Consider the following 288,358-nt stretch of genomic DNA (forward strand, 5'->3'; position numbering starts at 1 on the left):
AAACGTGGAGTGTGCAGAGGCAGCAAGGGCGGCGAAAGCTGGGGCGAGAATGGCTTGGGTCCGTCCAGGCCTTTGCTCTAAACCACTAGAACTGACCGCAGAGGCTTAATTTCTAAGAGGCTTAACCCCTAGGCCAAGAGAAAACTTACTGTCAGATAGGGTAGTCGTAAATTTGAAATTAAATTAGTCCCACCTCCATTTAAGTCTCCTTCCTCTGAATGTGTTCTCATCACAATTTAGAAGTGGGTGACTTCCTATCTTCCACCAAATAACCTTCCATATTTGCACAAAACTTTAATTTTCTATCCTGTGATCACTTTCTTATTTAGCATTGCTTCTTCATTTAGACTTTCTCTTCTCCATAGTTACCCTATTTTTCCGTTGCAGCTTTCATCCTGTCATTGGTCTGCCGATGTCCCAGTGCTTTGCACGAGCAGAGGCCTGGGAATTAAAAGGCAATGACTTTGGTCCGATGTCCCAAATGTTATCTGGTGGATCCTCGGCCTTAATTACCCCATCTTCAAAGTCAGAAGATTGACACAGCTCATGTTCAAGGTCTCTTGTTAGCTCCGGGAACCAAGCGACTGAGTCAGTTTAAGGACAACAGAATTTTATTCCATTATATAAAACATATTAATAGAGCAAAGAATTAATTTATTAAAATATGTGCAAGATAATAATATACAGTCTATAGGGGTTAGTAAAAAGCTTAGTGTGCTGGTGATAGACTCAAGTCACTTACTAGTTGTCTAACAAGAGTTATTTTCTAACTATCAAGTTTTAAACTCGGCAACTAGGACAGATGAGATGACGTATTGAATTTGAAAATATTGTGGAGTGTGTGAAGAGTGAATTTCGGGTATGTACAAATTTTACATAGATTAAAAAACAATTACAAGCGCTAGAAACAATTGTATGGACAACTGAGTTGATGCACAGCCTGCAAAGGTCTAGCTGAGCAAATTCAGAGGCTGAGGAGTCAACAGTATCAGCTTGGGTCTTCTTCAGACAGGCAGTGGTGAATCTTTTCCCTGGAGACACACGCCCTCTCCATCCCCGAGAGAGACTCAAGGACGCTCCTGAGAAAGGCATTACTTTTTCTTTTTCTCCTTTTCCCCTTTCTTTTCCTTCTTTTTCCCCTTATCCCTTTGCTTTTCTGCGTTCCCTTCTGTTAATGCCAAGTTGCGCTTTTTACCCATAGGGGTTTTGGCGTACCAGTTCTGAAATAAAGCAGATGATTAGGAAATCATCAAAATGGGATGAATTCACTTGAATACTCTTAAAAATAAAGAAGAGCTTGCTAAGAAGGAAGGGGCACGAGGCCATTGAACTCTGGGCATTTAATACATATGTTTAAACACAAATTCTTTCTCACCCTGTTTCTACACAATTTGAAGCTTCTACTCAAGAAGTTAACAGTTTCAGAGAATCACAGGCCAAGTCTAACTGTTGACCCTTCCCAACTACGTCACCTATTTTCCTGGGTGTTTTACTCACTCCTGAGGGTGTGGGATTTCTTGGTAATGTGAATGGGCCCCCATGGTGCACACAGGGCCACTAGAAGCTGGACTGGTGGCCCTGTGTGCACCATGGGAGGCCATACAAACACTCTGATGGCAGAAATACTGAGTCCAAAATACCAACAAAGCACTTGGATGCTCTTGGATGCTAGTTTAGTTGGACATACATTTTAGGTAGACAGTTATTTTCCCTCAGCACTTGGCAGACAGGACCTCACTGTCTTTTGTCATCTATTGTGGACAAAGAGATGTCTAATTTCCTAATTGTTGTTTCTTTGTAGGTAGTCTGATGTCTTTTACAACTGGCTTATGGTCTTCTTCTAGGTTCACAAACATGTATGTATGTGGGGATTTGTTTTTATTTGTTCTGCTGGTCCCTTGGAGTTTGTTTTTAATCTGAGAACTTATGCCTTAATTCAGAAACATTCTCAGAAAGTATTTCTTCAAATTATTGTTTTTCTGATCGTTCTATTTCCTTCTAGAACTTCTCTTAGTTGGGTGTCAATATCTTTAAAGGTTCTTAATCGCAGTTTGTAGCTTTTACCTTTTTGTTTTTCAGTGCTGCCTTCTGGGGAGCTCCCCAGGGCCATCTTCCGGTTCACTAACTTGTTCTTTGACCATGTCTAGTCTAGAGTTCACATCCTTTTTATTTTTACTATTGAATGTTAATTACTATATTTTGAATCTCTAAACTTTCTTTTTGTGATTTTTTCATAATTATCGCCTTACTCTATTTCTGCCTGTCTTTGTTTTATCACTTTGTGTAGTCATGCCTTCATTTATTTTTTGAAAATCTTCATACTAATTTCAGAATTTTGGTCAGACTGTACTTAGATTAGCACTAGATGTCCTGAAAGGTTTGGAATTTTGATTTTCAGATTCGTTTTGAGTACAGGCTTTGTTTTGGTCTCTATTTCTCTCATTATTCCTCCCTCCCTGGCAGTATTGCAATTGCTTCTACCTGGACCTCTAAACCCAAATCCAGAACTTACCATGATTATAATGATGTCTAGAAGTGAATGCTCCTTGGTGATATTGGGATGTCAGAAATCCAGTCAGAGAAGCAGCAGGCATAACTATTGTATCTTCCATGACTCAATCTCTTTTTGTTTCCTCTCCCTTATTTTTCTCTTTGCTACATACCAGGCATAAGGCGATCCCTGTGTCTGAGATTTATCTTTGTTTTGGCACTTGGGGTTTTCTCATCCTTCTTTTAGCTTTGGCTGTGCTTTCCGTGTAAGGCGAGGTGGCCAAGGACTTTAGGTGATGAACTTTTAATATTGACACACAGTACAGAATATGGTTAATAAAATTGACTTTCGGCTCTGGAGTAAGGATTGGATTTCAGCTCTGCTCTTTTACAGCGGTGTGACCTGGAACAAGTCACTTTGCCTCTTTTTTTTCTTTCTCTTATTTTCTTTTTTGGGGATTTCAGAAATGAGTATGATATATCACTTGCAAAGGATAAATATTTGTAATTAATACTAGCAAGGTTTAAAAAGTCAACAAGACTATTGATTCAAATGCTTGGCAAATACTTAGCTTGGAGTTGGAAATCTTTTTTTTTTCTGTTTTGTTAGAGCAGGTGTGGGCAAACTACGGCAGCTGAGCCACAGCTATCCTGCTGTCTGTTTCTGCAAATAAAGTTTTATTGGAACCCAGCCAAACACATCATTTAGATACAGTGTAGGGATGCTTTTGCTTCCTGATGCTGAGCTGGATGGTTGTGACAGAGACTGCACAGCTTTCAAAGCCTAAAACACAGTTTCTCTCTGGCCCTTTCTGGAAAAAGTTTCCCAACCCCAGTGCTGGATCATTACTGCAGGACTCAGTAGTCTGACTGTTTTCCACCTTCCCCCGAAACATTAGCAAAGCTGGAAGCAAACAGTTTTCCCGAGTTGGTGGAAAAGTGACACAGTATGGAAGGAAATTTTCCCAATCTCAGGCAGGCTTCCAGAGCCGAGGCTGGTGATTGCGTGGCTGATATTAAGGTGGGCGTCATTGTATGGATGCAGTTTTCTTCCCTTGTCTTCCCTGTGGGCCAAGGAAACTACATCCAGGCACAGAAAGAGAACACAAGTGCATTCATTTTGACTGAAAGGATTCTGAGGAAGGGCTGCTGGCCTGGGCATGGGGGTCAGGGCACTAACGCTGATTGTACTTGGATGAGAACGTAAGTCTCTGCAACTTCTTTTCCTTCTAGAAAAGACAGGTTGGGAAGAGCTGATTCTCAAAGTTTCCTCCAGATCCAAAACATCCTGTGAACATCTCAGAATGTATTCAAATTAAAAAACTAAGTTTGGGTGGGTTCTATGATTTCTTATCGCAAGTGGTGTGCTGAAAATGAAGAGGACCGCGGCAAAAACGGGACAAAAACATCACTGGCTTGAAATACACTACTTGGGGAATGCAAACACTTCTCTATGCAAAACTTGTTCCATTACGTGAGATCTGAAGTAAAAACCAGTGAGAACCAAGAGACGGATGTGTGTGTGTGTGTGTGTGTGTGTGTGTGTGTGTGTATGTGTGTGTGTGTGTGTATGTGTGTGTGTGTGTGAATCCAGTGGTTTTGAAGCTGTTACGCAATTCTACAATCCGGCTGTTATTTATAAGGTCATATGGACCATGATTTTTCTAAAATTTGGAAGATACAGGCTTTACTGCGAAGGCTGGAAACATTTTGTGATCCAATCATTTAGAGCTTCCAAATTTCACTGCATATGGCAGAGTTCAAGCTCGTGAACCTCAGGAGACCAGCGGGAGGGGGCGGTGGACACGTGTTCACCGCTAAGATCCGGCCACACGGGCGCTCGCTTACCTTAAAGCTCTCTTCTTCCTCCTGGTACACCGGGTTCATGCTGCTCAGAGCTGCCACAAACTCCAGGGCGACCAGCGGCTTTTGCGTCTGCTGCCGGATCCTCCGGTCTGTGAGCACACCTTTAACCACTTCGACTATGTGCCCCTGCGTGAAGCCATCGGTGACCTTTGCCAGACAACTCACGTTCAAGGCGTTTGTAATGACTCCCCCACTGCGCTGAATGATGTGCTTCCACAGAACTGTTGTAGGACATGGTGGGAAAGACACAGAAAACTAGGGTCACCACAGAGAAGGCGGTATTTATCAGTGTAGCTCTCAGTACGAAGATGCATCTCAAGGAAGGAGGACATGGGAGGTGACTCCAGTTTGTCTGAAATTCGAATGAGCAGAAAGTCACATAACGAAATGCTTTTCTCTGAGTGATTTTCAACCATAGGACATATATATCGATGCCCTTGGGGTCTATAGACCCACAAATCCCCTTGGGAATTGACAAGGGCAAAAAATTAAACCATGGTCCCTATAGTTTTAGCATGGTACCTTGAAAGATGTTCAAAATGGAAATTCCCATATGGTGTTAGATATATGGGATCTCTGCTCATTAGAAGAGTACGTTTACCAGAGTTTGGATAAATAGGAATATGACTTTTCTTAAAGTTCATTTCTTACGTAATTTTTATATACAGATTTCAATTTCCATTACCACTGATGGGCTCACTTCCCTTTGGGTGTGAGACACTGTGTGACACATTGTGTGAAACAAGCCCTTGATCCTTCCTTTCTCCCCCGAACAACTGTAAACACGCAGAGCTTGGCTGATCTACTGGCTGGGTGTCCGGCTGTTCTCTGGGTTTGTGGGATCTGCAGAAACTGAGAGATTCACTCAGAACATAGGGATGTTGTGAAGATGAATGATGAAGTTATTCCTGATGCTCACGTGACTTCAGAGATAAAAGGGACGACCACACAACACTAAGATAACATTACACTTAGAGAACCACGTCCATTCTGGAAAGAGAGGGGAGTAAACGTCACTGGTTTAGTTGTATCCAGAAGGGTGAGGGCACTGCCAAGGCCACCTGGCTCAGGGCCAGTCTCTGTACGGGGACGATCTGGCCAAACGGCTCTAAAGCATCTTGACCTCCTTTGAGGAATATTGGGAACATGAAAAAAAGTGACCATTACTACATGATTGGACTACATCATCCAAATACATTGATCCAAAAATGCGAGAGAAGTGAAAAGTTCTAGTGACTGCCAAGGAACAGAATGACTTGCCATCTACGAGCCACATCAGAGTGTCTGGCTTTTGGGCCCTGAGCTATTCCAACAGTTCACCTCCACTGTCCTCTTTGGTGGAAGGTGCTTGGCCCAGTGATGAAATGAGTGCTGGGAAAAGGTCCATTTCTCATGGGGCCTGCTGGTGTCTCCAAAATGTGGAAAGTTAGGCTTCAAGGACTGAGAGCTACAGGGAGGCACCGTTCTCACACATGATGGGCACTTTATTTTTTGTCACTGTATAACTGCGTATTTGTGATAATTATTACCTTTGTCATTCTACTTCATATTGAAGTTTCCTGATGCTCATTGAAACATCAATTACAGATGATGACACAAAATCAAGTACAAAATATTTTGAAGCTATTTGTATAACGATAGACTGAAGTAGGTGAAGAGGACCCTTATCTAAATACAACAGCTGTAGGGTTAGAAATCAGAAGACAAAGCAGTGCAAAAATAAGCAGACACCACCAGAACCAGACATCATCATCCCTTGGGATCTAGTATGTCTGCTGCCCAAATTTATAACATCTAAAAAAAAGTGCAAACAGTTCTGAGTAGTGACTCTGGAAGCTGAGAAGGGAGCACGTTTTGTGGGAGAATCTCAAGGGACCACCCCTAGGGCTGAGGACCTGGTCAATACCCCAGGCTGGGAACCTAGCACAGATTCAGCCGTGGGTGCCCATGGGCCAAATTCGTACCTGCAGCATGGAGTGGACCAGTCAGAGGGCAACCGTGAGGGCCAAGGGCGCCCCAGCAACAAATACTCAGCTCTCCCCGCTGCCTCCCTGTTAAGCTACGGTAGTCACAGCCATCCAAGGTTCCAACATAAGGAATCTCTACGAGACTCATCCATAGTGCAGTAAAAAAGTACACATGATTGACCATGTGAGTGTACACTTGATGTTCATGTAGAGTTTTGGCTATGATTCCTCCAGATACCTAAGTCATCGATCACTGCCCCACGTTCGCCATTCTGTAATGGAGGTGCGGTAAGGAGCTCTGGGGGGCAGTCACAGCTACGGTGCGACTGCCCACTTGCCCAGAGCCAAGTCAACCTCCAGAGGAGGGACAGACAATCAGGCTTGACTTCCGTTTCAGGTGTGATGGACTGGACTTATTAGGTTTTGAAAGAATAGCCTCTACTCCCTTTACAAAGCAAAAGGCTCATTCTTGACATTTAACTAACGGGGCTAAAAGGGGCGTCAGGTGCCGAGTGAGCCGCGGCCTGGTAGGCTCACTGAGAGCCCCGCAGCCAGCACTGAGGCCTCCGCAGGCTGCCAAGTCCGTAGCCCAGGGGTGGACGCGGAGACACAAAGGTGAGGCCAGCACAGGGTGTGGCGGTAAGGCCTGGGGACCAGGGGCCCCAGGGAGCTGACGGCAGTGCATGTGCTCTCTCCACCGACTGCTGTGTTTTACTTTCCTCTCCGAGATGCAAAAGGCACCTCAGTTCTTCACACTAATCTCCACCCTCTTTCCTTTCTTGAGACTGGAAGGAATCTGGTCTTGGGGTCTCTTTCTTTGTCCTTGGCGTTCCAGATTGATTCCATCCTGGCTCGTGCTCAAGAGGATGTAGTGTCATAAAGTTCATTTCTATTTGGCATTTTGCAAAAGCACAAGCGGTGAATAATATGATTGGATAAACTTCTGGCCTCTGGAGCCTAGAATTCCAGAAAAATCAGAAGACATGGACTGGACTGATCTGAGCAGACACTGGGTCCAGGGTGGGGGCCTGTGATGAATTGGATTATTAGCAAAAAGACCCCCAGGAAGAGAGGCGTGAGGAGGAAGCATTAGAAAAGTGGAGAGAAGGAAGCCAGGGGATTTCTGGGGACTAGATGAGGCATTAATCAACCCTGGGGGTGGGTATTCTTTGCAGAGACATTTGGAAGGAAACAGCTTGATTTGCAGAGAGAAGGTAGCTATTAAACTCTATTTGGTAAACTCTAAGGACTGTGTTTCCTCAGGCTGGCCCACCCGTCCCTTCTCAGCCTGATCCCTCCCCTACGCCGACACCAGGAACGTGAGACGTGAGACTGTCACTGCTCCTGCCACATTTGGAGCTCGGCTGCCAGTAGATGGATGGCCAAGCAAAGGCCCCAGTTGTGGATTTGCAGCCCATGCTTCCTGGCCTGGAAGAGACCACTTTAGACCACTGTAAGGACAGGAACTTTAAGATGGAGGTCCCGGCCACTGTGGCTATGAAAACTTCAAGGTCACTGGAGGAAATGTTGGACAGCATTTATGATGTTGGCAGCAATGGCGGCCTCAACAAATCACCCACCAAGAAAGAAATATTTGAGAAGTTTGTGGCTCAGTGGACAGAGCCCTGGGCCCAAGACAACTGCTGTATGCTGGTTTGTCATCAGCCCACAGGTGAGGGGACGCTCTCTCCTTTCTCTCCCACGGTGCAGCCAAGAGGAGACTCAGGTGGGAATCTGTAATATGATCTAGGCCTTAGGGCTGACTGGCATTTTATCAAAAGAACACAACTGTCTTTGTTACACAGCAATAGCTTCGTTTTTGTCCAACAATAGAAACTATTCAATCCAAAGTCAAGGATAATGTTCTAGAACCTTAAAACTATCTTATTCCATTAAAATAGCTTAAAAATATAAAAATATATACTGTAGAGCAGAAGGAGGAGAAAGAGAAGGAGTAGGAGGAAGAGGAGGAGGAGGAGGAAGAGGAGGAGGAGGAGGAGGAGGAAGAGGAGGAGGAGGAGGAGGAGGAGGAGGAGGAGGAAGAGGAGGAGGAAGAGGAGGAGGAGGAAGAGGAGGAGGAGGAAGAGGAGGAGGAGGAGGAGGAAGAGGAGGAGGAGGAAGAGGAGGAGGAGGAGGAGGAGGAGGAGGAAGAGGAGGAGGAGGAGGAGGAGGAGGAGGAGGAAGAGGAGGAGGAGGAGGAAGAGGAGGAGGAGGAAGAGGAGGAGGAGGAAGAGGAGAAGGAGGAGGAGGAGGAAGAGGAGGAGGAGGAGGAGGAGGAGGAGGAGGAAGAGGAGGAGGAAGAGGAGGAGGAGGAGGAGGAGGAAGAGGAAGAGGAGGAGGAGGAAGAGGAGAAGGAGGAGGAGGAAGAGGAGGAGGAGGAGGAAGAAGAGGAGGAAGAGGAGGAGGAAGAGGAGGAAGAGGAGGAGGAGGAGGAGGAGGAGGGAGCCTGAGAAAGGAGCCTGGGCCAGGGGCTGAGAGCGCGGAAGCCGCTCGGAGCCGGCAGCGTGGGCCCTGCACTGACCCCGTGGCTGTGGCCGCTGGTGCTCACCCACCTCTGTGCTGACTGCTTCCGTGGCTGGACTTCTCGTCCCTGCCCCCTTGACCCTGGGTGGAGCCACGTGAGGCCTTCTGGCCAATGAAGAACCAGGCCCCTCTGGGTCTGGCCCCTAAAATCTCCTGTGAAACCCTCCCTACTGCCTTTCTCTCTTTTCCTTTGATGCTGGCTGGATGCAGAGGGTCCAGTGGGAGCCTGGAGGGCCTAGAAGATGGAGAAGCCACTAGATGGATGGGGAAATAACTGGGACCCAAGTCCTCCTGTACTTTTGGTATAACGTGGGTTTATGAAGCCAGGGCCATAATTTATCAAGACAGAAGTGAGCACACACTGCAGAAAAGGAGGCTAATAAGCTAGGAGTTTATAATATGGGGAGGAGAGGGCTGTCCTTTTAGCAAATAACACTGACCAGGAGTTGAAGACCAACCAGAAAGGACCACACAGCCCCTCTATTTCGGTGGTGCTATTGTGACCGATTATTAGAAACTAAGTCTGACCTAGTCATTTTTACTATTATCATTAATGCGAAACATGCCACCCCTGCCACCATCTCTTCTACCACGACCACCATTGCGATCACCGTCATCTCCACTGGAACATGCTGCCACCACCGCCATGGGACGTAAAGATGGTCCCTCAACGAGCCACACCTGTGGTATTCACATCCCTAGGTAGTCCACTGCCCTTGAATCTGGGCTGGCCCTGTGCCTGGTCTTGGCCAATCAGATGTGGCGAAAGTGACTCTGTGTGACTCCTGAGGCTGGATCACAAGAATCTTCCAGCTACTTCCTGAACCTCCTGAAATGTTTGCTCTCAGGAAGCTTCCCTTTGGGACTAGCCACTGTGCTGTGCAAAGCCACACGCAGAGGGCAGGGACAGGCTGTCTGGTTGGCAGCCCAGCAGAGCTCCCAGCCAATGGCCAGCACCCATCACAGGAGTGGACTCCCTCGGATGTCCAGCCCTGTCCAGTCTTCCGGTGACTAGAGCCCCAACTGACATCTGACTGTGACATCCTGAGACCCCGCAGGGAGAAGTCCCCAGCTGAGCCCAGCGAACCCTCAGAATCATGACAGGGAAGAGATTGTCATTTGCAGCTACTGGGGACGTTTGTTACACAGCAAGAGATATACAACTGTCAGCGGCACCACAGCCTCTCCCTCAAACACCACAGCCCAGGCTCTCCTGCGAGCTGATAAGGTGCTAGGCATTCTGCTAACTACCTCCCATGAAGGTGACAAAGAATCCCTGTGAATTAACCATTCTCCTACTTTACAGAGGAGAAATGGTGGCTCAGAAGATCAAGGTCATCCCACTCTTGCCTGGCACAGCTGGGATTCCTGGGATTCCAAACCAGGTCTTGTCTGAGCCCGGCTCATGGCTCTTTGCAACTTCACTGTACTGTCTCTCAGGGCCCCTTTCTTGTATTGTCCGCATTTAAAAATATGTTTCAAAGGAAGTGGAGTTTGAGTCTGTCTATTCAAGAAGAAAAAATGGAAAAAGTAAGGTCCCGTTGTATTTAATGTATATTTTAAATAAGTCAACATACTTTGAGACTGAAAAAATAAAAAAGGAAAATCAACCCGGTGAAAAGAAACGGCGTCGTTCGTACGAGAAAGACACCGTCACTGTGGGCACAAGATGACTGGTGATACTTCACCCGTCAAAAGAAAAAAATTCGCACTCACGAGGGCTTTTGTCACCTTCAGGGCCCCAAATAATTATCCCTATCCAGTTTCCTCTGATCTTGGGGAAAAAGAAATACGTGAGCAGCAGAACAGAGATGAATGTTTTGCTCTTGTGACCTGTTGGTTTACTTTTACGGCACTGAGCTTGGCTGGCGCCCAGGTGCACACGCCACTCCAGAGCACGACTCCACGTCCATCACCTGGTCACCAGATCAGTGGGTGACCAGAGCCACCCTCCCAGCTTCACACGCCTGTCCAGCCAGCACCTGCCAGCCCAGCTTTGGTGACTGTACGGGCAGGGGCCAGGGCACTTGCCGTATCTGGAAGCGTAGTCTGGTCTGGGAACCAAGATAATTTTTTGGTAAACTCTGCAAAAAGATCCAAGTTCAGCATCGAAAGGACGGTGTGTGGTCCCCACAATCAGAATCCTGTCATTTGGTTTCAGGAGTTTCAGGATTTTGGGAAGCTGTTTTTTCAGGCGTTTAGGCTCCATCTGGGAGAAAGAGAGAAGAAAAACAACGTGAGCCCACACGTAGAGAGAACAGTTAAGAGCTGCAGAAAATTCACTCTAGAAGGCACTGTGGCCTGTGTTGTTGGAGTAATTTCAAAACTCTGATCAGCACCATTTCTTAAAGTCTGTCCTGGGCCAGGGCTGGGGACGTACTTCCCAGTGGGGTGACCATCACTGCAGGCGCTTCCTGTCCTTGGTCTCCGGTGTTCTGATGTGGGAAGAAGGCAAGGAAGGAAGCACCTGACTGAAGAACATTCTAGCACCTCGCCCTGAGAACAGGAAACAGCAGTGGGTCTCCAAGCGGAAGGAAGCTGGCCGGGATTAAGAATGAGTTTGTGGGATCCATGTTCCTCTGAGCTGTTTGGAAGGTGAACTCCACCTTTCCTCTGTTGGCTGCTGTGACAAGGAGGGACCGAGTCCTGGATCTCATGTCTGAAAAACGCCCCTTACAGAAGAGTGACACTTCTGCCTCTGAGGCAGTTTGGAAATAGTTGGAATCTGTGTTATTTTAGTGTAATCTCAGCACTAATGAGGGAGAGCAGCAAGACATGAGGCCCCCCCCATCCCCTGGAGGACGACTTCCAGTCTGTGGGGGCCAGATTTGGCCACATCTCCATGGCAACACACAGCTGTAAATGGACCTCGCCTGGAGGAAGCCTGGGGAGGAGGAGGGTGCCGGGTGCAATGGACAACTCTCTCTGAGTTGGGCCCTGCAGAGTTGGGAGTCAGGACCTGAGGGCCAAATTGCCCCCCCAGGAACAGTGCACCCCAGACGGCAGGGGAGCTGAGCAGAGGGGGCTGGAGACACGGGAGGCTTTCCAGGGGAGGGTGAGGGGCTCCCCTGTGCAGGGTGGCTGGACTGGGCTCTGACGCATGGTGTCCACTCCGTGTCAGGAGACTGCTGGCCATGCAGGGGGCACGGTGCTTGTCTGCCTTCTTCCTTCTGACCAGTGCAAAGGCCAAGTTCACTGTGTGGGTGACATGGTGCGGGAAGGAGACGGGGCGAGGACGGCAGGATCGGGGGCTGGAAGCCCTTGGGAGGAAAGCCTGATGGGAAGTTGCAGGAGCCTGGGGGTTGGGGTGGCTGATCTGGATCTCCAAGGATGGGACAGGGAGTTAGTTCTCGCGAACACCTGCCTCGCTGCCGTCACCTTTCACATAGGCTGCTCATAAATCTTCGTGCTTAGTAAGACTAGTAAGTAGCACCTACTGAATGTGTGCTGTGTCCCAGGTGCTTCTCCCAGGCTTCCGTGGATTTGTCACTAACCCTCACAACATCCCTTGGAAGGGGACACATCACCCTCACTCAGGAGATGAGAACCTGGGGCAGAGAGACACTGAGTGACATCCTGAAGCCCCAGAGTTAATGAGCTGGGACCCGGCATTGCACACTTTCACTGCTCCCTCTATTCTGGGACCCCTGCCTCTCGGGGGCGATGTGCCAGGTGGGGCTTGCTTGTCTCCCCAAATTTCCTTCCTGGGTAAGGGCCTATCCCAATTGAGGGCAGCAAAGGAGACTTAAAATATATATTTAGTATTATATGATATATTATGTTATAATATATGTATATTATGATCACACACACACACACACACACACACACACACACACACACACACACAGAGGCTGCCAAAAAATGTATACACATTTTAAGAAAGGAAAAGTTTGTATTAAAATTACACTGATGGTAACCACTTTGAGCACCTCTTGTAATTGCAGAAGTCAAATGTGACTTGTATTCATCTTTTGTTATCGGTATATATTGAGTATTACAATTTTAATATAGGTTTTTCCTTTCTTAAAATGTGTATACATTTTTTGGCATATATATATATACACATACATATATACACATATTTCTTTATAGAGATGTGACTCACATACCTACAATTCACCTATTTAAAGTATGTAATTCAGTGGTTTTTAGGATATTCACAGAGTTGTGCAACCATCACCACAGCCAATTTCATTGCGCCCTAAAGACTGTACCCATTAGCAGTCACTGCTCATTTTCCCCCGAACCCCCTTCTGCAGACCTAGGCAGCCAGTAATCTACTTTCTGTCTCTACATATTTGTATATTCTGCATATTTCATATAAATAGTGTCACACCATGTGTGTGTGTGTGTGTGTGTGTGTGTATGGCTTCTTTAGCATATTTTCGAGGTTCACCCAGGCTGTGACATGCACTAGTACTTCGTTTTAATTGCTCATTAATATCCATCATGGTGCACATTTTATTTATCCATTCATCAGCTGACGGATGTTTGGGTTGTTTCCACTTTTTGGCTATGGTGAATAGGGCCGCTATGAACATTTGTGGGGGCACACGTTTTCATTTCTCTTGGGAATACACATAGGAATTGAATTGCTGGGTCACAAGGCTACTCTAGGTTTAACTTTTTGAAGAAATGTCAGACTGTTTACCAAAGTGGCCGCACCATTTTGCAATCCTAGTAGCAGAATATAAAGGTTCCAGTTTCTCTACCCTTGTCAACACTTGTTATGGTTTGTTTTATTTTTTCCTTTCACTTAGCTGTCCTAGTGGGTGTGAAGTGGTATCATTGTGGTTTTGATTAGTATCTCTCTGAAGGCTAGTGACATCAGCATCTTTTCATGTTGGCTATTTGTATCTCCTCTTTGGAAAAATGTGTATTCATATCTTTTGTCCACTTTTTCATTGTGTCATTTGTCTTTTAATTATTGAGTTGTAAGAGTTCTTTATATGTTCTAGATACAAGTCACTTATCAGATGTATGATTTTGCAACCCACTTTCTCCCATCCTGTGGGTTGTTTTTTCACTTTCTTGGTGATGTCCTTAACAGCAAAAATGTTTTTAGTTTTAATGAGATGCAATTTTTCTTTTGTTGCTTGTTCTTTTGGCATCATATCTAAGACACCATTGCTTTATCCCAGGCCTTCATTTTTTCCTAAGAGTTTTAACTCTTACTTTAGGTCTTTGATGCATTATGGGTTGATTTCTGTATACCATGTGATGTAGGGTCTAGTTTCATGCTTTTGTAGGTGGCTGTCCAGTTGTCCCAGCACCATTTGTTGAAAAGACTATTCTTTCTCCATTGAATTGTTTTGGCATCTTTGTCAAAAAAATCAATTGATTGCAAATGTAAGCGTTTATCTCTGGACTCTCAATTCTATTACATTGATCTACGTGTCTCTCCTTATATCAATACCACTCTCTCCTGATTGTTGCAGCTTTGTGGTTAGTTTTGAAACTGGGAAGAGTGAGTCCTCCAACTCTGTTCTTTTTCAACATTGTTTTGGCTATTCTGGGTCCCTTGACTCTCCATATGAATTTTAGGATCATATGGAAATTTCTGCAGATAACCCAGCTGGAATTCTGATGGGGTATGCATTGTATCTGGAGATCAATTTGGGGACTCTTGCCATCTTAACCATATCAAGTTTTTCAATCCATGAACATGATGTATCTTTCCATTTATCTAGGTCTTCTTTAACTTTTTTCAACAGTGTTTTGTAATTTTCAGAGTAGAAGTCTTGCATTTATTTGTTAAATTTATTCCTAAATGTTCTATTTTTTGATGTTATTATAAGTGGAATTGCTTTCTTAATTTCAATTTTTGATTTCTCATTGCAAGTGTATAGAAATAGATTGTTTTTTGTATATTGATCTTATATTCTGCAACCTCACTGAATTTGTTTATTAGTCTAATACTTCTTTAGTGGACTCCTTAGGATTTCTGTAACCAAGATCACGTCATCTGCAAATAGAGATGGTTTTACTTTTTCCTTTCCAGTATGGATGACTTTTATTTCATTTTCTTCCCTAATTGTCCCGGTGAGAAACTCCAACATAATGTTGGATAGAAGAGTCAATCTTAGGGGAAAAGCATCCCATCTTTTATTGTAAGTGTGACGCTAGCTGTGGATTTTTTATAGCTGTCCTTTATCAGGTTGAAGAAGTTCCTTTCTCTTATTTTCTTGTCTTTTTCTTTCTTTTTGTTACATCATAAAGGGGTGTTAGATTTTGTCAAGTGCTTTTCTGCATCGACTGAGATGATGATGTGGATTTTGTCCTTTGTTCTGTGATACAGTATTACATAAATTGATTTTTGGATGTTAAACCTGGGATATGACCCACTTGGTCATAATTCTCTTTCTATGCTGCTGGGTTCAGTTTTTGTAACGTTAACTCACAGCAGAGAAAGAGATGGGATTTCACTGCAAAATAAATCCCACAGGTTGGGCCTGACGCCAGACCACCAGGCATCTTCCCATCATTTCCTCCTGCACCCTCAGGGGTCTATCCCGCTCTAGCTCCATCAGCAGGAAACAACGATGGCCCTGAGTGATCCCACCCAGGCTGCTCCAAGTGGGGGTTGTGGAGAACAGAGGGGCTTAAAAGAGGGCAAAGTGTGGGAGAGGGATGATGCAGAATGAGACTCCTTGAAATCCTAGAAATGGATGGACGATAAGGGTAGAAACCTGTTCATGAAGGTGCTGCTCCCCAGGCCCCACCCCAGGTCTTTGCAGAAACCTGCCCTCATGCAGACCCATGCCTCTGGGCTGGCCTGGAACAGGAAGCTGTGTCTGCTGGGCCAGGCTGTGTACAAAAATGAAAAAACCCAAGCAAGAAACTCCATAATAACGGGCAGATGACCGAGCAAATGTTGAATTGCACAGACTCTGTTTCAGGCAGATTTGTTCCCAGTCTTGGCTTAGCTGTGTGACCTTGAGCAAGTTACTCAACTTCTCTGATCCTTAGTCCCTGCATCTAATGGGATAATCATAGAACCTAACTCATGGGGATGCTATGAGGATTGCATGGCATGTGTCTCTGTGTGGGACAAAGTACTTAATAAGGAGCCATTGTTCTGAAACACAAGTGATGGTGGGAAGCCAGTGCCAGGTCTGCTCTATTGAAGAGTAAGGTTTCTAAAGGGGACAGCCAAGAAAACTGGGGGCTTTGCGATTTGGAGGAAACTAGCAATATTGCCAACAGTGTTTAAAATGACTGTAGAAAGCTCCCGGCAGTTTCCACTGTATTAAATGATGTCTTCAACATCATAGCTCTAAGAAGCCACTTTCTGGGTCCCTTGACACTCGGGGAAAGCCCTCTGCTGAGATTCTGGTAAATAGGAATAGCTACCCCTGTGTCAGGAAATAATGCACTGCACTTGGATGTGGCCTGGAGAGTCTGGCAATATTCAGAGTTCACCGCACCAAGCTGGTCCAAAGTCCTCTTATAAACAGTGGTTGTATTTAACAAATCAAATCACCCTTAGAAAGTGCAGAAGGAATAGCAGCTTGGGGTGGTGGGTAGTGATGGAGGAAGAGAGTTTGGTGGGCCCTGCCTGAGTTTGTGGGGGAGGGGAGGTGTCCCAGGGGTGACTCCGGGGGATTCTGGATGACTGCATCTCAGGTTCAGGGGAGAGCTCTGGGCTGATGGAACATGGTAGTCATTGGTTTAGGGGTGACCGCTGAAGCTGTGAGATGGTGCCCATGGAAGGCAAGAGGAGAGAAAAGGGCTGCAGGCCTGGGATGCAACCTCAGGGAGCACGGCTTTAAGGAGTGGGCACAAGTGTGTGGAGGAGACAGAAGAATGTGTTGGTGAGGCAGAAGGAGACCCGGAAGCTAAGGGACGGGAGACGTGTACAAAATGGCGCCCTCTAACCTGGGTGAACGGAGCAGAAAGGGAGAGGAAGGGGACCAACGTGTGTTCATCAGCAAAATGGACGTCCGAGAAGAACTCTGGAGGAGCGGTTTCCAGGGAGCTGATGGCAGGTTGAGGGGTGAGTTGGGATGGTGGGAATGGACTGTTTATTAAAGAAGTTTGATGGAGAACAGGGCAGGTGGCAGGGCAGTAGGACGTGGGGGCGGGGGTGCACACAGGAGCTGCCCAAGGGCTGCTGGAAGAACTGATCTCAGGGTCCTGGCGAGGCTGGAGACTGCCCCTCTGTGGGGCAGACACGCTTGTGTGGCCTGAGCCCCTTCCCGGCAGCCTTGTTGCCATGGCGATGGTGGTGGTCCTGCCTGCTCTGAGGCGGGAGATGATACTGCTACCTGTCCTGTAATGGCAGGAACATCTGAGCTTAATTAGCCTGTTTAGATAACAAATGTTGGTCCTGGGCCGTGTCCAGAGTGACATCCTCGCCGAAGGTGAGGTGCGGTCCCATTAGGAGGGCACGGAAATGAAAGGTGAGTCCATGCAGTCGGCACTGCCCTGCACTCCAGTTCAGAGCCGCATCCATTATGCACGAGACCCTGGCGCTCATCCATCACGCCGGCCAACATCCCACTGTCACGTGGCACCCTCCACGGCCACGGCCCCTACTGCTGGGCCTGCCAGCCCCGCACAACCTCATTATCGTGGGCAGTTTCAAATTAGTGCCTAGCATCCACGCAGCAATTTCAATTTGCTTTTCTGCAGTCAGCTCCACAAAGCCAGCGAGTCCCTCATGGAGGCCCCCCAGTGACGGCTCCTGCTAGATGAAGTAACGAGGGGTAATGGTGCAGAAAATGCAGCCGCAGACGGCTGTGCCTCATTCTTCACCGCCTTCGCTCACCTCGTCCACAAACAACTGACCGAATACGTTTTAGCCGCAGAGAGTGGAGAGGACGGCTCTGCTCCTAGGAGCAGGAGGGAAGGGGCACCGGCCAGGTGTCCACCTGGGCAGGTGCCCGAGCCGTTCTCAAAGTCTAGGGGAGGACTTCTTGAGGGTGTTGAGGACAAAGGGAGGGGCCTGGGTGTGGTGAGGCGCGCTGGCGTTCTCCAGGATGACAGGGCCCCGTGGGCAGTTTACAGGATGTGGCTGAGTGGCACTGCAGGTGAGGAAGGATGGCGAGTGGACGGATGGGAAGCCAGGTGCTGGCGCTCAGGTGTTGTCCCAGGTGGGGAGAAGGGCCCGGCCTCTGCACTCAGACAGACCTGGGTCTGGGTCCCCGCGCTACCTCAGTGCTGGGCGCCTTTTTGGAGCCTTTGTCCTCTTCTACAAAACAGGGGAAGGCCGCCTCCATCCCAGGGCTGCTGGGTGCCCCCCGACACACACAGTGCCCCGGGGGCCTCCTTTTCCTGGCCACTGCCTGGCTTTCTCCCATCTCCCTGCTTGGGCCTGGCGGAGCCTCGCACATTTGACCTCTGAGGGGCCTTCACTTGAAGGTCGAGGCACCCAGGCTGCAGTCAGTCACTGCGGGTGAGACTGCTTTTCAAGTGTTGTTCTGGAATCCCCCAATCCAGTGGGCGGCCACCGGGGTGCTGTGTGTGCTGTGGCTCTGGGGGTGGGGTGGGGACATGGCAGCCTCCCGGTTTCTCTGCAGGTGGACATTCTTCTTTGTGCGTCAGTGCCTTTGGGGTCAGGGGAGACTTGGGACAGAGGCTGGGACACGGGGTCCCAGGTGGCCGACTGATGCAACAAGGAGCCTCCTAGGTCCTCTGCGATGCAGCTGCTGCCCTTGGTGTTGGGTGGTCACCGTCAGCATGTGGGTGGTCAGTGCGCATGGCTGCCCCAGGCCCTGGGGACTTGGCTAAGGGCAGAAGTCAGAGGCTGGGGGCTGGGAAGGAGAGCAGAGCTGGCCCAGGAAGGGCCGAGGGGCGGGCCCAGCAGGTAAAGGTGAGAGGGGACCGTGTTCCCACGTGTCACTGGAGGACACACACGCTGTGGTTCTGTCCTCACTGTGCTTTGCTTCTGCTGGGGTGCTGGAGCTGCACCTGGCACTGCTGCTTGCGGCACACACACCTGTCTGCCTCAGGCCCTGCCGGCCTTGTGGATGTTTGGGGGTCCTGCTCATATTCATCAGGCCTTTTGGGGTTCACCCCAGGGCGTGGTCTGTGGGCTTCAGGGCAATTCATCTGCCTGAGGGACAGACTCTTGTAATGCAGAAGAGGACAGAATAAATGTCCGATTTGTCCAGGGCCTTCATTTTCTACAGGAATAAAACCAGTCAGAGACTGTATCTGTGCTGGGAAAGAATCTCGGGCTCAGCAACAACAGGCCTATGCAGGTGAGCGGCCTGGAAATTTGGTCCATCCCTCCCCTCTGCTGGCTGCCTGCCCCTTCACGCCGACTCCCTTTACGGGGGTGTCTACTGAACCCGTCTTTCATTCCCGCCGTCAGCTTGCCCTCAACAGCCCGTCAGCCCTTACCCGGTGCTCCTGTCTTATAAATGAGCATGACGCATTCCTCTTATTCTCACGATGAACTCAGGGGTGCAGAAGAACAGACAGCTGTCACTGCTGACAGCTCAACGCGCTCATGGGGAGAATGGGAGGGGGCTTCATGAGCTTGGAGGCTGATCCTTCAGGAGCCCTCTAATGAGCTAGGTAAGGAGGTAGAGGCTCAGAGAGGTTCAGTTACTTGTTCAAGGACACACAGCCAGCTGAGTGAATGGCAGAGCAGGCCCAGAGCCCATGTTTTCTGCGTTCCCACTGCCCACTTCCCTCCTACTCCCCAGGCCGCTGTCCAGTGGGAGAGCGAGTAGCCCTTGCCCATTCATGAGACAAAGCTCCCGATGACATCAGGTGTGTGACACTTTGGATTAAACACCGTCCTTCATTTCTCTTTAGATTTACAATCTGGTTCCTAGTAATTCCTGCCTTCAAGTTAGGATCTGGGCGGACTTTAAAAAAAAAAAAAAAAGTAGCAGCTTCGCCAGCAGGGGGAGCTAAGTACTAGATTCCCAGATTAAATAATAAATGAGTCCTCTTAAGAGTTTCTAAAATGACAGGGCAATCAAGGCTCATTTGGGGAAGAAAAGACTGAGCTTTCATTCTTTATCCAAATCATCCCTACCTGCTAAAATGATGTATAATACATAAGGATCAAAAGTGATTAAAATCCTTATGAATTTAATCAGAAATTCACAGTTAACCACTATTTGCTTTGGTGCAAATTGATGTGGAATAACAATCGTGTGTATCTGCAATTTTTTTTTTAACTGGTGGGAAATTTGCTGGTGATTTGTGGGGGGAAGTACTGGGGAGGGGGACCATTGAAAGGAGAGAAAAGAAGGAAGGAAGCAATTGAGAGAGGGCTCCCCAGAGACCCCAAGGCGGTACACTTAGCAGTTCCATTGACGGCCTTTGTTCATAAATTTCAGGCTTTCTGCTGTTTATTATTATGAACAATAGGAAGTCCTAATAATAACTCCTGTGTGTGCGATTTGCTTTAACCGAGCAGAGTTCTCTAAAGTGTTTCTCTCTCACCTCTGAATCATATGTTTGGGTTTCACGCTCCCCTCCCCCTCCTTCCACACAGTCTTTCATTTTCTTCTGAATTATGCCTCATAAAAGCAGCCCACTGGATCCTTTCAGATACAGACAAGTACTCTGGGCAGAGAGAGATGCTTGCGTCTCATTTCCCTCCTCCCTCGAAAGCAGAGGTAGTCCCTGGTAAGTGCCCCTCGGAGGAAAGAAAAGGCAAACTGAGGAACGGCAGGGGGGCCCTCACCATCCTCTCGGCGCTGGGAACCTTTCTGTAGAAGGTTTTCTCTGTGTCTCCGATCCACACCACAGATGGCTGGAGCTGCCGGGCCACCTGCAAGAAGCAAGAGCCTTGGTTATAAGCGCTTTCCCCTCTTGGGTGCACAGTGGATCCCCAACACGAGTCTCCCTATATCGGCTAGAGGGGTGGGGGGCCTCGTGGGGTGCCAGTGCACACCCTCCGTCACTGCAGGCTGGGGTGCTGTGTGGACTCCTCTCCCACACTCTGCTCTCGGACCCCGAGCACTGACTCCGCTTGGCTTGAAATAAGCCAATGGTTTTCTGCTGCAAACTATTGAGCCATGAGTTTTAATTTCAGCTTGCTCTCGGCTCCCAGGTTTACTCAGGTTTGCTCATGACGCGAGAGGCTGTTTCAGCACAAGTGCCCCCGTGATGCTACTTGTTTGCCTCCATTTGGCTCTGCCTTTGTGGCCAAGGTTTCACCTAGAAGGTGGCCCTGAGCCCCTCCAGGGTGGGCAGGGCTTTGCGGCAGCTCTGGGACTTACTGTGGGCCCCTGGATAATTGCCATGCGCCTCACAATCTCTTCAAAGCGCCCCCATGATAGCAAAGTTTGGGTATTTTTGCAACAATTTGTGCTTTGTGCAAAATTGTGACAGATAAAAGCCATCCCCAGCCACAGCGAATATGGCGTTATGTACTCCTATTTTTATATTTCTTAAAACATCATTAAGGCAGCAGGCATGATGTTAAACCAAGGCAGACATTTAATGAACGATGGAAAAGTGACTAGGAGCACGGGCCGCGTCTGTCTCCCAGCTCTGTGTGCCAAGCCAAGCAGATTAGGCGCGTTCAAAGGCAAAGGTGGATTGGACTCGATGCTGCTGCTGGTCTGACACCGGGCTGTCTGCGTTCACAGCCCAAACACGTCAGGGCGTTTAGAGAGAGAGAGAGAGAGAAAAGCAGCAGTAGCCAACCCCTGTTTGGCAGGCACTGTGTGTTAGACCCAGAGCCACAGAGTTGAAGAATTCAGAAGTGCAGGTTTTAAGCCCAGGACCCTGGGCGGGCGGGACGTTGTGTGCTAATAATAACAGCAGCTAGCAGGCAGCAGTGTCGCAGGCACGTACAGCGTCACACACCGGTCAGAGCCAGCATGGACCCAGCGGGTCCTCCAGCAATAACTCATTCACCCTCTCACTACCTGATCAAACCCTGTTTGCAGACGGGGAAAATGAGGCTGAAAAGTGTTAAGGGACCCATCCAAGGTCACACAGCTAGAAAGTGACAGAAGCAGGGTGCAGGGCCAGGCTGGCTGATGGCTGCCAAGTCTGTGCTGGAAGTACGGCACCTCCACAGGCTCCTTCCCTGACTCCAGCCGCGACCTCAGTGGCCGCCCCACCTCAGCTCCCCACACCTGTCAGTCCCGAAGTCTGTCCATCCCACCCTGATCTCCTTCAGCTCCATCAGTTCGTCCGTCCTCCCGGCTCCTTACTTTAAGCCCCCGCCTGCTTTCCAATGGGTCTGCCCACGGCAGCCAGAAGGAAACAGCTCGGCGTCCGAGGGGCAGCTCCCAGGACCCACTGCTCCCCTAAAAGCTATTATGAGTCCAGGTCAGAAGCTTCCCTACTTCCCGCCCCCAAAGAAAATAAGAAAATGAGATCCCACACATGAAAGGCTTTAAGTCCCTTAGAAATAAGATACTTTCTTATAAGAGAGAAAAAAAAAAATCTTATTCTTTCCGGTCCCTTTTAAAAAAATCTTAGTTTTACAACCGAAACCAACGGAAAAGCAATTTTCACGCAAATAGCGGCCTCCTGTTTGGGCAGATGCCTGCGCTGGCCGAGGCCCCAGGCCCCAACTCTCCTATGTCCATTTGATTTTTCATGAATTTTCCGTAGTTTTTATTTGTGTGCCTCTGGTTTCTCAGTCCAGCTTTTCTTAATGGGAACTGCAGATGTGAGGACCTAGCAGCGTAGGGTTCCTGTTCTCTTTCTAACAAAGTAAGTCACATAGATGGACTGGGAACATAGGAATCTTATTGGTTTGGGATAATTTTGAAACCCATGGTCTTATTTCTAGCACCTGATTTAAAGTGGTGTTGAAAACCTGGTCACAGCATTCCATTGAATGCAAAAGTTGACGATTGTTCTCTGAACTGCAAGCTCTTTCCGAGCTGGTGGGGGAATTCCACACTTCCTGTATCCTAACGGCACCTGGGAAGAAATTCCGTTCCCAGGACAGTCACCTGCTTTGGCACACACAGGGCTGTTTGCAGGACTTTGGTGGTCACGTGGTTGGGAAGGGCTCAGTTATTATCGAATGAAACACACAATCCCAGGCGACTTCTTTGACGATCACAACACAGGAAACAGCCCTTTGCAAAGTGCCTTGACGTCACAAACTACCACCCTCACCTGCCACGTGCCACGTGCTGTGCCAAGCACATACCACACCTTCTCCCCTTTCACAGATGAGGTCACGGAGGCAGAGAGGGGGGAAGTAACATGCCCACCAGCACCAAGAAGTGATGGAGTCGGGAGTGAGACCCAGGTCTGCCCTGCACCCGCAGGCGTACCCTGTAACCAGGCCGCACACTGCCATGTTACCAAGGTAGACAAGATGACTGCTCGCCAGCACCTCGTCCCCCTGACCCGTACCCTGCTCTGTCACCTTTCATTCCGGCAGGATGAACTCTAAAATCATCATTGTCTTGTCCTTCTGAGAGGCAGTGTCTCACCTTCCTTAGTGGAGGGCTGGGTGAGGACACCTGGTGACCTTGCTCAGTTCCACACAGAGAAGAGAGGAACTGGACCCTCCCTGGCGGAAAGCCTCTCCCCCCAAGAAGGACCGAAGGAACTGAGGAGGACGTTTTCCGCCTTCTTCCCGAATCAACCAGGCTTAGATGAAGAATGCTTTGGGCACGTGAGTGGTCATTGCCTTGTAATGATGCCAGATGTGACACTGCTGGGACATGTTTTTACACGTGTCACCAACCTGCCCTCCTGCAGGTTGTTAACACTCTCCAGCCATAAAAAAGTGGATCTATTTTTCCATTCTTCTCCTCGACGACTATGAACAAAAAACTCTGCCAATTTGTTGATGAAAAATGGTATCCTTTGCTCTTTTAGGTTTTCATTTAGCAATGAAAAGGCTTCATTTAAATTACCCACAGATAGTTTGAGGTCATGGGCAATTAAATGTAATTAATTCAAATTGAACTTTTCAGAAGGTACGTGGGACAGTTTACTTCAACTGCCAGTAGAGGGCTCTTCAGTCCTATCAAATGTCACTACAGGTTTCAATTTTGTGTCAATTCTGGAATAAAGACGAATTTCTACCAAAACGTGCTTTTTCAGATTCTGGGAAGCTCTGTCAAACAATCAAAGACTTCTCCACCCATGGAAGTTTTATGAATTTGATCTTTTGTACTCTCCAAAGAAACGCTGTCGAACACTCCCCATCAGAATTAGATCCCCTTGGGTTAGGGTATAAAGGCTCAGCAATGAAAACCTGTTTGTGTTTGGCTAGTAAGATCTGCCCAAACGACCTCTGGAAGTTCTTTCTGAAAGGGCCCTATTTTGCTTGCCATAGAGAACCCAGGAAAAAACTAGCTGCTTTTTTCAGTAGTTGTGTCTCAGTTTACCAAACTGAAAAGGACCATCCATCTGTTTGGATCCATCCATTATCCATCCGTCCGTCTGTCCGTCCGTCCATCGTCCATCCAGCCATCCTCCATCCCACACATATTTGCTGAGCATCTGTGATGTGTCAGGCTCCCTGGTGTGAGGCAGGGGGATTTTGAGAGTGGAGAGACATAGTCGCTGCCTGCAGAGTGTGGGGCTTCCTGTGTCTGAGTGGGAGGCGCGGTCACGCTGCGGAGGAGGTGCAGGGGTGTGGGCTATTGCTGGGGTGCGGGGGGCTTACTTTCCTGGACTATAGTCACTGGGATCCTGTTTAAATATGTAACATGTGGAGACATTTTAGTCTGTACTTCCACTATTTTAAAATGATATTTTAAATTTCTATTTCCTTGCATTATCTTTTCTGAGACTGTTGTGGAAGTTACTTCAAGTCCTGACTGGGTGTTAGTTGGGATAAACCACAAATGACTAAGAGCCAGGAGCCCCGACTCTGTATGGAAAGGAAGGTAAATTGAGGCAGAGGAGAGGAGCAGAAGGGGGCTGGGGTGCAGGTGCAGTTGGTGGACTGACAGGTGTTGGAGGGAACCAGCACTAGTAACAGAAACACACGGATACTATTACTGTACTCAAGGGGAAGGTGTCTGCAAAGTGACAGGCGCAGGCTTACAAAGCACTGAGCTTCGCTCCGAAAGCCCTTCTCTTCCCCAGCCCACCCCCCACCACACTTGGGCCACACTGCACCAACCGCGCCCCCTTTGGGAAGCACAGGGGCAATGCCTGGGTGCAAGGCCATACTTAACCTGCACGGGGCACGTCAGCCACACTGAAGGCCTCCCTCCACGAAGTGTTTCCAAGTTGGTTAAACATTCGTTAACTCCTGTGGCATTGACCCTGGTCCCAGGCGCGTCCCTACTTCCCCAGCACAGCACAACAGCGGATGCACTCCGCATTTCTGGTGATTGATGGCCCACAGAGTGCTTTCACATCCCTTCCTGACAGACAGGGCCTGACCCACCCACCGCCTGGGGCTCTCCTCCCTGCAGAGCCCACCTGTCTCAGTGGGGGTGTGAACACCGTATGGCTGCTCAATTCTGCTGTGAGCCTAAACCCACTCTAAAATATAGGCTGTATTATTAAAAAAAAAAAAAAAAGGTTTTGATGTCTATTGTGTGCTCCCTTCGTCGACCTGAAACTGTCTCCATGACACAGTGGAAGGTGACCTGGCTTTCTGACAGCATGCCCACTCAGGACTTGTGGTCACCAGACTCTACCTTCCTTTACTTTCACGCCTGAGGCTGCACTCAAGTGGATAAAGCCTGCTACTCTCTCCTGCTCCCCCTCCTCTCCCCTCCGCTCCCCTCCCTGTTTCTCTCCCCTCCTCTCCTGTCCCTTCTCCCCTCCTCTTCCCTCCCTTCTGCCTCTTCCCTCCCCTCCTCTCCTTTTTCTTCTTCCCTCCCCTCCCCTCCCTTCTCCTGCTCTCCCGTCCCTTCACCTCCCCTCTGCCCTCTGCTCCCTCCCCCTCTCTCTCACTACAGCAGCTCTGTTTTTTGGGTCAGGTGTTTGTCTTTGCTTTATCCTTATTGAATTTCACCTTGTAAGGTGACACTAATGTATTAATTACATTATTATACATCTTTTTTTATTTATTATTTTTTATTATTATTTTTTTTTAATCACCCATGAGTAGCAACACTGTTTTTTTTTGGGTTATGAGCCAGGAGTAGGAGTATGCGCTACAGAAACATAATTGGCTGTGCTCCCCGTGCCTGACTCCTGGCCCCGCTGTTGACACTAGCACATCTGGGCAAGATCCCTTGGCAGGCTACCATGGGCCATTGGCCGTGAGCCCAGTGCAGGGCCCCAGGTGGGTGGCACCAAGGTAGGACCTAAGTCACGGCCTCCCTTTGTCCAGAATCACAGGCCAGTATGGCCTATAGCTGACACTGGCTGGGCAGCCCCCTTAGTGTGTTCTCCCAGGCCTCACTCCAGTTCTAGCCCTCAGTGGCCAGACTATGTGCACAGAAAGAAAGGGCAGATGCAAGGAACACAGGGGCAGAGAGAACATGCCTTCCGAGACTCAGAGCACAGGGTCAGAAATTGTCTGCCCTGGGGGCGGCTGGATGGCTCAGTCGGTCAGAGCACGAGCTCTCAACAACAAGGTTGCCGGTTCAATTCCCACGTGGGATGGTGGGCTGTGCCCCCTGCAACTGAAGATTGAGAATGGCAACTAGACTTGGAGCTGAGCTGCGCCCTCCACAACTAGATTGAAGGACAATGACTTGGAGCTGATGGGCCCTGGAGAAACACACTGTTCCCTAATAAAATTAAAAAAAAAAAAAGAAATTGTCTGCTCTGGCCTCTGTTCCTGGGCTCCCCCTGGCCTTCTCATGGGAGGTCTGGAGGGTCAGGGGAGGACAGCTCAGGAAGAAGTGGGGTCCTGCCAAGTGAGCCCGCAGAACTCAGGACCTTCCAGCTCCTGCACCTCCTCATGCTGAAATGAAATGCCCAAGCTGACACGTAGACCCAGGGAGGCAGCCTGCACTGCCTTGGAGGCCAGCTGGGGGCTAGCGGGCTGCTTTAGAGACAGACTGAGGCTTAAATCAGATGCCAGCCCCTTAGTTCATTTGTATTTTTTGGTCAAATTAAGTACCCTGAGCCTCAGTCTTCTTGTTTGTAAACAGAGACACTAATTCCTGCCTCATCAGGAAAGTGTGTGTGGAACTCCTCAGCATGGGCTGGACTCGGCCAGAGGTCAAGGAGAGTCCTTCCTGCTCGTCTGTCCCTGATTTACTGTCATGCAAACCTGAGGAGGCCGGGGCCTGTGGTGTGTGGTGACTTTCTGTCCATGAAATATGTATTCAACATTAATCATTTATCCTATTTCTTAATGGGTTAGATGACTATACTTCTAACAGTTCCTCTCTAAAGAGAAGTACAATCTTTTCCACATAGAGCTGCAGTAGAAAGGAGAGTTTTAAATAATAGTTGTTTACTTGTACAGTAAATGTGTACATTTCTTAAATGTGTACAGTAAATATTTCTTAAAGGAGCCTCCCTCAGCCAGATTGTTATTCCATTAAAGTTATTGTATGTAAATAAAGGAACCCTCCAGAGACAATGATAAAATGGATTTGAATTTGCGGTTGTGAAACAAATCAGAAACTCGTCTTGCCTAGTGTGTTTTCACGGATGCAGGGTGCTGGGGGTGAAGCAATACCACCAGCTCGAACTTAGGAGCAGTTCCCTGACTGTCGCAATATTTACTCTCTGGAGATTAACTCAGTAATAGGAATTTTGTACGAGACGAGGAGTAATCAGGCCTTCTGTTATTCACCTTCTCCAGCAAACGCCACACTCTAGCCTCAGCCCCGTTGTATAGCTTATGTAACACAGGAACGCATGCTGCCTTCCTGCCACAGATCTAACATCCCGCATTCCTTTGGTTAATTAAAAGCAAATACTTCTTTGCAATGCAGATAACTGCTCTGTCTGTCACTCACACTGGGGCACAGTGGCATCACTGAACACAATTTTTAATTGAATGACTCCCACTCCTGGGCCTCTGGGTCTTTCATTAATCAGTTATTTACACAGTAAGGGTGAAGTTGAATGAGGTGTGTGTCAGGCACTTTGCCATGGAGTAGCCTTGGTGAGTAAATGTGCTGTTCCACATTTTGGTAATCTGATACCTGGCAATCTGACACCACGTAATGTCAGTTTGCAATGATTCTCATAAATGCAAGGATAGCTTATCTGATATCAAGAAAATACCTCTTAGCAGCAGAAACAAATAATTTCCCGGTCATGTCGTGGGCTCTGTCCCATAACCACACCAGAAGCACTGAGCCATTTGGTGAGTGGGAGAAGACAGGTTTAATTCAGCCCAACTTCAGGAAGAGCTGGATAATGTAGGTATCCAGCTCTGGACACAGGCTGGGAGGGCTCACATCGCAGCATTGCAACCCAGGAAAACGACTTAAATGCTTTGTGCCTCACAAAATGGAATAACATCTTTAAAGGGCTGAAGGAAACATATGTCAACCAATAATTCTATATCCAGCAAAACTGTCCTTCAAAAAATGGAGGGCCTGTAAAGACATTTTGAAATAAATAAAATGAAAGCTAAGAAAATTTGCTGCCAGCAGACCTGCACTAAAATAAATATGAAAGGATGTTCTTCAGCTAAAAGAGAAATGACACCAAGTGGAAAGTTGGATCAACAGAAAGGAATAAAGAATAGTGAAAATGGAAAATGTGTGACTAAGAGTAAAATGCAAATTTCTCCCCTCTTAAAGTCTTTAAAAGACAAACTATTATTTAATGCAAAAGTAATAACACTCTATTGTGCTGTTTGTAGCATTTTTAGATGTAAAATGTATGATAAAACCATAAAGGAGAAGGGGTAATACTTGGATTATATTGCTGTAAGTTTCACATTTTATGTCAAATAGTACAATATTAACCCTATGTACACTGTGATAAACTAAAAATGACTATTGTAATCTGAAGAGCAATCACTAAAAACTAAGAAAGAGGCATTGCTAAAAAAATAGAGGAATTCAGATAAAACACTAAAAAAGTACTGAGTTAACCCAAAAGAAGACAGGAAAGGAGGAAAAGAAGGAAAAAAAGGAAATGGGACAAATAGAGAACAAACAGCAAATGGCAGCCCTAACTCAACCATATGATTAACTGCATTTAATGTAAACAAAGCAAACGCTCCAATTAAGTGGCATATTTGTCAGATTGAATAAGAAAGCAAGACTCAACTATGTCCCATCTACAACCGTGTTTCCCTGAAAATAAGACCTAGCTGGACCATCAGCTCTAATGCATCTTTTGGAGCAAAACTTAATATAAGACCCAGTCTTATTTTAATATAATATAAAACCAGGTCTAATATAATATAATATAATAATATAATATAATATATAATATAATACTGGGTCTTATGTTAATTTTTGCTCCAAAAGATGCATTAGAGCTGATTGTCTGGCTAGGTCTTATTTTCGGGGAAACATGGAAGAAATGCACTTTCACTACAAAGACATAGAAAGTCACAGTCGGAAGGAAGCTGACGTGGCTCTAATCATAGAAGGTTAGGTAGACTTCAAGACAAAAAGGGACATTTGCTAGTGACAAAACCACCCTCTAGGAAGATGTAACATCCTACATGTGACGCCTCTCGCAACAGGGCTTCAACACATGAGGAGCAAAACTGACACAACTAATAGGAGAAACATAAAATTCCACAATCCCGGTTGGAGTTTTAACATTGTCTTTGAGCAGTTGATAGGACAAGTAAACAAAGAAAAATGAAACAATGAAAAAACCAAGTCCCAGAAGGTGAGACAACGTTTGCAATTCACACGTCCGACAAAGAAGCTGCATCCAGAATTCATGAAGAACCCTTGTAACCCCAAGACCAACAGTCCAGTGAAAACTAGGCAAATGACTGGAACAGACACTAAGAAAGAAAAGTCATGCAAGGGACCAAAAAGCACATGAAAATGGTGGTTACACAGTTGTGTGCATTTTTCAAAAGCTCACACTTAAAATATGTACTTAAGATCTGTGCATGTCATTGTATATATTTTTTTGCCTTAATAAAAATGGTGCAGGAAGATAAAGAAGAGAAGAACCCAGGTTTGGATCCCAGCTCAGCCACTTGACCTTGGTGGCCTTGGGCAAGTTGCTTAACCTCTAGAGCCCGTTTCTTTCTCTGTTTGTTGGGATGACGATGAACCCTTCACCTGGCTGTCGGGAAAGTTCAATGTCACAACAGAAGGTTGTGGATTACTGGGTCCTTGTGAAATACTCTGTTAAATAGATTAATGGCCTTTTTTATTCCCTACCCACCTTCCTCTGCTCCCACCTCCTAGCTCTTCAAAAGTCTCTCTCCATGGATTCCTTCAGGACAAGCAAGGGAGACAAGGCGAGCTGGCAATGTCCTACCTCACCGCAGTGTTGGGGTCATGTGGTTCGGGGAAGGAACCCCACCGCCCTCCTTTGTCATTGTGGCTGTTAGGATGGTGCGAGAAAGGAGCGATTCCTTTGAGCAACTGTGTATGACAAGCTGGTCCCGTGCTTTAGAGCCCGCGAAAGGAGACACAGCGCTGGGATCTGCTGCCAACAGTCCTTGCTACATGGACGCTTTGACGTAGTCGAGGCTGGCTTACCTGGCATTCTAGCAACTAAATGTGAACCGGACAGCATAACGCCAACCCCAAGGTGCTCGGCCAAATAAAAATGAAATCCTGTGGTTTTGATATTACATAGAAATATTCTGTATCAAAATGATTTAAAAGTTGGTCACCCTTGTATATTGTGTCTGTCTATCTATCTATCTATCTATCTATCTATCTATCTATCTATCTATCTATCTATCTCCTATCTATCACCATCATCATTTATATCTAAACTGTATCAGAGAATCACTGATTTTTGGGCTGACAGATCGCCTCAGTATCACTTGCGCTGACTCGTTCATTTTTGGGGATGATAGAACAAAGACCCAGGGAGATGAGGGCTTATCTGAGATCACAGAGCTGGGTGGTGAATGGGTCTTTTAGGAACCCTGCCCTCTGGACCGGCGATAAAATGAGCGTTTGCATCACCGCAGTTGGCTTAACTTCCTGGGGTTCTCCCTATGACCTGTGTGAGGAGCTGGTGTGCAGAGGGACCACAGCTCGGCAACGCACACCTCGTGAGCCTATCTATTCCCCAGTGCAAATGTCTGATGCTGTTAGTGAAGGGAGGTGGGCGGAAAAGAAGACACTGTGGATTGAGTTTCCAACGAGATGTGCGAGCATTTCAGAAAGGCTTCCTGTGGCACAAGGAGGCTGGTGTGCATGGCACAGTGTTTATGCAAAGACAGAAGCTATTTCGAATCACGCGATGCTCAGCCAGATGCAGTGACTAAAAATGTGCAGGAGGACGCAACGGGGACGTCGAAGAGGGATGCTCGTGCCAGCCTAGGAAGTTACCCACCAGGGCCTGTGCTCGCTGGCTTAAGAAGATGAACTACAGGACATGAAAATGGAACCTGAAAGGGAGGAGAACGGCCCCAGGAACCATCATAACTACCTTGAGGACCACATGTAGCATCATTTGGAGGCCGCTTTTGCCCGGGTACTTCCCGGCGATGTTAGCCGCGGACAAGTCGAAGAGGTTGGCGCCCGTTTCGGTGCAGATGGCATGGACCAGCATTTTCTTCCCGACCCCCGACGGCCCGGCCAGCAGCAGGGACCTCACCAAAGGGGCTTTCTCGTGCACTGCTGCGGAACCTGAAAAAGCCAGAGGCAGCGGCTCTTAGACTAGGATTCCTCAGGGCCACGACTCCACCGCGTGACCCCCGTTTCTGCAACAGTGATGAATGCGTCGGGAGCACTTTTAGCCAGAAGCACGCCTCTCGGCTCCGCTGGCTCTGCGACACTTTGATTTGTAGGTCAGGGCTTGTGGTGGAGCCAGAGGGTCTCCTTGGGTGTTCAACACGTTGCTTCTCCTCCACCCCTCACCCTGGAATTTTCCCCAAACTCATAATTTTAAAGAACATTCCTGCAATAACTTACCTCTGGCATATTTTGGGAGGAGAGATGGGATTTGTCTGCTTGTCAGCAGCAGCATTACATCGTTTGGAAGCTTGAGAAGAGAATGTGGAGGTGGGTGGGAAGGAGGGCTGAGAAGTGTCCTTTAGCGATTCTTAGGAAAGGAAGGGAAAAGCCAAGATCTGTGGCAGGCGCGGCACTTCCCTCCTCTGCCCTCTTTCCAGCTGTCAGTAGGGCAGAGTCAACCTGACACTTGCTAATGAAGTGACTCAGAGGTCCATCGTCCTGCTCACTGTCACTCATTGTCCATCTCCTTGGAGCCCAGATGGCGACTTGGGCTCTGGCGTCTTCCATTGTCCTGAACACAAGTGGAGCATAGGGTGGGGCTAAGTAATTCTATACAAAGTTGGCGGAATTAAGTCCTGGGAGGTGCTGTGATCAGAACATCCTCGAGCACGTTGGTTTGCTTTTGGTCAACGCCTGGGCGCTTCCTGAGCAGCTGTGACTACATCACGATGACAGTGAGTGCTGTGCTCGTCTTCTTTTCTTTCTTGTGTAATTGAGAAGATATTGGGAATTTACCAAATAATCAGGAACAGTTTTCATGGTTACCTAACGTATTCCACATAAACGTGTAACACAGTTTGGAGCAAGTTCTCTTTCAAAGGAAATGAAATCCTGTGGTGAGTGCGGGATAAAGGAGACCCTATTTGTCATGACAGGAGAGCGCCGCCATTCAGTGGGTCTCCTAGTCAATACCTGGGTCCCGAGCGAGGGCTGCTCTGTCCCTGGCCCTGCTCGGGGGCCATCAGGGCTCCAATGTGAAGAGTCAGGAATTGCTGTAAGGAGTTTGTGGCAGGAGAGGACCTAACCCTGAGTGGGTATCACTAGAATGGGAGGCAAATAGTGCTAAGACCCATGAGCCACAGAGTTCAGAGAAGAAACTAAATCCAACTTGGGGCTCAGTGGGGGGGCGGTGAGGTGGGGGTGGTCCAGGTTGGACTTCCCATAGGCGGCAGCCTTGGAGCTGGCCTCTGAAGAGCAGGCAGAGTTGGAACATGCCATGAAGGGGACTTCTGAGAAGGTTCCAAGTGAGGAGGGCACAGTGACGGCTGGCCTGGTGTGGGGCATCAGGCAGGGGTCCTGGGGGAGTGGCAGGTAATGCTGACTGGCAGCGGACAGCGAGGAGGTGGGGAGGGAGACTAACATCAGCTGTAGGGGTCCCTGGAAGGAGGTCGGGGTTGCAGATTTGCCCAAGGTGCTGACTGAAGCCAGGAGGTGGGGAGAGGTCCCTGAGAAGGGTGGAGGGAGGCGAGGACAGACAGAATCAGGGGAGGGGGTAGCAGAAGGGAGGGGCCAAGGGTGGGGGAGACCCAGGAGGAGGTGTGCGTTTACTCCAGGGCAGTGATTTTCCAGAAAGAAGGCGGCGGTCACCAACGTTGCTCAGAGATGTAAAGAGGGTGGTCTGGGAAGGTGTCTGCACCCGGGGCCTCTCTGACCTCTGGACAGCTGGTGGGGGAGGGGCAAGGGCGCTGATGGGGACACACCCGCCACAGTGTCCATGGCTCTTCCTGCCCGTCTCAACTTCCAGTGGCAGTTTTAAAAAAATATGTAGAATGACTAAGAGAGTAAATTTCCAGGCTTTTCAATTTTCGGAGGATTAGCGTCACAAGGAGGTCCCTGTCCTAAGCCCAGCTCTGCCCCTTCCTAACCTTGGACTCTGAAAGGCTTACTCATCTGGAAAAGCGGGTTCAAGGTCCACCTGATGGGTTCTGCTGGGAAACGAAACAATTTACGTAAAACTCCCTGCAAGCTGTTTCTGCTTCGTAAATGCCCTCCTCCCTTCCTTTTCTCCCTCCAGGGCTCCGGGGCACAGGAGCATTTCCGGGAAGGAGAGTGGACGCTGACCAGATGCTTCCTGGGCATTCCGCTATCATCCAGGGCGTCCTGAAAGCTCAGACCTTGTCCTTGGAGCCCAGGCTAAGGCCAACGGAGACTGTGTCACCTGGCTGGGGTGGAGAGTGGCCTTGACGTGTCCTCAGTGCCCTCTGCCCAGTGGACCAGTTGGTTAGTCCTGGCAGTGGTGACCTGAACAATCGGGGCCAAGAAACACATTCTTTTCTGTAATGTATGAAATTTAAATGATTTCTCTGTCCGTCTTGGTTGTGCATTGCAAACATGCACACTGGTCATGAAAACAAACGCCTGCCTGCTCTGGGGCCTGGGGAGGTCAGCAGCCCAAAGGGACTTGGGGTTCCTCGTTGACAAAAGGAGGGTCCAGGCCGGGTGCTTCTTGAGCACCCTTCTCCTGATGCCTTCAAGCAGCTTGGAAAACGACATACATCACCTTCTATCCATGTGCCCAGGAGGCAAACACACCACACCCTGACTTGTTAGGCGTTTCCTCGTTTCCTTAGAAACGTGTCAGCTCCTGCTCTTCTCAGCTCCATTGCCTTCTGTTAGTTACACTGTGACGACATCTGAGGAGCCAATCTATTCATTTTGTAATTTACACGGACCCAGAGATATTATGTATTTCTTGTGTTGATCCCAAATTATGTGGAGCCCCAGAGTACTAGCTATTTGTTTATGTTCTCTGTATACTGTGTTTTTCCGAAAATAAGACCTACCTGGACCACCAGCTCTAATGCGTCTTTTGGAGCAAAAATTAATATAAGACCCGGTCTTATATTATCTTATGTAAGACTGTGTCCTATATTATCTTATATAAGACCCGGTCTATATTATATTAAAATAAGACCGGGTCTTATAAATTTTTGCTCCAAAAGACATATTAGAGCTGATGGTCCGGCTAGGTCTTATTTTCAGGGAAACACAGTATATTATTTATGTCAACCCCAAGTTTACTACTTCTTTACTTACTACCTCAATTTACTAAGAGAGGAATGGACTAATTCTTGTTAGTCGGTCAAGTACTTACTTAACACGTTGCGTACGGATCACGAGAATCTTCACGAGGGATTTAAACCCTGCCGTACACAACGTGTTAAGTCCAAGTAGAAGAATATTCTAAGTGTCCAAACTCTTCCTATCTCATTGTGAAGCAAATTAAACAAGGAGGGATATCTATTTCAGAACTGTTGTCAGAGCACAGGCTGGCTGGAGTTCCCTCCTCTGCCTCCGCTGACACAGGTCAGACATATTAAAGTCACAAAAAATAAAAGCAAGAGTGAGTGAGAGGAGCAGCTGTCTCTGTCAGAGAGCCTGCCTCTCCAGCACCTCTCAGCATACCGCAGAGCTCCAGTCCCAGCGTCTGAAAGGTCGAGACTGAATCTCATTTGGCAGTTAAAAGTGGACTTCAGTGAAAACCGCACAGCCTCGATTCCTTCGATGCATGAAACACACGATCACTGACTCCCAAAGGGCGGGTTCGTTTAAGGACCTAGTAGCAGAAGCCTGTGTGTAAGAGGCAAGATGCGACCTTAGCTCTTTGTCTAATCTGGGAAATTTTAATTGCAGGTGCCCCTTGGGCTGTTATCTCTTCAGATGATTGTCGACAGAAACTTCCGCCAAGAATGTGAAGCAGGCGCTCAGAGGTGCTCCCGGGGGAGTGCCTTTCGGGGTGCTCTGGGGTTCGCTATGGCCAGCAAACTAGCTTCACTCAAAATTCCTGGTGGGAAGAGTTAAGCCTCAGTGCATGCTGACGACACAGGAAGACACTGTCAAAGCAGCCGGTGGAGCACCCCTCATTCTAGAAAAGGCACAGCAGGGCACATGAAGCCTTTACCTAGTGGCAAGATCCCGTACAGGGCGATGAGCTGTCTGACATCCAGCAGGGAAGGCATGGGTTCTATGGCTACCTGGCGAAGAGTGGTTCCCAGGTAGCTGTACTCACCTGGGAGAAAGGAAACAGAGGACAAATGAGTGGGAAACTATGTTGGTCTGAGCTGCATGATTTTGGCACTTGCAAATTTAACACAGAATGAATTAAACATTTCTGAGCAAATATAGTGGCATGAGGAGGGTCAGAAGAAGAACACATCTTTCCTCAGAGAAAGGCTTGAAGAACAACTGCAGTCACGAAAGTACTGCTGTGCTGGTGCAGCAAGTGGGCTGAGTGTGGTAAGTAGTAAGTACAGTAAGTACGTACTGTAGTAAGTGTGCTGAGAAGCATACGAACCCCATCGTGGTTCTGAAAACACCCTTTGAATATTGCGTGTGTGAAGTGGGCCAACATTCTGAAATGAGGGACATACAGATAAGACTCCAAGACAGAAGTTTTCTGTTGAATTTGTATTCCAAGAGATTCTGTCTAACATTTACACAAACTTCAAAAATAAAGGATTTAAGCTCGTGATGTGATATCTGCATTGGAGTGGTGTAAAGCTGAACCTAAATGCAGTCATTGGAAAGGACGGATATGAGTCTAATTTAGGATAAATAGAAGCTTCTCTTTTTGAGGGTCATATTCATTTACATTTTTATCATTTTTAAAGGATCACCAAAGGAGTAATACGGAAATAAATCTTTGCAGGTTTAATTAGAAGGCATCAAAGGGCTTAATTGTAACTAGTCATAAATCTGAAGGGTTATTTTCTAACTAATTTAGATAAGGTCACCACGAAAATTAGTTTGGCTGTCTCCATTTGTCAAGAGGAGGGACCTTTCCGTGCTCATAAGGTTCTCTCTTTTTTTCTACCTGATTCTGGAGTAAAAATATTTAATGATCGTTTATTTTTTCCCTGACTCTTTCTTCCTATAACAAGTATGGAGCTTGCCGAGCTTTTGATGCTATATTTGTACGACAAATACATTTATGTGTGTACAAAAATACTGCAAAAAAATACACATGTGTATGTGTATGACATACTGAAAATATTGAAAGCTTTAAAGCATTTTGAAATGCGAAGAAAACGAATTAAAACCCAGGTACGATGACTGTTCCGTTGTGGAGGGCGGCCTTTCAAAGCCTCCACGTGAAAAAGGCCGTCCTTGGCAAGGGCAGTGGGTACTGGTGGGGAGAATGACAGATAATGACAGCTTCTGCTATGGCTTCCAACCCCCACGCTTTTTAATGAGCAGGTAATAAATAGAACAGTGGTTAATTTCGCCTTCACTGAGAGTAGGAAGAGGTCCTGTAGACACCGTTAAATCCAGCGCTTATTGCGGTAAACATGACATTAGAGGTGATGTGAAAGTGATTCCCGTTTCCCTGCTTAAGTAACTCCATATTAATATCCAATGCACTGTATCTGCTGGAACCGAACAGATTTTGTTTACACAAACTAGATTAGGTTGAATTAATGGGTGTCGGTTCCGACGGAGTGAAGGACACAACTAGTCCGGGTTGTTTGCCACGCGACGAGATTCATTCTGAAAGCACGTTACTATGGTTTGTTCCTGCAGAACATGGATGCCACCAGCCTGTTCCATCTACTCGGTCAGAACTCAGAAACTTCAGCATTCCCTGCGCCACCAGCTCTTCCACGAGGGAGGGAAGAGGGACATGGCGGCTGGAAAGGTACTTGAGACAGAGGGTGTGAAAAAGGGCCAGGAGGTCTAGAGCAACGGAAGGAAAAGGAGCAGAGGCGGTGTTATAGGGTGGATGGCGTCCCCTTTAAATCCCTGGGTGAAGTCCTCACCCCCAGCATCTCAGAATGTCACCTTATTTGAAACGAGGGTTGCTGCTGTTAAGCGGAGGTCATCAAGGTGGGTAGTCCTTTAATAAGGGGCCATTTGCACATGCCGAGGACTGCCAACAAACCACCAAGGGACAAGAGGAGGGACGAAATGATGAGGTCAGTGTAGGCCACCGGAGCCTGAGGGCAGCTGGGCGTCCGGGCTGGGAGGACTGATGGGTCCAGGCAGCAGGAGAGAGGAGAGGGCCAGCGGGAAGGAGTTCTGGGGCTGCAGCAAGGGAACAGACGTTGCCTCAGCGCCTGCAGAAGGAGCCAATCCTGCCGACACCTTGACCGTGGACTTTCGGCCTCTAGAGCTGTGAGACAACATTTTTGCAGTGCAAGCCCCTCAGTACGTGGGACTAGTTACAGCGGCCCTCGCCCACTAAAGAGTGAGTATGAAATGGAAGAGAAAGGAACATACAAAGCACAGTTAAAAAATCATAAGAAAAAAAAAATTGAGAAATAAAGGTGGAATCAGCCTCTAAGATTTCCTTCTACCTCACACAGCATTAAAAAGAGATTGCATATAAACAATTTATAAAAAACACTGCTAGCTTCTTAAATAAGTTACTCAAAGAAAAGGGGTGGGAGGACACAGGTGGCCCCAAGAAGAGATGATGCTTGTTGGTCGTCGGGCCTCCCCTCCCCCAGCACAAGGATGTCCCTGGCCCTCCCCCAGGGACTATGACGACTACACATGGCACCGTCTTCTAACTGTGTGGACTGTGGCACATGCGAGATGATTGCAGCCCAGGGGCACTGACTTGTTTATGAGACTTAAGTTGGACACAGGCTGCCTGGCTTCCAGAATGAGTCAACAGAGAGCGGCCCCAGGATACCTTTTTGTCCCATTTATACATTCCCGAGCTCCTGATGTTTTCATACGTAAATACGTAAGTCACACCTTCGAAGGTGAGCTCTTTGGGAACCTGTTGAGTCTTCCCCTCTGTAGGGCAGGCTCTGAAAGCCAAGGAGAATGGGAGACTGACAGTGGCCTGGGTCATGTTCCCCCCAAATGCAGTTACTGGACCATGAGCGGGCTGGATCATTTAGGCGATTGTTAGTTTGTTTTTGGTCTTCCTTTATCTCCCTCTTAAACAGTGGCCAGCCCTCTCGGTGCTTCATGCTTCTGTGACATGGACAGAGAAGGAAGCACATAGAGGCTCAAGAAGTCACAAGCCCTTTACTGGCAAACCCGAGCCCACCCAAGGCCGGGAGAGACCACCACTGCCAGCAACGGCAGGGACAACAGCTAGCTCTGCGCCAAGCACGCCTCACGGGCCCCATCTCCTAACTCATTAAACATTCACAGCAATTTAATGAGGCAGTAGCTCTTCTTTTCCTCACAACTGTGGAAACTGAGGCACAGACATCTTACATAAAGGACAAGCATCCTTCAGAAGGTGGGAAGGAGGAGACTTTTCCCAGCCTGGGAGAGAGAGCTGGTCAGCTGGTCGTTGAGCAGTGGGCGTCAGCCCTGTGCCCTGGAGGCATGCAGGAAGGAGAGCACTAAGAACAGGGCACTTTCCAGAGGCAGGTGGGAACTGTCCAGCCTCCCTCTAGTTAGCTGGTCAGGAAAGGCTCCCCTACTTTGGGAAGGCCACAGTGCCAGGCTGGAGAAGTGTCCCCGCAGCCTCGGGTGGTCTGTGCCAGAATCAGAAATGGGCAGGGGAGCCAGCAATCAATAGTTAAATGACTGCCCAGACATGAAAGCTCTCTTCCAGCTGGCTGCTCCTCTGCATCAGATCTCAAGATGGGGAGCCAAGAATGGGACTGAAGTAGCCTCTGTGTGGCACAGCTCTGCCAAGAGGACCGAACTTCTTAGATTAAGGAAGGGTGAGGAAACATGTGCCAGGAGGAGATTCTATAGACAAGAAAAAAGGAAAAAGAAGGCTGAATAAGGCTTTGAGGACAAACAAAGTTTTCCTACAATCTGTGAGATAAACAGTTACACTCAGGGAAGATTGTCGGCGAGATTAGAGAACACTGACGGTACAAACGCTTAGCACAGGGCAGATGGCACCACTGGGAGAAACTGAGGCCAGTGATGCTGCTACCTGCCAGGGCAGGAGGTGCAGTGACCCTGCCATCACACAGGTGTGTGAAGGTGTGAGTGTGCGTGTGTGCATGCTAATTCAGGAATTTCCAGTTCATATTCAGGATTCTACGTTTTTATTGAACTTTCATATTCCATCTGTCATCTCCATCCTATCCAGGGAGAATATTAGTCTCCAAGGACACAAGGCATCATAGGCTATCATAGAATTTCTCATTTGTTTGATCCCACATTACATTATACACACAATCTTATAACAAAGCCAATGCATTCAATACCACCTACGATAACTAAAAACGGTTAAATTTTCATGTGTGTGTGCTAATTCTTCCTCCCCCATTTTTGATGGTTGTGTTATGTTCACCTTGTCAGAGCACATCCCCATTACCCATTACACTCACTCCCTCGTAGCCCGCACTGAGTTTTAAAAGTAAGTATAGACTGAATGTTCCCACCAGCACTTGTGTTCCAGTCTCTCTGGTCATTTTTGGTTGTCTACATACAGCTCCTTCTTAGTAGATTCTTCAGGAGGGGCTCATGGGGCAAATATCCTGAGTTCCTACATATTTATAAGTTTGTGTCTTGTGTATTTGAAAATAAATCTGGCTGGGCATAAAATCTTTGGATCTTATTTCCTGTCCTTGGGCATTTGAAATATATCATGCCATTTACTTCTGGTATAAAATGTTGCTGTTGAAAAGTGTGATGATATTCTAATTTTTTCCCCATTATAAGCCATTTTTTTTTGTTGCTTAGATGACCATTTTTTGTTGCATAGATGAAAAAAAGGATTTTTTTCCCCCATTACTTTAAAGTCTGGTACTTTTATTAGACTATGTCATGGTGTTGGTCAGTTGGAATTGATGTCCTCAGGTACAGAGAGATCTTTCATTCTGTGGTTTGCATTTCTGTTTTCATGAATAATAGTTCTTAGCATTTGCTCTGTTCCTTTGCTTTGGCTTTCTTTTTCAGGGGCTCCTTTTATTTGTACGTTGGATCTTCTTTGCCTGTCTTTACTATTTGTTACTTTCATTTACATCCATTTTTATGCAGATGAAGGCTATTTTATTGAGCGATCGATCTATGCACTGGAAAATGGCTAGAAGAACTGAGTTTCAGTACAGGCCACTATGTACAGGTAAGCATGGTGGAGCTTTATTTCTTGGTCTCTTCTTCCTTGGACAGACTCTTGATGATTTCCTCCTTCTTGGCCTGGAGCCACTCTTCCCGGTGCTTGTGGCTTCCTTGGACTTAGAACTACCTGGTCATCAAGAAGTTTCTTGTGAGCCTTGTCTGCCTTCAGCTTGTGGATGTGTTCTATGAGAATCGGTTGTTTCTTAACACGTTACCTTTCACTGTCAGACACAGGCTGTGATACATGTGGTCGTCTGTCTTCTTAGGTTCATGGTCTTCTGAGCTGTCGGCGAAGATTTCTCTTCCTCCTCATCCAGGTTACTGTCTCAGGCATTGGAGCGCTGGCAGTACCCTTTTGCTTACCTCTGCCCATATCCCTGCCCTTCCTGTGGGCTGAGGTGTTTTTCTGGCATCGAACTCAGGCTTCCGGGTGACCAGCACGTCTTTAATCAGCTCCCAAATCTGCTGATAGGGGTTGGCATTGGCGATGCCGTTCGTCTCGTTGGGTCCAGCCAGACCTTCTGTGTGCCACAGCGAAGGACACTGGATTCAAACCTTTTCTGAAGTCTGAGCATACTCATGGCTGCAGCCACCATGGTGAAAGGAAAGCCATTTGCATCTTTTTAATCTTGTTCTTTATTTCAGTTTTATTTTAAAAATTTCTGCCTTTCACATTTTATTTCTCTTGAAACATTACTTGTTGACTTCATTCATTATAATTTAGTTTTTTCTAAAATAATTTCTCCCTTTATTTCTAATAGTCCTTGAATTTCTGAGTTTTTCTAATACTATTTGATATATTCTTATGTATCTCCTATAATTTTATTAACATACATTAGCCTGGCTTGAAAGAGTAGGTTTTAGTTAATGTGTGCTTTACACGCGTGCCTTTTTGAGAGGTTAATTTGTTCCTTATTCTTTCTTTTCCTTAGAAACTTTGCATGGACTTTGACCTTGAACTTTTCCATTGCTTAAATTTATGTGAGTTAATATTCCTGTATTTTTAGAAGAAAGTTTGGTTCAGGATAGATTTTAAAATTTCATGGAGCCCCCGCTTAGGTTGTTTTCATATATGTTACAAGTGTGTCGGCTTGTTTTTTCAGATGTCCTGGTTCTGTTCTCCGTCCCCAATTTTTTCTGGATCTTCTCTCTCTTTCATCTCTACTGTCTTTGTCCTGCTCAATTGTAATTCTGGCCCACAGACTTTCTTCTCAGTATAGGTCACTTTTAAGAGTGAAGACAGGTTGGATTCCCGAGTGCCTACATGCCTCCTCATTTTATCCTTGTGCATCCCTGTGCAATTGAAGGGGCCCAGTGTCTCCTGCAGTTAGTACCTCGGCCCGCTGTACTTCCCACTGAGTGCTGACTGCTTATTTTGGAGTTCTTCTGTTCTGTGTTTCCAGTGGCTTGCACGTTGGTATTTGAGGGGAAACTTTGTCATTTTGTTTTGGTGTAAATGTCCACAGGTTTCTGTTTTTGCTATCTAGTTGCTCTGTCTATTTTTAAGAGAGGATTTAGGAAGATCCGCTGCCACCGTTCTAACTAAGGATCTTAACTGGAAAAAAATAAAAATAAAGAAAACATGGAAAAGACCAAAGGGAGACAGCCCTTGTGGCAATCTGACCATTTTGTTAGACTGGGACATTTTCACTTGAAGTCACTCTAAACGGCTGACCCCATTCAGTTTGACTTTAGGCATCTTAAAGATACAGCCTGGACAGACAGAACACTGAAAAAGTCCAAGAGAATGAGAAATCAATAAGAAGATGAGAAACAGGTCGATTAGTTTTTCTGAGGCTCTCCCATGTGCCAGGTGCCACACTAAGCAGTGGGAATCCACTCATGAACAAAACAGACATAATATGGAAGGAGAAAGCCGACAAGAAGAGAACTCAGAGGTCCCAAGCACAAGAGGTTCTGTGAAAAATGTGACTTTTGCAATATTAACAGAATTAACAAAACAGAATCAAAGGAATCCACAAGAAAATCCTATAATACTTGGACAAGAAACACATAAGATAAATATAAACCCAACACATATTTCAACATATAGTCTGGCAAAATTCTTACAGTGTTAGAAAATACGGAGGCTCGTCCAAGCCCTCAACAAGGAAATGTGGCTTTCTTTCAAGGGGATTAAAGTAATCATTTGTTTTGATCAAAGGGAAATGTCAGCATTCTTCCTCCCACAGGCTCATGTTGGGTCAATGTAAACATCAAAATGAATAAGGTGAAAAGGGATTATAACACGATAAAAAAAAGAGACAATCCATTCGTCCACACTGATACTGCAACACTTTTCAAAGGAGGGAAATCTCTTTCTAGAAGAATGGTACCTAATAAATATATGGAAGGGGTGATAGAAAGAGAACACCCTATCTTACAACCACCACAACAATCATCCACGCAGGCGAAAATCATCAGCGATGCTGAGACCTTTCAGATGCCTGAAAACAGACTCTCCAGACCCTCAAAGTACCTGACCCCCACCCAAGATTATCCATTAATGACAAAGAGGAACACGAAACTTTACAAGAGGAAATCTGGGGAATAGCGCCTTCACCAGTGATTAAACTTAACATCAACAGAGATGGGACACAGTGGCATCATGTGTCCCCAGTGTGAAATGCTGAGGACACAATATCACCTGTGTAGTTTTCCTGTCAAAGATGTTTAACCTGAATCAAGTCATGAGAAAACGGTCAAACCAATTCAGTTGAAGGACAGTCTGTAAAACAGTTCAGACTATTTAAAAATGTCAACATTGTGAAAGACTGAAAATGCTGACAATTGTCCTGAATTAAGGGAGTGAAAAGCGACTAAAAAGATATGACCATCATATCCAGGGTCTTTGACTGAATTTTGGATTGAGAAAGACAAACATTTATCAAAAACATTATTAGGATAGTGGGGAAATTGATGATTAATTCGATTTTAACTAATAGCATCATATTAATGTTGAATTTTCTGAGTGTGATTATCTTTTTGTGGTTAGTAGGAGAATGTCCATGTCCATTATAGATGCAGGAAAGTGAAAATGATAGCTGATTACGGTGGTAGGATTATGAAGAGTTTTAAGCTTTAAGTGTGTTTTCAGGTCATCTTATTTTTCAAAAAATAAAAGAAAAACACAGCAAATGTCCCCACTACCTTCTTCCCAACTACTTCCGTGGTGGCCCCTTCTGGAAGGAACTCCTTCCAGCAGGACTGAGCTGTGGAGGCAGCAGGTGCTACCCCCTGGGCATTTAGGTAAACAGGATTCACCTTGTGCCAGAAAGAACCTTGCTAGTAGGTTCGAAAACCTGCTTCTACCACATTAGGGGAGACAGCTGGACCCATTTGTTCATAGCACAGAACAAATTCAAATCAATTCAATCCAACACACACTACAAGCCACGATGGGCCAGGTTTTGGGTTGGACAAAACCACAAATGGAACGTACTTCCAGCTGTTGGGACCTCAAAACCCAAGGGGTGACATATGTGCCACACACGTGCATTATTCCTTGTGTACTTTACCGATGTAATCGGAGAGGTTGACTTTCAGAGACTGGATCAGGAGCCCTTCCTCCACCAGCTCCTTGTACAGAGATTCAATGGACCTGGGGAAAGAGCGGCCATCAATTCCATGAGCACACACCCCAAAACCAGCAGCGTTTCTGTTCATCAGCGCAAATGCAGAGAACTTTAACTAGATCTATTTCAAAGTACATTTGTATCTAAATAGATTTTTGAGGCATTTCTATAATTTGGGGATAAATTAGGCTTTTTCGAAACAATACTTTCACTCATCCATGTGTATGTCTAGCTGATGTTTTCCATGCATAAGAATAGTTTCTTTGGGCATCTGAGACCAGCTATGACTCCTGCAGGCTGCCCTTTCATCAGTCTTCATGATGGCACAAATGTGAATTAGAAATTACCCGATAATAGTAACGCAATGGGCTCATAATTATATATTCAGTTAGCATCTGCAAGCCGTAGTATATAGATCATTAATCCTTCATGAAATTGACATTTCCTTTTAAGCCAATAGCATACTAGTTTAAAAGAAATATGCATAAAGAACAAAGGCTTATAGGGGAAATAATTCTAACATGAAAGACAAAAACGTCTAAAGCTGTGAGTGTGATGATTTTTTAGGAGAATGTTGTCCTTTTCCATAGTGTTTACAAATGTCAAAACCACTTCTCTAAGAGGGCCTTGGGCGTATAGCCAGCACACGGGTAATTTATACTAATTGAGGGGAAAAAAATGGAGATACTTACTATTCCACTTGATGAATGAAACTCCCAATGAAATCAACTAGGGCTTGGCTTGCAGGAATTCACATAGGTCAAGTTCAAATATTGTTTGGCACAATCCATTGAGATGTTTTGTCTTTTCCCTTTTCGTTTGTAGGAGCCTTACGCTTTGGTCCTACCCGAGTCTTTCTTTAGATTGAAGAATTGTAAACACGACTATATTTAAACAGCTCTTTGGCTGTTCCCAGATCCAGGTTAGTGTGATTAAAACAGACTCAAGAATATCAGTTAGGTTCAAGCCAAATGCCATTGAGATAAATGTTAATTCAATGATCAGTCTTTGACCGACTAGAATGTTATTCTGCTAAACATATTTAAAATAGTGTATCTTCCGCTGAGAAAAAAAAAGTTTCAATTGTAATGGGATTTGGGATAACAGTATCTGACCTATATCAAGGAAATGTCGACTGTAGTATTCTAGCTTGAACACTGATTTATTATAAACACATCATATATGCATAAAATATTAACATAAAATAGAAGAAGGTTCTGTAAAATAATCAAAACAATATATTAAGATTCACTGGATCTTTCTAGTGAATAAACTTTTGTCATGGAATACAACATTTTCAACTTCAAAACTACCTTGAACTTTAATGAAAATACTGGTGTTAAGGTTTATATTAACTTGGTGACAGAAACGGAAGTTGTCTGTCAGTGTCTTGGCAGAACTAGCTCTAGTCTAGTGACACGGAGTCTTTAAAGTTAAACTAAGAAGTCTTCTAGGAATCAGATGACCAAGTATTTCTGTACTTTGGGGCATGAAAGTGAATAAAATACTACTGGTCTCTCTCCCTGTCACTAGAGAATGGCTTACAGTCCATTTCTGAGAGTTCAGCTGCAAAGAAGCACACGCCAAGAATACATTCAGCGTCTAATGGATGCTGTCCACCATCTACACGTGTGTGATCTATACTGTTAAAGCAGCATTTTATTCAGTAAAGCGATACTTTTAGTGCAAGAGAATACACATGAGTGATTTTAACCTCATGGAGGGTCATGTTGGTAGCTGTGGTTCCAACTCTGGTTTGTCACTGGATAAGGCACGTAGTGAGATCTTCTCTCCTGAAAGACTACACTTAGTTTTGGAACTAATGTAAGGACAAAGGAGAAAAACGGCACAGAGAAGCTATAAAAGACACCTGTGGCACGGTGAGTATGCACGGGCTGGACCCTCCTCCAGGGAAGGGACTAAGAAGCTCCTGGTACCCCCAGGTGGTGTCCGTGATGGGGGCAGGTGGGTGGGGCCTCCCTCAGGAACTGGGCGCCTGAATCTCAGAATGCCTACCAGGCCCCTCTTAGGCAGCAGTCAGCCACAGCATGTTGATTCTAAACCTTTCCCCACACAACAGAACCTCAAACGGGGAACCTGCAGCTCCTCCCTCTACGATCCCCCGTGGGAGCCTTTTCTCTGCAGAGCCAGAGCCCACGCCCTGTCGGGCTGTCTTTCCAGAGGTTGTTGGCTGGGCTCCTGGCGTGGGCACGAGCTCTGGGATGCTCTGGTCTCCTCTCTGCATGGACAGATCCTGGCTGGCTTCCTGTCTCATGGATCTTCTCTCAGAGTTTAGGAATGTACCACTGGGACCCACGGGGAGCAAAACCCATGGGAAGAAAAGCATTCCTTCAAAACCATCTCTGATATTCATGTATTAGGGATTTTAATTAAATTCCTTGAAACCCTGGGCACTATTTACTTCCAATGGTAAAAGCACTGAAAAAAAATGAGGATTTAAAATTACTGATGAATATTGAAGTCCAGCCAATGAAGCTGGAGGAAACGGAATATCCCTTCACGAGCCTAAACCTCATCCCTCCCTTCAACAAGCTTCTAGAAGTGCTTGGTGGGCTGGGCCCCAGGATGTGAAGGTCACTATGAATTGAGTCCACCCTCGAGGAACTCAGAGTTTCAGCATTCCCTCAAAAGTTTGGTCAGGATGCTACATCTTAAGAACCCCATACATTTTAAGCCCTAAAAAATGTCACATGAGCTGAGAAGTGATGGGGGCCCGTGTCTGCCTTCTGGGCCCACTGCCTTGGTGTCCTCCTGTGTAAGACGGTGCCTGTTGTACAGGACAGCACAGAGGCCCAGCCTTTCCCAGGACACTCCTGGAGCATGACGGGGGTGTGGTGTACCAGACAGGGGGCCCCTGTGCCAGGCCATGGCCGAGGACGTACGCTGTGTCCCATGCTCTCCTCTGGGGTGACCCCACCCCGCCACTTCTCACGCGCATTACAACAACACAAGGACACTCCTCACCTGTCAGCCGTCAGATCCTTGTCTTTCCCTCTTTTCTCTTTTTTGCCTTTCTTCCCTTTCTTTTCCTGGAAGAAAACGGAAATATCCAACAACTTAGAAAACACCAGAAGGGGATGAGCTCTGGAAATTAGCTAGGGAAGATGGATTTGGGCGGTGGTGCTCGGTGGGAAAGGAGAGGTGAGAAGTGAACCCTGGTACGTGAATATGTTGTGGTGAGAAAGCAGTGTTTTCACGAACGTGGGAATTGGCCTGGAAAGCCCCAAGTTGCTATGGGACATGTCCCTGGATAGAGAGGAAGGGAGGTCACCACTGCGAAACCCCGAGCATTCTGGTTCTGTTTTCCTGGGCTCTGGCACAGGATGCTACAAAGGGTGAGTGTCGTGTGTGCAGGCCATCAATCTGCCTGTGACTTTGGTACCCAGTCACCTCTCTCTTCTAGCACCCGGCACCAAATCTTTTAAAATAGGGCCGATCGCTTCACCATTCTGTTGACAATTTCCAGTGCCCACAGGATGGAGTTTAAATTCCTCAGCACAGTGTATGAAGTTTTTCCAGCCTGGTAAGGCCTGGAAATGAAGGGAAGGCCCCTTCTTCTCCCAGCTCACCTTCTGTCTCAGGCCTCCTCAGGCGGCTCATGACCACTGCCACACAGCACTGATCACCGGGCCCTTTCTTAGCTCTCTACTCTCTTTCTCTGCTCCATGTTCACTTCCTCATTCATTCATTCTTCTTATTGCAGTATAGGTTATGTAAACTATATCCATGGACAGACTGATTAACTTCTACATTGACTTTTTACAGATAACCACATAACCACCACCCAGTTCAAAATATAGGACGTGTTTTCATCCCCCTGAACTCTCTCACCTGCTGCTTTCCCGTCTGTAGGTGACAACCCCTCTGACGTCTCTGCAGATTTGTGTTGCCTGGAATTATACACTGTAAACCCTTTTATGTCCGGCTTCTTTCAGTCAATATTCTGATTGCAAGATGCACGTCTATGGTGGCACACAGCTATACTTCATTTGTGTCGTTCCGTGTTGTAAAAATTAATTTTTAAAAATCTTGAGATACTGGTAGAGTCACATGCATTTATAAGAAATAACACAGAGAACTCCCGTGTACCCTTTGCCAGGTTTCTTCCAGTGGTGACATCTTGCGGAACTACTGGTCACAATCAGAATACCGACAGTGACACTGACATACCCAAGACACAGAGCATTTCTACCACCCAGAGGTCCCACCGGCCCTTTGAGAGGCGCACTCACTTCCCTGCCACGACCACCCCACCTTTCACCCCTGAAGTCACTGATCTGTTCTCTATCTCTATAGTTTTGTCCTTTTGCGAATGTGACATCAACAGAATCATATAACTTTTTTGCTTTTCATGCATCATAACTCTCGGGAAATTTGTACAGATTGTTTTATGTATCAATAGTTTATTCCTTTTGATTGCAGTTTACAGTTTTGGGCTATTATGAATTGATTAAAGTGCTATAAATCAATCTCTCTCTCTCTCTCTCTCTCTCTCTCTCTCTGTAAGTCTTCATTCTTTTGAAATAAAAGCCATGAGTGCAGTTGCTGGGTTGTATGGTAACTGCATGTTTGTTTTTCAAGAAATGCCAAACTTTTTGCAGAGTAGTTAGTGATACCATTTTGCTTCCACCAATAATGTGTAAGTCATCTAGTTTCTCCCATCCTCTGGCAAATTCGTGTGGGCCTGTTTCTGGGCTCTGTGTTCTGTTCCGTTGATCTGCGTGTCCATCGCTCTACCAATACCACAGTCTTGATTACCGTAGCTGTACAATATGCTTTGAAATCTGGCAGATGGATCCTTTACACTTTACTCCTCTTTCTATAAACTGATTTAGCTATTCTAGTTCCACTGTCTTTCTACATACATTTCCACATAATCTTGTCTATGTCTATCAACTATGTTTCTGGGGTTTTGGTAAGAACTTGTACATCCATGTGGAAGGAATTGGTGCCGTTACTATCTTTTGTCTTCCAATCCATGAACATGGTATGTCTATATATTTAGATCATTTATTTCTTTCATCAGTACTGTGTAGTTTTAGCTCACAAATCCTATACATATTTTGTTAGATTTACACCTAAGCATTTCATTTTTGAATGATTTTAAATGATATCATTTTTGAATGATATTTTAAATTTCGGTGCACATCTGTTGCACAATTTTGGTGCACAATCGTATTGTTAGTATATAGCAATACAATTGATTTCTGTATGTTCACCTTGTATCCTACAAACTTGCTGAATGAAGCTAGGAGTTTCTACGAGTTACTCTGTAGATTCCTTGGGGTTTTCTGAATAGACAATCATGTCACCAAATTAAACATTTGGTAGAATTCTCCAATGAAACCGTCTAGGCCTGGAAATTCCAGTTGGGGCATTGTTTTCAATACAAATTCAACTTCCTTAATAGCTGTAGGGCTAGTCAAACTATTTCATATTCGGTAAATTGTGGTAGTTTGTGTTTTGAAGGAAGTGAGCCCATTTCGTGTAAGTTGTCAAATCATGTGAGCAGGGTAGTTTGTGATGTTCCCTTAATATTCTTTTAATACCTATAGTCAGTAGTGATATCTCGTTTCATTCCTGATATTGGTCATTTGTGTCTTCTCTCTTTTTCCCTTTGTCAGTCTTACTAGAGGTTTATCAATTTTAATTATTTTCAAAAAGCCAGCTGTGTTTCATTGATTTTCTCTGTTTTTTTGTTGTTGTTTGTTTTCAGTTTCACTAATTTCTTTTATGATTTTCTTCTTTCTGCTCACTTTGTTTTCTTTGGTCGTCTTTTTTTAGGTCCTCAAGGTGGGAGCTTAGGTTACTGATTTGAGACTCTCCCAATTTTTCTGCTGCTGTGAGGGAAGTCCAGACAGATTCCCTGTGGTCTCAGGGCCTCACTACTGGTCAGCAGCAGTAAGTCATTATTCTCTGCTCTGGTCTCTGTATTCTTTGTTCTTTGCTCCAGTTTGGATTTCTTATTGACCTGTCATTGAGTTCAACCTGATTTCATGCTCTTGTTAAACCTGTTAGAAGAGTTCTTAATTTCTGATACTGTATTTTTCAGTAGAACGTTTATTTGTTTCTTTCTTTCCTTCTTTTTTTTATTATTAGTCTCAGGTGTACAAAACAATGTAATAGTTAGACATTTCACCCCTCACAAAGTGATAAGCCCCCTCCCCCAGTCTATTGCCCCCTGACATCCTATATATCTACTATAATTCCATTGACTCTATTCCCTATGCTGTACTCCACATCCCGTGACTATATATATATTAAATTATAGTTGACATACAATATTATTCAGTTTTAGCTTCAGGTGTACAGTGCAATGGTCAAGCATCTACACCGTCCATGAAGTGTTCTCCCTAATAAGACGTGTCTATCTGACACCCTACAAAATCTTTACATTATTGATTATATTCCTCAAACTGTCATATCTCCATGGCAATCTTGTGGTTACCAATCTATTCTTTCTAATCCTTTCCCTTTCTCCCTCATCCCCACCCTCCTCCCATCTAGCAACCATCAGTTTTTCCTCTATGTCTCTGAGACCATTTTTGTTTACTTTGCTCATTTATTCAGTTCTTTAGATTCCACATATAAGTGAGATCATATGGTATTTGTCTTTCTCCGACTGACTTATTTCACTTAGCATAATGTTCTCTATGTCTATCCACAATGTTGCAGATGGTAAGATTTCATTCTTCTTTATTGCTGAGAAAGACTCCATTGTATAAATGTACCACAGTTTCTTAATCCAGTTTCTACCTATGGGCATTTTGGTTGTTTCCAAGTCTTGGCTATTGTAAATAGTGCTGCAATAAACATAGGAGTGCATATATTTTTTCGAATTAGTGTTTTGGGTTTCTCTGGATAGATACCTAAAAGTGGAATTGCTGGATCATAAGGTAGTTCCATTTCCAGCTTCTTGAGATATCTCCGTACTGATTTCCATAGTGGCTGCACCAATCTGCAATCCCACCAGCAGTGCACAAGGGATCCCTTTTCTCCACATCCTCGGCAGCACTTGTTGTTTGTTGATTTATTGACGATAGCCATTCTGACCAGAGTGAGGTGTTATCTCATTGCGGTTTTTATTTGCATTTCTCTAATGATTAGTGAGGTTGAGCATTTTTCCATGTCTGGACATCTATATGTCCTCTTCAGAGAAATGTCTCTTCATGTCTTCTCTCAATTTTTTAATTGTTTTTTTTTTTTTTTTTTTTTTGTGTTGAGTTGAATGAGTTGAATGAGTGCTTTATAAATTTTGGATATTAATCCCTTATCAGATATATCATTGACAAATATCTTCTCCCATTCAGTTGGCTGCTTTTTTGTTTTATTGATGGTTCCTTTGCTGTGAAAAAACTTTTAACTTTGATGTAATCCCATATGTTTATTTTTTCTTTTACTTCCCTTGTCCAAGGGGATATATCAGTAAAAATATTACTCAGGGTAATGTCTGCAAATTTACTTCCTATATTTTCTTCTAGGAGTTTTATGGTTTCAGGTCTTACATTTGAGTCTTTAATCCATTTTGAATTTGTTCTCATAAGGAGGTGGTCCAGTTTCATCTTTTTGCAGGTGTAAGTCCAGTTTTCCCAGCACCATTTATTAAATAGGCTGTCTTTATCCCGATGTAAATTCTTGCTTCCACTGTCATAGATTAAATTACCATATAGGCATGGATTTATTTCTGGACTCTCTATTCTGTTCCATTGATCTATGTGTCTGTTTTTATGCCAGTACCATGCTGTTTTGATTACTATAGGCTTATAGTATGGTTTGATGTCGGGTAGCGTGATACCTCCCACTTTGTTCTTATTTCTCAAGATTGCCGTGGCTATTCAGGGTCTTTTGTGGTTCCATATAAATTTTAGGATTATATGTTCTATTTCTGAGAAAAATGTCATTGGCAGTTTGAGAGGAATTGTGTTGAATCTATATATTGCCTTAGGTAGTATTGACATTTTAACTATATTAATTCTTCCTATCCATGAAAATGGTATGTGTTTCCATTTATTTGTATCTTCTTTGATTTCGCTCTGCAGTGTCTTGTAATTTTATGAGTACAGGTCTTTTACTTCTTTGGTTAAATTTATTCCTAGGCATTTTATCGTTTTTGAAGCAATTGTAAATAGGATTGATTTCTTGATTTCTCCTGATAGTTTATTAGTGGTGTATACAAATGCAACTGATTTCTGAATATTAATTTTGTATCCTGCTACTTTACTAAATTCATTGATCATTTCTAATAGTCTTTTGGTGGAGTCTTTGGGGGTCTCTCTATATAGTATCACATCATCTGCATATAATGACAGTTTTACTTCCTCCTTTCCAATTTGGATGCCTTTTACTTCTTTTTCTTGTCTGATTGCTGTGGCTAGAACTTCCAGAACTATGTTGAATAAAAGTGGTGAAAGCGGGCAGCCTTGTCTTGTTCATTTGCTTCTTTTAAAATTAGATTCTAAGTTTCTGTTTAAATATGGCATTTGTGTTTTCATTAATATACGCTAGCACTCTGGGAAATGCAAAAACTAGAGTCAGTGAAGACTCTTACCATCAGGATCTTCATGGTTTCTCCAGGTACTCTGATATCCTACAAGTTTTTGTGATTACAACAAGAGGGGACTCAAGACAGAGATGGCCTCTGAGAGGCAGGGCCAATGCTGTCATCATGGGGATGTCAGCTGATTAATGTAATGTAAGTTGATTAATTTATAATGAGAAGTGTCATTGTCAAGAGAAACAGACGCTGTAGACTTCCCTCTTACAGAAAAATCAACACGAAATTATAACAACTCATCAGAAGGTTGCTTGGTGAGTATGCAATCAGCAAGGGTGGTGACTGGATGCTGTGACTCACTCCCGATACCACACTGTGACATCGAGATTGGCGCTTCAGACCAACTGGCTATAAATAGGAGGTTCCCACAAAGCCCTCCTAAGACTCCATTAATTTGTTAGAATGGCTCACAATGTTCAGGGAAACAGTTACATTTACCAGTATTTTGAAGGATATTATAAAGGACGGAGACAAACAGCCAGAGGAAGAGATATGTAGGGCAAGGTCTGGGAGGGTCCCAAGTGCAGGAGCTTGTCCCCGTGAAGTTGGGGTATGTCATCCTCCTGGAATGTGGGCACATTCACCATTCTGGAAGCTCTCCAAATTCCATACTGTTGGGATTTTTATGGAGGCCTCCTCACGAAGGCATGATCAACTGTATACTCCATTTCCAGCCCCTCTCCCCTCTCCAGGGAATGGGGGGTGTGGCCAAAAATTCAAAGCTTTTAATTATGGCTTGGTCTTCCTGGTCACCAGGCCCCATCCAGGAGCCATGCAGGGTCCACCCAGAGTCTCCTTGTTAGAACAAGAGGCTCCCAGTGTGCTTATCCTTAGAAATTTACAAGGGTTTCAGGAGCTCTGTACCAGGAACTGGGGCTAGAGACTAATATATGTATTTCCTACTATCTCATGGGGACCTAATAAGTGAACTTTGAATACTGGGATCCAACTGGCTATTCTAAACCACCATGAGATGGAGGGTGGCAATTTAAAATTCAATTCATCTGATTCCCTGCTTCATAAAGAACTTGCATATTGTACCCTTCCCGTTTACCTATAGGGAGAGGTGGGGGGAGCATTTGGGGCACGTGCACTGGCTTTTCCCATGGTTCTCATCCCTTGGGCCTGGGTAATAGGAACCTGCAGTGACGAGAGAATGAGAGGTGGGGGAGGTTATTCCCAGACAGCTGAGTTTACGCCAGTTATGAGCCCACAACTCACAGAGCTAAATGGTGAAACAAGGTAGATTCACGAAAGGCAGGCACTCCCCCTGAGGCCGCCTGGGGGCAGCCAGAGCCGGCCAGGCAGCACTCATGGACACACGGCCGGACTCATGGTTTGAATCTGCGCTCGGCCTCATCCCTCTGCACGCTCATTCACTACTCACATTTTTACCTCCTTTCTTCTTTCTTGTTTTGGCCGGAAGTTCCTTTTCTCTGTTCACAGCTAGTTTTAAGTTTTTCAGTTCCTGTCTCATCAACTCATCAACCTAGGTGAATACAAGACGTACCTTTTTTAAGTGACTCTGCATGCCTTGTGTTTTCTTTGCGACATTTAAACATAGCTTAAATTCTGGGCTGGTTATTGAGAGGAAATTGTTAAAATTCATCATCACCACAGTGAACGGTCTGCTATTAGTAGAAATAAATGTATTACCTGCACCCTGATCTCTGACTCCAGTTCTTTCCGTTTCTCTTCTTTGATCATTTCTCGGTCATAGTCCTGGGGGAAATTCCCTGACTCATCTTTATTCTTCCATATGTCTATGCTCCGGGAGGATAAGGAAAAGGAAAATGAAAATTTCCATCAACACGCAGATTAACAAAAGCAGTTGTTGCAAGATAAAACACAAGTTTAATTTTCTATCCTATTGCATGGAGTGAAAGTGAGTAAAATACGCTGGAGATTGACGGGATTCATGTATCCTTTTCTTCCACTTCCCAAATGGAAGAAATGTGCTGTATAATATCTAAGAAATAGAGAAGGAAACTGCTAATGTGAAAATACCAAATAAAAAAGTATGATACAAAGAGTAGTCTCCTACATGATTATAACCATGTAAAAACCAACATATTAATTGTGGGATTATACAATTATACAGTTGTGGGGTGACTATTTTTGTAATATGTTTTATATTACTTCCATTATTCAAATGATTCACTGTAATATGAAAGATACTGTTGTTAGTTCACCTCACCAGGAGTTTGCCTTGGCTCCCTATTAAAAGACAGCAGTGAACACACGAGTACCCATTACCTCCCTGTAATCCAGCAGCTATATTATTGCGTTACTTTTTGGATGTTTGAGAAGTCATGCATATCTTACACTTCCTTTTTGCCTCACCCCAGCAGTTAGGAGGATGGTGAGAGAAATGTGACCCTGGAGAAAATAAGGAGAATTCTGTATCGCAGGAATAAATGGAAATACAGTTCATCTCTCAGAAGGTGCACACATCCTGAGAAGGTTCATTTCTCGGGACGTGTGCTGAGGTACAGACCAACAGGATCACGGTAGTGAGACTTGGGGGGATCTCCCACGAGACACAAGATCGCAGGTTTGGGAAAGGAAATCTCCTGGAATCTGTGCTCAGAATGTGATGGACACTTGTGGGAACCAAACCTGGCAACCACTGCCCCACGTGGCCGCTTGACTGAGAACCCATTCTAAGGCAGTGACTCCCACCACCTGGGAGGGCAACTGAGAGCCATGGGGCCCAGGCAGAGGCTGCCCCATCTCCGTCTGACAACGGCTGCGACTTGGGAGGACGGGGGTTGTGTGGCCTGGGTGGCCTGGGGTGGTGTGAGGAATGGGCCGGAGGATTCTCAACATGGTCTCCCCCACGAGCACAGCATGCGGGTCCTGAGACTGGCTGGGAGTATGGCCCTGACACAGCCGATTCAGAAGGGGAGGGCTGGAGCTTAAACTCAACACAGAGAGGAGGAGACAGTCGCAGGCAGAAACCACGTCTGGGTGCTACAGGGTCTCAACCATGAGGACTGAGGGTAGAGAAGGTACCTGGAGAGTCATGCAGGCAAACAAATGAGAAAGGAGATGGGAGCTACACGGATGACAGAGGACTGAGGGTGGCAGAAGGGGAGAGGCGTGGCGTGGGAGGACCAGGGACAAGGCAGGGTGCGATCCAGGAGAAGCTGCAGCTCCTGGAGACACAGAGCAAAATGGCAAGGAGACTCTGTGCCCAACCGGCAAATGGGTGGCACAACCGTCTGCAGGGCCCTGGCTGTCTGACTCCTCTCTGCCCAGGCAGTGGAGCCTGGCACTAGATCCATGGTTTGGGGTCAGGTGGGGCCTCCGCTAGTATCAAGAATCTACCTCCCGAGGGAAGAGGAACCACGCAGGACATTGGCTGCTCTAGAAACAACTGTGCCCAAAGGGCAGATACAAGTCAGCCAAGTAGCAGATGGAGGCCTGAGGGCCAGTGAGAGTGTCCTGTTAGAGTGAGGAGAGTCGGGACCCCACAGCACAGGACAAGTGCAGGAAGGTGGGTCTGGGGACTCAGCTCCAGTTTCCCAAAAGTGTGGGTTGCGCCTGCAAGCCATGGGCTGAAGGCCCTGACACTGCTCCTGCTGGCTGGCATGGAGATTTCTGGAAGCTGTTTGCTACACACAGGTCAGGCGGGCCCATCGCGCTTCCTGTGGGACTGTTGGCTCAGCAGAAGGGCTAGCCGGGGCACGGCCTGTCTGGACTTGAGGTCCAGCAAGGGCTCTCAGGCTCACTGGCCTCCCACCAGCACACCGAGGGCAGTGTGGCCCAGGCAGGACTATGCCAGTTGCTGGCTGACCGTGGTCTGTGCCAGGAAGATAGAAAGAAGTTCAAGGGGCATCATCACCCAGACAGGGCAGGTGACCAGCCTGGGACTGAGGTATGAAGGCCAAGGCAGAGAAGACCCCAAAGAGGCTGATGGGGGGCCACATGTGGCAGGAGTGGGCACACAAGAAACAGCTGGAAAGCCGGGGCTAAATTTTTATTATTTTAAGTAACCATTCCCATGAGTAAGTGCCAGCCAGACAGGTCTTTCCTGTTTGTCAGAGTCGGGGCATGAAAAACATGCGTTGCATAAATTGTGTCTATTATTACCCCATCGGTGTGAAAACTGCCTTAAGTCATAAATATTTGAGTTTATTCTTTGCCCTGAACCCCCCAGAAAGTGAATTTGTGGTTACGTGGAAGGTGTGTGCACGCCAAAGACAGCTAGTTTGTGCTGTTTCAGTACATTTGCTGAAATGTATATAAGTTTAAACTGGGGAAAGCTTTGAAATGTAGGAATAATGTAATGCTTCTTTTTATGTGTATAAAATTGTAAGCTTTCCCCCTAAAAATACCATAAAAGAGTTACATGTCTACTATTTATTAATAGTAAATATACTATTAACTAATAACAGTAACAAATGAAAATGTACTATTTACTAATAACGACTCTTTTCTAACACCTTTCCTCCTTGTATGATGACTAAATCTTCTCCAACAGCAAAATTCACGGGTGTCATGAAGGTATTTTAAAGCAAAACTAATTGAAGTTATTTCATTTCCCCCCTAGATAGATTTACCCCAATCGGACGCTGTGCATTTAATAGTGAAAGGAACACGGACGACTCAACAGAGGGAAGCCATGAAGTGAGTAGTGACAGAAAAGCCGCCGCACCTCGAAACCTTTCCCCTCTGGTGCTGCAAGTGTATTTCACAAGCAGAGCAGAGCAGACCGCAGCCCTGGGTCGTTCACACGGACTCTGTTTCCCTCTGAGACTTTGCTTTTCACATGACACTTTTGCACAGGGCACTTCTCAATCCCTTCAGGAATTCCATGGACATTTATAAATGCAGGAAGCTATTCATGGCCCTCAAAGGGCAACCCCTGCCCCACTCTCCCCTACAGCAGAGAATAAGCCTTTATCCGGATTGTGAAAAGCAGGCCACCACACTTTCACACGTTGGAGGGGTGACAGGGAGGGGGCTTCATCTCAGTGATTAAAATGCTAATGTTTCATTTGAAAAGGAAAACCTCTGATTTTTAAGAAAAGAGTTCTGAGACAAGACATCCAATTCCTTCAAGTCACCAAAGACCTGGCCGGTAACGCAGGAAACAGCACAACCTTGAAGTAAGGAAATGACTCGTCCCTGTTCCTGTTTCCGGGGGACCACTGCGTGGGTTTTTAGCCTTAATAGAAACAGATATTACACAAAAGGGTAATAGTCTCCAGGGCTTTCCTGGGGGGGGGGGGGTCAGTGGTTGTAAGACTTGGCTTCCCGTGGGAACATTAGATTTCCCCAAAATTAATTTTTGCATTTATCAAAATAATGCATGCACGTTGTACTCAAGTCAGAGAGTATTAAAAGATTACAATGCAAAATTATCTGTCTGCCTTCCAGGAAACTGCGCAATGACATTCATTCTCACGTTTGCTCATTCATTCATTCACTCATTAATTCATTAAGAAAATGCACTGAACAAATCCAGACAGATGTATCAATGTGATTTACTCATACATTATCTAATTTATGACACTTTATTCATAAGTTATTAAATTCATGACTTTTTTGAGCCCGATTACAGGCTGGGCACTGCTGTCAGAGGGGGCCGGTAGATAGCAGGCCTGCCCTCATGGACCTGGCGTCTGCTGCAGGAACAGAGTGAACACACACGGAAGCCAGATGGAGGTAAGCAAACGGGGTCAGGAGTGGGACACAGGGTCAGGCGGGGAGACTCTTATCCCACATGTGTCTCAGGGAAGGCATGCAGGGACAAGCATTCCAGGCAAGAGGAATGGAAAGTACGAAGGCCCAAGGTGGGAGTGATTCACTCATGGGAGGAAGCCAGCAGAGCCCACGAGAGCGGGAGTGACGTAACCCAGCTACCCACGAGCTTTGAGCTGTTTCTTTGCTCTTCTCCTCGTGTCTAAGTAACATGCTTACATTGTTACTTGTTCATTTACCAGTTTTAGACACGAGCTCCTGGCTGCCCATTACAGTAGGTGAGGATTTTGCTCTCTCCCACCTTCCTTCCTTTCTCCATAGTTCCATCAGAGGAGAAGGGAGCCAGGCCTTCCAAGCCCTGGGGGAACTTGTCACCTGCGTGTGAGTGGTAGAGAACAATATCTAGGTGTATGTGGCACCTAAGGCTCCCCTGTGGTAGCCCCTTCTCAGGACATCCTGGAGGATGGGCTCCACCAAAATGAGGGCGTGACAGTCAGGAAAGGCAAAGGGAGCTCCAAGGATGACAGCTGACGGCACCAAGAGCGAGGTCTTCAGAAGAAAGTGAACTGGTCAATTATGTGATGCACTGGAAGGTGTAGAAAATGAACCAAATGAGGGCTGTCATCAGACCAAGGGATAATGTTGTACAAAGCACTATCTTAACAACCAAGCTATGGTTGCGGACACACACCTGAGTGCCGGCTGCCCCCACCGCCAGGCCTGTGACCCCGCCGGTGCATCACTGCAACTCCTAGCTGGGACCACGAGCTGTTGCTGCTGCCAGCCTAACTTACACAAGCCACCCAACGTATGCCACTGTCCCCACCACATTCACTGCACCACACCAGGTATATCACAAGTGTGTTGATGGTGTGTGCCACCTTGTACCCCCAGGCTGGCATCGCACCTGGCAAACTGGAGACAGACAATGGTTGTTGAATGAATATGTGAGTGAATGGGCATTTTTGATAGTGATTTCTCCACCAAGTTGGTTGCACGGTGGATACATTGTCGGACTGGAATGTCAGTCGCTGTTGGTAGGGGGACAGTGACGCTCACTGGACCTGGCTGTTGTGAAGACTGAGAGGGGCGTGGAAAAGACAAAGCGTCACATGTCTCAGGCACCTAGTAGCACCTGCTCCTTTCCACGGAGTATGGAGCTCGGTAACCAGCATGCACTGCGTAGCGTGGCACAGGTTAAGAGATGCGTCACGGAGAAGAGCGGCCTGCAGATACTTCAGTAAATTAGCCGCTGCCAGGACCCTCGACACCTATCAGCTGCAGCCTGGTAAAATGTGCCCCTTCCACCTCCTTGGGCAGGGGCCACATCCTGGAAGTCCTCGTTCCCTCCGCACTTCTGCCTCAGGTCAGCATCCCATGCAGAGTGGGGCCCTGGCCACCAGAGGTACGTGGAGTTTAGGTGGCGCACGACACAAGTAGCATAGCAGAGCTGACCAGAACCAGGAAGGAGGCACACACGGACTCTACTTCCCGTCCTGACCGCGCTTCTCAGGAATTCCCGAATAGCACTAATGACCAGGGTCACGGGGTCAGGTCATTGATGTTGGGCTTTATCCTGAGGGTGGAGTGGACCCAAAGGAATTGGATAATTGTCCCAGTAAATTGTCATGGAAATATCTCAAAGGGCAATTCATGGGCTTGCAGTTCTAGCCAGATTGTGTCTATGCTAATTATGCTGAACGGACAAAGAACTCCAGCGTCAGCATTCGGGCACATGTCTTAGTGCAGCGGGATTAGAACATTCTGTTTTACATGCAGTATTGGTTTTCTTACTTTAAACAACCCTGGACATACCTTTCCCGTCATTCCCAGCATGACAGCGGTCCGCTGAGGTACTAGGGGTTCAGAATCGCGATGGAGGTTTAGATTATGCTCTCTTTCTACCTGCATCTTGCTTTTTTACCAATTGCATGCTGTTAAGGCACCCAGAGGAATTGTGCAGTGAGACGGACAGTTGATCGCGTGGCTGTGAGTGGCATGCATGCAGCCTCTCAGGCCGGGGAACTTAATTCTTCCCAGCTGAGGCTGGGTGCTAGGGCCAGAGGTCACGCTGGCTGGACAAAGTGACACGTCCACTGTCGCACACATTTTCCTAAACTGACCTTTGTATACGTTATTTCCTTCCTCCATCGTATGAAGGAAAACACTCGGTGACATTTTCCACCCCTCGTCTTCTTCCTGTTAAAGCAAAGGAATGCTTTGGTTAATCGCAGGCACATTGTATCTGCCGAGACCATCCAGTGAAAGGTGCATCCACCGCAATGGCTGTCGCTGGGGGAGGCACACACAGCCTTTCCTAGTTCACGGAATGAAGGTCCAGCCCTCGCCTGCCCTCCCGGGCCTGTGCCCACCATCCAGGGCAGGGATGGTTCTGGAGACTTAGCCCTGTCTGCAGGCTCAGGAGGTTGCCCCACGATACAGGCAGGAGGGAAGAAGTGTGAAATGAGAGTTCACGGAGGGAGTCAGGGAGTTGGAGGAGACGCCTCGCTTCAGGGAAGGCCTGCCTGGAGCCACAGCTCACAAAGCAGCCAACGCTGCAGCCTCGTGGGAGGCCACCTGCCCTGCAAATCCTGGAGGAGAACTTGAACCCAGAAACACCAGGGGTCTCAAAGCCTGCAGGGCACCCACCCTGCCTTCCAGGACCCACAGGAGACCAGAGCTCACTGTGAAGAAGCCCCTTCCCTCCCCCAGTGCCCAGGGCTGGCTCCTGCTTATTTTTGGCTGCGGGGAGGCCCAGCCATTTGAGAAAAACCTGTGTGAGCAGCAAGAAAAAGACCAGCACTGGATAAAGCATCCTTGGCGGAAAGAGCTAATTCATGGAGAGTGGAAATGTAACCAACCAGTCGTCTCAAAGACACGCCTTTTCTCACCCTCGCTCCAGGTATCACTAAGGACTCATAGGTCTTTGACGTGTTTTTAGTCAATGTGTTACTAACCCTTGTTGCCCTTTTTGTTTTGGATACTCGATTGTCCGATGTCCTCTTGGAGCCCCTGTAAGTGGGGCTTCCTGGGGACGGGCAGGGGGAGGAGAGGTGTCCAGGGGAGGGGACCGTAGGGAGGGGCTATTTTCAGCAGAGGGAACGTCTGCGTGACGTCTCAGCTGGGAAGGCCGTGTTGGGTGGATAACTGAAAGTTCAGTGCAGCAGAGGGTGCCAGCAGGGTGAGCAGACAGACAAGACACTGGGGTTGGGGGTGGGGGACGGGCCTTGGAAGGCCCATGAGCTGCATTCCTCAGAGCTTGAACGTGGTTTGCCAGCAAGGCAGCTACCACAGGGTTCCGAGCAGGGGCCCGGCATGAATGGATCTGCTGAGGGGACACCACTCTGGCTGGAGTGTGGGAAAGGGCTGGGGGGCAGTGGGTTGACTGCCTCCTCTCTGACCAGAATTCTGTTCCCATCTTCTTTTGCAGAAAACTCCGCTTAGGTCTGAGGCAATTGTTACCTCCTTTGTGAAGCCCTCCTGGATTCTTTCAGTAAAAGAGACTTTCCCCTTGCTCGGTAGGACTTACTTACACTTCCTGGCCTCTGTTCGTCTGTACAGATTGTTGGCTACTTGTGTACATGGCTTAACTGCTCCCTTGGTCCGTGGGACCCCGTGGGGAAGGGTTCCACCTCGCTGATCTTTCGTACCCTATACTAAACCAGCTCACTGCCTGGTCCCTAACTAGGTGCTTAAGCCATGTAAGTAAAAAGGAGATTTATAGGTCTGTTTTTACAACTTTACTTCTGTAATAAACAGTAAGTTCTCAAGGGGAACAAAACATTGCAAGGCCTGGTAGTACAGAATGAGAGCAAATGTCAGACACTCCCATGGCGTAATAGGGTGCAGCTTTCCCCGTTGTACTGACGTAGTTGGCAGTTATGGGAGACAGCTTTTAACTGGAGGAGAAAGCACGGTGCCGATTTTTTGCTTTCTTTCTAAACAATAGGTCTTTCTTTGGTCAATAGCCCTTAAAGTTTATTAGACAAATCCCTTTCTTTGGTGGCTGTCTTAAACACTTAGTATTGTTAATTTTGCAATTACTTGGGAAGGAAAATGCCGCGAGGAGGTTTCAATCCACCATCTCAAATCCAAAGTCACTCCCGCTGCCGTGGACTTTTGCTGTGAGGGTCACACGACTACACTGCATTCCATCATGGCGTCTGTCTTGACCACGTCCCTTTCTGATGGAAACTTCTCCATCACTGCCCCCACTATTGCCTGCTCAGCCAAGTGGCTGAGAGTGTTCAGAGGGCAGCTCCCGTCTGGGAATAGCCTGACCCCCAGGAGCTGGGCTGGCCAGCCGCACTCAGCAGTCACACAGGGACAGGAAACACAGAGGAACTGGCCAGCTGGGAGTGAGGGGACAAGGGGGGGGGGGGTCCCAGCCTCCATACAGACTTCTTTGAGAAGGAGATGGACAGAGGAGCTGGTCCTAGTGGACCTGGGTCCTGAGAACTCCCCAGGCCCAGCTCACACCTGCCATGTTTCTTGGCCGTGAGCCCCCCAAGTGCTCCTGTCCATCTTACCTTCAGGTGACCTAAGTTAGCCCACGTCGCCACCCAGTGAGTCCAATGAGTCTCAGGGTGGAACAGGAGCCTAGGTCATCCAGCCCTTCCATTCATTCAAATGTTATAAATATCACTTAAGATCTGCTCTGTGCAGACGCCAGCCAGGATGCCCAGAAAGATGGGGGCTGGCTCACCAGCAGCTCTGCCAAGCCCACCTGTGGCTTTTCTTGCTGGCTAATGGTATAACCATGTCACATGTTTTGCAAAAACGCTGCTTTAATGCACAAAGGACACCATCACAACAATGCCATAAAAATTTTAAAAACTGAAGGAAGAAAATCAGCTGCATCATCACCACCTTTATCTAATGAAACCTCTTCCTACACAATCAAATGTGTTCTTCCCATGTGCAGTGGTTTTTGAGCTTTTCAGGGAGAAGAATCCTTGAAAACATGAAGGAAACACACACATTCTTCCCAGAGGAATGCACTTTCACATAAAGTTTCCGTGCAAGTTCAGGGCGTCTACCCACAGGGCTCTTGTTCCCTGGGCCAATGGCCCCATCACTCTGTCCTCTCTCATTGCACTTCAGTGGACATCGAAACTCAACACGTACATCCTGTGATGAATCATACGCCTGATAACAAGCTCTGCAGACACATGACACTCACTTCCCCATCTTTGTGAAGCAGTGCTAACTTTGGTTTGAAATACCCTAAAAGAAGGGAAGAATGTGGCTGGCGCAACAGCTTAATATGAAGCAACTCCTTGGGCCAAGGGGGTTGGAGAAGAGGCGCTGTGGTCACAGAAACAGCCAAGGGACACTGGCACACAAACTACAGCTTTGAAAGCTAATCGTGCTGTATATGTAGGAACCAGGGTCTTTCCAGAAGAATTGAGCACTCAGTCAAGTCATTTGATGGCTGGAGTACATTTAGAGACAGCTCTGCACTATCCACATGATGACGACATGTCAAAACCATTTAAAATAGTTCCAAATGGTGTCATACATGGCTTGAAAAATACCAAAGGAAAACAAGAGTTGTAAGAATGGATTGCATAATGCTTTTTCTGTATTTCTAAAGCTAATGTGAGGTACACACAGCCAACTGTGAGGCCAATGAAATTACGTTGATATTGAAAGCACATTTGCAGGCATTGCTATTGGTTTGCAGAAAAAGGCATTGTCCAGCACTAGCATTATCATCTATTAAAGTACTCTTGGCAGAGAATCTCCTCATCGGTACTCCTTAATACTGTTGGGGATGGATTTAAAACTGAGATGCGAAAGAAAGACTAATTTTCTTGCTTTTACTGTTGAATTTTGAGAGTTCTTTATATATTCTAGATGCAAGTCTTTTGTCAGATAGATAGTTTGCAAATATTTTGTCCCAGTCTATAGCTCGTCTTTTCATCCTTTTCACAGGGTGTTTACAGAGCAAAAGTTTTTTATTTTGAAGAAGACCAATTTATTAGACTTTTCTTTTGTGGATTGTGCTTTCGGTGTCAATTCTAAGAACTCTTTGCCTGTTCCTAGACCCTGAAGACTTTTCCCCCTGTGTTTTTCTCTAGAGGTTTAAATAGTTTTCCCTTTAAATCCATGATCCATTTTGAGTTAGGTTTTGTATAAGGTGCAAAGTTTAGACAGAAGTTTACTTTCTCGCTGATGGATGAAAAACTAAGTTTTAGAAGCTCATCTTTGAAGGTGTTCATGGTGCTCTGACGTTTTCCCTTCCACTAGCCCCAAAACCAAGATTAAAATTCCTGGACTGATCAGTTTTCTTTTGTTCATCAGCATCTGAGTACAGTGGGTCCCCAGATCAGTCCAGATAAGAAATTGAAACCCTTCATATTTTAAATGTTACATTGTTTGTAAAGTTCCCTGATCAAATGAATGCAAGATGACTAGACACAGTTATTTTATTTTAAAGTGTTCTTCTGTACGTTACAGAGATCAATCATGACAGCCCTAGTTTTTTCTCACGCCTCTATCCCCACGATCAAAATCCAAGCAGGCACATTGAAACCTACAAGCTCACACCCCAAACTGCCTTCCCATTGTCTCCAGGTTCAAACAGCTCAAAACACCACAGGGATGTTCATGAATCCTTAGACTTTTCACTAACGGAGTGCCAGGGGACCTCTCCCCGCTGCTCTGGGGTCGAGAGGAGAGGGTTTTGGGCAGGTCACTCTCGGACACTTTTGTACAGGTGGAGGCGGCCCCAGGAGGGGCTGAGGTGGAAGGGAAAGGGTGACCGTGGGTCTTTGTGAGCTGGGGCCTGAGGGCAGGCAGGTAGCAGGTTACTGTACTGCTGACTAGGATCCCAGCTCTTTCTACCACCAGAGGGACGTACGCTTATTCCTCCTTCACTTTCGCAGGAAAAAACAAGGTAAAGAACTCACTCGCTTCTCTCTCAGCCTTGTGAATGTTTGATATTAGATGCAATCTCCTATGAGGCTGGATGCAAGCTCTGGGGAGGCTCAGACCCTGGCCCACACTTGTCCTTGGGTAGGACCTCGTCTTGTCCTGAGTGCTGGTCTCACTGCTGCGTCCAGCTGGATCTAACTGGCCTCCCTGTCTGGGTGACTTCCTCACCCACAGTGCACTGCCAAACCCGTCCACACAACACAGATCTTGGACTGAACTCAGATTTGCTCAAGTCATTCCCCAGAGACGACTCTCTTCTCTCTGAAGGCGGAAGGCTCCGCCCACCCGCAGCCCCATCCATCACCTGATCCAAACTTTGCAGGCCCCTTACACCACACAACGTCCCTGGCCTCATGCCATCGTGCTCTGAAGCTGTCCCCTGGTTCTTTAGCTCAGACACTGTCGGGAATCCTGCCTGAAATCCCTTGTCCCCCGTGTCTGACCCACTCACCCTCCCAGCCCCTCGCAACAGCCACGTCCTGGCCAGTTATGCTCATTTGTAACATCTCAAGAACTTACAAAGCTTTCGGTCTTACACCTGTGCGATATTTTGAAGAGTCTATTTTCCATTTATAGAGGTTAGTGGAAATATTTAGATAATCCTATCAGTTTTCCCCCCCTAAATATGAGATCTTTCTTAAGTTTTCTGACTATACATGTAAATGGGCTGACACCTGCTGAATACCTAAGTGTTATAAGAACGCCCAGAGAATAATGACGTGGTTCTGCTATTGTGAAACAGGGCGCAAGGAGAGTCAGTACGTACGCAGGTTAAACCAAATGACTTTTCTCTCTCTCCCTCCCCTGCCTTATACTTTAACCAGGATGAATAACAGATGTCTTTTTCTACAGGTCAAAATACTAATTCTCACTCCAGGATTTGAATAGGTGGCCTCAGGAATGTTTCCATATTCTTCAGTGTTGATTCTAGAATATGACTTTTGAAAGTCAACGGAAAGATAACCTGATCTCTAATCAGCGTACCTACGTAATTTAAAGACACCAATTTTTATTAGAGGTTACCATTTGTTGTTTTAATAATCACACTGTCACGTTGCAGACCTGTAGTTTTCATGAACAAACTCAATTCTACGTAATTCTGCAGAATTTCCCCATCACTTGTACCTCCTTCATAAATGCTGATGAACTCAATCTTTGCTTTTTTGTCCAGCATTAAGTGACTCTTTAATAGTTAATAAAAACCTTTTTCACTCAACAAAGACCAGATTATGTGGTTGATAATTTCTGATTTTCATGGAACAACAGTGAAATTTTCACTAACAGTGAATTTTTAATTCACAAGTGTCAAACTGCTTCAGGCACCTTTAGAGGAAGATGCTTGAACAAAACTGAAATTCTTCTGATTGTCCTTATTCTTGGGCACTGCTTTGAAATTATCTTGCCAAGTGAAAGGATTATAAAAATTAACTGTATCAAATGAGCTGTTGTTTTGTTTTTATGGGGGCGGAGGGAACAATTTAGAACTTCTGGGGTACAGGCAGATTTGTGGGGCAATAGGTGTTCTCATGGGCTGGGCACCCTGGAGACACTCAGCTACAGGCCATGCATGTGGTTTACTGGGAACACCAGCCATAGGGAGGGGGGACAGAAGCAGCACTGGGCAGAGGGAGAAGCTGACTCCCTTGTGATTGCAAGGGAGCCATCAGCTGATGCCATAGGGAGCCCAGGAGCTGGGAGAACCCTTCAGAGTTGTCCCAGTGAGGCGAGGGGCTGGGCCTTTGTATCCTAACATGACGGTCCTTGGATGCTGTGGCCCTGGGGCTGGGGGCTGGGGGCTGGGGGGTGTAGCGTCTCAGGGAGCAGCTCCTGTGGACAGAACAATTCCTGGGAGGGACTTAAACGTGAGAGGAAAGGAGGAATTCTGGGTAGTCGGGGACTGAGTGCCTCAGTCCTGAAGGGGGCGTCTGAGGGGCCCACTTCCGCATCCACTAGAAAGGAGTGGGTTGTGCCCAAAATGAGCCTTAAGGGGTCTCTTGTTTTGCTCCTGCTGTGAAGGACAGTGGACCATACTTAAAGAGATGAACAGAGACGAATGGGGCAGGTGCAAGATTTCTGCTCGTGCCAGTGCTAGAGAGCAATCCTATAGACGCGGCATTCGACTGCTGGAGGTCGGCTGCAGTCATGACAAGGAATTTGAAACAAAATGTTGGCTTTTCTCACCGTCGCCTGTACCTTGCATTTACACGGACTTTGGGCAGTGCCATCTTGTGTTCACCATCCTCCTTTTCCCCTTGCTCACAGCTTCCGACTCCTCATTCCTATCACTGGCCCTCTGTGATTACACAGCCTGGCCCATTTCTCTCTCTGTGACGTGGTACACTGAGTGGCTTCCCCCACAGAGAAGTCCCCGAGTCTGTGTGTCCGCCAGAACCCACCTCCTGGAACACCAGCAGCATGTCCGTTCCCACCTGAGCTGGGGTCGGGTCTCTGCCCCTGGGCAGTCACACAGGGACCATAACCTTTAAGGGTCCAGTGTCCTGGGCTGATTCACATTGGGGTTTGGCCCGCTGTGAAGTAGAATCTGCAAAAATACTGCTCTAAAAATGTTCACGTTCTAGAAGATGCGAGTTTCCAGCCCATGCCCCACTTCCCATAGAAGGAGTTTGCTGACTGAAGACCCACCCAGAGTGCACCTCTCCACGCTCCAAGGCGAAGGTCCTAAGATACCGGTGCCGACCCCGCCCACCCCACTGCCACCTCCAACCCCACTGCACAAGCCAAAGGGACACTGTTTGAACTTTTCCTTTGGATAGTGAGAAACAAACAATTCCATGAAAATATATTCAAGATGTCAGTGTCAAGTGATAAATTTGAATGACCTCCCTTTGGTTAAAAAAGATAACAATTATTTCACTTTGCAGTGGTCATTTGATTTGCCAAGCATTTTTCCTTATCTCTACCCTTGAGGAAAGATCAGCGGAACCATTTATTTAGAGGAATGAAAATTCAAAGCCATCACATATGTGAATAAATGTGTAAAGTATCTGAATTGTTGAAACCACACCTTATCCAAATAGGTATTTATAAATCATAGAAAAGATGGCAACCTATTGTCCATCAACATAACATAAAAAAAATTGGAAAACAACTGGTAGGCAGCATGGTTTCCTAGGAAATGAATGACCGCCATCTCAACAGAGTTCAGATTATCCCAGTGATTCAAAGCAAAAGAGCAAAAAAACCTCAAATATCTAAAGTTCCAAATTCCTTACCTTATTTTTTTCCTTTGTTTGTTTCTTTCTTTTTTCTTTTTTGGCTTTCTTTTCCTTCTTCTTCTTTTTGTTTTTTTCCTCCTCTTCTTGGTTTGCCATAATATCATCAATAACCTGGCAAAAAAACAAAACAATGATAGCGTTTTTATAGAGCCCTAGCAAGATAAGGACTGTTTTTCCAGTCTGGAAGGAAGTATTTGTGCTGGTCAGTCTCCCTTCTCTGGCCCGCTGTGGGCCCCACAGGCTGACACCTCCGGGGGATATCACCAGAGCCCCCGCCTGCCCTCTGCCTTTGGGTAGATTCATCAGTGGGAGGCAGCAGTGGGTCTCTGAGGGCTGATGGAGAGGGAGGGTGGGCATTTCAGAGCCCAGTTCCTCCCTAAGGCAGGGCTGCTCCAACAACCCAGGTTTCCACATATACTAGGGGAGCTCGAGGCTTCCTCAACACTTCAGCCATCACCGGAAGTGCCAGGCCTGCCCACAACTCTTCCCCAAATCTGCGCTGAGGACACCTCAACTGTGATTGTGGTAGCTGGTCTTGTCATAATGTCACTTTTCTGTAAATGATCATGCATCTCTTGTCAGAGTCTGTTTCATTCAACAGTAATTTAGTTTATATTTCCTATAGTGATCAAAACCCACTTATTCCTCTAAAATTTAAAATATTTGTTAAAAGTACCTGTTTCGCATAGGATTGGTATCATCAAAGAATAAGTAAAGGTTTGTAAAAAAAAAAGGTATAATTCAGTTCAATACATACTACAGAGTTCTGTTGAGCTCTCACTTGCTATGGCAGAGAGCTATGAATTCTGGGAGGTGGGAGGGTAATGATGGCGGGTCACATATCCTATTTGATCCTTAGGATCAGTCTGCTCATCACTGGCCATGGGCCTGAGACAAGCAGCATAACTGCTCTGAGACTCAGTTTCCTCAGCTCTAAAATCAAGTCAACGCTTCCATCCATAGCACTGGTGATAGACCAGGCATGGTTCTAAGAGCTTCACAAGGACGGGCTCATTTACTGCTAAACACACATGGTTGGGGCTGTTATTGACCCATTTTATTGACGAGGGAACTGAGGCAAAAAGAATTCAGTAACCTGGTCAAAGACATACAGCTAGTAAGTGGCTGGGCTGGGATTCAAACAGTGCTCACCAGGATGAATTTCGTAACGTAGAAGGAAAGAGGCAAGATGCAAAATGACATGTGTAAATTCATCCTACAGGATGAAATGCATACAGTTAAGTAAAAGAGAATACGCTACAGTTTCAGGATACAGACATGTGTAGTCAACGTGTACAGAAATGTAAGGGAGTGGGAAACACTCAATTCAGTCCAGTGGTTACCTCTGGAGCGCACAGCATGCGATCTACAAAGGGGTAATATCATTCACCTCTCATGTCATAGGAAAGCCTCCTCTTGCAGCAAGTCGACTTGTTTACGTCTTTCTGTGGCTTACAAAATGCTGAAGTTAATTTTCTAGTATTATGTTTTTTGATATCGACACCTACGTTGTTCCTAGGAGCTTAGCCCACACCTTTGAAAATACAAGAAGTAGCTTTATCGTGAACAAAGCAGGCTATTCTGGCACCATCTGGACTGTTCAAAAGCCCAAACAAAACTGTAGTCATGTGTCCAACGTTACACTATCCAGAGGTCCACCCACCCCTGGGGCTCTAGTGAACATTACGGTGGGGTGAGGCTCCGGGAGGGGCGCTGGGAAGCTGAGAGGTGACGTATGTGTTGTGCACATTTTCTGGTAATAAAAAGGGCGTCTTTGGACAGGATTAGTAAGTCCCTTGTCAAAATAGCAACGTTTTCCTTGGGGATCGGGCTCATCTCAACTCATAGAAGAAATTGTGGCTGCCTGGGAGTGTTATGTTCTGGAGCAATTATGTGGCATGGACAGTTTTGGTTCTTGCAAACTTTCAGAAATGTCAAGCATTTACAGAATATGTAAATGTCAGCAGTTGAAAAAAGGCTGAAAGCTTTATTTGTGGAGCACACAATTCAGTGCATCTTTTCAAACCTTACCAATTGTATTGTCTATTTCCTCTATATCCTTAGTTTATTAATTTAATTTTTGAATAGATAATATACGGTCTGCAATTCAAAAATTAGAAAAGAGTGATCAGTGAAATATTTCCTACCCATGCTGTGAGCCAGCCAACAAGATCCACCTTCTAAAGCCAATGCCAAAATACTTTAGATATGTTTTCAGACATTTTATATAGCTATACGTATGCAAATATATGTGCACACACATGCATCCGTATACATAAAACACACTAATGTCACTGTGCTATGTTTGCCAGCCACGCCCGTGAAAAATGGTATGTGATTGCAGTTGTCCATTTTTTAAATCAATGCTGACTTTATTTTGCTCATGCTTTCCAACTATAGTAAAATCTTCCAAAGTGGACACACACGTACATGTAGATATGTGCAAACACATACTATAAGCACACATTTGTTGATTTCTATAAATGTTAGCACATTGTACACACTACTTGGTCTGCATTTTTCTACTATTAATATACCTTGGCCGTCTTTCTTAGCGGTACAGAAAGAGCTTCCTTGCCCAGTTTTTAATAGCTGTAGCATAACTTATTTGAACATTCCCCTACCTGTGGAAATGTAGGTTATTTCCAATCTTTTGCTGTTACCAACAATGCTGCCGTGAATAAAGCAGGCAGATATTATTCTGCAGGTGTGTGAGCACATCAGCTGGATAAATTCCTAACAAGAGAAATTCTGGATCAAGTGCACGTCCATTGTCAATTGGACAATATTGTCCAATTACCTTCCATTGGGCTGTGCCAATTTACACCTCTGCCAGCCTGCAGGTGACAGCTTGTCTGCCCACATGCACGCTGGCTGACTCAGTGGGGGTGAGAAAAGTGCTATGTCACTGTAGTTGTTCCGGTTTTTTTTTATTTGGACGCCAATGCTGCCTTCGTTTTGCTTATTCTCTTCAACTACAGCAAAACATCCAAGAGCTGGAAGTGCACCGTATTGCCTATTGTCAGCCATCTTTTTACTTATTTGTAACTTATGGGACCTGAAGGCCAAATCTGGCCTGCCACTTGCTTCATTTTTAAAACATATATTTAATTTTGGCATATTTTACATATCATACACCCCAAGTGTACAATTCACCTTTTAAAACAAACTTACCAAGTTGTGCAACCATCACCATGAGACAGGTTCGGACACTTTCACCCTCCTGATCAGATGCCTTCATGTCCATTCATGGCTGATCCCTTTCTCCTCTCCTCCCCTTTCCCCGGAAAGCACTAATCTTCTTTCTGCCTCTATCGATTTACTTTTCTGGACAAATATCATATAAATGGATTTATATGTAGTCTCTTGTGTTTGGCTTCTTTTACTAGCACGATGTTTTTGACGTTCATCTATGTTGTAGTGAGTATCAGGCGTTTCTTCTTTGATTTATTGCTGAATAGTATTCCATTGCGTGGATATACCACATTTCACCTCTCCATTCACTAGGTGACGGACATTTAGGTTGCTTCCAAGTTTTGGCTATTATGAGTAATGCTGCTATAAATATTCATGTACACATTTGTGTGTGTGTGTGTGTGTGTGTGTGTGTGTGTGTGTGTGTACATATGCTTTCATTTCTCTTGGACAGAGTCCTAAGTGTGGAATTGCTGGGTCATTTGGTAAATTTAAGCTTATCTTTTAAGAAACCGACAGACTGTTTTTCCAAAACGGCCGCACCATTTTACGTTCCCACCAGCAATGCGGAGGGGGCTCCCTTTCTTCTACGTCCTCAACATTTGTTATGAACTGTCTTTTTGATAACAGCCATCCTAGTGGGGATGAAGTGGTATCTCTTGGTGGTTTGAATTTTCATTTCCCCAAAGACTAATGATTTTGAGCATCTTTTCATGTATTTATTAGCTATTCATATATCTTTCTTTGTGAATTGTCTATTCAAGTCTTATGACCATTTTTTGACTGGATTGTCTTCTCATTATTGAGATGTAAGGATCTTACATCTGGATACAAGTCCTTTATCAGGTATATGTTTTCAAATACCTTTTCCCAGTCTGTTCTTGTCGTTACATTTTCTTAATGTGTCTTTTGAAGTGCAAAACTTTTGAATTATGATGAGGTTCAATTTATCAATTTTGTCACTGAGGTTTTAATTTGCATTTCTCTTATACGTGTCAGGTTGATCATCTTTTCATATGTTGAACATCTTTTATTATGTTTCAAATCCATTTAGGTTTTCTTTTCTGAGAACTTGTTCATATCCCTTGGCTATTTTTTATATTGGGTTATTGATCTTTTTTTTTTTTTATAGAGCTGCAGGAGCTCTTTATATATTAGAAAAATGGTCTCTTATCTGTGATACTTATTACAAATAATTCTCCCAGTGTGTCATCTGTCCTTTGACTTTTCTTGGGGTTGGTTTTGCCATGTAGGTTAAAAAATGTTTTTGTGTGTAGTTTATCATTTTTTCTTCTCTGACTCTTGGGTTGTGCAACAGAGGTACAAAGGTCTTTCTGACTATGAGATTATGACATATTTCTTTCTTGGCCTCTTCAAGTCCTTTTGTTTTTTTGTTTTGTTTGGCATTTAAATCTTTGATCCATTTGGAACGATTCTGGGGTAAAGTATAAAGAGATAGAGATTTAATTTTCTTCATTTTCAGATGACAACCTGGTTATTCTAATACCACATATTAAATAATCTGTTTTCCTCTTATACAAGAAAGGTGAGATGGCACCTTTATTACATACTAAATTTCCATGTGTGTTTTGGGTATATTTCTTGATTTTTCTATTCTTTTCCATTGATGTGTCTTTCTAATCATCTGCTTGTACCAACGGGCTCTTAATAACACATTTTAATAACTGGGCAAGTACCCCTGTTTGTTTTCAGGATTTTACTGGTTATTCTTGATTATTTATTTTCTACCTAAAGTTTGGAATCAGGTTGGTCACTCTCCCCATACACCCCCCCCCCCCCCCATGCTCCAATATAATGGTATTGGTATTTTTATTTGGCTTATATTACATTTATAGATGATGTTTGGGAGAATTGAAGTATTTTTGATGTTGAGTATTCCTATCTAAGGACATGGTATGCTTTTTCTTTATCTTTTTTAAAAAGATTTTATTGGGGAAAGGGAACAGGACTTTTTATTGGGGAACAGTGTGTACTTCCAGGACTTTTTCCAAGTCAAGTTGTTGTCCTTTCAGTCTTAGTTGTGGAGGGCGCAGCTCAGCTCCAGGTCCAGTTGCTGCTGCTAGTTGCAGGGGGTGCAGCCCATCATCCCTTGCGGGAGTCGAATCTGCAACCTTGTAGTTGAGAGGACACACTCCAACCAACTGAGCCATCCGGGAGCTCAGTGGCAGCTCAGCCCAAGGTGCCATGTTCAATCTTAGTTGTAGGGGGTGCTGCCCACCATCCCTTGTGGGACTCGAGGAATTGAACCAGCAACCTTGTGGTTGAGAGCCCATTGGCCCATGTGGGAATCGAACTGGCAGCCTTTGGCGTTAGGAGCATGGAGCTCTAACCGCCTGAGCCACTGGGCTGGCCCCATGATATGCTTTTTCATCTCTTCATTTGCATCCCTCAGAATGTTTTACACTTTTATTCACATAAAACACCCATTTATTATTAAGTTTATTCCTGAGTGCTTTATCTTTGTGTTGTTGTTGCTATTGTAAATGGACCCTTTTATTATATTTTCTCTCTAGCTGCTGTTTGTACCTACAAATGCTATTTCTTTCTGTATAGTAATTTTTGTAACTCCCCCACGTGATTCGTTCAAAGTAGTTTTTCAGTTTATTCTCTTTGCTTTTATAAGTATAGAACATATTTTCAAAAAGTGATCATTTTGCCTCCTGCATTCCAAGTTTGATATCTTTATATTCTTTCTTTTGTCTAATAGTGTTCAATAGATACTACGAGACAATGGTGACAGTGGTCACCTTTGCATTTTTCCTGATATTAGTGGAAACGTTTCTAGTGAATTTCATTAAGCATGATATTGGCTTTTGAACTAAGATGGAAATATTTTCATGTTAAAGACATATCCATATATTCCAATTGCTTTGTTTTATTTTTTAATATCAAGAATGATGTTGAATTTGTAAAACGCCCTTTCAGCATCCACAGTGATGAGCTTATGGATTTTGCTTTTGGATCTCTTTATATGATGCTGTGCATTAATATGCAGCCTAAGCTCGAACCATCCTTGCATTCTGGGATAACCGGTGCTTGATGGTGATCTTTTGCTTATTTAACGTGCTTGCTGCTGGTTTCAGTGTGCTAATACTTCAGTTAAGATTTTAGCATTAAAGCTCATCAGGAAGACTGATCTGTGGTTCTATTTGTAGTCCGGCTTTTGTGGGGGTACGTTATCAATGTGATTGTGTTCACTTCATAAAAAGCATTTACACAATTTTTGTTTTTTTACAAATACAAATTTGGCTATTTATGTACATCATTGCAATGATTAGGCTTGCTCTATCTCTGTCATACTACTACTAACATTTGTTGCAATTGCTAAAACTTTCTGGGAGATTCCAACGTGCCCAGCTCTGTTCTCAGTACCTGCATCACCTCCTCTAATTATTACATCAGTCCAGGGAGGTGTTGCTTGGATCTCCACTTGCAGAAGAGGAAACAGAGACACAGATGGGACGAGCTTGCTCTGGCTGCAGACTAAGCGTGTGGAGGAACTGTGAGTGTGCACTGTGTTGGCCTCACCCTTCCACCATCTGCCTTGTAAAGTCACGCTGCGTTGTAGCCACTTAGTTTTATTTTAATTATTAACCAGGCATTCTCTTTTGTTTTTAGTTTGACTAGATGTTCACTCTAATCATAGATGTTTCTCATGGATAATTTAGCCATTCCACCACCATCCTTAATCTTATAATTGTTACCTTTCTAAACTAACACGAAATATGTTTGGCTGCTTGCCGTGTACTTTCAAGACATGACTTGTGCTTGATGATTTAACTGGAGAGACAAGTCCTAAACATAAAATGTGAAATAAAGCCAAGTCAAAATGACAGGCACTCAGGCAGGGCTTGGTGAAGTCCCAGACAAGAGGGCGGCTATGAAGTGCCTGCGGAGTTTAGAGGAGAAGAACAGGAGTCCTCCAGAGGGTTGAGGGAAGGTTTTGGAAGCTGAGCTTGACTTTGATAGGGAAAAGGGGGAAGGACATTTCCAGCTGAAAAGAGGAAACCTGTGTGATTGACTCTGAGGGCTCACACAGGGGAGCACAGGGAGACAGCGAGGCTGACTGGGGTCAGCGGTGCTGAAGTTGAGAATCCCTTGTCGACAGCATGGTTTTTCCTGCTGCATAGTGCCTCATGTCACTTAACTAGTTCCCTACTGAGGAACGTTAGCCCATTTTCTGCTTTGTCTGCGATACACAGTGCAGACATGGGCAGCTTTTTCAGTCGTCTATGACAGGGGTCAACACGTTACACTGCATGGGCAAAACCTGGGCTATGCCTATGTTTATAAACAAAGTTTTATTGGAACACAGCCGTGCCCATTCATTTACATATTGTCGGTGTCTGCTTTCACACTATAATCGCAGAAGTGAGTAGTTGTGACAGAGAAGGTATGTTCCATAGACTCAGATATTTACTATTTGGCCCTTTATGGAAAAAATTTGTTCGTCTCAATCTAAGGCAACTTGTCTCATTATTTTCTTAGTATAAATTCTTTATCATTTATAGGTCAAATTTTAATTCATATTAAAAATATTGATATTTACTTGACCTACGTCTCTCAAAAATGTCATGTTAATTTATGTATTTATCATCAATGTAGGCAAGTGGTTTATTTCACATGCAAACCAACTCCAGTTATTTTCATTATTTAAAATTTTTACCACTCCTATAGGTGAAAACAGACATACTAACATTATTTTATATTTAAATTTCTTTGGTAATGAGTTGTAAAATTTCTTCTATTAAATTTCTGTTTGTATTTTTTGCCTTCTTTTCTCCTGAGATATTCAGATTCTTCTTATTTTCTAAGAACTTTTTATATGTGAAAGGTACCTATTGTCACAGAAGTTGCAAATATCACCTTAATTTAATTTATAATATTTTTTTGCCATTTGCGTTTTATGTAGTTAAATATATCAGCCTATTCTCTTTTTGATTTCTGCCTAGGGTGACATGCTTGTAAAATTATTCTCTACAATTATTAAATATTCAAACAATTTCTTCTTGCAATTTGTGGTTTATTATTTTACATGTAAATATTTAATGCATCTAAAATTTGTGTTGTATAATAAGGTAGGTAAGGCTGTACTTAATTTTGTCAAATGGTGAGACAGCTGTCCTAATATTATTTATTGAATAATCCATGCTTCCCCACTTATTTGTGATGTCATCATTATATTATTGAATTCTAGTTTGTACCTGAATCAGTTTCTGAGCACACTATTCTGAAGTCAGATTAACTGGGTTTGAATATCAGCTCCACAACTTATGAATTGAATTTGGCCAAATTGCTTGATCTGTAGAAGTTGGGAGTTTTGAATGAGTTAATCTGCATAAAGCGCTTTGCAGAGGACTTGGTACAGAATATTTGTCTAGTAAACGCTATATGTAAACATGTGACATGCTGTTTCTGTTGCTGCTGTTATCATTCTATCCTTTCCCCAACACCATGATGCCTCAATTACTTTTCCTTTATAATCTGATTTATATCAAGGAGGGCAAGTTCCCCGAGATTATAGTTCTTTTTCAGAAACTTTTTGGATATCTTCATGCATTCATTCTTCCATATAAACTGGAGAATAATTTTGTCAATAAAAAAATTTTTTTGATTTGATTAAAATTGCACTGACTACATAGAATAATGGAAAGTTAATATGTATTTGTGCTTTGTTGGGTCTTTTTATCCAGGGAAACAATCCATCAGTCTATTTGTTCAAGTTTTCTTTCATTCTTCACTATAATTTTGTCAATATACGTCTTTACAATTCTATATACGATATCAATATAGTTCCTTGTTAATTCTATTGTGTTTTATAGAAAGAGAATCAATAATCTGAAAACTGATAAAATGATCACTTTAAAAATATTTATAACTCCTTTTCTTTTTCTAATCTTATTGCATTTGTTAGAATTTGCAGAGAATTATTAACAATTGTTCTGATAGCAAGTGTTCTTTTCTCGAGTTTCACCTTTGAGGGCAAGGCCTCTAATGTTTCACTGCTGAGAACAGTGCAAACCTACTCTTGGTTTCTATGATAAACACTCCGAAGTTAAGAACAGTTTTCCTATTTCTGGTTAGTGAAGGCATTTCTAAAGCGAGTTTTTGATGTCCATTTCATCAACTGCCACACGAGCATCTACAGAGATGATCAAATGGAACGTGGATCTGGTGAGAGCTGAGTCCTGAGGGGCGAGCAGAAAGTAAGCAGAGGAAGAAGAGTGGGGCGCACCCTGGAGTGAGGGAAGGGCAGGTCGCGCTCAAGGGCACCAACCGTGAGGACGGAGATGAGTGGACTGCTGGCGTTAATGTGGTGATGATGGAGAGAAGGGGACAAGGGCTGAGACGCAGGCAAGCAGGGACCGGAGCACAAAGGGTTCCTGCAATCAAGTTGCTCAGAGTTTACTAAGAAGATGAGCACCCTGTGTTGTCGTAGCCTCTACAAGGTTAAGGGTCAATTCATTATGAAATAAGTGTCAACGTACAGTGAACTCTACGAACACTCATCGACGAACATTCAAAGTATTTTCATGTAAACATTTGTAGGACAATAACCACAACCTAATAACGCTGTGACCTTATTAACTTTCAAGTATAAGGAAATGTGATTATGATATATTTACTTTTTATTTCTCAAGCATATGCGTACCTGTTGTGGGGTCTTGTTCGAAAAAACAATCGCTGAACCTCCTTCTTCTACGTCAGGGTAGTCGGGGAAGGTGCCCGTTAAGTTCCTGAGGAGGAGAAAAAGGCAAATGCAATAGAAATGATCGCAGTCCTCTGTTATATTCCCCCTTAGCTGGCTCCGCTCCTGCTCATTTAAATGAGTGATGGTGATTACGACGGGGGCCCCCTGCCAATTGTGGGCCAGACACAAAATCCCTGAGGAGCAGAAGGACCTCGTGACACTCAGGAGCAGTTCCTTTCTGTGATTGCTACTCGGAGACAGACACACCTCCCTCTAAAACAGACCGTATGTCTCATCCTCTCTTTTTTTCCCTTCAAATTATTGAGATACTCTGTGCTTAAGAATGAAGACAGAAGCACAAATCATTTCTTCCTGTTTAAAACTGAGGATAAACACAGGCTTTTGAAACGAAACAGAAGGATGGAATTGCTAGAGCTACAAATTTAGTAATAGTGCATGAAATCCACATGCATGATTTAGGGTTTTCTAAGACCCTATACTTTATGGGTTCCAAACAGTACTTTTTTTTGTTTTTGCTGTAACCATATAATTTCTACATTTTAAAAAGCAGGTTTTCAAATTTAATTTTGAAGAATTCCAGAAGGGATATGTAGTTAATATTTCTAAAAGAAACTGACTTTGACAGAAGTGTTACGTTTATTTCACATACAGAAAGAAAAGACGACCAAGTTAGTTCCACTCAGCCACAGAAGTACAGACCCTAACAGTTGGAGATGGGCATGTTTAAAATGACTACAACAGTGGTTCTCAAACTTCTGGCCTGAAGAACCCTTTGCACTCTTAACAAGTTTTCAGTATCCCAGAGAGCTTTTGTGCATGTGTTACAGCTATTGATATTTAATGTATGCGATAGTAAAACTGAGCAACTTCTAAAATACTCGTTTTTATTCATTTAAAAATTACAGTAATAAACCCATTATATGTTAACATAAACATAATTTGTAATTAATAATATATTTCCTAAAACAACAACAACAAAAAATAGGGAGAATGGTATTACCGTTCTGTATCTTTTAAATCTCTGTAAGGTCTGGCTTAATGGGAAGTAGCTGGCTGCTCATATCTACACCTAGGTTCAATCAGATGCACTGTGTTGTCTTGGTTGAGGCACAGGAAGAAAACTGGACTCACATGGATGCATAATTGGGGAAGAAAGGACTATTTTAACAGCCTTTGAGATAACTGAATACTCAGCTTTGATTCTATTCCACGCTTGACAAGTGGTTACTTCCTAAAGAATGGTTGTGATGTGGAATCTGAAACTATCGACGGACTTTTGCTTCTCCGTCACATGGAAATCCGTCAGTCTCTCTTGCCCATGGAATAAATCTTTTGGCCATAATTCTGCACAATTCTGTAACACTGGATATGGGTCATTTGGAAAATAACTGTTCACTGAGTTATGTGGATCTTCCCAATGTTGCCACATTTGCTCATATCAAAAACCACATTCATTAGCAACTCCACCAACCTTCTCACCACATGTCTAAGTAACGGGAAGCTCTCAGACTCAGAGAGGTGACCACAAGATTTCCCAAATTTTACAAATACTCTCAGCTGCTTTCCTTTAGGCTCACTTGATTCATTTTTGAGAAAATGTGTGTCCAAAAAACTCAACTCTGAATAACCAGAGTTTGTCAGTTTTCCCCCCCAAAAAAGTGATGCTCTGTAAAAAGTGGTTAGTTCACCTTGGAACTAGACAACCTCCCAGGCTCTTCCTCGAGATGCCGGCACACTTCTCCGTGCTTTTCATTTTATCACATAGAGTATTAGAAAGCTATTGCCCTGTTTCCCCGAAAATAAGACCTATCTGGACAATTAGCTCTAATGTGTCTTTTGGAGCAAAAATTAATATAAGACCCGGTATTATATTATATTATATTATATTATATTATATTATATTATATTATATTATATTATATTATATTATAGGCCCAGTCTTATATTATAGTAAAATAAGACCGGGTCTTATATTAATTTTTGCTCCAAAAGACGCATTAGAGCTGATTGTCCGGCTAGGTCTTATTTTTGGGGAAACACGGTATGTATTCAAAGGTCAAGTCTTAGTAGAATTAATTCTCTTTTACTGCGTCCTCAGGACATTGTCGAATGAAACTATTTAAAGGCAGGTGCATGATGGTGAGGTCCACGATGACTGAACTGGGGCGTCTGCCTTGCTCCCCGCTGAGGACCCAGCAGCCCCCGCCCCACCGTGTTTTGGTACAAACGTCAGCAAATAGAGTCTCAGTGGTCATCGGAAAAGAGTTTGACTTTTAGACCCTGAAAAGGTCTTGGGGAGCCAGCGGTCACAGACACCCTCTGAGGACACCCGCACTGCACCCCCGAGCCCCTGCTTACATGCCTTCAGGACGGGTGGCTCACTCTCCCTCAGGAAGCCCCCCCCCTTCCAGACCCTCCAGCTGTTGTGAAGTCCTTGCTGAGACTAGACCAACTGCAACCTGACTCCTGGGTTCCTGTTTCACCTTCTGGGGACACATGGAATTTGATTCCCTTTCTCTTCCACATGATTGCTTTTCAAACATGCTATTGTCTGGACAAAACCTCTCGGGTCTCTTGAACCTCTCCTATGGGCTCAATCTGTGGGAATGTGACTCAGCTCCTCAGAGCTGCTTTGAAAGGAACTGAACACAATGCAGTGTGTGTGTGTGTGTGTGTGTGTGTGTGTGTGTGTGTGTGGTCTGTGGACAAATGCACCAGCAGTGAGGATGGCAGATCACACATGATGTTTGCCATTCTGTCTATGGAGCCACCATTATCACAGCTCCTTTGGTGGCCTCACACACTCATTCATTCACTCTGTCCATCCATCCATCCATCCATCCATCCATCCATCCATCCATCCATCCATTTATTTATCCATCTATACACCCACTTATTCATACAGTCAATCAACAAACATTTGTTTAGTACTGACTAGATTCTGGATGCAGCTATGGAAGACAGTCACCTGAAGGTTCAAAGATGTTGACCTTGCCCTCGTGCGGCTCACATTCTAGTCCGTGGCTGCTGCATGTATTTGGCCTCAGATGCTGCTTGTCCCCAAGATTCATCGCTCATGCCTTGTCAGGTTGCCTGCCCTGTACTGAGCTGTGCAGCAATTGGCCCAGCCAGCTCCTGGATAGAACCTATGCATGCACTGGATGAAAAATTAGAGCACTCTTTCTTCTTCACACCCACTCACCTCATTCCTTGGGTGACCCCCTTACCAGCAACTCCACTGTATCATTTTATTTCCACATTTTAAAGCTTGAAGGGTTTTGAGGACTCCAAGCAAACCTAGCAATTTATAAAAACTAAAACTATTCACAGTGCCATTTTTACAGTGGATTTCTTAATTATGTCACATATCAATTGCAGTAAGCTTTAATAACGTATGTTTTTCATAGTACCTTTTGCAAAAATAATATTAAATGTATTTATTTTTCATAGATAACTGAACATATTTAGTTCTTCTCAGTCACATTAGTTTATATAATTAATCATAATCAGAAATTGAATTAGTCTTATCCTTAAAGAATGTAAAAACTGTTGCAGGGCATGCATTTAAAAGATATTTTTGAAAATTCCTATCTAGAAAGTGACAGTGTAAACTGAAAACCCTTTATCTCGTGTGCGGGCACACGGACACACACACACACACACACGCACACGCACACGCACACACACGCACACACACCCTTTCTTGTGTGTGTGCCATTCCACTGCCCCTCTGTGGCAAGGGGACCTGTTCCCTCAGCTGCGACATTCCGAGGGTGCCCTGGGTTGCAATGGTCGGGGCTCTCTCCCTGTGACTTGGTCTCTTAGACCATGCTAAGGGAAAAGAGGTTTTGAATTCTATTTCCTATTTCCTTGGCCTGTGGGTCTCGCCCCCACCATTTTCAGGGTGTACCATGCAGAGATGGGGACACAGCCTTCCGTCTCTCCAGGAAGGCTCCGCAGGACTAAGAGAGCTGATCGCTGCCTGCTCATCAGGAGGAAGCTGCACGGTGATGAGTGCTTTGTGCTTCGGACCCTGCACACCGAGAGGGTGGAAACCTCCAGGGGAGGCGCTTGTACTCAGAGATGAGTGAATCAAAATATTTGGCTTCCATGGTGTTTCTGACAGCATCACTGCAGGTGACAGCCCATCTGGGGACTTCCAGGGGAGTAACTGAGGGTGTCAGGGAAGATTAAGAGTAGACACAGTCCGTCTGGTTTCTGCTGGATGCCCACCCACCTGTGCCCCCTTTGCCTCCTCCCTGCCACGCACCCCATTCTTTCTTTGCCTTCCCCACAGCTCCAGGATCACCGAGGGGCAGAGGCTGTGCTTTCACTCAGACACACTGACATGGTTTGCCATCCACAGGGACTGCACACCCACAGCGTCCATCCAGGCCCACTGTCCGGGAAACCCGCCGCTGTGCTTAGAGCTGACACATTGTGCGAATGTCGACATTCAAACAACAGAAATGACAAAACGAGGGCTCTCTGCCTGGAACGATCAGCCCCCACATACCCTCCCTCACACTCCCGAGTTCTGCCACCAGCTGGCTGGGTATGTCCCTGGGGGAGGCAAGAGGGAAGCTGCAATCTTGATAGGGACCAGTGGTCCATCCCAGACCCGACTGGCTGTCCCTGCTTTCATTGGTCAAAGGGACCACTGCCCCCCATGACTCAGGGCAGCCTGGCTTGCATCTCCTGGCCTCCCCTCCTCACACCTTCACTCTGTAGGGCCCTTTCTCTCCAGCAGCTGCCCCCAAATGGGTGCTGCCCTGTGAACCTGAGACATGCCCAGGGTCTCTCCTTTAGAAAACTCATCTTCCTCCCGTTACTCACCTGTCTCTGCTCTCCTTCACTGTCAGCTTTTCAAAAGAATCCTTCACATTCACTGTCTCCATGAAAATAGTTCCCCCAAGGTGTCATGGGCTGAACTATGACCCCCACCAAACACATAGGTTGAGGTCCCAACCCTCAGCACCTCAGAACATGACATTATTTAGAGATAGGGACGTTGCCAAGGTCATTAGATAAGACGAGGTCATACTGGAGTAGGGTGTGCCCCAATCTAATAGGATTGATGTCTTTATAAAAGGGGGAAATTTGTGCACAGACATAGTTAGAGGGAAGACGATATGAAGAGAAACAGGGAGAAGATTGTCATCTACAAGCCAAGGAGAGAGCCTGGAACAGATTCTCCCTCACAGCTTCCAAAGGAACCAACACTGGCCACACCTTGATCTTGGACTTCCAGCCTCCAGAACTGTGAGCATGAATTTCTGTTGTTTAAGCCGCCCAGACTGTGGTATTTCGTTAGGGGAGCCCTCAGAGACTAATACACGAGTTTAGCAATGAGTCTGATATTGCAGCTTTCCGTGGAGGTTTTACCACTCAGCTCTCTCTCAATCGCTCAGACGACTGAGGACCCTCTTGTGGAAAGTTCTCTTCCCTTGGCTTCCAGGCCTGGCATCACCCTGGCTTCCTCCTGCCTGTCTCACCACTCCTCTGTCTCATTAAGTTCCTCCTCGTCTGCTTACGTAGGTGTTCACGTTGCATGACCCGTAGCAGTATTTCAGCTCTCCACCTTCACTTCTTCCTGAAACGATTTGCTTATTGGGGTCCCTCTTTGTTCTCCTGTCTCCTGACCATCCGCTCAACCTGCTGGAACTTCCCTGGCGCCCTCGGTGAGAGCTGGGTGGCCCGGGGCTCGGTCCTTTCTCTTCTCTGCCCACCCCCTTATGCTCTCCTCCAGCTTCCAATGCCACCGGCAAGCTTCATCCCACCTCGTGTGACGTCTCCTGCCTGCGTCTCTTCCCTGAACTGCAGACGCATACAATCGACGGCCTGTCCAACGTGTCCCTCCTGAAGTGCAGGAAGGATCTCAAACTGAAATGTCCTGACACAACCCTTGTCCTCACCGCTCCCCCCAAACTCCCCCTCTTTTCACAATCTCCCCATTTCAGAAAATGGAAACTTTTCCCAGTTGCTCCAAGGGTAAAACCTAGTATCATTCTTGACTCCTGTCTTTTCATGCCCGTGTTCAAGCAGCAGCAGCCCTGTGGGTTCTACCTTCCAAACACATCTAGAATCTGACCACTCCTCATCGTCTCCGCTGTCCGCGCCTCCATTATCCTGTGTTTGCGTTCCTGCAATGAACTGGTCTCCTTGCTGCCCTCCCCTTGGTCTCCTGCCTGGAGCAGCCAGAGTGATCCTTTTAAATCATGTCGCCTCATGCCATTTCTCTGCTCCAAGTTCACCCATTCTCTTGCTCCAAATGAAACCAAGCCCATACACCTGAGTTAACGTGTGTGTCATGCCCCAGTTCACGTGCAGTTAATACCAGCAGCGCCCTTCATTCTTAAGTGTCCCGGTTCAGACGTTGCAGGTATGGTTCCTCCGCTCACAACGGCACACCTGCTGGTTCCCGGTGCCCCCTGGCGTATCCCCCACCTGCCTCTTTGCTTCTCCAGTCCCTGCTCCTCATTCTACCTCGGTTCCCCCCTCAGAGATGTTCCCTCTCAGATAAAACAACGCACCAAGTGGTGTGTCCTCCACTTGCTTTAAGGTTTGCTGAAGTGTCACGTATCCCAGAGCTCTTCCTAACTGCGCGTATTAAATACGTTTTTCCACCAAATAAAATGGGTTCCCTCTTATCCCACAACCCAAGGTCTTGCTGAGGCATGCAAACTTGGGATGGAGAGCCCAGGGCAATGCTACGTTGTTTCTGGGTGACCTCAGTTTCTTTTTGCAGCTTGGAACATACTTTCATAGACGCAAGGCTCTTTCCTGCTTAAAACAATTTTAATGCAAAATCCTCTGCAAAATTACTCTGTTAAAATATGCTGCCTTTGTGTGTGTAATTACTGAAATCACAGCCTTCCCTCGATTACACCTTGACGCGTAATTCCAGCCCAGGTGCTCATCCTTGAACTTTCATCACTTCGTTGATTTACAGAGTTAACGTGCAGCCTGTGCTGGCATGTCGTCTCCCCTCTGCCCCCAAATTCCATTTGTCCTCAAATTGCTGCAACAGGCGATGCCAAAATAGGCTGCTCCTCAATTGGGCATCCGAACCAGCAAGTGGGACAAGTGGTGCAGAAAATGGAAGTCGTCACATGGCTGCAGGAAAAGCAACCTGCGTGATGTGTGTCAGGGCTCTCATCGCACCCAGATCGACAGAGAAACACAGAAAAAGAGGAACAAGAAAGGCGGAAAGCATCCAAGAACACAACGTTTGAGAAATGGATGTGGAACTTGGTAAGGCTGTGGATTTAGCTGATATTCTGAGCTCTCAGTCTGCATTGAGCCACCTACAAGCAAATGCTGGCACATTCCACGGGAACTGCATTTTTTTTAAAGCAAGGATTCAACTTTTCCGGAACAGTATTTAATTTGTGTTAAATGAAGTATAATTTCCAAAAGACAGACTTTTTAAAAAATTTATTGGGGGTGAAAATTGTTAGTAAAATTACATAGAATTCAGGTGTAAAATTCTGTATTACATCATCTATAAATCCCATTGTGTGCTCACCACCCAGAGTCAGTTCTCCTTCCATCACCATATATTTTATCCCTTTTACCCTCATCTACCACCCCCGAACCCCCTTACCCTCTGGTAACCACTGAACTATTGTCTGTGTCTATGAGTTTTTGTTTCTCATTTGTTTGTCTTGTTCTTTTGTTGTTTTTGGTTTATATACCACATATCAATGAAATCATATGGTTCTCTGCTTTTTCTGCAAAAGACAGACTTTAAGTTATTCATTAAATCCACTCCCTAAAAATTATTCAGAAAAATTTGAACATGAACACTGAATATTGACTACGTTATCTATCAAACTTCCGAGATGGTTTTACTATTTTGCAAAAACAAATGACACCGTTGTGTCACGAGGTCTAGATTACTTCTGGAATGTTACAAAAGGAAGAAGCCATGGAGCCACCAGGTCCCCTCCCTGCCAGAGAACTCATCTTCTAGGTGATGGCACGGCCCAGTTGCTCCAGGTGGATGGCTCTAGTCACCTGACATTTCTTCCAGCTTCTTTGGTCCCTCCACCCCAGTTCTTGACTCAAAGCATCCCTTCCATATCACACCAGGTTATTCAGGATAATAGCCTCCAATGCCTTGGCTCCCAAGTGGGGCCAGCACCTGTCACACCTGCTCTCCCCTACATGAGCTTCCAGGTGGGGTTCATGTGCGTCAAGCAATAGCTCTGAATCCTCAGCCATTCCCCGCCAGCCTGTTTGATCCCATCCTGCTCTCACTTACTTCTCCCCCAACGCCACCTCATCCAAATCCTTGGTCTCATGACCCTGCCTCAAGCCCTGTCTGGCCCCACAGATAGGACATTGGTCCTGAGCCTAAGACACGAGCTCCCACCTGAGGCACGTGGGACCCAGTCCCCACTCTGGCATGAGGCCCATGGCCGGCCAGACCTGCCCGCTCCCTCATCTCCACAGCGGAAGTGTGAAGCAGCTCACATTTTTTTTTTTTTTTGTACAAATAGGATTTGTCACTGGCATCTGGTGACTCAGGCCATGTTGGTGCCATTTCCTTCTAGTGCCTGACAAATTACCACTGAAGGCCCACACTGTGGGGCAGGGGCTGGGCCGGGGCACACATGCCCTCTGCTCTCTGAGCCTCCAGGAGCATCCTGACCTCTCCAGGTCATCTCAGTGACACCACACAGGTGTCTCCTGCTAACAGTAGCAACCTGCTCCTGAAAATCAGGTGCTCTGCTCTAGAATCACTTTCCAAGAGCCAACGTCTCATTATTTTAAGTGGGAAGAATGAAAATGCATTATAACCACAGCCTCCCCGCCCTGCCCAGATTTTACAGGGTGAGGCAGGATGATGGGAATACACCAGGGAAAGCCCTGGTCACTTCCCGAGAAGGAAAGAATTCAAGCACACACGCCACGCTGTTCTGGTTTCCCTCTGCCATCTGTTTTCCCCACTAGGAAATGGGAAAGACCTTTGGTCAGTTGGATAGTCTTATTGGTTGAGGAAATGTCACCACGGAGCTACTGTCTCAGCTTCGGTGGTGGGACACATACTGTAAATCATTGCAGGACGTGTGCTTACAGCGTTAACAAATATTCTTTTGAATATTTACTAGTGCGAAAGTTTCACCAGTGAGATCGCTCCAGGTCTGGGGCCATGCTCTACTCCTGGACCCATGTTGGTTCCCCAAAAGCTCTCCAGAAACCTGCTGCCCACAGGGAGTCCTCGGCGAGGAACTGAGGTGGAGACAGGAACGCGACTCTGCCCACTCGGGTGCTGACCAGTTGGGTGCAGGACGGAAGCCCCACTGGAATCTGCCTGTCTCGAGCTGCTGGGGAGGCTGACATTTTGCTGCTCACTCCGTGTGACTGTCTTCTCCGTCTTTTGGGGCCACTGACTTAACAGAAATGATAACAGCTCGTGTGTCGGTGGCATGAAGATTTCCAAAGCATTTTCACTCACGCCTTTCACAACGCGGTTTTGCATTTCATCTTTACAGAAATTCTGCAAGGTGCGTCCTTTTCTCCGTTTTGCAAAGGAGGAAATTTGAAAATGTGAACGTTTAAGTGACTTATCCAAAGGCAAAGGGTTCCCCTGCAGGAAGAGCCTGGGCTTGTGCTGGGTGCCCAGGACCCCCCACTAACAACCACAGCCACTGCCGCGGCTGCGTGAACGCTTCGACAGTGGGTCCTTGGTGCTTCAGCTGCCACAACTGCTTTAAATGCCTTTCACACGCACACATCGTCTGCCCCACGAGCTCCACTTTAGGGATTCTTACAGAAACGAAAGCCCAGGTATTTGTGATGCACTCTTTGTAGCAAAAATTGCAGATCATAAAAACTGTAATAACAACCCACTGGGGAACGGCTACGTAGTTATAGTAAAATCCCACTGTAGCGTTCAGCTTCTGGACCTGAGTTTTGTGTTCCTCGGGCACTTACTAAGTGCTTCGATGACCAAATCCAGCCTCATAAAGACCAACCTGCTCTCTGAATAGTGAGGAAGTTAGTGATGGGCTGGCTGGGGAGGATACGTGTTATCAGGAGAAAAAGGGACGGGACGGGAGGAGAACCGCACACGTGCGTGTGGGTGCATGTGTGGGCGTATGCGTGTGTGTGTGTGCACGCATGTGTGTGTATGCGCGCACGGAGACACACAAGCACTGTTCACTGCATTAGTTCTGAGGTAAGGGACCAGAGGGAGGAAAACTGTTAATTTTTTTTAATACATTTCAGTATTGTTTTCCTTGTTCTAGCAAATAGGGATTATGTATGTAATTAAATAAAACAATCAAGTAAAATGATTTATAATAAAATAAATTTCATTTCTCATTGGTTTCCTTTTATGTCTTATTTTAGGGTTCGAGTATTATATGAACCTTGTAATTTTTACAGCACAATTAGTCCAATTTTCTTTGAAAATATTTTTGTTCCTGTAGTTGGAAAATTGTGACCTCCTTAGGGTCGTTAAGTTCTCCGTTCTGCTTTCTCCTACTCGTTAGCATTAACAAGGAAGCAACCTAGTTATTGCAACTATGTTTTTCCATTCTTCCTACTTTTTTGACTTAATTCATTATGCACCATTTGCTTCTGTCTCTGTCAGTTCCTAGGCTCTCTGCTTTGTTTCACTGATACATGTTTGTGCCTTTGTGTTAGTATCATGGATTTACTTTATTTTTCTTTATAATATACTTGAAAATACTGTGCCATTTGTTCTTCCTTATTGTTCTTATTTTCTTATTGTAATCCTAATGACTTTAATAATTATGTTTCAAGTTCAATAAATAATCCTGTTGGGATTTTAATTGAAATTGTGCTATCTCTATAAATTACCTAGAGTGGATCTGTCATCTTTCCATTTAACCAGAAACATGGCATATCTTGCCATTTATTCAAGTGTTTTATCATTTCTTCCTTTTAATCTTTATAGACTTCTTGAATTTTCATATATTTCTCTTCCATATTTTGCCTACCATTGACATTTAAAAATATACATTTTGCCACTTTCTTAAAAATACTCATTTCTCTTATTTTCATTTCTTTATATTAACAATAATTTATATTATGGTACTAATTATTATTGGGGGAAAGCCTATTCATATTGTCCTTTCTTTTTGGAAGGACTATCCCATTTGTTCATTAAATGTATAGCTCTCTTTTATTTTTAAAAAAATACTCAGTGTTTCATTGGTTCATTCACTCACTCACTCATTTAGGACATATTTATTGAGTGTGTACTATGTGGCAGACACTGTTCTAGGTATTGGGAAAAAGCAGTGAACAGAAGATACAAAAATCTCTGCCTTTATTCAGCTTACATTTTATTATGCTAAGAATTTAACTCGTCTTTTTTGTTAAAATTTTAAAATATGAAGTGGGTATTTGATTATATTAAATGGTTTTTCTGCATGAACTGAAATGACCACATTATTCTTATTGATAATATTGCATTTTCCTATCACTTAACTATTTATGTTTCTGGGAATAAAATACGAGTGATTTAATTTCAAACCACTTGGAAACCTAGAAGTACCATCTAAATAACAATAGGGTCAGAGAGAAAAGTAAAAACACAAACAAGTTGGAAGTAAATAACCAACAAAACAAAACCACCCAAAAACAATCATATCACAGTTTTTCTCTTATGCGGCAGAGAAAGGATTCAGCAACATAAGCACAAGCCTCTAACTTCCCTTCTCGCAGATCCGCTAGAAGGAACAACACACACACTGGGGACAGTCCTGGGAGCGGCACGTGTGGAAGAGCGTCTCCCAGAGGCTGGGGTTCTTGGGGAGGAGGGCGGGGCCACAGCTCCTGCTGAGAAGAAGGTGTCTCTGGGCCAGGGTTGTAAGTGGCCTCAGGACAGTGGATCCAGACATGCCTTCTTGGAGGGAAAAGGGAGCCGGGTCATGACCTGCCCTGGGTTTTCAGAGGAAGATTCTTGCTCTCTGGCAGACAGACTCTGAGGCAGCTGGGGTTCCCTGACCCCTGGTATTCACACCACCTTCTATTCCCTCTCCCTCAAGTGTGGGCGGGACCTGTGACATGCCTGGAACCAAAAGGACACAGCAAGCAGGACGAAGAGCTGTTAGTTCCCTGATTCTGCTCTACCTGGTTTTGTGTTCCTTGCTCCCACTCTCTCCCTGGCTGGCTTTGATGAAGCTGCTGCCAAAGGGAGAGGCCCACCTGGCAAAGAGCTGGGGGCCCTCCAGCCGACAGCCAGCCAGGAACGGAGGCCCCAGGCTGGCGCCCACGAGGACCTGAATGCTGCCAGCATGAGAGTGTGGGAGCAGACGAGACCCCCGCCCCGAGCAGAGGACCCAGCTAAGTGGTGCCCAGATGCCCGACCCACGGAAACTGTGCAGCCATCAGTGGGTGTCATATGAAGCCACTACGTTTGTGGTAATATTGTGACACAGCAGCAGATAGCGAATATACTCTCATCGTCCTGAAAACAGATTTTGGGGAATGAGGTCGGAGCAGGGCAGTGAGTTAGGAGGCTACTGTGCTCCAGGCCTGATGGGCTTCAGACCCAGACCCAGGGGGCAGTGAAGATGGAGGCCGGACAAGTGGGTGAATTTGGGGTATATTTTGAAGGTAGAGCCAGTGGAATTTTCTGACTGACTGGGAGTTGGGCTAAGAGAAGGAGGAGTCTGAGATGACACAAAGAGACTGTCTGCTGGGATGGAGCAGGTTTCAGGGGATCAGAGGCTAATTCAGTGCGGACACACGGAACCCGAGCTGTCCACCATGTCTGAGTGGGACGCTGCCTGGGCAGCTGGGTCTCCATGTCTGCAGTTTAAGAGACCTCACTGGGCTGGGGATTCACACCAGGGAGTCAACAAACTGGATGGAATTGAAAGCTATGTACCTCCATCAGGTTGCCATGGAGACAAAGAAGGGAAGGGGGCGAGGGAGGCAAGGCCTGAGCCAGTGTGAGAGACTTGTCCAAGCAGAGCTAAGCTCCGAGCAGCTCGCTGACCCACAGGCTCGGCTCTCTGCATGGCCCTGCACAGGACTCATGGGTGCAGCTGACTGAGCTGGTGGCCATGGAGAGTACACGGCACATTGGGGTTCCAGTAATAAAACCTTAACATAAGGCCTCAGACACATTCGAGAGGCTACCATGTTTCCCCGAAAATGAGACCTAGCTGGACAATCAGCTCTAATGTGTCTTTTGGAGCAAAAATAAATATAAGACCTGGTCTTATATTGTATTGGACACGGTATTATATTGTATTATATTATATTATATTATATTATATTATATTATATTATATTATATTATATTATATTATATTATATTATACCTGGTCTTATATTATATTAAAATAAGACCAGCTCTTACATTAATTTCTGCTCCACAAGACGCATTAGAGCTGATTGTCCGGCTGGGTCTTATTTTTGGAGCAACAGGGTAGCTGTGTAACGAAAACAGTATTTTACTGGAAATGGAGGAACCTGGGGCTGCTGCCACTAATCAGCGGTGTGATTTGAGCAAATCGCTCCACTGCTGTGGGAACCTGGTTCGTTTTCCTCTCTGCCAAATGGTGCAGTGGAACTAGGCTGATTCATTCGGTTAGTGAAAAATAAGCATTGTGTGCCTGTTAGATAATTTCCAAAGCTCCTCTCAGCGCTAGGCACTTTATGACTTATATGTGACAAAGGCTTGTGGGGGAAGGGCAATGTTAATCTCTTACAGAGTCTATTCAATGATTAATGTTACTTTCTTATAAAAATCCATTTGACACAGCGATCGATCCACCTTTCTGTTCTATTATCTGGAGAAGCTTGAGGAGAAAACCACCCATGCCCGCCATCTTTCAATGAGCAAATGTGAGAGAGAGAACATTTGGTAAACTTAGGACCTATTAAAAATTTATGCACATTGTCAAACATTCTTGCACAAATGTGAAAATGACCAGCTCTAGATTCTCGGTGATTTAGAAAGCAGAACTACTAAAATGATCAATTTTCCCCCTGAGGTCTGACACTGAGCTTCAACGGGCCCCACCATTTCAGACTCCCAGGACAGAGATTTATCTGTGTTTCATCAAGTATGAAAAATATATGGATGGAGGGGTTTCCGGCCGGTACCCCCCAAGTCATCCAGCCACCTCCATTAATGTCAGCAGGCTCATAAATTTCTCTTGCGTTCTAAAGAAAGCAGCTAGTGCCACTGCACAGAAGCCTCCACAAGTGTCACTTTCTGCCTATAAATTCACTTACACTCAATAAAGGCGATTGGCAGCACATGGACCTAATTACCATGGTCCTTGGGAGTCTGAGGGCTGCCCCACTTCCCAACGGAGAGGGGGAGAAGCAGAGCACAAAGCAAGGCAATTTCTTAGTGGCACGTTACAAAATCTGATTAGTTCACTGATGTTTCTACTTATTAGTGAGGTTTTATAAGCAGTTATCACTCAAGACAGAAGCTTACTTCTTGATTTGAAAGTATTATCATTACTTATGCTTGAATCCTACAGGAACCTCCCTGCCCAGCTCCTGCCCACTTGTATTAAAAGGAACAACATATCACTGATTACGCAGTTGACTGTTTTGATTTGGGTTACTCTTCTGTTCGGCAAACGATACATGTAAATGGTTTTCACCTTTCTGTCATAAATATTATTTGTACAGAAAGATTAATACCCAGGCAACAGTGTCACTTTAGGAAGGAATGGAAGGATTTTTCCATTCAAATAGGCTGCCATCCGTTTCTCTTCACGGACCCATAGTTCAAGATGCCAGGCGTCATTCATCCACCAATTTCCTGATTGAAAAGGGTCACTCATTCCTCTTTCTAACTCAGGAGTCTAGAACGCTTAGGAAAGTTGTCAGAGGAGGAAAATGGTAAGTTAGCAAAATGCCCAGATATGTACGTTTTAAACTTATTTCTTATGTGCTACTTTCAAAAATAAATAATCTTTTATAAACAGCAACAGAGTGAATTGCAGAAAAGAGCAGCTTTAGGGCAAAAAGGTCAGCTCTGCAGGTCCTTGGACCTCATTCAATGAGGTGGGAAATTTCTATTTATGAAACACAAAGGCACAATCATTTCTGCCCAAAGCAACACATACATGTTGGACACGTCACCATACGACACAGAAATTAAGAACGCCCTGAAACAAACGAAAAAGCTCCATATCCAAAGAACAGTCTGTCTTCCATCACAGTGTTCAGTATCATAAAGGAGGTGGCTCCACAGTCATCTGACTGTCCCAGTTCCTGTGACTTCAGCAGAGGCAGTCAGTTGGAGAGTTTTTACTTCTCAGGGTCATACTGGCTTTAATTTTCCCTGCAGTGCTCTGCCACTCTTTAGTGCGCCTCTTTACCCTCGCCCACCTCCCTGGAAGGTGTGCAGAGGGTGGCAGAGAGCCCGAGGCAACTCAAAGTACCATCCCAGGACCAGGGCACCAGCATCTCCCGGAAGCGTGTTAGAAATTTGAACTCTACACCAAAAGCACAGGCAACAGAAGCAAAAATAGATAAATGGGACTACGTCAAACTAAAAAGCTTCTGGAAAGCAAAGGAAACCATAAAATAAAAAGGTAATCTACAGAATGGGAGAAAATAATTGTAAACCATGTATATGATAAAGGGTTAACATCCAAAATATATAAGGAACTCCTACAACTTGATAGTAAAACAAAATAAGAACTCGATTAAAAAAACGGCAAAGGAACTGAATAGACATTTCTTCAAAGAAGACATATAAATGGACAACAGGTATATGAAAAGATGTTCAAATCACTAATCATCAGAGAACCGCAAATCAAAACCACAGTGAGATAGCATCTCTCATCTGTGGAGATGGCTGTTACCAGAGAGGTGACAGATAACAAGTGTTGGCCAGGGTGTGGAGAAATGGACCTTGTGTGCTGTGGGTGGGAATGGTGGTTGGTGCAGTTATTATGGAAACCAGTGTGGAGCTTCCTGAAAAGCTTAAAAAGAGAACTAGCATATGATCCTGCAGCCCTACCTTAAATTAGGATCCATACGAGTTAAATGCATGCTTGGAAATAACAGAAAAAATATGTTTAGTCTCTGCCCTGGGTCCTGGCCCAGCAGTCCTAAAACCCTTGTCAGTTCCATCTTTCCCTGGTGGTAGGAGTGTCCTTGCTCCCATGAGGAGGTGCTTGGTGGGCTCCTGAATGGGGGCTGGTCACTAGAAAGACCAAGTGGTCTTTCTCTAGTCACCGATTAGAGAAGCTGGGAAACTTCAACCCCCCCTGCTGTTCTCCAGGAAGGGGAGAAGGGATGGAAATTGAGTTAATGATCCATCATGACTACATGAGGAAGCCTCCATGAAATCCCAAAGGCACAGGCCTCGGAAAGCTTCCGACTTGGTGAACAGGTGAGGTGCTGGGAGGGTGGTGGCTCCTGGAGAGGGCACGGAAGCTGCACCCCTTGCCACACACCTTGCCCTACACATCTCTTCCACCTGGCTGTTCACCTTTATCCTGTATCCTATCCTTTCATGTTACCAGTAAGTATAAGTGTTTCCCTGAATTCTGTGACTCATTTTAGCAAATTACCAAACCTAACGCTGATGTCTAGCCAATCAGGGATGCATCTGTGCTGGCATCTGAAGTTGGGCAGGAGCAGTGCTTCTCCACGTAGTGTCAGAACCGTGTTGAATTACAGGGCATCTCGCTGGTGTCGCAGAGAATTGCTTGATGTGTGAGTGTGGTAGTAGGGTGTGAGTGAAAGAGAAACACAAGAGGAAGTGAGCTTTTCCATTTACACACAGCCACGTTCACTGTGGCGTTATTCACAATAGCCAAGATATGGGAAAAACCCTAAAGATCCGCTGATGGATAAATGGATAGAGACAAGGTGCTACACATACACAATGGAACAGTGCTCAGTCTTAAAACACTAGGAAAGCCTGCAATTTGCGACAACGTGGATGGACCTAGAGGACAGTATACGAAATGAAATAAGCCAGACACAGAAGGACAAATACTACCTGAGGGCACTTACACAAAGAATCTAAAATAGTCAAACTCATAGGAGCAGAGAGTAGAATGGTGGCTGCCAGGGGCAACCAGGGAGAGGGGGCAGAAACGGGGAGGTATTAGTCGAAGGGTACAAAGTTTCAGTTATACAGACAAGTACATCCTAGAGATCGATGATACAGCATAGAGCCTGTACCTAATAATACTGAATTGTGTATGTAAAAATTTGCCAAGAAGGTAGATTCTATGTTAAGTGTTCTTATCACGCACAAAACATAATGAATCAATAGAGTAGGAGGTAATTAAAAAACACACAAAGCAGACTCTCAGTTCCACCGACTGAAACAGAACTTTAGGGGGTGGGCCCAGAAATTGGTTTCCACAAGCTGGCGGCTGATTCTGATGTGTACTCCAGTTTGAAGGCAATGCAGTCCGGCCCAAGTAATTACAGTATTTAGTTGGGCCTCCAGCTCTTCTCCGCCAATGAATTCAGCTCAGCTCAGCACATGCATTGCATCTGCTGGACCCCAGACCCTGTGCTGGGTTCGGAGGAGACCAGAGGGAGACATCACAGCCCTGCCCCCCAAAGGCTTGCAATCTAGAGAGACAGAGAGGCACGATGGAGGGCACAGCGGAAGCCAGGGTATCATGGCGAACAGTCCGTGGCTCACACAAGGGGAATCTGTCCACCGCATTTGTAAATGAGCCTCTGCACCTGTCTTTCAATGTGACTTGGCACCTGGGTAAACCACACAAGCCTATAGCCACTGGGTGTTCCTAATTTGATTTACCACGACGACTGACATCAAAATATGTATAATGCAGGGACTCTGTTCCCGCTCCCCACACAACACACGGCATGGTGAGGCCAAAAAGGAGCACCAATGGAGCCATAGGTAGGGGAGCCATACCATTATGTTCTCGCTGGCGGCTGGTCGAGACACAAAAGCAAACATCCACCAGTACCCCAACGAGGGGTCTTCCTGTACCTGTCTCGCTGGCAGCCGGGCGAGACACAGGAAGTACGGTCCACACGATCCGCAATCCGCTGTCCGCTTCTCTCCCAGCCAACCAAACAACCCCACTTGCTAGCTGCAATCCACACTTGCTAGCGTAGCCACGGCGGTTATATCAGTGGACAATGGCTCACTGGTTACAGCTGACGGCCAACTAGCCACAGCTGACGGCCAACCAGTCAGAGCTGATGGCCATTTACTACCCGAGCCAGCACCTTTCCACGTGAGGCCAAGATCCTGGAAACTGCTCTCTGGGGCTCTGTTCCCACAATATGCAGTTTCACACGGTTGTGCACCTGTCCCTAAGGCCTCGGTACAAATGCCTGGACCTTCGGTTCTCATCCCACCTCTCCTTTTGTCCCCCATTCAACCTAATACATTCCCACCAAAGCAATTGGCAGAAAAAAGCTATTCACTTTCTCATCTGAGTAGCCTACTTGTGTTCACATCTCCACTACAGACCACAGCTGCTTTTGAGAATTTACTGAAAATATAATTACACAAGGAATTCAAAATAATGAGCCCCTCACCTCCCTGTGTGTGACCACCCCTATCCCACTGTCCTTCTGAAGCAGCTCTTTTCATTCTGAAAGTCATTCACGCTGCATGTAGAAAACTTAGAATATAAAGGGAAAGAACAAATATAGCCATGATCCCACTACCCAAGGATACCTATTGTGAACACGCTGGTGGTTTCTTTTGATGTCCTTAAAAGTCCTCAGAGAGGACAATTCTGAACCTTCCCTCGAGACCCAATTCCAGTTTTACACAATGCTCACGATTCAGAAAGTCTTTACTCACCCGTAAGACTTTTAGTTCTGCCGGTAACTACCCAAGTTTTTAGCCAAGTTACCTGACTTCTCTGAGTCCACTTTGTCATCTGTAAAATAATTGGGGCAAGCCAGTTTTCTCAAATCCCATGATTCCTCTCTCTCTCTCTCCCTCCCTTTCATCTACACAGAACCATCACTGCGCTCTGTGTGAAGCAGGGGAAAGAGGAGTCAGGAATAAGGAAAGCCCTGGGTTTCCAGGTCGGAGCTAATGAGCCCCGTGGCCTTGGCAACCACCATCTTTTCCTACAAGATGACACTGCACACTTACCGCACCGTGGAGTCGCAGACCCACAGGACAAGGTTCCTGTTGCCAGAAAACCCTGAATGAGGAATTGTAATTGGTATTGTGGGAGCATCGTGGCTTTTGGGTTGGAGACCTGAGTATGAATTCCAGCCCTGCTTCTCATGAGCCATGAACCCTGAGAGAACCACTCAACCTTTCTAAGCCTTGGGGTCCCATCAGGGCATCCGTGGGAAGCACCTGACACACAGTCTCTCTTGTGGGGGCAGTGGAGGGACACACAGGATCAGAAGAAAGGGCATCTTCCGAAGGAGTGAATAGTGATGGAAGCTGGTGTAGGTCTGTGCACAGTGACCCTGAAAAGTGTGTTTTTATATGAGCAAGAGTGACTCCATTTTGCATGAGCAAGCGTGGCTCCATCTTGGACACTGAGTGCTGTGGAAATTCCCCATGAAGACAAACAGATAGGTGGCGTGGCAGCTGCAGGGGCTGACAGGAAACAAGTCTGTGCGGACTGGTAAGGTGACGTCATACGGCTCTGCTGAAGTCCTTAAGGGCCCAGGACTCTGACAGCTCAGAGAGCCGCTCCCGACTGAGAGGTGAGCACACTGCTGCTCTGCTCTGTCAGACTCGGACCGAACCTCTGCTGACCGACGTCCCCGACCAGGCGCCCTGCACACGGGATTCTGATCGACGCTGGGACTGGTTCGTTGTCACAATACTTTACTAAATTGTTTGCCATGTTGATGGCCATAGTGCTGTGACTTCACTGTGCTGTGATGTTGATGTTAAGAGGCTGTTCCACCCACTGCATTTCTGTGTGAACAAACGAGCACACTGACGGGCACGACACCTGTGGGTCGGCCTTAACTCTCGCGCGAAGCCACGGCCACCGCAGGGGACTCCGTCAGTGCCAGGTAGATCCTGAGGGTCTGAGAATCTCAGGGGTTAGTCCCTCTGACTTGCAGGAAGAGACTGCAGCACGGCCTGGGGGCCTAGCAGATGCCCGTGACAAGGTCCGAGGGCCCAGGGAACAGCAGGGAGGAGGCTGCCGTGGAGAGAGACTGCACACCTTCCATGTGTAGATGAGAAACTCACTTCTCCAGGAAACTGGTGTTCTGCCTCACTCCAAATACACCACTCACCCGCACGCAGCACATTTCTGCTCACTGCTACAGGTCACTCTCTCCACCTGCAGGTTCTTCTAGGCTCCACCCTCCATGAATTCCTGGATTCCTAGCTTGGCATACACTGCAGGGGTGGGGGGTAGGAGGGGGATGGGGGTAGGAGGGGGATGGGGGGAGGGAGGGGGGTGGGGGGAGGGAGGGAGACAAGGAGTCTGTAGGTCTCCCTGGTTGACAGACCTTGAAATGACAAAGCTTAACTCATCGAACTGTACACAAAAGGGTGAGTTTTACTGCATTTAAGTTATGTCAATTTTAAAAATGAAAAAACAACAAAGCATTCCAAGACCTCTTCCAGAAAGAATGTGTGTTTGCGGGTAATCTGTAGACATGCCCGCCCCCGCCCTGCGGACTCAAGCGCATTCCACTGTCGATATGCCCTGTTATTATCCCCTCAGCTTTATCCCCCCAACCCCTCGAAGCCCCTCCTCCCCCGCCTCTACACCTACCCGTCCCTCCTTCTGTAGACTGGCCAGGCAGCATTTTGCAAAGATGCTTACAGTTGTGAATAGAAAGGCCCCACTCAGCAATGGAAACAGCAAATTGTGTCTGAGAATGTGATGGCCTTCTTATATGTGTAAAATAATTATTGAAGGTGTAACATATATCACATATTGTTCATTGTTCTAAGGGCTTTATGAAGTATTAACCTGTTTTCCTGCCTTGATATAGATGCTATTAATATTCTCATTTTAAGATGAACAGATGGAGGCACAGAGGAGTTAAGTAATCCATTCAAGGTCACACAGCACGCGCTAGAGCTGGGATGTGCACCTAGACAGCCTGGCTGTAAGACCTCTACTCTTGTGTGCACGCATGTGTGTGATTTATGATGTATTTTTTAAAATTAAGGTAACATAATAGATACCATCACAGCACAAGATTGAAAGGCAGCGGCATTTTAATTCCCAGCCAGGCTCACCTGCTGAGGATGGAGGTCACCCCAGCCGCCAGGGCCTTTCCTCTTACCCATCCTTTCTGATTGAGTCTGTGTTGGCTTAAAAAGATGGAATAAGACTACTTAATTTAAATCACTTTGTTTCCTTCAGGATGAAAAGGCCTCTGCTGAAGAAAGAATGCCACTGGGCCAGTCCCAGAGCGGTCACCCTATTGGGTGGCGTCACTCTGTCAGGACCGAAGGATGAGCTGGACGTCAGGTGTCCTTCCGACAAGTAATACAATGTTGGTGGGCTAAGTGGCAACGCTTCACAAAAGGACAATTTGCAAAGACCCGAAGGCCTAGATCAGCCCTGGTTTTTAGAGCTGACAGGCACTCAGGTGGCTCTGATACCTGTGAGGGAAATGAGGATGAGACTTGGAGGAAACGAGGAAGGGACCAGACCCCACAGGCCATCACGGGCTGTGGGCAGGCAGCCCCCGGGCTTCAGGGCTCTCCTTTATTACCCTGAGGGCTGGAGGAGGCCACTCCTGAGACCCCTGGATGATACTTTACAATGAAGCTTATTGATGGATCATGAAACTTAAATGACAGTTTATGACAGGTCCCAAGCCGAAAGAAATAGCAACTACAGCAAGCGATTTTTTGAAAACAAGTGTCTCCATGACTGCACCATCCAATATGGTCACCATTAATGACATGGGGTGACCTAAATTTAAAAGTAAACTAAAATAACATTTAAAAATTCATATCTTCAGTGGCCCTAACCAACTTTTACGTGTTCAATAGCTATAATTGGCTCGTGGCTACTATGCTGGACAGTGAGTCTGGACCATTACCACCACCTCAGAAACTCCTCCGGGGCGGTGCTGGTGTAGAGCAATGCAAACCTGGTCCTTCCTTAAGGATGCTGTCAGTGACTGACAGGACAACAGTGCTTGTCTCATAGGCTGTTGAGGGCTGGAGGAGGCTGAAGAGTGTCCCCGCCCCCAAATATTGGGTCCTAATCCCTGGGGCCTGTCAATGTTGTCTTATACGGAAAAAAGGTCCTTGCAAATGTGATTGGATTAAGGACCACGAAATGGAGATTCTCCTGAATTACTGTGTGCGCCCTAAATGCCATCTTAAGTGTCCTTGTCAGAGAGTAGCAGAGGGAGATCAGACACACTCAGAAGAGGAGAAGGAAACGTGACTACAGAGGCAGGTTTTGGAGTGATGTGGCCATGAGCCTAGGAATGCCGGCCGCCTCCAGAAGCGGAAGAGGCCAGGAACGGACTCTCCTCAGAGTCTCTGGAGGGGCCACAGCCCTGGACGTCTGACTTCCAGAACTGAGAGAAAGAAATTTCTATTGCTGTAAGCCACCAAGTTTGTGGTAATTTGTTACAGCAGCAATTGCAAATTAATACAAGGGTTCCATTGGTTAGTGTGTAAAGCACTTAGAACTCCTGGTGCAGAATAAGTGCTCGATCAGTGTTAGTTATTATTATTACTTAAAATGAATACACACTTATATTATGTATTCAATCACCAAAATGGTTCTAATTCCCAGGGAGGCCCTGGGTGAGTTCCAGGCAATGAGCCCCCACATTTGAGTTAGGACTCTGGGCGTATGAGGAGGGAATGAAGGTTAATAGAGGAAGTTGGGGCTTGATGAACAGCTGAAGCACTGTCCTACTGAAATCACGTTTCCAAGATTGGGCAAAAACAGCTATTTCAATTAGTTTGCCTTTCTACGGGACAATAAACACCAGTGCCACACTCTCCAGAAGATTCTAGGTCCCTAGAGCATACGCGTGAAACAAAGGGAAACACACCAGAGGACGGGGTGTAAAGGTAACCCTAGCTGAGAGCCTGGTGTCCCCTTTGCTCCACTGGGCGGGAAAGAGATGTATGAGTGACTGTTGGGATGGGGAGAAAGTATTAGCTACATTTTCACCAAGACTATATATCCAAGAAAGTCTCAGACAATTGACTGAAAACAACTAGAACTAACTTGAGAGTTCGGTTATGTAATGGTACAAATGACATAAAAGCATGCAACCAATAATAACAGAAAATACTATTTCGAGAAAATCTCATTTAAAATAGGAAAAATTCCTATAAAACTCATAACCTCAACCAGGAGGTTGCAGGACCTTTTATTTGCACCATCTCATTTAATCCCCACGACGGTGGACAGCAAGTACTGTTACTGCAAGCACTGTTACTGCAAGTACTGTTACTGCCATTCATAGATGGCCAGGAGAAGGCTCAGGGCCAGATGCCCAGGGCCAGCCAGGGTGCCATGTAGCAGGACCTGGGCAGTGGGTTCTTAACGACTATTTCATTTCTCGCCTTCTCCTTGTTTCTCTTTCTAGCTTTCCTATAGGCCAGCTGAATAAATAAAAGGCAAATGATAACTGGGAAGTCATTACTTCAATAATACGTCAAAAAAGCTTTAGTATCAGTAATACATATATATAACTACATTTCAGAGGTCGCTTAACAAAAAGACATCACAAAAGAAAGCAGATAAAGAACTGGGCAGCTCACAGAAGAAATGCTATTGACAAAAATACAAAAGATTCTTCAACAGCCCCATAGATAAAATAAATGCAAATTAAAAGATTAAGATTGCATTTTTCTCTTGCCAATTTGACAAAAGATTAAAAAGATAATTCATTATCTACTGCATCCATGCAATAGAGTGTTAAGCAATCACTAAAAACTTCTTTTGGAAAATATTTTAAGGACATGGGAAAACCCAACGTGAAATTTTAAAAAATTAGAAACCGGGATCATAAAAATGTAATTAAAATATACATGTGAGACAGAAAGACTGGAAGGAAGTCCACCAACCATTCTTATAGTAGCTGCCTCTGTACCAAAATTATAGGTAATATTAACTTTCTTCTTTAAATTCCTCTATCTTGCAAATTTTCTACAATGAGTATGTACTATATTTAACAATGAAAAACAAGACTTCCTTTAAAATAATTTAAAAATTGAGTTAAAAAACAAACCCTGGTATAAACCCCTTTTGGCAACTGTAAGTAGTAATTAAATGAGCCAAAGTAAGTATTCTAAACTGTGGGAGTAGAGACGAATCGTAACTTGTAGCCATTTCTTAAACGGTCACTGTGTGCCCTATTGGAATTTAGCTTCAGGACTGACCATGCATGTTTCCTGCTTCAAAAGACAATATTTGCTTTTTATTTGTCTTTGATTTCAAAAGAGCAGGGAAAAGGGCTTTTATCAAAGTCAATTAGATAAATGTAATCCAATTATGAAGATAAATTTGCCCTCAACCTCACATGACTCAAAAAGAGGAATCTCCCGGCTTTGTGAATGACACACAGCACGCCCCTGGGAGCTGCTCTAACTCGGCCTCCAGCTGTCAGGTCAGCAACATCAGAGCGGATGTTCTCAAGGGGCTAGATCTTCAAAGGGAGCCCAAGGCCCCTGGGACCACGGGCAGGGCAGCTCCCAGGATGACCTCAGGGCCTGCAGAAGGCACCCACTACCTTAGAACCTCAGGCCAGGGAACCAACTCACGATTACAGCCAGCCTCACATCCTTCCATTCTTTAATGAAAAGGTGATTTCCAAGAGTGTTATTTATGCAGGTATTCCTTTTTAAAAATTTGGGTGTTTTAAAATTTAAAGTGTTTATTGTGGATTGTCCCAAACTCATTGCTTGTCTTTCTTCTAATATATTTTTAAGTAGGTTTTTATTATAAAAATAATAAATATTGAAAGAAAAGACTTATAAAGCACACAACAATATAAAGTAAAAGACAACAAACATCAGGGCTCTAGTTTCCAGACACAGCCATGCTAATTTTCTAGTGTATCTTTCCAGAAATTTCCATGCATACACAAGTATGTAATAAGTTAAATGTGTGTGTGAATACCTGTGTCCACATACACGTGGGTGGATATGTGTACATTTTGTACATATCTAGCTTATTTGGGGTTAGAATTGCCCACAGTGCTATCAACTTGGTTCTGTCACCTAAAAAATTGGATTTTAAAATGTCTATATAAAAGAATCACGTCATTTATGTGATAGAAAACAAATCTGTGGGCACCTATTCTCGGAAGTCCTGAGAAAAGGGCGGAAAGTTCCTGATACCAGAGGTTCACGAACACAGTTAATCCTCATTAACTATAAAAATGAAGGTTTTAATTATAACCCCATGCAATTAATCACACGACCATTCATTTGAAACAATGCCTTTTTACCTAAATTTCCACGCTTGCACAAAATCATCCCAAGTGTATTTCCCCAGATATAGCCGTGGAATTGGATACGAATGGAAGCCTGCAGGATTCACTGCCCATATGTGGAATTCAGGCGCCATCCTGTTCTCAGCACCACGCGTGTCCTAACAGGACCTGTCATTTATGTGGGGGAGGGGGCATACGAAAAGCAGACGGTCGCAATGCAGGGGTCCGATGGCCTACTCAGAGCAGTCTCAGCGCTCTGCGTTTCCTAACATACTCATGAAGGGGTCTGAGTCCCGTCCTTTTGTCACAGACGAGGAAACTGATGCACAGAGTTCAACGACTCGCCCAAGGCGACACAGCTATTTCTCGGGAAGCAAACCTCCAGATGTGTGTCCATAATCATTATGCGGACCACCTGGAGGAGCGAAGGGGGGCACGATGCTCCGCTCCACGTGGTCACAGGAGCATTACATGGACCACATTTTTAAAAAGCAGTCCCAGCAGTTTCATTACAATTAGTTCCTGAATTCTTAGCCTTGACATTTCATGTTCCCAAAATGAAGCCGAGCCGTCCCCGTCCCTGTGAATCTGTGTTAATGTGTTCTGTGCTTACAAACACACAGGAATCTCGGCCACTACAGCAGAGATTGTCAGGGCTTATGGCTCTGCCCCTCACGCTCACCTGCATTCGATGAACCAGTGCCGGATCTGGTCTTGAAGGTTCTCCTTGATGTAGGGACCTTCTATTAACTTCAGGTCATCCTTGATTGTAACCAAGGCTTCTCTGTAGTCCTCTTCATGCTTTATCTGCACCTCATTCCGCAGGCAGGTCACCTTTTCAGCCTGGGTTATGGTAGCACTGACTTCGTTAAACATAGGAGGTGGATTCTGAACGTAAAAGCAAAAAGGTAACTATTATAAAGGTTACAGAGCTGCTGAAAAACATGAGACACTAACGAATTATGTCAATATCTTCAGTGGTGTCTTCCCAAAAGCCCATAGGAAAAACATAAAGAACAAAAGAATCAGATCTGGCAGGAAAATTTGAAAATGTGATTCACCAGCATGGGGGGGAAGATGCAGCTCACTCCATACCATTTCCCAGAATCTGGGTGTGTGTGGGGGGTTGTAAGTTAGCTTGAAACATACATATTCAATAAACCTTTAAAAAAAAATCATTCAAACTACAGAAAGTAAACCTTTTCCAAACCTGAAATCATAAAAGTACTAGAAGAAAACATAGGGCAAAAGCTTCTTGACATTGGTCTTGGTAACGATTTTTTGGATCCGACATCAAAAGCAACAAAGGCAACAGAAGTAAAAATAGGTAAGTGGGATTACATCAAACTAAAACACTTCTGCACAGCAAAGGAAACATTCAATGGAGTGAAAGGAATGGGAGAAACCTCCAGCATAGGAGAAACTGCAGTTGACCCTTGAACAACGTGGCCTGTATGGCTTCCTGAGGGTTGAGAGCCAAGCAGAGGAAGAGAGCTGGTGGGCTCACTGCTGCGATTATAACCTTTCTCTTAATGCCCCCTTTCAGAACAGGATCGCACCTGGCTCCTCACTGTGCAGGAAGACCAAGACAAATGTGTGCACCTACTCTGCCAAATTCACCAAAACTCCCGGACATAACTATACATAACTATACTGTTTTGACTTTTTCAGCATCAATATGTTTGAAGTTTCTCTCTTGTCAACAACATACAACTGGATTTTTAAAACAGAATTAGAATTATAGAAAAGAGGAATTTCATTCACTTATAGGGATAAAATACTTAGAGCTAATCCTGCCACCTCATGTTTTCTATCTAACACACTTTCTTGTTTTTTCTTTCCTATCTTTCCTAGCTTTGTTCATTCTTGTCATGCAGTAGTTTAGAATTTATGCATCTTAGTTTTAATCTTCTACCAGTTATTCTCAAAATGTTCACATGTTAATTAACACCTATATTTTCACCTATGCCTAGAATTGATCGGTATCTACACAGTTTCTTTGAACAAGCCTCGGAACCTCTGCATGCGTTCACTTTTCCTCTTCCAACCTCTCATTCTATAATCATAGCTTACGATGAATTTTTTAAATCAGTAACTAAATTTAACCATAAGTTGTTCTGATTTCTCTACTTCTTCTTCTTCTTTCTCACATTCAGCTTTCATTTTGCTGAAGCACGTCCTTGAGTGTAACTTTCAGAGTGGATCTAGTCACCCATAAATATTCTAAGTACTTTCATTTCTAAACTATTTTCATTCGGCCCCTCCCACTTGAATGGCAATGCGGTAGGTGCCCTGGAGGACACTCCTTTTAACACTGAGTTGCGAGTGACTAGCTGGAAACTTATTGTTGTTCCTTTGTAGACAAGTTGTTCTACTCTTGCGATGATTTACACTTGGAGTTTTGAAAATTCTCAGGATGTGTCTAGGTGTGGGCGTTTCTTCATTCATCATGTTCTCCATTTGATGGGTCCATTAAATATAAAGAATAGTGTCTTCTCCTCTGCAATTTTTCCTTCTATTATTTCTTCTTCTTCATTTTTCTCGCTCTGCAACAAGTATTAGATAAATGCCAGATCACAAGACTGATCTGAACTTTTCTCATATTTTCCATTCTCCCCTTTATCTATTTGCAATATGTTATAGGAGATTTCGTTAGCTTTATCTGCCAGAACTAATTTGGCTTTCAGTTATGTCCATTTATTATTTGAATTTATAATTTTAAGGGGGTTATTATTTTGTCTTTTTGAGCATGCTTTTATTTTCCCAGAATTTTTTCTAATTTTACATTTGTTCCTTTCTTGTTTTTAGGAGTCGCTTTGGGGAATTTTTTTTTTTTTGAGATGCAACATATCCTCAAATATACTAGTGAGTTATTTTTTTCAAGTTCTCTTTATTTCCTCAAACTTCTGAAGAGGTTTAAAGAAATAAGATTCCCAGTTCCATCCTCTGAGTGAGGAAGAACTAAAAAACTAGTAGTTTTGGAAAATCTTCAGATGACAATTATCCACGTTTGAGGAAATTATCCAGGTTTGAGGAACTACTAATGACTCTAAAAGAGAGTTTGCAAACTACAGTCCACGGGTCAAAACTGCCATTACATGTTTTTGTAAAGAAAGTTCTTTGGAGCAAAGTTGTGTCCATTCATTCACATACTGTCTATGGCTGCTTTCATCCTACAATGACAATGTTAAATAGTTGCGACAGAGACTACATGGCCTGCAAAGCCTAAAATAACGATAACAAAGAAGAAAGAAGAGGAAGAGGAAGAAGGGGGCGTGGGAGGAGGAAGCAGAGTCGGAGAAGTTGTTTAAAAGAGGAATCTAAGACGATGCACGTACTTCTTCTGAGCGTCTGCCGTACACGCTCACTCTACAGAACCCATCTCGTAACCATCACAACAACCAGCCAGGCAGGTATTATCAGCACGTAAGGAAATGGAACAGAAAGGCTAATGAACTTTGCCAAATTCCCACAGCTGGCAAACGGCAGAGGCAGTTCATTTGATCCAAAGCGATGCTCTGGGATTTTGGGGGCAGAACGCCAGGGTTTAAGTCTTGGCTCAGCCACTTGCTACCTCTGCGGTTTCTTACAAGGCACCGACTCTCTTAGGCTCAGTTCCCTGCTCTTTAAGATGGGAACAGCATTCGGCTGTGAAGATTGAATGGACATTGGCCAAACTATAAATTTCAATCAATTACTTGGAAAAAATGATACTCCGACTCAGTTCACGTCATATACTAAAATAAATTCCAAATGGATGAAGAGTTAAATGTAACAATGCATGCACACACACACGTGCATGTGCGCACACACACACACACACACACACACAAAATCTCCAAGAAATACCTATGAACTTCTGGGAGTGATTTCTCAACTGGAAACCACAATCCAGATGCTGTTAAGTCTACAGCATCCACTTAATGACATAAAGTCAAGTGAAAAAAGACGAAAAGAAAATCACACATTTATGATAAGGGGAAAAAACCCTAAAACTACTTTAAAAGTGAATCTAGAATGAGAATTATAGAATCATTTTAAAGAACAATGTTAAAAACAAACTATCTAAATTGCCTCATAGTGCACACAGGTGTTCAAAGGCATGACTTTATATTATGTATTTTGTCAAAATAAAGAGATAGGAATTTCCTTTATTTAATCATTTTTAAATCCAACTCTTAAATCTTCCAGGTAATGGTTTTTCATTCTTCGTGCTTACATTTTAAATATATGAAATGAAGTTTATAATTCTCGTACAGATTTTTACCTCATCTCGCCAAGGACTATTTTAAAGACCATCATTGTCATGAATGTGTAAAAATGGATTTCTGCTGCAAAGGACCCAAATTCCTTCATCTCTGATGAGTGTGTAAAATTGTACTGAAGTCTTGCATTCATGCTATGACTCCCTCCTACTGTCAGCAACTCACATGATGCTTCTACCCCCAATGATGATGTCATTGGTCATTTGCAGCAAATGTCTTTCATAGATGTACATATATGTAAACTATACTTTAGCTGGGCTTTTCTCCGTTATCCTTAGAAATGAAGCCACGAGTAGGTGACTGATTTGTGTCTCGTCAATAACTCGATCTGAAGTGTTTCGCTAACTTCCTAACACTTCCGTGATCTTTGAGGGAACCGGAGAACGCTCTCGGCTCTCGTAGGATTGTTATCAGCCCATTGGCGTGGAGCTCTGCCACCACGGCCTTTTACTAAAGCTCTCTACTCACATTCACATCCATCTGTGAGGCAGAAACGAGGATGTGACCTCCCATTAAACAGATGAGCACACTGAGGTTCGTAATTACATGACTTTCTCAAGTGATTCCGCGTGAATGAAGAAGCGAGCAGTAAGGGTCTTCGAGTCCTTTGCTTCTGTGCTCCTTCTATTAACATGTGTGTGTTCATGCGTGTTCCTTGATATAGACTTTCTCTGACAAAAATACATTTGGGGTCACTTGTAGCTTCTTTGTCTAGTTGCTTTTGAAGCTAAAGGTTAGCATATATTTAGGTCTTCTGTTAACAAGCAGCTTTTCCTTTGGGCTAAAACATCTTGTCCCTTCCTTAGCAACTCTGGTCACATGGAATTCAAATTTGTAAACTCAACTCATTTAAAAATAAATTACGAATATTAAAGGGAAATAGAGAACATGATAATATACGATATATTGAAATACATTGGCTGTAGAATAATGCATCTTAATGAAGGCTTCCCATGTGAATAAACCATTATATTTACAAGCTTTCCGCAGTTAATGACCCGGAACTGGATAACGAAACCTACGTTTATGGCAAGGTCCTCTGTCAGCAAAAATATACATATTAATAATTGATGTTGCTGTAAAAACAGGATATAAGATGCTGCTTCCTGGGTTTGCAGGGAAATAGGACTCCATGGTCCATTAACTTAACATGCTTATCTAATGTTTCATGGGCTTTGTCTTTAAAAATCCTTGTTCAAATTAGTAAGATAAAATGGACATTTGCCCAAATGAAAATCTGTTCAATTTATCAGTCACAAATACACTCGCAAAGAAGTGATTTAATGCGGGCAACTTGCTTATTGTCTTGGGGGGTTTGTTTCTTTCCTGGTGCGTTGTCCTGAAGGCCCAGGCCAGATGAGCAGTGAGGGGAAGGGAGCCGTCTGTTGAAGCAAATGACCATCTTGCGGAATCTCCTGCCGTCCTCAGCACGGAGATTAATTAGCCCTGGCCGCCTCTGAACACAGCGGGTGCCCGCGCTCGTCAGAAAGCACTTAGCGGCCCTCTCTGTCAGCTCATCCGCCTGCGCCACACGCGGCTCGCTCTAATTTTGCCTGTGGAATGGATGCCTCACGCTGGGGTGTGAACGGCTCTTCAGTTGGTCCATTTCATGATCGTGTGCGTGTGTGTGCTCCTTAGTTTATGAAAATAAGCCATTTTGTTTCATCATTTCATTTCAGAGTAATATATCTATATTTATATATCTGTGCTTATACAAATATACCTACTCATAAAGACACAGCCAGCAGGAGAAGTGGAAAAAAGGCTGTAGGAGACCCCCCCGCCAGCAGCTGTCTTTGCCCTCTGCTCATAGTACAGTGAAGTCCTTATTTTAGGACGCCACAATTTTAGTGGGTGAAAAACTGTTAAAGCATAAAAATGTTCTAGTCTGTTAAGACTAATTTCTAAATATTTTTTTAGTAGTTTTAAAATGTGCTTAATTACGAGCTGGGCTAGAAGAGAGCCTAGCTGATTGATTAGTGGTGGAAGCTTAGTCTCCTATTTCTGTGTCCAACTTTCTTTAAAAATGTTTTAAAATAAATACTTTGATGGCACTTGCCGTTTCCAAGGCACTATTTTAAGTGGTTTATGAATATTAACTAATTTATTCATCATAATAACTACTATCATTTCCACTTTACATATGAGGAAACTGAGGCACAGAGAGGTTAAGGAACTGTCCAGGGTAACACAGCCAAGAAGTGGCAGACTGGCGCTTTGGCCGAGGCATCCATTTCTGGAATCTTTGCTCTTACCCTCCATGCTTTGCTGTGTCTTTCCACTGACAGGTTTCTTCTGGCTTAAAACATTTTGTCTGAAAATGGTTTATTATGGGTTCTATGAAACACAGTTTTGAAAAAAATGTGCATTTGTAACTTAGCTTTTGTTGAACAACCTTGCAAAGAGGTTGCATGATTTATGCTACGCCCAACGCTGTACGACAGAGCCCGTTTTTCCATACCTTGTCAACAACGTGACATTACCCTTTTTGATCTTGGCTAACTTACATAGGTAAAACGTGGCAATTGAATAAGCAGTTTTGAATCCTGAATGACGTGAGCGTCGAAACCCATGATCATAAGCCACTGGAAGAAACATAACAATGAACACTCATCTAGTGCTTACTGTGTGCGATGTGTCAGACACTATTTTAAATGCTTTACAGAGATTGGTTTCTTTCGTACTTAACACAAATCTACTAGCAAGGAGCTTTGCATATGTGGAACTTGTGGCACCAAGAAGTCGGGTCACTGGCCAAGTTCACACAGGGAGCCAATGGTGGGGCCAGAAGCTGAACCCAGGCAGGCTGGTTCCAGAGTTCATAGCCTCAGGGGACTCTGTACTGGGCCCTAACCTCAGATAAACAAGGCACATCTCCTGCCCTAGGATGTAGATGAAAATAAAATATCCTGGGATCAGGCGACAAAAGGGAGGGTAAGGAAGAGAATTCTTTTCATCATTTAATTTCTGATGAACTGGAACAAAAAAACAAGCATTAAAAATAACTTAAAATCAAACTAAAGGTTCCCAAGTCATTTTTTGGAGCAAAAAGACACATTAGAGCTGATGGTCGGGCTAGGTCTTATTTTTGGGGAAACACACAGTAGATCGTAAAAACCAAATAACCAGAAAGAAAACGCTGACTTCTCCTTTTGCTCCCAAAGCCTCTTGAAGAGGACTGTGGAAATCACAAAGATTATTCCGGGTCCCAAGCTGAGCTCTGATCTCCCTGTCAGCCTGTCTGAGAGCATTCCACGCACACCTGTACCCGGGGCACTGCGTATCTCGGTTTGCAAACTTTGTCCTGGCTCAACACACACTGTACGGTGCATGGCAGAACCTGTTGCCTTAAGAATCCTCCCCTGGCAATTAGATAAGGCAGCTGCACATCAGACTCAGACCCTGCGGGCTGCTCCCACTCCACGGCTAACAAACTGAGGAGCAAATAACAAAGGCAAGAAGATATGTTACATTCTGAAATCAGTGGCCTGCGCATTTTAGGCGACAACTTATTTTGAAGTATTTTGTGCTTTGGTACACAGAAAAGTGATCACGCTTCACGATGGTTTTCCATTGTAAGAAATCATTCAGTTGTCATGACAACCTACTGCAATTTTCCAACATGATTAACATCGGCCATTGCTTGAAGGTGCATCATCTCTCCTGAAGTCCTTCTAACAGCTCTGTGAAATTGGTAGCACTACTCTGCTCTGACAGAAGAAGAAACTGAGGCTCAGAGGGAGGGTGGGTATGTCGCTCAAAGCCCCCACTGGCCCACAGGGTAAGGCAGGGCCACGGGATGCCTGGTTCTTTGTCACCATGGTGGAGCAAACCCTCAAAGCTGGTGCGTGGGGACCTGCACTCATTTCTAAAAGACTGCCTCCCTCCGGGACACTTAGGGAACAGCTCTTTGCATTTCAAATATAAAGGAAAACGAACATGAAGCAAAACAAAACCTCACAAATCATGGCAAATCCATTTTTTGAGAATAAGTTTATTTCCTGAAATGAGCAAATGTCATCTGGAACCAAATATAATGAATAATACACATGACCAAACTGGACGATGTGGCTTTTGGCTGAAATTCAAGTGTGATTATGAAAGAGCATTTCATTTTGATTCTTCACTCATTTTGGCTCGGACAACCATTCTCTAAGGGTAGCTCACCGGTATGGACGGAGGGCAGGGAGGCCCAGGATACTGCGTATCGCGTCCTACGGAGTCTGGGAGGGGGCGCTCACGGGGCGCCCCAGCTCCTACTTGGGTTATTTGGTGATAAGAAAAAGGTGTAACTTGTTGACCAAAAAATAATCTAGCACATAGCTTGTTTCATGTTAGGATTTGGAAGTGAGCAGGGTTTTATGGTGCTTCGAGGATTCAGTTGATACATCTTCAAAGTGACAGTTCTTTCTCTTTAATAAGCGTCCCCCCAGTGTTCATTATAATGCAAACATTGATAGCTTCAGGGTAACATAAAATATATGATGGTCATGACCGCAGGACAAATTATTTCAAAGGGATCCACAGAAGGAAATGTATTTTATTCATTAAGTTTCCTCCTACTTGATCCACTCCATTGGTTCTGCCAATTAGGATAACTGCACATGAATTTTTAGAGTGCTATTTATTTTCCTTTGTAGATTTTAGAATATAAATATTTAAAATGGTAATATCAAAAAATGTATATGACAATGGTAAGAAAAACAGTCGGTCAGGAATTGAAGGCATAATGATGTTTCTTGCTCTATTGGTTTCAGTTCCTACACAGTCGCCCCTGCAAACATGCCAAGCTTCCAATAAAGACACAAATCCAGTTCTGATCAAATAAGTCAATGGTTTCTACACTGGCAGGATGTAACAAAATGAAATAACAGAAAAATAATATTTTAAAATGAGTGGTCAATATCTTAATTAGTGATAGAATGGAAAATATATTCAATGGAAACTACTTCTTGGACTTGGGGTAATAGATTTTTATGGTTATCAGCCAATGAACAGAAGATATTATTCCTTATAAATTGAATCCATATATTTCTCAATGGTATAAAATTTCAATAGAGCATGAATACCAAGAGAAGACATACCAGAAGGAAAAAAACAAAAGCAAACTGGAGAAAGTCACATTTAGTAGAAAACAGACACGTTATTCCCTTTATAGTATCCAAACACTACCGCTGAAAATCAGACTTTTAGAATTTGAGCTGAGCAGATATAAACTACAAAGTAAAACAGAGAAATCATATTAAGGAACATGGAATTCTATCTTTATGTGGTATCAGTGTAAGACACGAGTAAGACTTCAGTATGAAAGATATTGCCTGGCCATTCCCTTCGTTTCTGGCGTGAATATAAGAGATGCTCAATAAACGCAGGCTGAATGAAATTAAACGGAAATTGTTGGATCAAAATTGCTGCTAACGTAAAATTTCATGTTAAACTTAGATGATCTTAGATTGAATCTTCTGACTGCGATTTTAAGTTTTAAAGTAGAAAATTAGAGCTAACCATTGTTTTTATCATTACGTCTTATATGTGTGAGCTTCTTAAGGGTGGGATAGAGAAATAACGTCATATCCTTACCTAGCTACCTGTCTGTATACACCCCCAAATTTGGAGATCTTAGGAGAAAAAATTGATAACATTCTATGGTCATTTGCTTTTATTTTAAAATGTGTATTTCCCCACCACTTAATGAAGTAAAATTTAAGCAGTTTGGAAAATATAGACAACTATGGACAAAAAAATCTTCCAAAGTCCCCACATTACAAAATGAGCACTATTTGAACTTGGCATATTTCCTTTCTTTCTTTTGTATGAATATGAATGTGTGTATATATTGAGTTAAAATCATATCACACGCATAGTTCTAAATCCTGTATTTTCACTTTGGGCATTGTCATGTCTTCAGATATTAGTCATAAACATACGTTTTCAATGGTGGCATGCGACCCCAGTAATGTAGGTAATCATAAATTACGTAACTAGCTACATCCCTACTCTAGAACACTAGAGTAGTTTCTTTCCAATTTTCATTATTGAACAGAACACCAGGAAACCTCTATGTACAGAAATCTCTATTTCTGGTGATTTCCTTAAGATAAAAATGGAATTGGGGTGAAGGACACATACATTTTAATGGTCTTGCTGCAGCTTGCTGACAGTCGTTCAGAAAGGCTGAGTCGACTTAACGCATCGTGTACGGGAATGAGCATCACACTCTGGTCAATAATTATAACTTGAAAACCCGTATTTTCTTCTAAAAAGGCAGATGCAACGTGTCCCATTTCACTAACTCTGAGACGCATGTTTTTCACTTCACCACATCTGAAATTAGGGCTGGATTAGGGATGGGTGTGCATTAGAATCTAGGATGTAGTTTGGTTTACTTCACCAAACATTTTTTTCTTTAATGGCAAATAAAAATCACAACTAATCTTCCAATTGATAACATCTTGATTCAATCTCACTATACATTTCAACGTCCCAGTGAAGTTAAAAAAAATTTTTTTTAATTGTGGTAAAAAAATAACATAAAATTGATTAGCCATTGTAAGGATACAGCTCAGTAGTGTTAAGTATATCCACATTGCTGCGCTACAGATCTCTAGAACTTTCTCCTTTTGCAAAACTGAAACTCTGTGCCCTCTGAACAACAGCTTCCCATCGCCCTCCCTCCAGCCCCTGGTGGCCACCGTGCCACTTTCTGTTTCTATGAGTTTGGCTACGTTAGACACCTCAAAAGAATGGCTGCACATAGCGTTTGTCTTTTTGTGACTGGCTTATTTCTATTAGTATAATGTCCTCAAGCTGCATCCATACTGTGGCACATGTCAGGACTCCCTTCGTTTGATGGCTGAATAATATTCCACCCAGTGAATTTTTTAAATCATAAAAGTCTGTGACAAATGGCAGACATTGCTCACCCACCTGATTCTTACAGCATGACTAAACAACTAGGAAATAAAAGCTGGGCTGGGGTCTCAAGGGGTTTTCCATTCTAAAAATAAATGTTGACCTGGTTTTGAAATTCTAAGATCAAAGAACGAAGGGCCCACAGTGCCCCACGCTCTGCTGTGTCAGCCATAGGCTGCTGATCACTTGATTTTTCTTGAAAGTGAAATCAAGAATGTAGGTGATCCCAAATTTATAAAAAACTCACTCAACTTAACTCCAAAAATACAAACAACCCAATTAAAAAATGGGCAGAGGACATGAAGAGACATTTTTCTAAAAAGGACATACAGATGGGAAACAGACATATGAAAAAATGCTCAATCTCACTAACCATTAGACAAATGGAAATAAAAACCACAATGAGATACCACCTCACCCCTGTCAAAATGGCTATTGTCAATAAATCAACAAACAACAAGTGCTGCTGAGGATGTGGAGAAAAGGGAACCTTGTGCACTGTTGGTGGGATTGCAGATTGGTGCAGCCACTGTAGAAAACAGTATGGAGGTATCTCAAAAATCTGAAAATGGAACTACCTTATGATCCAGCAATCCCACTCCTAGGTATCTATTCAGAGAAAGCCGAAACTCTAATTCAAAAATCTTTATGCACTCCTATGTTTATTGCAGCACTATATACAATAGCCAAGACATGGAAGCAACTGAAATGCCCATCGGTAGACGACTGGATTAAGAAACTGTGGCACATTTATACAATGGAGTATTAAGCAGCCATAAAGAAGAAAGAAATCTTACCATTTGCAACAACATGGATGGACCTAGAGAACATTACGCTAGGTGAAATAAGTCAGACAGAGAAAGACAAATACCATATGATCTCACTTATATGTGGAATCTAAAGAAAAGAATAAGTGAATGAACTAATCAGAAACAGTTTTGGAAACATGGAGGAAAAACAGAGGGTTGCTAGGTGAAGGGTGTGAGAATAAGGGGGAAGGTGAGGGGATTAGAAAACAGTCGGTAACCACAAGATTGCCACGGGGATATGAAAGTCAATTTGGGGGATGTAATCAATAATGTTGTAAAGATTTTGTAGGGTATCCAATGGACACTTGTCTCATTAGGGAGACCACCTCAGGGAAGATGTAGATGCCTGACCACTGCACTGTACACCTGAAGCTGAAGCTGAACAATAATGAATGTCAACTACAATTTTGTATATATATGTATATATATATATATGTATATAGTTACAAGAAGCGGAGTACAGCATTAGGAATAGAGACAGTGGAGATGTAATGGCTCTGTGCGATGTCAGAGGGGTAGTGGATGGGGGAGAGGGGTTGACACAGTATGAGGGATATAAATGATAAATGTCTAACTATTACATTGTTTTGTGCACCTGAAACTAATAAAAACAAATAAATAAATTAATTAAAAAAAAAGAATAAAAGCAGGAAGCAAAATAAACATAAAAAAAAGAACGTAGGTAATAAAAATCAAGGTATTTTTAAAATCGTATTTGCCACTCTGGTATGATTTACCATATTTTTTAAGCCAATAAAGGCTGGATGTCACAATCGAGACATTATAAACACATATGCAGTGATATCCTGCCCCTTCACCAGGAAACTATGTGCTCCCAAGTGTCTGGAACATGGCGGTGAATTTCTTTATCAAGCAAAGTCATTCATGTTTTCAATTCTGTGCTGACAACAGAGAACACAACTGTAGTTGGGGCAGTCGGGATGAGGGACAGAAAGAAAATGTAAGCTATTCTAAACCAAAATGTACTTACCATGTCCTTTGTCATTCAGAACGTGCCATTATAAAATCGATGACAATTATAGCAATACCATGAATAGGGGACTAAATTATATTTTTCCTGATAGTAATAATATCACTGAGAAGATCTTTTATTTGAAATTCTAAAATCCCAGAAAATAAAATGTAATATCTCTGTACAAAAAGACCCAATGAGAACACGGCTTACACGGCCATATTTATGGCTGATCACAGAACAAAGGGCCCACAGTGCCCCATGCTCTGCTCTGTGTCAGCCGTAGGCTGGTGACCGCTTGATTTTTCTCTGAAACTGAGCAGAGGGAATGCAGTATCAGAAAACGTAACTTAAATGCCATAAGAAAAGAACAGTATAGAGAGAACCATATCCACACATTGGTCAAAGAGTACAAACTGCATTCACCTTTTTACTTCTCAGATCTGCTTCTCACAGAACCTGGACCAACACAGGGACGTTGAAAAATCCTCTCGGCATCTGCTACAGGGGTGGTGTATGTGGGTATTTTACTGATTTGGTCCCGTTGCGATACTTATGCTTCCCTAGATAATCTTCTCTGTTCAAGATTTTCTAATTTATTATCATAGTTATTCACAATATTATCTAATGTTTTTTAAATCTACTAGTATCTGTGGTTATAGACGGTGTATCTTGATTGGCCTCACCAGAGCTTTGTACGTGATTAGCATTTTCAAAGACTCAGTCATAGGATTTATCAGTGTCACTGTTTCAATATTTTGATCTGGGTATTAAATGTGGGGTGCCAGGGATGAGGCTCACCCCAACACACCGTAACTCAGTGCTGTAACAGGTGCCCCAGGTTTTCTTTCCTTTTCTTCTTAAAAAGATTACAATGTCCGATTTTGAAAGCTGAGCAGGTCAACCACTAAGGCCCCACCAGTAATGGGCGCCATCTCCGGTGGCAATTTGCTTTGTAAAGAGTCAGCAGAGGGGACTCAAGAGCTGCCTTCAAACACTCGAAGGGTTTTTCATGTGAAAGGGGGACCAGACACATTCTGAGCTACCCTGGGGACTGAACCCATCAGATCTGTGGGAACCGCAGGGAGAAAGACTGCAGTTGAGTGACAGGGAGAAGCTTCCATAATGAAGCAGAGGGGTCCGTGCAGGAGGGGCTCTGGGAGAAGCCCCTCGTCAGAGGCTTTGGACTTCGTGATGCGGATTATGGGGAAACTCCTTCGCACAGACACGCTACGGTGGTCCCAGGTTATCCCCACCTCCTGGGGCGCACATCCTCCTGTGCCCCCCTCTGCCTGAGTGTGGGTGGACCCCATGATCTGCTTCTAGACAATCTGAACATGCCACCTCCGCCATCACTCGCAGGAGACTAACGGCTGCTCGTTCCCTTGCTGGCCTTGGTGAAGAAGGTGGCCACAGAAGAGGCCCTGTCAGGGAGCTGGACTGCCTGCAGCTAACAGCTGGCCATAAACCTGAGGCTTCCATCTGACAGCCCCCAAGAAGCTGAATCCCGACAGCAACCACACAGCTGGGAAGCCCAACTTCCCACGGTGAGCCTCCGATGAGACCCCAGACCCAGCTGATACCTGCACCCTGGGCAGAGGACCCAGCTACCCAGCTAATACGTGCCAGACGCCTGAGCCACAGAAACTGAAATAACAAAGGTGTGCGTGTAAGCTGTTAAGTTGGTGATAATATTGTTACACAGCAGAAGGTAACTAATACACCCTTTCAACTCCGATTCAGTAATCACCATAGAGATCGCCCCAAACGCGGCTACATCGGCGCAAATCCATTGTCACGACCACAAATACTGTCCAGTCAAGTGCACTGAGGAGTTCAGACATGGAAAGCCTATGTGAGCAACTCAGAGCCTGATCTGTGTGGAGCCGTCCACAGGGTCTAACAGATGCGTAGACGGACACCGCCTGCTCTCTCTGGGTCCCCCAGGCAGGCTTCTGCTGAATACAGGTGATCCCATCCTCTTAAGTCATGGGTCACTCAGTTTTACTTCTTTTCTGCCCTCAAGAACTCTCTAAGGAAGACACGATCTGACAGATTCTATCACCTCTAAGAAAACCAGATGCATACTCTGTGCACAAGGAAACTTACCATACCCAGGAATATCATCTCTTCTTCTCTCTGTCGTTCGGTTTTCCTACATTGGTGGAAACCTCGCCAAACCTAGAAACAAAGAAATGGCTACTTGTTTAATACATTAAAAAAAAAAAAAAAAAAAAAAAAACCAGAGGAAACACGGTGGTACCGTTTCTCCCATATAAACTGTGTGTCCCCAAAGACATAATGACCATGCAGTGAAGGTCATACACGTGTGTGTGCTGATGGGATATTTTTCTGTGATCACAGGCAGCATTTCTGAAGAAAGACTGAGTCACAGAAATGGCCCATACTGCTGTCTGAGGACCCCCTGGGAACCCTGAGGCAGGTCCTGGTTCCCGCGCTGCCCTACTGAGCAAGGTGTACTGGGGCAGCCTCCTGACCCAGGGGATCCACACAAGCCCACCCTCGTAGCAAAGACTGCGGACCCAGCAACAGCCTCACACCTGTTAGAATGGCTGTTATCAAAAGACAAGAGATAACAACTGCTGGTGAGGCTGTGGAGAAAAGGGAGCCCTTGTGCACTGTTGGTGGGTATGGATCGTCACAGCCACTATGGAAAACAGCATGGAGGGTCCTCAGAACAAATGAAAAATAGAACTACCAAATGATCCAGCAATCCCACTTCTGAGCATACACATCCAAAGGAAAGGAAATTGGTCTCGCAAAGCGATAGCTGCATTATTCACAATAGCCCAGACAGGGAAACAGCCTGAGCGTCTGTTGATGGATGAATGGATAGAGAATGCAATGGAGTATTATCCAGCCACAAAAAAGAAGGACATCCTGCCAGCTGAGATTACATGGGTGGGCCTTGAGGGCATTAAGTGAAGTAAGTCAGGCAGAGAACGACAAATACTGTAAGCTCTCACTACAGGTGGAATCTAGTAATACCGAACCTGTAGATGTGTAGCGGCCTCGGGCTAGGGGCTGAGGGAAATGGGTGAAGGTGGTCATAGGGACAAACTCCCAGTTATAAGATGAGTAAGTTCTGGGGATCTACTGCACAGCAGATGACTGTATTGTGTTCTTAAAGATTGAGGGTTGATCTTACATGTTTTCACTATAAGAAAAACTGGTGATGATGTGAGGTGATGGATATGTTGTCTGGCCTGACTGTGGTGATCATTTTATAATCGTGTATCAAATCACGACGTACATCTTAAACTTGCACAAGGTTGTCTGTCAACTAAATCTCCAGGAAGTTGAGGGACAAAAGAAGAGATGGCCTATAATACTTGTTAGTGAGATTCCCCTACCTGGGCTTCTTCAAGAGAAACTTCTAGATTGCAGAAGTGTGGGGCTAGATCTAAGGGTGTCAATTCATGGCTTTAAAAGAAAAGTTTCTGTAGTAGTGTAGGGGAAATACAACACAGCAACGTCCAAGAATCGTACAACTGAAGTTATGAACTCAGATGCTTGTTTGAAACTTCACATTCCCAGAGACACTTGATGGAAAACCGTCTCTGATCGGTGCCCCCTCCACTGCCATTCAAACTCAAGTGGGGACACGAGTCCTGATCCGCTGGCTCCATTTCATGTCCTTGTACTTATTTTCTCTCCAGCCTAATTCTAATTTGTGTCACATTGCCGTCTTTCGCATTTTCCTGTAAGCAACGTAGTCTCCATTTGAAAAAAGATGGGGTATAATGAAGGTGCTCGTCCTACAAAGGGAAGGAAACCTTGAGGCCCGCTCTTAAGAGGAACATGGAGGTTCTGGTTACTGGAATTTTGTGGGAATGGCACACACGTTGGCAAGCTAGCAAGTATGAACGCTTGCAGGCCTCCTGTCTGTGCGTAAATGTATTTCTCAAAATTCATTAAGGACTTATATCCTCACTGAATTCTTAGCAACCTTCTTTCCAGTGATTATCAATGATCTTCAAAAACATTTGCTGAAAACGCCCTGTATTTTATTCCTATGCATAATAAAATGTTAAAATTGTGACCAAGCTTAGTGAACGGTTTCCCCAGAGTAAGATAATCAATCTTTCTGGAATTTAATCCAGTTCTACTGAAGGTAGCACTTGGGAATTCTGCGTTTTGGAGCTGACCCCCACCCCGGGACCCATCTCTAGCTATCAGGCACCTTGTCCCCAAGCCCAACCCCACATTCGCACCTTCTGAATGCGCAGTGCGGCTGCCCCGACATCTGCTATTCTGTCGCCGAGAGCCCTGGCGTGCCTGGCTCTGTGTTCTTGAAGGAAGATCTGCTTCATGAACATTGCTCTCAGGCGACCCTGCCGTGCCCTCTCTGCGATCTGGATTAATTTAACAGCCTCTTCTAGGGAGATACCCTTTGCAGGGCGTGTCTGCAAAACGCATTTGAGATAAGTCAATGTGTAAACACGTTAGCTACGTCAATTGAGCCCAGAAACATCACACACTTACTTCCAAGCCAACCTTGCAAAGAGTTCCCAAACTGCTAATAAAGAGTATGATGGCCCAATAGAATCACTTTCCCATGAATTATGTATATTTTGATAATTTGCCACGCGCAACCTGTGGTCCCATATTTAAGGATTCCTTAAGCTTTCCTCTGCCAGTCCAAACAAAACACTAATTAGCTCCATAATATTTTAGGTTGGCAGCAAATTATACTAGGAATGCCAATAAAATGGATTCAATACAACTTGAAATCGATATCAGTGTTTCATTAACTTAATAGTGTAAACATAAATTAAAAACACATCTCTAATAGGAGAATTTAAGACATAAAATACACAGGAAGTAAAACGATGACTTTAAAATCAATTATAGAATGATCTAGTGAATGTGACTAATGTTAAAATCATCGTAAGTGTATTCACTTTATAGGTGAAATGTTCTCCAGGACCTACAAATTTGCATTTTAAAACATCCAAATGTGATGGGCACTATGAAGACAGAAAAATCAGGTGCGTGCAGTAAAAGGCTGCCTGGGGACTTCAGGTACAGTATATGGGGGGAGGGGGGAGTCCAGTGAGGGACGGTGCTGTTCTGGAAGGAAAGAGGGAGAAAGGAGAAAGGAGAGCAAGGCTGCTGGGCATCAGAGGCCGGAGTGAGCTGAGTGGGCTCAGGCAGGGTTTCCAGGCAGGAATTCCCACCCATTCTCAGGAATTTTTTTCGCTTCCCCATGCTCAAATCCCGAGATATAAACTGTTTTCTGTTCTCCACGATGAATCGTTTCCACAAAGTGACGGCCTATATTACCAACCACCTGGGTTCAAGGAGCCGATTTTCCCCATTTCCCAACTAACTTTTCTTGGGATTCAAGAACGGAAAAAGCAAAAAAAATTCCTGAGAATGGGTGGGAATTCTCACCCAGAAACCCTAGCAATAAATAGGGAAAAAGTCTAAGAAATACATTGTGAGTAGTGCGTTTATTTACCATTTTGGGTATTACTGGGTTCAAGGAACCGATCTTCCGACCAACTTTCCTCGGGATTCGGGGATGGAAAAGCAAAAAAATTTCACAAGGACGGGTGGGAATTCCTGCCTGGAAACCCTAGGCTCAGGCCCCAGGCCTCTGCATCCCTGGAGCGTGGGAGCAGCTGTGCACGTGGCCTGGCGTGGGGACAGCCTTGTGCATGGTGCGCAGAAAGGAGAGGCCCTGGGATCCAACAAAGCTCCCAAGCACAAGCTGAGTCCTTTTCCAGGCCTCGGGGGCAGCGCTGGCCACACGTCAGGATCCAGCACAAGACACTGAGGTTCCACGTGCGGGTGCTCTCCTCACACTGCATAGAATCCAGTTGCTTCTCAATTAGAAGCAGAAAAAGGAGGTTTTACCGATTATGGAAGAATGTTGGTTAAAATGAGATACAAACCTTGCCAGAGAGTTCCAGTTCAGTGTCGGCTAATATTTGAGAAAGGATTTTCTCTCTTCCTTTTATTACTTCCAATTTCTCCTTCAAAAAATATTTGGGAATGGGAATATCTAATTGTTGCTAGAGAAGACAAAAAAATAAGCAAAAGAGCATTTTTGTCACAATTCCAGGGCTCAAATCCACTTAAAATACACAATAAGGACATGAGCATCGAAGGACTGGCTTTACTTCCCATCCTCTTTTAAGAGACGATGAGGCCAACGGAGTGAAGAGAGTGCGTTACTGCTGAGGAGACACAAATAAAAGCAAAAGGAAAAACCGAAGCCACATCCCTTGTTTTAATTACAGTAAAACTGGAGTAATTCATATCCGAGTTAGCCCCCAATTAACTAATGATAACAATAAATTTCTTTAAAGAAATATAATATAATCTCAGCCTACCTAAAATAATACTGCAAATTAGAAAAGCAAAGTATTGAGCTATAGAGACTTTTGAATTAAACCTAATCATTCATCGTTAGCACCATCAACTATTTGTACATAAGCGGTCACAATTTTTTCTAATAATTTGGTTTTATTTTTACCTGGTTTTAAATTACCCCATTACAAAGATTATTTAAAAATTAATTTGCGGGGCGGCCGGATGGCTCAGTTGGTTAGAGTGCGAGCTCTGAATGACAGGGTTGCCGGTTCGATTCCCACATGGGCCAGTGAGCTGTGCCCGCTACAACTAGATTTAAGACAATGAGCTGCCACTGAGCTCCCAGAGGGGCGGCTGGATGGCTCAGTTGGTTAGAGCGGGAGCTCTCAACAACAAGGTTGCTGGTTCAATTCCCACATGGGATGGTGGGCTGTGCCCCCTGCAACTAAAGATTGAAAACGGCAACTGGACTTGGAGTTGAGCTGCGCCCTCCACAACTAGATTGAAGGACGACTACTTGGAGCTAATGGGCCCTGGAGAAACACACTGTCCCCCAATATTCCCCAATAAAATGTATATTAAAAAAATTGATTTGCTTTATTAGAAAACTTATTTTTACACAACAAATATAAACTTCTATTCTTCACTTTTGTATATTAACAAATATTTCAAATTAGTGGAGGTCAAATGAATACGCACAGTGTAAGTTCCATAATCAGGAGTGTACAAGGGTTATTAAAGGGTCTGGGTGGGCCCTTGGCCAGCCCCTATGTCCCAGATATTCTTTCCGACACTCCTGGCTGCCCTCTGGTAGATCAGTTGATCGGGGAGAGCTAAGGCTCTTGTCTTCAGGGTCAGGTCTCTTTTTTTCCCATTCCGGTGTGATTCCCCACACTCTTCTCCCAATCCAGGGAATTTTGAACAGGGCTTCCCTTAAACAAGCATCCGAGCATAAAGGGGTGTCTTTCTGAGGACTTCGGTGTGACGGTATCCCTAGCACTTCTGGGAGGTGGCAATAGTTTTTGAAAACCAAACCTTCCTTAGACTCATGGAGCATTTAGGGTGAACTAAGTGTGAATTTCCAGGGCCCAGTGGCCTGGGGATGGAGGACAGTCAGAGGAGAATGACTACTGTTTATGTTGTGATTTTATTTATTGATAAGCATGTTCAAGTGTTGTACTTTTCTAAATTTTAAGGCAAAACTTTATTGACATGGCTCCATCGGGTCCATTTAGGCCAAAATTATAAATAGGATTTTGAGGGTGAGGAAACAGCAGTTGAGCCTGGGAGAGGCAGGAAGACAGATGTGGCTGCTTTGGGCTTCCTGCTGGATCTCCATCCCCAACACAGTCTATGTCCACTGCAGACACCACGGGGGTTCCAGTCTCTGTGCGGTGGAACCAAGGAAACTTCTGGTGGCAGAGAAACTCCCTCCCCTGCATGTTTCTCGACATCAGGGGACCTCTTTGGGAAGGCTCCTTATGTGGCAGGTTCCAGAAACAGTCTTCTGGCTAGTTCAGCTCAAAGGGGACGCTGATGGAAGGACTTGGGACCTTGTGGAACCAGGGCAGGAACGTGGCTGAATGTGTGTCAGCAGCAGGGGTGCGTCCAGGGATGAAGATGCCTCCAGGACTCGGCCATTTGTTTCTGCTCCTCTTGGTGAGTCTGCTTTGTTCTCCTTTTCTCTTTCTTCCTTTTCCTATCTGAACAGCAGCAGCCTCCATTCTTCTGAGTATTTGGTGAACAAAGTCTCTGACTACTTACAAGTTTGGGAGACTACAATTCTGACCCTGAGACAGAAACGGGTCTCTCTGTCCCGGTTCAGCATCTCTCCAGGGAGGACTGGATGTGGCAGCTGCGAAGGTGCCCATCCCAGAACCAATCAGCAGCGGTCAGTGGTGCCAGTCACACTGTACAAATAACTGGGTGCTGGCCCGGCAAGACCTAGGGGAGCTGCGGGCTATGTGGGTGACAAAGCCGCAGAAGCCCAGACACAGAGGATGCTGGTTGGTCTAGGGTTCCACCCTGAAATGCAGGGCTGGGTCACACAGAAGTTCCCAGAGGCTGGTGTGTCTCTCTGGCCAGGGCATTGTTTATGGAGTCCATGCTTCTGATGTTGGATGTACCCTCTAACCAGCTGGACTTCAGTGTTGTCACATGGTTCAATCCACACCTTCCAGGTCTGGCGGTAAACACTGTTGATAGTGTCCTGCTACAAAGGCTTCCTGGATGATGTCACCCATTCATCACCCCTCTCAAGGTTCGGTGGCTTCATCACCCCTCCCAAGGCCCCGCGGCTCCATCACCCCTCCCAAGGCCCCGCGGCTCCATCACCCCTCCCAAGGCCCCGCGGCTCCATCACCCCTCCCAAGGCCCCCCACGGCTCCATCACCCCCTCCCAAAGGCCCAGCGGCTCCATCATCCCTCTCAAGCCCCCCCCCCCCCCCGCGGCTCCATCATCCCTCTCAATGCCCAGCAGCTCCATCATCCCTCTCAATGCCATTCCTCCAAGAAGATGAACCAGGCAAAGCAGAGGGTTGACCGAAGCAGTAAGAAAAGTGGGAAAAACTGAAGGCGCCCACCATATAAATTTCACAAACTTCTTATTTCTTAAATTTAGGAATATTATTTAATATGCTTGGAATTAAATTAATAAACTTAATATTACTTTCTTAATTAAGTTTAGGAATATGATTAATGACTATTTGTTTCACATTACTCGAAGTTGTTCATGATATTTTCACACGGGCAAGTAAAGTACACCTGACCTAAAAAGCCTGGTGCTTTAACCCATGTTCTCATAAATGAATATAATAAACATGAAAGTTTTGGAATGATCTTCAACATTTCGTTCATTTCGGTTATTCTCGTTAGTCCATTCTAATAAAATGCACCACTAAGGTTAGGAAAACATAAAATTATAGAAGCCTAATTATTTTCGGAAGGAAGAAACACTAAACCCCATATAGAAAATTAAACACTTTCTCCTTTTAATTTTATTTCAGGAAACGTTCCTTTCAAAATGAAGCCTGGACTCATGGGACCATGATACTGAAGGGAGGTGTCCACCGGTCCCTGGCAGACTTGGCCAGACAGAGCCTCAGGGGAGATCCTGGGGACAGGCAGTGAAGGGCCGAGGGCAGAGGCCGGGCCCAGTGCTCCCAGGACGGCGCTGGTGACAGGTGACAGCAGGAGAGCTCCGGGGCCTCAGACAGAGAGGGAACCGTTTAGTGTTGGAGGTTCAGAGGCCCATAGCTGTACATGTCCCCACTGCCCCCACCCGCGTCACCACTGACCCAAAGCAAAGGAGGAGGCGCATCTACCTGGGGTCAGAAATCAGCCACCAGAGGCTACTCATCCAGAAGATGATGGGCACACAAAGTTGAGAGAGAGATTTTCTTCGGAAAAAGAAGCAGGGGCGCTGCGATTGAACATCGGGAGGCTTTTTGCCACAGGATATTTGGAAAGGGGTTGGCCTCCTCCAGTCCAACAGGCCTGGACCCCATGGTGACAAGGAAGGCCCAATGGCCTTGTGTCCACCACACACGACGACTGCAAGGATTCATCTACACCCCAAACTGGGGAACCCAGCACGGTCTAACCGAAGGGCTACGCGTCCACCTCTAACACAATAGCCAACTAGTAACTATGTCTGACAGTCTGCAGAGTACTGGTTATAGGCCTGCATATCTCATTTAAAACCAAAACTAATGAGGAAACAACCCGGGTACTTACGGGGGCCAACTTCAGATCCTGCAAGATGTCATCAAAATAATGGAACTCACTTAATTCCAGTTCAACCATTTCACTCTTCAGTTCCAGAATGCGGCCCATCACTCCATCCAGTATTTTTCGGATCAGTATTCGTTTCTGCGGATGGACGATCTGGTCATAGACATTCTCCAGGTTTCTGAAGATCTGCACGTATTTTATGTAGAAGGTGGCTAACGTCTGGAAGATGAAAACTGGATTTCTCTGTGGTTCTATTATCTTCTGAGACTCTTTATCGAGCAAAGAATTGAGGGCTTCTTGGGTCTGATGCCACATCTGATTGTACATCCTGAGGAAAGACAGAGTGTTTAGCTGAAACAATCAGCAACAATTACTCTGTCAGGCACACATATGAGGCATCTCCCATAACAAAATGTAACTCATCATCAAATGTGAGCTAAGAGTACTGCATGTAGGTACCAGGCTCTTTGGACAAACTCTGCCCTGTTTTGATGTGCGTATGACTTCTGGATATGACCACTGCTGTTATTATCAACTAAACAGTTTAAATAGCTTTTCAATTAAGTGACGTACAGTGAATCCTCACCACCCGTTAAGCCAGTACTGAAGTTGATAACCAGACTATCGTGTTTCTCCAAAAATAAGACTGGACCGGGTCTTATATTAATTTTTGCTCCAAAAAATGCATTAGGGCTTATGCTCAGGGCATGTCATCCTGAAAAATCATGCTACGGCTTATTTTCCAGTTAGGTCTTATTTTCGGGGAAACACGATAGTGAACCGATTTTCCATACACACAGATGGTGGAGCATAAATGGGAACCACCACTCTGGGAACTAATTCAGTATTATCTTGTCAAGTTGAACATGTGCCCACCCTGTGAAGGAGTAATTACCCCCCAGAGAAATGCTAATTAATCTGAATCAAGAACGGCCGCAGTAACATTTCCTTGTAACAGCGGAAACCTGGCGATGACCCAAACGTCCATCAACGAGAATGGATACATAAAAAGCACATTCACCATCAGACTATTACACAGCCATGAACAGTGAATGAATTACAACTATGAGCACCAACTACGGACCTTACAACTGTAACGTAGAGAGGAAAGGGCAAGAGGCAGATGCGGCCAGGGAGGCTGACCTCTACAGACTGCATCAGAGGGCTTCCTGGCCCTGAGCTCCCATCGGCTGCGTCAGTAGAGGCGCAGACAGGAAGCTGGAGGGTGAGTGGGGGTGTGTCCTCTCCCACTGTCTCCCTGGTGCGTCAAATGGTTGGGAGACTCCTTCTAGCGAAGGCGTAGGGTGGTGACGGTTCTGGTGGTGCCAGCCTCAGGACACCACACCATCCCTTGTTGGTTTCCCTAGACTCTGCTCACACCTTCATCATTGGCCCCCCTTCCGAATGTGCTATTCTTTTCCTGTTGTGACTCTGACCAACACATTCATAGCAGAGACATTTGATAAAAAATTTGGGGTGGTTCTGGTAATTTTTTTTTTTAATCCAAGGAATGAAAAGCTAACTGGAAGTATGCCTGGGGAGGGGCTTATCAGGTTGGCTTCGGGGGGGGGGGGGAGAGTATGGCGGGGGGGGGGCCAGGACCCTGGCTGGTCTCTATCTGGGTGTCATCTATTACGTCTTTCCTGTGCTGGTGAGGGCGACTCCAGTCTCTGCTTGCAAAGCAAGTGGGCCAGGACTCTCACTTCCTCTTCGCGGTCGGTTTGGTCTCTCATTCCCACGCTCACCAGTGCCTGGCGTCCCCAGCCTGCGTGCACAGGCCTCTTCCCCAGGAAGGGAGCAGCTCAGCGCCTGCTCCCTGGGGTCCAAATGGCCCTGGTGCAGATCTACAGCCAGTCCTCCCACTTTCAGCCCCAGCTCAGGACCACCAGCCTTGCCCTCTCTTCCCAGGGTCTGGCTGGGACTATGGCTTGTTCCCTCCCCCTCTGCTGGCCCCCATGTCCCGCTCTCCACCCTGCATCCTCCCTTCCCTCTGCGGCTCCTTTCCCTCCTCCGACACTTTTGTGACAGCCCTTGTCAAGTGTTCCAATGTCCTCATGGCCTTCGTGTGATTATAGCTTTTTAATTCCTTTACTGCCATTTTGGAGGTGATACAGGAGCAGGTGGAAATACATATGCTCGTTCAATCTGGGAGCCCCTGCTCAGCCTTCCCAAGGTCATTACCAGGCATCCCAGCAGGTACTGTGCTCTGGTCCCACTACCTGACCTTCCTCACACATGCCCCGCACGTTCTGATGAGTAAGAAATTGTGAACATCACTACTGGAACTCTGACCACACACCGCCTTCTGTCCTTCTGTGACCCCGGGTGACAGTCCATGAAAGGGGGCTCCTGTTACCCCCACGGAGGAGGGGAGAAGGCTACGACGTGCTCCTGAGTGGCAAGGCCAGCGTTTGAACCCAGGTCTTGTGAGTCCAGCTCGGAGCCATCATTCAACACTGAACCATCATCTCTGTCTCTACCAAATATAAAAGAACCACCAGCACCACTACCAGCACCACCACCAAATACACAAAGGGAATTTTTGTCAACATGGTGGGTGAGAGAGAGATTCTCACTGTTTTAATGTCCGTTCACCTGACGGCTGATGAGGCAAAATAGCTTTTCACTTGCATACTGGGCATTTGTAAAGCCTGTTCTTTGAACTGTTTATCCATCTGTGTTGCCTGTTTCTACGTTGGCTTGTTTTCCTACTAACTGATGGGGCTTCTTTATACATTCTGAGTGTGTATGCGTTCTGTCCTTGCCTTGGGGCTCAGCAGCTGGTTTCTCACTAAGACACAGAGCGGGCTGTGGGGACATGCCCTCTGCCTGTGTCCCGGTGGGAAGGGCAGTCCCCCCTGGCCCCACCGTGCCCTGGGGCACACTGCCCACCCTGGTGCAGAGCCTGGCTAGCTCACTGCTGCGGGGTTCCACTCCTCCTGGCGCACAGAACTGCAACTTGGATTAAAAAACTCCAAATTTTGAATTTTTCAATTCAAAATATTTTTATTTAATTTAAAATTAGACTATTAAATCTACAAATATGTACTATTAATATAATATTATAAATTAATATACATTCAAAATAAAAATGGAACTATTAAAATATTAACTTTCTAAATAAAAAAATTTAAAAATACTTTAAAAATAATTTTGTTATCTATTGTTTTTTATGTACTTGGAGCAGAGAGGGGAGACTTTCATCTTCCTGACCCAAAGTTAAAAGCTTCTCTTGATGTGAAAAGACTTTTAGATTCAGGTGTAACCCATTTATATAATGTCAGTCACGTTCTACGTGCTTTACATACAGAGGGTGCCAAAAAAAGTATATATATTTTAAGAAAGGAAAAAACTGTATTAAAATTGTAATAATATACACCGATAACAAAAGATGAATACAAATTATGTGTATACATTTTTTGGCACCCCCGGTACATTAGCTCATGTAATTCTCAACACCCCAATGAGGTAGGTATTATTATTATTATTACTCCAGTTTACAGATGTGGAGACTGAGACACAGAGACATTATTGCCCAGAGCTGTGCAATTTGAATGCAGGATTTGCACCCAGGCAGTCCGGCTGTGGAGTTCATGTGCTGAAGCCCTAAACTTTATTGCCTCATGTTCATCAAGGTGAAAGCAAGTGAGGATGACACATCATGTGGCATAAATGTGATGGACACCACAAGAAAACAAAGCTTTATAGCCCCAAATGCCTCACTTTTCCTCCCCTGTCTCCCTGAGTTTAGATACCGAATATCGCCTCTGGCACCTCATCCGCTGGGTTCAAGTACCAGATTTCTTCAAACTTAGCAATATTCAAAAACATTGCTGATGAAAGAGCACTCTGTTAGATACGTCTACTATAAAAGGGAACGCTACAACCAGAAAGTTAGCATTTCCTTTAGCCCCAGACATTTCACTCCGTGCATAATAAACAGCTAAGAAACAGTGCTGTTTACCAGAAACAACCCCACAAAAGAACAGCGACAGCCAAAGCAGCGCCTTCTGCCTGTGTAAAGCATCTGGAACATTTTGGCAATTCTGTTTCTCATGCCTCAAAAAGAGCAACAGCGAGAGGAGAGCAGGAAGCCAAGACGTACTATGGATAACAATAAGCAGAGGCTTCTCGACGTCTGCCTGGAGCATATAAAGCTGTGGAGGGTCCAGAGTTGAGCAGATGCCTCGCCTGCCAAAGCCCAGCCTTCCGGCGTCTGAGCGGGGCAGCGGACCCAAAGTGTCCAATCGGACTGGTGACACTGGCGGTGCATACCAAGAGGCTCAACAAGTGTTCACAGAAAACAGAAACGCGCCCGGTGCGTTGTGTGGGTTCAACAGGCCTTCGGGCCTCAACCTGTCAGGACAACAGAACAGAAGAAAAGTACAGGCTAATTTTGTGTAAACTTGGATCTAAAATTCCACTTAGCAAACAGAACACAGCGCCAGATCAAAAGAATCGTTCTCTCTGACCAAGGAGGGGGTCACCTCAGGAATTCCGGAGGCTTAAACAGAAAGCTGAACGAAACAGAGCAACAGAACAGTGAAAACCAGAGCTGATTTTCACAGATGCCAAGAAGATGCTCAATTAATTTTAATTTATGGCACATGCCTGATCAAGAATGCTATCTACACACTCCAAAGAATAGATGGTGATGACTGCTTCCAAATGCTGAAAACCAGAGAGCAAAAGTAATTTCAATAAAGAAACAGTCATCAGTAAATGGAGAAGTAAGGACGAAGCAGATATAAAAGTGACTGATATAAAAGATTTAAAAGGCTGCTTATAAATGACACTATTGCAGAATCCAAGGAAATCCCCCAACATAAGAAGTCAGTTAGGGGCGACAATTGTCACCCCAATAAACTTTCATTGAAAAAAAAAAGTCAGTTGGTGCAGCAAAGTCGCAAGACACAGATAAAACCCACGAAAACTAAACACAGAGAAAAAGAAAAAAAGAAAACCCCATTCATAGTACCGATAAGGAACATTAAACATTCAAGAATTAACACTAGCTGGAGAAAATTCTAGAATGATAGCTGAAGTTCAGAATAGGCAGAAGGCAATATCTGCGTCTGCCTGAAGAGGCCAGATACAAAGAAAGCAGACTCCCGAGATGCACATGCAGATTTAATACCCCCCAAAATTTGGTCATAATGTACTACGGCAGACTCTATAAATAAATCCAGTTCTAATTTCTACATGTGGGAGTGCAGTGGATAATAGGTGAAGGATATCGCATCAGACTTCAAAGCATTTCACACACCTATAAGCATTAAGGTGACCAGACCACCACAGAGCCTCAAACCCATTGATAGCAAGGGGTCTTGGGTAGCGGGGCTTCCACCAGGGGAACGACAGCCAGCCACATGAGTGGAACGGGACACACCTAGCATTTAACAACGTCTAGATTGCTTTGGGGCAGACCCAGGCAGGGGGTCCTTGGTGCCCCAGTTCAGTGCACTCATTGGCTTCCACCCGGGTCCAAGAAGCAGAATCCCCTCCCGGGCCAGGGTGGAGCTGACCTCTAACTGGAACTTTTGGCTGCAGACCGTCCTGGTGGCCTGAGCCTTCCAAGTCCTGCCATTTGGGCTGCAGCCTCTCTCTTCCTCTCCCACTGCGTTTCCACTGCCCCTCGCGGGGGAGACCAGGCAAAGGTTGTTGGCTGATGGGGACACATTTAGTAGCGACGTGAGCACGGCGGCCCTGCATCACGAGTCAGCCTGTGATTGACTTTGGCATTGGTGCTTTCCACGTGTGTTCACTGGCCACAAGCCCACCACTCCCTGGACTGCCAGGGGCCTGGCCTCCGGGTCTCGGCCAGGCCAGCCATGGAGCCCCCATCTCCCTCGAAGCCGCAGTCTGGCTTGAGCCCCACCCCACCTTGCTGCCCTCAGGTCTCAGCCTCCTTCCCCTGAGCCAGTGCCCGTGAAAATAACGCGAGACAAGGGATGTGGCCAGATGATTTTTAAATAAGAGAACCACTGAGCTATAATTCACATATGAAAAATTCACCCTTTTAAAGTGTAGTGATCAGTGGTTTTTAGTGTTTTCCCAGAGTTGTGCGACTATCCTGTCTATCGGCTTTCAGCATATTTCATCACCCCTGTGCTGAACACCCATGTGCAGTCACTCCATTTGCCATCATTCCCATGTTCCCCAGCTCCTGGTGACCACTCATCTAATTTCTATTTATTTGCCTATTTTGGACATTGCGTGTGGTGGAATCACATGATAGGTGGTCCTTTGTGACCTGCTCCTTTCACTGGGCGTAACGTTTTCTGAGTTCATCTGTTTTGCAGCCTGTGTCAGGACTCGGATTTCTTTTTGTTGCCAAGTGATGTTTCACCGCATGTATACAGCACATTTTGTGTAGCCGTTCATCCGCGGGTAGGCACGTGGGTCCATCTGCCTCCTGGCTATCGTGACTGATGCTGCTGTGAGCATCCTGTACAGGTGTCTACGTGCACATGTGTTTTTATTTCTCTTGGGCATGGCAAGGTGGCTTTTAAAGGGAAAAGTGCTCCAAGTTTACAATCAGAACCTGCGTCCTGAGGTAGTTGGTCTCAGGAAGGTCATGTAACCTCTTTGTGCCTCGACTTCCTCAAGGGCAAAGCTGGGTACTGACACCTTCCCTGGACACCCCAAAGGATTACTGTGGGATGGGATAACAGATGTGAAAGTGTTCTGGAAATTTTAAATGGGCTTTGTAAAGAGAAGGTCGTATTTTATCCGCGGGACGACTCAGAATTTTTTTTGAAGTTCATGATTGGTGTCAGACTTGAGCATATGACCTAGAAATGTCACCGATATTGAAACCAGGAGGGTTGTGGGTGAAGAAGACTGAATATGACAGTTGAAAAAGACCAGATTGTTATTTCTATAGCTTGGCAGGTTTCCTAAAACGGGAAGGGCGGGGAAGACATGAATATTTAGACATACTACGCACTTCGATAGAAAATCTAAATACTGCAAAATGGGAATTCTCACCAAGTTATATTATACATGCTAAACCTTCACATTCTTCCAATATTGCCTATTTGTTAATTCTCTTTGTAGAATATTCCCTGAGCCTTTTTGTTCTAAGGGATGCCTGGTTGTTCCCTAGGGGGGTCACAGCTTCCCCTGCAGCCTTCTCGGGGAGGCACTTTTTCTCCCACATGTGTGGAGTTGGGTCAAAGGGCTTCCTTGCTCCTCAATGCCAGTCCACACCATTCTCTCCTCTCCCCTGACACTCCCGTAGATTTGAACCTCATTTCATCAGATGGTTTTGCCTACTGCCCCACCATCTTTCCAGGCTCCCCCCAACAGGACACCTATCCACCAACAGCATCTTTATGACAGACTCTCCTCTGCCTCTTCACTGGATCCTGTGACACACGTCTGTTCCTCTATCTGAAGCCAAGACCTGAAGCTGGGTCCTGTGCCCTCACTAGCAAGGATGTCATCCCATGTCATGCAGGGTCTCAGCTCCTGCTCCCAGCACAAGAACGCAGGATATGGTGAGGCCAAAAAGGAACACCAGTGGAGCCATGGATGGGGGGTTCGTACCACTATATTCTTGCTGGCGGCGGCTGAGTTGGAGACACAGGAAGCAGGAGCCACACGATCTGCACTCCGCTTCTCTGCCAACCAACCAACCAACCCCCAGCCGAGCCACGGCAGTTATATTAGTGGCTAATGGCTAACTGGTTACGGCTGATGGCCATCTACTACCTGAGCCAAGCGCCTGGAAACTGCTGTGCTCCTGGCTCTGTCCCCACACTCCACTTCTCTCTCCTTCGCTCTTGCATCCCCTTTCCTTTACCACAGGGCCATTCCCTTCAACAAACAAATAGGCTATTGTTTTCTATCTTTGAAAACATCTGTCATGCAGGGTATCAGGCAGAGTCTCTGCTCCCGCTCCCCACATAAGAACACAGGATATGCTGAGGCCAAAAAGGAACACCCACGGAGCCATAGGTAGGGGAGTCACCACTATATTCTCGCTGGCGGCTGGGCTGGAGACACAGGAAGCAGGAGCCACACAATCCGCAACCCTCATTGCTCCGCTTGCTAGCTCAGCCACCATCTTCTTGCTAGCCCCCATTTTCTGCTAGCGTAGCCACAGCAGTTATATTAGTGGCTGACGGCCCACCGGCCACAGCTGACGGCCAACCAGCCACAGCTGATGGCCATCCAATCACAGTTGATGGCCATCCACCACCCGAGCCAACACCGAGAGCCTGGAAACTACTTTTTGGGGCTCTGTCCCCACAACATCTTTGAAAACGTCTGTCTCTAGGCCCCATTTCCCCTGCCACCAGCTACAGCAAAACTTCCTTAAAAAGTTAGCCGTGCTCACTGAATACAATATCTCTCCTAAGCTCACTGTAGTCAGTCTTTCTCTTCCATCACTCCACTGAAGGTCAGCGTCACCAGTGGACTCCACATCGCCAAATCAATGGTCAGTTCTCAGTTCTCCTCTGACTTGTCTCAGCAGCATTAGACAGTTACTCACTCCTTGAGACACATTATTTTTTTCACCTGGCTTCCGGGGCGCCACAATTTTGTTTCTTCCTCAGTGACCACACTTTTGATCCCTTTGTTAGTTTCTCCTGTCCTCCCCAACCTCTTGCCATTGAAGGAGCCAATGCTTAGTCCTTGAACCCCTTCTCTGTTCTCTCCACACTCATTCCATGTCTCATAAAGACCATCCATATGCCAACAGCTGTCAGACCTCTCTGCTGAACTCAAGACTTGAATATTCAATTACCTACTTGACCTCCACTGGCATTTCAAATTCAACACGTCCAAAACTGATCTCCTGATCCCCCCACCTGCAAACCTCAGCAAGCCCTGAACGTCTCTGCTCTTATCTCCCTGCCTAGAAAACAGGGTAATAGATAGTACAGGCTGGAGCCACCGAGCCTGGGCTGGCACTGTCTACTTGTGGTATACGAACTGCTGAGCCCCTTTGTGCCTAAGTTTCCTCATCTGTGAAATGGAAATAATAATGTTAACAGCTCCTGCATTCTAGGGTGTTGTGAAGATTAAGTTATTATATCTCAAGCACTGAGAACAGCGCTCCCCGAGTCAGCACTGCAACAGCTGTTTGCAATGATCCTTCTGAAGACCAAATGAGCCAGTGCACTGCCAGGTGAACACTCTTTCAGGGCCACTTACCACCTGCCTGGGGTTCCTTAGCGAAAACCAAAGTGGTGCAATCAAGCTTCCTCACATCTTTCCTGACTTAATAGCGGAACCTGGAACTTTTCACAAAGCAATCCATGTACTGCTGTGAAAGATGAACAAAACAGCAGGTAGTGTACTGAACGCACTGAAGATACTGCTTCCCCCAAAACACATCAACAGGGCCCGAGGGCCTGGCGGGGCCTGGAGGCGATGGTCGTCTTGGTGGGAGGGGCGGTGCGAGGGGGACGAGGAAGACCTAGGCGTCGGCATTCCTTGTCCACAAGAATCTGATACTGTGGCCTGAGAAGTAGCCTTATTTGCTAAAATGTAAAAAGGAGGAGGAAAGGAGATGGGAGAGGAAAAGAGAGGAAAAAAAGCAAAGAAGCAGAACAAGCCACCTGTGGGTTTGGAGAAGCGCACGCCATGGCTATGGCCAGCAGCCCATTACTCACTTGCTCGACATGGCTGGCCACTTTCCCTCTTCGCCTCGCCCGCCGGGCAGCTCTTCCGTCACTTTCGGAAAGGCGGCCTGGATGCAGGAGTCAGGACAGCAGCAGAGGCGCTCAGAGGGTGGTCCTTGCGGAGGGAGGGGCCGGGATCTGAGATATCCTCTCACTTCTGGTCAGGAAAGGTGACACCAGGGATGCTCACGCAAATAGAGGGGGACTGGCTCGACCCCGTCTCCACCCGAGGCTCTGGAACTTTACTGTGGCCACGCCTCAGGACGCGAGGCGGAACCTAGCAACCGAGACACTACGCCTGCGCAGTGCCGACCGTCTCGGGCCCGGCTCGCTCCCCGCCCCCGCTCGCTCCCCGCCCCCGCTCGCTCCCCGCCCCCTGCGCGCCACGCGCCTGCGCCGCTGCCGGCTGTTTCCGTGGCAACCGCGCCGGACGCGGAGGGACAGTCTGCCGGTGCTGGCGAGGGATGCGACCGTGGGAGCCTCAGCCGCGCAGGACGGGAGCTGAGGAGCCGACCTCCTGGAAGACCCGCCCGGCGGGCGCTCTCCGGTTGGCCCCACGTCCGAGCCACAGGCCCGGCTTCCCGGCGGCCCCGCCCCGAGTCATCTTGATGCAGGACAAGCACCCTCGCGTCTTCAACACAAGATGCCCAGTTTCCTGGACACTGGCTCGTTGTCTCTGTGACGCCGCGCTCAGTCAGTGTCCTTCAGCTGTAGGTCAGTGAAACAAGAATTTGCGGATGGGAGCTGGTCGGCGCCATCAAGTACCAACAGGGACCCCAGCTGGGTCCCCACCCCTGGCGTCTATTGCTGGGTGTCCCTATCACACTGTTGATTCATGTGGTGTTACGGGGACCGAACCTCTAAATATTCCTGCAGCTTGTGTGGCTGAGCCACCTCCGTCGTTCAGTATGTTCACCATCCCATCCAGTTCTATGTCATCCTTCAAATCTGATCCACGCCACTGATGAACAATGTTCCCTGGGAGGAAGCCAGGGAGCCGACAGCGCAGCACAAGCAGTGTGTCCGAGTGAGCATCAGAGACCGGGGACAAGCCTGCCCGGCTATCACCCGGCTCACATTTCTCCTGCTTCCCCCCATTCCGCGAGATAAAGATGCTGTCGGTGTATCACTAACACACAGCTCTGCCACGTCAACAGCGTTGCCCTTATCTGCTAGGCGAGTGACCGTGGACGTTTCAAATTAGGCTGGTCGGCTGTGCCTTGGTTGTAACACTTGTTATCTTAGCTTCCCTTTCTAAGAACTCACAAGTCATTTTACTGATCTGCTCTGGATCACGTGAAGGTCACTAGAGCAGAGCCTGACCTCCTTTTCATTTTGAAGCCACCAGTCCCTCAGAACCTTTCCACACACTCTGCTGTCGTGTGTTCCAGTGCACCACGATCTTTCAGCCAGACCTGGGACTTGGTTCCTTTCTCACACCTGCGTCTCCCAGAAGCTGTACCAGAGTTCAAAGAGCTCATCCTACACCTCTGCCTGAGGCAACTCAAGCTGCCACCGAGCAGGTCCTTTTCATACCACAAGGTGGCGTGTAAGCCACCAACCAATCAACATGGGCCACTGCTTCCCACTTCCCAGGGCCTGCTTCTCACTCAAGGACCCAGCCTCCTGGCCGTCCTCCTTCACTAACAACCCGCTCCATTCTTCCCAGTGGAACATAACAAGACAGGAATATGCTCCGCTGTGAGACCAAGCTCCACACACCACGCACAGCCGGACAAGCCCCCTGCCTAGGATAGGTTCACAGCCCTAGCCAGGAAGCACTGGCGGGGGACTGACCGATGTAGCAACGTCTGTTGCCTGGAGTGGTGAGCTCGGCCAAGGATGCAGAGCAGACCTGGGCCTCTAGGGAGTCTCTATCCTCCAGACCCGTTCCAGGGTGGCATCCTATCATGCCTCAGTGGTATTATGTCACTTCTCTTCTGGCATGAAAATACTAAGTGCGTTTGGTTTAGTAGCCACGCTCTATGCTTTGCCAGACATCTGAGGCCCAAATTGACTCATCTGACTCATTTTTCCAGTAATTTCCTCTAAACTGATCAGTATCTTTCCCCAGTCACTCTGTTTTGTCCTGATAACTGATGTTTAATTCCATTTAAAATGTAAATGTCTTTTTACACAGCCTTGGAACCCAACTGGCAGGTGTCTGGGAAGAGTCATCTTTCACAGTCCTCTTGATGTGGATGAAGTCAACTGGGGAAATGTTTATTGATGCTCGTTGTTTGCAAAGCCCAGTACTGGACACTGTACAATAGAAACAGACAGCTCGGATCTGGATTCTGCCTTCAAGGAGTAAAGTAGAGGCCATGGAGGTCTGAGGTGGTTAAATGACACAGTGCCACATCCTCTGGGAATCTAGAAGAGAGGGGTCCCTGCTCCCTTGGGAAAGTGGAAGGTTTATGCAGCAGGTGGCAGTGTGGGGAACAAAGGGACTTTGGCCTGAGGAAATAGAAGGCAACACAGGCCAAGGCACAAAACAGAAGTGTGACACGGGGACCTGTACGCCTGATAGTTGGTATTTGTGGGTGACCTGGGAAGAGGTTCGGCCTCACAGACTGAGGCCTGGGGCTGTATGTGCTCAGTGGAGGCAGAGAGGTTTGGGCCGAACCGTGTGGCTTCCCCACAGCTGGTGAGGTTTATTTGAGCAGGAGGCTGGAGCTGAGCGTGAGGTAGGGGGCCCACCAAGGACGGGAAGTACAGATGAGCGCATGAACGAAAGGTGGTTTACAAATACCGCGAATAACGTTCAGCCAGAAAAGAAGAATGAAGCTGCGACACATGCTACAGCATGAATGCACCTTGAAAACATTATGCTAAGTAAAAGAAGCTCGACACAAAAAAGGGAAAATATTGTATGATTTCACTTAATGTGAAATATCCAGAATAGGCCAATTTATAGAGACAGAAAGTCGATTTGAGGTTACCAGGGGTTGGGGGAAGAAGGGAGCGGAGTGTTTATTGCTTCACGGGTACTATCTGTGGTGATGAAAATGTTGGAACCAGTGTTGATGGTTGCACATTATTGAAAATGCAGTACATGCCACTGAATTGTACACTTGCAGCGGTTAAAGTGGCAACTCTGACATCTACAGAGGATGGAATTTGGCCGTTACCGGTTGGGGGCGTCAGCAGCACAGTTTAACTTCGCTAAATCTGGGCGAGTGTCCTGTGCCATCCAACAGACGCCCAGAAGACAGCACGCCCACCTCTTTATTGACCAGCGCACGCGTGTTCCTCTCTGCAGGGAGTTATCTTGTGTCATGTTGCGCCTCTTCCGTCCTTGGCCCGGTGACAGATTTCCTGAAACTCCCCCAGCATGAAGACCGTGCTTATTAGTCTGCAGAACACAGGAGGTTCCTTATTCTCCTTGAATGCCTCAGTTACTCCACTGACACCCAAAAGCAGGTTACAGTGTAATCAGGCAAAATATAAGCCCATCGTGCATTTGCAAAAAAACAACAACTGGGTGCTTTATTACTGTGGATAGATTAGTGGAAGGACAATTGGAACGGTCAGACTATCAGTCCCAATGCTTCTGTTCCCTAACAGTGTGACTTGATGCGACTCAGGTAACATTTCTGTACCCAAGCCCATCTCTACACAAGGAGAACCGCCCCCGTATCACTCAGAGTGTGGTGAGGCTCCTTGGGTGGTTTTTAAATTGCCATGTGCTAGAACACCGGATGGTATCACCCTGTGTATTTAGTATTCGGGAGATTTAGCTCCTGAAATGTTTTTCTGAGAACTCAGTGCTCGAGCATGGTTGGCAGTTGTTCTTAAATTTCCTCTCTGAATGCGCGGTCCGGAGGGGGTTCTTCCAAAGATGAGGTTACTCAGCCTGCAACAAGGCTGCGGCTAGGTCGTCCCGGAGCATGAGTACCGGACTTTGACAAGTGACTTTTGTGATCCCACCGGGGTTTCATGGGACTTCAAGGCACACTGCAAAGGACGCGGAGTGGACTTTGAAGCAGTTCTCCCATTTCCACAGGTAGGTCTGCTGCACTGTAGGCAGCGAGACAGGACACATCAAAGTGAAAAGGTGTACAGTTCACATCGAATTAGAAGGCCTTCTCCTCTAAGCTCAGCTGTCAGAAGCATTTTCTAGGCTTCTGAGTATAAAATGTCATTCTACATCACAGGTGTATTTTAAAATATCACACGTTAGACTCTCTGCTGTAACACGCTGCCTTTTATGTCTCAGGTCTCTACAAAAGGGAATTGATGAAATGTTAAGCTTGTTACATTTTCCTACATAACTGGAAATGAACAAAGCGTGCATTTCATTAATTCCTAATTGTTGAAGGAAACACCTTTGGCGTAACAAGACCTACCATTCAGACTTGACTCTTCCTGACCAACCCCACAATGCCCAGGATGGGTTATAATTTGTAATAGTGCCAGCTACCTCAAACGGGTATTATAACAATTAGATGGATAACGTAGGCACAGCCTTTGGCACAAATTCGAGCCCACGTGCTATTGTGTGGCAGCTAAGTCCCTTAAGCTCCTGGGGTCACCTGGGGATCTGCTCAAAATCCACATCTCAATTAGCAGCATTCCTAGCTTGGAGGTTCAGAGAAATCTTGGGGGATACCCCAATTGCCATGCAGGTGGCTCAGCTGTGTGCTCACAAAGCAGATATTGGCTTATCCACCACGACAGCTATGAACTCCAACAGCTGCTCACTCACGGCCGACAGCTTCTCTCGAGTCTGTTACCATAACATATCAAAGGCTGTTGTGGACTGGAAATGAGTCTGACTTGATAGATTTTTGTTGAGAATATGCTAGTAAACTGATTTCAAAGGGATATGAGTAATTTGTACATCACATTCTTGATGGAATTCCAAACGTAACAGATTATACAAACACCAAAGCTATTTTATGTCAAATAAACATCACTTCCACTGGGAAATGAGTGTGTGTGTGTGTGTGTGTGTGTGTGTGTGTGTGTATTTCTTATAAGCGGCCTTATTATCTATAAATAAAACTGCCCAGTGTGAGAAAAAATAAAAAGGAACTAGCTAGAGGCAGGATGTTTATTTTTTTAAAATTATTATCCTGTTTTTTGTTTTATTATTTTTTTCCACAAACATGGAGCTTTTGTAACCCAGGTGCAAAGGAGGTCACTTTTCATTGTTTTAACACCTGCCGTCTTTCAAAACAAATACAGTTTCCATGAGCCATTGATAAATTCACCTACCTCAAAAATGACTGTCTCCTTTATTCTGATAATACTTCTGAATAACAAACGTGTCTGTCCAATTTCTGCTTTGTTTTGTTTTGTCCATTTGACCCTCATACCATTTCCCTCCTCTTTTGCTGTTTTCGCAGTGCTTATAATAAAACAATAGTTCTTGATACGCAGAGCAGAAAGCTAATCACAGCTGCATTGTTCATAAAACAAAAGAGATACGTTAATGAGACTTAGAGACTTGAACCGCCAAAGGCCCCAATTATATCAGTAAAATGCAGTTCAACAGCAGAGAAAATATCCCTTAATTATTAATTCACCAGAGTTCACTGCCAGATCTAATAGAAATATAACCTTGGTTTTAACACGTCAAGCAGAAAGCTAGTAAGAACTTTCATGTGCACCTTTCTTCCTCCATCTTCCTTCTAGTCATTCTCCTTGTCCATCTCTGTTTATGCTTTGTCCCTAGAAGTGTGGTATTTCCGAAGGGGGACTGCCCTGTACCAGAGCTAGGACCCCAGAGGCCCTCATCGCAGACGGCAGGATGGTGCCATCTGGCAGATCTCCCTGAGGCATCTTACTGCTTCAGATGACCAGTGTGGCCTGTGGATGCTGTGCAGAGCTTATATGCTAGTGAGCCAGGCTACGTCCCTGCCTAAGAAGGTCCCATGGACTTGTTTAGGCTACGAAGATTGTTTCAGACCTGTTAGTTGTTCCAACACGTGAAATGCAGATAAAAACAATAATAGCTATCACTATAAAAATGCTTTTTGTTAAAATACATTAAGTGCAGAAAAATGTGCTACTATTAAGCATCCAGCTCATGAATTATCTGTTTGCAAACACCCATGTAATAAGAACATGGATGAAGACACAAGAGACTAGCAAACCCCCCCAAAGCTCCCCTGTGCCTGTCTTAATCTCATCCTGTGTTTCCTTCCCAAAGGCAAACACATCTGACTTCACCAAAGATGAATTTTTACCTCATCAGGGAACATGCTATATAGAAACTTACAGGTGTGAGACTCATCCATGTTGTTGCATGTAAATGCCATTCATCTTCCTTGCTGTGTAGTATTCCATTGTGTGAGCAGACCACAAGTGATTTAACCTCTCCACTGTTGATGGACAGTTGGGTTGCTTCCAGGCTGAGGTTACTATGAATAATGCTGCTGTGATCAATTCCGTACATGCTTCTGGTACCCATGCATCCCCCTTGCTGGAGCCGATGGCGTGTATATGGTCAACTTTAGCAGATACTGCCAAAAAGTTTCCCAAAGTGATGATACCAATATTTTCTACAATATTACCAGTAAGAGTTCTGCTTGGTTCACTTGCTTGGTATTTTCTGTCTTTTTCTTTTCTTTTTGGCATTGTGGTTTTAATTGGCATTTCCTTGAGCAATAATGGTACCTTTTCATGTGCCTCTTTAGCCATCCTTCTTTTTTTGTGACGTGCCCCTGGAAATCTTTGACCAACTTCTATTAAATGTTCTGTCTTGTCCTTGTTAACTTGTAGAAGCTATTTATGCATTCCGACACCAGTCTATGTTGAATATGTTTATTGAAAATATCTCCTCCCACTCTATGGTTTGCCATTTCTCTCTTGTAATGATGTGTCCTGATAAAGCAAATTTCCTAATTTTAATGAAATGTATCCATCTATTTCTTTATGATTAGTGCTTTTTGTGTCTTGTTTAAGAAAACTTTTCGCCTACTTAAAGGTAATGCAAATATTCTTTGACGTTTATCTTCCAGAAGCTGTATTGTTTTACTTTCCACATTGAGATCTACAATCTGTCTAGAATTAATTTTTCTATACAGAAGTAGGGATTCATTTTTTTCTGTATGAACACCTAAGTCAACCAGCACTAACATGAAAGGACCATTTGCTCTGTGGTGACACGTTTCTCACAAATCAAGTGTCCGTCATGTGTGATCTCTTTCTGAACGGGTGTTGAATTTTGTTGAACGCTTTTGTGCATCTTTGCGGGGGGCAATCATGTGATTTTATCCTTTGATTCTGTTCATGGACTGAAGTACACGGATTTTTTTTCTCTCTTACAAACAACAGAAATTTATTTCTCACAGTTTGGGAGGCTAGAGCCTCACAATTTTGGAAGTCCAAGATCCCGGTGCCAGAGTGGTCCAGTTCTGGTGAGGGCCCTCTTCTGGGTGGCAGACTTCTCTTATCCTCACCAGGCAGTTAAGAGCGCACTGATTGATTTTTGAATGCACATGTGGGCTAAACCCCACTTGATGGATTATCCTTATTGTGTATTGCTAACTTTTATATGTAAGATAGTGTTGAGGAATTCTGCATCTAGGTTCTGTAATTTTCTTTTAATGTATGTAAGGTTTTGTAATCAGGGTACAGGCCTCATAAAATGTTGGGAAGTGTTCTCTTTTCTTATATCTTCTAAGAGTTTATGTAAGGTTGGTATTATTTCTCCCTGAAATGTTTGTTAGAAGCCATTTGTACCTGAAATTTTCTTTGTGGGGAGGTTTTTATTTTTTAATTAAGAATTCAGTGTCTTGAATAGATATAGCACTTTTTGGACTTTCCATTTCTTCTTTGGGTAAGTTGCGCATTTCAGTCCATTTGATAATTTCATGTAAGTTATGGAATTTACTATATTAAATTGCTTATCCTATTTCTTTGAATACCTATAGGACATGTGGTGATACCCTTTTTGTCATTCCTGATGTTTGTAATTTATGTTTTTTCTCCTTTTTCCCTGATTACCGCTGTTGGGGTTTATCATTTTTTAAAATATATTCAAAGAGGCAGCTTTTGGTTTTACGTATTTTCCTTATGGTTTGTCTCCTATATTAGTTATCTATTGCTGCATAGCTAACGACCTAGACTTAGTGGCTTGCGACAACATACAGTTACTATCTAGGAGCCTATGTGACTCAGAAATACCAGCACAGCTCAGGGGTGCCTCTGGCCAAGGGTTTCTCGCAGGCTGCGGCCCAGGAGTCAGCTGAGCTGCTGTCTCATCTGAAGGCTCGGCTAAGGGAGACTGCCTTCCAGCTCACTGGCCTGGTGGTTGGCAAGATTAGGTGCCTCTTCAGCTGTTGGACAGAGGAATTCAGTTCTGTGTTGGCTAAGGCCCTTCCTTAGTGCTTTTCCGTCTGGGCCTTCCCACTGGGTGGCTAGCAAAGTGTAGCTGGACTCTGTCAGAGTGAGTGAGCAACAGAGGGTGGGCCAGACAGAAGGCAGAGACTTTCTGTAGCTGAATCTGGAAGGGATTCCCGTCACTTTTGCTTTTTTCTTCTCTCAGATTCTGCACTACCGATTGTCTGAAAATGCTTAAGAAATGGTTAATTCACAAATTGCATCCAGTTGTATAGTTTCTGATGGCAGGAAGGCTGGTCCACTGCCAGTTATTGCATGAGGGTTGGATAGGATTATTTTTACTTGTATTTTAATAAAGAATTGCCTTTAGCTTTTACGCCCCCTTTCATAGCACTGATAGATCGCTTCCTCGCCAAACATTCCTTTTTTACACTTTCTGCTTCAGAACTATTTTCTTAACATCTGTTCTTTTCACGCCTTAGCGACATCTAGATTTAATCACATGGGCAATAATTGTAACAGAAAGTTAATAAGAACCCACAGCACCTCATTTCTAGGACTGACAACCTTCCTGTGACTGTAACTGATTGAATTTAAAAATCATTTCAGAAAAGCAGTGGATCATGCGACACTCTGCTCTGAAGCCATTTTAATAATCTAGAATTTAAATGAATGCTATGTAGTCAAAACTATTTTCAGTTATTTCCTTTAACTTTTTTATGTTTCATTAATTACTGTTTCTGTTCATAAATACCCCTTCTCCTCCTCCATTTCAATTCTAGATGTTACTTGAAATGTGTCCGTCTCTGGTCTCTTTGTGCAGGCAGGTGTGGTATTAGAATGTCTAAACTTTTAACCTTTGGCTCCCCACAGACAGGGCTGCCCTTTCGGAGACTCCAGGATATGGAGCCTTCGTCCATATTCCTCTAAAAGGGCATGAAGGTGAACAAGAGAAAATGCAAGTGTCCCAGAGGCCTGGAGATATGGCTCAGAGGACGGGAAGCGAGGTGGGCCCTTCTATGGACGTGTTTGTTCTTATCTCCATGTTGGGGATACAAATCTGGAGACGTTACCTGACATTTTACAATCTGCTGGCGGGATGTTGACTGTTCTGGTTTCCTCGCAGCCGGGGCTGAGCAGAAGGCCGTGGCCCTGTCCTCACGTGCTGGCCAGTGCGCAGTCTAGGACAAGCAGTGGCCACGTCAGATCCTTTAAGGTCACCCATTGAAAAATGCAGGGGTCTGGTGAGGATAACATTCTGTTTTCCACAGAACCAGAAGTCAGAGGGGGACTGCTGTTTTTTCTGCTCATTTCCAGGCCTGGATGGATTAGTGAAGGGGCTGAGAGAGGGTGACATTTCCTTTTCTTTTTCCCTTGGCGGCTGTATTACTATTAAGCAATCTAGTGGGTACAGAATTCAGGCAGAGGCAAATGGAGAAAATCAGTGATGAGATACGTAGAAAAAGGAGAACGGGATGAAAATCATAGACGGTGGGCGCTGTATTACTTTTCTATTCTCATGCAATCGATGATCACAAACTCAGAGGCTTCACACGGCACTCGCTCGATACCTCGGTTTCTGTCGGTCAGAAGTCCCAGCGAGGCGTCACCAGGCTCTGCTCAGGGTCTTGCACGGCTAACGATGAGTGTCGACCGGGCTGTGTTCGCATTGGAGCTCTGGGTCCTCTTGCCAGTTCATTCTGGTTGTTGACAGAATCCAGTTCTCTGCCGCAGGGGGACTGACCCCCCAGGACTCAGGTCCTGGGAGCTGCTCTGGGGTCCCCAGCCCCTGGCCCTCTCGCAACGCATGTGGCTCACTTCTCCAAAGACAGCTGGAGAGCCTCTCTCTAGTGGGCACCGAGGAGACTAAAGATTGTAACCTGATCAGGGAGCAGCCGACCCTTCCCACGCACTGTCAGGCTCACACTCGAGAAGAGGGGTTCATTACACTGACCAGCCACTGGGTGGGAATCTTGGGGGCCTCCTTAGACTTCTGCCCACCACAGGCTATGAAATGAGGTGGTTTCAAAAACCACTTTGGGGCCGGCCCGGTGGCTCAGGTGGTTAGAGCTCCATGCTCCTAACTCTGAAGGCTGCCGGTTCGATTCCCACATGGGCCAGTGGGCTCTCAACCACAAGGTTGCTGGTTCAATTCCTTGAGTCCCGCAAGGGACGGTGGTGCAACTAAGATTGAACACGGCACCTTGAGCTGAGCTGCCGCTGAGCTCCCAGATGGCTCAGTTGGTTGGAGAGCGGGCTCTTAACCACAAGGTTGCCGGTTCGACTCCCAAAAGGGATGGTGGCCTGTGCCCCCTGCAACTGGCAACAGCGATTGGACCTGGAGCTGAGCTGTGCCCTCCACAACTAAGACTGAAAGGACAACAACTTGAAGCTGAAAGGCACCCTCCACAACTAAGATTGAAAGGACAACAACTTGACTTGGAAAAAAGTCCTGGAAGTACACACTGTTCCCCAATAAAGTCCTGTTCCCCTTCCCCAATAAAATCTAAAAAGAAAAAACAAAACAAAACAAAAACACTTTGGCTAATAAAGAAAACAATTCATACACATTATTTGGGAAGTGTCTTAATATCCAGCCTCTGTAAAGTGGAAATACTATACGAAAACTCTGTCCTGTGTGGGGTTGTTGCAGACTCACTGGAGACTGGAGGCATAATACATGCAAAGCTTCTACAAAGTGGACACGGCTCTGCAACATAAGAGAATGTGTGTGTGTGTGTGTGTGTGGTGTGTGTGTGTGAGGTGCGTGTGGTGTGCGGTGTGTGGTGTATGTGAAGTGTGTGACTATGGTGTGTGTGGTGTGAGTGGTGTGTGTGGTGTGTGAGGTGTGTGTGGTGTGTGTGTGCTGCGCGGTGTGAAGTGTGTGTGAAGTGTGTGACGATGTTTGTGTGTGCACGCACACATGTGCATGCAGTAAAATACATCACACACCTTCCTCGTCCTCATACAAAGTGAGCCCACAACCTTCTCAACTCCCCTTGCATCTTTGCTTCCACATTTCCCCTTTTCTTGTAATTTCTTCTTTTTATTTTCTATCTATTCATCACTAGTTTAGAACCATTCCAAACAGAGTTTGCACCTTAATTATTTTTGCATCCACTTCAGTGTCATAAAACAAATAAACTAGAAATAATTCCACCATAAATGCAACGTATTATAAGGCCGAGTGCAGTCATCGTGTGGTGGTGGTGGGGGCACTGCTGCTGTCCTGGAGGGTCCCTCGTGAGCGGATTTTGCCTAATTTCCTTCTCAGGCATTTGTTGAGTGCTTGCAGTCAACCAGGAAAAATGGCATCAAAGTGGACTACTCTCCAAAGTCTCTGCCTTCTTAGTGATGCGTCTGTGTTTAAACAAAACAAAACGCATCAAACAAAACAATATACTCTCGAGTAATAGTATGTGAGGCTTTCATAATGGCACAAAATACCATTCTGAACTACTTTTGCCTTACTGTAAGGAAAAAAAAAAAGGAACATAGACATACTTTAAAAGTTCACAGTAGTAACCAGTGGCCTCTCGGGTGATGTACACTAGCCCATAGCTGCCGACTTCCCAGGTGGAGGTGAGTGTCGTTTGCAGGTAAGTCTAGCAATGCAACGATCTTCTGACAGAATCGAGGTGTGTGGGGTGAAAGTACCATCAGCACAGCAAAAGCTGCTTGAAATTGCACTGTGAGACGGCAAGAAGGCTTACTGCTCGTGGCATACAATAAATACCAGTGGTGGGGCAACATAAATCGTCGGGATGAAGGAATTCTTAGTGGCACATTGACCTGCTATGAACTTGTAATGAGTTAAGAGGCATTATCGATGGCTCTCTATTCTCCAGGCACAGAGAGTGCGCTACCTTGCACTTAAATGTAAACACGCCACGCATGTTTTCAATAACACTCGTCAACCACGTCTCGGCTTAGACGAAAATTTCCCGCTTGGTTAGGCTTTCTTGGCGCTATGCTTAAGCCTACACATACATCATGAATTCTCAGAATGCTGGGTGCTGGGGTTCGCAGGCTGCTTATCATGAGGGCTGTTTCTTATCTCCCTCGTGAAAGGTTAACCAAGACACGCAGCAGGACCATGGCATTTCTTTCTCAATCGTGAAGCCTTCTTCCGAGAGAACAAAGTTCAGTGCCCTTTCTCCTTCACCAAGCTGGGACTTTTGACCACCTGACATGGTACCGATTGGGGTCCTACATAATCCTTCTGCCTGCAGCCAAGAGCAGTCCCTTCTGTCTTTCACTCCTGTCTCCTCTCACCTTATTCCCACGTGACCTTTGCAGACCAGACACTGCCACCAGTCTCTCCTACCAGCCCAGTCACGGCAATCGCTCCCTCATCTAAACTCCTGCAGGGCTGTTGTTTGTTTTTTTTTAGGTTGTAAATGGCAGAGAAGCCAACTCAAATTGGCTTAGCGAAAAGGGATGTTTATTGGCCTGCAAACCCAGAAAGCCCAGGGGTTAGTAATACTGTCTGGTCACAATGCTCAGTGGGCTTGGCCCCCTTTTCCGCAAACACTGGTGTCTCATTCTCTGTGACCACATTCTCAGCCACTGCCTGGTGGCACAGGGTAGCACACGTCCCTTCCTTATCTCAAGTAGGCCATGTTTTGCCAAAAATTGAAGAATTATAGGACCTATGAGAGTTTCTTTTGGGTCACTTTATTTATTTATTTAGTCTGTGTATAAATGAACAGATCTTGCCCCACATGGGATTAGAAGGTCTGACGACTAGAGTTTCTTTTCTGTTTTCCTGGAGGGGCCCTGGGACATTAATGTTATCAGTGACTGAAAGTAGTAGTAATTGATGGGTGACTAGTGCTTTTTCTTTTCCTGCTACTTATGGCAAATGAAAAGGTGTTCGTGTAAAGCGACTGCTGCAGGTGTTGGAGACGGCGCTACTCTCCTGTTGAACTGACTTTCTGGAAGGAGCGTGTGCGTCACGCTTCTTGTCTCTGACTCGTGCTGGGACGGCCCTGCCTATTCACGCGCAGTGTGCTTAACACATGTTAGTGTGATGGCTGCACAGCGAGACACAGGGCAGAAGGCAACCACAACCTAAAGTACACAAACAAAGCCTAGGCTGGAGTTTTAAAATGCTTGGGGTAAAACTCATTCAAAGCCTAAAATGTGTGATAATTTCATGATACTCACATATAGCATCTGATCGGTGGTGATGATGGCCTGTCCGTTTTCAGTTTACAAGGAGGAAATAATTCATTTTGCTGAAATTTTATGAATATTTAGTTTGATGAAATGAGTTCAAAGCATTTGCCAAGACCACATTTTTGCATGTAACTGGAAAAATAGACCTGACAGCTACAATTTGAAGAACTAAAACCATTCTTTTTACTAAAGTGAAAACTATCACTTTAACTTCATCAAATTAACTTAGTTTGCATGGTAAAGGGCAAAATGGTTGGGATTCTGTGTTTTCCTTGAGTTCTAAAAGTTTGAGGGTGCATCAACCCTTCACATCCTCCCTTCTTCAGACGGGGCCGCCTACATATGGCACCTCACATTGGAGCCTGTTCCACTCTTGGTCTCTGAACCTCTCCAAGAAGAGGGAAAAGGGGGACTGAGCAAAAGTAGAGAACACAGAAAACAAAGAACAAGATGGCAGATGCAAACCCAACCACATCGATAACTGCACTAAATGCAAACTGTCTAAGGGCTCTGGCCAGGGAGCCAGCTCCACGTTCCTGGAAAGACCTTGGGTCTCTGCCTGGAAGGGTCTGATGGGGGAACCTGGGCCATGCTTACAGTGTACCGTTTACATTTGTGCTTTCTCTAGAAAGAAACCCCAAATTACCTCAGACACACTCATTGTCTACATTGCCCTGCCAACCCCACAGTGTGGACCCGTCGAAATAGCCTGGACCGGGGCCTGGCCTGGGTTTCAGTCCTGATTCTGCTACCATGCTTGGTCCAAGCTCTGGGCTGGGCCTCGTCTCTGCACCTCTCTGCTCCCTGACACCCAAGTGCTCATCTAGGACACAGCTGGGATGGTATTTTCCTCACAAAACACTCAGGGCTGTTTTTGAGGACAAAATAATATCAAATGGCTAGATGTAGCATTTTATAGTTTACAAGCACTTTTCATACATATCTTAGTCGGCCTCATACCAGTGAGGTAAGCTTTATTATTATTATTATTATTATTATTATATAAAGATGTAAATGAAGGTCAGATAAGTTTCTCAAGGTCACGTGGCTAGTGAGTAGGGAGCCAGGACTTAGCGCAAGACTTTCATACGCTAGAAGCTCACATGACAAGAGACAGAATTTGAGGCAGCCTTGGAGGTACATTCCCATTGGAACCAGGTGGTAGGAGAAGAAAGTACCTTATGCAAAAAGACTCACTGATTAGTAGGGTTCAGAACACACCCAGAGCCCAAGGTTAGCTGGACCTCACAAGGACCCGAGCGCCAGAAAGACATCACTCGCTCTCTTCCTGGAGCTGCTTTGGCCCCCGCAGATCTGCTCTGTCCCTCAGTCTCTTCTCTTTGTTTCGACTCCACATCTTAAATGCCAGGCCTCTCAATCCAATGTTTTTCACTAGTAGTAAACCCCCGCTCGATAAACTACAGCATACGTTGGAATATATTATTCACTGAAGAAAAACACAAGGCTCTATAAAAGGGAAGTTGTCACACGTTAAGTTTAAACTGCTAATCATTTTAAACAAGGTGACATTAATTTTCCCACAGGGCTTCACACCAGATTTCATATATACATGACCATCAGTTCTACTTAAAAATTTTCAGCTCATTCGTTTTTCTAATAGAATCTTCTCAGTGTAGGATTTCTGTACGGAATAATTACTGACCCTCAACATTGAGAATTAGATTTAACCCACACATGAAAAACGGGTGGATCATGGGTTTTGTTTTGTTTTATGGCAAGAGTAAATATAATTAGTAAACAAAAACTAGGCTATGAGAGAGTAATGATATTATTTAGAAAGTTCCCAAATGGGCCTCTGAGAGGGTGGTGGAGCCGACAGCAGTATGAGACCCTTGTATGTCCCAAATTTCTCTATTACATGATAAGAACATTTGAACTCAATTGAGAAAGGCTGAAATTGATTTGTTTTGGGCCTTCACAGGGTGCCCTTGTGCAACGCACACCAGGAAGATGGACCCACAAATAGCTCTCAAACTCGCAAGTCAGGCAGGCCCAGCAGTCATAGCTTACACCAGAAGGACTACACGGAAAATAACAGGGCGTATGTCCATATCATAGCAATGTCCACACAAACTGATAAGAAACGCATCAAAAGCTGGTGAATATAAATGGGCAAATTATGAGTAACGATTTTCACAAGAATAAAGACAATTAGTAAAGAAGATGGAAAAATGTTCACTCCCTGCCCCCTATAGGAAGTGATTGAGGATATTGTGGTGTGTTTACTTCCTCTTGGGAATTTCTCCTAAGAATGGGGGATCCGTCTGTACAAGTTTATTTTCAGTAAAGAAGCAACAGTCAGTGTTAGGAAACAGCCAGATAAATAGCGCAATCAGCCCCAATCCAGCCATTTATGCAGTAAATTTTGAAGACCACTGGCAAGGTGAAAATACTTGCATCAGAATTTCAAGCGCAAATACCAAAACCATGGAGAACTCTTCCACATAAAAGGGAGGGCTCCCATGGGAAATATGACTCGTCTTACTCTAGGCCTCGGCACCGGTTCGGAGGATGACGTGGATCTGGGCACATCCACTGAAAGGGACAGAGGGAAGGCAATTTAGAAAAGAGGCCCAAGTCTTTAGGAATCCAGGGAGAACCGTGCAGGGCGTGGAACTGCCTGTGGGAGGGAGCACGGAGGTTAGGGAGCAGCGTGCCGACCCACACTGCACGAGGATGGCTTGAACACCAGAAGGCATGAATGATAGCACCTGAAACGTGTGTATTCACTCACGCGCCTTCACCAGCAATACTACACGTACATTTCTAAAAGAACAGAACCAGGAGAAAAGGCCTCCTGGCCCGATTTGATGGGCTCCTCTCTTATCGGCCTGGGGCAGGAATCTGTGTCACCACCCTGGCTGCATGTGGAGGATTAACCAAATGACAGGGCCAGCTGCTACCCTGGGCTGAGATCAGAAGTCACCTGTCAGCACTCCACTCACACCCGGCTTCTTATGTCACTGTCACCGTCTCCATTCTTTGAAGTTGGAGCATTCTCCCGCTTCCCCCGTTTCCCTTCCCAGACCCTTCAAGGCTGCGTCCAGATGTCCATCTGCGGACAGGGGCTGTGGCAACTACAGCCCCGTTCTTTGGACCAAAGGAGCTTAAGTCCTAACTACGAAAGGAAAGGAAATCTCAAAGCAAATGCTGACTGGGTCACATGGAGAATCATCTCCTGAGTACCTACTGAGGGGCTTCTCTTTCACCGTCCCCCACTGAGCCCATTCCCAGGTGGAGTGCCCCAGGCGTTGCATCCAAGGTGAGCAGATGTCTGCACCTGTGTCAGCAGTTAGGGCTCCAGAAGGTCCATCACACGATGACAAGTCCCAGTGAAGGGGGTCACACGCCAGGTGACAAGGGTTCGTATATTTGGTTTGCTGGTTCACAAGCCGAACTCTGATATCCTTTTGAGTATTAGTGCACTAGCTCTTCTGCCATCTGCCAGTCCATGGGGTGGTATCTGAACTTTGCTTTATTCAATCTCTTCTCTCTTTGCCATTTAGGAATCATGGGCCCAGAGTCCATTTCAGTAAATGTGCTCATCACACTCTGTCCCAGATTGGGTGTCACGCGGGGTGTCATGCGGGGTGTCATGTAGGATCTCTGGTGCCGCTCCCCACATAAGAACACAGGACATGGTGAGGCCAAAAAGGAACACCCACAGAGCCATAGATAGGGGAGTCACACCACTATATTCCCGTTGGCAGCTGGGTTGGAGACACAGGAAGCAGGAGCCACACGATCCGCAACCCGCCGTCCGCTTCTCTGCCAACCAACCTCACTTGCTAACTGCAGTCCGCGTCTCTGCAGTCAGCTATCCCGCCCATGTTCAAAGCTTGGAAAGAGTGAGTCCAGTGGCAGCTGATGAAGGCTACTGGCTTCTCTGGCATCTCTCCTTGGCTGGAAAGACCCAAGATTCCAAAGCGCTGGAATGGTGGGCTTAGGAGCAGTGCTTTTGTCCCCAGAGTTGGATTGGCCATGGCCAAGGAAAGCCTGGCCTCAGCTGGGTGTTCTAGGGAAAGGGGCAGGCTGACCGCGCCATCTCAGGCCATCAGGCATGGAGGCCAGCTCCTTTGGAGGGTAATCTCCTGAGTCCTGAGTCACAGCAACGGTTATGAAAGCAGGTTTTGCTCACTGGCCGGAGGCTCTCCGCGGTGGGCAGGCTGAGGCAGGTGGACACAGAAGAGTGGAGAGGGCAGTGGGAGGAGGTGGGACTCACCGAAGCACTGGGCTGCTGTCTTATCCTGGGTCCCCCTGGGATGCAGGGCATGGTGGGAGCTTGTTTTGGGAGGTCATCTTAGGGGACAAGAGTGGGGGCCTGGAGAGGGTGAAACGGGGAGGACGGCAAGGCCATACAAGGTGCTTCCTTATGCTGGTGACTCCCAGGGGGCCCATCCACTGGGACCCTGTGAGGAGCCACGTGGGACCCACCTCAGAATGGGCTGCCTGAGGACGGAAGAGGGAGCAGGTACCTCGGGGCTCCTGTACCCCCCATCAGGGGCCGCTGCACGGGCGTCACTCCCTTGCACTGGGCAGCCCTGGAGCAGCAGAGGCAAGGTGCCAGCAGGTAGCCGTTGCAGGAAGCAGGCCGCCATGTCAATGGCTGGAGTGGGAGGTGGAGGGGAGGCTATGGTCGGGTCCAAGGAGGGGTCTCTGACGCAGCTCCTGGGCCTGAGCTCCACGCCAGGCCCTTCGGTGTGTCCGGGGCATCAGGACTCAGCAGACTCCTGGGCTGCTGTGAATTTTGTCGGTAGCTTGTGGGGTACTGTGTGTTTTTATCTGAAGGAGGGAACTCTGGTCGCCTGCAGTCCTGGGTTTTTTTCTACCCGGTGGTCTTGTTCTGGAGGAATGTACCAGGCTTGGCAATCCAGAAAAGCAATCTCTTAACCTGAGACTTAGTTTTCTCACCTGTAAAATGGGAGCAATAATCTCGACTTTCCCATCTCATAGGTATTACAAGGTCAGAACAACTTTCCCAAACTGAATTTGCAGTGGAGATGCTTGGCAATTTGCAAACCATCGTCTGGGTGTGGTGATGCTGCTGGTAAAGGCGGCCATAACGGATGCAGATGACGTGACAGTTGGACCAGGTGGCCTCTGGCTTTCTGAATGCCTGCTCCATGTCAGGGACTTTTATCTACAATCCTCACTGCAGCCCCTAAGGTGTCCCATCCTCATCCCCACTCAGGTGAGGACACAGAAGTCAAAGACACCAAGGGCCTTACCCCGGGTCATGGGGAAGTGGCACACTGCCTGTCCTCTCTACATCCAAGGAGCTTAATGACGCTGCCGCAAAGCTCTCAGCAGGGCGTGGGTAAAGCGTGATGCCACCTGGCAGTGTGACTGCGGCAAGCATGCGAGGATTCATGATCAGATTCTAGAAACACCGGAAGTGGATACTCAAACTGCTGGCTGCCAGTCAGAGGACAGAGGAGGCAGAGGTCCACCCTGCGGGCAGCCTGCCTGTCCTGAGAGCCCTGGGTGGTGAGCGGATCAGGGAGGAAGAGAAGCATGTGAAAGGCATTGTTTTCGCTTAGCAGGATTCTTAACCCTGGGCTCCAAGAATAGATCTTGGGGGCAGTAATCTGAACCTCTTGAGAGGGGCTGCAAAGTCATGTGCACTTTTCCAGAAGGCAGGTTCATGATTTTTACTAGTGCCTTAATGATCCATGATCCCATAACCACTTCAGCTGGGCCATCCCAGCAAAAACAAAAGGCGCAAGGTCCTAGGATGTCTCTGGAGACACTGAGACCATACAACCTGTCTGCCTCCAAAATGGCTTCAATTCTTCGAGGTGTTTCTTTTTTTTTAAAAAACATGGTCTGCTTTTAACTTTACATTTTTTATCTTTTGACTACTGTTATTTATGAGGCAGGGTTAATGATTTTTCTATGGAGGACTACAGGGAGAGAAATGTATAATAATTTTATGATAAACTGTTCCCTTCCACCACCTTTATTATTTCTTGCGCTTTCCCCAAAAGGTATAATTTCCTTATCAAATTTAGTTTCGTTCTTCCCTGACACACATTCATTCTCTTTCAAGCAGAATGTGCTTCTTTTAGGGACTCAGTACTTGCAAATTATACCTCTTTTAGTTGTCAGGCTAGGAAAAAAACCCTATTAATGTAGTGTTTATGTTCAAAGTAGGTATTCCAAAAAAAAAGAGGTCTTTTTAAAAATAATTCCCCAAGCAACTCTTAACAGGTTTTGATTCAAAAGATTCTTTTTGTTACTGGTGTGAAAAGCCACACACTAGACCCACTCCACTTTCCTTGCTGTCGGGTTAACATCGGGGCACGACACACCTGGTGTTTGGCTTCTCGGGAACTTGCTAACAGTCTGGTGTGGCTGTAATCCCTAACTGGACGGACTGCGATTGTGTTTTGCTAAGAACAGGCGCTTTAGATGTGTCTGGAACAGAGAGAAGCAGAACAGACACAAATCACCCAAATGAAGCAGCCACACGGTAAACACATGATCTCCCAGTTTGAAATAATGAAAACGTGGTCCAAAGGATCCATTCAAGCCAGAGATTGGGCTGTACCATGGCCCTCGGGAAATGTGCGTGCCCTCCTTGGGTACGCCCCCTCCCCCCTTAGAGGGACAGCAGACTTGTGCCCCTCCCCCCTTTGAGAAATCAAGGGCAAAGCTGTCGCGGAACACTGAAGGGGACTGAACGCTGAAGGGGCTGGGACAGGGCTGTCCTCTCTTCTGTGAGAAGTTGCGCGGGGATGAGACCAGGTCTAGTGCACCTCTCGGTCAGTAGATGTCCTGCCCTTAGGTGACAGCACACCATGGTGTGGGGCTGCCAGATAGAACACAGGATGCCTGGTTAAACTTGAATTTCAGATGAACACTGAATACCTTTTTAGTGTAAGAATGTCCCATGTGTGTATGTGCCATGTGTGTCCTAAACATTGCATGGGACATACTGATGCTAAAAAATTATCTGTGGTTTATCTGAAGTTGAAACTGAACTGAGTCCTGTCTTTTTGTTCCCTGAACCTGGAAACCCTCGCTCAGGGGGACGGGGGCCCAGACAGGCCAGGCCTGCTTGTCTTTCTTATCAAGTCTACCCGAGTCTTTACTGGGTTCTCAGGGCCCAGAGCTTCATGTGGATGGAACCACGCAGACTGTCTTCATTTTTGTCCTGCTTTTTTCACTCAGTGTGATTTTGGGATTCATGTCCATTGTCGCCTCAGTCAGCAATTTATCCCTTTTTATGACTGAGTAGTAGCCTATGGAGTGGAAGTACCACTGTTTATCAATTCATCTCAATAGACTATTGCGTTATTTCAAATCCTCATCTATAATGAGTAAATAATGTGTTTTGATGTACAAAATGGTTTGTGCACATACATTTTCATGAATCTTGGGTGAAACCCTAAGAGAGGAATTGCTGGATCTTATAGCAAGGGTATGTTTATGTCGTGCAGGGTGGCCTTGGGGGTCTCTGCTCCCGCTCCCCACACAAGAACGCAGGATATGGTGAGGCCAAAAAGGAACACCCACGGAGCCATAGGTAGGGGAGTCATACCACTATATTCTCACTGGCGGCACTATACTCTCACTGGAGGCTGGATCCACATTGTCCGCAAACCGCCATCCACGCTTGCCAGCCCAGCCGCCATCTTCTTGCTAGCCCCCATTTTCTGCTAGCGTAGCCACAGCAGTTATATTAGTGGCCAATGGCTCAGTGGTTACAGCTGACGGCCAACTAGCCACAGCTGATGGCCATCCAATCACAGTTGATGGCCATTTACTACCTGAGCCAGGCACCTGTCTATGTGAGGCCGAGAGCCTGGAAACTACTTTCTGAGGCTCTGCCCCCACAGTTTAGCTTTATAAGAAACTGCCAAACTGATTGTACCATTTTACACTCTTCCCAGCTGCCTTAGTCTGTTTGGGCTGCTCTAACAAAACATTACAGACGGAGCAGCTTATAATCAACAGAAATCTATTTCTCACAGTTCTGGAGGCTGAAAGGCCAAGATCAGGGCCTCAACGCCGTCACGTTCTGCTGGGGGCCCTCTTCCTGGGTCATAGGTGGAGCCTTCTCACCGTGTCCTCACAGGTGGAGGAGGCCGGAGAGCTCTGTGGGGGCACGAATTCCATGTACTGAAGGCTCAGCTGTCATGGTCTAATCGCTGCCCAAAGGTCCCTCCTCCTAATGCTATCACATCAGGCGACAAGATTTCAACATACGAATCTGGGGGGACAAGACGTGCAGACCATCGCATGAGCAATGAGTGAGAATTCTAACTCTTCCATACTTGGTATTGTCTGTGTTTTAATTGCAATTACTCTAGTAGTTGTAAAACGGCCTCTTACTGTGGTTCTGATTTGCAATTCTCTGATGATAACCTGACTGAGAATCTTTGCATGTGCTCAGTGGCCATTCATGTACCTGACAGAGAAATGGTCCAAACCTTTTGCCCATTTTTGTCAAGTTGTTTGTCTTCTTATTATTGAATTATAAATTCTTTATGGATTCTGGACGTTAGTCCTCTTCAGATATTGTCTCCCAATCCACGGCTTGCCTTTTCATGTTCTTCCTGATGTCATTTGAAGAGCAGCGGGCTTTACTTTTGATGCAGTCCAATTTATCACTTTTTTCATTCATGGTTTGTGCTTTTGTGTCCTAAGAAATCTTTGCTGACCTCAAGGTCACAAAAATGTTCTATGGAAGTTGTATAGTTTAATCTTTCACATTTAGGCGTATGCTCCCTTTTGAATTAATTTTCATGTGTGGTGGATAGTTAGGGTAGAGCTACATTCCCCCCTCCTCTTCCCACCTCCGCACAATTAGCCAGTTTTCCCATAACTGTTTATTGGAAAGACGATCCTTTTCCCATTGCGTTAGGTTGGGGTCTTTATTGAGAATTAATTGAGCACGTACTACGTGTGTCTGTTTCTAGGCACATCCTACTCCTTTCATTTATATTCTATCTTACCGTGATACCACACTGTCTGGCAGCTGTACCGTAAGCCCTGACGTTACCTATGCCCAAGTACCTGCCGCAGGTGACTCCAGTTTCTCGGGGATTCCAGGCTGGGACACCTGGGGAAAACATTACGGCACAGAGCTTTGCCGGCGTCTGTCTGCGTTCACATCCACATCCTGACTGATGCCTGGCTCTTCCCCTGAATGTATCCCAGCACTGATACGTGAAACGTGTTCACGTTGGCTATCTTTAGGAGGGTCACCTAGAACGCTTTTATTTGTATCCCCTTACTCTCTGCAATACCTTTTTCCCCCTTCTTATGTGGTATAAAAGCAAAAGTTGTTGCAAGTTCTTGAAAGTAAAATTTACTTTGCGTTTTTAACTTCTTAACATCCAGTCTTCTATTTTGCTGCAAAAACATCACCATGACAGACATAGGCCGTGTTATGTGCCCATCCCAGGAGTTTTCAGCCTTTAATTTGGCTGTCACATAACATGTGGGAAGTGAGACAGGTGGCGCCCCTTGTCTGACATGCTTCTGTAGTCCTTTTTGTCTTCTGAGTCCCTCTGTGCCATGGCTAGTGTGTCACCCCTTTTTCTGCTGCTCAGAAATGTACATCTAAAGGAAAATGACCGAGTCACCTTTTTAAGGGAAAATGTTTGTATTTCAATGGTCAATCTTTGTAAACCTTGGTATTTTACTGTGAGTAACAGATTACTTGTGTCCCTGCACTCAACAGGCATCACTGCTCTGTCTTTTGTGTGACTCAGCACAGCACCGTGTACACAGCAGGGGCTTAATGCTTGCAGAGTGGGTACACAAGTAAGCAGTAGACTAATCCTTGGTCCTCTCAGTGGAGAAGTTTAGGGTCCAAACAGTGTTGTGCTGGAGCCAGCTCATAATGGCTGGTGCTCGTCTTGTCCCAGTTCCTCATTTTGTGACATCATGTTGGTAGCTTGCAATCAGCCATGACGGAAGCATTTACACTATGGAAATTGGCAAGAGCTACAAATGAGGAGTAGGTTGTCCATCATTTACCTCCACATCCCAGCGTGCAGTCTGCCTGTTGGTGGAGAGAAAAGGTAGCGACTGAGTTTCATAATGTGCGATTGTACGGGGTGAGGAAGGGCTCACTCATTTCAGGCAGTTGTGTTAGGGACAGACGTCTTCTGCTTTAGACAGATTTGCCCAAGGACACTGCATTAATTTACAATATCACTCAGAGCATTTTGATGGAATCTGGCCCCGGAACAGCTTTAGAGCCAATGTCTGGAGCGCGGCTAGTTGGTGGGCGTGGCCAGAGGTGGGACGCTCTGGGGCCGGGTATCCTCACATATGTCTGCCTTCCTGCCACTCATTTACCCCAGCAATTGCAAAAGGGAAGGGCCCCATTTCCAAAATTGTTAAACCTCTTTGTGCAGAGGCAAACTGCCTTAAAGTGGTGGAAAATTTCCCAACGAGCTGTAGTTCAATAATTACCCTGGAGCATTTGGACTATCTCTTGGGTCTTCTGCGCCATCAAAGCAAATTGGCAGCAAGAAGCTTATAATCCCATTGACATGTGTTTTGGGTTAGGAAAGAGTGGTACAGATTTTGTTCTGAGCAGCATTGCGGTCTTGCAAGAAGAGTTGCATTTCAGTTTGAATTAAGTTTACATATAAGTGAAAAAGTATGCGACATTTCTTATACACAGTGTAAGCCTTTCAGGAAAGCAGCCTTGATCTGGGAAACCTCTCGTGTACGAAATTCCAGCAGGGAATTTCACCTGCACTTTGAGAGTGTCTAGTATATACTCGGAGCATGGCATGACTTTTTAATACTCTCCATCAGTGTCTGTTCCCTCTGGGGGACAGTTAGTTATCCAATAGGGACTCTCTGTGTAATACCTACTACTATCTACAGGCTCTGTGCTAAACATCGTGGTTAGAGGATATGGTTCTTGCCCTCTGGGATACAAGTCAATTGCGGGAGGCAGAGAAATAAAAAAAGACAGTATCCTGTGATAAATGCTTTACGGAACCTAAAAAGAAATCAGGGACTCTTTCTGGAGGAGGTGCTATTTGGAATGTAAGATGATGAATGGAAACTACCCTAGTGGATCGGAAAGGGAGGCTGCTTCGGGCAGAGGGAGGAGAGAGCGCACAGAAGAGGCCCACATCCTTGGGGATCTCGCTGGGGCTCAAAGAGCGTGGAGCAGTGGCAGGCGCTAAGGGTGAGGGTCACTGTTGTGGACACTTCCTTGGAAAGGGTATGGAACAGGGTGCTGAAGCGGAGCCACCTTGTTTCACTTTCAACTGAGACTGTTACCGGAACCCCAGTGCTTTTTCCTCAAGTCCGCCTACGTATACCCACTGTCCCCAAGAAACGCACGTACAGGAATTTGCAGTATAGAAGGAAAAAGTTGTTTAATGTTGGATTGGCCAACACGAAGTCAGGGAGTTTGTTCTCACAAGACCCGACTCCTCGATGGTGAGTGGGTTACAGATTCTGTGGGGCAAAATCACAAGACACCGTGGGTTAGGGGTTCAGGGTCGTGCTAGGAGTTGATTGGTTGGTGGTGAGGTGAGGGTAATGAGTCATTTCTTCAGGTCTGAGGACAGCTCTGACCGGTCCCTTGTCCGGTCTCATGGGAAAGTAGCCCGGGTGTCGCTCCCCCTTAGGGCTCAGGAGCTGAAACACAACTTAGGTAAGATGATCTCTTGATCCCTGATACCGCCTGAGGTCCGGACCTTGCGACCATTAGTCAGGTCCGGGCTACTGTCCTCTGCTGCCCCGGGGGCCGCTGATTATCTGGGGAAAAGGCTAGGTCTCTGAGGGGTGTAGAGAGAGAGGGATATGATTTCTAGGATTTAAAACTAAATTTAATCAAAGCCATAAGGGCTCTCGGTCTCAAAATCCCAAGCAATGGATGCCATGTTCCAAATTGGAGTCAGAGGCCACCGTGCGGGAGATGGCGAAGACCAAAGCTGTGTATGACTCTTATCTCTGTCCCCGCACTGAGGTTACAGAAAAGGGAGCTTGCAGATGAAGAGAAGATTGGGGGGTATTGTTGATGTGCTATGTGTCCCGATCCACCTGTGGGGGTGGATGGGTAAATACACACAGCAGGGGTAGAGAGATGAAGCCCCCACCCTCCCATGTAGGTCTCTAGCCTGTCATAGGCTTGGGCTGGCCAAGAGGAGTAACTTTAAATGAAATGACACATTTTGACTAAATGCGTGACTACACCGGACATTTTAATTGGTGATGGCTATGGGCACTTTTATTGGTTGAGATTGACCAGGACAGTGACGGCACATGACCTCAACCCCATCCAGGGGCAAAGGAAGAATCACCCCCTAGAGTAAATTTGAAGGGATAGTGGAACCCAAAATGAAATTAGCATGTCACTTGTATATCCGTGAATTGTGCTTCTTTAACATAGTGGTTATAGATACGGCAGTGCTTTTCCTCTGGGGAAACGGTCTATAGCTTTATATAGACACAAAGGGATTCCGTGAGGTTTTAATTGCTGCTGTACTGTAGACAATGGGAGGCCATTCAGTTGGGTGAGGAGTCATCACAGGAGCACCTTTGTTGTTTCATGGCTTCCTTTGGTGGTAGGGTGGCCTGTCTGATGGAGCAGCCCCAGGTCTGGAGCCAGGACGATGAACCTGGAGGCTGCTTACTGCAAGAGCACAGGCCTCTCAGTGGTAAGAGCTTGTCATTGGGAACGTAGAGCTAAGGGCAGATTCCAGAGGTTTCTGGGAGACTGGATCAATGGCAGTAGGGACGGCACATAAGTTGGATGTGAAAGAGATGGAGGAGTGACGGTGGCTCCCAGCGTTCTGGATGGAGCAATGGTTGAGTGATGGACCAAGCGGGAAAAATGGGGGAGGGGAGCATATTTTAGGGAGAAGACCAAGTGTCTCCCCCCTAAATTTGAAGTGTATCAAGGAAGGAGTAAATACCAGGGGTGCCAAAAAAATGTACACCAGTGAACACTTCGGTCAACGTTGCTCAAGCAGTAGTTCGCCATAATCAGAAGTGTCTGGACGCTGATGGTCACCACTTTGAGCACCTCTTGTGATTGCGGAAGTCAAACGTGACTTGTATTCATCTTTTGTTATCGGTGTATATTGAGCAGCACCATTTTAATACAGTTTCCCTTTCTTGAAGTATGTATGCATTTTTTTGGCACCCTCTGTATAGCTTGATGCTTTGAAAGGAGATCTGGGCTGTATTTGGAAGAAAGCAGAGATAGGAAGAGTAGGCAATTATTTTAAGAAATGTAAAGAGTATGCAGAAATCTAGAAGACACAATATGGAATTTATTTTTTACATTGAAGATACTTAGTTATCTTGATAGGGGAACAGAGGCACTGGTTTTCACCCCAAAGAAGAGGATTCTGGTCTACAGATAGTGGTGGGCAAGCAGCACAGAGCAGAGCAGAGGTGGGGGAGAGCTGTGAGCTCCCGAGAAGCCTGGCGGCTCAGGGGCTGCATTCCCTGTTCACTGCAGTCCGCCAGGGTGCCGGTCTTGGCTGCCTCTGCGTTCCAGGGGACACGGTGCCTCCTTTCTGTAGGTTCTTGTCGTGCAGAGGTTTAAGTCAGGCTGAGAGCGCTTCTGTTTCTAGCAATTGAAGGAGGATGTAAGATGAACACCCTGGCCTCCACGGCCTCTGTCACCTAAACAATTGACATTTGTGCCTGAGGATACCATTCATGGCTCTGAAATGCCCTCTCCGGGGAGTATTCACACCCCTCCTTTTGTCTTCCTGCCTAAGGATACAACTTCCGTGCTTTCTGCTCTATTTACCATCTCAAAGTCCTACCAGTACTCCAGCGTCTATTTGACATTTCTTCAGCATTTGTGCTCATGTCTGTCGGTCCTCGGACCTCTCCATCAGTGCTATAGTTAAAGAGGGAACGTGGCTACTTACTACCTCTTACACCCCACTACCATGGAGCCAGGGTGCCACAGGCACATAATAAGTATTCTGAGGATGATGTTTCAAGATATAGCAGGAAGGAAGGACAAAATATTAGGGTTTCAGGGATGAATGAATGTAGGCAAATCATCAGTAAGAGAAAACTGTGCTAAGCCAATACAGTCAATTCTCTTTTGAGTGTAGTTCAACCCAAACGGTCAGGAAGCTCAGCTGGGCCTGGTAGTCTACACCCCTCCCGCCATCGACACTTTCAACTTCACCGGGGGCAGGGGATGGGGAATTCCATGTGGACCTTAGTCTCAGTACAACAACGTTTCAATGCTCTGCTTTACTACTTGGTTATAAAACGGAAAGATTTCATGGTATGTAATACGGGTCTCTTCTCTCTGGGGATGTAAAATAAGACCCCTGGGAGTATACTTTAGAGCTGGGATGGGGGGAGCTCAGTGGTTTCCAAGGCAATGCTCTGATATTACTAGAAAGAGAAGTCATGTTTATTTATTACATTATTTGCATGGTTTAGTCTATCGTTGTTGAACTTCATATGCCTAAAACACATGGTGTGGTGAGAACCGAAAAGTCCCAGTTTATAGCATGTGAGAAAGGAAATGAAGGTATTATGGAACAGCTGCTCTCTGGGTTATTTTTCAGCCCGACTACAAAGGACGAAGCCACATTCTGACCACAAGAGTTTTGCTTCCTTTTCAGAGATTCATTACATGTGTGACTGGGGAAAATACGGTGCTTTGTGAATTGTGAAGCAGCAAACACCAGTTAGGTTTTATGGTTACACATGAATTTTTCTTGGCCTCACAAGAAACTAGATAACTGGCTAAGTTTGCTGAATTTCTGATACAGAGATTGTTTCTAACTTAGTTGGAGGTAAAACGGTTACTTTGATGACTGGGATGCCCACCAGGGGAACTGGCCTCTCTCAGACGCTTCTGGCTGGATGGTTTCTCGGGGGCCACCTACTGAGGCCACCTGACTTCACTGGCCAGTGCAGTCTCCTCTCTGTCTCTCTGTCAGTCCCTCTTTGTGTAAGGGCAGGGGGCATCCCGTGTTGTCGTTTTAAGACACAGCTACTTTTCCAATACAAATTTAATAAAATGTGTTGTCAATTCTTGGTGGTCACAGTGAGAAATTAGAGCTCAGGGAATAAGAGAGTCCTCTGAGATTTAAGTTCTAAAATGTGAGGATGAGCTGATGTCCATTTACCTTGGACAGGGCGCCCAGGCCTGCCGGCATGGCCACCCTCCTGAATGAAGGTGGGTGTCTCTTCTTTATTGCAGACTTCAGCACCGATGACTCTAGAAAATTTGGAAAACTTACTAAAGTATGAAGAAGAAAACAAAAATTGCCCAGAGCCTCTCCACACAGGTAATGACTATTTAAACATATGAAAAAATTTTTTTCTTTTTATCATAATTCAATTCACACACTATAAAAATGGAAGCACAGTTACTGAAGTTCAAGTGCTAAATTAAAGATGCTCTGAAGACAGCCAACTTGGCCATAGGTTTATCTGCAAAAAAGTATATATTCCTTATCCATAGAGAACAACATCAACCAATATAGGACCAGAATTTGTTTAGGTTTATCTTTATTTTCTTTGCTCATCCTTTCTTTTTGCATGTCAGAAGTTTTTTTTTCCTCATGTTTTTAAAAAATTTCTTCCAGAAGTAGAACTTTCAAAGAAGTTCCTTTAAGGAAAGTTTGTTGCTGAAAAACCCCCTCAATTTCTGACAGTCCAAAAGATTTATGTTTGAATATATATATATATATATATATATATATATATATATATATATATGATACTTTATTGTCAAAATTCTCTTTGGGAAATGAGTACTTAAAATTAATTTAAAAAAATTAAATGTATCTTTTGGGATGATGAAATATTTTGAAATTGGATTTTGGTGATGGTTGCAGAATTCTCTAAATTTACTAGAGACCGCTGAACTGTACACATAAACAGGACTTTGGCATGCAATTACAAAAGGTTTTTATTTTGTGCTCATTGTTAATAGATAACACTCCTGGGTTTACAATTCCAAAGCTTGGTAACAGTATTATTCCATTGACTTTTGGCATCCATTGTTATATCTAATTGCCATTGTTTTGTGCTCATCTGTCTTTTCCCCACGGCTGCTTTTCAGATTTTTCTCTTTTGACTTTGGTACTTTGAAATTTCTTTATAATGAATCTGGGCATTGAGTTGTGCTTCCTGAATCTGAGGATTTGTGTCTTTCATTTATTCTGGAAAATCCGGAACCGTTTTCTCCAATTGTTATGTCATCCTCATCCTCTTAAATCTCTTCTGGAATTTCCATTAGACATATGTTAGACATTCCCATTGGCCCTTCATGTCTTTTCATTTCTCATTCCCATTTTCCGTGTCCATGTTTTTCTGCATTCTTATTTTCTAGTCGAATCCGGCATTTCTAACATCTCTGTGCCTTTGCTGGTTTGAATCCGCCGTTTGTTTGTTTCAGCTCTCTCAGTGCTCCTGGTACTTTGTTTTCTCCTGTATTTTGTGATTTTTCTAAGGTGATTTTGATTGTGAACTCACGATCAGTGGTCTTCGTCTCAGGGAACTCTTTGAGGCCTGGGTTGACAGTGTTTGCTTCAGTCTGCTGCTGGCAGGAAGGTTTCTTTTTAACCAAATTCTCACCGAGATGTTTTTGGACCACAAAGGTGGGATGAAATCCACATACAGTCTAGTTTGTTATTATGAATCCTCAGGGGATACTTTTTTTCCTCTTTAATCAAGATCGAGTCCAAGAAGGTGAGAGTCTTTTCCATTTCCCTAATTAACCTTCCCAGGGGGTGGTGGTGGTAGGGGTGGCACTGTGTGTGGAGGTCTCTCACCCCTTGGCTTGGCCCCATCCCATCTCTCATGATCATGTCCGGCTGGAGGTCACTGTGAGCCTCAGGAACAGGACTCATTGCTGTACCTGGGAAAGGAGATCCGTGTGACCGTGAACGGAGAGGCTGGGCGTGCTGTCTGAGAAGAACGGCAGAGGCTGGCTTTTTCCAGCATAACAGCCAGTAGAGGCTCATATCAACACAGCTGAATACTTATTTAGTTGTGATTTGTACGCACTGGGTGAGTTTCTTGCCAACTCGTTCCTGTACATGCATAGAAAGAGGTCATGGTACCATTTCGGAATCTGTTTCCTAATGGCGACGATGAGGGCACACACTTCGTCTGTTCTTGAAATTTAACTGGCGCATCTTTTGGTCAAAAATTAGGGTTGTTTTATTAAATAAAGGACCTTAATTACCTTACTTCAACTTTGGAAGGATGTTGGAGACTGCTTTAGTGAGTTACTAAGAACCCATGGCAGACTTTGATCAGCTTTATCTGAAACGAGATAAGCTCTTCTCTTTCCCAATAAAATTGAGTTGAAAGGCTTTTTAAAGGTGGAGGTGCCCGCTCCCTGCCTGGCAGAGGTCTATCTGAGTCCCCAACTTCCATGGAGAAGCCTTTTCCTGCAGTTCTGGCTCTGTGGGCTCCAGGCTCCACTCGCAACCGCTGTCCCGACCCTTCAGGTGTGAGGGGTGCAGAAAGGGGGTGCTTCCGCCTTTGCTGGTCCCAGCATGCGTCACGATTCCTGGCTGGTGTCTGTAAACCTGCCCGTAATCCTTCATGGGTCCCTGCTCAGTCACCCTCCGCGTGTGCCATCCGTTCTCTGCCCCTGCTGGGAGGGTGACACAGGTACCCCTGCACCTCCTCAATGAACAGAAGGTTTGCCTCCTTGCATCCCCACACACAGAGCACTGGTGTGTCCATCCCTCCCAAAGGCTCTTATTCACGAGGTGTCTTGACCGACTGTGTCTGGATCACGTGGGAGGCACGTTGCCGGTAGGTCTTAGTGATTTTTAACTAACAGTGGCATGAAGATGTCCATCATGGCTGCACCCTCCTCCCTTGGCTGCATTTCTGGGGGGGAGAACAGGAAGCAGGCTCATTGCTGGTGCCTGGGGATTGGAGCACGGCCTGTGGTCCCCAGTGCACGTGGCAGCTGGAAGGGAACGAGCCACCACTGATGTGCCCTCCTCGCTGTGGCAGCTACAAGTTATTGTAGTGCCCAGTATGTCCCTGGAGAGTGCTTTGGAACGTGGACATTATGTCTTGTGTTTGGGAGAAGGTAACAGGCTGCGAACCCCAAATCCATCCACTTATTTCCAGAGGAGGGCTATCAGTCAATTGGCAAAAAGAGTCAATTTGCAAATCATCCATTTCTCTAAAGCAGCTGAGGAAGTTCCCATCTCTCTAGTGTCCCTGACGTGATGCTGTGTGGCGTGACCACATGGGTAAGGACTGCCCACCAGGGATGCCACTGGCCTTTTGACAAGTGCACCTCGACACTGGACCATCAAGGCCCCACTCTGCTCAGGCAGCCAAACCACAGCAGTGTGGGCTCTGGCTCCATAGCGTGACTTTTCCCGTCCTCACGCTCACAAGCTTGACTGGCTAGACCCGGCCAGTCTGCACAGAGATGGTGGCGTGTGGGGCAGAAATCAGTAATGTCCCTCCTTGTGCCTACGCCTGGGGTCCAGTGGGCCTGGAATGCCAGATGGGGTCCCGGCAGGAGGTCTTGGAGGGGTAGGCACCCTGCCGCCCTCACATCTGCCAGGCCAGGGTGCTGACCTACCCAGCCCGGTTGAAGACAAAGTCTCAGTTTCCAGCAGCACAGTTATGACTGGTGTGTCAACATTCTTCATGTCCTTGGGCAGTCAGACATGTGTTGATTGATGGCATCGCCTCTGGAGGAAATCCATGCCTGGGCAACTGTTTTACTTTTGTTTCAGGCAAGACACAGCCCCAGACTAGCTCCAGGCAATGCAGGGGCTCTGTGAACAAGGGACTCAGCACCCTAACCAGACCGGAGACCGAATGACCACTAATAGCTGGGCAAGGCTTTGGGCAAGTCATGGAACCTCAGGTTCCTCATCTGTAAAATGGGTATATTCACATAGATCAATGCTCTCTGCAGGGCTGTTACCAGGGTCCAAAGGGATAAATGTAACGTCTCTAAGAGTAGATATTCAAGAAGTATTTACTGGTCATTGCTGTCATTACTCTTATTGTTAGTGAGACCATTTGACCTGTACCTGTCTGACCCCTGCGTGGCTGCAATGACTCATATCTGTCCTCTACCACGTCTGGAAAGCCCAGAGCTCTGCTCCTGGTGTCTCATTGCTCAGCCTCTACCCTATACTCAAGTTCTTGTTTTCGAGACGGTGTCTTCCTTCCCATGGGAGTCCCCACCTTGGTTGCCTTGCCTCCCTCAGCACTGTGGTATACCTATCCTCTGGCCTCCATCCACAGGGCAGGATGCCGCCTGCCTCTGCGTCTCACATCCCACCTGAGGCTGGTCCCACAGGGACCTGGGTAACAGAGGAAGGGCTGTGTGACCTGCCCCCCTCTTCTCCTTCATCCTTGTAGCATTCAGGGCTCCTTGCCTGGCCCAGCCAAGACATGGGCCGCTGAGTCCCCAGGGCCCAGGGCTCCTCCCACCTGGCCCGGTGAAGTCCCTTGCCCGGGAGTCCAGGGACTCCACCACTGACTTTGAGCTGAAGGTGGCTGTCCCCAAGACCAACGTGGCCTCAGGAAGGAAACTGTTCCTGGCCCCCAGGAGGGCCTCAGAAAGCGTTTCCCCATGAGCTTCTGCAGCACAGCAGTGCTCGCTGTCACAACCTGACATGAGGGGACTGTCCTGACAGCCACCTCCCAGAGTGCAGGGTGCCTGTGGGAGAATGGGATCTAGGCACCTGCCGATGCACGTACTAGCTGACCCCAATGTTAACGCAGGTTGTGTTGGGACTGTCCTGTGTCCCCACCACCTTAGTCCACAGAACAGTGGCTTTGAAAAGGCAAAGTGGAATATTTGAGAACAACAAAATGTGCCTTGGGAGGGTTGAGATAAAGTTCCCTTCATTTTCAGGGTCAACCAGCCCTGGTTTATATTTCAGCCCAGACCTCCCAGACCTCAGTGCTGGGATCCCTGAGCCCATGCTTCTCTGGTTCTTGCCGCTGGGCCCTGGAGGGAGGCTGCCCCCCGCCCCCCACCTCTGAGCCTGCCCAGGTCTGGTTCCTCCCTGCCTTGGGACTCAGGTACCAGAATTTGGACTCTGGCTCTGCCCCTTATTACCAAACTCTCTCCCTTCTGTCCCCATTTTAGTACTGAAACATGGTCTCTTCCCCTGGTGGAACTTCTCTGCTGTGTTTCCTGTCCAATACTTTGGTTCAGAGTGTTTACATTTCTGTGGGGGAGACCCAGGGGATTTCCCAAAACAAAATGGTGATGATCTTTCAAGATGTAAATATGTGAAAGCCTGAAAGGAGGTGTGAGAAGGGAGGGCACCCTCCTGGGAGGTCACTGTGGCCGGGGACGTGTGAACGTGTCCTCCTGTCCTCGTGTGTGTGAAGGCAGCAGCAGGGGACAGATGCTGGGGAGAGAGAAAGGACCCATTCCCACCTCCCTGCCATCGATCTACAATTAATTCATCTCGTTTCTATTTTACATGGTGAACAAATGCGGAAATTAGTAAAATCAGAACGAAGGGAACATGGCCCCACCACCCAAAGAAAGCCACGTTGAAGGTTTTAGCGTGCCTGCATCCAGTCTTTTCCTTCTCCGCTTTATTCTTTGCACAGTAGTGATCACTATGGGCTGCTATGACCCCAAACAAGTTCTTTTTTGGGGTGTGTGTGTGTGGGGGGGGTGGGTAATTTTATTTGGAAAAAAATCATAAATGTCTCCTATTGTTGAAGAATTAGGAACTAGAAGCTGTATGACACCATCGGAATAGAGGAGTGTTTGTCTGCAAAGGGTGTATGTACGAGACGAGTGGGGTAGCACAGACATGAAGCCGCCGAGTGACCCCAGAGCGGGAAGCAGAGGGGTCCAGGTGAGGTCAGTGGGCCCTCGTGCTGGCCACTTGCACAGGCCCGTCCCAGTTCCCGGGAGAGGTCCTCACCATGTGATCACAGGAGCAAATTGTTTGGAACGTTGGTAGGAGTAACACGTCAGGTAAACACATTCCCTTCCCGTTCTGACCCCAGTTGCCCTCTGGCGTGTCTCCCCATGCTTTGGGATTCGGGGCACAGGTGCTTTCTCTTTATAGTTTTGCATTCTTTTCTTAATGGGAACCACCCAGCCTGTGCCATCTCTAGGGGCACCGGGTCCCCCTTTATAGAGGAGACAGACTTGCCTGGCGTGGGTGCCTCTGCAAGGCACCCTGGTGTGAGGGTGGGACAGCAGGGTAACTTTCTATCTGTGGCCGAGTTGCCACAGAAGCCAGAACTCCCAGGAGCCCATGGCTGCATCCTCCAGATCAGCCTCTTGGAGCAGCGACAGGCGGAGGGTGGAGTGTGGATCTGAAGTAGGGAATGGTCCATCTCGGTACCATACATTCCCCACCTACAGATAGCATTGACATTTGGGCATATTTATGCTTGTAGTTCTTTATTTTAATTTTAACTTTTATTGGGGAATATTGGGGAACAGTGTGTTTCTCCAGGCCCCATCAACTCCAAGTCATTGTCCTTCAATCTAGTTGTGGAGGGCGCAGCTCAGCTCCAAGCCCAGTCACCGTTTTCAATCTTAGTTGCAGTGGGCACAGCCCACCATCTCATGCGGGAATTGAACCGGCAACCTTGTTGTTGAGAACTCATGCTCTAACCAACGGAGCCATCTGGCCGCCCCAATGCTTGTAGTTCTTTAAAGGGAACTCAGCTCGAGGCTGAAAAGTCCCAGACACGGAGAAGTCAATAACAAAAAGCCAGGACATCGAGAAAACAGATTCCTGAAGGTCACAGTCAAGGAGTCTGGCTGGGTTGGAAACTGACCTTGTTGTTTGGAACAGAATCACAAATTCAATGAGTTAAAACACTTGGTGAAAATCTGATATAGGAAGGAAACTCATCATCCCTTGGGGTGGTTGGGAGTCCTTCTGGGTCCGCCCAGGAGACACTGGCGGTCAGAGGCTCTGCACGGTGGGGAGGTTCCCCAGGAGGCCGTGTTCAGAGTGGTTTGGAACAAGCCAGTGCTGGGCTGGTGGAGTGAGGCGGTTTGGTTTAAGCACCCGATCCAGGAAAGGGAGGGGGAAATATCTAAAAAAAAAAAAGCTTCAGAAAAAGAAAGTGTTTTCTTTGGTGGTATTTTAATTATTTCATCTCAATTTGTTCCAGTCATTTTGGGAAATTTGTCCTGCTTTGTTATTCCATTTGCATGGGGCTGTCCCCACCTGCTGTCTGCACTACCCCCGGGTAGGGCCCAGGCCAGAGGGGCAGGACACCCTGTGTCCTATGGAGCCATGGTGACCCACGGCTGGGAGTTTCTGGTTGGCTCAATCCTCCGCGGAACTTAATCTCAGGATGGAAGTATGGTTTGAAAAGCTCCCAGGTGATTGTGATACCTGCCCCCTGTTTCTTCCTCCATTCTGGGGAAACAGGTAATTCAGACACATTCTCTCACCACTGAGGGGTTAGTAATCCTTTGTGCATTTTACATAAATAACATGAAGAATGATTGAGGCCTACAGACCTACATACGTCATGGATCCATGACGGGGTAATGAATTCTGAATGGGAGGGAGCAGCGTGATGAGGAACGAGGTGTATCTATCAGCCCCAGACCAGAGAAAGAAACAAGAGACTTGGCATAAAGAATATTAACTATGACAGAGGGTTGGAGTAAGGACGAATGGCGAGGGGGTGGTAAAGAGAACTCTAAAACAGTTAGGATTGGCCGGCATAGGGGCTGCCGTTACCCCGGGACTGAGACCCAGACCTCACTGGGGAGGGCACAGCCAGGGCTCCCCATGGCAGGGAGGTTGCTATGGTGACATGTCATCAGGCCTTACCAGAACTCAGTCCCTAGGGTACGAGGGAAAGCTGCTCACAGGGAAATGTGTCATCAGAACATCCCCAGGTTTTGTACAAAAATCCCACCCAGGAGTGTTGGGGGAAAGTGGCTGGCGTCATGCACTCAGGGAACTGGGCACTTCCTCCTACCATGTCTCTCTAGCCCCCTCTTCTCTCCACTGACCAATCTGAACGTGATGCCAACTGGCAAAGTAAACATATTTAAAGGGCTCATGTCCATTTTTACGGAACGAGGAAAAAAGGGTGAATTTGTAGCTCAGAGGCATTAAATACATGAGCCTCACAGTAGGGTTTCACTGAATGTCAATTTTGGGAGGGACTTCAAATGTCCTATTGAACCCCAAATCTTCACATCCTTCGAGTGGTTGCCAGGCTGTGAGACATCCATGGCCAGGCAGCTCACCTGGTGTGCAGGCAGCTTCCATCACCAGTCCCGGTTCTGCAGATAATTACCTGACGGCTCTTCAGGTACATGAACGAGGCCTTCTGCTTTGCTTCTTCCATCTCCCGCCTCTTGTAAATGTGCTTACAGCCCTCTGACAATTCAGAATCTCTCCACTCCACCGAGCATCCATCCGTATGTCTCAGTCTCCCTTCAAGACTGGGTAGTATCTCCCCGCAAACCTGTTCCCAGGGTGCTCTGACAGTGCAAAATGGAGTGGCACCCGTCACTCATAACTGACCCTGTCTCGCTGGTCACTGTACTTAACCTCTGGAGTGACTCTTGGTCTATGTCAGAAATGGGACTTTTCAAACTGGTGCTAGAAAAGAGAAGTTGCTTTTCACACCTGGTCATGAAGCTAAGACAATATGCCCCTGAGGATTTGCCTTCTGCCCTGATTCTAGCCCCAAAGAATACGTCCCGAACAAGGGAAAGGCAGAGATGGGAAACAGAAAGTGTACTGATGGCGTTGGAGTCGCTGGCTCCTGCCATCCCTGAGGCCACTCGAGTCCCTCTTTGCCTTGGTTTGGCTATTTGAGCCAATAAATTCCTCTTTTTTTTTTCTTAATTAGTTCAAGTTGGGTTCCTGGCAATTACCAACAAAGAATACCAACGACATCCTTTCTATTTTAAAAGAAAAAAGAGGCAAGCGTGCCGTTGGTCTCTTCTTTGGTACGGGTTTTCTGTAGAAGCTAATATAACTTTAAATAGAAACTCTGGGAACTTGTTGTTAATGATTGTACGGAAAGTGAATTTTGAAAGTAAGATCTTGCTCTGCCCCATTTCTTCTTTTTTCTTTCTGAACAGGAAAGGAGGTAGGAAGGAAGGAAGGAAGGAAGGAAGGAAGGAAGGAAGGAAGGAAGGAAGAAAGAAAGGGAGAGAGGGAGGGAGGAAGGGAGGAAGGAAGCGTCTCCTTTACTAATTTGAATGCACATGTGTTTTAAGCTATTTGTAGGTCTTTTCAAACATAAGTGGAAATTAAATCTATAACTCTATTAGCATGTATACAATTTGTAACCTTAAAACCCATATCCGCTGAAATAATTTTATGAGATATACTCAGATACTTCTTTGTCTTCAGGTTTAGATATTTTTGAGCTGAATCGGTTTTAGGTTTTGAAGCTCAAATCTATATATTGAAGCATGAGGAGTGTGAAATCACAATACTTTAGAATGTTGCCAAGGATTCAGAAAAATGAGACTTGGGTTTGACCTGATGTGCCTGGTATCCCATTAGGCCCTCTGGGCTTTGATGTACTCTCGTGGTAGAAGTTTCCAGGACTCACTCAGAGATCAGAAAACATTCTTTTCTGTGTCAAACTTTACAATGAAGTGAAAGTAGAGAAAGCAATGCTTCCCTCAGAACTTTCTATTCAGTTTTTTTTCTTTTCTTAAAATGTAAAAGCTAAAATGAAAAAATTCTGACACGGAGAACAGCAAGTCATATAAAGTGTACCCACGTGCTCACCAATGACATACAAGAAATGTACATACGGTGATGCCCAAAAAATGTACACATTTTAAGAGATGTTATCTATGTATTACTTTTCGAAGTTGAATTACGGTAGCATTGTGTAGTATGACGTTTGCTCAAAAATGGCGTTAATCAAATGAATGCTAGTGTCATTCATTGTATTACAATTTTAATACAGTTTTTTCCTTTCTTAAAATGTGTATGGATTTTTTGGCACCCTCTGTATTTTGCCTAAAAAATAAAAATGTTATAGAATCTGTGAAGACGTTACTGCGTATTCCATTCCCTCCCAGTCTTCTCTCTCCCTACTCTGAAGTAACCATTGTTTTCAAGTTGGGGCCTATCCTTTCTTACCTCTAGATAGGATTTTTGTATAGTTCCACAAGCAATATGTGCTTTTCTTTGAGTGCTTTAAAATTTTAAATAATTGATATCATTTTATGTGTACACTCTGCATCTTTCCAAAATTTAACGAAAAGCACACACATCTAAATGTACAGATTTGATGAGATTTGATGACTATACACACTCATCTAAACACGAGTCAAGATACAGGACGTCATCTCAGAAAATCCCCTTCCCGTCAATCTCTACCTGTATAGACAACAATGATTTGATTTCTACCACAACATAGTAACATAATTGTCTTTTAACATTGCCAGTTGCCATGATGCCTTTGTTGAATGTCAATTGATTGTACATGTGTGAGTCTGTTTTTAGCCTCTATTTTGTTCCTTCGCTCTATTTGTCTATCAGGCCAATACCACACCAGGTTGATTACCATAGCTTTAGAGTAAGTCATGAAGTCACAAAGTGTGAGTCTTCCAACATGCTTCCATTTCAAGATAGTTTTAGCTATTTTTAGGTCTTTTGAATTTCCATAAAAATTTAAAAAGCAACTTACCAATTTTTACAAGAGAACCCTTTGGGGTTTTGATTAGGATTACATCGAATCTATAGACCAGTTTGGGGAGAATTGATACATTAACAAAATTGAGTCTCCCAATCCATCAACATGGTACACCAATTCATGCATTTTGGTCTTCTGAATTTCTCTAAATGCAACTGTACATTTAGATGTGTGCTTTTCATTAAATGTTGTTGTTTTCAGTGTAGAGATCTCACATGTCTTTCGTTAAAATTATTCCTAAGCATATTGTGGTTTTTGATGTTACTGTAAAGGAATTTAAATATTTTATTTCTAATTGTTTGCTGCTGATATATAGAAATATATAAAGAAATACAATCAACTTTTGTATACAGTCATGCACCACATAACAACAAGGACCATATATACGACAGTGGTCTCATAAGATTATAATAGAACTGAAAAATTCCTATTGCCCAGTTGGAAGATTGTAGAGCACTGTATTACTCACACGCGTGTGTGGTGATGCTGGTGTAAACACACCTACAATGTCAGTGCCATAGAAGCACAACACATACAGTTACGTATCGTCCACAAGACTTGGTAATAAAGACTATGCTACTGGTTTATGTGTTTACTGTACTTTTTGTTAATTTAGACTGTACTCTTCCTAGTTGTAAAAAAAGTTTGTTCTAAAACAGCAGCCGTGTTACACTGGCAGCAGCCTCATACATCTCCTGTTGACCCCATCTCTGGACTGCATAATTTTCTCTTATGCTTGATTTAATCTTGTGTTGTTTTATAAATGTTGGCAGCCTGAATGTCCAATGTTTATACAGTCTGCAGTAGTATACAGTCATGTCCTGGGTCATCACGTCCACTCACCACTCACCCAGGGCAAATTCTGGTCCTACAAGCTCCATTCATGGTGAGGGTCCTATACAGATGCACCATTTTTTAAATTTTTTATATCATATTTTTACTGTCCCTTTTTTATGTTTAGATATGTTTATAGACACAAATACTTACCGTTGTGTACAGACTTGTAGCCCAGGAGTAATGGGCTGTACCACACAGCCAGACGTGCAGCGGGCTGAGCCATCTAGGTGTGTGCGAATACCTATATGGTGTTCGCACAACGACAAAATCACCTAACGATAGATTTTCTCAGAACATAGCCTCCTCGTTTAGTGGAGCATGACTGTTCTGACTTTGTATTCTGCAGTCTTTCTAAATTTACTAATTAGTTCTTGAAGTTGTTTTGTAGACTCATCAAGATTATCTATGTGAAAAAGATCAGGTCCCCTGCTAATAAGTGTGCTTTTGCCTCTTTCTTTCCAACCCAAATGCCTTTATTAATTTTTTTCATCCTCATTGGCATAGCGAGGACCACTAGTGCAATGTTGAAAGGAAGTGGTGAAAATGGATATCTTCGCTTTATTCTCAATTTTAGAAGTAAAGTGTTCAATTTTCACCATTAAGTAGGATGTTAGTTCTAAGTATTCATATATGTCTTTATTAAATTTGTTCATGTCCAGTATCAAATTAAATAATTAAATCAAATCGAGATGATTCTATTTTCAGATTGCTGAAAGTTTTTTATCATGAATTGGTTTCGAATTTTTCAAATATTTCATTAATTTAGTGAATTCTATTAATTTTCAAATGTTAAACCAATCTTGCATGTCAAGGATAGACCATGCTTATTCATAATATATATTGTTGGATTTCTTTTACCTTTCTTTAAAATCATTTGAAGGATTTTTATGTCTATGTTCATGAGGTATGTTTGTCTATAATATTTTTTTCTGCTAATGTTGGGATTTTTCCAGTGTGGGGTTCTTATAATTATTCCCGCCATAAACATTCTTGCATATTTCTTTTGGTGCAATATTATGCCTTTAGAAGGGTATAGACCTTGCAATGAAATTGGTGTTCATGGGGAAAACGTAAATACTGCCAAAATGGTTGTGCCAGTTTGCACCTCCCCCAGCTGGGACAGCCATGTCACTCGAAGTGTGGGCAGTGAGCTATTGGCGACTAGTCTGCAATGAGGTCAGTCCACAAATTGAGAGCGAACATTTAGAAACTCTTATAGAAAGGTGACACTGCTGTGACATACAAATACGTGGTCAGCAGCCTTGTCTGATAGTGCACAGACGGTTCAGGTGTCTGATAGTGCACAGACGGTTCATGTCATACTGGGGCACAGGTGGCAGGGGCTCCCCACTAGTGGTTCTCAGTGGGACCAGGTTTCCATCTGCAATGCTCTGGAAATTTGAAAAGAAAAAAGAGGGCTGGTCCTTCACTGCATGGAGTATGAGACGCACTGGTGGGTGGCAGTTCTGATGCTCCCACATCCTTGCAAACATTCGCTAATTTTTCTTGTAGCCTTTCTGGTGGGGGTCCAGTTGTGTGGCATTGTGATTCTAATTTGTATTTTTCCGGTGACTAAGGAAGTCGTCCACTTTTCATATGTTTATTGGTCATCTGGAGATCCCTTTGTGTGAAGTACCCATTCAAATCTTTTGCCCACTTTCAAGGTGTATGTTTTAAGTTTCCCTAAACATTTAACCTGGGCCCTTTCCTAACCACCCTCCTTCCCTGGTCATTTTCATGAGGCAGAAATTAAGTGAAATACGGGGATGGCAAAAAACTTGATTCAAAAGTGAGATTCATCTGAGTTTATTCATTCACTTAATATTTATGACAATGTATCATGTGCCAAGCACCGTGAGTCACCGTGGTGGTACAGCATTGAACAAAAAGCAACATTCTTGGTCTCAAGGGATTATATACTCTAATGGGGAGAAGACAATGAACTGATAACTTTGGATGGTGATCAGTGCTGTGCAGTATATAGAGTAACTGGGATGGCAAGATACTTTGGCTAGAGCAAGAAAAGAAAGTTTTTCTGAAGAAACTATATTTCAGCCTGCACCAAAGAACAAGAAGAAGGCAGCCATAAAACAATCATTGGGAAACGTGTCCCAGGAAGAGAAGATGTCAGGTGCAAAGGTCCTGAGGCAGAAATAAGTTGGTCTGAGTTTTAATTCTCTTATTTCGATCAAAATTGATATACTAGATGCCACAGGGACCTGATGCAGTGGCCAGTGGGGCTGCTGCTCCCAGATCCCCACAACCCTCATATTCCTTTGTGTCTCTCCCCCACATTTAACGTGGGTTTACTGTCCAGGCTTGTGACTGGAATGAATCTTTGAGAGACTGACCTCAGGTTACTGGAGCTGCTTTACTCGCCCAGGGTGGGAACAGGAAGTATCCGTTGGGTTACATTTCTCCCTCCACGCCCCCCTTCCCCCAGCAGCTCTGGTCCGGGAATTCAGGATGTAGGTGTATGAAAGCCAGCTCCTGCGCCTGGAGTTGGGGCAAATTCAGGGTGTAATTTAGGCTCAGAGAGTCACGAGCGTCAGGCTGCAGCCAACACTTATCCAGAAGTGTAGCTTTGGCTGTTTGCCGCTTCCCTTGTTGTCTCTTCCCGGAATGCTTCCTTCGTAAATCGGTTGCCCCTGAATTCTTATCCAGGGGTGTGCTTTTAGGGAACCCAACTTAAGGCAGCTTGATAGATGTATCCCAAAGGCCTCTGTTTTCTCTTGTAAGAGCAGGTCTTTCTTTGCCACCAGGTAAGAGCGTGTGGGATGAAGTTGGGCAAACCCTGGTGTGAATGCCACCCCTCTACCAGCAGTCACCATTGCGTGGGTGTATCACTCTCTCTGAGTCTCAGTTACAAAGTGGGATCAAATCCAAGTGACAGGACGTAGGCAGCACACGCATCATCAGAGAGCCCGGCAGAGTCAATGCCCTGATTTAGCTGTTACGAGGGAGCCTTTCCAAACTTTATCAGAGTCCATCAAAGGCTGCAAGCTTTGGGGCATGTATCTGCTACATTCCTGAAAAAATGCTTTGTGTCACTGGGGTTTGGCGGGGAGAGGGACCGGGGAGGGAGGAGGAAGAGAAGCAGCCTTTCTGGGCCCACGAGGGGCCTCTAACATGCACCCTTTCATTTCATCCTGAGACGCACGTGGCGAGAATAGAAGGCGTTATTATAATTATTTTAAAGGTAAGAACCTAATGTTCAAAAAGGCTAAGCTGCCTGAGGAGGCATGGTGTGCAATTCGGGTTCCAAAGCAGACCTGTCTGGACAGAGCCCAGGCTCCTGGGGGTGGGGCTCTGTCTTTACTTCCAGGTCCTACACCTGCAGAAGGGTGTCTGTCATTAGGGGAATGTCCAGTCGTAGCTGTGATGACTCCAGCCAGGCAAGGCCGCCAGATGCTGATGCTTCTCCCCGGGGGCAGGACTCCAGAGGCCGCAATGCCTTGTGGATAGCAGCAGGGCCATTGAACTTCGCTGGGGCCACGTCTGCAGCGGCCAGAATCCATACTGAGTCCATTCTAAGTGCTCAGGAGAAGCCCGGACTCAGCCTATGCTGCCTGGGGCCCTCCAGGATCCCAGCCCTTTAAAGTGGGGTGCGGTTTCAGGCAGTAGGCCGATTCAGGCTGCCACATCTGCAGGCAAATCAGATCCCAGGGGGCAGGCCTGCTCCGTGGGGCCTACACTCCCAGGTGCAGATTGCAGACAGAGAGGGAGGGTCAGGGAGCTTGGCTGTAAACCCCTTGCCGTCCTTATGATAAGCATTTAGCATTTAGCGCTTAGGGAACTGAGTTCTGAGTCAGCTGGGTCAGCTCCAGGGACAGCAGCCTTTCCAGCTTTCTCAGTTTCCTATTGGGGTGACCAAACTCACTCCTCCCAAGCTAACCACGTGTACGACCCTCCCTTATAAACTCGATCCTTCCAAAAGCTGGGGCAGACTTCCAAAAGGGCCAAGAGGCAGTTTAAGTCCTGTGGTGACGGGATGTAGTTCCCTTACAAAGCATTGCTTACATACCCTCTCATTTTCCCCAGGACTGGCTTCATGGGCCGGGTGGGTATGGGGAGACCCAGGCCCAAGCTGATGTGGGAGGCCTCCTCCCAGGGCGCTGGGCAGGAGCTCGCTGCAACTCCCGCTGGTGCGAGCCCCATATGGGGTCCGGGATCCACGCCACCTGCTGCCCCAGAACCCGCCTCTGGGTCCCGGAGAGGAGAGGGCGGGCCCCACAACGTCAGAACTGAAGTGGGTTCTTTTTTTATAACTACTTTGTGTTTCCTTTCCTTCCCGTTAGCAACTGCATCCTGTTGCAGGTTTCTCATCAATGCATGTGAAGAAAGCACACTTGGTTCGCCGTAGATTCAAATCCAACCTGTGCTTCAGTCTGGCACCCAAACCTGCCCAAGGAGAAATGCATTCACTAAGGCACAGACTGCCGAGTTCACAGAAATAGACAATCAAGCCTGTGGTTGGTATCACAGAGGAAACCTTGGCTTGGCTGGTGGTACACTGCCATCAGGCTCAGACACAGGGTCACCCGCGAGAAGAAAACAGGACAACAGAAGTTATGAAACAGCATTCTTAGGGCCGCCCCCACATCCTGGGGTGTGCCCACCCAGCTGCCTGCAGTTTTCCTGTACAGCAGCTTTCTCTGGGGGCTTGGAGATGGAGCTCCTGATGCCCAGGTGACATGAAGAATCGTGCCAGTTCTCAAGGACATCCACTGCATTGGGCAGGGTCAGCGTGGGCTTCTGTGAGCACACCCCTCCCAGAACCTCCAAAGAGCAGGTGTGTGTGCTGAAGCTTTTTATCTAAACAAAATACTGCTTTTGTTAAGGGCTTTCTCCACACGGAGGCCTCCAGCCTCGGGACCGTTGGATCTCCCAGTCCTCCAGACTCATCACTCGGCTGTCTGCTCTTATTTTTAGGACATGTATAAAAAGGATCTCAAAAAGTTTTGGCTCAGGAGGGAGAAAGTGGAAATACAGCAAGCAAGGCATGTGACTTCCGCCACCCTCAGAGCACTGCTCTCAGACACACAGCAAACCCAAAACACTGCACTTGACTCAGGGAAGAAAGCTCAATAAGCATGGTTTTAAAAGTAAAAGTTTAGGGCGTTGCTTTATGGTTGATTTTTCTAAATAGGGTGGTGTGAGAAGAGAAGGTCAGATGGAACACATGTTCAGGTTGAATTCCACCAAGGGCAGAACTTTGTCAGACACTTCTAGGTAAGAATGTAGATTTTAATAATAAGAATAAAGTGTTTGCTAAACTCATCCTAGGAAAAGACATTTTTTTATACCCTTCCTGTGTGCCGAGCACTGGGTAGGCGCTTCGGAATATCATTTTGCTTAGATTTTCAAGGACTTTGGCCCTAAGGTCCTTTATGAATGAAAGAATTCAAATAAAATCTATTGAAATCTATTATAGAGGTTTCCCCCCCACTTTTGGGGTCTGTACTATGGTGCTGATTGATTGCTCATACGAAAACTGTGACTTCTGTTTTGGAGGAATTAACAAAGAAAATCCTGGCGGAATAAATCAACACCAAAGTTCACAAGTTCAGGGTATTTGTCTGGGGAACAAAGTCTTCCCTGCAGCAAAGAGGCATTCAAAGGAACTCTTGGTGTTAATGGGATTGTTAAAGATATACCTGAGACCAGACAAATATTTGATGATTTTGCAAAGCTTTAGGGTTTCTTTGCAGTTTTTCTTCTGACACATTTTTCCCCAAGGCTCTGGACCTTGTGGCTTCGTTAGACTTTGCAAATGAAGAAAGTCTGGGGTTTTCGAAGAGTGCATTTGTGTGACACAGCTTTGCTTGAAAGCAGCAGTGGGGTTTATAAAGAGGTGTGTGTGTGTGTTTGTGTGTGTGTGTGTGCATTTGTGTGTGTGCACGCACGTGTGTACATGTGTGTGCGTGCTTGCATGCACGTGTGCGCGCCTGTGTTGTGATGTGGGGGTGGTGCAGGGGAGGGAGGGAGGGAGATGAGGTTTACAAAGCTGCCATCTAGAGGCGCCTTCCTGCAGTGTATATAATGCAAGTCTGCAGCCAGAGAGCTCACAGTTGCTCCAAACTGCTCAGCCCTGAGGAGTGAGCCAGGAGCCGGGGAGCAGAGCCCTAAGCCAGAGCCCAGCCAGGAGGTAGGAAACTGTGCTGGGTCCAAGCCGGCCTTGGGGAGGGGGGAGGACGACGGGCAGGGTTTCCGCTCTCAAACTCAGTGATCTTTAAGCACTGTGATGGGTGCTTTGGAGAATGATTTCTGAAAGCACGGGCTGCACGGTGCATGGCTGCACTTGCAGAGTGCGCCTGCTAACGTGGGGGCTTCACCGTGCGCTGCAGAAAGTAAAAAGGGCAGTTTTCTTAGGTCACTTGTGGAAGGATCTCGTACGTTTGTTGGATTTAGGAATCTGGATTCAGGGATTTGCTGCTGTGAGTATTTAAGCTCGAGTAAAGTAAGCGGAGAACTTCGCGAGACTGCAGACTGTCCATTCTGCTTCTTAGAGTTGGCATAGGGGTCCGTTTGGCACCACTGTTTACCTGTTTTGCTTCTGATGTATTCAATGGGGAAGTAGATAGGATCGGCAGTGCACACGGGCTCGCAGAAAGATGTAGTGACTAAGAGGCATCCTGGAGTGACGCCGAGAATCTTTGTGGATCGACGTGTATTTGCATTCAGTGCCCTGGGAGTTTACGGGTCCCAGGAAGCCAGAGCTATAAGAGGGGGTGCTGGTTTAAAACGGCTCGGTCTTCTTGTGTCTTGATTGCATCCTTGCTAATCTCATCTGAGTATTTCTTGTTCTCACAGAATGTGTTAAATCCAACTTCAGTTGGGAAAAAATAAGCACATACACAGGTCTGGGATTTTGTAATTTAAATATACCCTTCGGATAAAGCATACATTTTGTTCCATTTTGTTAGCTTGCCTTAAGATTCAAGGGGTGTCTGAGAGTAAGAACTAGGGAGCGAGGTCAGAGATGGGGGCGGGGGGGGGGGAATTAACCGTGACTTGTAACTCCAGACAGAATCAGAAGTTGTAAGGCAGACCAGCTGTCTCTCTCTCTCTCTCTCTCTCTCTCTCTCTCTCTCTCTCTCTCTCTCTCTGTCTCTGTCTCTGTCTCTGTCTCTTTCTCAATTCATTTGCTCCCAACAGGATAATTACATTTTCCAGAAGTGGAAGAGGGCCCCCTGAAATGATTTACAGCTCTTTGAAGGTGTCTATCTGGTGCACTGACACCCCCTAAAATGTCATTCTGCAAAGTCTCCGTATGGTAACTTTTTCTTTTCTTTGGAAACGTAGATGCAGCGTTTGTGTCCCTTTATTTATGCCAGGAAAACGCAGAGATCCCATCGGCTCGCCTAGAAAAGCAAGTGGAGGCTGCTGGTGCCTGTGCTGAACTTTTGGTAGATTTTCAATAAATGGATGAGCGCTGGCCGGTTCCCGAGCACGAGCTTGCCCAGCTGCAGAGCTCCTGCTCTGAGCTTTGAGCAGAATTGCACACGGGAGCTCTAGCTTGGAAACAATTTGCTTTTTCCTCCTGTCTCTGCGAAGTAAACACTTGAGTGTGCACACAACTGCTGAGCTTGATGTCCCAATGCCCTCCCCTGAGATGGGGCAGGGGCGGGGGGAGGAGGGCCTGCAGGGCAGAGACGCAAAAGAGAATGGAGAAATGCTGCCCATCTGAGTTTTTTTTTTGGGGGGGGCTTTTTTTTAAAGGGGTATGCATTGCAATCATAGTTTAAAGAGAGTTCCGGAAAGTATAGCCAAGGCAGCGTACCTGTGCTTAAGGGAGTGAGGACTTTGGGCGTGAGGTGGCCTCTCTTAACAGCAAGGCCAGAGACTTGAGAGGGTATTATGGTTTCCAGGTAGGCCCAGAGCAGGCAAAGTATAGGCTTTCTGGGTGGGGGGGAGTGGAGGGAACAAAACAAAACCCCAAACAAACAAAAAAACCTGTTTAATCAGGAACAGTGGCTTTTTGTACAACCATTCTAGGCAGCGAGGCTCTTGTTTTCTAGGAGATATTAGAGAAGTTGGTGGAAGTTACTCAAACCTGAGGCTGCAAATCACTCTATAAACCCTAAGAGTAACTGAGGAGAAGCAAAGACCTTCGAGATTTCAGGCCTAGATTGGCCTCAGTGGTTTTGCAGAGCAGGACTGGAATTGGGGGCTGGAAAGTATCTGCACTTTGAAAGCAGGCAACCAAGGAACGTGTTTTACTCTTAGGAACTAAAATAGTGTTAGAATGCCTTCCAATCGCGTTACACATGGGCAGGTACAATTTAGAAAGAGTCAAGTGTTTTTCAAGTCCAGAAAATTATAGCTCCAGGACACAGATTTTCTATTAAAATAAAAGCAAGCAAGCCAAAAAAAAAAAAAAAAAGGAGGGGCGGTTCTTTAATTTTGAATACCTGATTCTCTGCAGGGAGCATTTGATGCTTTTGTTACTTAAGAATCTACTAATTGGAACTGGAGAAAAAATTATTGCTTCATTATTAAAGTGATGGGAGAATTGCATAGTTTTGTTGTGAAAATTTTGCTGAGCCACAAGTAGGTTTGGGCCCTTGCTTTTTTCCAAGTGCCCAAAGGGTGGAGAGGCTGAGACTTTCTCAGGTGGCCTTGAACTGCTGTTGGTTAAGGGACAGATACAGCAGCAGCGTGGGGACCGGGGACACTGAGGGCCAGGTCGGCCAGAGAGCTAGCATCTTCCAGTTTTCTTACTTTACCGGATGCCTTTGTGGGGATCTTGCCTCAATTTTAATAGGAGAGTCTAAGATTGCATACCGTTCTCCTGGGAACCCCATTGTGTGTAGCCAAGAGCCAACAGTGAGTGGCTCTCAGCTTGGCTGACCTCCCACTGCCTCGTCCTGGCCCTAAACTGGTGGGAATCAGGGCTCTGGTTACACTTGGCCAACCCAGACGGCAGCCTTTGAGATGTGGGATCTCTGGATCTGCCCTCTGAGGACAGCACCACTTCCCTGTCGGGCAGCCGAGCCCAGCAGACTGGATCGAGTTTCTGGATGTGGGGTTCATTTTATCCCCCCAATACGCTATGTGTTTACGTGACAGTCGGGGACCCCGGGAGTAGGTGGCCTATATCTGAATTAGGGTAGAGCTTTTTCTGTCGTTCCTGACCCCCCTCCATTATTTTTTGAGTTCCCAAATGATTCAGAGAAGTTCCTTACTTGTGTAAACTATGATCACTCACTGTCACTGGTGAGTGTGTAGTCAAGATGGCATTGTGTTTTTGGTTTGCTTGGTCCTGGGGGACAGACTGCTCCCCAGTCTGCTATCAGCCCTAGCAGACGGCTGCAACTGCAGCTTGCCTGGACTGCCCCATAGATTTATTGCAGGGAGGGTGGCAACAACAACAAAACCCCAAAACAAAAAAGCAAGTACATAAAAACCAAACCTCAATCACGTGCAATTGCCGACTGATTCTTGAAGGGTCCTGTGGATTCTCCTTAACTAAACTGCAGGCCCGCCAAGCAAAGGGGCGGGGCTTTCCCAGGACACCCCATTCTCACTGGATAATCTCTGGGAAGGTTGGGAGAGTGAAGGGAACTGTTATTAGCCCCAAACCCAAGATAGCCAGTCCCTCCTCCCGTCCGGCCTCAGTTTCCAGGTGCACAGAGCAGTGAGAGAGGCCGAACAGGCGATCTTGTCTGAGGACAGCACTGAACTGCTCCCTCAGACTCCATCCCAGGAGGACACGGGTCCTAAATTGCAGAAAGCCAATCAAGAAGTTCCCCTGTAAGCAGAGGTCCTGAAGATCCCAGAGGGCCAGAGGGCCCCTCTGTCCGAGCTGGTGCCGGGGCCCCGCCTGGCCCTGAGTTATCTTATCTGCACCACTGGAGCCTGGGAGCGCCTTCCTGTCTCCTGGTGGCCTGCCTCCAGCCAGTTCTGCACCCTGCCTTTCCACGTGGCTTGTGTCACCTCCACCCTCAGAAGCCTTTTCAGCCCCAAAGCGACTCCCTTGCTCAAGACTTTTGTGGCTCCTACATGACCAGGCCCAGCCTGATTCCCTCGCCTCCACGAAGTCCCGATGCTTGCCTCCAGCTCTCCTTTGTGGGGTGCTTGGCCTCAGCCAGGTTTGGTGACCCTCTTACGACACATCACTGATCCACCTACCACCCCCACCTTTCTCCTTGAAGACCTCAATCCACTTGAGTGGAAATCCCCCCCTCTCCTGCTCCAGGGCCTCCACCACCACCCTCCTGCCTCCTGACCTTGCTAGTCAGCTGGCAGCTCTTGGGGACAGGGGTGGGACGATGCTGGTTTGCTGTTCCCCACAGCAGGGCCCCTCCCAGAAGAGGCTTCGCAAACATTTGGGTCATGAAAAGGGGTGATAGTCTCTTAGCTCAGCGAGGATTTCAGTCTCTTGTGGTCACCCATCTCCAGGGACAGCCTCAGATCGCTTGTCTCCATGGAGCTTGATTAACTATCGATTGTTTGAACACCTACTATGTGCCGGGTGGCTTTCCTGGCGTGTGTATACAAAGACGAAGATGATGTTTTGGGGTGTGGGGCTTGCATAGGACGGAGGAATGTAAACAAGGCAGTGACACAGCACAGAGTTCTCTGGCCGGGTGGGGGAAAGCAGGATAAATGGGACGGTGTGTTATTTGGCACAGGATGGGCTGAGGGATTTGTGGGGAAGGGTCTTCCTGCTCTGTGATGGGAAATTGCAAACCCACTGAAGGCAGTTTGGGTGAACGCTAGCCAGATACCTGACCATGTGGCATTCTGTCATGGAGGGACTGACTTTTGGCCAGTGAAAGGACATGTTTATTGCAGGACAAACCACTGCCCCATGGAGACTCTGACCTTGGAGGCCTCTAGTTCTGGCTTTGTCCCCAGCTCGCCGGGTGAGCTCAGACAAACCATTTGGATGCTGCTTAAGACCTCAGCCCTTGCTGCTTCTCACTTGTCAAGGATACTTGGTGGGTGAATAATAAGCCTGAGAAGTGAAAGGCATCTCTCCCAGGAAAGTCCTCCAAGGCACAGAGAGGAGCCCTGCCACCCTGTGGGACTGAGTGGTAGATAAGGCCCTTCACAGACCCCCAGACCCCAGGGGAGGCCGGACAGATGCAGGGTCCTCCACAGGCCTAGGACAGCCCCCTTCCATCATGACAGAAGTGTGATGCCACCTGAGTGCTGGTGTTGGGCGAGGAATCTAGAATCGAGCGGACTCCTGAGATAAAACACAGGAAGTGTCAGGAAAAAGGGGATGGACAGTGACACTTACTGCGTTTCCTTCTCAATTATGTCTCTGTGGTCTAGAAAAATGGAATTTTTGGTTTTTTTGGAGCTTTATTGTTTTGTGGGACATTCCTGCCTCCATTAAAACTTACATAATTCTTGATGTTCACAGAGTAAAACCTGTAATTCCGCTTTTGTCCCCTCATCCCATCCTCCCAGCCCAGTTTTATACTTATTGCAGACAATGCTCTACGCCTGACGTGCACATACTTAACATATAAAAATACACATAATTTTTGTCTTGTTTTGTGTAAAAGAGACTACGTTGTGTGTATGTCTGCCACTGCCTTACACTTAACGTTCTTATAACTTTCTATGTGCATAAAAGTCGGTCTCCCTCTTTGTTTTCACAGCTAAATTATACTCCAGACAGTAGATCCACTGTACTGTGTTGGACCGTTCCTCTACTGACGGATGCGTATGTCGTCTTCAGTGTTTTGCTAGCTTCTGACTGTACTTCAGTAACATTCTTGTACATCTGCTAGGGAACATGGGAACCTAAAGTCACAGAACTGGAAAAATCTTTTATTCTGCGCCCCATTTTTTTTCCTTCTGTCAGGAATCCAGAGGCCTGAGAACCTGAGTGTGTGAAGTGGGGCTCATCCCCTTGTGCAGCCTGTGTGGGTTTCGAGCCTCATGGAGGCGAGCACTGGCTGACACCTAGAAGTTTCTCCTAAGCTCTGGCCCCATGCTGTGGGAACAGAATTGCTGGTTTATTCCAGCAGAGGGTGACTCATCTGAGGTGGATGGGGGCATCTCCTCCAGGTTCTGGGGTTACCAGCCCCACCGCTGTCGCCCAGCAAAGCTGACCAGCCACACGGCTCATGTACAAGCAGCTTACATTGTGTGCCCTGAGCACGCGCAGCTGTGTGTACGTACAGTGGTACCTCGGTTTTCGAACGTCTCTGTTGACGAACATTTTGGTTTACGTACGCCATGAGTTTTATGGATCTATGGTATCATTAGATAGTAAAATTCATGCTAAATTTGCAGTTTTAGGGGTTGATTTTAAAGGTCTGGAACGGATTAATCCATTTTGCATTACTTTCGATGGGGAAACCGTGCCTCGGTTTTCGAACATTTCAGAACTCGAACGGTCTCCTGTGACGGATTACGTTAGAAAACCGAGGGACCACTGCACTAGATGAGGCCGTCCCTGCTTTGGCCGAGATTCCCGTGCGGGGCGCCCAGGGAGCTGGAGTGGCTGCAGAGAGTTAGTAGAAGCTCCCCTCACTGGCTGTGCCCTCAGATTTTGCTGGGAGCTTAGGGGAAGCAGGGGCCTGGGTAGATAAATCATCGTTTGCCGTATCGCACCTCTGTTTGTATTGGGCTCTGAGAGCCCCCCTTGTTAGAACCTAACCAGTGATGTAGGAAGAGTCTTTCCCCAGGGTCGCCATGGGCCTGCCCTGCCCGCCGCACGCCTCCTGGACACACACACGGCAGCTGGGCCTTTCGGCAGACCACAGGCCACGTAACATGGCAGACTGTCAAAGAATATTCTCTTCTCTAGAAACAGCCCTTGTTGTTTTCCAAAACCTGACACATGAAAAAATACCCAAATGACAAAAGGCTAAGCTATTCTGGGGGCATTTCTCCCATCCTGGTTCCCTTGTAAACCTGTGTAGGATTTGAGGACTGCAGGGCTTGTTCTGTCTCCTTTCTTTGCACCTGCCTTCCTTCTCTTGACCACTAGAGCCTTCTGTGATGGGGGTGGGGGTGCGGGGCACCGTGGTCCCCAGAGGAATGTGGGGGCCTCTGGCTTCATCTCCTGGCTCATTGATGGCTGATAAGTGGAGCCAGTGCCTTCCCTGCTCCAGCCTGGAGCCTCCCAGCCCCTGCTTTCCCCTTTAGTCTCTGTGGGAAGCTTCCCACTGTGTCACCCCGGACAGCTGCAGGGGGAGGTGTGCCCAGCTCACAAGTAATGCTTCTGGCTCAGAGGACCAGTGATAACTAAATCAGGTTTGCATTGCCCAGACGGCAGAGGCAGAAACCCTTTCCCACTGTGGCTAGGGCCCTGGGAGTGTAAAGGCTGGTGGCAGCTCAGAGGTGCCAGGGTGTGGTGGGGCCTGGAAGGACACGTTGTCATTTCCTGGGGGGTTGGAGAAGGCATGAGAGGCAGGTGTATTCTCATTTTGTACCCCTGCCCCTGCATGGGTCTGTCTGTCCAGACCTGAACCTGCAGGGTGTCTCTTTGGGGTGAAGACATCCAAGTCAGGCTAACAAAGGCCGGGGGTCATTCCTTTCTTTCTGGCCCCTGGGAACTGCCCACGCCCCAGAATTTACAGCTGTGTCTGCTGAGGCCTTGTAATCTGTGGCAGTGTGGGCAGAGGAAGGTGACCCCCAGGCGCCAGCTGAGTGGCTCTCCAGTCCCTGGGCGCGGCCCACCTCTGCCCAGCTGCAGAGCTGTGGCTTGTCCTCCAGCTGAGCTCCTCTGTTCTGCAGGGACCCTGGGGTCACATAAACTAAGCCACAAGTGTGTGTCATTTTAAGGAAATGGAAAAAAGAAGGGTCACCACATTAGAAGCATACAGGAAAGCGAAGCCAACATCCTTTGCCTCATCTGGAATCGGGGGGTCAGCTCCAGGCCAGTTAGTTGCCCAGAGGGAGGTGGCAATAGTGGCTTCCAGGCACAGTCTGGGACTGGCTGCCCACTTGACGCCAGTCCAGCGGGTCCTGGGGGCCTGGCTCCTCACGTCCTCTGCTGCCCTGTGTGCCCTGGTCCTGTCCAGGTCCTCGTGCAGCATCTTAGGACGGTGTCTTCTGTGAGAAGTTTATCTGTCTGATACTTGCTCTTGCTGAGCTCCCAGGGTGCCCTCGGGTGCGGGTGTGTCAGCTCTTGTGACAAGTCAGTGATCACAGGACATGAGGGTCCTCCTGGCAGTGGGGGGTGAGGGGTGGCTCTGAGGACCACCAGGCTTCCTGGCGCTGGGGCCGGTGGTTCTCTCCTCATCACGGGAGGTCCAGCCCTTTCCATGATCAGCGAGGACACTGAGGCCTGGGTAGGTCACCAGAAGGGAAACCAACAGAGGACAACTGCCCAGAAGCCTGCAGGTGGCCTCAGGTAAATGGGATTCAAGGATAGGTGGTCTGTGAGAGTTTTACGGCTGAGGAGCCGGTCCTGGGAAGCGCAGAGTGTCTCATCCCTCTGGGAATCTGTCCATTTTTCCTGAAGGTGAACCAGCGCCTGTCTTTGTGTGAGCTTCTGCCTGTCCTCCACGGTGGGGACGTTATTACTTTGCCAGTGAGAGTCAGCTTCAAGGGTGCAGCAGGAATAAGGCAGGGCTTGTTTTCTGCTAAAGCGAGGGGGAGGGGCGAGATGAAGTTATATTGAGCATCTGCTATGTGTCAGATTCTGCACTGGGACTTTGTGAGCTAGATGCTGGTGTCGTGAGAAGCAGCGCAGACGGGTTAACTAGTCTCAAATTAAACACGAATGAGTGAGGAGTGAGAATCCCTACGTAGGAAGGTCTGCTGTCAGGATGGGCGCGTCTCCAGCTGTCTCTTCACACTCACCTGGGCAGTGACCCTCCTCCAGGGAGTTCCATGTGTGACCTGGAGTCCACTTGAATTAACTTGGCACATAAACTTGACTCGGTCAGTCCTTACCTGTGGCAGGTGAGAAGAAAATACAAGCACCTTACTATGTGAGATAGTTCTCACCAGGACACACGATTATTTCCATCTTACATCCTCCCCCATCCCCCGTAGCCATGCCGACCCAGAGCTATGTTTTGGAGGGATTTCAGGGCCCTCAGGAGGACAGGTCAACAGTGGAAGCCAGCCCCTGGCAGCTCTCATAGCCGGTGAATTTGGGGACAAATCATGTCCAGGCACAGTGGTACATTGGGGCTGGATTCTCCATGGGTGTCAAAATGGTGACAGTTCCGAGTGTTGGCCTCATGCCGAGTCAGGAGGAAAGACAGCTGAGAAAATTGTCAGCCCCTCCAGACATGCAGCAGGTGGTGATCTTTGTGTTTTGCGTCTTGGCACAAGTTGCCCTTGAAGCAGGTGGACAGACAAAAGATGGAGAACTAGGAGATGGCCCAGGGCTTGACACAGCTGCCTGGTCGCCCTTCATTGAAAATCATGGCAAACCCAGAGTCTATAGGTTTGGGGCACTGTCAGGCTGCCACTTGCTGAGCGTGTTTCGAGGGGTCCGCAATTGCAGATGGAGGGTAGTCTAAGACCCAGGTTTACACGCAAATTTTGCAGAAAGGTAAAAAGCACCTAGTCTCATTTTTAATGCAAATGTGGAAGAGAATCTAAAGGACTCTCATTCAGATCCCAGAGCAGGAAAATTGCAATTCATGGGAGCCAAGAACAGATCAACTCCACCTTTCTTGGGAGGTATAGATGAAATGGCTCCAGTGTCCCCCATGGGGGACGAGCCAGCCAGCTGTGTCACTGTGGCTGCTGCCTGGCCTTTCTCTGGCCCCTGGATGGTGCAGACTTCACACCCTGGGCTCAGCCAGGCTGGCGATGTCTTGAGCATACAGCCATAAAAAGACAGAGAGAGCACACACTGTTTCTTTGAGCACCATGTAGATTTAGATTTGGGTATATTTGATTTTGTTTTGCTGAGTTGTTATGGTCATTTTCTTTGCCAAAATACTACAGAGCTGAAGCGAAACAGCTGGGCGTACGGGGCGCTGGGAAAGCATTTTGACTGAAACACGAATGTTCCCTCACCACACAGTGTTTTCTCTTCCATCTTTTTAGGTTTGATCTTTCGTGCAGGCCATTTGCTCGCTGCCTTTGGACACCATGGATTTGCATCTGTTTGACTACTCAGAACCGGGGAATTTCTCCGACATCAGCTGGCCGTGCAACAGCAGCGACTGCCTCGTGGTGGACACGGTCACGTGCCCCAACATGGCCAACAAAAGCGTGCTGCTGTACACGCTGTCCTTCATCTACATCTTCATCTTCGTGATGGGCATGATTGCCAACTCCGTGGTGGTCTGGGTGAACATCCGGGCCAAGACCACGGGCTACGACACGCACTGCTACATCTTAAACCTGGCCATCGCCGACCTGTGCGTGGTGGTCACCATCCCCGTGTGGGTGGTCAGCCTCGTGCAGCACAACCAGTGGCCCATGGGAGAGCTCACGTGCAAGGTCACTCACCTCATCTTCTCCATCAATCTCTTCGGAAGCATCTTCTTCCTCACGTGCATGAGCGTGGACCGCTACCTGTCCGTCACCTACTTCACCAACACCTCGAGCCACAAGAAGAAGACGGCTCGCCGCGTCGTCTGTGTCCTGGTGTGGCTGCTGGCGTTCTGCGTGTCCCTGCCCGACACCTACTACCTGAAGACAGTCACGTCTGCGTCCAACAACGAGACCTACTGCCGGTCCTTCTACCCCGAGCACAGCGTCAAGGAGTGGCTCATCAGCATGGAGCTGTTGTCTGTGATCCTGGGCTTCGTGGTCCCTTTCTGCATCATCGCCGTCTTCTACTTCCTGCTGGCCAGAGCCATCTCGGCCTCCAGCGACCAGGAGAAGCACAGCAGCCGGAAGATCATCTTCTCCTACGTGCTGGTGTTCCTGGCGTGCTGGCTGCCCTACCACGTCGTGGTGCTGCTGGACGTGTGCTCCATCCTGCACTACATCCCGTTCACCTGCCAGCTGGAGAACTTCCTGTTCACGGCGCTGCACGTCACGCAGTGCCTGTCCCTGGTGCACTGCTGCGTCAACCCCGTGCTCTACAGCTTCATCAACCGCAACTACCGGTACGAGCTGATGAAGGCCTTCATCTTCAAGTACTCGGCCAAGACAGGCCTCACCAAGCTCATCGACGCCTCCCGGCTGTCGGACACCGAGTACGCCGCGCTGGAGCAAAGCGCCAAGTGACGGGCGCGCGGAGCCCGGGACACGTGCGTGCGTTTTCCCGCGGCGCCCGAGCCGCGTGGCTCCGAGAGGAGAGCAGGGCGGCCTCGGGCCGTGACGCCCGAGCAGCGTGACCAGCGGAACGCGTGGCGCTGTGCGTCCTTTTTTCTCGTGCATCGTGACGGCCACGTCGCGCGGGGCTGTGCCGCTCGTCCAAGCCGCAGTGGGACGGGCTTGCCCACGCGTGTGTAACGTAGGCCTCCCTGTGTTTCCTGAAGGTCTCTCTGCGAAGATTTGTATTTAAATGTTAAGACTCTATTTTCTCACTATGGGTGTACCTTATTTGAAAGTTTAAATATATTTTAAATATCCTATGGGGAGGGATAATGCGGATGTGTATGCAGACTGTCGTAGTTTTAAGAGTAGCTTGACTTCCGTTCTGACTAAGGATGACATTAATTGTTAGCTGTTGTGAAATTATACACACACACACACACACACACACACGCACACATATATATAAATATATAAATATATAAATATATGCCAGGCTTGGTGGGACTGTTTTATTTACGACCGTTCTTTATATCTGTGTGGTGCTCGGTACCAGCATGGGGTGTGGGACGAGAACTGCCCTGTTACGCAGTTTCTGACATTAAATCGTATTTGTAAACTTATATAAAAAAAAAAAAAAAAAAAGCGAAACAAAACAAAAAAGCAAAACTGTTCCAGGCTGCAACTCTGTGCACAATTGAGAGTTCTGTCAATTTGTAAGTTATTATTATTATTTTTTAAATAAAGATCTCTTTTTCCTACAAGGGCATTTGAGTGTCAGTTTTAAGAGCGTGTTTGGCATTTCAGTGGCACGCATGCACATGCATACTGCACATACAGGTCAACATATAATAAGTATGTTTGAAAAAAGAGTGCTACCAAAGGCAGAACCCAAGGGGTTAACTGGGATGAAATGGTATAAAAGGGAAAACGTTTGAGTGCGTTGAGGGTTCTGGGGTTTAACAAAACATGTTTCACACAGTGTGTTTGAGGGACGGGAGGGGTTTCGGAGACACGGTTGTTGAGACAAAGTTGGTGTCTGGTGTCTGAGGGTTCAGAGCCCAGGACTTGCATTGGCATATGTGCTCCTCTTGTGCCTCCAGAGCCACACGTCACAGCCCCTTGAATCTTCTCCGCTAAGGTTCTGCGGCTTAAATCCCCATTTCCCTTTCTCTGTACAGGACAAGCTCTCATTTAAAACATAACCCATCAGTGACCCCCTTCTGGAGGCCAGGCGAGGAGGGACTTACCAAATAGACTGAGTTGACTAGTATGAAAGAGCACTCTCAGAACGGCTGATTTGGCTGTGCCCTCACCACCCGGGCATGGGGCCATGAGAATGGCAGAGACTTCAGCAAGCAGGTCCGTCTGGGCAGGAGCTCAGAGAAGGGCCTGGCTGCCCAACGCTGCCCTTGTCCCCTCCAGCCCTGGTGACACCTATTTTCAGAGTTGTTTGCCAACACAGAGGTGGACGGGGACCAGGAGCTCTGGTCCCTCCTGAGTTTGAGGCCTGCTACTGCTCAGGAAGCAGCCCGTGCATGACAGCTTGTCCATGGAGTCACACTGGACAGCCCCTGGCAGGGCCCAGACACCGCACCTGCAGCGGACGGCTCCTGCTTCCTGCAAAGGGCTTTGTGGCTGAGAATTTGAAACCAGCAATGTAAGCCACTCCAGATAACTACGTGATGCACAGTCACGCCCTCAGGTGACATGTGCTCTGCCTCGTTCCAGGTGGGATTCAGGTCAGAAAACCATGTGATGGCAGGATACTAGCATGACCACAGGTGGAAGCACCAAGACCAAGGACAAATCAGAGTGGAATGGCAGGGTGAAGTCAGAGGAAGCGGTATCCCAAATAAGTGCTCCCAACAATAGAAAAGGATAGCAAGTTAGTTCTGAGCTTTCTGGTGGCCCACGTTCACACAGCAACACGCTCAGCACATAGTGAATTCAAGGTGGGACATAACTTGCATCCACAATCTCAGCTGTGCAGTACATGTAACATAAAAATAACTTCATTCTATTTTGAGGCCCCATGTTACTCAATTCAGAGATACTCCCCACTTCCTGCCCCCCATTACTCTGGAATTTTGGAGTAAGGTGTGTGTGTGTGTGTGTGTGTGGTGTGGTGGGGGGTTCTTGGTCACTGTTCCACCAGCATCTGCTGAGATGCCCGCTGCCTGCCTGCCTGGTCGTCATGCAGGTGTACTGGGACCAGGTGCACTGTCTCATTCAAGTGTCTCTTTCTGCTGTTTCATACCACACTGGACCATGGGGTACTCAAGTACTTGGTGGACTTCCCAGTATCTTTTCTGCTTTCCAAACTACCCTTAGCCCAGGGCACTGAGGTGCCGAGGGGGAGGGAGAGAGAATGCTGAACCGAGTCTAGACGCACGTGCAGCACCTTTGCTTTGGGGGGATTTCCCATCTCCTGGGGGGCCCAGGACCTCCGAGGGGTCTCTGGGGTGCAGGCTCCAGCTCAGGGATAGGCCAGTGATTGAGCTCTCTCTGTTCCTAGAAATCCCCTTGGTGCCGGGCCGTAAAGACGATCAGCTTCTTCCCGGTTATCCAGACTGCAAAGCCTTTCCTTTGGGCTCTGGTGACAACCCTGCTGGAAGCAATGGTGCTGGGCCGTGCACCTGCAGGTGGGTGACAGAGGTGCAGGTCAAGGGCTACAGAATGCCCATGGGAGTCAGCAGTTAATATTTGGAAAAAGTCTGTCCTATCCCTGTGCGTGTGGACGAGTTGTGGACAGAAGGAGTCGTGTGCCCAGTTTGGGATATGAGGTGAGTGTGGGGAAAGAAGGGCTGAAATTCTGCCATTTGAGGCTCATCCTTTGGGCATTCTTTTTAGTGGGAAGATCTTTGAAGATGGCAGGCAGCCTCGTGAGAGAGTAATAAAGATGTTAGTGGTTTAGCAAACTCCAGGGGATGTCTGGAGGGAGCTGCGGCCTAGGGTGTGACCTGCGGCCTAGGGTGTGACCTGCGGCTTACGGTGGGTGTGACCTGGAATGGGGAGAAAAGCAACTCTCCTGCCATGTCACCTCTGCTGCAGCCTCCTCCCCACCAGAGAGAGGAGAAAGCATTTCCACTCCACTGCTTCCCTCTGATGCGTCTCCAAAGGCCGCCAGCCTCCTCAGGCCACAAGGGGCCCCAGTGGTAGCCTGTTGTCAGTGAGTCAGTATTAAATGCTTTCCATTTGGTTTCATGTATAAACAGCTTCCTGGGTTCCCGACAACTGAAGGAAACGAACGCAGTGAAAATGCCAGGAGTAAACGTATCTGCTGGGTGATGGACTGTAGTGCACCCACAAGACTCCAGGCAACCTGGGTTCAGACAGGCGGACATGTGTGTTCAGATCTCTGACCCATTCAGTAAAAAATTTTAAATCATCAGCAGCTCGGTGCTTCTGGGACCTGTGGTCTTTTCATTAGAAATACAGAAATTCTGCCTTTCTGGGCTTCTCCTCCATGGGTAGGAGTCTCCCTATCTCAGGTGAGCCTATCTCAGAATTTGGGGACACAGGGAGCTGTGAATATACACCAAATGGGATGGAGCGGGATGCTAGTGAATGCAGGAAGGTCCTCAAAACTCCCTCCTGGAGGTACGAGCTTCGCTCCTAAGCCCCAGGGATGGCTCTGGGTAGACACATGTGCTGAGAGTTCAGTCCTGCCAGGACGATGGTTTCGGGTGGGCTGCTGCTTGAAAAGCTCTACCCAGTATTTTGAAACACTCCCCAGGCCTTTGCCCTGATCCTGGGCCTCCCAGGAAAGCCCTTCACATCTGTGCATGTACACGTAGTGCCTCTAGGTTCCCAAATGTTGATGCCAACGACATTTGGTACTGGTTTGTATGAGGTGTGATAGGAAATGCACTGACTGTAGGCGGTTGGCATCTGCAGGGTTTTTCTTTTCTTTCTGGATGGCTGACGATGGCCTGGCTTCCACCAACTCCTAGCAGCGTTTGTGTGCCCCATGTGGGTTCTCCTGCCCTCACACACAGGCAGGCACGTGGGCTTGGTACCGCCCGAGGTAACTAAGAGTCGAAACTTTGTGAAACCTCAGTCTCCTCATCCATGAAGTCAGATGACAATAGTACTGGCTTCAAGGGTCACCGTGGTGATCAAATTCCACAGTTCCTGCCACGTGCCCATTGGGTGCCTGGGACACACTGAGCCTTTGCAGTCTCTGGGCTCGGTCTGCCTTTTTCTTTGCAAGAAACAATGCATTTCAGAGAAATGCAGGGAGAAACTACCTGCCTGTGGTCAGTGACTAAAAGAGTAAGAAACATCTGCCTCAGACAGTGGTTCTGGGGGTGGGGGGTGACTTTGTCCCCCACGGGACATCTGCCAATGTCTGGAGACATTTGTGGTTGTTTGTACTCGGGTGGGGGTGCTGCTGGCATCTAGTGGCCAGGTATGCTGCCCAGGATGACCCCATGACAAAGAATTACTTGGCCCCAAATGTCAATAGAGTTGATGTTGACAGACCCTGGTCTAGGATAAAGCCAACCGTTTAGACGCAAGCATTCTCAGCGCTATTCATTTTCTTCCTGTTCTGCTCTGAGCAGGGAACTTCGACAATCCCAGGGCTGGGGTACATCCTAGGGGTTCCCTAGAGCCCTCAGCTTCACATTTTTGCCCCTAACTTATGCAGAAGGACTGGAGCTGACAAGCAAGGGCAAGACGTACCACCCGCCAGTGGGTGCGGCATCTGCACCCATATCCTCATCGTGCTGGAATATTTCAGTTACAGGAATTTGGTTCCTTACCCGTTCACGTGAAAGATATGCTCGTGGAAAAGGTACATGCAGATTAAACGTTAGTCGTTTTAAGTGCGCTTGAGAGGTATCAACTTTCAATTTAATATGCACAGTGTTTAGTTTCAAAGGCCCCAGAAAGAATGTGGTTCCCGGCAGGGATGCATCTAAAGACTGGGGGTGGGGGGAGTGGTGACAGAATCAATCCTGCTTCTCAAAAGCTCGATGACACTGGCGATGTTTCTTCCGGGAACCTCAGTTTGCTCACCCTTACAATGACGTCCCCACCTCCAAGAAAGGGCGATTGCAGAGGCCATTGTGTCACTAGATACTGTTGCATGAACATAGAAACGGAGGAGTAAGTGCTTAGAAACCCCCGGAGGGCCAACCGGTTGTCCCTAACAGTGTCCCATGCTTTTCACGTGATTCGTGGAATCCCATCCCAGTGCCCAACCAGCAGGCCGTGGGTGTGTCTGCAGTCTCAGCGTACGCGCCACCTCCATGCGCCCTCAAACATCATCTCTGTCTAGCTTTGCCAGACTCCTGCTTCCCGGGACTGAGACAAACGGCCATGGGCGAGACTCGTAATGAAGGAGGCATGGTTATCCGTACGGCATGTGAAGAGTGATGGGTAATTTTGGTGATTTTCTAATTTTCAAAAGCTTCATTTTTGTTGGTCTTTCATATGCTTATGCCCTCAGGCCTTTCCATGTGGGGTTCAGAATGGCTGCCAATCATGTCATTTCTCCTGACAGGTTTGGGGGGGGCGGGGGAAGCAGTGGCTTCATTAGCCATTTGTCACAATCGAATGCTCAGAAGCAGCAGAATGGAAAAGAAAAAATCTGAATTTCCATAGTTATTTCCGGAACTAAACTGATTAAGATCATTTCCTAGGTAGGTCGGCATCTTCCCTTTTAACAATTTTTAGAAGAAAAGGCAAAGAGAGTCATTGTGGCGATGGCATTAAATCTGCTTGGGTGACTCAGAATGTATGTTGGCACGGCAACATGTCATGGGGTGAACCGTAAACATGAGGTGTCGGTGGCCGTGGGTCTGTGTGAAAGGGCCTCGGGCTTCGCTGTAGCATGCTGAATTTGCTTCCTTTTAGCTTTTCACATGAAAGTGCTTGAAGCTGATCTTTTCATCCTTTTCGCAGAGCTGTGATCAATGGGGGGGACGCATTGAAGGTCCCCCCACCTTTGCATTTCTCAGGGTCATTGCTACAAGTGTGGATTGTGTTCTATGCGGTCCTGTAATGAGAATTTGAATTTCGTGCGGAGGCTGAGTGTAAATGAAAAATCCTCGGTGACCCAGCTGTGCAAGCGATGAATGTGTCTCTCGGCGGTTTATTTCAAACGCGTTCCCGTTAATTTATTCAGCCATCCAGGCATCTGTTCATTCAGTCTCGGACCAGACAGCTTTCTTGAGCACCCACTGTGTGCCAGGCACCGTGCTTGTCTCTAAAACATCAGAAGTGGCCGGGGCTTCGTTTGTCCTTTTGACAGGCTCCCAGCCTTGAATGGAGATGGACAGTGAGACTTTGAGACATCGTTACTGGGCAGCAAGGTGAGAAGCATCCTGGTGCCCTTTTCTGGAACTTTCCAGGGCAGAGAGGCAGGAGTGGTCCTTCAGAGCAGCACTCAGGGAAGGCTTACAAAGAAGGGGTCCTACCTTCCCGGCCTAAGGAGGGCCAGGCCTCCAGGGGCAGGCCCAGGGAACACAGGGTGGGGTGGAGGCCTCAGAGCAGCTGCGGGGATAATGTCACTATCATAACTAAATGCTTCAAAGAAAAGCAAAGGCATGTGAGAGGCAAAGGCATCCAAGAGTTAATGACTACTGACGGCATTAATCACGGTTGATGGGAGGTCCAAGGTCATAATGCCCCCCTCCCCCCAGGACAGAAAATGAGGCTTGAAGATAAGGAACTCGGGTGGACAAGACGGCTGAGGGGGCATCGGCACTCAGCTCTCACACTGCACACTGGACAGCTGGCTCGGGGTTTCCCAAAGGAGTGGGTGGTTCTCGGTGGGCCTCATCGCCTCTCCTCGTCTTGCTTGGTGGCACCTGCTGCAGGCTGACCGTGGCCTGGCAGGTCTGTGCAGTGGTTCATGGAGGGTCGATGGAGGAGATCGCATTTTCAAAGCTGGACTCTCCCGGCCACACCCAGCCAGCTAAGACCCAGCGTGTGTATCTCTGTCTCCCCTCCCGCCACACCCAGGCGGCTTTCATTGTCTGCTGCATGTGAAACGCTGCAAAACCCACTCCGGCCACTGCTGGCGGTGGCACAGGGAGCCCAGCACCCGGTGTCCTTCCAACTGAGTTTACCCACAGGTTACACTCAGTCTCCTGTCTGGAGAGGGATATGGCATAAGAGACAAGGGTGAGATATATCGTCTAAGATCACAGTGTTTTCAGTTTCATCCAAGGTGTCTTTGTAAATGTGTGCAGACCGGCTTCCTGGAGGAAAGAAAAGGCCCTGATGTCAGTGTCTGTTGGTCCCTGTGGTGTAAATATTTGCACGGTGGCTGATTTCAAGCTACCCTTGTGATGTCACTGGACGCAGCGTCAAGGGGACGCACACTATGGTTCCCACCACAAGAACACAAGAAACAGAAAATGTAATTCTCCTAGAATTAGGACGTGATACGTTCTGAATGGTTTTACCCTTGTTAATATAATGTATTTTATCCTAAGTGTATGTCATTTAAGTTTTGCTAATGGCCATATTCAATAACTGACTCACAAAAATCCTGACAATGTAACAGTTGGCGCTTGGGAGGCCACATGGACTGGCTCCGCCACATGTCACCGCTGGGCCACGTCCCACCCTCCCCGTGGTACCTGGCCTCTCAAATGGCTAAGGCTTTCTGGCGTTTGTGGCATAAATAGGTTTGCTTCTTACTGGTTTCTCCCTCTGCAGGCCTTCTGATTCACTGCAGTTTTGGAAGATGGAAAACAAAAGCAGTAGAGATGAAAAAATACATACATAGGTATATATTCAAATTTATCTATTTCTATTTCTCTATTGCCATTATGGTGACATTTGGGAAGGCATGCCAGTATTCCTTGTTATTTTATAAACTTATAGATAAAACTGTATATAATTTTATCATTTATGTTTCTTTGTAATTTATATTATAATTTATAATTATAATAGAATTTTATATCATATTATACATAATTCTTTTTTATGTTGAGCATAAGAAAGCAGAATGGACATATATTTAGATATTGCAGAGATCAAACAGATAACAAGATATGATGATGGAAAACAATTTGGGGTTCCTCAAAAGTTAAACATAGAATTACCATATGATCCAGCAATTCCACTCCTACATACATACATAATTCTTTATATGAAGCTTTCCCTCTTTGAGTTTCTTTTCCTGGGTGGACCCTGACTGACAGGGTCACGGGGGGTAAGTCCGTGTAGTTGGGCCTGCTGTGTTACGGGGACGTTCAAGCCAGCTGTCTGATGCTTCACCCTGCCTGTCTCTCTGTCCATCAGCTCAGCAGATATCAGCGTTGTTCTCCCAAATGCCCTGCCCTGAAGGGTGACAGCTGCAAACTGCACTCCCAGGGACGCGTGGTCAGTGGCTCCTGGGTGCCCCGGGCCACTGGGTGCCTCGGCGGGAGAGTGGGAGGGAGTGAGAAGCCAGGCTGTTCCTTCTTGCCTCTGCTTCAGTCAGTGTCCCCTACAGTGGCTTCGTCCTCTGTGATCCCCCTTCCCACTGGCCATGGTGCCCCTCCTGCCAGGCAGGCTTGGCCTCTGGGCTCTGGGATCCCCCTCCTCCAGAGTCCCACAGGTGGTGGAGGTGGCTGCTCCCCCCAGGGTGCCGACCCCTGGGCCACCTCACTGTCCTCGATGGCTTCTCAGCACTGTCGGCACCTTCCCCGAGGCCCCCACACGACTTTCTACCTAACAACTGGCTTCTTGTTCCTGGCTGGCCTCTGGGTCAGGGAGCCCTTTCCTTGAACTTGACAAGTCTCCTGCTCCTGTCGGGACAGTCTCGATTCTACCCATCACTTCTACTCCTTCACACTTGATACTTGTCCTTTCTAGTAAATTCCAATACTTGTCACTGGCATGGGTAAAGGCCACACTATTCCTAATGCTGCCCATGTAGAATCCTGGGACCCAGAATGTCTTTTTTTTAGCACTTGGGTCAACATCCTGCTGGACGGTGACCAAAGGCCATGGCTGTCACCAGGGCAGCCAGCTAACATTCACCGGACAAGGAGACACCCCCAGCAGCCTAGGAAGGTGAGTGACTCAGGAATGAGGAATTCACAGGGTCAGGTCACAAGTGGTCAGTGAGTAATTAGGTGTGGTCACTGGTCGCCTGCCCTGGGGCTGGCTTAATCAACTCATCATTTTGGACTCTCCTCTCAGCTTACTGTGCAGACACTGCACATTTGACTTCCGGGTTCGAGTCCCTGTTGCGTAAAATAAATTACGAGCCGGACCAGCCTTGTATCACCCTCCTTTGTGACCCAACCTAACAGTCCAGGCTGGTTGCTGGTAGGTTATAGAGCTCTTCTGTGGGGTTATAGGTGATAGACTTTGGGGTCCAGGCCAGCACTGGCTTTACAGACACAGAAGCTAGCACTGAGGATGAAGGGTGCAGGGGATGCCCACCCATCTGTGTCTGGCAGCGTTTCTCCATTGGGTGGGGGAGGGGCGAGCCATTGTGTCAGGAGTGGCTCTGTGGTCAGGGGTTTAAGACGAGCTGCCTCGTATCCTGGGAGCTTCACGTGCGTCTGAGTGTGGCTGAAGCTGGAGGAATCCTGGAGCAAAGAAGCCCTTTAGTTTGTTGTCCATGGAGCCCTTTCCTTCTAGAACACGCATTCCTGGCCCACAGAGCTGGTGGTTCCGTCTGCAGGGCTAGGGTTGAACATGGCCGGGTTTCTAAGCCTGACAACCAGGACACTCACTGGGACAGTTTGAAATAAATGCCATTCCCGGGGTCCCCTATGCACGTTTTGGTTTAGGAGCTCCAGGGTGGACCCCGCAATCCAATTCACACTTTTTAAAACTTCCCAGGTGAGTCTGATGGTCACTCAGGTTGTTCGAATGTGGACCGAGGAGCCCCTAGAGGCCTTTTCAGTGGCCAAAGAGCCCAATAGTTGTGTTTTGTTTTGTTTTAAGTCTGAGCATCCCCGAGGCAAACGGAAGAGAGAGGTCAGTGGTGGCACAAATTGTGTTAGACCCATCCTGTGGTGTGCGTCTTGGGAATACTGTCTGAGAGGAGCCCCTGACAGTGTCATCACACCTTTCCAGGGCTGGCAAGGTGGCTGCAGGGGAAGTGACCTCACTGACATTGTGAGTGCGGGAGAACTCCTTTCCCCAGGGGCACTTACTGCGCTGCTGTCTAGCTTCTCTCCCTCAGGAAGCAGGAGAGGAAGTGGCTTTCTCCATGAATGTTTATTCATCCCTGGCTTGCAGGATGTCCAGGCCAATACTTGTGCATTTCCACCCATCCTGAAACATACTAAACATAACATGAAAAAGCCTCGTCCTAGGAGACATCTGAGAAGTGCGTGGCCCCATTGAAAACTACTCTAGGAAGAGCCCGAGGTCATGGATTAGAATTGATCCACAAAGTTCTTAGCACTGGGGAAGCTATTAGCAAGCCTCCTGGAAAGCGGGCTTGAGCTTTGAGGGAAAAGGTGGGGGTGTGGTGGGGGGGTTGGGGGTGGGAGCTGTGTGGGGGTGGCGGGGGGTGGGTATGGCATGTGAGCCTGGCCGCCTGCCTCACATCTCACTTTCTTACTCTCATAGAGCTGGGTTCCAGGAGTAGTGATTCCATTAGAACCAGAAGGCCCTGGGAGAAGGTTCCAGAATAAACTCCCTGGACTGGGTGAGCCCCGCAGTGGTAGAAGCCAGGCTGCACAGGTCTCCTTGAGACTCCCATGAAACCCACATCGCTAAGCTTGGTTGCACAAAAGAATCTGAAAATCAGTTGCCTAAGTTGTGTTTAATAAGTGACCATATCTCATCCTGAAATTAAGTTTCAGGGTTGTTAAAATGCATCAAAATCTTGCTTAGCTCACCGAATACTTCCTTGGATGGAAAACTCGGGTTTACTAATAATACTTTGCATATATAAATTATTTTTACCTCCCACCCCATTATCAAGATGCCTCAGGGGTTTTAAATAGCAGACAAGCTCAGAGCTTGTAAGCGAGACAAATAACGTGCAAAAGAATTGTCAAAAACTTGCGCTTTGGGTTCAAGTAGCTCTGGGTTTTTCTCTCCATTTATCTCTGTGTGACTTTGGGAAAGTTATACAACAGCTCAGAGCACCGGTTCCCATGACTAGAGTATGTGGATAAGGTGGTACTCTTCTCCATGGGTTTCTTTTGAGGATGAAATCAGAGAAAGTGTGTAAACTGTACAGCATAATACCTGATAAAGGGGTGCCCTCGAGATAGTGTAGGTCGAGCCGGCAGAAGTTACTTGTCTCTCTGGACGTCCACAGTGCTTTGCCCTGACTCCCCAACTAGACGTGAGCACCCTGAACCTGGAGCCAATTGTCTCTGCCCACCCACTGCCCAGCCCCGTGCCTGGCTCCGGGCGTGGCTGTTGAATAAATAAGCAAGTGAACAAATGAACAAGAGTCAGGCCTTTGACTCTAACCCCCAGGCTCTTCATACTACCTGATGCTGCCTTCAGAGGGAATGTAGTGACAGCAAACACTGTGAAATCAGGAATGTGATCAGCTTAAACTGATTCAACAATGGTCTCCTGTGAGATGGCCGGTAGATGCATCCAGAAGTGATAACAGATCTGGAACTGGAGTCTACAGACGCTCACCTCGCAGGCATCCTTGGGCTTGGCCTTTCCACTATATCAAATGGTTTCCTGCTCAGAGACCTGAAACCTAAGGTACTAAATAGTACTGGTACACATGACTTGTATTCATCTTTTGTTATTGGTATATATTGAGTATTACAATTTTAATACATTTTTCCTTTCCTAAAATGTGCATACAGTTTTTCCGCCCCCCTCTGTCTATGGATTTTCTTTGTGCACAATAAATGCCCCATGTGCCTTGACTTATAAAGTTGTAGCAGGCCCACGCAATGAAAAGAAAAAAACGAGAAGCCTCTGCTCTTTGTGTATAAAACCAGGAGTTCCTGGCGGTTTCGCTCAAGCTTTGGGTGTTCTGGCAGCTTCAGCAGTGAAACCCACAAGCAGCCCCCTGATGACGATGGATTGGGCGGTGACCAGTTCCCCAAGAGGAGCCAACTGTGGTCTGAGGTCTGAGCCCCTGGCAACAAGCGAGAGGCGGAAACGCCAATCCAGGTGCTTGAGCTGCGCTGAGCCGGCCACCAAGGCCATCTCATTGAATCTTGCTCCGGGCTTTAGAGAGAGGTGTTTTGTTCACTCCTGTTTCATGCATAAAGGAACTGACACAAAGAGTGTAAGGGGACGAGACCTGAATTTGAGCTAAGACCAGCTGGTTCTGTGGTCACTCCCATGGACGGTCCCAGAGAAAAGAATTGGGCTGGGCAGACCACGTTAGGGAGCCAGTGGCATTCTGAGACAGTCAGTCCAGCTTCCCAGAGCAAACCCCAGCCCTGCCAGAAACCCAAACCCAGTTTACCAAAGAATTTGATCTTCCCTCTTTTCAGAGCTGTGGATTTGAGGAAAAGTCTTTGAGTCTTTGGTTTCAAGAGCAGGTCCACCCTGCTCTTGAATTTGCCAAAGTCAGTAGTCACCCAAAGGCCAAATAAGATTACAGGCCAGGAGTGTAATCAGAAAACAGAAAATCAGGCCTTTGGGGTTCCACTCAGAAGGAAGGCCGGGGGAGAGGTGAGTTTCAAATCGCGCGGAGCACATGCGTTTTTACTGGGACGTGCATTTCCCCCTCTTTCATTCTGATAGCTAGATTGGGTCTTCTAAGATTACTTTAAGGTTGTGGAACTGACAAGTCATTCTTTTTCCTGACGCAGAAGAATGTCATCGATCGCCATATGGATAGAAAGCTGATTGTCAGACGCTGGATCCCGCTGGAAAGCTCTGGTAGGTTATGAAGGCTGGAAACTCCCAACCATGTGGCTTGTTTTTGGTATAAAACCCTGAACTATTTGAAACCAGATATTGTCTTTAGGGGAGGGCAATCAGAGGCTGCGTTACCCTGTGAAGATCTGTTTTTGAGAGGAGGCCAAGCTTTCTGCTGCATTTCTGATCCTGTAGCACAGTTTTGCTTTAACAAATGGTCATTTCCATAACGAGCCATTACGTGCAGTGCCCACTTTTGGTTACTTGACCTAGAAAACACCCAGAGATTCGAATGCTCAGCAAACAGAGAGTTTTCTTTTTTTTTTTTTTCAAATGTTTCTCTGTGGTTAGCATCTTATCCAATCATATTTCGAGAGACAAGCTTCTTGGGGAGGCCTCTGCAGCTCTGTAGCCCCAGGTCTCCAGTGGTGCCTGGCAGTAAAGAAACGAAGTCGACCCAGCAGACGCTCACTGACTTAATAAGCGATTTCAGGAATCCAGGAGATGACTGCGCTTTTTGGTACTACTTCCCTCAGTTAGGGAACGTGTAGGCAGAATGGACCCATTTTGATTTTAATTCAGCTCCAAGAAATTGGCCAAGGTGGAGGAGGTGACTGTCAGTGGCTTTGGGCCCAATGGCGTGTGCGTCGCCCCACCTTGGGTATTATTTCTCCAAATGTCCTTGACTTCAGGGTGGGCCAAACGCCACCAATGGACCAGCCCTCACCAGATCCTGCCAACTCAGACCTGGGAAGCCAGGATCTCAGTGAGTCAGACTTTCGTTCCGAACTTCCCTGGAAGGGACCACCAGGCTCACAGCCTGACTCTGGAAGCAAGAACGGCCCGTCCTCTAAAGCTGGCTTCCTCTGTCTGCCAACTGTTTGCTGCATTCTCTTTCTAGTACATTCTGGTTCACAGTTGGCAACAGGGCCTAGGAATCAGACATACTGAGATTCAATTTCTCACTCGGGACGAGTGACTCAGCCTCTCTGAGCCTCAGTTCTCTCCTCCAGAATATGGACCGCCTCAAAAGTTTGCAGTGAGGGTAAACTGAGGTAGTTCTGTGGCAGCCCCGACCACACAGCAGGACATGGTCCCTGTCCCATTGGCGCTGGCTCCCCTACCCCTCACCTGTCTGCCTTCTTTTCCAACCTTGCTCCAATGTTTGACATTCTCGTGAAAGAACAGTTGAGAGGACATGTGTGCAAGCTGGTGACAGGAAGGCTTGGGCAATGCTGGAATGCCACGTGCCCACCAGGAGACCCTGCCCACAGGAGGGGCTTGGAGGGTGGTCAGCAAATGAATCGAAGGATTCACTCAGTTCCACCGTCAGTAATCTTGGCAGATTTAACTTGGTTTGGATGCGGCCGATTGCTCTGCAGTCTTCTTGGTCCTCTTAAAGAAGAATTCTTTCCACATCACCACTCTTTTTATACAGATTTACTGGCGTTTGTTTGTTCTTACATTTCAAAAGGGAAGTTCCTTTCCATTTTAATAGCCCTCTGCAATGAGTTTCTAAAACCCCACCCTGTGGTCGTGTGCATAATATTTGAGGAATTCACATATTTCTGAAACTTGGTAACAGTGGGTAAAATAAAAACCCAGAATTTCGGCCCCACCAATGATGACTCAATTCACGCAACCCTTTGTCTCAGCCAGAGCCTGAGTAAGTGATAATCGGGCAGCAGTCCCCAAGGTCAATGAACTCAGCCTGTGGAGCAACACTGAGACAAAGGGATGTGGCTCCAGCTTGCGCTAGTGGCCCCGTGGGCTTCCTGGCAGAGGTGGGAGTCCTGGAGGAACCTAAATCAGATTCACTTCCCAAGCTCCACTGGGGCAGCGAGCCACACTGTGTCCCTGAGAGGCCAGCCCTCTCGATGGTCCCTTGCCAGGTCTGTAATCTCAGGTGTGGCAGACAAGGGACAGTGAAGACTAGGAGCCATGCCCACCTGTGAGCACCTTGACACATAAAAGAATGTGTGAGGGTTTGTTTCACATCCGTGTTCTCCACCTTCTACGGTTTTTCACATAAAAGGATGTGGGCGGAAGGCAGCAGAACCGTCTGCTCATCTCTGTGTCTCTGGGTCCTTGTACAGGGCCTAGAAGCCTGGAGGAACCACAGATACTGGCTCAGTTACGGAATGAATGAATGAATGAATGAATGAATGAATGAGACCGGACCCTTTGAGGGAACAAAGAGCCCTCACTCATTCAGACCCAGCTGATTGACTTACACGCTTCCATGAAATGCTCACACATTTGGCCAAGACTTACTACATCTATCCTCAGGGCAGGCTGGGTTTTGGAAAGCAGCTATCTGTGGGTTCCTTAATGAAAACCAAACAACATAAATCGTGCCAAGACTCACCAGCGACGGGGGGAGAAGGGAAGCAGGCTCCTCTCTAATTACCTGCAGCGTGTCTGTGGGGAGCAGGGGCTGCTGGGGAGCTCTGTAAGTAATATCCGTCATCACGACAAAGCCCAGTTGTCCGTGCTGTGTCTTTCCGCATCCTGGGAGTCCCGCGTGGCAGGGATGTGGCTCCAGAAGAACGATGGGGACGTTTGAAACCAGCCTCAGGCTGCTCTCCCCACGCCCACTTCTACCCTCAGCACCTGGCATGTAACTTTCAGAAGAGGTCAACACGAAATGGTATTTTGATAGGCTTCTTTTTTCCAACTGAGAACAAAACTTGCAACGCAGAGTTACTTACTTTTGTCTAACTCTGCAGCTCATGAGAGGCTTAGCTATGCTACCAAATACTCTGTCTAGACTGACTCCATGACACTGGACCGGCTCTCCATACTGGTGTTAGAACTGATTTTTGCCAGCAGGAGCCACAGGCGGCCGTTGGATGTTGCTTTAGTAAGAGAAACCTCACGGGCTGTTGAGAAATATTGCTGCTTCGGTCATCTGTGCATGGTGACAAGCCTGTCCCCCCACCCCTCCACCCCGAAAACATCTCCTGGGGACACTCATTTTACTAACATAACACTCAAACTTCGAGGGGTAAGGCCAGCTTCATAGATTTAAAAAAAAAAAAAAAGTTATTTTTCTAAATTCCTAAATGACATCATAACTATGACATCAATATAAACACTCTTACTTCTGAAATGACAGTATTTAATAAAGGTTCTCTGAAAGATTTTTTTCCCCAGTTAGGTTCGAGTAAATGGGAAAAACAAACAAACGAGAGCACACAGGGGTTACGTATGAAAAATACACAGACCACAAAGAGATCCCTTTCTCCCGTGCCATGCGGCCTGGGGTTGGGAGGCAGACGTCCTGGTACCACGTGGCCCTGAGGTGGGCAGCATGGAGCTGGCACTAACAGATACCACAGCCAGCCTAAACAAAGGGCGAGCCTATATTGTTATCAGTCCAGGCAAAATATTGTGTCAGGTCAGTTTTCATTAATCCTGTGAATTTTATCCTTCGGAAACCCATGGCTGGCCCCCTGGCTTCCTTATAATTGGAGATTTATGATGACCAGCCGTCAGCATCTGGAAAGCAGACCCCGTGTGTGTGTGAGCCGTGGTGCCCAGGCCCTGGCTGAGTTTCCCGTTCTCTTACAGAAAACATTTATCAGTCTTTTAATGTGTGCCTCTTTCCATTACTGGCATGAGTATGATTTCCCAACATTTATTTTCCTTCTTTACTTAGAATTCTTTTGTGTGGCTGTTTACAAGGCAATTCTTTTTTTCCTTCTTGCATCTAAATATATACCATGGTGGAAATTTTACAGACTTTTGAGAAGAGGGGTGCATGGAAGGTACTTTTGCTTTGCTCTGGGTCAGCGGTGTTCAGGAGGGGACATTACCTGGCGGATGAGTACTGAATTGAGAGTTTGGAGGTCTGGGTTGGACCCTCTCTGCGGGAGACAACATCCCAGCTTGCTTTTCTGTAACATACATGGGGAGCAGGGCTCCCCTGTCTAAGGACCTCAAGAATTTATTGGGGAGTGAGCACAGGCTTAGAGGGAAACTGCCAAGTTTCCATCAATGCATTTTGTCATCAAGAAAACCAGCGAGAAATTTAGCGGATGAAGCAAGGGTGGTTAAATATTTTCCTCCAGACACTGCAATTCCTGGAGGGGCTCCTTTATGGAATATCTGCAGCTTAATAAGGCCCAGGAGAGGGCAAATGGCTTGTTACAGAGTTTAATTAATCAGGAGGCATCCTTCCTCCCCTGAGGGATTTCTTTAAAACTTTGGAAGAAGGACCCAGTGATACGATAAAGCACCATGAAAACACCACGCCTGCAACTTTTCTTGGACGCCTGGGAAGTTTTAAAAATTTCAGAAAGCTGCTGGCACACGATAGGAACACAAGATACCTGGAGGGCATGGTGACCTTTGTCAACTGAGGCCTGAATGGCAGTGTAATGTTAGAGAAGAGCCAGACTTTCCAGGGGTCCTGCCTCATTGCAACTTTCACGCCTGGGCATTACCCACCAACTTCTAGGCCAGGGGCCAATTCCCCCCCCCCCGCCCCCGCACTAGTTTAGTTTAGTAAAGAGAATCTCATGACTTCACACTGTTCTTTTGCCTGGATGAGTCTCGAACTTGGCCCCTGACCCTGTGGTCCAGGCTCTCTGAACGTACTCTTCGGCTCCAAAGGGGCTGGCCTCCCTCACTATCTCTATTGCATGCCAGATCCAATATGGTAGCCAAAAGTCCTGTGGTTGTTTACATTTAAATGAAGGAAAAGAAAACAAATTCAGTTTGTCAGTTGCACCAGCCTCCTTTGAAGTGTTCAGCAGCCACGCGTGGCTGGTGGCTCTCCCCCTGGACAGTGCAGATTCAGAGGGCACTCCCTGCACTGCACAGAGTCCAATCGGGCAGCACAACTTCACAGAGTCCATGCGACAAGCCCCCAGACAGGGCTTGATGCCAACAGCCCACTTCCCGTCCCATACCAGGCTGGTGGCCGCTGGAGAAAAACCAGAGGATTGTGTAGACTGGTGCCAATCACGTGCATGGCTTTTAATCGAGGCGGGTCCCCCAGGCACTTGGCAACCATGTCCTTCTTCAGAAACCCCTTCTCCTCTCCCTTCTCTGCCAGGTGTCCCCGTCTCTCTTCTGGCCCCACAAACCCCTACTCCAGCCCTTACTCTCGGAAGAGGACCCGGCCGGTCACATGCTGGAGAAAGCTGAGGCAGAAGGAAGGACACAGCCTTAATTTCCTTCCCAGCATCCAACCACACACACTGACGCCCCCTCTTTTTTTCCAGGAAGGCTCACTTCTCTGCTCTTGCTCACGACGCTCCAGCCCAATCAGAGACTTTGTCCATTGCTGTTCTTTCTAAATGTGCCCGTTAGCCTGTTTACTGCGGTATTGGGTTCCTAGGGCTGCCATGACCAAGTAGCACACACTGATACTTAAAACAACACCAGTTTGCTGTCTCAAAGTCCTGCAGGCCAAACGTCTGACATCAAGGGCCAGCAGGGCCACATGCTCCTTGGAGCCTCCAGGGAAGAATTGGTCCCGTGTCTTTCTCTTGGCTTCAATCCTTGGCGGCCATCCTCAGTGTTCCAGCTCGTAGGCACTTCCCTCTAATCCCATCTTTCCACTGTGTTCTCCCTGTGTGTCTGGCTCCATGCAGCTGTCTTCTTATACAGACACCAGTCATACTGGATTAGGGCCCACTCTACCCCAGTATGACCTCATCTTGGCTAATTACATTGGCAACAATCCTATTTATAAATCAACGAGTACCGCATTCGGAGGTCCCAGGGGCTAGGACTTTAATATAACCTTTTTTGGGGAAGACACAGTTCACTCATAAGCCCCCCAAATCCATGATCCCTCTGTTCTGTACCCCAGGGCATGACCCCCATGGCCTGTCCCCTTTGCTGTGCATTCTTGCCCTCGGTCCTTGGTTGGGTTTGTCCAGAGGAGACTCCAGGAGGAAATCAGAAGGGGAAAGGAGAGAGACATCAGGCCTTTCTTTCGTCCTTCCCTGAGTTGACACATTTCTGGCAGCATCATGTCCCCTCACGCACAACTTCTGCTGGGCACCTTCCCTTCCACGGTGCCCATCCTTGTCTGATGTCTGCACCACCATTTCTTCCTCTCTTCCGTTCAGGTCTGGATATTTAATGACTCTGTCCTTGGGTGTCTCAGCATCCCATTGGTTCTCTTAATGTGCCCACGGTTCTCTCGGTAAATCCTTTCACTGGATTCTCTTCACGATCCTTGCTGAACGTGCGTTGTCTTCTGTTGGCTCTTGGACACACCGCGTTCCAGCCATACGCTACGTCTCTTCCTCCACAAAAGCAGTCGGGTTCCTCACATACAACACGTCCTCTTTACCCAAAATATGAAACAAAATTTCAAAGTCTTCCCTCGGACGCTTGGTCCCCTTCACACTGCTGCCCCTCTTGTTTCTGCCCTGCACACCAAGCGCTGTCTCCTCTTGCGATGTCCAGGCCCTGTCCTTCTCTGTCACCTTGATTTGCACTTCTTGTCCTCTCCACCTCACTTGCACCCCATTTTCCTGCAGAACTCCTTGGTTGTCCTTGGGCGACATGTCACTCTGCTCGTGTGGCCATAACAAAGCGCCACAGTCTGGGGGGTTAAACGACAGATATTTATTGCTCACAGTCCCGGAAACCTGAAGTCCAAGATCAAGGTGGCGGCAGGGTTGGCTTCTGCTGAGGCCTCTGTCCTTGACTTCCTGCTGTGTCCTCATGTGGGCTTTCCTCTGTGCCCACGCCCTGGTGTCCGTCTGTGTGTCCACATCCCTCTTCTTGTGCCAGGTTGGATTCCACTCAGATGGTCTTATTTTAACTTAACCACCCATTTAAAGGCCCCGGCTCCAACTATGGCTCCATTCTGAGGTCCTGGGGGTGAGGACCTCAGCATCCAAATTTAGAGGAAGTGGACACAGTCCACCCATAACAGATTATCGTCTGTTGGCCCCAAGTGCCGTCTGTGGGTCACTGGACTCCTCATTCCAGGCTCTGATCTGAAACCCAGATCCGTGTTCCCTGCTCTCCAGACAGCCATGGGGCTGACTTCTCAGGACCTCCAGCCAACCAGCCTGCCCACGCTGACCTCCTTTCCTGCACCGTCCCCCTCCTGTGACCCCACCTCCCGAGTACTACTGCCTGCATCGTGTTCCCGTTGCCGAAGCCACAAATCTGGGCGTCTGAAGTCCTTCCCCATCCTGCACATCTGCTGTGTCACCAGGTGTCAGGGGCTCACTGTTTGGACCATGGTACTGATCTTCCCACCAGCCTCATTCCCTGGTACATAGGACGTAGTTAGTGCTCAGAAGACATTTCAGGAATCCAGGAACCTGCTTTTCCCTTAGAGATAGAACCTTCCATCCTCACCCTGGGTCCACTGGTCCTCAGCTTCGTTGTGGATCACCGGTGGTGTCCCCATCGGCCTCCTGGGGAGTTGGGATGCTCGTCCTGGGCTCCCTCCTGGCCCTGGCCACAAGAGGAGAGACAACAGCTCTGGTACCGAGGTCGCCTTTTCTGGGCCTGCCTGTCCAGGTGAGGCCTTCAGCGCACCAGCTCTGCCCTTGACTCTGGATCCCTTCTGAGATTGCCTCTGACCTGGCAGGGCTGGCCAGGCTCAGCACAGTAGCCCCTGCAACCCCCAGACCTCCAGCTCACCCCTTCCTTGGCAGGAGTGGGGCCCATTGCCTTCCATGGGGGTGGGCCTCCCTTCCATGGACCCGCCCCCAGACCAGGAGCCCAGGCTCAGGTTCGAGTGCTCACCTGCATTCAGCCTGCAGCCACGGCCCCTCCAGACCCGGCCCTGCCTGCCGTGCTCACAGCCTGTGCTCCTCATGCATGCTCTCTCTCAGAAACGGCCCGTGCCCTGGCTTTCCGGACCCTCCCCGGCCTCTAAGACCCTCACCTCACACTCCGTGGCTTTGGGCTAGCGTGGCTGTCTCCGTCAGCTCAGGCTGCCATAACAAGTACACAGATAACAGGGCTAAAACAACAGACTTTTACTTTCTCCCAGGTCCGGAGGCCAGGAATCCAAGGTCAAGGTCTGGACAAACTCAGTTTCTGGTGAGAAACTGCATCCTGGCTTGAAGACAGCCACCTTCTCTCTGTGTCCTCACACGGACTTTCTTATGTGCATATGGCAGGGAGGGAGGGAGGGAGGGAAGGTGAGAGAGGGAGGGAGATTGATTGCTGGTGCCTCTTCTTATAAGGCTGCAGTCCCTTCTCTTTAGGGCCCCACCCGTATGACTACATTTAACCTTAGTCACCTCCTAAAGGCCCATCTCCAAAACAGTCACATGAGGTTAGGGCTTCAACATATGCACTTTGGGGACCGCAATTCAGTCCACGTGGAGGCATTTGGGGGATTGTGGAGGAGTACCCAGGATGGTCCTTTCTGCCCAGAGCCTGAAGAACAGCTTTCCAGAACCAGCTCTGTCACTTCCCAGCTGGGTGACCCCCGCCAAGTCCATCGACCTGTCTGACCTGCTGAAAAGTGCTCTTTACCCCACGGGGCTGGGTTAACGACGAAGGGAGATGGGGCTGACTGTGAGAGGTAAGGTACGCTACCCACCTGCAGGACTGTTACCTTCCCACATCATTTTTAAAAGCGAAGTTTGGTGACACCAGTGTGGAAAAAGGGTGAAATTACCCAGAAAAGAGATGTGTTGCTGCAATAACATTTCTCTCAAGAGAAAACCTTGTCCCTAGAGGCAGGGCCGGGCTGCTGATGTTCCAATACCTTCCATTCCCCGTGGATGCGGTTCTTTTTCCTACTTGACTAGAAGCTTAATGATATTACCGTCTAATGAGGTCCAGATGAGAGATCTGAAACACAGACTGCTGGCCTGTCCCTGGCGTTCCTCGGGCTGGCTCATGTCACATGGTTCACGTCCTGACATTTCTGCAAGCTAAACAGCAGATAAAAATCCAGGTTTTAGCCATTTTACAGAAAAATTTAAAAAATCATAGGCTCCAGCCGTCGACGTCACTGATATTTTCCGTTCTTGACATTGTTTAGCCAGCATTCTCACAGCAATGAAGTCCCTCTGGGAGTCGGACGGACCCCACGGGCTGTGCTCCGTCCTCATGCTTGTTTGTTTTGCCTTTCGCTTTCTGGAATAATCTCACACCGTGTCATACCTCCATTTCTCATCACGTCCTGTGAGAAAAATGTGAGGTCTGCCTGCCTTGTGTGATCCTGCCATGTTAGGATAGATACACTTTCATGTTTTATTACAATCAAACACCCAGAGGTATGAGGGAGGCGGGGCCTAGAGGAGTTGCCTGACATCCAACACAGAAACGCTAGAAGTTCAAGTTCGCAGAGACTGCCGGATGTTTGGGCAAGGATCCCAGGTGAGAGTGTGAGTCCAGGTCCTGGGCTGGGGTTGGTTCTCCAGAGGCCACGGGGCTCTAGGCGGGTCCCATGGAAGCCAGACTCAGCTGCCTCATCTGTAAAGGGAGGCAGATGGCATTAGCTCAATGCCGCTGCAACAACATCTAGATAATAACCTTTGGTTCAGGTGAAATGAAACAGATGAATATAGAAAACTCCCAGCTTCTTTGGTTAGGTGTAAGTCAGGAGAATGAGGCTTTCCTCTTGCCCACCTTGACCAGGGAGCTCGGGCGCTGCAATGGACCCCAGTGCCCAAACCACTGAACCAGCCCACACCCAAGGCCCGGTCAAGTGTCAGCACCTGCACTTGGGCTTGAATGCTCACGGATCAAGGTGGCTGCCTCCTGCCTCTGTTTCATCATGAAAAGTTGCCCAGTGACGCCCCATCAATTTTATTTAGATGAATGATAATGACGATATCTCCATGTCACATATTTGACCTCGGTCATTAATGGAAATATTAATGCAGGCGACTTCTTTGATCTTGGTTATTAATTGAAATACAAATGCAGACGATGGCAAACAGTCAATAGGATCCTGGCAGGTTGCATTTTCCAAAGATATTTACAGTCATGTGTTCTGACCCAGGCTCTTTCTCACTGTGACTTTGTCACTCCCCCATGACAAGTGGGGCCATGCCCCATCATCAACATACCTACCAGAAGTCCTTGTTATTTATTACCTATAGTGACACCAGCATTATTTTCCAGCTCAGCTACAGAATTTCTCTCCTATTTTGAGAGAACTAAATAGGAATTTTTAAGGGTGGAAGGGATTGAAGTCCAACTGTCATCTGTAAACACAAGACCGAGAGCTGAGTTCTAACTCATCCCACCCATTTTCTTAGTTCACTTGACTTATTTACTTCCTCACCTCTTGGTTTTATTATTAGTAGTAGTATGTCAGAATCACTGGAGGTGCTGATTAAAAATGCAGATTATCGAGCCGCATTCCAGACTCCCTGATTTCAGATCTCTGGGTGTGGGGACTCAGGAATATGCATTCCCCTCCCCCCTTTTTAATTTTTCCATTACAGTTGACATTCAGTATTATTTTATATTAATTTCAGGTGTACAGCATAATGATTAGGCATTTGTATAACTTAAGAAATGGTCCCCTTGACTAGTCTAGTGCCCACCTGGTACTATACATAGTTATTACCGTGTTATTGGCTATATTCCCTGTGCTTTATTTCGTAACTACCAATTTGTACTTCTTAATCCCTCCACCTTTTTCACATTGTCCCCAAACCCCTCCCATCTATCACCCCAACAAACATAGTATAAATATGACACCATGTATAGTTATTACAATATTACTGACTATATTCCTTATACTACACCCTACATCCCCACGACTACTGTGTAACAACCCAATTGTACTTCTTAATCCCTTCTCCTTTTTCACTCACCCCCAACACCCCTCCCATCTGGCAACCCTCAATATTTTCTCGGTATCTATGAGTGTATTTCTGTTTTGTTTGTTTATTTTGTTCTTTAGATTCCATATATAAGTGAAATCACATTGCATCTGTCTTTCTCTGTCTGACACTCCACTCAACACAATACCCTCCAGGTCCATTCATGCCACCGCAGATGGCAAGGACCCATTCCCTTCCATGGCCAAGTAATATTCCATTGTATATATGTACCACCTCCTGTTTACCCATTCTTCCATCGACAGACACCCAGGCTGCCTCCACATTTTGGCCATTGTAAATAATGCTGTAACAATCATTTGGATGCACACGTCCCCTTGAGGTAGTGTTTTCAGTTTCTTCAGATAAATGCCCAGAAGTGGGATTACTGGGTCCTTTTTTGTCACTTGTTATAGCCTTTGTTTTGAAGTCTACTTTGTCTGGTATAAGTATTGCTACCCCAGATTTTTTTTTTCATTTCCATTTTCATGAAATATCTTTTTCCATCCCTTTACTTTCCATCTGTTTGTATTTTTCAACCTGAAGTGATTCTCTTGAAGGCAGCATACATAAGGGTCTTGTTTTCTTATCCATTCAACCCTCCTATGTGTTTTGATTGGAACATTCAATCCATTTACGTTGAAAATAATTGTTGATAGATATGTAGCTATTGCCATTTTACTATTCATAATTTTGATCTTTTTTTTTTTTTCATCTTAAAGAAGTCCCTCTAACATACTTTATAATACTGGTCTGGTAGTGATGAACTCCTTTAGATTTTTCTTGTCTGAGAAGATCTTTATCTGCCCTCCGATTCTAAATGATAGCTTTGCTGGGTAGAGTAATCTTGGTTTTAGGTTATTGCTTTTCATCATGTTGAATATTTTGTGCCAATCTCTTTTGGATTGTTGAGAAATCAGCTGACAATCTTATGGGGGCTCCCTTATAACTTACTAGTTACCTTTCTCTTGCTGCTTTTAAGAGTCTCTTTGTCTTTAAACTTTGCCATTTTAATTATAATGTGTCTTGGTGTGGGCTTGTTTGGGTTCATCCTGTTTGGGACTCTCTGTGCTTCCTGGGTTTGTAGGTCTATTTCCTTCACCAGATTAGGAACGTTTTCAGTTATTATTTCTTAAAATATTTTCTCTATCCCTTGCTTTCTCTCTTCTCCTTCTAGTACCCCTATGATGCAAATGTTATTACGTTTGATGTTGTCCCAGAGACCCCTTAAACTATCCTCATATTGGGGAGTTATTTTTTCTTTTTGCTGTTCCAATTGAGTATTTTCTGTTACCTTCTCTTCCAAATCACTAATTCGATCCTCTGCTTCATCTAGTCTACTGGTGCTTCCTTCTAGTGCAGTCTTCATTTCAGTTATTGTATTTTTCAGTTCTGACTGGGTTCTTTTTTTGTGGTTTTTATGTCCTTTTTTATGCTTGCTATTTCTCTGTTGAAGTTCTCACTGAGTTCCTTGAGCATCCTTATAACCATTGTTTTAAACTCTGTATCTGGTAGGTTGCTTGCTTCCCTTTTGTTCAGTTCTTTTTCTGGAATTTTCTCCTAGCCTTTCATTTGAGAAACATTTCTTTAAAAAAATTTTTTTATTGGGGAATGTTGGAGTACAGTGTGTTTTTCCAGGACCCATCAGTTCCAAGTCAAGTCGTTGTCCTTCAATCTAGTTGTGAATTGTGCAACTTTAAGATGTCTCCCACAATTCACAACTAGATGTGAATCCTTCAATCTAGTTGTGAATTGTGCAGCTCAGCTCCAAGTCCAGTCACTGTTTTCAATCTTTGGTTGCAGGGGGTGCAGCCCACCATCCTGTGCAGGAATTGAACTGGCAACCTGTTGTTAAGAGCTCAAGCTCTAACCAACTGATCCATCCGGCTGCCCCCATGGGACACATTTCTTTGTTTCCTCATTTTGGCTGCCTCTCTGTTTGTTTCTATGTGTTAGATCTGCTACATCCTTCAGTTTTGGCTGGGTGACATTATATAGTAGCTGCCATGTGGAGCCCAGTGGCCCAGTCTCCTTAGTCACCTGCTGTCTGTGGTCTCTTGTGTGGGTTGTGTGTGCCCCCCAATTATAGTTGAGTCTTGGTTGCTATTGGCACATCATTGGGTGGGATTGACCCGCAGGCTCATTGGCTGTGGTGTTTGGCCAATCCATAGCTTACAGGCTGCAGTATGTGCAGCTTACTGCACTGAGTCAGATTGCTTCAGCAGGCTCTGGTGCCTATTAAGACTGCCTTTTGTGTGTGCCACTTGTGGGGCGAATTGTGTGGTGCTCTGCTGTGGTCTGAAGCCAACCTCCAAGTATGTTGGTTGTGGGGCCTCTTGGGAGGGGCTCCAGTGCAGGCAAAGGTCACCCACTACCTGTGACCAGCTGGGGACTAGCTGGTAGGAGCTACAAAGTGATGTGCAGTTGTCTGCTGCCTGTGCTGACCCTGGAGGCCTGTAGGAGAGGCCACGCTGCGAACCGAGGATGGCTGCCACCCGTAACAGGCTTGGGGTAGATCTGAAAAATGCCAGGACACCCTGAGGCCTGCTGTCACCATCCAGGTCCCTTAAGGTTCACTTGCTAGAAAAGCCTTGTGTGGTATGTGAGTTGGGTGAGGCAGGGTCTCAGGGAATCACTAGAGTGGGAAGAGTTGTGGTCACCAGGTTAATGCAGACTCTGCTGTGGTGCCAGTGCTGAGCCTGGAGCTACTAAGCAAAAGTCTCAGAGCACAGGTGGGTGTGTAGGACTCTGATAGTTTTCCAAGAAAGAGTGGCTGCAGCTGGGGCTGGCTATTCTTGGAGAAAGTGCCTCCACCTTGGGGTAGTTGGGTGGGGCAGGATCCCAGTGAGTCAGCAGCATGGTGCTGTGGAGCTCACCCGGCCAATCAGATTCAGATTTGTACCTAAGCATAGGGGGCGGGCTCAACACAGGAAAGACGGCACCTGCCTGCCGGCTGCACAGGAGGGCCTCCTCACAGGGAAATGGCGACTGTCCTCCAGCCCTCAACCAGAACCAACACAACTCGGTCTGCCTCCCATATGTCTCCAAGGCCCTCTGAGTCACCGTCCCTTCGCTGGAGCTCAAGGTGAGTGGGTGTGTCTGTGCATGGGCTATTTAAGAGGTTTCCCGTGGCCTTCCATCCCACCTGGATGGTGGGAATCCCCACTATTTTTCACAGCCAGGTGTTGTTGGGGCTCCTCTTCCCGGAACCATACTCTGGGCTTGGGAGGCCAGTGTGGGGCTGGGGTTTCTTGCTCCTCTGGGGAAACCTCTGTGGCCAAGATATCCCTCCTGGTTCTCAACTTCCACATGGAGGTGTGGGGCCTAACAATTTCGTTGTGGTTTCTTCTTTACATCCTTAGTTGTAAAACTTCTGTTCAGCCGGACTTCATATGGTTCTCCAGGTTGATTGTTTTATAATTCAGTTGTTATTTTAATTTGTTCATGGAAGGACGCAGGCACAGTGTTTACTCCACCATCTTGGATCTCAAGGAATATCTTTCCTTGGTATTTTTAAAAAAAATCAAATTATTCTGTATATCGGTAACCAGCTTCAGATTTGTTGTAGGAAGAAATGGGGAAATAAGCAAAATGGTGAATGAGTAAATCAATGTTGTTCCCCATTTGTGCAGGGCTGGATTTTCAAAATAAAACTAAGTAATGAGACACCTGTAAACAAGAGATGACCCCCAGATGTGAGTGGGAGGGCCTGTGCTCCCAGGCCCTGGAGCTGGACTTGTGAGACATGGGAGAAGACGCTGCTCCTTTGTGCCACCAGGTCCCCATGACAACAGCCCTAACTCATTGGGCTCCCACGTGTGAGGAGGGCCTGTCGTTCATCCCCTCTCGTGCTCTCGGCCACCGTCAGGACTCTGGCCCTGTGCTGGCTCATACCAGCATGCCCGGGGTGCTGCCACTGGCATCAGAGCACAGCTCTGCTTAATTCCAAGGCCTTCTTTTCTTTACAGTACAGCAGGATGGGTTTCATTTTGATGTGATGTGATGTGGCTGAATTAGAACGTGATGGTTTGTGAGTGTGTGATGAAGGCAAAGACTTATAGAACACTCATTTTTAGCTAGACATGCTCCTACGTGCTTCTTATACTAATGCACGAAACATCATAAAACAGTGGGGACCCAGCTCCTACACCATTGTGGCACCCCAAACGGCCATGCGGCTTAATTTAGAGAAGTGAAAAGAGATGCCTGTCCAGAGCTGTTCAGGAATTTGGGGTTAGCCATAGACTATAGAAATTAGTGCCCAGGGCCAGATTTCACGTTCTTATAAACAGAACATACCCAAACGGTCCATGTAGAATCCACTGACCACCTATGGTCGTAAAGGGGCAGATCTAGTCAGATGAGGTCAGGGGGCTTTCTTTGGTCACCATGATAAAAGCTACCAGGCAGCTGAAACAACACATGGAAGATAAAGCTCCATGGTGTGTCAGTTGTGACAGTGAAGAGATGAGGAGGAAAGCCATGCTGCAGGCAGAGAGTGACAGGGACAGCTGCTACCAGAGAGCCTCACTGGGGAAGAGGACAGGGGAAAGCAGCCAGTGTAGTGTACTACCCAGAGTGGGTGCTTTTCGTCCTGGGGTGGGCATAGGGGTTTGTCAGTAAAGGAATCCTTCTGTGCTTTGGCGCCACGAACATTTTCTTAAAACAATGTCAAGTTGATCATGAGCCTTTGGCACTGGACTTGGTTCAAATGCAAGTGGAGAGAACATGAAAGTTTAGTCATACTATTAGCCCTTTGAAAGTAATCCTTGCTAATGCTTTGGTCTCGTGATGTAAGCTCAGTGGAATTACAGCCCAACTGCTTAAAATTATATAACTAATTACCTTTGGCTTCAATAACAATTATTAATCAGCCCAGATCTTCTAGCCTGCTCCTTGGTGCTGGATGGTTTGCGTGAACTAATTAGGTCCAAATTTACTTTGCTAACAGTCTAAGGCAAGCCGTGCCCTGGGGCCAGGCAGGCCTCCACTGCACCCTCAGACCCGGGGTGAGTCAGGAGGGGTATGGCTGCACGGGAAGTGATGGCAGGCATTGTGATATCGAGTTAGAGGAGTTCTTAGGAAGTTGGTCATTCACTTACGTCAGACTAGGGGAACTAACCCAGTGGAGCAGAAATATCTGTAGGTCAGGAATGTGTGGCATTAGCGATACCTTTGGTGTTGGTGGCAGACATGGCTTATCGTCCTGGTTCTCCGCTGAGCCTGCCTAGGTGGCTTGGCTCAAAATCCTTTCAACATAGTGCATACAGAGGCCACCTTCAGTCAGCTGGGCTGGCCCCGAAGGGGAACTCACCGGCCAGCTGGCTCTAGGGCACCAGCACGAAGGAAGCCGGATGCTGGGCTCTGCCCCTGGGTCAAACCTGGGATGGAGGCTGGGGACCCGACAGTGTGGATATTGCCTGCTGAGCATGAGTCTGGTCTGGGAAGTACGTGGGGTTGAGGCCCATCGCTGCGTAATCGTGTGTCTGACCTTGATGACCACATGCACTGGTCCCCCTTCTGGGGTGCACTGCAAGTCCCCCAAGGGCAGGCGTTGTACGTCATTCCCCGGTGTCACCCACGGCACCGACAGAGTGGAGGGTTCTCCGCACATGTGTGTTGAGGGAGCTGGAGGAACAGGAGCCCAGCAGAGATGAGGTGAGCAGTTCACTCAATGGGAAGCAACAAACGATGGATCTTTATTTTCTAACGTTCGCGTCTGCTTTATCGCCTTTAGAAGGGTATTTGGGGATAATGACTGGTGTCTGTGGTGAATGGCCTTATGCACAGAAGCCAAGGGCCTGCTGAGTCCAGCCTGGGGAAAGTCTGAGCTGAGCTTTGTGCGGGTCCTGGAAATACCCACATCTCTTTAGCATCCCCGGAGGCCCCCAGGCTCTTGGATCAGTCACCCGCATTGTAAGAACACCCCCAGGCCCCCCAGTGGAGGTTTAGTGCTGGGCCCACACTGTGGCTCACGCACGGAGTCCCAGGGTGGCCTGAAGCCTCCGTGTCATTTGCCCTGGGTCTCCTACTCGCCCTTTAGACAGGACTTACTCGTGTGACACGAGAAGGCTGGCTGGCTTCTGCTTGCCCTCCTCCTTGCTCTTGGATCCCTCTGCTCCCAGCATCTGGCCCAGGAGACTGGGCTCGTGACCCACAGCGGCTCCGAACCCCATGTGACACAACAAATGTGCCTGATGCACAAGCTGCAGAGCGGGAAGCAGCCTGTTTTGGCTCCTGGGCGCCGCTCTGGTCTCTGAAGGGGCGGGCTCTTGGCCCTGCAGTGCTCACGGGAGGACCCAGGAGGTTGCATCCCAGCTGCTTGTCCACGCTGGCGATCTGGGACCCGACCCACCCAGCCCTGCCTCATCAGTGCCCCTGGCAGCTCCAGTGGGAGCCCTCTCTGTGCTCTTACCGGTTCCCATGGACCAGGGGGATTTATGGAAAACCAGCAAGACCCATGGTCATGTTTTGCACTCGGTCAAGGTTCCCCTCTAGTTTTCACCGGCGCTAAGATGATGAAGACCAAGAGAGCAGTGGCTCCTCCCTGCGGGGAGCACCGACGTCCCCGTGAAGGAGGCAGCTGACTCTGGACTGTCCTCCCAACAGCTTTTTATCGCCATGTTGCCTTGTCCCAAGGGACCCAGGACTCCGGCTGTATCGCGGGGTGTATGCATGTGGGCGTGCAGGGTGTGGACAGGCCCTGCTGGGGTGGAGGACGGAAGTGACGTTCCGGAGGACGTGTGTGCAGCACTGGGCCAGGTGCTTGTTGCTGTGTGTTCACTGAGCCCTAGTCACCATCATCGTCCCGTCTAACAAGGAGGTGAGGAGGCTGGGCTTGCCAGGGGGCTCACAGCTGGTCCATGGGGGCTGCAGCCCTCGCCTCGCTTCCCGGTACCTGTCACTCGGCCCACCTGGGGCTCTGCAAGCCAGGCAGAGGCCACTGCACACACACCCCGGCCTCCCGTCCCCGACTGTGGCTGCTCACGCACTTCTCCACGCTTGACGGCAAAATGCCAGTCCATTGCACCATCTGCAGGGGTTGTTCTTTCTCCAGGAGTCTCTCCAAGGCCTGCCTTTGCCAAGGTAACATTTCAGATGGCCAAAAAAGCAATTTGTCAGCAACACTTTTATCTCAACTCAAACACAAAAACACCTTCCTTTTGAAGAAGGGAATATTATTTTGATGAGTTTGGGACTGTGTACGGAGGCAGTAGGTGCAGGTGAGTCTTCGGGAGCAGAGGGCAGGAGGAGACCCTGTCCACAGGGTGTCGTCACTCAGCTCGCATGGTTCCATTTAACACGCCCCTGGGTCTGGGTCGCTTCTCCCCTGACAGGGGGGCAGTGCCCAGTGGCCACTCCCTTCTAAAACCTCCCCGAGGTTCGCAGGGCCTAGGATGAAAGCACTGGGTCTGGTTGAACCCCATCTCCGCTGAGTCCCTCTTCTTCTACCCTACACCTGCCCACGGTGCATGCGGTTTTCATACAAAGCATAGTTTTATGAAATGGCCGGATTTGGAGCATCTGCATGTTTTTGTAAAACTGTTATCCCCGAATCGCAGAAGTCCACTGTACTGTTCTGTGTCCACCCATGAAGCCGCAGGCAGCACATTCTTTCTGAAGCTCCGTCGTATGCAAAACGAGTTTTCCTTCCTTTTATTGGAGAATCAGGGCTGTAATGATCATGCCCTCTCTCAGTTGCAGCTGCCAGAAAGCTTGGGGCAAAGTTCTGTGCTGCGGGGGAGGTCGTTTATCTCAGCTTAGTGTTTCTGGTAAAAATATTTGCCTCCCCACCTTCTTCTTTGATTCTTATGTTTTTATTTATGCTTCAGTGGGTTTTGGATTTATTACATCTTTCTTAGTGTAAATTGCCCCAAACCTTCCCTGGAAATAGGCCACTTTTCTTCTCCCTCAGCTGTGTGGGCTGCTGGTGGCTGGGACGTGACTGTCAGAGGGAGGTTTAAGGAAAGGCCATGCCAGCATCATCCAGATAGAGTCCTCTGGAGTCAGACATGGCTTGTCTTCCTCTCTGTGAGCCTTTGTGTCCTCTCCTGGGAAAAAGGAATAGTCACACCATCCGCCATTTCCAGGGCCTGGTGTAAATGGGAGGGAAGGCTTTTTCGTTGTTAGTCCCAGGCACATAACAGACTCAGTTAATGCTTATGTCTTTCTTCTGAGTGGCTTTTGGTTGGTCTGACTGGGGCTGGCCGCCTGGTCTCCAAACCCAGTGGGGTTTAATGCTTTGTAGTCGCCATCTTGAAATCCTTAACTGTTTTGTCTTTGACTTTGTATTATGTTAGAGAAGTTAGGACAATGAATGTGGGCTCCCTGCTGCTCCCTGAAGCTCCCAGGTCCCCCACCCTGCTCAGCAACCTCTGCTGCCCTCCACCCCCAGTGGAGGCCCAGGTGGGTGTCGGGTGGGGCTGGGCAGCGTGAAGTCTGCAGTCACCCTGCAAATATCCCTGTGCCCCAGCGAGAGTGACATACACCACAAATAAAACCCATGGTAGGTTGAGAGAGAGACTGAGGGAGAAAAGAGACTTCACTCGCTAATGAGGGGAGGAAGAAGGAAGGCAGGAAGGATAGCGGATTTGTTTTCTACGGCTGCGATAACCAAGTGCCACCAACTGGGTGGCTTCCAACAAGAATGTGTTATGTCACAGTTCTAGAGGCTAGAAGTCTGAAGCCAGGGTGTCACAGGCCATGCGCCCTCCGAGACCTACCTGTAGGGAGGACCATTCCTGGCCTCTGCCAGCTTCTCGTGGTCATGAGCAGCCCTCGAGGTTCCCGGGCCTGAGGCTGCCCTCCAGTCACACAGTGTTCTCCCCTTGTGTCCCTGTGTGTCCCTTCTCTTCTTATAAGGACACCACTTGTCTTAGCTAGGGCTGCCATAACAAAGTACCACAGACCGGGAAGCTTGTCAATAGCAGGCATTTATTTCTCACAGTTCTGGAGGCTGGGAGTCCAAGATCAAGGTCCCAGTGGGGTCGGGTCCTGGGGACACCTTCCAGGCTGCAGACAGCCACCTTCTCATTCCATCCTCGTTTGGCAGAAAGAGAGCTACCCAGCCCTCCAGCCTCCTCTTACGAGGGCGCTAATCTCACTCATAAGGGCTCCACCCACACGACCTATTTACCTCCCAAAGGCCACACCTCCTACCACCATTCCACTGGATTAGGGTTTCAATAATAATTTTGGGGGGACACAGTCGTTCAGTCCATAACATCAATCATATTGGATTTAGGGTCAACCCTAATCCAGTGTGACCTCAACTTAGCTTGCTGATTACGTCGGCAAACACTATTTCTTTATTCCTGTGCTGGGACCAGGGTGTGAGCGAAGTACCACACAACCCGAGTGTGAGAATGAGCTTCGCTGGGGTTGGGAAGGAAACTGGCGGGGGTGGGTTGTGAATACGGGCACCTTCTGGACCGCCCCCCCAATTACATTCTGAGTATCCTCTTTCAATCCTCCCCAACTCTCCTTAGCTCGTGTTTGGTCTCCAATACAGGGCGTGCCCCTAGTTACCAGTGTCTGTTTTCTGCTGCTGGATTAGTGTGGGCTTTAGGCGCCAGCTCCGCAGGCTGATAAGGAAGGCCTCCCCAGGCCCTGTCGGAGGCCAGCACCCTGATTAGTGTGCTCTGTGCCTCCATGCACCTTCTTGGAATTCCTCTGGGAGCATTCCACCTGGTACCGTAACACTCATGGAATGCACAGACCAGGGGCTGAGGTCTGGGTCTCCAGAGAGACCAGGGCAAGGGGTGCATTAACCACTTCTCGCTTGGTGAGAAGCTGGAGCTGCCTCGAGAGGACAGACGATGGGGGTGGTGATAGGAATGGGATTGCCGGACATTCAGATGTGTCCCGCGGCCCTTCGCAGGGCAGGCCTGGGAGTCAGGAGACCTGGGCGTGGAGTGGATATGCAGGGAGATACGGGTGAAACTTTTACTGCGACGAAAAAGTAGAAGAAATACTTCTCTGATGACATGTAGCTGAGAAGTCTGTGAATGTGTTGGATGACATAGGCAGGGGGAATACTCGATGATAGATAAAAGGTAGAGTTTCCAAAGCAAAATCAACTTGGGCTCAAAAAAGCCAATTGCGTAGGTGAGCAGAAGACGTGTCTGAATGATACAGGTAAGAGGCCGTGGATCCTGGAAGATGGTGTAATGGATCCGAGGGTGAGCCATTCAGCTGCAGGCTACGTTCACAAAGTACAGAGGGGAGGATGAAGATACAGGAAAAGGCCCTGCAATAACGTGTTCCTCTCTGGACAGCTGACTATCTCTGAACTGCTTGGAAGAAGTCATTTCCAAGGAACCATATTCTAGTCAAAGAAATGACTTTCTAACAGCAGCAGCTGTCCTAGGACAGAATGGGCTTCTTTGGATGAGAGTGAGCTCCCTGTCACTGGACATGTGCAAGCAGCCTCATGGCAGGGAGGCAACTCCCCAAGGCCAAGCCCCAGGGCTGTTCCTTTCCTCTCCATTCCCAGCAGGGCTACCCCCTGACTCAGCCCTGCTCCATGCAGTTGTCCAATTAGTGAATTGAAGGACATCACAAATCTGGAGAAGTACTAGACGGCCTGGGATGTCTCCTCCGGTCCTGAATGCTACGGCGCCATGAATCATACCTGAGGGAAGACACATGGATGAGTTTCCTATGGCAGCTGACAAATTACCTCAGGCTCAGTGGACTTAAACAACACACATTTATTCTCTCACAGCTCTGGAGTTTAAAATCAGTTTCGCTGGGCCGGAACCCAGGTGTGGACACAGCTGGTTCCTCCTGGGGCTTTGGGGACAACCTGTTTCCTCGCCTTTCTGCTTTCTGAGGCCGCCTGTGCTTCTTGGCTTGTGGGCCCGTCCTCCAGCTTCAAAGAGCATCACTGCGGACTCAGCCTCTCATCCCCTTCCCTCTCCTGTGGTCGGATCTCTCCCTGCCTCCTGCTTCTAAGAACGTTTGTGATTCCACTCAGGGTCCACCCAGATATCCAGGAACATCTTGAGATATCCGTCTCACGAGCAACGTCTCCATCTTAACCCCATCTAGGCAGTTCCTTTGCCATGTAAGGAAGCAGACACAGGCACAGAGATTGGGGGGGGGGGGGTGCATTACCACCAGGAGGGAGAGAACAACGCTGGAAACGGGTATTGAAGGCGCTTCCATGTCTGGGGAAGGAGAGCTGCAGAAGGAGGCAGAAGAAAGAAGCCACGAAGTTCAGAGAATCTGTGACCACATGGTGACTGGCACCCCGGGAAGGGGGTGTCGGAAGGCGGCCGGGATGGCAGAAGCTCAGGGTTTGGCCTGACTTCCCCCCGTAGTGTCCTCCGTGCCTAGAACTGTGCATGGCATGTGCTGGGTGCTCAGTTAGGGTTTGTTGAATGAATGCATAAGCGAGGGTGTTGTTCCTAACTGGGGAAAGTGTGGTGCTGGTAGGCCTGGGCCAGCACCTTCCAGGCCGGGCTCTGTAAATCCCCGTGGGAAGCTGAGGGTCAGGCTGGGCACGGCCTGTGCCAGAAGCGAGAAGTGGCCCCACCACGGCCCGTCCCTCCACCTGCTCTGTCTCAAGGGCTCGGGCGCCGTCAGAGTGTGTGAGCCTTGTGTCGGGTTGCACTGAACCCCGAGAAAAGGTGAAGGCATGTGGACTGGCATTCTGAGTGAGGCTTGGCAGGCAGCAGTGAGAACACAGTGAAGTCTTGTCCCACTTTCTGGAGGAGAAGATGGGAGACTGAGAAAGCACTGAGCAGTCATTTCCATAAGCCAACGAATAGACTCCATGCCAACAAGCAAACTCCTTAATATTCAGAAAACTCTCCCCTTCTTTCAATCTTTCCTGCTCCTGAGACAGAACCCAAATGCCCCTGGTTTCGAGCTGCAACCCAAGGCAAAGGCCGGCCTGGAAACTCACAGGGGAGTTCTGTTCCTAACTGTGTGCCCGGCTCGCTCTGTCCAGTGGCTAGAGGACGGAATTCAGGGGGAAAGCTGGGCATTTCGTTATCCTTGCTTGCAGTGTCAATGTGGATGAAATGTTGGGCATTTTCCTAAGTGGCCGCTGGGGCAGGCCGGGATGAATGAGGACTGTCTTCCTGCAGAGGTTCCCAGGGTTTTGGGGGTGCACAGAGCTACGGATGCTGCGAGTCCCAGGGCTCCTTAAATTCCTCAGCCCGCTCAGGAACATGCCCATGTCGGCCTCCCGTGAAGCTCTTTGATATTGGATTTCTTAGAATTCTGAGAAAGTTATTTATTTTTCAGAGGCTGCAAATTAGTGCAAAAGAAGCTCTTTGTAAGACTCTGTTTACTCTGAGCAGAGGAGACCCCAGGCTGTAGGTTCGTTCGTTGAATGGGTCGTTCATGCGTGTATCCAGTACATATGTAGGGGCGTCTGCTGTGTGACAGGCACCGTGAATTCAACGACGGAAAAGACTCAGAGTCTGTCGGCTGAAGTTGTTGGGTGACAAGCCTGCAGTCTCCCTCGGGCTCCGTGAGATTGACAAGGTCTGCACACAGCACTCGGGATACACAGATGATGGAGTGACCCCCAACCCAGGAAACCTTCCATGGATGGGTGTTTGGCGGGAGCTTGAAGGAGGATGAGTGGTCTGATTGTCCAGGCACAGAAGTGAGGGATGGGTGGCCCACTGTGCCCAGTGGGACGGGAAAGGTAACAGTAGCCCCCACATGAAAGTTTGTTCATGTGTCAATTCAGGACACTTGTCGGGCTGGGCAGAGAGGTGAGGAGAGAGACAGCTGGGACAGAAGGTGATAAACGATGCGTCTGTTTTTCCTGCAAGTAACAGGGCGAGAGCAAAGATATTTGAACAGAGAGGAGCATGGTCGACTGGGGGCAGCGTGACAGGTGAAGCAGGGACACGGGAGCCTGGATACTGGGAGGCGAGGGCGTGGGACCCTGTGGGGACACTAAGGACCACTGCTAAGCAGAGGGCACGGTGGGCGAGGCGGGCCTTGTGAGGGGCTTATTTAGGGTGTGTTCTGGGCTGAATGGTGTCCCCCATAATTCATATGTTGAAGAGACTAGCAGTGGAAGCGTTCCTCTGGAAGCAGCCCATTATGTTCATAGCTGTAATGACTGATGTCACCTCTTGCGTCTAACGCATGATAGGACCTGGGACAGGATGCTGACAGTGGGGCCTCAGTCCACGCGGTGGCTGTGAGCGGGTCGCACGCCACCCGCATTGCACAAGCATGAGGTGGAGCTGTGAAGGGCAGAGCTCAGGCGGGGAAGATGAGGGGCTGCCGTGAAAGGCCACGTGCAGAACCCGTGCCGCTTGCACCACGTTGTGTGGCCTCGTGTGGTTGCGATATTTCGTACCCAGGAGGTGCTCACACAGGTGACCATGACTGGGAGTTGGTGAGATGACAGGCCGAAAGGGCCAGCAGCAGCCTGAGGGTCTCACGAGGTGTGCCTGAGGTTCCAGAGACCAGGTTTAGCTTGCTTCCCTCCCAATGGCTCACGACTGGGGATGGGGCAGCACGCCAGCCCCGGCAGGACCGACGTGCCACCGTGGAGCAGAGTCAGCCTTGGTCCAGAAGGGCCTTTCATCTCATGGGGACTCACCATTGATGGTGCTGGAAGCTTCTTCCTGGAAGGTGGCGGATGGAAGGAAGCATGGTCGAGTAAAGGGCCTCGTCCCCCTGCTTCCTGCTCACCTTATTTTAAAACTAAGGATAAAAATAATAAAAATAAGTGGAAAATAATACTCAGAAAAACAAAAAAGGAAAAGAGACGATAAAGGGAAAGCATGACGGAGGCAGAGTGAAAGCTGGGAAGAAAGGATTGAAAAGCAGAGCCTTCAGTAATCGAAGACCACCTGGGCGCTGAGGTCTCGGCCTGGTGGGCTCCCAGCTGGCGCTGCAGGCAGCCCGGGTGCTCAGCGAGCCGAGCCGGTGCATTCAGCTTGCCCTCCATTCCCAGCGGGGCAGGCACCTGGCCGTGGCCCGTCTTCCTCCCTGGGGACTTGCCCTCCACCCGGGGCTGCTTTCTTCTTGACTGCGGAGTCACTGGTCAGCCCGAGGCTGCTCAGGCTGGGACACGCAGCTGGTGTCTTGTGGTCAGAGTCACCCAGGGCAGTGCCTTCTAAACCTGCCTTTTTCCTCTCTGCTCAGCCCTGGAATCAGTGTCACTGGCTACAAACTTGGACGACCTGTGGATCGTGCTTTCAAATGACACAGGCTGTGTGTGACATGTACTTTGCTGGAAATAACGATGGCTCCCCGTGGGTGGATTACACAGTTGCCAGAAGGTGCTGTGACGTGGGGCTGTCTCAGCATCCCGGCGTGAGTGCTGGGTGGCTTCTCTCTGAGCCTGGTCATGACCAGCGCCAACGTGAGGAACCCCCTGCGGCCAGCATTTCCTAATATGTTTCCGAATGGCCCTTACATAAGAAAACATGTGTTACACATTTGTTTTTGAATTCCGGCCAGGAAAAGTTGGTCTGGACTCAAGGCCTACTATGCGTCCTTTTACCTGTCAGTGGAAACCTGCCATTGTCCCCTTTTTGCATTGTCTCCCAGGAAGCTCTTTGCAAAAGCTTGCTCAGACGTACCAACCATCATATTTCAAGGACCCAGAGGAATTGGCTCAGCTGTTCTGTTATATACTTTTATACACTTGCAGCTTCTCCGTTTTGTCTGTATCATGCGCTGTTTCAGGTGTGTTTCTTATAAGATACTCAAATATCTTTTTAGACAGAAAATATTGGTTTCTGTCTATATCAAAATCTCGTACGAAGGTACAGAAAAGCCCAGCTGGTGGATGACAGTTGGGACAGCTGGTTTAGCAACAGCTCATCTGAAAATGGCTTGAGAGTCAGGGGGCTGTAAACCCAGGGTGAGTCAGAGTGGGTGGCGGCCCAAACGGCCATGGGCTCTGAGACAGAAACAGCCCATCACGGCAAGGCTAAGAACGGGGCTTCTTCCTCCGAGCTGTGCCTCAGTCAGAGCACGTTTGCAGTGTGGTCCTGGGTCCCATGGCCTTGAACAGGGGTGGGGCCAGGCCAGGTGGAGTCCAGCTGGTGGGCAGTGGTGGTCAGGGAACAACAGGACTGAGTTGACGTGGGGCATGTGGACGTGGGCTAGACTTTCCCATGTGCTTCCAGATGAGGGGGTCCAGGCGAGGATACAGGTTGTTCAGCATAAAGGCTTCTGAGGTCGTGAAACCCTCGTGTGAACTAGTGGTGATGAGGTCCCAGGGGCCTCCAACGAGAGGCATTCACGCACTTATCTTGGATCGTGTGGAGTAATTTTATACATAAAGTGGGGTTGAGCATCCAGCTCTCAGTGTCAGTTATTTCACATTCTACTGGCGAACTGACTTGGGAAACCCCAGCGGATCAGCTCGGCCCTCAAAGACCCCGATGGATCAGGACCTTCCCAGCCCCTGAGCTTGTGCTCCGGGCTCCATTCTTGGGGAATCAACACTTGACCTCCCAGCCTGACGATCTCCTCTGCTCGCGTAGGTCGGGAGCAGGTTCTGGGGGAGGAATGGGACAGCCAGGACTTGGAAAGCTTCCCGGGAAATGTTTGGGGGTGGATGAGGCGTCTGGGGAGGCAGAGCCGGTCAGCTCCTTGTTTCTGAAGTTGGGCCCTTCTGAACCTTTCGCGACCCCACAGCAGGCCTGTCTGATGGAAGCAGCAACCCGAGCGTGTTCTCCAGCTGATCCTAAATGGCTCCCGGACGGCTTTGGCCTCAGAAGGTTCCTACTTCAACAATTTTTGGGGCCTATTCCAGCAACTTTGCCTTATCAGCCACTGTGTGTAGGAGGTGGGGGGAGTGCGGTGGATTTACGAGTGCCGACTTCAGGGCTGGGACTCAATAGCTTGGGACCCGTCCCAGGTTTCATTGTGACAGTCAGAGCTCCAGGCTTTGCTGGAGCTCGTAGGGTGCAAAGCTAAGGCAGCCAGAGCCCCTGGGCCTCAGGGAGGCAGCTTTGGGACAGGGGATCACAGAGAGATGAGTTCAACAATGGAAGTGATGGGTGGGGGCGGGGGCCCAGGACGAGCTCTGCTGAGAGCCCATGTGTGCCGAGCACAGGGAGGCATAATGTTACAAGATGAATAAGACGGGATTTGTGCGATCAAGGAGCCCAGGTGGAGGGGCTGGGGCGTTGGGGGAGGCAAACACACATGCAGGGACCCGCCCAGGGCTGCAGGAGGTGCCACTGACCCCACACCGTGGAGGGGCCGGAGCTGTGTCATGTGGAAGTCCAAGAGGTCAGGGTCAGGGGTGTGGCATGAAGAGCTAGGAGGCTGAAGGAGGGGCCGCGAGTGTGGGGGATCGCCGAGAAGAGGGGACACCTGTGTCCATGAGGTGGGGGATGGGGCTGTCCAGGCAGGTGGGGCCGGGCACAAGTGTCCGCTGTGCTGGCAGCAGGACAGACGCCTTTCTTTGTTTTATTGCCTCTCTGACGGTGGGGCTGTCAACGGCATCCGGCCCATTTGTTAATAATCAGAAAACCGTTTGCAAACGGGACCAGGCTTCCTGACACTGATTTCCCTTTAATAAATTCCAGCTTTTTAATCCAATCCATTGGCCATTCTAGAGTGAACAGTTAAAGCAGTCCAGGAAAGGAGCTGGCAATAATAATAAAAATTGAAGGGAGAAGAGAGGAGAAGGAAACAGAAGCCAGCGAGGACCCAAGAGGTTTAAACATACCCATGAAGGAACAAAAGTGGGTGCTGAGAGCCTTGGAGACTGAGGGGTGGGGGTGGGGGTTCTTCCTCGTGACGGGCAGCTCTGGAAAGAATTGTGAGTTCTTGGGTGCCCCCCAGCTCGCACCCCTCCTTTTAGTATTCCGCTCCACGCTCTGCCTCCAGCTAACACTGAATCAAAGACTTCTCTGAAGTCCCGCGTGAACCGCTGTCCACGGCTCAGAAGCCAAACTCGCCCACCTCGTTGGCCCTTGACTGCCTCCGTCTCGGCTGAGGAGAGAGCGTGGATGGGTGAATAAAGCCCCAAGGGAGACGGGCCCCAAGCGGCCCCCTTTCTCAGGACCCCACTAATGTGCCATGGCCTGGGTGCTTACCGCTGGGGACGGCTGAGCTGTTTAGACAAGAGGGACATTTGTCTCCGTCTTCGGTTTCCAGGAAAGCGAGCTCGAGGCAGCCCCTTTCCTCTCGGAGGTGCCAGGTTCTCAGCGCCTCTCTCAATATGAAAGCACCTTGGAGGGGGCTGAAGCAGGGAGGGGGGCGGGGGGTCAGCCATGGGTGTCACTGAGGGAACCTGCTGCTCCCCTAGGCGTGACTTGCTTGGTAGTGGGTGGCGGGCACTGCAGCCTCCGAGTGTAGCCTGGCCAGGTTCTGTGGGCAGCTGACAGCAGGGCCGGGCCGTGGGATAGCATCAGATGGCTGATCGGGGGCAAGGGTCCAGCTGTCCTTGGAACCAGGGTCCCAGCCAGTGGACTGAGTTTCCTTCTGGGGCCCACAGATGGGCCTCAGGGCTAGGGTGAGGAGGGGTCATTGGGAGGACCCTCCCCGCTCTCATCTCAACCAGAAATCCCCTTGGATCAGTTTTTTTTTTTTTTTTTATTGCAATTCGATGTAAGTGTTTTGGGGGTCAGGGCAAGGTTTTCTATTGCTTCAGCAATGTTTGAAACCCTCAGTGTAGCTGACAAAGCATTGAAGGCCACGGGACGTGCGCCTCAGCCCTGGGCCTCCCCCTCACTGACGCGCAGGAGCGTGTGTGTGCAAGAGCGTGTGTGTGCACACGCGTGCGTATTCAGTGCCTGTCCCCTGCCCCCCAGGACGTCAGCTCCCCAGGACAGGAGCTTCTGTGCAGTTTGCCACTGTTGGATCCCCCGCACTGAAAGCTGTGCCTGGCTCCCCTCACCTTTGATAAACATTTGTTCCACAAACGAGGGATGTGCTGGGATAGGAGCCGGGAGACCCAGGGGTAAAGCTGACCCCACCTCCTGAGCTTGATAAATTGATTTTACACCTTTGAGCCTTAAAATGGGTGTAGGAATAGAGCCAACCCTCCACACCTGACAGCAAGTGTCCCCGGTGCTCTGGGCATGCCGGATGCACAGGTGTGATTCTCCCTGAAGTGCAGTCTGATGTCACAGAAAAGGAACCATTTAACTAATTAACCAACACGGGAAAAGCACCAGGAGAGAGGCCAGTAAGTCAGCATCTCGCCTGATCCTGGTGGTTTCTAGGAGCAAGGCTGTCCCTGTGGGGTCACCGCCTGATGATCGGGAGGGAGCCAGCCATGCAGGGCCAGTCACCTGAGGTCAGATCAGTGGCCAGCCAAGTGCGGCCCTCGGCCACCATCTCCCACTACTGGGGCCAGATGGGCTCTTCTGCAACGTGACAAATTCCTTCTGTGCAAACGAGTTGAAACCTGGACTTTGGAACCCACAAAGGCCCGGGATCCCAGGACAACCTTCCAGGAGGTGGCACGTTTGAAAGTAGTGACGGGGCCACTGGGTGTGAACCTTATCCGTTGACGTTTATGTTCTTTCCCATCTGTAGAGTACAAGCCTTCACACTGTCTTCGTCTCCATGCAGTTTTCCCACCTCTTATGACGGCCACAGGGTCTCAGCAAGGAGGGGGCCCAGGACAGTGGGGCCTCCGCTGGCCTCATATGAGGTCCCACTAACGCTCCTCCAGGAAGTCAGGACTCGAGCTGGACTCCAGGGGAAGCAGTGCTACCTGCTGTGTTCTGGGGAGCACGGTGGCCGCCGGGGTCTGTGTAATGCTGAGGACACAGGAGGCCGAGGGCGAGACCCTGTCCCTGTGGGCGGCTCAGGGAGGCAAACCCTTACTCTGAGGGGCATTGCGTGGCTCAGCGTGTGTGCCTGCTCCTGTGCCGGGGGCAGGGGACGGGAGAGGGTGAGGCGGGGCACGCAGTGGGAACGGGGATGAGCTGCCCCAGGGACCAGCTTACGTACGATGCTGAGATTGGAGGGCATTCAGCCGAGCCGGGGCTTTGCTCCTCCCTGGTGCGGCCTTCACGCCGCCCAACAGCTGTGCCCCCTTCCAGCACGTGTGCACCTCTCCACATACACAGGGCAGGATGGCACAGCGTTGGTGCCGGGCTCATCCCAGATGCCGTCGGGGGAGGAAGAGCTTGCCCTCAGGCAATGTCGGTGGGACCCAGGAGTCCAGAGCAGCAGCTACGTCCAGGGGCTTTCCCTGGGCTGACGGGCAGCTGCTGGGTTAACAAGAAGGCTTGGTGATTAGTTGGGACCCCAGAAGACAATGTCGGCTGACTCGTACACCCACGTCCTCCTGATGCCGTCAGCGCTCTCGTGGGTCGTGGGTCCCTAGGGAGATGGGAGAAGGTGACCCCCAGGGAGGGTTTGTGTAATGCGGGCAGGGCGTGACCTGGGTCAGTGACTCACCTAGGGCTCTGAGATTCAGGGCAGACTTTCTCTCAACTCCGGGGGTGCCGCCCTCTAAGGCTGGAGGGAGGTGAATAACTCGCCCTGGCTTGCCTGAGCAGGCGCAGCTCTGAACGTGCTGCATCCCGGGAGCCCCTTGAGCTCTTGGTCTCCCCTCCCCCCACTAGTAGGGGAAGGAAGGCGAGTGTGGAACCCGCAGCTTCTGCATCTAGCTCAGGGCCTTGCAGGAGGGGCTGAGAGGGGTCTCATGGCCTGCAGGAAGATGGGCCCCAGGAAACGGTCCCAGCACATTTGGGCAGAGAGCCTCTGTGCACACCAGCCGTGCTGAACATGCCCCGCGTGGGGCAGACGTAGCAGCCCTCAGTGCTCCAGGCTGATGGGAAAGAAGACGGGGGCAGGATGTGGACATTCCAGGCAGATGTCGTCCTGGATCCCAGAGTGAGGAGGGGCCCAGGGGAGTGACAACCAGACCTGGGCAGCAGCTCTTATGTCCTGGGATTCCCTGGGACTTGGTGGCCGGGGGGTGTCTGGGCTCAAAGCAAGGAGCACACCAAGTGATTGCGGAGTGTCTGGCATGTGTAGTAGGTCTTACACGGTCTCCAGGCCTCACACATCGTCACCTCATGTAGTCCCCATCACCCATGAGGTAGCACCACTGTTTCATTTCACAGATGTGGAAACTGAGGCAGGCATGTGACTTTCCCGAGTCCACAGGGCCAGGAGGTGATGAAGGCAGCAGTCCCTACCTCGGTGTACCCCAAAGTGTGTGCCGAGGTACCCTATTGCTGTGAGCTCCCCAGAGCAAAGTGTTCCCTGCTCGGGCAGTGTGGGGAAACGCCACTGCATTCGTTGTCTAAGGCTGTCGGAACGAAGCACTGCGTGGCTCATAGCAAACTTCTGTGAAATCAAGGTGCCATGAGGTCCATGCTTCCTCCAGAGGCTCTAGGAGGGGGTCTTCCTGCCTCTTCCAGCTCTGTCTCCGTGGTCATATGGCCTCCCCATGTGTCTGTCCCCTTTTCATGAGGACACCAGTTGTATCAGCCTCAGGGCCCACCATTGTCCAGTTTGATGGCATCTTAATTGAACTAATTACATCTGCAAAGACCCTGTTTCCACGTAAGTCCTCCTCCTGAGGTCCGGGTGGACTGGGCTTTCGGGGGGACCCTATTCAGTTCAGTGTACCCGCTGCACCCCCAGACCAGAGGTCCCGTGCTCCTCAGCACTGTGAGACATCAGGTGAGAAAGGAACCTACTGGATTTAATTCCTCCCAGTTTTCCAAACACCTCCTGAAAATGGAGCCCTCTATTGTAACATCTGATGCCGTCCCCGGGAACCAGTCTTCAAGGAACCCGGTTTGGCACCACGCTGTGGGGTGACCCGTTTCCCCGAGTGATTACAGCCTGGGAGTAGCTGAGGCAGATCATCCTCAGGTGAGGGGTGGGGAGCAGGGACAGCACAGCCAGAGTCCTGGGGAAACTCTGGGCTGAGGGCCTGCGGGGTACAGGTGGGCGGGAAAGACCCCAGTGCAATATGTTTGTAGACTCAGTCTTAATTTTTCCAGTGTGACCAGAGAGAAAAAACATTGTTCTGAAATAAGATTTATTTCAACCACTCACACCATCATCCACTCATCTTTTACATTTACCAACTGTGCCCAACTCCTATTCATCCTGTACGATGTCTGGGGTCACCTCCTCCAGGAAGCCACTGTGACCGCAAGAATGATTCCCTGCTCAGATTTGATCTTCACGTTGCCACCTTTAGACACAGTGAGCTGCCTCTGCCCCTGGGAGCCCCTGAGGCCCAAATGGGCTGCTCACCTCTGTGTCACACACTCAACATCTGGTAGGCGATGGGCTTCGCCACGAGGATGGTGACACTCTGAGCATTGGCTGGCCTGGGGACATGGTTGAGGATCCCTGACACTCCCTACTGGGTTCTGTGGGTGGGTGAAAGGGACACGATTCTTCGTTGAGAAGGCGAGGAAAGGCCAGCCCTGAAGACCCCACCTCTGTGGCCAAGGCCTTGGGGGCTTCCCTTCCCCTTGTCACCTTGCCTCCACTCTGGGATCTGGAGAAGGGACAGACTGCTTCTCCCTGGGGGGACAGAGGAGCTATCTCTAGCCTTGTGTCCGTGAATGTGGAATCCACAACTCGCTGGCTGGGACGGTGGAAGCCAGGATGGTCTCAGCTTCAGGACATCAGGACAAGAGGACACAAAAGGCCTGACCAAGGAGAACAATGGGCGATGTCACAGGCTAAGATGCCTGAGCAGGGCGCCCGCGCCTCGGTTAATTGGTGGCCCCGTGAGGACAGGGTCTCGCTGTGTTGGCCCAGCCATCCCGGGCGTGCAGCTGGCCTAGCTGTCTCCCCATGTGGCTACAGGCAGCTGTTGCAGATGGAATAGAGTCGAGTGGACAATTCAGAAGGACTGTCCCCTGCTGGGGGTCTCCTGCCCTGGGGGAGGAAGCCTTTCCCCGTGGGGATTCCAGGCCTGGCATGCAGAGCTGGGCCCAGTGACCCAGGCAGTGGACTGTGGCACCTGCAGGCAGGGCGGGGGTGCTGTGCGTGCTTAGGTGATGACCGCCGTGAGGGCTCAGCAGGGCCCACTCCACATGGCGGCAGTCACTGTTCTCTGTCCTTCCCGCTCGCGTCCTCCTTCTGTGTCCACCTCCTTCCCCGCGTCCTCCTTCTGTGTCCACCTCCTTCCCCGCGTCCTCCTTCTGTGTCCACCTCCTTCCCCGCGTCCTCCTTCTGTGTCCACCTCCTTCCCCGCGTCCTCCTTCTGTGTCCACCTCCTTCCTCCTTCTCCCAGGGGAGAGTCTCTTACTTGCCTCCTCCAGCGTCTGGTGCTCCAGGCTTTTCTTGGCTTGCGGCTGAGTCCCTCTAACCTCTGCCTCTGTCTTCACATGGCTTCTCCTCTGCCTGCATCTTCCCTCTGTCTCTTACAAGGACGCTTGTCATTGGATTTGGCCCCCCACCCCAAGTAATCCAGGGTGATCTCATCTGAAGACACTTAATTTGATTACATCTGCAAACACCCTTTCTCCAAATGAGGTCTTATTTACGGGATCTGGGATGTGGACTCATCTTTTGGGGGAGCCACCATTCACCCCACAACATTCAGCCTGACACAGAAGTGGGGGTGTTTCGGGCGGGGAGCTGTGGTGGCCTGGTCCACTGAACCTGCCTGAGTTACAACTTGTTCTAAGGGGATCCTATACCCCCGTGTCAGTGCTGGCCTGCCCGCCCCAGGGTCCAGCCGGCTGGGATCCACCCCCCGGGCCTTGAGCCTGGCCCTGGTGCATTTTCTGACTCAGAGCCTGACACAGAGAAGCCATTCTGCTGAGATCTGGGGCAGGCTCTCTGGCGACACTGCTATCTTAGGTACTTTCCTGAGCCAGCATTCCTGGCAAGGGCACTGATTCTCCGTGAGTCAGGCAGCGTGGTGCGACCGAGGCTTCAGCTCTGAGCTCCCCGTCCCTGCCTGCGGCCTGAAGCGTTAGGACCAAGGACCCCAAGTTTCTTCTGCTCCCGCAGTCTGCACCCCGACTCCACTCGGGATCACGGGTCGGGGCGATGAGCCAGCTGTCCACAGCGGCCTGTCTGCATGCAGAGGGAACCCACCAGGTGCCTCTTTATTCCGTGCACAATGCCCGCTCCCATGGCAACCATCCACCAGGAACCCGCCAGCACCCCGGCACAAAGGCGTGACACATCTCTCCAGCCACGCCACGTTCTCACTACGTTCATGTGTCTTTTCGGGGGGCAAATAGCTGTGTGTGTGACTCTACTTTCCTTCCTGAGCTGGTTGTGCCAGGCCCAGTGTCCCTATTGAAGCCCTCCCCACGGCCCCCCCTTGTTTGGGGGGCTTTGTCTCTCTCTCCCTTTTTGCATATTGTTTTCCTTGACAGGCATTTGTCTTTACTATAATAAAGTATACTTTTCTCGCCATTCTATATCTTTTTTTTTGGTAAGTGTTATAATGATCAGTAAGAAAAGGTTTTCTTCTATTTACATTTGACCAGGGGAAGTTTAATAGCAAAGCTGGGACTGAGGGCTCAGGGCCGTGTCTTAGTGTTCCCCCTTTAGTTTTCTATCCATATTCACCTTCTCTTTCCATTCTTCTGTCTGATTGAAGCTTACCCGACCAAACACACTGAATTCTCTGTCCTTCACCTCTGAACAGAGTTTTCAAAGTCACATTTTGTTTTGTTACCTCCAGAAAAAGAAACATTTGCTTCAAAATACCATGTTATAATCTTTGTGGAACTCAGGATCTGTGGGAAAGGTAAAACGTTAACATTTCTTAAATGGCTGTTTCGTATGACTCATGGTTGAGATAAAACGTGAGGCCTTTTTGCCTGTGTGGCGTTGGTCTGGGAATAGATTTAAAACAACACACACTGTTGGCTTAATCATATCTTTAAAAAATGAGGGGCTAATGAGCACTTTCTCTGTGCCAGACACCGAGCTTGGCTCTTCAAATATCCCCTTCATCTTGTTTAATCCTTGCGCCCTGTGAAGTGGCGTCCGTATCTGCGTCTCCATAGGGAAGGAAGCCCTGGAGTGGACGTCTAGCGCTTTCTGAAATCCCACTTCACAGACCCCCGTCGCTCTGGCCCCAGACTCTCCAGCTTTCCATGACGCGTCTTCACAGCCAAAGTCCTTCCATCATCGGTTCAGTAAGTAGTGGTGAGACGCGAGCCCTGGACTTATTGGAGGGCAAGCATGTGCCACCCTGCTCTCAGGGGCTTACAGCTCGGGGTGAGGCGGTCAGGAAGCCAGAAATCACGAAGAAGGGTGATTAGGGCTGTGACAAAACCCTGCATTGCGGGGACGCCAGGTTCCCCAGGTGGCCAGGGGTCCGGCTCTGAGGAGGGGTTGTTAAGAGGAGACCTGAAGGCTAAGAAGGAGCGGGGTGTGTCAGAGTGGGGAAGGGACAGAGGCAGCGTTCAGGGAGCCTGAGGGACAGAAAGGGGCCCAGCGTGGCTCGCCCCTGCGAGAGGAGGGTGGGGGAAGGAAGTTGGAGGCAGAGGCAGGGCCTGACCCAGCAGGGTCTTCGAGACCGTGTGAAGACTGGGCTTTCCTCCAAGGGCCGGGAGACGCACCGGGCAGCTTTAGGCAGGGTAGTGATTTTTGACGACTTACTATTAAGATCAGCCAGTGTGCTTGTGCGGCAGGACGGTGGGTGGGAGGCGAAGTGTCTGGTGACTGCATCTCATGTCCACCACGCGTCACAGTGTTCTCACAACAAAACTTCCCGACAGCGCAGAAATCTCACCTTGGCCGCGAGACAGGTTCAGACTTCCTGTGCAAGTTCTGCGTGTGGATGGACGTGTCCAGTGTTTTATAGAATGTCCCTTGATTTGGGTTTGCCAGCTGCTGTGCTCATGGTTACACTGAGGTTGTGGTGTTTTCGGGGGGCGCCCATGTAGCTGAAGGGCCCACCTCATCACGTCCTTTCATAGGTACATGCTGTTAACACAGCGTGTCCCTGAGGAGGGGCCGGGCATTTTGACCCCATCAATCTGTGCCAAGCAGAGCGGTGGGCTCCGGGGACTTGGGAAGGCATGAGGCAGGTCTCTCTCAAGGAGCCCCCAGTCTGGTGCAGAAGGGATGGAGGCATGCGAAAAACAATGGTAAACGAGCATGGCCTGTGTGTTTCACAACAGCTGAGAGGGACGAGGGGCAGGAAGGGTAGAGGGCGGTGTAAACGTACTGACCTCCTGGGATGGGAGGATTCAGGGAAGTCCTCAGGTAAGATGCCTGAAAAGGTCTTTAAGGATGAATGGAAGTTGGTCAGGCAGGTGTTGGGGGGAAGGGCTGTGCAGGTGACCATCAGCAGGTGAATGGCTGTGGGGGCTGAGGTGGCTGGTGGGCAGGAAGTGTGGTGGTGTGCATTGCGGGGGTACAGTGTGGGGGTGGGACTGTAGAGGGTCTGGAGGTCACACCAAGCGTCACCCTTTCTGTAGGCTCTGGGTTGCTGAGGTGTTCAGGCCTCACATGGGCACTCGGGTTCCACGTAGAGCAGGGACGTGGTGGGGAAGCAGATGGTGAGAGAGAGCAGGTAGGAGCTGGCTGTGAGTCTCCACAGGAGAAGAGGACGACCTCAGTGAGGGTGGGCCATTTGGGAGCAAGGGAGTGGGTGAGTTTAGAAATTAAAGAAGCAAACAGGATGAAGTGGAGACTTGGGGGCCAGCCTGAGACCTAAGGGGAGGTGACACCCTCCGCCCTCTGGGTTGGACAGATGGTGGGGCCATGTCCCCATCAGGAACTGCAGGCAGGTTTCCGGGTGAGAGGAGGCAGAGGGGACCAGCTCTGTGGGACAGAGGAGGCAGCGGGGCGTGTGCGTCTGGGACTGGAACGGGACAGGATCTGCGGGTGGTTGCTCTGTACATGGTAGGGGCCGGGTGACAGGCCTGGAAAGAGGGTCCTACAGCCCGAGCACAGGGGATGGTCAAGAACAGAATCCCACGGGACAACAGTTTTGTGGAACTAGCAAGATCTTCAAAGATGTAAGCACACCGGCCATGGCAGAGTGTTCTGGATAAATTTCAGTGTGACTTTAAAATTCTGGAGCATCCGTTTAAGAGGATTAGAGGCTGACTTCAATACTTGGCAAACCACGTTGTGGGCTCTTTGCTTTTTCACACTTGGCCGTTTTGCAGAGGAAGCTGCCCCACTTTACCTGAACCCTAAGTCCCGTTGGACACCACTCAGCCTGACCACCTCTAACCCAACACCATGCTAACATCTGCACCAACACCTCCGTGACCTACTACTGGCTGTGGAAAAAGAGAAGTCCTCAGCTGAAGTGGATTAAGTCAGAAGGAAACTTGGCAGCTCTCTTAGTGGGAAGCCCGCTTTTCAGGGGTAATGGGGGGTGAGCTGAGTCAGGAGTACCAGCTTCTGACAGCAGCCCCGACGGGGGGGCAGGGCGACTTCTGCCCATCCCCTAATTTCTCTGGCCTCGTGTCTTCCCGTCCAGTATTAGGGCTGGAGGGACGGCTTCTGAGTGCCCTTTCCCCTCCAGACTTGGCTGTCCTTTGTTTCTCCACCATTCTCTTCCTAGCTCTAAAATACAGGTGAAGGATTTTATGTTTGGCAGGTTAATTAACTTTCCGTATTTTCCACTCCCCCTACTTCTGTCTTCCTCTGAGTAAGTGGCAAGTGTACGCTGATGTAACTGTCCTGCTAGTGTCACATTTTCTATTGTAATTCCTTTGGCCTTGGATCAGTGGTCTGGAGATCTCGGTGTCTCTTCCTCGATTTCTGTAATTTTTCCAGCGGCTGGTTCATGTACCTCCTCTCTGTGTAGCAGGCTCCACTCACCAGAGGCAGCGAGGTGAAGCCCCCGGGCCCATGACAGCTGACATATTTCCCACCTGCTGAGCAATGATTCGCGTCAAATGAGGATTTATGACCAATCCTCATGAATTAAGGCTGCCTCGTGAGCCCCAGGCGAGGCCCTTGCCGGAGAGCGAGGCTTCATTAATCAGGATGGGAGGCGTCCTTGCTTACTCAGGGACAAACACCCGTGCATGTGTTTGTTAGAACTACGTCTTTCTACTTTGTGGTCATTGTCACTCGTGCCAGTGTCATAGACCCTGTTTGGGAGGGTGCTGCCTGCTGGAGGCCACCCCATGGATGGGTGGCCTGTGTTTGATGGGTAGACAGGGTCTGCTCAAGCACCCTGGTTCTGGAAGAGTTGAAACCAGTGCCATTTCTGGGTCCTAAACTTTGGGGTGTCACCAGAAATCCACGATGTCACCCTCTTTCTCCGTCTTGGTCTCACACACTGTCACTTGCTCATGCCACAGCTCTGTGCTCTTCTGCTGTCAGTCGTGTGTCCTGATCAGTGACTGAACGCTCCTCCTATGTCTCGATCCCTAAAACAGGGGTGGCGTGGTAACCCCCTTAAGGTGGGTTGATAGTGTCTTCCCCACATATGTCTACCTCCCAGCCCCTGGAACCTGAGCATGGGGCCTTATTTGGAAGTTGGGTCTTTAAAGATGTGATTAGTTAAGAATCTTGAGAGGAGACGATCCTGGGTTAGGGTGCACCCTAAATCCGATGACTAGTGTCCTTATCAGAAAAGGAGGGGACAAACAGAAACCCGCAGAGAAGGCCAGCCAAGGACAGCTCCAGCCCCCACAAGCTGGGAGGCACAGGAGGGACCCTCCCCTGGAGCCTCCAGAGGCAGCGTGGCCCCACCCACACCTTGATTTTGGACTTCGGGCCTCAGGTACTGGGAGAGCTTCAATCACTGTTGTTTGAATCCACACGGTTTGTGATCCTTTGTCACCACAGCCACAGGACGCTAATGCACACGGTCCCGCCCCCCATGAGGATGGTGTACAGAAGTGAGACAGTCACACTGGCTCAGTGCCTGGACGATACTGGCTATGACTGCTCTCTACCTCCCCTCCACTCCTCAGGAAGTGCTTTGCCCCTGCCTGGGCTTCCATGGAGAGGGGCATCAAGAAGCGAGCTGGGGGTCCCTTTGTGGCGTTTGTCCCGGGATCTCACTCGCTCAGACTCTCAGTAAGAAGTCTACCAGGCAGCAGGCCCTCTGAGACAGGGAGGGAAAACTATTTTGAACTTGGTTCTGTTACCATTGTATTGTAAAACATTTTGTGTGTGTGTGTGTGTGTGTGTGTGTGTGTGACAAATGATGTCAACTCGTTTATGGGATGCAGTGGGGTGTGCATAAATTTGCAGGGGAATTAGTTCAGCCCCAAGACTGCTGGCGGTTTAAAACAGCCCACCATACCAGCACTGTGGCATCAGCATCTGTCCTGCTAATGTGATGGAGTGACGTGGCGGGGCTCCAGGGAAGGCCAGGGGTCACAGCTGGGGTCAGAATGACCTTTCCTGGGCCCCTCTTATCACAGTATAATCCAGGGGTTTCCATCCCTGGTTGGACAAACGAGGTGTTTTTGAAATGGTGGCTCCTGAGTCTCACCACACCTACTGAGTCACAAGCTTCTGGAAAGGGTCTTTCAAACATTTTCTGGGGGTCTTCATAGCTGCTGGAGTAACCTAGGTGACATCGGCCTTGACCTCAGCTAATAGGAGCACTCTAGAGCTGCCGAGGTCAAGGGCAGTGGCGGTTAATGCCCCTGCACAGAGCGTGGCATCCGCGGTTCTGCTCCGCAGGGGGTCCTGGGTCAGCGTGGACTCCACTCGGGGAAGCAGGACAGCCACCAATGGGACATAAACACAGAGAAGAGGTACAGGGCCACTTGGCTGAGCCCTTGTCTACCATCATATGGGAGCCCACAGAGCAGGGAGGGAACCTCCATTCTAAAAAGCTCTTTGGCAGATTTGAGCCTTGAGAACCCTCTGAATAAATTTAAACGGGGATCTGAGCAGTTTCAGATCAAAGTCTACGCAATTTTTTTCAAATAGTAATAAGGCCTTAAACACAGCATGACTTCTGCTCCAAGGGTCTGGGGTCATCAGAGCTTTGAAGATAAGAATCCAGACCAGGATGGTGCAATGTCTACTGGTCTGAGTAAGGAGGAACTAGAAGGTATGAGTCATGCATCTGTGCGTGCGTGTGCGTGCGTGTGTGTGTACGCACGCGTGTGTGGATGGACAGCTAAATTATTGATACCACGTAAGCACATACAGCTCTCATTCTTATATGATGGTTCATCCTTTCTCAGCAACCCTCTGGTCGGCCCCAGGAAATCCTGCATTTAAAAAAGGCATCCGGAAAGCATTTTCTATGTGTTTGGAGGAGTCTCAGCCCATGCAGAATGCGAGCTGTAAGAGGCGTCTTTGTTGCCACGAGCCACTTGGCACCACAGCCTTCTGCCCCCGGTGGGGGGGCTCCTGCGCAGCCTGGATCAGAAGCAGCGACTTGGCTCAGGAATGTGTATTCTTCTGAAGCGAGCAGAATGGAGGGGGCCGCGGGTCAGCGGAGCTGTGGCCACCCCTGGCCCATGGCCCAGTGTTTGACAGGCTGTGGCGTCCGTCTGGGCTTCATCCTTCCCATCTAGGAAGCGGGGAGCTAGCTCTTTCTCCAGCAGAAATCCTAGCGTATTTGAGGAGCATGAGGGATGATCTGGTCTCAGCCCTGGGGACAGCGGTCGTCTTCAGTGAGGCCACCTGCACGACCACATCTGCAGGGTCTCCTCGGAGCCCGCGTGGCCCGGTGACCGCGCTTCTCTCCCCTCCATTCCTCATCTCGTCTCGTCGCCCATTTACTCCCCTTCTCTTTTTCTCAGTCTCCTTTATGAATTTTCCTCCTCCCGCCCCGTTGGGGTCTGTGCCCAGCGCCCTTCTCTTCTCATCCTTCGTGCTCTGCCCACCCCAGCTCCTGTGATCGCCGACAGGCTGAGCCCCACTCTTTCTGTCTAGGCTGCCCTGTCCCCTGAGCTCCAGACCCACATATGTCCCCAGGATGTGTCCACTGGCAAGACCTGTGGCCAAGTGAATCCCCACTTTTCTGAAATGAAACTCCTGTCATGAGGCCGGAGGCCCTGGGAGTGACTTGGACTGAGCCCTGTCCGTCTGCACCTGGTCGTCTCCTCCCCGCATCCAGCAGCGGTCCCTTCGGGCAGCTGTTCTCAGACACGAGTCCACCCTCCTTCCTCGCTTCCCTAAAGCCTTTCACTGGACCCCATCTCAGCATGACACAAAAGTCTGCTCGGTTTGTCCTTTCCAGCCTTTTCTACGTCCCACTGAACACGCATTCCTGACACTGATTCTCCAGAGGGCCCTCTGCGTGGGGCCATCAGGCCTCTGGGTGGATTTCTAATCATCCTTCAAGACCCTGTTCAGTTGTTGCCTCCTCTGGAGAGCTTTCCAAGTCCCTGGGAAAACCCACTCCCCCTCCATTGTCAGCGCATGCTGCTATCATCACGCCAGCGTCTCCCTGGGCCAGCGTCATCTCTACCCCATGTTTCACATTCTTCCTCCTGCAGGCTCTGTGGCCCTCAGTGCAAGGACGTTTTCTTACACACCTGCCTGTCCCTGGCCTTTCCCCACTGCCTCACCCCAGCACCCAGGCGGGTCTGTCTGGCCTGGCAGCCACCTGCCGAATGCTGCTGAGAGCAGGGCTGCACAGCACGGCTTCCGGCCAGGGAGTGGGAGGGCCGCCCATTCTTCTCAGAGTCCAATATTGTTCCCCATTTCGTAGACGTGACCGCTGCTCTGGTTACCCTTGCAACACCATTGTTCCTTCTTTCTGTCTTCTTCAATCTTACTGTTTCTTCTCTCTTCACCTGAGTCTCAGGCAAAGGGGAAAACGCCATGGCCAGAGTCTGGAGGGTGGGGCAGGGTATTGGGAACATAAGAAGGGCCAAGATAATTGTTGCTTTTATTGTCTTCCTCTCCTGCTCACTTAAAAACAAAATCAAGATACAAGTCACGTGCCGTAAATTCACTCTTTCATAATGTACAATCAGTCTTTGTAAAATATTCACTGAGCTGTGCAAATGTCTCCACTCTGATTCCAGAACGTTCTCGTCAGCCCAGGAAGGAAGCCTTGGTCAGTCCTTCCTCACTTACTCCGCTCTCACTCTGAACTGCTAATTAGAGGGTTCTGCACATCTTCTTTTGAGGGGTGGCTGGAGTCAGCATATAACCAACACATTTTTTTTCACTTTTAGTAGATTTTAAATTAAAATGGAATCCTAGCTTCCCAGAGTTGACTGTAACCTGGCTAGGCTTCTGTACATAGGGGTGTCCATGAAAACATACATCCGATGAGTTAATATTTATAGTGTTTAGAACTGTGCCTGGCACGGCGTACACGCTACAGACATGTTTGCCAACGAATGAACGAAGCGGCAGTGTTATCTGGAGAGGCGGGATCACAGACACACAGAATCCACATTTCCTCCAAGAGGATCTAATGGAAAATTCCACCTGCTCAACTGAGGCAAAGCATCGGATTTGAAACACCAGGAGGTCCTTAAAAAGGGGAGACCGCAGTCTCTCCTCTGCAGGATGGAGGCATCATAAGAACGTGCCGTACCATCAAAAGCTTTTAGAATGAACTTACAAAAACAATGAGCTCTAGTGGCTTTTGGCATTTGTTTCTTGATTGCTAAACTGACGCATTTTGCAAGAAGAGCTCCCTTCCCAGCCTTGAAGGACGTTATGGTGAGAGACAGACCTGCAGCTACGGTTGGAGCCAGCAAGTCCAACTGGAGGTTCCGGGAGGAATTCCGTCTGGAGGAAAACATACCCTGTCCCGCGGGCAGGGTGGTGTGGCGAGTCGGCGATGGACAAGGGGCGTGGACAGCAGCAGGGCCCTGGACCCAGGTGGGGCTCCGGGCCAGAAGGCGCAGAGCCGAGACTTCCTGGCGGTGACCCGGCAGACAGGAGCGAGGTCCAGGAGGGCACGTTGGGCACAGGTCAGCAAACCAAAGAGTCTAGTGCCAAGGCACCAGAAGCTGGCCCATGTGGGGGACCCAGTTCCCAGAGTGGGTAAAGGTGGTGACCTGGCCACAGGAGGAACTGGAGCCAGAGTTGGCCAGAGCAGTGCCCGCCTTGGAGCCAGGTGGGCCGAGGACCGACCAGCCTTCTCTGCACCCTGGAGCCCCGTGATGGAGGGGCGGGCAGGATGGGGCAGCAGGGGGCTGGCTGTGGCTGGCTGCAGTGGTGAGGAGAGGAGGGTCTGAGGAGCACCTGGCTGGTCTTTGCAGAGATGAGGTTGTGTGTTCTCACACTGAGTGTGTTCCTACTTGGTATCTAAGTCAGGTACATCGGACAGGATGGGGTGCGTAAGCAGTGGCCAGACTGGAGAGAAACCACTGGTGCCGGCTTCAGCGAGTGGCCTCGGGGTGAAGCAGCCTGGGCTGGAATCCCAGCTTGACCACTTGGCTTCAGGGTTGTTATCAACTCCTCTGGGACGGGGCTAATTGTAAATCCTTGTGATAAGGATGCGTGAGACAATGTATGCAGAAAGCACCTATGGTTATAACAGACGGAACCTGGGAAGGGCATTGTCACTGATCGCACTGCTAAGTACAGTCAGCTCAATGACCGTGGCCATCTGCTCATCCGTTAGTTTCCTGGCCCCCACACCAGTGTTCCTTAACTTTTTCTTGCTTTTTCCTTGAGTCAGAAACTCCTTTCAAAACCTGATGAAAGTTTTTCATGCTCTCCCCTAAAATTCACCCATACGTTTTGCAAGGAACTTCAGAGGGTTCAGAGACATCCAAATTGAGAATCCCTGCTCTTGAGGACCAGGCTGATTTTGTGACTGTCATTTTCTCTGTCCCTGTGCCACGTGCATGTGTAATGCTACAGAAGTGCTTTACAATTCTAAGTTGCAAAGCTGACTTTATGCGTTTGATACCCACACATCGGTTAGGCTGCTGAGTGAAACCATTCCTCTGGCATAGCCCCTGAGACCCTCTACTTCCTCTGACAGCTCTCTGGGGTAGCTCTGAGCCTGCGAAGAGCCCCGCTCCTGGGCATTGTCGGGTTCCTTCTCCTTTCTGTCTTGTCGAAGCCATTTCTGTCCTAGGGAGGACACGCTGTATTGAACTCTGTCACAGGTAGATGTCAAGTTGCCTTTCTGGACCTGACCAACCCCCATTCATCACTGTTCTCTGGTGTCTCTCTAACTTCCGCGTCCCATACATCGTCGACCCTCACGTTCTCCTTCCCAACTGATGTTTGGGTGGGAATTTTGTGACAGAGGCAATGAAATGAGATAGAGTGACAATCAATGAAATAATGGGCGTTGGTAAAATAAAAAATCAGGAGGATCTTTAAGAATTAATATGATATGATTTCCAGGATATGTTATTAAATGAGGATATGTTGTTGAGATGTAAAAGACTGTTAGGAAGGAGGAATGAGAATATATGATTATATTTGCGTATTGGTGCAAAAAGAGACCCAGAAAAGATAAAGTAGAATTTAGTAAAAGTGCTGACCTTTAGGGATTGGATAAGAATAGGATAGCGAGTAAGGATGGAAGAAAGGGTTGTTTGAGTATAATTTTGTATATAATTGTGATTTTTGTAGCGTACATATTTTAATATTCAAAAATAAAAGTTAAAATGGTAAAAAAAGCAATCTTTAGTATAGAATAAAAACAAACAAATTAATTTAAATCGATCACCTTAAGTGCATAAGAGAAAAGAACTAATTCAAATATCTTTGAACTTTTCTAAGTAGACTTGTTATTGATCATGGCGTGGCTGCTGTAATTCTATAGCTTTTAAATTACTTGGTAAATATTGTGGGAGAGATCAAATAAGTAACTCTATTCATATTGTTGTGCCCCAGGGATCTCACAGTGGGGGAAGGGAGACCCAAATCTGGAATGGGGGGGTGAGGAGAAGCTGTGGGCTTGGGTTTGACTTCGAGGTATCGGAATGGAACACGTTTATTTCTTACCTGTCACCAACAGTACCAAGATGCTATGGCATCCCAGTTACAATGAGCACACCCAGCACCCAAAACTTGGTTTCTAAATACCCTTTTCCACTAAAGGGAATCAGGGCTCTTTGGAGAAATGACTGGTGTCAGTAGGGAAGGTACAACTTGCACCTAGAACATCAAATTTCAGAAACCAAGGGCGTGCCCATGTGCGGACAGGAATATGCAAAATGACGGGAGCTGGCTTGTCCATCAGAAAGCATAATTATGTGCTGCAACAAGTTCACCTTTCTGGCATTCTTCCCAAAGGCATTACTAATGAGGCAACAATCAGGCAGATCCAGAATGCCAGACTTTCTACAAGACAAATAGCATGGACCCTGTTCAATGCCATGGAAAACAAACCCACCAACCGAAGGGTGGTAGATGGGAACTGCTCTGAAATAAAAGAAAGTTAAACAAACAAACAAACAACCAAAAAAGAATACACTGCAAGAAGCTTAATTGGATCCTGGGGCAAAAACGAAAAGCTCTGTAAAAGGCATGTTGGGACAATTGGGGAAAGGAAAGTGTGGACCGTGCAGTCAATGGGACTGCTAAATTCACGTTTCTATTCTTAGAGGTAATGGCAGGATTGCAGTCACCTCCGAGAGTAGGGTCGTCAGGGGTAAGTCTCCCCACTGCTCCCGCTGTGTGGTTCCTTCCTTCTGCAGCAGCTGGGAGGCCGGTGATTAGCGAGGAGAGAGGGTCGTTGCATCCGTGCCAGAGCCTGCAAGCGCTGCTGCATTTTCCAGCTGTGCTGCCATTTATCTCCTGCTTATTCAAAGGGGAGCCTGAATCCTGTGGGTGGGATCGATCTGCTCTGTTCAAATTTTCTTGTAACTTGTGTGCTCAGATTCCTGAGCATGTGTGGAAGAAGATTTTACTGGTGTCTCTAAGCCCTCCTGGTCAGGCCAATAGCTATTTTCAGTTGGGTTTCTGGCTCGTAAACCTCCTTCTCATGTGACCGGGTCCTGCTTTTCTCTTTTCAAAACTAAGCATCCTTTCTTTGCTTTCTCCACGGGGGTGGGATCAGGAGCATTATAAACCTGGGCATTTGGGGGCTGGAGTCTAGTGAGCTCATTCTGTGACCTGGGGCAGAGCATTTGACTCTCTGGGACCCCCATGTCCTAGATGCTTACCTCGGGCCAGCGGACTCCATGCTTCTCAGTGAGTGGCACACCTGTGACTTACTTGTAGAACATTAAAACGAAATGAAAATCAAAACACCCAAACGCATGGCGGGCTCCCACCCCTGGGAGCTCTTCTTCAGCAGGTCTGCGTGGGGCCTGAACTCATGCAGTTTATTGAAAGTTCACAGTCTCCTGATGCATGCGTCTGTCAAAGAACCACCAGACCAGAATGACGTCCCACAGAGCTCTCTCTAGAGGAGGGGTGGGTAAGTGGCTCCCAAAACATCTCTGAGGTTCAGAAAAACAACACCAGGTCAGTTGGCTCAACGCTTGGGTCACATGCACATTCTTCCCTAGTGAGGCTGAGTCACCACATCCCAGCTTCTGTCCTCCACTCACATATGGTGTTCTCCCAGGGTGGGGGTGCCCTCCACCCCGGGGAAGCAATGTTTTCAAGTTCTCTGGCCGGCCCTGTGCCTTCCGAAGGGTCATTTGAACCTGAGTGGCGAAGCGAAAGAAAAACAGCCGGTGGGCTGACAAATAGGTTTGATTTCAAAGGAGTCTGTTTTGTTGGGGCTGGGGCAGAGGTGGGGAGGGCCGGCTGGCTGCCACTGGTGGCCTCCCAGTGCTGCGTCATGACAGCTTGGGCCACTGGGATTTCACAGTCAGTGCCTGGCTTTACTTGAGTCATGCCCTTTCCAAGAAAAAGCCTCAGCTGGACCTAGCAACATGCTTTCTGTGGGTTACACACAATGCTGATTCTGTTCAAAGCATGCAAGTAAACAGCCTTGGAATGTCCTAAGAATTCCTTGGATTTGGGACCTCGTTTCTCTGTGGTTCCATCAGTTTAAGATTCTGTAGCCCACACCGTTAGCCGACTGAGAGCACATTTATGAAGCACCCACTTGTCCCCTGCCCAGCATCTCAGGTATCTTCTTTCTGGACCTTTCTCTGAGGAGTCCAGGTGAAGGTCACTGGTGGTCAACTGGAAAGGACTCAGACTTGCCTGGGCCCTGTGTCCTGACGCTCCTAGGCCCCCCAGCCACCGCTGACTTTCACAGCCTCTGGAGGATGTATTTCTGGGTCTCCTGAATGACACCACCAGCCCCCCAGGCCCTCCAGGCGCCATCTTTCTCCTCACTCACCCTCTGAGACTCAGTCCTCCTCAACAGGTCAACCTGCAACCCCCACCACCTACACGAACAAGTAGAGCGAAAGGTTTCATCATAGCACCGGCCCAGCATGGGAACTGCTCTGGGTTGAATGGTAGCCTCCAAAAAGCTCTGGTCATGCCCTGATCTGTTATACCTGTAAATACTATTTTAATTAAAAATAAATAAATAGCCTAAAAAGAGTCTTTGTGGGTGTGATGGAGTAAGGGATCCCAAGGTGAGATCACCCTAGATTATTCAGTGGGTCCTAAACCCAATGACAAGTGTGCTTAGAAGAGACACATAGAGGGAAGACATGGGAGAGGAGGCAGGGGCTGGGGTGATGCAGTTGTAAGTTGAGGGACCCTGGAGCCACCAGAAGCTGGAAGAGGCAGGCGGGACCCTCCCCGCAGGCGCTTTGGACACCTCGGTGCCAGACTTCCGGCCTCCAGACCTGGGAGGGTCTCTGTGCTAAGCCACTTCCTTTGTGGTAATGTAGGCTGGCCACCACAGGAAATGAATCCCACGCATGCACGGCTCACACACACACACTCAGGAGCTAGTGAGGGAGCTACAAGCACAGAGGCTGGATTCCTGACGGAGGGCGGAGGGGCCGCCGGAGAGCAGCTCACATGGCGGGCAGTGGCACAGACCCCAGGCTCCTCTTCCTTCCGTCCTCCGCCTCACTTCCATCCAGGCCCTCGGTGTCTGCCCAGCCCGTGTCCACCACTCAGCCTCTGTTTCCAGGCCACTGTCCTGCTCTTGGTTCTGCCAGCCCACAGAGCCCCCTTGCTGGAGAGCTGCCCAGCTGATATGCTGGAGTCAGTCTCCCTGCCCCCCAGGCGGCCCTGCTTCTGTGCCCCCATCTACCACTCGTGATGGCCACCGTCCCCCTACTCCAGGGCACTCCTTCTGGAACCAACTCGGCTGGTCTGTTCTGTCTGCCTCTCAGGACCCAGGCTGCCCTGAGTGACCCGACTCCAGCTCATCCCCACTCCCGACTCTGTTGTCTCGTTGACTGCACGGCCCCAGCATCTCCCCAGGGGCTAAGACTTGATTTTTCTCCTTGAAATGTGTTCTGCGAATCCTTTCCTCAGCATTTGGATTTTAAAGATGATTTCAGCCATTTTGGATTTTGACAAAGAGAGTCCTAGTGACTTTTTCTCTTCCCCCTTTTGTGTGTGTGTTAACCTTAAGGCTTTGATCATTTCACGGTGTAGGCTGATGCCAATTTTTCCTTTTCTCACACAAAGGTTTTCAGCACATTGATACTGCAAATAGCATATCATTAACATTGTTTTTCTGAGTAGGTTCTCAATTTAGTCTGTGTAACGTTCACTGTGACTATTAATGTCATCTGGAATACAGATAGAGGGCCCAGAGGTACACTGACCACGCATTTTGGCACCGTCTCTTAACCTAGAGAGTTTGACAGTCACTGATCTGGCATTTTCCTTTATTTTAGCTGTTGATGAGATAGACAGCCCCATATAAAACAAGTATTTCTGGAGAAATATTAATAGGAAGGTAACTTATGACTTCCCAGGGGCCCAGATAATCCGTGAGTGCCTCTTTCTGTCTTTATCTCATGCCCGTTAATTGAGAGGGGGATCCTGAAGTTTGCACACCTTCTCCTTCTTTGTAACAATGCATGGAGTTTGCTGTCGGCTGGATGAATCAGCATTAACCTCACTGTGCCCCTCTGTCCGTGGAGCAGTGGGGATTCTTCTCATTCCAGCCGGAAATCTATCTTCTACTTCTCTGCATACTTAAAACGCATTCCCTCCCTCTTCTCTCCCATCCATTATGGTGAAACACTCCAGTCATGGCTCTGATGAGAAAGGTCACATGGGACACCTGCTGGGCATACTACTTTTGTCAAATAATAACCAGAAAGAAAATAATTGAAAGAAGACAGACAACAATGCATTACTAATGATAGAGCAGGGCCATCTTGGCTTCAGATGGAGAGTTCAAGCTAAGTATACTTGGAAATTAAGTAGCATGAAAAAAAAAAGTTGATGTTTACGTGGGAGACATAGTTCATATGTTCTGTGAGACTTCAGAATTATAAGCCTTTAAGGAGATGCTGCAAGAGACCAAAAATAATTTTGCTTTGTATCAGGGACAGCTTCACTCTCAAAATAAAATCTTCCTACCAGTGGTGTCACTGAATTACTAATTAAAGCAATTATATTCCCATTTTGTAATGTTCTAGAATAGTTATTATTAGAACCCTAAAGCCGATGGAATTCACTGGATTGCTTTGGGCTGACCGAAGAGTCCTGAAATCAACAACTAAAGTTGTCCTTTGAGGCAAACAAACATCAACTAATGGCAGACCCTGCCCGGGTGGCTCTTGGGAACGGGCTGACGAGCACACCCAGAAACACACACCACCTCTCCTCCAGACCCTCCTCCCGCCCTCTGACTCATGCTCACCCAGGGCCAGGGCATTTTGCTGATACTAATAGTTTGTGCTTTATTTAATTTTCACTCTAGCTTTTTAGGAAACGCAGAGCTAAGTTTAGTAATGATGTCATATCAACTTCCTGTGCTCTTTGAAGATGGTGTCTCTTCAGCTTTGCTCTTTAATTCTGCGTTACCTTCTGCAAGGGCATGGGAACAGCCGGGCCCAGGTAGGAACTGGCCTTCATGCTCGGAAAGAACAGGAGGGAAGCAGGACAAGATTGGACAAAGAGGGGTGATGGGAGAGATGGCCGAATCCTAAGCAATGGGAAAGTCCTAGAGGTGGGGGCAGTTCTGCAGGTGGGGGCCGTTGGCTCGTCTCCCCCCATGAGCCTGCAGTTCTCCCAGCACGCCCTCCGTCACTCCCACCCTTCAGGATTACACGTGGAGACAGCTAGTATCCTCCCTGCAGGAGGGGCCATCGTGCCTCACTCATGAACCCTGGCTGGGCTGGACTGGGGCTGACACCTAAAATAATGTGTGGTTTTATTACCAAATTCTTGAACAGTTTTATATGTATTTATAATGGGAGATAAGGTGAATACAATAACCCCTGGCCCATAATTCTTCTGAGACATCTGTTTTCAAAATATTGTTTTACCCAGAGGGTGCCACCTTCAAATAGTTGAAGCAACTTCTAAAAGGGCCGCGCTGTCAAACTTGACTTTAACGCATGAATTATAGTTTAACCCCGAAAGCAAGATTCACTCAATTACAGTTCTTTCCTTAATGCCTGGATTTCTTAAACAGCTTTCCCCAAGTGTGGCCCACAACTGCTTGCTTTGGAATCATCTAGAAATCTACAGCCTGTTGGTCTTGCTGCAGACCTACTCAATTAGAAATTTTCTGGGTAGAATCTGAATTTAACAGGCTCCATCGAAAAAGATATTTAGGCAAAATAAAGCCTGAGACCCACATTAGGGGTTGGCAAACATTATCTGTAAAGGGCTAGATAGTACATATTTTAGGTTTTGTGGGCCATAGGTCTCTGTGACAATGAAGCTCTTGCCATAGATAATACGAGTACATGGATGGGCCTGCTTGTGTTCCAATAAAACTTTATTTACAAAAATAACCGGTGGGCTGGATTGGGCCCTCAGGCAAGGTTCGCCAACCTTGCACTAGACAGTGAGGTGAGAGAGTGAAGACCCTATCAACTTCGTTTGCCCCTGCACAGAATCCAGAGAAGTTGGTGTCCTAGATCAGTCACTCGGTAAACACTGTGTGAGAGCACAAATGTATCGATGCTTACAATGGACTTTGACTTTTAAGGTGTTTGGGTTGTAACATTAAATAAGCTTCAGGTGTACCACGTTAAATTCAACATCTGTATATGGCATCGTGCTCACCACCAAAGGTCTAGTTTCCATCTATGACTACAATCGGCCCCCTTTACCCATTTCATGGTTATTTCTTTAATTTACATAAATAAAACACACTCTTTTTGGTTGCAGTTTGGCAAATGCAGAGTCATGGAACTGCCATTGCAATCGTGACATGAAGCAGCCCCCGCTCTGCCCCCCAAACTCCCTCTCGCTGCCCTCTGTAGCCACACTGACGACAGTCTCCGTGCACATCATTTGGCCTTTGCCAGAAGGCGAAATAAATGGAACGCTGCTGTACGTAGCACTTTCAGTCTGGCTCCTCCCACGTGGCGTGGACATTTGAGGCTCATTTGTGTTGTCACGCGCAGCCATAGTCGTTCTGTTCACTGACCAACCGTATTCCATGCTATAGAGCAGCAGTTTGTTTATTCCTCCTTGAAGGAAATCTTGGTTGTTTCCAGTTTGGGCCATTAGAAATAAAGCTCTTTGTTATAAACACTCATGTATGGGGTTTTTTGTGGACATACGTTTTCAGTAAGTACTAGGGGCAGATTGCTGAGTTATACAGTAAGTGTATGTTTAACTTTACTAGAAACCACCGTCAAACTGCTTTGAAAGCTGTCCTATTTCGTATCCCTACAAGCAATATGTGAGAGTTCCAGTTATTTCTCGTTTGTGAAAGCACTTGGCATTGTCAGTGAAAAAATTAATCATTCTTGGTATTGTCGGTTAAAAAGTTTATCATTCTAGTAAGCCTGCAATGGTATCTCATTGTGGTATTAATTTGCATTTTCTTAATAAGTAATGACGTTGAACATTTTTTCATGTGCTTATTTGCCATCTGTGTATCTTCTTTAGTGAAGAGTCTGTTCACATGTTGTTCCTTTTTTAAAAATGGTGTTTTTGTTGAACTCTGAGAGTTGTTTATATATTCTCAATGCAAGTTCATTGTCAGTTATACGATTTGCAAATATTTTCTCTCAGTAGGTGGCTTGTTTTCTCATTCTCTGTCACAGAACAAATGTTTGGAAATTTTGATGGTGTCCAGTTGATCTATTTTTTCTTTTAAGGATTGTGCTTTCTTTCACCATCCTGTCTAAGAACGCTTTGCCTGACACGGGTCACAGATTTGTTTCCTATGTTTTCTCTAAAAGTCTTATAGTATTACACATTACATTTAGGCCTATCATCCATCCAGTTCAATTTTATATAAGGTGTGAGGTAAAGGACAAGGTAAGGTGTGGTTTTTTTTTTTTTTTTTTTTTTTGCATATAGGTGTCCAATTTTTCTAGTAGCATTTGTCGAAAAGACTGTCCTTTCTTCATGGATTTGCTTTTGCATGTTTCTTGAAAGTCAATTGACCATATTAGTGGAGGTCTATTTCTGAACTTTCTCTTCTGTTCCATTGATCCGTGTGTCTATATTTTTACTCCTCTTTCGTTCCTGAATGAACAATTTGTGTTTTCTTTCCTTTTTTCTTAATTAGCTGGCTGGAGGTTTATTAACTTTATTGGTCTTTCCAATGAACCAGCTTCTGGTTTCTTGATTTTCCCATTTTAAATTTTACTGATTTCTGTTCTAATTTTTATTCTTTCCTTCTTTTGCTTGCATTTAAGTTTAATTTACTCTTATTTGTTTTACTGTGGTGAAAGTTTAGATTATTAATTTGAAATATATTTCTCAAAAATATGCATTTAAAGCTATAAATTTTCTTCTAAGCACTGCATCCCATGAATTTTTGTTTTGTTGTCAATTTATCCTAATTCAAAATATTTTTTCAAACTTCTTGAGACTTCTTTGACTCATGGGTTACTTAGAAGTATATTGTATAATTTCCAAATATTTGGAAGTTTTTCAGATATTTTTCTCATCGATTTCCAGTTTAATTTTGCTGCTGTTCGAGAATGCGCTCTGTTCCATTTCTGTGTTTAAAATTTGTTAAGATGTGTTCTATGCCTCCAAATGTAGTCTATGTTCGTGAATGTTCCCTGTGCCCTTAAACAAAATAAAATGTGTATTCTGCTGCTGCTGGAGGTCAGTGAGGTCAAGCTGATGGATCGTACTGCTCAGGTCATTGATTTCCTCCCTGATTTTCTCTCTGCTTTGTCTATTGATTACTGAGAGGGGGAAGTGGAAGTCTTTAGCTCTAATTGTGGATTGATCTGTTTTTCCTTTCAGTTCTGTTAGTTTTGGCTTCATCTATTTTGGCCTCCTGTTAGGTGCTCGCATAGCTAGTGTTGCTGTCTTCTGTAAGAACTGACCACTTACCATGACGTACAGTGTTGCCCCGAAAATAAGACCTAGCTGGACCATCAGCTCTAATGCATCTTTTGGAGCAAAAATTAACATAAGACCGGTATTTTATATTATATTATATTATATTATATTATATTATATTATATTATATTATATTATATTATATTATTATATTGTATTATATGGCTCGGTCTTATATATTATACTAGATAAGACCCGGTCTTATTTTACTATATAAGACCGGGTCTTATATTAATTTTTGCTCCAAAAGACACATTAGAACTGATTGTCCGGCTAGGTCTTATTTTCGGGGAAACACAGTATTGACCCTCTTTATCCCTGGCAATCTTCCTTGTTCTGAATTCTGTTCTGTCTGAGGTTAGTATGGTGATTCCAGCTTTCTTTAGATTATAGAGTTTTCATGATGTCTTTCTCCACCCCTTAACTCTTAACATATCTGAGTCTTTATAGTTCAAATGGGTTTCTTGTGGACAATATATAGTTGAGTCTTTTTATGTCTTTTTAATTCAGTTTGACAATCTCTGTTAACTGTTGTATTTAGAACATTTGTGTTTAAGGTTATTGCTCGTATACAGGCGGCCCTTGCTTTGTACAGTGCTGTGGCACCGTAGCAATGACCATGGAAGCTGAACCCATAAAAAGTGATCTTAAAAATCCATGGGAAAAACTAGGATGGTCCCATAACCTTTAAAAATGTTTGGTTGAAACATTAAAAACTCTCCTGCTGTTGGTCACAAATGTATAGGAAAATGAAAAAAATAGTAAGCTCACGTGCCCTGTTAAACACCTATAATGACTGCATCTTACCACCTCCACCTTTCCCAAAGTGTGCTCTGAGAGATGATAATCAGAGTCCGGGGAGGGTGGGGCAGAGAAGGGTGCCACAGGGAAACTAATTTGGGAGACTGGGTTGCACCTTAAGGAAACACTGATTCCAAGGGGCTCATCCTTGCACAGACCTGGGTTCTGGGACTGGAGGAGGAAAACGGCAGAGTGTGAAGGGGCAGATCTTCTTTAAACCATTAACACAGGATTAAATGGAAACGGATCACATGGAAGGTGACTCGAATGGGTTCTGAAGACACAAATTCATGCAGCTGAGTGGAATACCCATGTAGAAACTCTTAATGAAGAAAGAATCTGAGTGTCCCCTAATTAACTGAAGCAGATAAAGTAATCTGTGCCCTTAAAGATGGCATGAGAAGTCTTCACTTTGGGAAAGCTTTGTCACAGTCAGACAGGGGAGGCTGTGGCCCCAGGGGAAACGGCACGTCCTCCCGACCCACATCAAGGAAAAGAAAGCATGTTCACCACGTGTCTGATTTAGAGAGAGGTGACCCTGTCACGGTTCAGGAGGTTCGTCCAAAGCATATGATGACATCAGTCACACATGTGGAGTTCTGACACATATGACACCTATAAAATACATGCCAAAGTTCTTTCAGAAAAATTCAAAAGAATCACTGGCTGTTATCCAAGGCAGCTTGTTTTCCATGAGAGAAAATCTCATGGGAATGCGTTGAGCTCTTTCGGCGGACAGACGCCCGCACAGCCTAAGAGATGCGAGTGCTTATCTGCGACCAGAAATATTGAGGAAGAATTCTAAAGGTCTCCAAAGGACCCTTATGTCCCTGATGTTGCGCGTGGGCCACTTGGCAGACACCCGTGAAGATGACCAGACCCCAAGGAAGCAGGAGGACCGGCCGGGGGCGGCTGGGGGTCCAGGGTCCAGGACTTGGGGACAAGAGCCGCAGCCAGGTCAGCCCCATCCCCAGGAGGCAGCTCCTCACTGAGCACAAGAAGAAGGGGCGGGCTTTGATCCAACCCTCCCTCGGGACAGAGTGCTGCTGGCGCAGGCTCCATCCTCCCCTCATCCCCTTGTCAGATATAAGAGATTCCGGGGCTCCAGGGGCAGCTCCTGGAAAGAGGACGCTGTCTTTCCCCAGATTCCAAAAAGGGAGGAACACACTGCCTGGGCGTGCTCCCCACCAAGGGCGCCCCTGACCCTCCACATCCTCCACTGAGGTTCAGATGGACGTGTCTATACCACGTGCTGTCCACACATCCTGAAAGGGGAAGTGAGTTGCCTCCCGGCTGCCCCCGCCTTCCAGCGAGGCTGCTTCTGAATCGCAGGACCACAGCAAGACGCTCTTCTGTCCAATAAAATAATTTTGATTTTTCTCTTTTATTTTCATTGCTGTCAGTTTTTATTGGCTCACATGAAAACTTGCTAGGATTTTATTATTCTTAGATAATGTTTTATAAATGTAGATGATTTAAATGTGACTCATAAATTAATTGATTCCATTATATATGTTTTTGTAGATAATGTAATTATAGTATCTTTATTGTGAACAATCACCTAAACTCATCCCAAAAGATGACAAAAAAATTATTTTGTCTTTCTTCTAGAATAATTTTGAAAATTTTCTGTGTTGGTTTTTACTGATATGATTTAAGTGGTTATACGACATCTCAAAAGGAGACTTGATAGCATAATTTTTAGGATAATGTTCTATAAGTATATATCACATAAATGTGACACTTCTTAAATTGTTTCCCTCTTATTTGACTTCTGGATGGTGCAATGGTATTTTTGTTATGACTACTTAACAATGTGTTCTACTGATCCAGAAGCAGTCAATTTTTGCCTTTCTTTGAAATAATATTGAATTTTCTCACATTTGATATTGCTGGTAGAGTTAAGTGATTATACAAATGCTCATACAAGCTCAATAGAATGTGATTCTTAGGGTCGCGTTTTTGTCCGTTGCTCATTTAGAAGTGACTGTCCCCAGCACGCCGAGCATTTCCCTCTGAAGTTGGCACGTCAGCTGTTCGACAAAGCCCATGATGTGAAGTGCGGTGAGAATTTTACATAAGCTGTCTCACAATTGGAGAATTTGGAATCAAAGTTTCTTTCCATTTACCAAAGGGTGAATTTACTCTATTTACCAGATTAAATAAATTTTGGTCTTCAAAAGCAGTTTTGGAGACACTGAATATGGCCTCAGATCCCTTGCTTCAGTATTCATTACGCGTGTTGGCGCGTATGTGGGAGGGATGGGGGAGGGTTTATGGAGGGCTTTGGATTCCTTCACCAACTTCCCCATTAAAACCCGGCACCTGCTTTGGTCAGGTGAGGGCTAGAGACCCTCATCCTCTCCCGCCAGGAAAGCACATGATGAGTGTAGGGGGAAGAGGAGTGGGAAGGGGAGGGAGAGTCAGGAGGTGAAGGGGGAGGGACGTTTGGGCCCACTCTGCTACGTCTGGCTCGGGTACACACACCATCACTTCCCAATAGTATTGAAATAGGATCTGGTCCTTGGGTCCATCACACGATTGACCACTTACCATTGAAAGTGCTCTGACTTGTGTTCACGTCAGCAATGAACAAACACTATCTTTACCTGAATGTTTCTTCTGAGTTGGAGGAAGGGTGAATGGCTGGTTGCTCCTAAAGAACTAAATTCATGGAGTCGCATACTGTAGTTTGAAATTTCACAACAGAATGAAGCTGAGCCCCTTCACCTCTTGCCAAAAACCTACAGCTCTTGCTTCTTAGACTCGCAACATGGATTCTGGCGCACAGGTTAGCACCTGCCTAAGCTCTGCTCAAGAAAGGGGCTGTGTGAGAGACCAAATGCAGTCTATTCTTTTGTTTAGAACGAGCAAACTAGCCAAACATGTCTAGATCATCGAGAAGCAGAATACTTTGACCACATGACCTCAATTATCCCCCCAGAAATGTTTTCATTCACTTATGAAAACAGCGTGGAAGTGGAATACACCTCCCTGTATAGATTGCCTAAGGGTGGTTCATACCCTTGACAGTTTACAAAGCACTGTCACGTGAAGCGACGTCTCGTGTGACCCTCATGCTAGTCCATGGTGTGCCCCGTGGACATGAAGAGGGAGGTTCATTTCCACAGCACTCATGACGAATGGGTTTTTCATCATCAGACAAGGGTTGAATCCTTGGAATTAATGTCAGGAGCTCTCTGCAGATGTATTTGTGTGGGAACTTTTGTTTAAAAAAATAATCGTGCACCCAAGTGTTTCACTTTTGACTGGCGTATAGGAAACTCAGAGCTAAATGTAATATTAACCTGTAATAATAAGCTCGTCTCAGGGTGTTGTTACAGCTACTCCTTCTGCATCTTTAAGATGGTCTTTGTTCTTTATTGTACGACATCTCATTATGTTCACTGATGCAGGGTCTCTTAGGCACGTAAAGGATTTTGGATTGTATCCAAAGGGCAGTAGGAAGCCATAAAAGGGTTTTGGCAGGGAGATGACCTGATTCAATAAGAATTTAAATGGAACGTCCTGGCTGTCATGTGTGGGGTGGAGAAAGAATGGGAGGAGAGAGACCAAGCAGGAGACGACTGCAGAGGCCTGGAACAGGGCAGCGGCAGAGGAGGACAGGTGGACAGAGTCAGGTCATGTTGGAAGTAGAATCGATAGGCTCTAGTGACGGTGTGACAGGGGGGATGAGTCCTGGGAGACTGGCTGATGGATGGTCGCTTAGTAAGGAGGGGGCGGGATGCAGGAGGAAGTTTGGGGAGAGAAGGGGAGGGGCATCCATGGGCGCCCTACTTCCCTCCAGTAAACCAGACTCTATTATCTGGGAAATTGCAGGGATTGGAAGATAACAGAGCAGGACGGGAAGGGAGCTCGCAATTCTCAAGGAAATCAGAGGCACATGTACAGATCAGTGGTCCTTGGTGAGTTACTGTGGTTATCAGTGGGCACCCTTGGTGAGGTTTCCTCTCTGCTGGGTTATGGCTGGGGATCTCCCACTGTGAGCCAGGATGAAGACCCCTTGGTGGTGCTGGGAGGGTCGGGGGCAGGAGCTGCCCTCAGACGTCTAGCTTGGTTATCGCTCACCTCTTCCTTCCTTTTCCCTCTCAGTGTGAGATGATGAGGGTGCCACTAGCTCAGTCTCTTGAATGTCACCCCCTCAGGCTTATCCTATTTCCTCAGCTTAGGGACCCTCCCCTGTGATTCACTCCTCCCCTAACTGCATATTTTTTAGTTGGTTATGTAGTGAAGGCCATGTTTCTCTAATATCAGGATGACTGCTTCTCTTTTCTCTGTGACGACGTTGTCCTTGCCAGGTTCCCTCGGGGGGAGACTTCAGTCTGTCTCTTGCCTAATGTAAGTCCAAGACTGCAAAAGAAGTACAAGGAGCAGGGCACCAGGCAGGCATGACCTCTCCTGCCACATCTGGCTGGTCCCGGGGCAGTGCAATTGTCTTCCATGAAACAGACCTCTGAGTTACATTAGACAAGAGAGAGAAAGGATGTCCCAAACTTGAGCACGTCACAGACGCGGCCACATGGCACTCACCCAACAGCATTAGTTGCACAAACATCTGTTTCTATAAGATTCTGTCTTCAGTTTCACTTAGCGAGCTTTCCTAACCTAATTATGTGTGTCAACTCCATGGTTGTAATCAGTGCTCTTAGGTTAGCCTTCACAAACAGTCAGATTTAGATGGCTTTACGGGCTGGCGTAGGGAGTCCTTGGGTTACACTAGACATGACTGATTGCTGCACGATGTAACCCAACCATGCAGCCTGCTGCCCTTTCAGAGCACATTAGTAGTGACTGAGTCTTGGCACCACCTTGCCTTTTGGCTCTTGCACTGCCTTTGTACCTTAACGTACGGATAATAGCGGCCATGTCTAGCAAATTGCAGAGTGACCTGCACTGGCTCCAAGTTATGAGTACTTAGTGAGTTTGCTGAAGAGGGAGTCCAGCAATTGGCTCTCAAGCTCACCTCCCGTTCATAGCCCGCCCCTCACCTGCCCCCACCCCAGCCCTGGGTTAAGTGAAGGGATTATAAATTAACCCACTTTGGTTGGCCTTCAAGATAAAATCATGTACATCGTCTCCTTGTAAATCCTGAAGAATGAATGAGCATTTTATTTCTTTTTTCACTCTTTTTAGCTGTTTCTCCTCTGGAATAAATATGTGGGTACAACATAAGTGACAAGGGGACTTCTAGTTGACTTGGATGTTTATGCTGAGTTATTTGACGTGTTCTGTAAAAGGTATTTTCCTAGACTTTTCAGGTTGTTATTGAAATTCTTTTATGTTTATGAAGCCATTTCTCTTTCTGATGGTTAGTTCTGGAGTTCCCTTTTGCTCAAATTCTCTCTTTGCCCTGGGGAATCCTCGTGGAGTAGACATTGTAAATCTGTGCCCAAGATTTCGTCAAAAGTGGTCATTTATTTTTAAATCAGGAACAATTGACCCTAACGTTTCAAGTCAAGCTATGGAACCACTTTATTTTTGTTCTTCCTGTCACTAAAGATAAATCTAAAATGACAGAATCATCTCGTGAAGGTAGGTAAAGTGGAATCAGTGTTTTTGGAGACATTATCAATATTCAACCATAATAAAAAATTAATGGGTAAAAGCAATCCTGACATGTAATAAAGATTAGCCTCATTTTACAAGGCAGACTCCTCGCTGGTTGACAGGAATTGAAGACAAATAAATCAGCTTTCCCTTTTCTGGAAGATAAAAATCTGGTTGCGTTTGATGTCGGGTACAGTGTGTATCTTTAGGGCTCACAGCCGAAAGCATTCAAGTTTCCTGCATTATTTTGCAGCTACCCTGTCTCTTATAAAAAAAGCAAAGTCAAATTTACTCAAACTCCCCTCTGCCTTTTCCAGAGCCAGCTTGTCTGGTTCTGTTGCCAAAAACATTTTTAGCCCTTTGGCATTGATGAGACAAGAGAACCTAAGGTACTTCAGAGCCCTAAGTGAGGTGGTGTCACGTAGGGGAAGAGACACAGACCCAGGGCTGTGCCAGAGGCGGCTTGCTCTTGCTCATGAGAGCTGCACGTTAAAGGTTCAGGTATCGGAGAGCCAGCTGCCTTCACCTTGGTAGCTTGAAATTGGCCAATGTGCAAGTATTTATTTACAGGATGGAAGCTGGCCAGTGCTCCAGATCAGGGCTTTCCCACCCCAGCCACCCATGAGGTTATTAACATGTCCCAGCACACTGCTGCCTCATCTAGAATAGATGACAACCTGGGTACAGAGCCCTTCCACACCTCCAGTGACTCAGACGCCAAAGTGGGCCATTTTTGAGGAAAGGCCTTGGAACACACTAAGCCTCTGTAAGTAGCCCGTGTAGCAGGGTATCTCTCACTCACATCCTGTTTCTCTTAAGTTCTGGAATAAGAGAAGCGGGTCTGCTCTGGGTCCCTTTCCTGTGCTCAGTTACCAAGCATTTCATAGGGACAGATGAGCTCCTGGGGACAAGAGGAAGTCCCGAGGAGTAGGAGGTGGAGAAGGCGGTTGGCACTTAGTCCCGACACCCGAAGGGGGGGGGGGGGGACTCTCACAGAGAAAGTCCAGGTAAAAAGTTTTAGGAATAAAAACTGGGAAGGAACATTTAAAAACTCTCATTTTAATCCCAGTCACTGATCTTACCCATATGGAAAAAAAAATCCAGCAGAAAAGGTGTTTTTGAGAGGCCTCAGGGGGGCAAAGAGGGAATTATCTCCCTGGCTTTCTAGCTTGCTCTGGGCTCTGAGAATGAAATTTCACAGCGCCCATGAACAGCATGCGTCTCTTCCTGTGGATTTCTGAGTTAACAGCAAACTGCAATCAGATGCTTTGAAATCTTGGGTCAGGCTTTCCCCTATATCCTTACACTGACCCACAATTCTGGCCACATTACAGCTAGCAATGAGGTCTCTGAAGGCTGGTTCTCAATTTTTTACAAACTTATTTTGTGTTAGCCAGCCAGCCAGTTATTTGAAGAAGTCTGAGCACCCGCTGTCCTATTTCGTTTCATTTCAACGTTAGCTCTTTGGTTTTCTCCCTCTGCCTGCCAGCTAAAATGACAGGAAACCACCATGTGCAGGTGGCAAGCATATAGCGTGAAGTTCATTTACCGAGTTGTGTGCTCTGAACGCCCTTGGCCCCAGAGGGAAATTCTGAAGGAGTTACATTGCCGTGCCCTCCCCTCCTCTCAGTCACCCCCCCCCGCCCCCCGCCCCACTCCTTCCATTTCAAGGGGCCTGGGCATCAGAGCCTTTCAGGACTATTTCATCATCGAGGACTTTCAAAACACCAGTTTTCTTTTTTTTTTCTGTTGTTACTGTTAACTGAGCATTATGCTTTCAGTGGCTGCACAATCTGAATTAAGCAGACGACTTGGGAACGGGTAGGAAATTCATGCAATTATTAAGGTTGGAACCTTGCAGTTGGAGGGACCCCAATCGATCATTCTACCCTAGCGGTTCTCGGTCAGGGTGGCTTTGCCGTGCTCTTAGCCATGCCTGGACATGGTTGGTTGTACCTACTGGGAGGGAGGAGGACCTAGGGGCATCTAGCGGGTGCAGGACAGGGGTCTGCTCAACACCCTGTGGTGCCCAGGACGGCCCTGCTGAGCCGAGAAGAAACAGAGCCCAAATGCCGGTAGTGCTGAGGGAGAGACACCCTGGTCCGCCCAAGGACTGAGTCCCTTTCGGCCTCAGAATGGATGTGAGACTATTCACGGGAGAAGCATCCCCCACCGGAGCCCACCCACAGCATAGGGAGCATGTGGCCGGTCGTCAGAGCAGCACAGGCCAGAAGACCCAGGAGAACCCATCTGGGGACAGGAAGTCTCCGGGGCTTGGTGTCTGTCTTCTGTGCTTGGAAGGGCATATGTAGTGATTCTAAGGGCAGGCTTAGAAATGTTGGGTAGAAGCTCTAGAGATGTCAGATCTGGCTTGGGTGGATGACTTGCCAGATCTCACCTAAGGGAGATTCACGACCCCCTGCCCTGTGCTGTCAGTTCTCCCAGACGTCACAGTGCAGAAAATCCCGAGGGTTCCTTTGTGCACTTTGTTTACTTCCATCTCCAGCCTCCTGCCTCCTGTTTGAGTGCGGTTGATTTTTTGGCCCCAGCAAAGCTCACATGGGGCTGGGGGGTGAGGAAGGGACAGCGAGGGATGAAATTCCAGGAGCAGGCCTGCGAGTCACTTCCAGGCCATGAGCACATGTCCCTGGCTCTCCTCCCGCTGGAGCGGCCTCCCTGTCCTGTCGGTAGGCTGCCTGTCACATGAGACCTGTGCATCTCGCCTGAATCGGGAAAAGGAGAGGCTAGCCGTTACTTCAAAGTTTAGGACGCAAGTGGGGCCTGAGTGTGGGGATGGCTTACAGGATGTCGCTTGCTTTCCTAGAAACTCTGAATTGCGCGGCAGTAAAACAGGGAGCCTCCGTGCTGGGCTGAGGAGAATTGGGGCGTCTCCTGGGGGCGTCTTTGACAGGCTGCCCAAACCGCAGCCCTAACCACCCCGACACGTGCGTGGTCTGCTTGGCCTCTGCACGCTCACCGAGTGGAAGCCCAGGAACACGGTCACTCCAGAGAACTAACTGCACTTCTCCCCTTTTCAGCTCCGACCCCCTCCCGCTGGTCAGCAAACCCCCTTCTTGGGCAGTTGCGTTGTCACGTGGTGCAGTGACTGTCTGCACAGCGGCCTCCAGCCCACGGCTGAGCCTCAGCAGGGCTCACACGTCTTTCTGAGGGGGTAGGACTCAGCCATTTGGCACTGCGGTGCTTGTTGCTGTAGTAATAATGTTTTACATGAATAACGCTGCTTTCACCAGACGGATTCTTAGGAACTCTACAAGCTTTGTTAAGTAAGTAGAGCAAGTTACGACAATTTAACTTGTTTATCGCTGGGTGTAGTTTCTGGGTGAATCACCGGGCTGTTGACCACACACAGGAGCAGGGTATTGATCACAGGCAGCATAGAACCTGGGGTCCTGCTGAGCTGAAGGGGGGCCAGGCTCTGGTCTGAACGGCAGAAGCACTAAGTCCAACAGCTCTGCTGTACGTGCCGTGAGTGAGTCACTGGTGACCACGACGAACCTGGAGTTGGAGGAGACACTGCTGAGGCGTTTTCCGCATTCATGGGGCATGCTTTTAAAACTGTCCACAAAGCCCGGTGGGATCCCAACATAAAGATAGGAAAACAAAACAGGACAGACTCTGAGTCTTGAGAGCAGAGACTCCAGGAGCCTGCAGGGCCTCCTGGCTGGGAGTGTTCCAATCTGCGCGTCCAGCTCCTTTGAGGGGTTTTGCTGAGGGAGGTGAAGGGTCACCAGGAAGCTGTGAGCCTGGTCCCTGCCACGGGCTTCCAACTGGCTTGGACTTCCATGCACGATTTCGGCTAGAGGAAAGAAAGGTTCCAATGCTAAAGAAAAGGAAAAGAACATTTGGAAAACTGAGGGGTGTAATGCCTGATGTTATGCGGGATGACCAGGGAGGGTGTGTGAGTGGTTTGAGGTCATGGCTGAAGTGGCCCAGCCCAAGGGGCCACCAACGACGTGCTGATTTCAGAAGAGAGCAACTACTTCTGGGGCCAAAGGACTGGCCTCAGATGGAAGAGCCACATTTCTGTCCCTTTAACTTAAAAGATGGGTCCTGAGCAATGGGGTCTGGGGTGGTTGGTGCCTCTGCAAGATCAAAGGAGGGAGAGAAAGCTAAGGGCAGAGAGAGGGGAGTGCAGATCTGGGGTGCTCGGATGTGGGCTCTGGAAATCAGCACAGCCGCTGACCACATGGCACTGTACTCAGCACGGCTCCGTGACAGGCGGTCTCAGAGGCACACACTGAAGTCGTCCTCCCTACACCCCGACGCGGAGGCAAGCTCAACTCCACTTTGCTGCTGCGTAAAGGGCATTTTGCAGACGGTGACTGATCTGCGCAGAGATGCTCGGCTTTGAAAGCGGTGCTTTTGTCCCTGTTCACCCACCAGCCACCCCTCCCACTTGTCATCAATCTTAGGAGGGAGCGTGGATGGCAGCCACGGCCCAGCCACACAACTGCTCCCGTACCATCCCTTGCCCTCCCTTAGGGCAGTGGTGGCCCATTTATCCTTTTACTCTGAGCACCTGTCAGAGCACCTGACACATGGTGAGAATGCGATGGAGGGGCCTTGGATTTACTGCACCCCATTTGATCTTGGACACTGACCTCAGCTGGTTAGGGATCACAATCGCACTGGTTTAAGGTAATCTGTGATTGCATTTGCTTGGGGGAGGCTCCCTAGAATGCGATCTTGCAAGCAGGACTGTGACATCTCATCACTCCCTGGAAATGTGCCTGTGGGGGCAGAATAACACTCCCAAAGGCGGGCCTGTCCTAATCCCTGGAACTGGTGAACACGGCAGAGGGGGCGCTCGGCTTGCACAGGGAACTAATTAGGGGACCTTAAACCCGGGAGGTTATCCTGGCTTATCCTGTGGCCACAATGTAACCACAAGGGTCTTTAAAGTGGGAAAAGAAGGTAGGAGAATCAGCGAGGGTCAGCAAAGGAGAGGTGGGGACGGACGTGGAGGCCAGAGGGATGCAGCCTTTGGTTTGAAGATGGAAGAGGCCAAAGGCAAAGGAATGTGGGGGCCTCTGGAAGCCAGGAAAGGTCAGGGACATGTCCTCCTGAGAGCCTGGGAAGGAGGGCAGCCTTGCTGACACCTTGACTTCAGCCGGATGGGACCCTTGTCAGACCTCAGGCCTCCAGAACTGTAAGACAAGAAACGCGTGCTGTGGTCATTTGCTACGGCAGGAACAGGAAACTAACACGACGCCCCACGGCCTCACGGGGATCCGGCTGTGGACAGCCCTCCCGGTTTCTGCAGGGAGAGTGGCTCCTCGTGACTCTGATGGGGCGAGTTTTGCCAGGATGTCTTCTGCACACAGGTGCCTTCTATACACACCTGAGAGACCAAATGGGTTCCGCTGTTGCCACTGCGGGCCCCAGGGAAGGGCTAAGATGGAGGGGGAACCCCATTCCCCAGTGCAGCCACGCAAGGGGGGTCCTGGAGCTGCACAAGCTGGGCTTGGTCACCTGTGTGTTTCAGTTAATCTCTCGCCAGACTTGATGTAGATTTTTGTAAGTGAAAAACCCCCCCAAACAGTAAGTGGCCCAGCCAAGGTGTAATTCCAGTGACCGATTTAAAGGCCCAGTATGTTTCTCTATTCAGAATCAATGGCCCCCACCAGGAGCCGGGCATGGCACCAGGTTCTGGGTGCCCCGTTCAGTCTTAGATGTCTCAGGCCAGTCAGGTCACAGGAAGGCCTGAGTGGGATGTGGGCAAGGATGACACGGCCACCTGCCTCTTGGCTCCATGTGACTGTCTCCATGCGAGGATACAGGCCCAGGTTTTTGGGTTTTTTTTTTTTTTATCACTTTGATTTTCAGAGGAAGTTAGATATCTGGATTTTTAAATATGTGAAATATTTAAAAATATTTAAAATGCAAACGAATCAAAAAACATTGGCAACTAATTCAGTTTTCTGAAATAGTAGAGGCAAACAGGACACTTGGGGGCCGGATTCTACCCATCGGCCACTAGTTCTGAGCCCCTGGGCTGGTCAGAGCTGGTTTGGCTCAAATTGCAGCAAATGGCAGATGTAACCTGGGAAGGAAAGAGTGTGTGTGTGTGTGTGTGTGGAGGGAGGGCGGCGGTCATTGGAACATCTCATCCCTTGGCCTTGACAGAACTTGCAGACGGCTTTCTGCAGCCACCGAGTCAGGTAAAACGTAGCCACACACAGTCCTCTCGGGCTGAGCGGAGGGCTTCCACGAGGAGTTTCTACATTTACGGATAGAACTGTGTTGCTGGTCTCAGTAGGAAGAAAAAGAGCAACAGTTCAAGATGAAGGAAATCTCTGTCGTTCTTCATTCGAGACCTTCTCCTTGGGAGTCAAGGATAAATCGTTTTCTCTTGAGTCGAAGTTCAGAGCTGAAGTTTTGAGTGACCTGCAGGTCACAGCTCATCGTCTTGAGGAAATTTCCACGCTCCAAGGTGGTGGGTGGTTTACTCTGCTTCAGCCAGCCATGCAGGCCAGCTGGGCTTGAAATCCTTGTGCTCTTGGCGGAGCCCAGACTCTGCCCACCTGAGGAAACGCCACCGCCATTCCATTCAGATGGAAGCAGCATCTGGAAGGGAGCTGTGAGGCTGGCTCCTCCTCTGCATCTACCAGGGGACAGTGGGGAGCAGCTGGGGCTGCCAGGTGCGGGGCGTCTCTCAGTAGCGTCCCTTGTCCCTTCCGGGGTCCGGTAGGATTGCTCTTCTGAAGCCCTTGTCGTCGAGTGGGACATGTGCTCAGCCCTGAGCTGTGTGAGGAGGTGCGTGGTTTCCGAGTGCAGCCTTTATCTGGGCTCTCTTACCCCCCATCCTGTTTGAGCTGGAGACGGCTCCATGAGCCTGGTTCTCCAAGTGACTGAGAATCCCCAGCCGTCCTTCAGTGGACATCTGTGTAGGTGAGAAATAACCCTTTGTTGTTCAGGCACTGAGTTGTGGGGGTGGCTTATTACACAGCGTAACCTGGTCTATTCTGACAGATACATGAGTAGCTCTGTCATCCACTGTCCCTAACACTCATTGGTCAGTGGTCCTCGTGATGACAGCCAAGACACCACCATTTTCGGCAGCTGGATGCTCAGGCCAAAAATAACCAAACCATGAGGCACTCACTCTGTCCAGGTTCCCCGTTGCATTTCTCATGGTGCCTCAGGGCACATGTTCCAAGACCATCCTGCTGGTCATTGGCACAGCAGCTGCAGTCTCCCCTGACCATCGGCTCAGTGCCTCGCCAGGTCCCTCCTGAGCATCTTGAGTCCGGCTTCTCAGGCTGCCACTCTCTGTACCCAGCTTCTTCCCACTGTGGACACAGCCCTTCCATTAATTACTCAAAGTACAGAAAGATGCAGCTGTCACAGCTTAACCAAACTTGACTGAAGGCTGGGCCAGACGGCAGATGACAATGCCCCCAAGTCCACTTAATGGGACTTTCCACCATGTTTTCCCCAGCAGGATCCCCACTGGTCCCATCTGTCCTTCGCTGACCCCCGTTGCCATGTTTTAGGGGCTGCCTCCTGCCTCCCACACTGGGGCCGCCGATGACCGTGCTCCCCTTGCCAGGAGTCCCCCCCACCCCGAGCACTTTGAGAGAGAACAGGGGTTTCTGTTCGTTGCAGGATCCCGCTGGTCTCCCTGTCATGACGACTCCCAAATTACAAATCCACCTGCCGCAGAGGCCGTCTTCGCCGTTCTTCAGCGCACGCGGCAGTTTAGCTCTTGAGTATCTCCGGTGTGTCTGTCCTGGAGGAGGATATTGGCTTTCCCTGGCACAGTGCTTATTTAAATGTTTCGTTAATATGTTTTCCAAAACCGAGCAGCAGCCTGTCTTCAAGATGAACCCAACGGCCAGCCAGAGAAGCGGGGACACTGCCACCATTTTATACGGCATCCTCCACCTTTCCCGCTGTTAAGGCTTCCAAAGCTTGGTGCTGAGCCTGACTCAGTGTCTTCGTGGGCTGGCCATCTCCCAGCCTTGTCACACGTCTGAGCCCGGGCTCCTGGTGGCTGTGTCACACCAAAGTCCCCATCAGCAAGCAGGATTCCCCTAACCAGCCAGGAATGCAGCCATCTCAGGGAGATTCTGACGGCTTCATAGCACTGCTCGCTCTCCCTCACATCGGACCGCTGGCGCATTGGAGGGCTAGGGTCTTCATAACATAGGATCTACTGGGCAGGAGTTGAGTGTCCTGTTTCATCCCCATTGTCTTCAGCACGTCCTCCTCCAAGGCCTGGGACAGGCACCTGTCCTGCTCTTCTGGACCAAGGATGGAGGTACCCAGACAGCGTCATACCAGACCTCCAGGGGTTCCCTCCCCAGGCACCCAGGTTGACGCCTTTGCTTTTCCAGCCCCTCTCTGGACTGGAGGTGGAGCTCCTGCGTGTGACAAGGCACCTGCTGTCCCAGGCCCAGGCGCTGTGGGGTCCCTCAGACGCTTGACTGTGTTTTGTTTGGACCTCGTTGCATTTGCAGCCTCTCAAGAAGTGAAAGGGGTGTTGTGTCAGCTATGACCCTTCTCCCTTGTCGGGGTGGAGTGGACTTGCAGCTTCTAGAACAATGGCGAGAGCGCACCCTGCAAACGGATGGAGGCACGCCGAGGAACACTCGGACTACAGAACAGGACAAAGACGGCCTGGGGACTTCTGACCCGAGCACACCCAGTGCTATCGCTCTCTTCCCATCTTTTTTCTTCATATCATTTCACATCACAACCCAAGCGTTTTCCCTGTTTACCCAGAGTGTTCTTAACTATGTTTTTAATGATGGGTAATTTACCACTATTTCATCACTCATTGTAATTGGACATTGTTATGGTTTAAACTGAGTTTTCCCCAAATTCATATGTTGGAGTCCTGACCCCAAGAATGACTGCCTGGGACAGTGAGGGGGCCTTCCGTTTCCTGTGGGCCGTGGGGAAATCAGGCAGACAGGGTGCTCTGGAGAGGCCGAGTTCACACGGGGAAATAAAACTAAATAACCATTTCCCCTGAAATTTTATAGTTACTATTCCTATAGCCTCCTTGCAACGCTCCGTGAGCAAATTCGGGTTGGTTATCTAAAGATAAGCCGCAGTGAGTGTGATGAGCTTGAGAGGACACCTTTGCCAACAGCAGGGCTGCCTGTACACATTGCTTGGGTGGCCCCGAAGCCCCAAGAAGTGCGATGGCCGGACCATGGAGGGCCGGTGGGAATCGGCACCTTTAGTAAGAGACGCAGCCGACATTCACACATGGCCTCTTCAGGTCCTGGTGCTGAGGGGCGTTTGATCTCGTTCCGTCCTCAGGGTGACCTGTGTCTCATGACCTCTTGGATGGGCTTTGGGACGGCCGCCTCGGGAAATCAGGGCAGCTGGGGACTGCTCCCATCCGGGGGGACCTCAGGTGGATCCTGCGCATTTGGAGGCCCTGCTCCCTCATCCTGACCACTCCTCCAGCAGGAGTGTGATGCCAGCTGACAGCCACGTTGCCCTCAGACCTCAAATCCAGGGGCTGCAGTTCACAGCATGGTGAGCCAGCAGCTTCCCAAACAGTCAGGCACCCGAGTTTCTTTCCTCTTGAGTTCGGACCTACTGTGTGAGTTTGCAGACTTCAGAGGGCAGGCTGCCCCCCAGCCTGGCAGCACCATGACCCACACTCAGACTGCCTGTCGTGGCCGCTCCCTGTGCTGGAGGCTGTGAGCTGGGCGCACAGTGAGCTCAGGAAAAGCTGGGTGGATGGATGCACCACGGGGCTGGTTGTGTGTCTGGCTCCAGCTCCCACATTTTCCTCAAGGCCGTGTTGGCAGGTGTTCCCATCCTAAGACTAGTCGGAGCGTTCAGACGGTCTTCTCATTTGCTGGAAGCATATGTTCGAATCCAAACCCTGAGTGTGTGCTTTGCTGAAATTGTCTCTTGGACCTTTTATTTTTCTCTCCTTTACCCACCCAGAACACACGCGACTCATATTTTCACTGCCATCCATCACGGGGACTTAATCTCCTAATAAGCATATCTGGAAACATACCTCCAAGTGTTTACTTGGACTCCAAAATTAAAATACGTGCTGAATTTAAGCACAGGGACACACAGGGACTGAGGTTTGCTGCTGAAACTACCCGATAGCTTTTTGGGAACATAAAGTTCTTTTCTTTTTCCTGTAAGCACGTGATGGGGAAAAGACTTAGATATCAGGTTTGATTAAAGAATGTTTTTCCAGAACATTTATTCTTGGGGATGAGTGAGGGCTTGAGCCTCAAGCTGGGGTTCTTTCCTTCCAGGAATGTAGTCTTTTGGCTGCATTCTCTCTTGGAATGCTTTTGAGTAAGTGGCGATTTGAAGAAGGGGGTTCATTGGATCTGTGCCATCATCTCACAGATAGGGAAACTGAGGGGCGGGCAGGGGGTTGGCCCTCCCACATGATTAGTTCATGACAGAGCTGAGACCTGATTCCAGAATCCCAGCTCCAAGACTAGTTGGGATTTCCTCTGCACCCGGCTGTCTCCCCTGATTGATTTCCTGACAGAGACTGAATACCCTGCTTCTGAGTAATGTCATGTCTTTATATAAACTCCAAGTCATAATGCACGCTTTGGGGCAAGGCAAAACTTCCTTCTAACTCAAGAAAACCGTGATTTCTTTATAAGACGGTAGACTTTAAAATACATCTAAGTTGACTGTAGGTGTAACTGGCACTGGTCAGCTCAGAGAAAAGAGGTATGACCATGCGAAGGCAGTTTCTTGCTGTGGTTTTTGCTGCAGGAATCAGGAAAAGGAATCTCGTTTCTCTCCATTTTAGTCAATTGATGTGGGGGTTATTTTGTGATTTTTGAAACCAATCTACTAAATGTCATACTAAATGTAGGAAGCTGCAAACGGGCTTTGGGGCCTTTATTTTTATGTTGTACTTTTGCTTTCTTCCTGAAGGCAGCAACTTAAAGAATAGAATGACTAAAGGGAAGATGTGGAAATTTAGCTCAACAGTTGGCTCAAATAATAGAACCCTTTCATGTTCTCTCCAGAGTTCTCTATTCATGTATCATGATGCCAAGTTTGGGTTAAGTTACAGCCAAGCATGTTGCCTTTGCCCATTCAATTTATTCCTGGCAAACTTCAGAGAGTATTTATAATAAAGTCCCATTTCGAACAGTCTATTGCCCCAGTGGAGTTCTAATAACACGGGGTATTTATTTAATGTCTAACTCGAGGAGTTCAAAGCACTTTACAGACATTCCTTGACTGATCTTAATATCCTTGCAAGATTTACAGATTGCAAAAGTCAACCGAGGCACGGAAACGCGCTTGAGATCACCCAGGAAGACCACGGAACTCTCCAGACGAATCCCACACCTCTGACGTTTAGAAGTTTCCTTGCCTCAGATGGTGAAGCACCCCCAACCTCCTGTGTCAGTGTGGTTGTTTATTTCTCCATGGAGATCTTTAATTAAGGAAAGCAGACACCTCACGAACACTTCTGTTTGCATGTCACAGCATTAATTGGGCAAAATATCTTTTTAATACTTCGATTCTTTGGCAGTGAGGTTAGCATTTTGGTAGCTAAATAATAGACAGTTTGGGAGGCGTGCCATTTGGATTAAAGCAGTAGCATGATTTTTCCACAGCTCCCAGAGGAGATGCACTCTTGCCTTTAGGGTGTGTGTATGGGGGGAGTGGGGGTGAGGGGGCGGGAACCATGGGGCTCTGGGGTGAATGGTGGAGAAGCCGTCAAAGGCGATGGTCAGATACCTCTGTGGCATCTTCAGCTGGAAGACGCCAGCCTGAACATCATCACCACCCCACCACCTGCGCGTCTGGGGCACTGGCTAGAACATGGTTATTTAGCATTTTCTTGGCACTTTCATGTTTGCAAGTTACAGTTCTGTTAAACTTTGTATTGTGACACATGAAGCTTGTTGAAATGATTCAAAGAAGGAGGCAAAGTTTGAAGTATGAGCACCAGCTGACAGGCCCGTGTGCAGGGCAAGAGGTTTTCCTGTGTTTCACGCGCTGCCAACTGCTTCTCAGACGCACGGTGTGGAAAGGCCATTTCAAAGACTTTCTCTGAGAAGCACAGAGGGGGCGACTGCAGCAGCAGCCCTGGCATGGCGCTGTGGGGAGCTCTTGCAGAAAAGGCTCTTGTCTGTACAACCTGCTCATCTTAAGACCAAGATGTGGTCCCAGGCACCTCTCCAGGATTGTTTGTAGGAGCCAGAATCTAAGCTGGCACTGCTGTTTCCCAGGTTCTTCCTTTCCCGTCACCTGGGGAACCAAATGCTGGAACCTACACAGTTGGGACCAGTCACATGCATTGGATTGAAAGGCTTAAAGGGTGTTTCACGAGGCTGACTCTGGAGGCAGACTGACTTGGATGTTGGCTCCAGCCAGCAGTTGTATGACTGGGAACCATTCACTTAGCTTCTGTGTGCCTCAGTTTCCTCATCCGTAAAATGGGAATGATAATAATAGTATCTTGGCACAGAATCAGTGCCTTATTAGTTTATTAGCTATTGTTATTATTCCTATGAATGTCACAGAGCAGATAAACTGTTCAGCTTCTGTCTCTCTCCTTGAAACTGATGGCAAAGATTAACGGTAAGACAAAAATAGGTGAGAGCAAATGTCATCAGCACTGAGAGTAGAGGCAGGAGGGTCTGTGGTGGGGAGCACTGAGGCTTTCTGCCAGACGTGGCAAAGTGACATAGGACTGCAGGGGTCACCTCATCTTTCCCCAGAAGTCAGTGAGGGTCGTGAGTGTCGGTAGGGGGTGTGCAGGGAACCTCACCGTACTCCAGCCTCGGAGGCAGGGCCCGACGTGACACTGGGCCACCCGGAGCTGCCTCTTGGCTTCCCTTTGCCCCCATCCACAGTGACCCTCAGGGAGGCCCCCCGGAACCCTTGCTGATGTGAAGTTCATCTCTCAGTGGCCCCTCCCATCCCAGCGGGATCATCTGATTTCACCAGCACGTTCATGACCCACAGTCTCATTCCAGGTGAGAGGAAGTACTTCTCCAATTTGGCAGGTGTGGTGCCAGACAGAGCCATCCAAGGCCACCCTGGGTGCTGGAGTGGTGGGCTGACTGGGCGGGCAGCCAGATGTGGACAACTGGGTATCCATGTGAGGGTCTCACCAAGAAAGGGGACGCCAGGCAGAGAGCACATGGTCGACCAAGGCCACACTCCCCACTAGGGCCCTGCGACCTAACATGTCAGTGCAATTCTGTGTCTGCCTACCCTCCAGCTGAAAGTCTGGGTGCATGTGCAGGGAGGAGGTGTGGAGAGAGGAGGCAAGCACAGAGCGCTCCCACTGTTTTGGTCAGATAGCCTCCTGTGACATCCTAGACCAGCACAGTTACCCAGAAGGAGATTCGGCAACATGAGAGGACAAAAACTTTCTCTCTGTGGAATCGACAGAGAGAAACATACTAAAAAAATGTACCACGGGAAACGGGAATCTAAATTATGATCTTTCCCCTCTTACACATTCTGCACAGTAAAATACGAACTATAACAGAAGACAGAGATGAGAAAGAAAATGGCTGGCAAGAAAACAAGGTTAGAGAAAAATAAAGCTGTAAGAGAATTTAAAATGGGATTCGAAAGGTAAACACAGTCGGAATTCAGAAAATTGAATCAGGCAGTCTTTAGACGCTCTTTAAAAATATGGTGGAAAAGATGAAGAATGTCAGAAAAAAAATATAACAGCTATGTGTGGATGACAGAGTGGTGTTCTGATGTACTGATGACTTTTATTCTTTTTAAAAAAAGCATTCAACGCAGGAAAGAATGCTCATCAGGCAGATTGTAGAAACACATCTATCTGGACCTTCAAACCAAACCGAACAACAGCAAGAACAAAACACTTTGCATTGACGTTAGGGAAAAGGGACTTGCCAGAGATAAACAGGAGTGGAAGATCGTTCCTTGGCTTTAAGAGATCAGTTAAAGAAAAACATGAGAGTGCGGATTTGAATGCTGTAAATCGTAACTGTGAATTGAGAGCCGAGAGTCAACTGGTATACCCTCCAAAGGGAGAATCCGGCACCTTCTAACTACCCCAGGGGACATCTGCAAAAATTGGCTATACAGTCAGCTATTTTTAAAAACCTCAATAAATTACAAAGAACAGAAATAGTACTATCCATGTCCCTTCACCGCCATGCAGTAAAACTCGAGCGAAATAATGAAGATATAAACAGGAAACTGCGGCCACGGGAAAAATGAAAACAAAGCAAGACAAAGCAAAACATTCCTACATAGTTGAGTCCAAGAAGAAATGGAAACCACAGTTAACAGACCACTAAAATATATGATGTTGTGCAAAACTTCGGCCTCAGTGAGGAAGGACGCATCCTACAGCACTGATTCCAACAGTGAAAAATGGAACATCCAAAATAGCCAACAATGAGGGCTCAGTTAAAAACATTACAGCACATTCTTGCCCTTGCAACAGAATAGCACACGGCCATTAAAAGAACTTTATTGACATGGAACGATGCCCACGACATGTTTTAAGTAAGAAAGCTAGGTGTACAGATTCGTCCCCCTTTTTAAAACTGAGGTTAGGTTTTCTCTGTGGGTGGTAGGGTAATGCACAGATTTTATTTTTCTTTCTGCTTATGGCTGCTTTCTGCTTTGTCTGGAGGGGCATGCATTAATTAGGTCTCAAAATAGGCAAACATATATAGACAAAGGAGGGGCTAGGGTAAAGATGTGACATCATAACAAAGGAAAACATCCAGTGACTTCATGTGGGTCCCCGAGAGTATGGAATTCATTGTGCGGGGTTTTGCCTGTTTAGCATCTTCGGAGAATGTATACTTCAGATATGCTCATCTGGGTACATTTTCATTAGCAACTTTATGAACGTCCTCTGAACAGGCCCCCGTGATGGTTTCCACTGTTTGCGTGATAACTGTACCCCACTAACTAACTGGCAATGGTTTAAGGATCCTGGAACCAGTTGCTAATGTTTAACTTTATTTCTAGAAACACAGTGGCATGTGTAAACAAGACAAATTCCTCTGAGCTGTGTGCCAAACGCTGGCTGCAGGGTACAATCACCCAGGATACCCCCAAATCTGCCCTGGTCCAGAATCCAGTTGCCAGAGATTCTGACTAGATGAGGTGACTCAGACCCATGGGGTAGGACGCTGGCCTCCAACTTTGTGGTCATACTCCCTGCATTGCCCTGGAACGAACCCAGGGTGACGGCTGTCAACACATCAGCGGGTGTACCTGCATACGGCACCCGCTCCCACTCTGCCTGTGACCCAGCTCCCCAGGCCTTGAATGCACGCAGGTCTGGACCGGGGCTAGCCCCTACCCAGCTGAGCCATAGTTTGGACCTGGGACCAATGAATGTAATGAGTCTCTTTTGGTGCTTGGTGGGGAAGTAATAGGAAGCTGAGGAAGCCATGAGCTCATTGAAACAGAACGCTGGACTGTGAGGGAGATCATGCTACAGGGGTGCAGAGGGTCAGTGGTGAGAGATGATGAGGGGGAGAGGGAAGGGAGGGCTGGCGGAGGGGCAGGGGAAAGAGGGAGCGAGGACAGAACAGGGGGGTGTTAGCCAGGCCCATGCACAGGCCCCTCTGAACTTGGCACTGAGCTCAATGAGGCAACCTGCTCCCTCCCCACAAATGCCCCATTTAGGCTAGTTGGGATCCTGTTACCCACAACCCAACAATTAACAGCAAGGCCAAATATTTTGTGCTTGAAATATAGCAAACCTGATGTCCGTACTAGCAAACACTAAGCAAAGGGAAACAGCCTTAGCATGTAAATGACACTACAACCATAGTCACAGTTTCTTCTTAAGCATGTAACAACATTTGCAAACCTTATGGACAAATCAGAAAAAAAAACATACATTTGTATAAAGCAGAAAGCCATGAATTGGGTTTATACAATTCAAAAACTATTTACAGAACTCGATCCCAGTTAAGAGTCAACAAAACATTTATAGGACGGTGGTGCCATGGACTAGAAATGTTGAACAACAACACGAGCGTCTAGCTAGGAACCATGCGAAGTCCCAGGCAGCGGCTCAGGCTGCACAGCGCTTAGTCCCTCCTACAAAGGAGGAGTGAGGTGACGGGTCGGGACAAGGGAGGGTCGTCCAGAGTGCTCTGGTCAGCCCATCCGCCAGTGCTGTCAGATTTAGCAAAGAGACACACAAAACGCTCAACTAAATTTAAATTCCACATAAACGTTGGCTAAATTTTTTTCAGTGTAGGTATATCCTAAATACTACATGAGCTATATTAAGACAATTTGTTGATTATCCGCAATTAAAATTTAGCTGGGCATCCTGTATTTTATCTGGCAACCCTACCCCATTATCCCAAGAATGGCTTAATTAGTTTTCAAAAGTCATGTTCATTGAATTGTCTTTTGTGTTTTCTCCTTTCTCTCTCTCTCCTTGACTTTCATCACTGTGTCATGTAGTCCCTTTCCATCCAGAAGGTACCAGACAATGCGCTTTATCTCAAGAGCCCTGCAATACCGTTCCTGCAGTGTCACGACATTTAGATGACGCTGGTACCTTGAGTGCAAAACACCGGCAACTGTGTGTCCACATGTTTGGTGCTGCCTGTATATTTCCTTGGGAAGCAGAGTGTCAGCATCTTGAAAGGGTGAGCCAAGTGGAAAACTGGCTAGATGCTCTCCCACCCCAGAAGCAAGCTTTTGAGAACTTGAAACCTAAAATCAGCCCCGCGGAAGGTGACTTACTGAATTTGTGTGTTAACAGCACCATCTGAACCATTTTCAATTTCTTTGTTGGTGTTTGGTCCCACAGAGCGGGGACCTGTGAACTTAGCATCTCTCTCCTTCCTGAGGAGGGACAGGCGACAAGGCCTAAGTGTATTTTTCTTCAGGAACTTTGGCCCCCACGGGCCATCTCTCTATGTGCTGGGGAATCGTAGTGGTGTCGACATTTCAAAATGATTCCAGGGTTGTTATGTGAAGCCTTTGTTTCGTCTTCCGCTTCTTATTTTCTTGACTCAGCCCCAGCTGACTAAATGCCCTGAGATATCAGCCAGGGCTGGGACTGAGGGGCCAGTGGGGGCCATGAGCTGCACCCCACCGCCCGCCACCCCAAGCAGTGGAGCAAGTGAAGGAGGTGCTTGCTTTAGGGGTTCAGGACACATGGCACCTTTCTGTGCCTGCGCGTCTATCTAACTGCCCCAGGGAGAGACAGTAACTTCTGCAGGCCTCACCCTTGTTTGCGCCTTGGCTCCAGCAAACATGCCCGTGAACCCCACCCAGCAACCAGCCTCTGATGCAGCCCCTTGGCTCCCCTTCCTCCCTGAGGTTACCCTTTCGTCAAAGGAAAACAAAGTGGTACTTAGTCATAAAAAATAAAATGCAAGTTCCCCCTTTTACTGGGACTCAGGCTATACCATTGTTTCCTCTGGCAGAAGGGGTCCAGGAGGGAGGCTGGCTGGTCAGCGCTGTCCACTTACAGGAGGCTCCAGCTGGATGCCCCCACCCCCACCCCCAGCAACTGGTCTGTCCTGCACTTTCATGTTGCAGATGCTGGGCCCAAGGTCAGAGAGCACAGGTGCCCGCTGACCAGGGGCAGGGGCAGGTATCCTTGTCCTGGCTCCTGGGCCAGTGTCACGTCCAGGGGCGGGGACGGAGAAGTCCACAGCAGTCGCTACCCCTTTCTTTTCTCTTCCTTTTGAAGTGGGCTTGAGGCATCAGGGACTTCCAACAACCCGACACGAGCAGAGCAAGCTGTGCGAAGAGGGGCTGCAGCTTCCATGGGCTGATGCTGCCCTGAGGGGCCTCGGGCTGGGGGCTTCCCACCTGCATTTGAGCCACATGAGGCTTTTGGATTTTCAGGCCAGGAGTCTTGGAACTACCTTATCATGAGACACAATTAATTAGAAGTTTAATTGTGTTCTTCCTGTGCCATTTGTAGCTAAGAAAACAGAGCTCTCTGAGTGCAGCCCCCACATTGTCTACCCTCAGGGGCAGGTAGAGGGCGGGAGCTCAGTCTGGGGACACAGGTTCCTGCTGGCCACTGATCCGCCAGCCAGCCCCGCAGGCAGTGTTTTTGCCTGATTTCGCAGTGACGACCCCCCAGGATGAGGTGGGCCATGTGGTTTACCAAGCGGGCTGCTGCAGTGCACTGGAACCCAAGTCCCCTGCTCTGCGCCCCAAGCCAGCTGTACTTCCTGATGGGTTTGTGACACCATTGAGACCCCAGACACCTGCAGACGGTGCAGAAGGGCAGTTCTGAGAACGAGCGTCTCATAAATCTCAATGAGAGAAGAAACCAGGGAGGCTACTTGGGTCTCTTCCACTTCCAACCCCACCGGCCCTGTGACTTCAGAATATGTTACTCTCTGGTTTTGTTTTCCTGGAATTCACTCAGAAGAAAGAGGGTGTGGATCTTTCTCGTAGGAGATTTTATTCTTGTCTCCATAGACTTAAGGGGAAAAAAGTGAACACAGAAACACCTTGATCTGCCAATTTCCAGGAACCCAGGTTGGCTTTGCTTCAAAGAGAAGCAAAGAAGCTTCAGCCGCCCTGGAATTTGGGGCGGGTGCTTGTCCTAGACAGACCGCGGCTCCCGGGAAGCCCTGAAGGCCAGGACACTCTGCTTAGTGCGAATCCTGACTCTCACAGCAACCTGCCAGGTGGGTGAGGTTCATCCCCCCGCTCGGTCTGGCAGATAAGCGAGCTCATGCTGAGGACAGATGTGACCTAAGGTCCTTGCTGTGAATGGCGGTGCTGGGATAGAACCTGCTGGTGGTTCTATCCCCCCAAATGTCATTTGTCTACAAATAGACAAAATAGTAAGCCAGGTAAGGTGTGCCTGTGTTCCATCTCCACTTTCTAAATCTCCTCCTGGGTGTGAAACCCATTTAGGGCTCCCAGTAGCGGCCCGTCTCCAACCCTGTCTTCCTGTGAGAACAGAATTCGCATTCGTCTGTGCGGTCGCTTCCCTTGCTGCGGTACATATGGCCCGCGATGTCTGAACTCTCTAGAGCCTGTGTCTTTCCCGGAGCTCAGACTGTCTGCCCCTCAGGGTGTCTATAAGGGTTAAACGAGAGGGTTCTGTGGGCTTTGGGCCTGGTGCCTGGCGCACAGGAGAAATTCAATATTTAATGGGTAATGATATTAGATGTATAATGGTCACGTATTTCAGCCATTATTTCACCTCGAGACAGTTGCATTTTGAGACTTTCTCCTCCACCAGGATTAAAAGACCTTCTGTATATGACCTGTAGGCATGAGACGTGTGAATAGAGGGACCCCACAATCACTCCACGAAGAAGGCCAGTCCTAAGGTCAGAGTCAAATGGCTGCATGGCCCAGCCACTGACCTGTCATGACTCTGATACCGTGGAGGCTGGGCAGCAGGCAGTTACAGTAGATTCCAGAAGAGAAGCCTGGCCCAGCCCACGGTGTCTCCCTGAGAGCAGCCCATCTGTCTGCCTGATGGAGGTACCTGTCAGTGTTGGCTGTTGAAATCCCAGCTCCAGAAGCTTTTGGGGAAAAAGAAGGCCAGTCTCTCATTTCTGAATCTAAGTCAGTTGTAATCCCAACTTCGACTGCTCAAAGCAGAAGGAGAAGATCCATCCATTTTGCTGTCCCTTGGGCGCCAGCCCCGGCCTGCCTCCCCCGCCCTCTGCACGAGAGAACCTCCCCCTGGGCTCCACCCTACGTCCAGGGTGCAAGAGGAGCCAGTCTCCCACTTACCGGCCTCTTCCTGGCCTTGCTGATGCCCTGAGCTTATCCCAGACCAAGGGAATCTAGGCGGGAATTTCTTGCACGGAGATGGTTTCAGCGTCTTGCTCTTCCTTCCTGCTCCCTGCAAGCCCCAGGAGAGAGCATTTGAGGCAGCTTCCCTGCCTGTGCTTCCTGCAGTCCACCAACTGCTCGCTGCTCCAGCCAGAGGTCTCAGTGACTCCTTCTGACCCTCCCACCCACTCACAAATGGATCTCGCATCCTCGCACCCTCTGCCTTTGTCCATATGCCTGGGATCCTGCAAGAAACTGCGCTCAGCGTGCTTGCACATTGACCACTATGTCCTGTCTCCATGCAAAAGCCAGGGTGACAGTTTACAAAACATCTCTCTCCTTAAAGCCCTCTGAAACCCCAACACTTCATTCAAAATAAAAAAAAATCCCAACTCCTTGCCATGGCCAATTCCTGCCCTGCCTGGCCCTGCTCTCTTACTGAGCAACCCATTTTTTCTGTGTTTCTTCCCATCTTTTCTGTGTTTCTCCCCATCTTTTCTGTGTTTCTCCCCATCTTTTCGTGTTTCTCCCCATCTTTTCTGTGTTTCTCCCCATTTTTTCTGTGTTTCTCCCCATCTTTTCGTGTTTCTCCCCATCTTTTCCGTGTTTCTTTTCATCATTAATCATGTCAGGTTTTTTCCTGCCCCAGGCCCTTTGCACATGCGGCAGGTGCTCTGCCTGCATCACCCCTCCCCCTCTGTTAGCAGGGTCACTCCTTTCATCCCTTACTCCTCAGCTGAAATGTCACCCTCCAGCTGGTCAAACTACCTCGCTGGGTCTCCTGCCCCTCGAGTTCTCTGCCACTTGATCCCCGTGTTCCCAATAACACTTAGATTCGGTCACCACCTCTCCTGGGCTGTGGAAGGGCCCAGGGGCAGAGTCAATCCCTTCTGCTCACCACTGTGTCCCCTGGGACTGCAGGGCCTGGCTGGACATTGTCTGCTGAGTGGCTGGTGCAGCTGAAGCTCAGCTCTGCCAGCGGTGGGTGAGAGCAGGTCCAGGTCCACATCCTGCCCTGCGTCTGTCCCCCTATGATGCAATTCTTACCGCCTCACCCCCTAATCCAGCACTGCTTTCACTCTCAGTCTTAGTTCGCCTTTTATGATTATTTCCAAAACTGGATGCAAAATGCTCGTCAGGCAGAAGCTGAAAACCACCGGGCCCTATGGAAGCGGCGCCACCCCCTTCATGCCTGGTGTGTGTGTGTGTGTGTGTGTGTGTGTGTGTGTGTGTGTGAGTGTGAGTGTGTGTGTGCGCGCACCTGTGCACACCACTCTCAGCTGCTAGCCCAAAGTGGGATGGCCCCTTTTGGAGTGATCTGTGACAGGCCAGGGCTTCTTGCATTTGACCTGACAGCAGGCCCCGGGCCGGCATGCTGGGGCCCCAGGAGGAGGCTGACTTGTGCGTAGCGGGTGGATATGAACCCAGAGATGTGAGCCTGACAGCTTCCCTGGGCCCCAGCCCCACAGCAGCACCCGCCCCAAGCTGCCTTCCTTAACCTGCTGTGGAAGCTTCTTCACCCCCTCCAAGCCCAGATGTGAAGCTGTTTCCAGACAGGAAGTGGAGAGGGGACAGCCTGGGGCCGCTCAGCCTTCCCTGGTTGTGTGGAGCTTGTCAGCACTTGAACAGCAGTCCAGAAAACTGGGGTGTCCTCACCAGGACTGACCGACATGTCCAGGGCAGGGCCGGAGCTGGAAATCAGCAGGAGGGCAGGGCCGAGAGGAGGCCCAGTCAGAGCCAGGGCAGGCCCCCTGGGGTGTTTGGGAAGACAGGCTTCAGATGTGGGGTAAAGGCAGACAGCACAGAGGACTCAGATGGAAGATTCTGGAACAGAGTGCACAAAGTCAAGGGTCTCGCTGGTATGACTAGTGTGGAAAGCAGGTCTCCTGCAGGGACTGCGCTACAGACCTGAGCAGAGCCTCTCAGAAGCTTGGAGAGCTGACACCTGCCAGGAAGGATGCCTCCCAGCTCTGTCACCTGCATGCCTGGGAGGTTTGCTGAAAGAAAAATATGAGGCTTGCTCCGGAATATGACAGCATGCATTTGGGGCTTCAGGTTGGCAAAGCAGAAGCCTGCACTTTGCATGTCGGATGGATATATCAGGGAGTCGGGCGGGGTTTTGTTTCTTTCTCATTGCTGAGCTCATGGCATCAGGACCATGGGTTTATCTGTGACTCTGGGGCCACTCTACCCCTGGCTCCTGCACACAGGCCTGTATCAGACCTGAACACCTGCCCGAAGTCCGAGCCTCCCATCCCCTCCCATCTGGCCTGGGCTCCAGGACGTGAGGTCCAGCGGCTGTGGGTGTGTCCCCATTGCAGAGGGCGAGCAGTCCTTTCATGAGCTCCCGGGAAGGGAAGCCATCCATTGAGCTGAAGCCACTGTGGGTGGTTCCTTTTGCAAAATGATCCATAAGCCCCTAAGTTGTCTGTCCTGAGAATTGGCGTTTTCACTCTTCCAGGTTTTTAAAGAGGAGCTACAGCTGCAATTCAGTTTATTATGAAGGCTGTTTATTACAGAAAACTCTTTTATGCTTTTTCTTTCAGTTCCCTCATCTGTAAAAGCAATCATAAGGTCCCCACTTATCTTCACGGAGAGCTCCTGAATGCCGTGGGAATAGAAAGATGCTTGGGGAATGACTCTGGTTTCCAGGGTGATGCCTGGGCTGGGAGGGGCCGTGAGCCGTGGCTGGGGGTGGGGTGTTGCAAGAAGGGCTTGGAGCCCAGACCTCACTGAGGTGGCTGCCTCTGCACCTGAGAAAGGGTTTCATTGAGCTGTTCCGATGCCACAAGGTGTGTCTCTCCCACCTGCATAGCACACTCCCCTCCCCCCTGCACTTCTGGGTCTCTGGGGACTCAGAAGACCTGGGATGGATGCCAGGCTTGGAGAGGGCCACTGCCCTTCTCTGAGAACCATGATGCTAAGGATGGTCCTCTAGGGGGAGCTCCTGGGTGGGGGTGGGCTGTGGAGTCTGTGGGGGTGGGACAGGTCCTGTTCCCAAGTGGAGACGGCCCAGGAATG

The 288,358-nt window shown here is 47.5% G+C and overlaps 2 protein-coding genes and 1 pseudogene across 3 annotated transcripts; 1 reads left to right on the top strand and 2 right to left on the bottom strand.

Moving 5' to 3' along the window:
• Positions 1-591: 591 nt before the first annotated feature.
• Positions 592-136,802, bottom strand: DRC11 (dynein regulatory complex subunit 11). The gene is made up of 19 exons (XM_019740868.3): positions 136,473-136,802; positions 126,850-127,174; positions 122,694-122,813; positions 121,008-121,199; positions 118,882-118,953; positions 104,496-104,701; positions 78,413-78,497; positions 68,542-68,655; positions 60,493-60,568; positions 54,317-54,423; positions 54,048-54,149; positions 47,071-47,135; positions 44,029-44,111; positions 35,427-35,534; positions 31,218-31,417; positions 20,500-20,586; positions 10,878-11,055; positions 4,339-4,577; positions 592-1,220 (listed from the first exon to the last, which is right to left on the bottom strand). The coding sequence occupies exons 1-19, from the start codon at positions 136,481-136,483 to the stop codon at positions 1,092-1,094; spliced, it is 2,499 nt and encodes an 832-aa protein (XP_019596427.3). The 5' UTR covers positions 136,484-136,802; the 3' UTR covers positions 592-1,091.
• LOC109452145 (large ribosomal subunit protein eL19 pseudogene) lies at positions 39,528-41,091 on the bottom strand (annotated as a pseudogene).
• A 45,646-nt stretch (positions 136,803-182,448) lies between the features above and the next one.
• On the top strand, positions 182,449-194,332 carry ACKR3 (atypical chemokine receptor 3). 2 transcript variants are annotated; one of them, XM_019740950.3, is made up of 2 exons: positions 182,449-182,568; positions 192,405-194,332. In XM_019740950.3, the coding sequence occupies exon 2, from the start codon at positions 192,450-192,452 to the stop codon at positions 193,536-193,538; it is 1,089 nt and encodes a 362-aa protein (XP_019596509.1). In that variant the 5' UTR covers positions 182,449-182,568; positions 192,405-192,449; the 3' UTR covers positions 193,539-194,332. The 2 variants fall into 2 exon arrangements, with proteins under 2 accessions (XP_019596509.1, XP_074171692.1); XM_074315591.2 differs by lacking the exon at positions 182,449-182,568 and adding an exon at positions 182,683-182,857.
• The last annotated feature ends 94,026 nt before the right edge of the window (positions 194,333-288,358 follow it).

Source organism: Rhinolophus sinicus, chromosome 17 (genome assembly GCF_057876585.1).
Source record: "Rhinolophus sinicus isolate RSI-liver-muscle chromosome 17, RSI-T2T, whole genome shotgun sequence".
Taxonomy (NCBI): Eukaryota; Metazoa; Chordata; class Mammalia; order Chiroptera; family Rhinolophidae; genus Rhinolophus; species Rhinolophus sinicus.

Excerpts from the sequence above, each read along its gene's own strand:
- DRC11 (XM_019740868.3), bottom strand. Across the intron at positions 78,498-104,495 it reads CACTGGTTCATCGAATGCAG|GAACTTAACGGGCACCTTCC; the intron begins GTGAGCGTGAGG and ends TCTCCTCCTCAG. Across the intron at positions 11,056-20,499 it reads TTCCCAGCGCCGAGAGGATG|ATGGAGCCTAAACGCCTGAA; the intron begins GTGAGGGCCCCC and ends TCTTTCTCCCAG.
- ACKR3 (XM_019740950.3), top strand. The coding sequence starts at position 192,450 with ATGGATTTGCATCTGTTTGACTACTCAGAACCGGGGAATTTCTCCGAC.